Source organism: Epinephelus fuscoguttatus, linkage group LG10 (assembly GCF_011397635.1).
Source record: "Epinephelus fuscoguttatus linkage group LG10, E.fuscoguttatus.final_Chr_v1".
Lineage (NCBI taxonomy): Eukaryota > Metazoa > Chordata > Actinopteri > Perciformes > Serranidae > Epinephelus > Epinephelus fuscoguttatus.
This window is the reverse complement of record NC_064761.1, coordinates 36,355,353-36,604,152: the sequence shown is the minus strand read 5'-3', so window position 1 is coordinate 36,604,152 and position 248,800 is coordinate 36,355,353. Positions and strand designations below refer to the sequence as shown.

The following is a 248,800-nucleotide window of genomic DNA, read 5'->3' as shown; positions in this document are numbered from 1 at the left end:
GTTTTACAGTAGTTATGTGTTGCTATTTTTGGCGGGGAGCAGTCCTACTTGTCTTGCAACCTAACAGTGACGCAGACTAGCTGTTTCCCCATTTTCGGTCTTTAAGCTAAGCTAAGCTAAACTAACCGGCTGCTGGCTGTACCTGAATATTTAAACCTGGGGTAGGCAGATTTGGTGTTATTGGTCAGAAATCCCTGAATGAACTTTTAGCATTCTGTAATTCAAGTGTTCTGAGAGAAAAGTAGACTTCTGCACCTCCTCTTGGATCTGTTTTCAGGCTTTAGAAAATCTAGCCCGTGATGGGAGACTTTGCCCAATCACAGATCATTTCAGAGAGAGGGTGTTCCTATTGGCTGTTGGCAGATGTACATCGATTAGCCAAAACATTCAAACCACTGGCGGGTGAAGTGAATCACACTGATCATCTACAGTGCAATGTTCTGCTGGGAAACCTTGGATCCTGGCATTCATGTAAATGCTACCTGACGTGCTCCACCCACCCGAACACCGCTGCAGACCAAGTAAACCCCTTTTTGGCAATGGTACCTGTCGATGGCGCCCCCTCTAAATCCATAGACTGTATAAAAATATGAACGTAGTCACCGTGACATCATCCATTGGTTTCTGAGGAGTGGGTCTGAAGCTCAAAGTAGGCGGCTCTGGCCGTCGCCATCTTGGCAGTGCCTGACTCTGCCCAAATCCCAGCCAATAAAAAATTGGCAAAGAGGCAGGGCGAATGAAGCATGGTTGCTTAAACACGCCCACCTTGCTCGAAGCTGCTAAGTTAGCTAAGGCTACCAAACTAGGCTAACAAGCTACGCTACTTTGGCTAGCCCTGTGGTGTTGGCTGCTCCCGCTCATGCTCCCGCTTGGTGCCAGCTCCCTCACGAAACAAAATATCCAAAAGGCACAAACACAGCTGAGAGGTCAGGTTCAATGACTTGTGAATTAGCTGAGATGACGCCTAGCAGACAGCCAGTGGCTAGTTAGCCACACGGTATGGCGCCACCTGTCACTCAAAGTGACCACACCCTTAATTATGTGCAACTTTAAGCCTTAATGAAATTAAACGGATGAGTTATAAAAAAAATTCATTAGCTATAGAGACCAAAACCGTTTTTTGTACCAGGCTGTAAAAGTGTTTATTTCTGCTGTAAAGTTGAGCATTTTAACATGGGGGTCTATGGGGATTGACTCGCTTTTGGTGCCTGCCTCAAGTGGGCATTCAACGAACTGCAGTTTTTGGCACTTGCACATTGGCTTCACTCGTCATCCCTGGAGGTTGCCGCTTGTCTAAATCACTGTTATCAAGCCGCAGTTGCTTTTATTTTGAAAGTCAATGACACAAGTCAAACCTTTGACCTCGTTGTCACATTGGTCACCGACGTGGAGGATTCCAGCAATGTAAGTTTGCATCCCGAGGATGAGGTGGCAGCCTACATCGAGTTCAAGACACCCATGGAGGATCCTTTTGAGGTTTTATGGTGGTGGTAGAAGCATGCTAAAATGTTTCCTAACCTGGCAGTGACTGAATGTTTCCACCACCCCGACATTAAGTGTAGCCAGTGAAAGAGACGTCTCCTCCACTGGATTATGAATTCACTAATAGAACCTATCTTAATGTGAGTGGTAGTAGTGTGTTTTTGTTTAATTACAGGTGCGGGTCAGGTCACGGGACTTTTATTAACAGGTGCAGGCGGGTGAAGCTTTGACTTATACATAATGATGGGTAATGGGTCGGTTCTGGCACTGAGCTTTACAGGTATGGGCAGAATTTTTTTTGACTCTTCCAGATTTCTATCAGTCTTGTCACCTCAGTCTTAGTAAGAATGTGCAAATATTAAAAATATCAAACTATTCCTTTAATCTCCATTAAAACAGCATGTCAAAGTTGCACTAACTCTTAATGCAATCCAGATCAAAAGGACAAGAAAACTGAGAGAACACATTTTGTTGGTAGATACTCATTTTCTATGAGACCTATCCGAAAGCAGAGAGCAGTATCTGCATTTTTAGGTAATTTGCAGTTTCTATATGTAAAATAAATAGCCTGAAAAAGGCTTAAAATGAAGGCATCATAATGTTTGTTGCGGGTTTATATAGCCAATTTAACTGCTTCTGGAGATATCAAAAAGCAGCTAAATGTACCCTTATACATTCAACAGCTAGTCTTGAACTGGGAGAAAAAAGATAACACGCTTTCCTAGAAAGCAGCTGATACTTCTTAGGATCTTTAAGGCTACATAATCTGTCAGAGAGTTCATTTGCTGCAGTTAAATTAAAAAAAAAAGGGGGGGGGGGGGCTGTTATACAGTTAGGCCTAGAAATATTTGGACAGTGACACAACTTTCATGATCTGGGCTCTGCATGCCACCACATTGGATTTGACATAAAACAACTGAGATGCAATTGAAGTGCAGACTTTCAGGTTTACTTCAAGGGGTTTAACAAAAATATCCTATGAAACTTTTTTACCAAAAATAAAATGTTCATTTCTGATACTTTGTTGAGAATCCTTTCAAGGCAATGACTGCCTGAAGTCTGGAACCCATGGACATCACCAAACACTGGGTTTCCTCCTTTGTGATGCTTTGCCAGGCCTTTACTGCAGCTGTCTTCAGTTGTTTGTGAGTCTTTCTGCCTTAAGTTTTGATTTAAGCAAGTGAAATTTATGCTTGATCGGGTTGAGATCTGGTGATTGACTCGGCCATTGCAGAATATTCCACTTCTTTGACTTAAAAAAAAAAAAAATTCCTGGGTTGCTTTCACAGTTTGTTTTGGGCTATTGCCCATCTGTACTTTGAAGCGCCGTCCAACCAACTTTGCTGAATTTGGCTGAATCTGAGCAGAAGGTATATCCCTATAGACTTCAGAATTCATCCTGTCACATCATCAGTAAACACTAGTGACCTACTGCCATTGGAAGCCATGCATGTCCATGCCATCACACTGCCTCCACCATGTTTTGCAGAAGATGTGGTGTGCTTTGGATCATGAACCATTCCAAGCCTTGTCCATACTTTCCTCTTCCCATCATTCTGGTGCAGGTTGATCTTAGTTTCATTTGTCCAAAGAAAGCTGTAGATGCTCATACACCTACTTCCTGGGGAGTGTCCTTGACTTGGAAAGGATCCTGCGATCATCCACCACTGTTGTCTTCCGTGGACATCCAGGCCTTTTTGAGTTCTCAAGGTCACCAGTGCGCTCTTTTGTTCTCAGAATGCACCAAACTGTTGATTTGGCCCCTCCTAACATTTCCGATATTTCTCTGATGGACTTCTTCCTTTTTTTTCAGCCAAAGGGTGGTCTGATTCACTTCCATTGAGAGCTCCTTTGACTGCATGTTGTGGGTTCAAAGCAGCTTTCACATGCAAATGCCACACCTGGAATCAACTCCAGACCTTTTACCTGCTTAATTGATGATGGATTAACAGGGAATAGCCCATGCAGCCCATGAAAGAGCTAGTTAATTGTCCAATTACTTTGGTCCCTTGAAAAAGAGGTGGCTACATATTAAAGAGCTGTAATTCCTAAACCCTTCCTCCAATTTGGATGTGAATACCCTCGGCTAAAATAACAAAACTTGTGTCAGTGTCCAAATATAGATGGACCTGACTGTATATGATAGAAACCTGTGAATGCTCTCACTGTTAGAGCCACAGATGTGAATGTTGCCTTTAATCTCACACAGTGGACAAATACAAAGAGAAGTGATTCACTGAGATCACTTCAGGGACATCTTCACAATCTGCTCCTTCACCAGTGATTCCTCCATTTATCTATCTGAAAGTGTCGTTATCGAGTGCATCTGGAGTCACTCAATACTGAGCAGTTTCACTGAATCTTTTAGAGGTGACCTCTAGTATTTTTTTCTAGATTATAAATCTCCCGCTTAAAGCTATTTGTGCTGGAACTGCAGACACAAGAGCGCAGACAAGAAGTGATGAATGCTTGCACGGGGGATGGAAGATACTTGGTCCCTTGCGGTTAGTGAGAGTGATGGGGTTTTGGGAGTCTTACTCACTGATCACATGCCTGCAGAGCTGCTGTTTTAAGGCTGAGAGAGAGAGTTTGTAGCCTTAAGTCCCCTCCTGAAAGGGGAGAAAACACACTCAGATCCATGCTCTGGTTATTACTCATCATATTTTTTGGCAGGCTGTTTTCCCTTCAGAGGGGCTCCGGTCACTGCGACGTGTTTTCAATAAGTTTCCACTGTTTCTGTGGAACATGTTCAGACAACTCTCTGAAAGCAATGGCCCCTCCGACAGATTCATTTTACAACAGTTTTTAACAGGTTATTATGTTTCATGTCGTTCTCCAGGACAATACACAGAACAGCGGGGACCATGTGAGCCCTCACAGAGACACCTATGCTCCCCTGCTGTGTTAAGGCGAGGACACAGTCAATTATTGTTGCCTGCTCTCTTTGCACACAGCTGAGGTCCTGCCTGCATTTTATAAACTAATCTTTTTCAACTCAACTCAACTATTTTCCGCTGAGCACCGCTCTTTAAAGGGCAGCTCTCTTGTCTCATGTAAAAACAGAGGACGAAACAAGGCTTGGAGTCCCACCCAGACTGTTTGTAATGTAAAAAGTGTCCAATAAAGCTTCTCAGCTGCTGCCCTCTTAGTCATTGCTGTTAAACCAACCCTGTTAATCCCACAAGTGTGACGTTTATTACATCATGTGGCATCTACAGCATGCAGTCTATATGTCGTCTAATGTACTATAAGCTGGAAGATCCTGTTTATTTCCTGCGTCTTTGCATCGATGGAGAGATGTTTGTTTGGTGTGTTATCACTGCTCCAAACTACCTGGCTCATCTTCTGCACACCAGGGTTTGTTTTTTTTGGATATGTACAACATCTAGTCACAGATAATTATTACCCAGGACAGTAATGACATACACGCTAAATCACTGCCGTGTTACATAACTCACAGAAAGAAACAAACATCTCAATCAGATCAGGATCATGGTGACACGGAGCAAGCAGGGAGATCATGGAAGATAATTCAAGGTCTTAATAAATGTTGCCAGGACTAGGACAAAGAAAACATTTAAAAAGGAATGGTCATAAATTAAGTTGCAAGCGAGAGACCCAGTTGACCTTTCGCTAAGCCCCACCCCTTTGAGATGGTCTGACAAGTTGTAGGAGTAAGCACTGAGCACACACTGTAACTAACTGCACTCCCTGAAGAAATATTACCATATTTTTGGAAAATTACTGATATGCATACTTATGCAGAAACATACAATGCCAAGGTTTTCTTCTGGAGATTTGGTTGGACGGGGACACCCTGACTTTTAGTCCTTTGTATGGGTCGATCTCCAAAAACAGTATCCTTTGATCACCCCCTTCCCTTCACCGTCGAACAATTCCCAGTTGGCACTACAGGATTTCTGTTATATAGAGTGTGCCAGTAAACCCGGAACTCTGTTAGCGCTTTTAGCACTTCCGGTTCTCTCGTCTAAAAGTCAATCCGTTTTTTTGAATGAGATTTTGGTAAAATGCCTCAAATAAGGTCTGTGGTTAACAATAGCTTAGGTTTTGTTCTACGACATAAAACACGTCAGTAAATACCCTACTTGTGAATGTTGAAGCTTTTACGTGTCGTAAAAAAGGCGGTTGCTAACAAGTTGCTCAATACGACTACAAACCCTGTCGGGGACATTAAACGTCATCACCCCCGAACAGGCGAGAGTGCTGGCAGTCTGCCATTACAGCTTCTTATTTAGCTTAAACAGTCCGATTTCCCCATTATACAATGTTTTTAAAATAAAGTGGCCGAAATCAGTTGAAAGCTTAGTGGCGGTGATGTCAAGAGTCATGCGACCGTGAAGTAGTCATGTATTCTGTTAAAGCCTAACGTTAGCTTTTTACTTCTGGCGATCGCATTTAAGCTTCAAATGTGGTATGAAAGGTGTTCATATGTGAAGATTATCTCGCTGAACAAAACCTGTAAGTATCATAAACTTGTGTTAGCCACAGAGCTTATTTTCTGACATAATCCAAAACGCAATGCAAAAATCACATTCACTTTCTCTTCCGGGAACCAGCGCGATGCTAAACTTCCAGGTTTTGACGTCAGCCCTGGCACACTCTATTATGTCACCTTCGAGCCCAAGCCAAGATAACCCTGATGACATCACTGTAACATCATCAAGGTTATTTTCCCAGACGTGCCAAAGCTCCTGAGCTCCAGAAAACAGAGAACACTTCATACAAGTCTTTAAAGAAGCTGAGTAGTACGCTCCTTGACAAGCTAAGTGAAGCTCATATGTAAAATTGGTGGAGTGCCCCTTTAAGTTCTTATTCTGGGGGTAAAAAGTGGATGATGATGATAGAGAAGAAACATCTGTAACAATTTTTGAATTGAGCTTGCAGGCATTTCACAGTGAAATTATAGAATTTATGACACTATTCTACTTGTTAATCATGTTTTAAACAAAGTTTTGATGCAGGTAACACAACATGTTTAAGTTATGACATCTCATGCATACACAAAAGCAGTCATTACTGACCAATGAAATAACACCACTGCAGCCACAGAGTAAGAGTGCAAGAGCCAAGCCAAAGCTGCAGTGGAATCTGGGTCAGAGCTAGTTAACAGATTTGTCTTTCAGCCATGCTCCTGCGTTTACAAAGGGAAAAACTACAGCGTGGCAGTCTGGAACAAGGTCACTGCAGTGTTGGAAAAGTGTTTGGTCCTCTAAGAGGGGGAACATAAGCAGGCCCAGCCAACTTCACAGCGACATCCAATTACTGTCGCGGCTGAACAGAGGGCCATTATTATGAAAGGTTACACTAATGTAACCTCAAACAGGACCCTTGAATCGTCATTTATTCACCCCAATCGCCAAAATAAATGTGGGCATTTCTGCAAACCACAGATATGTTACATTTGTACGTCACTATGAAGCTGATGCTTTGAACTTGGTCACTTGGTGATGGTTCAGAAAGGATCATGTTTTGGTTTAAATTACCCATTTTTCATGGCACAATCCTGACTAGAAACACAGCAATGTCTGTGTAAAAAACATCCGCTTTTCATGGCAGTATTTCAGCAGCAAACAGTCATGGGTTGCTAAAAATCAACCACTTTTGGTAAATATCCCTGCAGGGAATGCAGCAATGTCTCAGTTAAAAAAAAATAATAAAAAATCACATTCTGCGGTAGCCTGGAAATCCAGACCCAAATCTAGAAAGATTTAGGGTCTGGCCATGAGTAATGAAAATGGCCAAACTCGAGGGGCGGCACTAAGCATGCATTTGTAAATATCACTGCACGCAACTGGATAACACTACGACCAATCAGAACAATACACAGGGTGACGTATACGCTTAGCTACCAGCGGAGCTAACTGGTAGATTAGACTCTTGCCGTATCTGGTCGGCAAAACAGCAAAAACGTCCTTCTTGCAAAGGAAAGACTCGAGCGCCGTCTTCTGTTCCTCTTTTAGAGAAAAAGCCAAGTCTAACTCGTTCATTGTAGCGGCCAAAGCCCTTTCAAACAACTGGTGTTCATCCGTAGCCATCTTGCAATGTTTACTGACTGATTCTGGATTTTGTCGTCGCAGCGCTGTCGTCATCTGTTTAGCTCGCCTCTGTTCCACCTATATCAGATACACCGATGTGATTGGTGCAGCTCGGCTCCAACGGCATGAGTAATGAGTATCATTACTGATTGCCAGAGTGACTCGCTGAGCAAACTCAAATTGTGCTCTCGCGAGAACTCTGGATTTTCAGGGTAATTCTGCAGCACAATCTTGGCAAGAAACACAGCGACAGGTGACAAAAACACAATTGCTTTTCATAGCACTATCCCAGCAGAAAAGGCAGCTATGTCTCAGTAGAAAACAACCACTTTTTGTGGCACTGTCTCAGCAGAAAATGCAACAATGTCTCAGTAAAAAAATGCTTTTTTGCGGCACTATCTTGGCCGATAACACAGCGACAGCTGGTGAGAAAAAACACTTTTCATGGCACTATCCCAGCAGCGAACACAGTGTCAGGTTGCAAAAGAATCGATTGCTAGTGGCACTATCCCAGCAGGAAATGCAGTGAAGTCTCGGTAGAAAACAACCGCTTTCTGTGGCAAAATCTGGGCAGGAAACAATGAGAGGTTGGTAAAAAAACAAACCTTTTTGTGGCACTATCCCGGCAGCAAATGCAGCAATGTCTGTAAAGAAAACATCCACTTTTCATGGCACTTTCTCAGCAGAAAACACAGTGTAAGTTTGCTTAAAATCAACCGCTTGTGGCACTATCCTGGGAGGAAATGCAGCTATATCTTAATAAAAAAACAACTGCTTTTTGTGGCACTGTCTCGACAGGAAACACAGTGACAGGTTTATGAAAAAACAAACCATTTTGTGGCACTAATGCAGTGACAAGTTGGTAAAACACAAACCTTTTTCGAGTCACTGTCCTGGCAGCAAACACATTAATGTCTCTCTAAAAAAACAACTGCTTTTCATGTGTCTCGTGTCACGCCATCCACCACGCCCTCCTCCTCCTGATGATGAAGTCAGCTCATATACTACATCACTTCAGAAAAACTGATGATACATATACACATAAAAATATAACATGTTCATGGTTTGCAGACAACACTGTGCAGTGCCAACATTCTCATCTGGCAGCTGAGCTGATTTGTGTTGATATCCTGTGGAGTCAGGATCATGTGATCACGTAAAGTTAACATCTACCCTTCACACGGAATAAACACTGATGCCCGTGTTGTACGTCGGGCCAATATTTCCATTCCAACATCCATAAACTCAGCATTGCAGTTTAATCATAAAAATCAAGAAGACTTCATGTTTAAAATAAGGGCCAGCGTGTTGTTAAGTTTTATGTGCCATTTTACAAATAAACTGCTCTGGCTTTTTTTGTTTACGTCTTAAAAGATTATTAGAAACATAAAGTCAGCGCTGTGTGCAAGAAACAATCACTGCTGAAGAAACACAGACTCAAGTTGGGAGCACCCAGTGGACGCTGCAGCAAAATTTATTCAGTAGAAATCTTTAAGGATTCATACAATGATAGTTCAGCAGAAAATTACAACCCCCCCTCTCCCTCTGTTAAAACGTTAGGCGGCCACAGTGAAAAACATCTCTGTGCTGCTGGCTAAGAACCTTAGAGCAAACTGTCTGAGACGAGGAGGCACTTAGACTGTCGTGTCCATGATTGTGGAAAATGACATCAATCTAAACTACTCAAAAGATTTTCAGACACAATACACTCAAAGAAAGATTTCTTTAGCAACAGACATTGGGAAATTATTGAAAATTGGACATTATTCATATATAGTAGTATGGTATATAAGTAGGGAGCACCTGCCTCCACTCTAGTGTACTGACAGCATCATCATGAGGAACCTTATTAGAGAATTAATTATCTGTCCATCTATCTTATTCTCCAGTTAGATTGGCGAGGCTGCTGACTAATCCCCTGCCCCGTCAGTGAGGTCACTAGTAGAAGTGGTTCAGTCCTGTGATGAGAACCTTTAACATTTATCTGACACCAGACCTGCTTTTAAATTCTTCATGGGTAACTATTCAGTGTTCAGAGGTGTAGTTACAGCGAGCTCCAACGTCTCATCTACAGCTTGGCTTTGCCCGGCTGCAGCTGCAGGCTCTGAAGCTTCATGGCCAGTCCCATGTTCCCTGTGATCTTCAGCTTGCCCTGGAAAAACGCCTGTGAAGCAGAGAGGGTGAAAAAATGTTACGCGTGCAGACAGATCTGAATCTGAAGTATGCCGCAGTCTGAATTGGAGAGAACTACATGCTGCTAGTTTTAAGAGTTACCGTGAGAGATTAACTCAACCCAGAGAAAGTGGGGCAACGGCAACAACAGCTTATGAAATGTCAGGAAACTGCATGGCACACAGGCACAGAGCGGGTTGAGTCAGAGAGATGGATGTTTGTCGACAGGAGTGCAGGAGGCAATACATTCTTAGAATATTAAAGTTCTCAGAAGGAAAACGAAAACTTTTTCATGTGGCAGAAATGGAAGGACTGAAATGATAAATTTTGCTTCTGAATTAAAAACATCATGCAAAAAGTCAACCTGTCCAAATTTCTGAGTGATGTACGATAAAGCAGTGGAAAAACCATGGAGCGTGCCCTACTGTCCTTCAATGACACAAACACAGTGCACTGATGGCTTTTCCAGGGACTCCTGATACATGTAATTACTGTAAATGGCCTTGGAATGACTGCACAGAGGTGTGTCATCGCATCACTCTCGCAGCACAAATGAACTTGGTGGGCCTCATGATTTACTGCTTTGGCACATAATAATTCAGAGCTGGGAAATATGGCATGAAAATCAAGACAGGGCTGATTCATCACGCACTGAAAAATAATGTGCGTGCAAAAAAGAGAAAGAGAAAAGCAGACTGTTCTGCATCACCAATGTCAAAACTAAATACGTTAATTTGTCCAACTGAAATTATTACACGGTGCCATGCTGTTACTTCAACAGCTCATAATTCTGAAGCCTCAATAGTCCGAAAAACCCATTTGTACAACAATCCGTTATCCTGGAAACAAACTACCACTGCTTCCAAAGGCCATTTCTCTGAAAACAGCTACATACTACACATGGCTAATTATTATATAGAATGAAGCCCGTCTTAACCTCTGACCGGCTTACCCTGACATTCTTACCGAACCCTAACTGATCTTAGGGCGCATTCACACCAGGATAGTCCGGGGGACTCGGTTCGATTGGGCAGGGAATGCAGGAAATATTTCACACCTTCATTTGGTTCGGTTCACTTTCACACTGCCCTTTTTAAAGCGGACCAAACTGCCTGGACAACATCATGCAGTTACAACAGCTGCTCGTTTGGGGGCGGTATTGCCCAAACGACCACTGACCAGGAGGAAAAAAAGCATGAGGAAGAACTACTCCACGTCTGCCCACAGGACATTTTCCAACTTTTTCTTTTTTTACCTCTGCTTTTCCCGGTTCACGCTGTTGGCCTTGTTTTTTTCTACCCAAAATGCAGTGTGCTCTACATCACTTCCTCGCTTTGGTTCACTTCAGTCCGTTTGCATTTCCCGCTATAAGCAAACCGCACCAGGGTTCACTTGCAAGTGAACCGAGACCCCCAGTTTTCAAGCTAACCAGGGTTCGCTCCTTTGGTGCGCACCAGAGTTCGAATGAGCGTTCACACCACTCCAAACGAACTCAACTATCCGTGGAAGCAGACCACGGTTCATTTAAAGCGGACCAAATGGCACCAGTGTGAATGTGTCCTTACTCCTCATGCCTAAACCTAACTGACCCAACCAATGAAGGTGATGAGTACTAGCCTATCAAACGCAAAGTAGGACAGGTCATGCCTTTGCCATAGTTGGAAGTAATTCTTTGAAAAATTACGCAATTATTTCCCCTGAATCCTCGGACTGAATATTATTTTTTTTCTGTGTGCTTGTATCCCTACTTTTGAAATGTTATCCCCAAAAGATGACTGTAACAATTAAATCCATTACACACAACAAAATACCCTGACTCTTCCAGAACTTTCAAGGATTTTACCAATCCCATGACTTTTCCAGGCCTAGAAAAGGAGATTGTGAAATTCCATGAGTTTTCCAGGTTTTCCATGACCATGGGAACCCTGCATGTGCCTCCGTTTGGGAGAGCGCACTCAGAGAAACAGCCCTTGAGAGCAATTGGTGTTTGGGATAATGGGCTGTTGTACAAATCGGCTTTCAAGCAGCGTATATTTTTCAGACTTCTGGGGCTCCAGAATTATGGGCTGTCAGAACAACTGTTAGTCACTTTATTTTATTAACCCTCATCATGTATATCTAGGAATGGGTCATGATTTCTGAATGCTCAATAAATTAAAAAATCAAACCATTTACATGGCTGTTAATAATAATATATTTTCCCTTGTTTTCATTGTGTGAAAATGGTTAAACGAGTGTGACACAAAAAATACATGGAAATGAGGTGCAGTGTTGGTGGGAATGAGAAACCAGAACTGGCAGATGATGTGGCTCATGTGATGGAGCAGGAAAACATCACATTCACACACACATTCACACATTGGCGGCCAAGGCTACCATAAATGGTGCCACCTGCTACTCAATAACCATTCGCACCCACTCACACACTGATGGAACAGCAGTCGGGAGTAATTTGGGGTCCAGTATCTTGCTCAAAGGTACTGCTGATCTTCTGATGCATGGACGACGCGCTTTACCTCCTGACCCACAGCCGCCTTGGTCGAATAGTTCCCAGTAGAGGTGTAACAATACATGTACAGTACTTGTACCGTTCAGGATGAGGTGACGGTTCGGTACACATTATGAACTGAACGATTTCTTGAACTAATCCTACAATATTGCCCCAAAAAATATCACGATACTATGCCGTATCAATTTTTTCACCCACCCCTCATTGAAAACTAAACTGTGACATTACTGTGTTGTAGAGAACTGAACCATGAATTTCATGAACCATTACACCCCTCGTTCCCAGTGACTAGCGACTAGTATTTTTGCTCTAAATGCCCATATTGAGACTCATCTTGAAGAAAATGGCTTGCATTATTTGTAATTTTTCTTACCGTCAACAAATCCCATGAAAAGACAAAAACAACAATCTATCAGCCCGTCTCTCGCCCGTCTGTGGCTTGCAGGCTCAAGCCCATTTGTTCCTGCTGCGGACAAACATCTTTCAAAACAAATATATAGTTTACGTTTTTAAAACAAAAAAAGGCTCAGTAATTTCCCATAAAAGCTGAGCTCTGTAATTTGTATCAAGCAAACAGGAGCAAACAGTGCATATGCTTCTGACTGATTCACATTTAATGCTTTTATGAGTATTTCCAGCAGTGTGATGGTGTGTGTGTGTGTGGGATTGAGTCAAAATAAACTACAGTGTGTTTTTAAGGCAGATGTGTTTTTAATCGTTGCTGAAACAATGGCGCTCTTGTTGCTTGTTAGTTGGATCAATTCATTGTTGTCTCTGGTCGTATCACGGGATTTGCTGAAAGCACACTATCATGTTAAAGAATATCTGCTTCTGACGGAGGCTGAAAAATCTGCCTTCTGCTCTTTTTCTGCACACAGATCTGGTTTTATTTTAAAGTCAGGCATGAAATATACATCATTTTATTGTCAGCTCTCTCCTGTTCAGGCTACAAGCAGGAAATCTGTATTATGTTCTTTCACCACACAGCAGCAGCTCTTTGACCTCTCGTCTGAGGACGGTAAATTGGCACAATCAGCCAATAAGGCAGCACAGTGTTTCCTCTTAATTTCACCCAGGCACTAACATCACATCCCGTCAGTACTACATCCAACTGGCAAACAAATCTGTTCCACTTTTTCTGAGAATCATTGGACAGGACACATCAAATGAACTGCAGGAAAAAAGCCAGGACATTGTGCAGGACACCAGGGATAAGACAGGTACAGTCCTAACACTCGCACACAGTTTTGACCTGAGAAGACAAACACTACACGCAAACAAGTTCACTCAAACCACACTGAGCTTGAATACTCACAGTCTGTGGGTTCATCTTCCCCGTCATCAAGGCCAACAAGTCTGTGTCTGACATGGAAATGGTGCAATCTGCTTTCTTAGCTGCAGGGCAGAGACACAGGAGGTACACTGAGTACAAAAATAGGAGCATGCATCTCAGAGATATTTACTCAGTGACTTACAGGTATTTTAAGTTTGAAGGTAGAAGTCTAATAAAGCACACACAGAGCAGAAAAACACTGACTTTGAAACTTCTTTCTCACTCACAGTTGAATATGATTACATGTCACTATAACCGCCCCTGAGTTTTCTCACCTGTGTCATTGTGAACACAGCCTTTACCGTTCTTCACGTCCACATACCAAGTCGCCTCCTGTCCATTTGGGCCGTCCTTTACTTTGAAGGCGAACACTCCCCCGATCTTTTTCACAAACTGCTCCCCTTCCTGTTCAATGGACACAGGGGATTTAGTGATAGGTAGGTGTTGGGGGAACTGTACTATCTATATTTACAAGCTTGTAGCACAGTCATTTAGCTAGGCAGGGCACGTATGACTCCTTTCAGGATAGGTTATGCTACTCAGAAAGACCATACTTTCATATATGACACTATACTGTACATATTTAAGGACACTTTTATGAAAAACATTTTGCAAAATTTGAATTGGATCAGTTTTCGTCTGTATAAGCACACGTTTTAAACACACACACAGTAAATATCTGTATATGAAAATAAGAGTGTCAGTAGTTCATGGAGTTAAAAGCCATGTTCATGGGTTATTCTCAGGCCGAAAATGTACTGGAAGTTTTAAAAAACATCTTCATGGATATTTTGTTTCACTTATACCCCCAACTGTGATTCATTGTTTTCATTTTCCGTAACCACTGATCCTGCTGGAGCCTATCCCAGCAGTCACCCTGGACAAGTCACCAGACTTTCACAGGGCCGACACATTCACACCTACAGCCAACCTTACGTGTGTGTCTTTGGATTGCGGGAGGAAGCCAGAGCACTTGCAGAAAACCCACTCTTACACAATAAGAACAGGCGAACTCTGCACAGAGGTGCTACCGCACCCCTGGGGTTCAAACTACAGATGTACTGATACCACTTTTTCCTTCCTGATACCGATTATGATCCCTGAACCTTAGGTATCTGCCGATACCGAGTAATGATCCGATACCAGTGCGTAAAATAAAAATGGATGGGATATGAATTGTTGTATGTCTCAACTCCTAAAACTCTATGTAAAATATTTAGAAATAAATACATAATAGTAGAATTAATGCCATAGAACTTTTTTTATTATTATTATCCAGTGTTGACACAGATCAAGACACAGGTTAAAGTGCAGCCACACAATTTGGTGAAAAAGACATTTTAAAAGCTACAGTAGAATGGTTTATAAACTCCGCTCCGGTTCCGCTTCATTTGCCTGTAGCGTGCATATGCGTAATGACGTGAGGCATTACATGGTATCGGATTGGTCATAGGCTGTACTCGCCGATACCCGATACTGCATTTTAGGCAGTATCGGAGGCATTTCTGATACTAGTATCGGTACAACTCTAGTTCAAACCCCCCGACTGTGATGAATTTGGTATATGTTAACCCTACTATTTCCATGCTGACTTGTTATGAGTGATGCATTTAAATCAATCAATCAATCAATCAATCACTCAGCAGGAGGTAAAGGGGGCAAAGAGATGTAGAGGCCATGGCAATGGAGCAGGAGCAAGGAGTATGTCAGGTAATCCTAAGAGGCGTCTAAGAAAAGTTTCTAGTGTGAAAGCTCCAGATAAAAAAAGAAACGAGGCGTTCAGAAGAAGAATTAGATTCTTCCCTCTGCAGGGATGACAGTGTCCTTAGCTGACATTACTGTCTTTCAGAGGCTGTAGCGGGCTGAGCTTTGAAGCTAGAGTGAAAATACTGGTATCACATGAAATCAGAAACCCTAAGGAATCCATTGGTATCACGTACCACATCATGCTAGCTGAATGAAACTGGGTTCTATGTGTACACACAAGTCTCCTCTTTACAGACACGCCCACTTAATGCTAGTCCCTTGTAATTTTGGGGCAAAAACCATGCAGTTTGCCTTATTTTATTTGAACATTTCTGCACACTGGGTTCCTTAAACAGTCTTGGAATTGCATGAGTTGGGTATAACTGGAGAGCAGAGACTCTTGTGGATTCAATAAGCCTTGTTTTATTAATGTGTGATGATGTTAGTCCCTATAGCAGCAATTTTATTGTGACATAAACATAAACATAGCACAAAGTAATAATGGCTCATGTGAATGCAAAGTTAATGTCTTATAGGTTCATGAAAAGTTGCACGTAAAAGTGCTCTACAAGCATAGACCACAAAGATATTGAATGCACTCTGTGGAGATTTTCACCTCTGGCAGTGCTGGTAAAAAGAGAACTGTTAGGAGGAAAACATGGGTATAAACTATGCAGGCTTGAAATTGTAAAATAACAAACAAAATGACTTTGCAAATGTTTTATGGGCAGGAAAATGCATTCAACACATTTGTTAGACCTCAGGGATACACACAATTTGGTGACAAACACTAAGTGTAAACAGAAACTTTGTTTACGAGAAAACTTGCCAGGGAAATTTGCAGTCTACACAGGCAACATATTTCAAGCTGACGCTCTTCCTCAGGCTGTATTATCTTACTCTCTCACTTCTCTGACAATGTTTAACTAATATGGAAATCGAAAAAGGACAACAAGTTCTCTCACTGAAAACAAGCTGTGCAGCTAAAATGTTGAATCTGTTTGTCTCATCAGTTGCCTGAGATATTACACTAAACCATGTCACTAAGTATCCAGGGTGCTCCACTGTTGCCATTTTCTCATTGATGACAAATCCCATTCATTACATAGACAGCACTGCCGGCAGGCTCAAGATGAATCTGGTATGATTGAGGTCACATAAAGGTAACTGCTTAAAAACACTGACTTTTGGAGGAAGCCATTTGTCTGATTGAATCAACATAAGCTTGATATTAGTTTTATACCATGAAACAACAGTTTGGGAAGTGATCCAAATGTGCCACCATGAGGCTAAAGGCCCATGTTGCCATATGGCACAGAGTGCATGTTTGTCCGTCCTTGGAAAGGAATTTGACCTTTGCTCTTCCCGAGGTTTCTTCCATTTTTATCTTTATTTTCAGAGTCAAGGGTCAAAGGACAGAGGGTGTCATATGTTGTACAGATTGTTAAGTCACTTGAAAATTTACTTGATTTATAAGCACTGTATATGATTAGACGGATTGATAAATGCTTACAAAAACCTATATGTGTGCTACAAATGAATTAAAACAAGACTACAGAGCTGCCTTTGTAAAAAGAAATACTGAAATAAAAGTCCTTGAAAAAGTGACAATAATATAGTCAGAGATCTGGGATTAACAATATTGTCTCCTACTGTAAGTAGGGGTGGAGGATATATCAATTATACTCGATGTATTGTGGCTTCTTCCATTTGAGATGTATAAAATTACAATATCATGAACATTGAGTATAAATTGTTAAGGCATTTTTTTAACCCACTAGTAGACTCGCTTTGGCATTTTCATCCTCTCACTCTCTGCTTTGACGCTCTTCCTCTCACGGACACCAAAAGAGGTTAAAAAGAAAAGACCTGCAAACATGATGCACCATACGTCATTTGTATCTGTAGGGCTCAAGACCGCAACTATTTAGTCGCATTTTGCAACCATGGAGCACCTGCTTGACTTGCAGATGTTCTTAATATATGAACTAGAGAGCTGTTGGTTTGTTTCCAGCTCACAGTGAATAAATACTCATGTTTAACGCTGCCGCTATAACAGTTCAACTTTTAACAAGTTATAGGATACTGTCTGCAGACAAGGAGTGTGTTGTGTTTGCAGGGCGCCAGACCGCAACTATTTAGTCACATTTTGTGACAATGGAGCACCAGTGCAACTTGCAGATGTTCTTAATATATGAACTGGAGAGCTGTTAGTTTGTTTCCAGCTCACAGTGAATAAATTCTAATGTTTCTCGGTGTCGCTTTAACAGTTAAACTTTTAACAAGGTTAACAATACTATGAGCAGGTAAGGCATGTGGTCTTATTTTGCAGAGCTCCAGACCGCAACTATTAGTCAAATTTTGTGGCAATGGAGCACCAGTGCGACTTGTAAATGTTTTTAATATATTAACTGGACAGCTGTTAGTTTGTTTCCAGCTCACGGTGAAAAAAATCATCATGTTTAACAGCGCCGCTGTAACAGTTTAACTTTTAATGAATTTAACAACACTGTGAGCAGGCAAAGCGTGTCTTTTTGTACCTGCAGTGTGCCAGACCACAACTTTTAAGCCACATTTTGCGACCATGAAGCACCAGTGCAACATTTAAATACTATTAATACATAAACTGGAGAGCTGTTAGTTTGTTTCCAGCTCACGGGGAATAAATCCTCACGTTTACACAGCTCTGGGGTATAAGTTTAACTTTCTGCTAACTGCTTACAAGTTAATGTTGATCAGAAGCTTCAAGTTCAAAGCAAAAATATCAACACTTTTGGCCAAAGACGAGCTGGATGCTTCAGAATAAAAGCACCAGTAATCCCGCTTTGATTTCATTATAAAACTTTCTTATTTAGCTTTGTTATAACCGTATTTTATTTAATTTTACAATAAGAGTATGTTATTGAACTTGATTATAACAGTAGGCTACTTTCTTCTAACTGTAGTTTATTTAGAGTTTAGTATTTTCGTAGTCCACAGTAGTTTAGAGAGAAGATTTCATGTATTGTGACAAAGTCTAAAAATATGGCAATATTACTAATAGAACATATCACTCAGCCAAATTTAAGTCATGTAATCACCTCCTGGAGCTTCTTGTCGATTTCCTGGAACACAGCATGTGCCTTGAACCCCTCCAGTCCGTCACTAGCACTGGTGTAAATGGCTTGAATCCTTGACATGGTGAAGGCAAAGGCATGAGAATGAGAAGGTACGGTTAGTGATAGCAGAAGTGATAAAAACACAGTACAGAAAAGTACATGGTTACCAAAGACAAACCAATCACTGATCAAACATTTACTTTGATACTTCATTCTTTTTCATATATTGTAGGAGTACATATTTCATATTACAATGTGTGAGTACCACCCACCTGTTGCCAGCTCCGAGGTGACACACAACACAAAGCCCACTCAATTATCACTTTCACAGATGGATTAAGGTGCATAAAGACTGTGGCCTCCACATTTTACACCTCCACTGCCTGGTTCACAGTCTGTGTATTTATCTAAACATCAAAACAGCCACTCTCAGCTAAATCAACTATGTCACCATCTTTATGCACTTGCCAGCCAGCTGAGAAGAAGGTGCTGCTGCACAACAAAGTTCCAGAACACTGACTGCGTTGGTGGTCTATAAACAGCTCTTCAAGAGGATAGCAGTACATTTTAAATGAAGTTTGAGATAAGATAAAGCAGCCTTCACCTTTTCCCTAGAGGTGAAATTCAGGTGTTTTTCATGACTGAAGCAACATATTTAAGGACTTCTAATAATTAGGCTAGATGGATGAAAATAACACACTTATTTATAAATTGTGGCCAAACTGTTTCATGGATAATCAGTTGTGTCTATATTGTCAATTCCTGTATATCAGTGTTGATCTACAATTTTCTGTGTTCCCAGAAATATTTGCTCCTCAAGATTTCTGAATTATCTTAAGATCTTAAGAATAATTTTATCAGTAATGATTTTATCAGTATAATGCAGCAGCACAAAGACAGTACATACAACTAGTGTAAGAGAAGTGAAAATATAAATTTTAAAAGAGTAACTACAGACAAACTCACAAGGTAAAGCAACACAGTTTGATTAATAGCAGCAAGTCTAGTATAATAGGTAAACAGTGCACACCAGAATACCGTGATTAATTAATGATGCTTGGTGCTGTCTGCATTAATATGGCAAAATAGAAATATAATATAGTATACGATGTGGTAAGACAGTGTTATGTAGTAGTAATAATAATAACACAATAATATCTTAAATACAGCAGTATAACAGAATATGAAATGTAATATGGTATCATATGGTACAGTATATTAAAGTACCCTATGGTAGAGGTATGGACTTAAGTCACATGACTTGGGAGCGCCAGTTGGAAAAATGATACTAAAGATAAGTTCCTTCATGTGCAAAAACTGTGTACCCATGCAAAATGTGCAGGCAGAAGATTATAGACTGAGATGCAACAACAAAAAGCATTCATGATTTCTGAAAATGGCATTATATTTTTTTTGCAAAGGGTGCATTTTGACTTGTTTGGGACTCTAAACTCAAAGTGTAGGGCTTGGTACTTGACTTGGGACTTGTAAGTCTTGACCTGTGACTTGAGTGCAAAAGACTTGAGAATTACTTGTGTCTTGCAAAACAATGACTTTATCCCACCTCTGCTATAATGTAGTATATAATATTAGCAATAATGTAGCATGAAATAAATATTAGGTGTAGCATGGGTGTCGAACGTACGACCTACAGGTCAGGACCAGGCGCCAAAGAATCCAATCCAGCCTGATACACACCTAATATTGATGCACGTGTGAAGACTAAGAGGTGTCAGGTTTTAGAAGCAAGTTATACAGTGAGTAGCCTGCTTTAAGTAAAATGCTGCTTTAGAGGCTTTTCCAGTCCTCCAGAATACAGTTCTCTGACAAATGATGAATACTTAGTGTGGACATATTTAACATTGTGCAAAATACTGTCAATCAGTAGCTTCAGTACAAAAGAAAAACAGTATCTGTGGGACACTATTGCTAAGGCACTGCCAAAACTTTAGATTTCTAACTGGGTTGTAAGACAGGATTTAACCTGCATTCTTAATAGGTTCCACTTTGGTTTGTTGAGGTGACACCAGCATTAATGCACAGGAGAATAAATGTATGGAAAAATGCACATGTAATGACAGTGAGTAGTTGACTGAATGTGGAAAAACTGGGACATTTGGTTGAAACGGCACTTATTTTTCTTAAGACACCTCAGGCTGTTCATTGTCTGTTATGTAAATGGATGAATGTTTTAAGAGTGCACTTCTTTAGGCTGAAGGAGATAGGAAATGTTAAGGTGTTATTATTTATACACTGATCGGCCAAAACATTCAAACCACTGACAGGTGAAGTGAGTAACATTGATCATTTTGTTACAGTGCAATGTTCTGCTGGGAAACTGTTGGTCATGGCATTCATGTGCATTCACTTGACGCCCTCCACCCACCTAAACACCACGTTACTCTCTGATGGCAGTGGTCCCCCAGCAGAAAAATGCACCATGCCACACCACAAAAACTGTTTAGGAACGTGACAAAAAGCTCAAGGTGTCGACCTGGCCTCCAACTCTCCCACAATCTAATGGAGCATCTAGGGAAGTGCTGGTACCCCACCTCACAACTGACAGGTCTCAAATGATCTGAAGCCAGCACCCCGGTGCCAGACACCACAGGACACCTTCCAGAGGTCATGTGTCCATGCCTTGACATGTCAGAGACAAGGGAGGCCTCATAGTGGATTAGGGGTACCTCTGAGGTAACAGCACGTCCCATGGATGCTCGATCAGATTTGGATCTGGGGAATTTGGAGGCCAGGTCGACACATTGAGCTTTTTGTCACGCTCCTCAGGCCATTCCTAAGCAGTTTTTGTGGTATGGCGTGGCTCATTTTCCTGCTGGGGGGCCACTGACATCGGGGAGTTCTGCAGCCATGAGGAGGGGTACTTGATTTGTAGAGGTGTTCAGGTGGGGCGAGCGCATCAAGTGGCATCCTCATGAATGTCTGAACCAAAAGATCCCCAGGAGAACATTGCATTTTTGGCTGATTGGTGTATGTTATTACGTAATTATATATATATTTTTTTATTATATATAACATATTGTTATATTATACATATCATATATAACTGGTCCGGCATACTTGAGATCAAATTAGATGTTTGACACCATTTAAGTATTGTATAACATGTAGAATATGACATATATTGCAAGGTATATAAATAAATCAGACCAACGGCAAGTCAATGGAGAGGGACAGTGTGCCAAACACTGTGGGAACTGTGTGTGTAACGTTGCTATCACAGTTTTATCCCAGCATAATTAGATTCTTTGCTAATTATGTTGTAATAAACGGAGGGTTACAGTGTCCCTTCAGCCTTGTAGTCATGTAACAAAGAGCTGGAGTTAATGAGTGACTTCGACAAACACGTTAACGTGTACCTAGCTGTGTGTTTGACATGCCCTAGCTAACTGCGAACTCGGTGTAACGTTAACCGGGAACACCGGGTGACCTCACTGAATTATACACAAACATGTAACGTGACGTGTCACAGTGATACAGTACAGTGTTCAGTGCTCTTACCTTGGCGTCTGTATTTCAGGCATCTTGCTGTAACGTCAGGTGAACAGGCTGTAGTGTCGCAGGATGGTGGGGTTAAAGCTAGCCTGCTGTGCTGGGTGCTAACTGCACTTCCGTGTTTCCTCCTTCTGTCACTGATCTTCAGACTCGATGTGTCGATGTCAGATAGAACAGAGTAATCGAGTGCAGGCAACAGCCCCACATTTCTGTGAACTAGTGATGGGCAAAGCAGTTCTTTAGATGTTACTGAATCACTAGAATCAGTTCATTAAAAAGATTCGTTCAAAAGATTTGTTCACCGAATTGTTCAGTGCTTGGCGGGAGGAGCACTGCGTAGTCTGACTCACTGAACTGATACACAGCTGAGCTGCTGCTCCGTCTGCCCTGCACCGGTGAGTCTCATTACTGGCCAGCCTAATGATTTAAGTTTGTTTATCTGGAAACTAAGTCTGTTAAAACAATGGGGAGGTGTGTGATTGTGTTCATGGGGCTTGACTCCTGGCTACATTAGCCGTTAGCTTGGAGAAAACGGCCCCTATGAAAGTGTATCGCTGAGAAGAAATTATTTGAATCACTCAGGGATCGGGGTTATGTCGTTCATTGAGTGATTCATTCACTGAGTGATTTGTTCACCAAGTGATTTGTCACGTGGTAGGCAGTCCCTCCCTGCGCCCTAGCTGACTCACAAGTGATTCATCATTCGCACGGACTGAAACGGCAGTTTCAGCCTGCAGGCTCGCTGCTGAGCTCAACTGAACTGAGAAATTAACAAATCAGTTCCGGAAGTGATTCAGTTCAGTACGTTCACTCAACAGATTCGTTTTTTTGAACAATTCGTGCGTGAACGACACAACACTACTGTGAACATAACTTCAGATACAGTCCTACAAACAGTCCACTCTCCAAATTCTCAGTTTAATTAGTTTGTTTAAAGATGTGATTCTCAAAGTGAGGTCCGTGAAAAGATGGCCCCCAAAGATGAGCTGGTAAGTGGGGAACTGCCCATTGGTCCGACAGCCCATTGTTCCGACCATATTAAACACATTGTTCTGAAGTCCGTTCCGAAATCATCATGATGCCCTGTGGTTAAGGTCTGGTTAGGTGTAGGCACAAAAACCACTTGGTTAGGGTTAGGAAAAGATCATGGTGTGGGTTAAAATAAAAAAGAAAGCGACAAACACATAAGCCGCGAGCCTTTCCCAGCCGACCCAGAGCTGGTCGCGGCGCAACATACGCCCGCCACAAGCCGTTCAGCACCGCGTACAGTCGGACTAATGGAATGTCGAACCAATGGGCTGTTGGACCAATGACGTGGACCCGGTAAGCAGACACCTCGGGCAGCAGGAAGAGGACGAACCATCATGGAAGGACGAGCCCCTGCACGGCAAGTACCACCGACAGATTGAAGAAGTGGCCAACATCAAGAAATCCTACCAGTGGCTGGAAAAGGCTGGACTGAAAGACACCCCAGAAGCACTAATTATGGCAGCACAAGAACAGGCACTTAGTACAAGATCAATAGAAGCAGGGGTCTACCACACCAGACAGGACCCAAGGTGCAGGATGTGCAAAGATGCTCCTGAGACAGTTCAGCACATAATAGTAGGGTGTAAGATGCAGGCAGGAAGAGCATACGTGGGACACCATAACCAAGTGGCTGGCATAGTGTACAGGAACATCCGCACTGAGTATGGGCTGGAGGTCCCAAGGTCAGAATGGAAGACACCTCCTAAGGTGGTTGAGAATGACCGAGCTAGGGACAGACAAACTGGTGATGGCTAACCAACTGGACATCGTGTAGAGCGACAAACAACAGAAGAAGGCAGTGGTGATAGTGGTGCAAGCAACATCAGGAAGAAGGAACATGAGAAACTAGAGAAACACCAAGGGCTGAAAGAGGAGCTAGAAAAGATGTAGGGAGTAAAGGCAACAGTGGTGCCAGTGGCGACTGGAGCACTCAGGGTTGTGACCCCCAAACTGCTAGAGTGGCTCCTGCAGATTCCAGGTACAACACCTGAGGTCTCTATCCAGAAGTGTGCAGTCCTAGGAACAGCTAAGATACTGCACAGAACCCTCAAACTCCCAGGCCACTGGTCGGGGACCTGAGCTTGAGGAAGACACACTATCCAAAATAGTTAATGGATCACATTCTATACTAACAATTTCTGTATTATTTACATGGACTGTAGACTACAAAAGTTAAAGATGGACAACATGACAGCTCCCCAAAAGTAAAGCCAAAACATCTAGCCCGCCCTTCATGGCTGGCTGCAGTTTAGGTCGTGAACCTAGCCCTGTCTATGTTAGTAGATGGGACATGAGCCAAACTAAAGTCTCAAAGTACACATCAAATAAATTTTTCTTGAGTTGGTTTCTGTCATTTTAGGTAGTTCTACACACTATCACACTGATGTATATTCAGGTGTGGCAAAAAGCTCAAGGTGTCGACCTGGCTTCTAAATTTCCCAGGTCCCAATCTGCTCAAGGATTCTTGTGATGTGCCGGTATCCCAGATGTACCCCTAATCCAAGGTGGGCCCTCCTTGGATGGGACTTGGCTCTGACCTGTGGAGGCATGGACACAGGATCTCTGGGAGTGTCCTGTGGTGTCTGGCACCAGTGAGTTGGCGGCAGATCCATTTAGTCCAGTGGGTTGTGAGGTGGGTTAATGGCACGTGCCACAGATGCTCATTCAAATTGGGATCTGGGGAATTTGGAGGCCAGGTTGACACTTTGAGGTCTTTGTCACATTCCTTGGGCCATTCCTGAGCCATGTTTGCAGTGTGGCATGGTGCCATAGGGGACGAAGAGGAGTAAGTAAGTAAGTTCAAAGAAGAACTCTCATTAATGTAAGAACAGTGCCGTCTGCTATATATGCCCTCAAAAAATGCAAACCCATCTCTGTCATGTATATTTTTTCTTTATTTGTAAACAGTCAATAGCATCTATAACAAAATTATCTTTTATTTTATTTATATATTTATTTAATCTTTATTTAACCAGGAAGTCCCATTGAGTGTGAAAATCTTTTTTACTAGAGAGACCTGGCCAAGGTAGCAGCCAATTAAAGTATATTTAAAATGCAACCAATACAACATATAATACAGAAATCCACAATAATACGACAACTATTCAAAAATAGTGGCCTCTCATGAAAAGCAAGCACATGTCTCTATCACCACATTCTTCATGATGCTCTTAAATTCATTCATGGATATAAATTCTTATAGTGCTTATGCTTATTCTATAACTTTAAATCAAATGTTCCATAAATCAACTATTAAAATTGTTAAATTAAATTAATAATTTCTTATTTTCTTTGGTATTTTCTGTTATATATAGACATGCAATCATAATTGCTGGATAATATCTATGCTGATGTTATCCAATGTCAAGTCTATGCCTGTGTGACGAGATAATATGTGCACAATAGCGTGCACTGGAGTCCATCCTATCATATGCCGTTGTGCGGCTCCAAATGAAATCCATCACAAGGTGGCAGCGGCTACTCTGTAAAATCAATCTGCCAAGGGACTACGGATGAAAATTAGCCTGGGGCTATAATCCGGCAGATTTACATGCAAATGTTCATTAATGTGCACTGTCCCTTCTAACTTAAATAAATAAATAAATAAATAAATAAACATCCAGGAAACTTGGCTTCATATTTGCACAGTGGGAGAGAGTGGAGATGATTTGTCCACTCTATGTACATTCCACAGTCTATGATTATTTAGAATCTGCATTTTAATAAGCCTTCGTTGCACTACGAGCGAAACACTTCACCACTTCACACTTCTCCTGATTTGAGTGCGTGTGTGTGTTTATTCACTGATTTGTGCTGATTCAATTTCTGTGCTCATTTCACAGCCAAAGATATGAATCAGAGGAAGCATTTCCGTGAATATGAAGCATAAAATACTTCCTATGCACTCTCATGTTTAAGCTACATTATCCAGGGTCACACTTTATAGTATGCAGCGATATGCCTTGTTTAGAAAGGTGTAAGTGGAAATGGGGGAGGGGGTCTGTTGCGTTATCTGTCGTTCATATGGTGCTGTAACACAATGTTTGCATGTCTGTCCTGGCTTCCATGGTTTAAATTTTGCAAAAGCAGTGTTGACCCAAACATGTCTAATCACACAAACCCTGCATTACAGTCAAATAATTGATTTTAAAAAAAAACACATAACTGTAAATTTATAACACACTGTTCCCGCTGTGATGGAGATAAGCATACATATCAGCATGTGCATATACATAATTGAAGATTATTGAAGATTCTTTGCATTGTTTGAAATTCCTGCTGCAATATAGATGTGCAGAACTGTGTTATCTGTCTGCTGCAGGCTTTGCAGAGTGCGTAGGTCAGTAAAGTAATGTACACAGAGTGGAGGCTAACATTAGAAAATCCCATCAGTCTAATGGCAGCTGTGCACCTACTCCATCACTCTCCCACCCGACATGGGAGGCCAGGCGATGCTGTCCTGTTATTATAAGATTCTGTCTGGTCTTCTTTCTACAGTGGTTGTGTGGGGGTTGAGCTCAGACCACACAGCTTAGTGAGTTTAAGGCCAGTGATCAGGAAAACACTGCACTCTGCTGGCCAGGAGACCTCATCATAACATATCAGAAATGGAAACTTTTTCTGCTCAGTGCATCAGAGATGTTGAAGGTTGAGTTTGTGAATGTGCTTTTTAAATGCTATACTGTATGTGTCAGATTTAACATGTGCTATGTTAGCATTTAATGTCCTATTGGATGCTGCCTGAGCTGAAGTAGTTATATAACTTCTACATGAAAAATAAACTCAACTGAGACACTATACCTGTGGAGGAATGACGTACTACTTCAGCTCAGCTCTGTGATACATGTGAGAGGACATTAGCTTTGCCCGTATGGATCGTTTCACTCACTGGAACTGGACAGTCTGGAGTCAGAGGCAGAGAGGAGGATGATGGACATCCTATATAACCCCTCTCATCCTCTTCGTGATGAGCTGTGGCAGATGGGCAGCTCATTCAGTTGCTGGATCATCCCGCCCAGGTGCAAAACTGAGCGCACACACACACACACACACACAGACTCCCACAGTGTCTGCCGCATTCAGGACTCTCACATCGCTCTCCCTCGTCTTTGACCCTCTGTTGGTCGGACTTATATCCTTTGTTATATATCTGATATATCTTTAAATATAATATATTATCATATTTCATACTTCACCATATAATTATTAATATTCCTTTACATTATATTGTACTATACCATATTGTATTGTTTTTAAATACATACTATACTATACTATACTATACCATGCTATCCTATATACCATTTGATATTCTGTTTAACTGATGTATTATGTTATACTACATCATATCATTACTATTACTACATTGCACCTTATACCACTGGTTCCTGACCTCAGTAGGGATCGCCAAAGCTTCATAAGGGGTCGCAAAGCCTTCTTGAATTTAAAGGGTGTGAGAAAACTTTAAGAAGAAAAATATATAAAAAATATATATGTATATATAGTGAACCTATATCTCAGACTCAGTGAAGACCTGAGCAAAAGCAATATTCACTGTCTGCTGAACAGCCTCGCAAAATTCACAACGTGCTTCAAAAAGTATAATCAAACAATAAAAATAAAGGCAATAGAACAATTACAACAAAGCAACAAAAAGAAAGTAAAACACAGAGCAAATACAGGCTACTGAGGCCCCAAAAAGAAAAACACCAGGGAACAAGCACCTGACAATTTAAGGTGGGACAAAGGTCATTTTCAGTGTTATTTTTTCAAGTTTCTAAGGAGGCCACAGACTGTATCTCTGAAGGAAGAGAGCTTCACAGTGTTGGAGCCACGGCTTCAAAGGCACGATCACCATGTGTTTTGAGTCTGGAGCGGGGGACAAACACTAGGTCCTGATCGGAGGACCTAAGAACAAGTATCTCGCAGTGAATCCTGAACCTGATGGGAGGCCAGTGTGGAGAAACTAAAATGGGAGTGATGTGGGTTGACCTGTTGGACTGAGTTAACAGCCTTACTGCAGCATTCTGGATTATTTGAAGACAGGTCAGGGATGACTTGCTCAGGCAAGTAAAAAGAGAGTTACAGTAGTCCAGTCAGGAGGACACAAAAACATGGATAATCATCTCTAGCTCAAGTCGAAATACATCAGACCTGAGCTTTGCAATATTTCTTAGTTGTATAAAACAAGTATGGGTTGATGATTTAAGATGATGATCAAAAACAACTGGTTGCTGTACCTCTTATTTTATTTATATTTTTCATTTTTACTTCTCTGTGTATCTGTACTCATCTCTCTTTGTGCTACTGCAACATCTGAATGTCCCCTCTGGGGCTAAATAAAGGCTTATCTTACATAATGATGGTAATGCTTACACTGATGTTAGACTCTTTACCTTTAATTTGAATGCTTAATAATGTGTTGTTTGTATAACCTAACTGTTGTGTATTTAAGGCTGAGTTAAATCAATATTTGAGCCTTGAGCTGAGCTGGGTGTTCACTCTGCAACACTCACCTGGGCAAGTGTTGCAGAGTGAGCTGGGTGCTCACTCTGCAACACTTGCCCAGGTGACTACAGAGGAAGAGGAAGATTAACACAGTTCTCATTATGGCAAAGTATTACACAAATATGTACCACATGATGCACTAAGCCAAATTCATGACAGCCCCACTCTTTGTTTAAATGCTTTTTGTAATGAATTTCGCCCATACTGTAAATCCATGAAACATATGAGAGCAAAATCAGCAAAATAGCTGCTGAGAAGTGTAAGATTGTACAAGTTAATAGTTTGAATGTGTTAACTTTTAGTTTAAATTGAGGACCATTTATATGTATTCTATTTTGTATTATTTACAATTAATCGATTTATTTTCTCACTTTATTGTTTTATTTTAGATGATTTATTTTTACTTCACAGATAAATAATTATTTAGTATATTGTTTATTTTTATAATTTACAATGTATACACTTAAATTTTCTTATTTGTTATTATTTTATTTTAGAAAAAATATTTAAATTTTTATTTTGCTACTCAGACACATAAAGATTTTAAACTGTGCTCAACATATCTTCTTGTTTGCGCATTTTATTTATAATATTGTTTATTTTTGTTATTTACAATGTATGCACTCTATTTTCTTATCTATTTTTTATTTTTGCTAAAATATTTTATTTTTATTTTACTACACAGACACATAAGGACTTTAAACTGTGCTCAACATACCATATAATTTGTACATTTTATTTGTTAGATTGTTTATTTTTTATTTACAATGTATGCACTTTAATTTATTATCTTTTTTATTCTTTTATTTTAGCTTTATTTTCCCACTCAGACACATACAGATTTTAAACTGTGCTCAGCATACCTTATTGTTTGCATATCTTATGTATGATATTGTTTATTTTTGTTATTTGCAATGTGTGCACCTTAATTTATTTTCTTATGTTATCTTTCATTTTAGCTAGAATATTTTATTTTATTTCTATTTTCATACACAGACACATAAGGATTTTAAACTGTGCTCAACATACCTATAATTTGTACATTTTATTTGTTAGATTGTTTATTTTTTTATTTGCAGTGTATGTACTTTAATTCATTTTCTTATTTTATTTTAGATATATTTTATTTTCTCATCAATTATTTTATTTTAGCAAAACTATATTAGTTTCCTACTCAGACACAAAAGGATTTTAAACTGTGCTCAACATACCATATAATTTGTACATTTTATTTGTTAGATTGTTTATTTTTTATTTGCAATGTATGCACCTTAATTTATTTTCTTATGTGTTGTTCTTTTATTTTAGATATTATATTTTTACTAGTCAGATACATAAGGATTATCATTTTCAATTCATTCAATTCAAATAAATTGAATGAACTGAAAATGTATTCAATTTATTTTAGATACATATTCTTTAAGAGGGGAGGGGTAAAATACGTCACGTGACAAGTTTTGCCGGTTAAACTTCCTGTTGTCATTCACTGTAATATTTTTCTTTTTGCTTTAACTTACCGTTTAACGTTAACTGTTTCCGGAACAATTCGGGTGCGGGTTTTATGTGCCGGGTACATATTTCCATTAGCTAAACACAGCCCGGGTATCAAACTGATTCAGAAACACACGGGTCATTCAAGGCAACTTGTCAGCTAATGCTAATTGCTAATGTTAGCTAGCTGTCGTTAGGGTGACGGCGGTGACACACGGGGGTCTACTAAGCTGAGTTTTAGCTTCACTCCATTAGCTCTAACCGGTTTGCTTCACGTCGACACATCAGGTACTCAGCTTCGTAGCTAACACCATGGCCAGTCTGCTGTCAGTGCAATGCGTCGCCTCTCTGAGGAAATCCGGGATTCATTTAAGAGCTGCTGCTCTGGGGATCGATAAGAGAAACTACAGCAGCAAATCTGGAAGCGAGTATCTGCATCAAAGTGTCGTCCCATCGATGCATTACCAGAAGAGTTTACCCAGGTGAGTACGGAGCTGAATGGGGAGTAGCTCAAGCACATTGTCTTATGTGTTAGATCATAGCTTTCATTCAGCATAGCTCTGGCTTCATGTGAATGTAATATGAAATATGAAACAACCTTGGAGATGCCAGGTGGATGTAGAAAGGTGTTCTGAATGAAAGAAGGTGACCCAGTAAGATTTTACATGAATGTAGGTGAAAGTGCACACTTGACTGTTGATCGATGACCACTAGGGGGCCGTGACATGACTGACATCTGCTAAGATGGATGGATGCATCTATACTATACATGCTATATACATGTGTGAAGCAGATGTAGAGCAAAGTAAATGCTAAGCATACTGTAAAGTTACAGTTATGGATCAAATCATTTGGAGGAGATGAAAAGTGTATGAGTTCAGGGTGCAAGTGTTCAGCAGGGTTGGAAATGAACTTTTTGTGTTTGGTGAGTAAAACAAATCTAGCAGCCACTTGCGTATTCTACCAGGGTTTGGCTGGTGGCTGGTGCTAATTTCCAACCCTTGTTTCAGGGGCGTAGCACCACATTCTGGGGCCTGTGCGTAAGCAGTCTCTATAGGCCCCCCACCCTTCCTCTTGTGATCTATGTCTCTTTTTTGTAATAATGTGAATTTGTTTTCTTTCTTTTATTTTGGAACCCTATTTGACCTTTCTTAGGGAAAGACATTAACGTTGAGGGCACATTCACACCAGGATAGTCCGGGGGACTCGGTTTGATTGGGTGGGGAATGCCAAAAAATTTCACACCTTCATTTGGTTTGGTTCACTCTCACACTGCACTTTTTAAAGCGCACTAAAATGCCTGGACAAAGTCACGCAGTTACAACAGCTGCTCATTTGGGGGCGGTATTGCCCGAAACGATGCGGCATGTGTACAGCACCTTGTTCAGCCAGTTTAAATGTAGTTAGGGCACTAATTACCTAAAAATTATAAAACTGTAAACTTTTATTCCAGGCTTTTCCAGGCTTCACCTCCCGCTGTTTAACCAGGAGGTCATAAAGAGGATGTGAGGTGTTTTGCATGATGCACAACAGATAGATAGAGAGATAAACTTTATTATTCACTTCAGTTGAAATTTGGCTTTGGTCTCTCTCAAACAAAGCAATGGCACACACAAATAGAATCAATGCTATTATGAAATAATAGCATTCATCCTGTGTTAAGAGCCTGTGTGGCATCGGACATAAAGGACTTCTTGTCTATGTTCCAGCTGGTTCTTAGGACCCTAAATCTACAGCAGACAGGAGCAGCTCAAACTCTGACTGTGATGGATGTAAGACTTCTGGAATTATATGTTTGGTAGAGTTGTTTCTATTACTTGCCAGTCACCGTCCCTGCAATGTTAACAATCTTGGAGAGCTTGTTTGTGCTCTTTGCACTCTCCCCATGATGAAATGATTTTGACCAGACCTCTGTATGCCCCAGACCTCAGCTTCCTGATTAAAAAACAAGCGCTGATTAAATCTCTTAAAAATGCTCTCTGAGTTGTCATTAAACATTGGGGCCTGATCAGTAATTGTGCCCAACGTACTTAAAATGTTCTGCTTCTCTACGGGCTGGTTATTGAGTATGACAGGCAGTATGTGACTGTGAAGTAGAGACAAGGTGATTTATGAACAACAAAAACACAAAATACTCAGAGGGTACATGAGCTGCTGCATCGGGCTGCCACTCGAGTGGCACCATTTTCTAATAAATATATATAATATCCAATAAATTTTAGAGTAACTGGCTGCTGGATGCCACTAAGTTAAGTCACTAAGCTGAGCTGGAATGAGAAGCTTTTGATTTACTGGTCCATCTACGTCCCAACCCTCACCTATGGTCATGAGCTCTGGGTAGTGAGCGAAAGAATGAGATTGCGGATACAAGCGGCTGAAATGAGTTTCCTCTGTAGGGTGGCTGAGCTCAGCCTTAGAGATAGGGTGAGGAGCTTGGACATCTAGAGGGAGCTCGGAGTAGAGCTGCTGCTCCTTCATGGCGAAAAGGGTCAGTTGATGTGGTTCGGGCATCTGATCAGGATCCTCCTGGGCACCTCCTGTTAGAGGTGTTTCAGGCACGTCCCACTGGTAGGAGGCCACGGGGCAGACCCAGAACACGCTGGAGGGGTTATATCTCATCTGGCCTGGGAACACCTTGGGGTCCCCCAGGAGGAGCTGGAAAGCGTTGCTGGGGAGAGGGACGTCTGGGCTTGATGAGTGGATACTGTATGCACTGTTCACAGTATCTTACTGTACGTATTACAGTAAAATACTGTTCAGGTTACAAAAATTGGTTACAGCCTACTCTTGTTTTATTGTTTAGGCTCCCTGTACCAAAGTTGGAGGATACTATCAGAAGATATTTAGCTGCCCAGAAGCCTTTGTTAAATGATGACCAGTTCAGGTAAGACTTCACAAGAAAATCAACCTTTTAATTTCATTATTTAAAACTTACTGTAAATACTAACTATCTGAATCTTATAAATCCAAAGGACAACAGAGAAGCTTGCACAAGAATTCCAGAGTGGTGCGGGAAAACAGCTGCATGAGGAACTGGTAGTGCAGGACAAAAACAATAAGCACACAAGTTACATCTCAGGTGAATGTGCCCCTCTGACGATCACCATCTGCATCTTAAAGGCATACAGTCTCTAATGAATTTGGCTAAATAACTTCTTTTCTTTCAGCACCCTGGTTCGACATGTATCTTTCTGCTCGTGACCCCGTGGTGTTGAACTTCAACCCCTTTATGTCCTTCAACCCTGACCCTAAGACGGAGTACAACGACCAGCTCGTGCGGGCAACCAACATGGTGTGCTCAGCAGTGCGCTTTATGAAAACACTGCGAGCCGGAATACTGGAGCCAGAGGTTTTCCACCTCAACCCAGCGAAGAGTGACACAGACGGCTTCAAGAAGTTTATCCGCTGGGTCCCGTCTTCTCTGTCCTGGTATGGAGCTTACATGGTGAATGCATACCCCCTAGACATGTCTCAGTACTTTCGCCTCTTCAACTCAAGTCGGATTCCCAAGAAAGGGAAAGATGAGCTCGTCACTGATGAGAAAGGGAGACATCTCCTAGTTATGAGGAAAGGCAACATGTATGTGTTTGACATTGTGGACAGGGATGGGAATTTGGTGACACCTGCAGAGATCCAGTCCCACCTGAAATACATTCTGTCTGACCCGACCCCGGCGCCTGCCTTTCCTCTGGGGGTTCTGACCAGTGAGAACAGGGACGTGTGGGCCGGGCTCAGGGATAAACTGGTAGCTGCTGGAAACGCAGAGGATTTACGGATTGTGGACAGCGCCATTTTCTGTCTCAGTCTGGATGATGAAAGCATGAGGGACCATATCCACATCTCTCACAACATGCTGCACGGTGACGGCTGCAACCGGTGGTACGACAAGTCCTTCTCCATCATTCTGGCCAAAGATGGACAGGCAGCCATCAACTTTGAGCACGCCTGGGGCGACGGCGTAGCTGTTCTTCGGTTCCAGAATGAGGTCTTCAAAGACACAACGCAGCAGCCACTGGTACACCCGGGCTCTGCTCCTGCTGCTGTGGATTCAGCCTCCGCTGTGCGCAGGCTGCAGTTCAAGCTGGACAGCGAGCTGGAGAATGGCATCAAAAAAGCCAAGGAGAACTTTGACTCGGCTGTATCGAAACTCACCATCGATGCCATGGAGTTCAAGAGAGGTGGCAAGGAGCAGCTAAAGAAGAGCAAGTTGAGTCCAGACGCCATCGCCCAGCTGTCTTTTCAGATGGGTTTCCTGAGGCAGTACGGACAGACAGTAGCCTCTTATGAGTCCTGTAGCACGGCGGCGTTCAAGCATGGCCGCACAGAGACCATCCGGCCAGCCACCGTACACACAGAGCGATGCTCACGTGCTTTTGTTTGCCAGCCAGGCAAACACAGTGTGCAGGAGCTACAGGCCATGCTCAGTGAATGCTCCAAATATCACGGGCAGCTCACCAAAGAGGCAGCTATGGGTGTGTATGAGATATTTCTACATCTATTTAAAGAATTACAGTTCCTGATACCATGAAATATTCAAAATACTGTCCCTACAAGTGTATTTTTGGGGTCTGCCCCGAATATTTTTATTTACACTGTAAGATAACCCTTCCCTGTTGGTAGCTTTTTAAGGTGCTTTGCCAATTTATTAACAGGAAAGAAAATCTTGAGTTAACTTAAAGGTCCAGTGTGTAAAATTTAGGGGGATTTATTGGCATCTAGCAGTGAGGTTTGCAGATTTTAACCAGCTGAAACCTCTCTCGGGTAGAATTCCTCCAGTGTTCATTGTCCAGGAAGTTTTTACCAGGAGCTGATTCATACGCAGAGGTCTCTTCCTCTCCAAAACAAATGAACCCAGTGATTAAAACCAGCAAAAACGCCAAACAAAGCAGTTTCACAATAGAAATCAATGTTTTTCTGATACTGTTTGATGTATTGGAGAAGGGCCACTGGCCTAGCACCTGCCAGTGTGTGCTAAACTTGTTCCTCTGATATCTTAAGATCCAGATGTTCAGGAAGTTTTTAACATGAGCTGAATTATCCACAGAGGTCTCACTCTCTCAAAAACAAACTGACCCTGTGATTAAAACTGGTGACAAAGGGAGTGGGTTTGGTCTGCTGTACTAACCACCTCTTGTATTTCTTCCTCCAGGCCAAGGTTTTGACCGTCACCTGTTTGCCATGCGATACCTGGCCAATTCAAAGGGCCAGGCTCTGCCCAGCCTGTACACAGACCCGGCTTACGCTGCCATCAACCACAACATCCTCTCCACCAGCACGCTCACCAGTCCAGCTGTGAACCTTGGTGGCTTTGCCCCGGTGGTGCCTGATGGGTTTGGTGTCGGCTACGGTGTCCACGACGACTGGATCGGCTGCAACGTGTCCAGCTACCCGGCTCGCAATGTGCACGAATTCCTGCAGTGCGTCCACAAGTCCCTAGATGACATTTTCACCGTCCTGGAAGGAAAGGCGCTCAGCTAAGAAACGAGTGCTTGTCATCTGCATAGAGGAATACATGTTTGATTGTATGGAACAGTGACCAGCTACCAAACTGCTGATTAACTTCTCTTGACAACCATGCTGAAAGTAATAATAAACAATAATACTAAGGTTCATTTGTATGGTGCTTTGAAAACCAGTGTTGCAAAGAATAACCCAGCAGGCATAAGGAAAAAAAGGATTACTAAAAACCATAAATTAAACACCAAAAATGTAAAAACAATGAGTGAATTTAAACTTAAAGTAGAGCTGTGCAAGATTCAAGTACAACGTCGATAATGAAGTCGTGTAACTCAGTAGTTAAAGATTAAAAATAAACCGAAAAATGATGACGAAGGCTTGTGATAAAGATAAATCTTCAAAAAAGTGAGATAAACGATATATTTATAAACCACACAAGAAGAAACGAGGTGCTTAAATCTATTTTTTAGTAATTAAGTACTGGAAATGTAAGTTGGGACTTGATGTTTTCTTTGAAGGAGTTTGGATATTACTGTAGATATAAAACCAGTTATGCCTAGAGATTAAAGTTTGTAGTGTCAGCCCTTGACTGGGAACTCAGATCATATCTGTTGTACAGTGAAAGCACGATTGAAAATAGAATATGGGAGAAAATGTTAGTTTCCTGCTGGCTGTCTAAGACATCTGCCTCATCAGTCTGTACCGTGGCCTGTTAAGCATTAGCTTTTTTTTTTTTTTTTGTCTTCGATTTGCAAACTGCAGGTGACAAAGGTTAGAGTGCTGATCTTATTTATGCTCATCAGATGCGGAACTCTGCGATACAGATTAGAGAGTCAAATTATGTGCCTTATCTGAATGTGAATTTAAGAGCACAACTGTCACTGTAAGAACTTGTATTTAATTTCTCATGATTGTTTTGTCATTTACAGCCTTATTGTTTTATTTGGCAATAAAACTTTAATTTAATCCCTTTTGTATGATTACAATATCATTGTGTCTTGTCTCTAAATTCAAAGGGTTTTGTGGGTCTGTGAACGCAGCACTTTGTGGAGTTTGATAAGCAGGGTTGATAATTGATCAACTGATCCAGTCAGAGCTGATCAGGGTGTTATGCTGCTCTGCGCCCTGAGTATGGTGCAGTGACTAACCGAACTATATATTCATTCCAACAGCACACCTAATGAATCGTTCAGCTCCAAAAATAGCTAATCAACTGGGGCGGGCCACAAATAAATGAGTGTGTGGGAAACCCTGGACAATAAAATTCTAATTTAAGTCAGAGAGTTGATACCAGAAGGGAACACTTAAAAGAAATATCAGGAGTAACTTGGACAAGCAGCCAAGTTTTCTCACCGTTTATTTAAAATAAAAAAGTTCCACCAAAAGCAAATGTACAAATGCGGTAGTACAACAACAGAAATACCAGTGAAAGCAATTAAAACTGAGCAAAATCCGTATTTAGATGGGCTTGATCTTGAAGTGTAGGCCAATGAGACTGAAGACGAGACATTTCAGATCTTGCACAAGGTAGTAGAACACGCGAAGACCTTCAGGGTCCCTGAAACAAAGTTTAAAAGTTAAGTCCTGTTGTCAGTGAAAAATATACTTATTTATCATTTGTTAGGATCCCCATTAACCGTGCCCTAAAGCAGTGCTTCCCAACTGGTGGGTTGCAGATCCGTTCTGAATGGAGTGTGTCTAAGTACAGTGAATCTCTGGCACAGAGCTTTTATTTTGAAGCACTGTAGATTGAGTGACTAACATACATCTGTTTGACAGAGACGGCTAATGAGCTCGATGACATGGCCAACCAGCAGTATGACGCTGAATATGTTAAACTGTTTGGACCTTGAACTAATAATCACTAAGGAGAAATCTAGACTGGTTGGGAGTCACTGCTCTAAACAGGAAGTCTTCCTGGGGTCCACATATAAAAAATATACATTAAACATTACAGTCAACACAAACAGCAAACACAAGACATACATTAATATTCATGAGAAAAATTTGCACTGGTGTGTCTATGTATGGATAAAAACTAAACATTGAAAACACTGATGACTCAACATATTTCCCAGTAAAAACAACAAATCCTCAAATGCATTGCTTCCTACAAACATGATGCTCCAAGATGTTTGCTTTTCAAACATTGATTTCTGTGTAAATTTAATCAACACAGGAAAAGAACCCCATGTTTTCATTGCTCTTTATGCTACTGTGCCTTTAAGTACATCAGTGTTTGCCTTGGAGAGTGGAAACTGGCAGTTAGAGCTCATGTGCCGATCGAGCATGCAGCCTGTTGCAGCTGGTGCTGCTCGTTACCCAGCTTCCACCTGGGGATCAGTTAAGTATTTTTGATTCAGTTGCCTCTTTGGTGGCATATTTATGACTCTTAATTGTCTTTTAATAGACTGCGTAACTTCACACGTTGGAAGTAGGAGTGCACTGATCAGACCAAAGACCTAAGAGTCCTGGATGAAGTACTCACTTTGACTGGTTGACGTCAATCAAGGAGCCAATTTTGGAAGTTGTGAATGAAATGTGCTCATCGCCAATGACGATTTCCAGTTCCTGTGAAAATTTGGACAAAAACAGGTAAGTTATTTTAAGTCTCTACAAACTTTTTGGTCAAAGTCATCAATGAATAGTTGATTTACTACAGTGCAAAATCTGTGAGCTCTCAGACACGATGCCCATGTGATCACCATTAAAAGAAATACCAATGGGTTGACCAAATTTTGAAAGGTGGACTGCTCTGTGTATGCCATCAAACTTCGTGACACTTTTGATTTAATATTAGGGCATGACATGGTCAAAGCTTTGAAATGTTTGGTCTATGGAGTCACTATTTTGAGCACAAAAAATAAATACATTTTGTGACCACAGCAAAATACCTTTTCTAATTAGGTCACAAAATCTGAGAGGTCACAGAAAGCAATGAAGAAACGTGCATGATGGTACACAAAACACTGACATACACTGATTGGTATTATGGCACCATTACATCAACAGTTTCAGAAGATAAATTTGCAGTTATGTTACTTCACATGGGAGGTTATCCACAGAATATTATATTTCCAAAACTGTCAATTATTTTTACTACTTCCATAGCTTTTACAGGCCTGGAAAATGTGATTGTGAAATCCCATGACACATTTCTAGGTTTTACCATGACTGTGGGAGCCCTGTGCTCACAGATGGTGATTTAAGTCACAAACCTGTCTGCCAACTCTGTCAGGAGGCGGCCACAGAGCGTCGTCTTCCTTGGTGATTTCACTGTCGTCGATGATCCTCTTCAGCTCCTCCATCACACTTTTGTGTACATATGCCTGGGTTGGTACACAAAACAAAGACGGACAAGGTTAAACTTTGTGAAAGTTTAAAGCTGGGCCACACATTTATAACATCGAACTGACGTGAGCACCATTACATCTCTGACATACTAATTATTTCACTATAAAATGCGAGTTCTACAGTATGTAGGGACGCACACTAATATCGGAACGGAATCGGCCAACGTGCTTTTTCTTATTTTGCAATACATACGTTGAAAGCACTGTATTTCATGTCTCCATCTGCTGGTGGGCCATCACCATGAGACTAAGCAGCATAGTATGATTTTAATTCCATTACAGCGGAGACTTTCATCTCACTAAAGTTAGGTGGGGGAAAAAAGTGGCTATATCTGTGTATATCGGTACCAGATATTGGCCAAAAAAATCCAGTCTTGTGCACCCCCAACAGTATTTGCTGTGTTTTCACTGAGAAACAATGAGTCTCTGCTTGGCTGATCATCATAATCAAGTCCCTTAATGAATCATCACAATCCCCCTTGTTGCATACAGTCCTTCATTCAAGCACTTCAACATCTTAAAGGTAAATTAAAGACATCATCTTTATGTAACAGTGCCATTAGTAAGTATGGTCTGAATGGACTGCAATGAAAGAAACCCAAACAGCACGGACTACAAATGATTCATGGCTAACTTTAGTTGCTCCAACAGTATTTTAATAGTTTCAAAAACACACTTTACCTCTTTCCTGATCATGACGTCATTCTTGTAGTTGCTGTTGTTTGCATACCTCAGTTTACCTGCAAGAAAATATTAAAGTTACAGTTTAAATCTGAAACAACGCATCACTTGTAACACAGCTCGTGTGTGAGTTACCATTCATACAGGTCATACAGCGGTTAAACGCTCAGAGACTCATGTTTAAACCATTAGCGCATTTGTAATAAATATTTCAGAGGTACTTGCTCGGTTCAAACATAAACTTTTATCATTTGTAACACAGAGGAAACCAAAGAGATCATTTCGCGCTCGCAATTCGTTTTGAGTTCGCTGCGGCCTGTTAGCCGCTACCGGGTGGCTAGCTACATTAGCTTAGACGCAGGAAAGCTAACACATTCGTATTAGCGCCAAATTAAACTCACCGTCAGGTCTGAATTCAAATTCCAGGAACTCGTGTCCAAACTTTCCCTTGTGTCCAACATAATACCTCAAATAGAAGTCGCTTGTTGACATCTTTACTCTCCAGAAAGCGCTTCTTTTCTGGTGAGGTCTGAGGAACGAAACTCGGCTAGCAAGAGCAACCCGGAGCCTCGCGACACTTGTGCGCATGCGTGCAGGGTCACAAATTTCCGGGACTTTTGCGCCCCGAGATTTGTCTGACAGGAACCTTTTACTACATGTGGCTTACTATCCATGGATTTATTTTACCATTAATTGAATATATTCATACACAGTTTTAGACCCGATATTTCCTCTGCATGCACCTTCTTTAAATGACATTTGAGTCAATATATTGTTTTCTGCATTTAGTCCTGTTACCTGTTTGACTCAAACTACCTCATTAATCTGTGTAAATGTACTTAAAATAGTATCATAATCAACTTTAAAGGGATAGTTCAGGTCATTTAAAGGAGGGTTGTGTGGGGTACTTATCCATAGTCGGCACATTACATACAGTAGATGTAAGTCTGCACGCCCCTGGTTTGAAGTCAACTTTATTTATATAGCATATTTCATATGGCAAACATAAACTCAATGTGCTTAAGATACATCACACATGACAAACATAAGATATCATATAAGATAATGAAATATTACATATGTATAAACAAGCAGGACATGATAAAAACAACAAAATAAGGTTTTATTTTCACTTCCACCAGACTCCGTTGAGAAAACACGTAATTTTACCTTGCTGAACACACGAGCTGCTGGTGTACCGCTGCTTCAGTCAGTTACTTAGTCTGTCTTATTGTGTGACTTCGGTGTATCTGAACTAAGCCGTTTAAATGCGAAAGTCACAAAATATCTCAAACAAATAAACTGAATGAAGCAGCAGTAGACCAGCAGCCCCTGTATTCAACAGTGTTAAATTACCAGTTTTCTCAATGGACTCTGGTACTGAAGAGAGCGGTGAAACGGCTTCATTTTTCCTTTCAAAATCACTACCTGACATTAAGGTAAAGCAATGAAAATACTCTCAATATATCATACACTTAAACTGATATTTATTTTTTTAGGTGGCTAAAATTTGTTTCGTTGCTGACTAAGCTCAGCCTGAAAGACGCTACCCAGGGCATAACTATTAGAAAAACTCTTGGTGTCGTCGCATTTTAGTGACGTCATCCATCTCCGCACTAAGAAACGGCTCTGGCCGCACTCCACGTGTGGTTGTTGTAAACTTTTAACCATGGCAGGCTCGTTTTCTCAGGAGCTCGAGGACTTGTTGAATCCTCAGCCGAAATTCGCAGATCCGGAGGATGATGATGACGAAGCGACCAAAGCTAGAGTGATAGAGAGGTTCACCGACGAGGACGACGAGGAAGATGGTGTCGGCCTCAGTGCCTTGCGGAAGCACAACACATCCCTGCTGTCAGACACGGACAGACGGTATGTGGGGAAGAAGGTGTCCCGTAAAGACCTGCTGATGGACATTGAGGGATCTGGTGAAGAGGAGGATGAGGAGGAGGAGGATGATGATGATGAGGAGGAGGAGGATGATGATGAGGAGGAGGAGGAGGAGGAAGAGGAGGGCAGCATGGAGGAGCTAGAAGAAGATGAAGGAGAGGAATCTTTTGGTGATGAAGAGGATGATGAAGAAGAAGAGTTGGTGGGCAGTGATGCGCAACTAGATGCTCAACTTTCATCTAAGAAAAGCGGTGCTGACGTCACTTTTCCTCGGAAAGTGGACTTCCTCAAAATGACAGAGGGCATGGATGATCTGGGAGTGAGCGAAGATGATGATGATGACGAGGAGATTGAAGGCAGCGATGAAGATGATGAGCATGAAGATGAGTTGGAAGACGACAACGACGATGACGATGATGATGATGATGAGGGAGCTGTTTGCACATTTTCTCAGGAGAAAGTAGACGAGGAGGTCGAGAAAGGGAAGGCTGTGAAGAACCAGCTGGCCTTGTGGGACAAACTGCTGGAGGGCCGAATCAAACTCCAGAAAGCTCTGGCGACCGCCAACCAGCTCCCGCAGCCGCAGACCCTCCCAGAGTTCAAGAGGAGAGGCGGAGCGGAGCTGGCGGGGCAGCTGAAGAACACCCACAAGGCTCTGAAAGCTCTCCAGAGATCCCTGCTGGAGCTGCACGATCAGCTGCTGCACCAGAACGCAGACACGAGGACCATCGCTCTGGGGGAGGCAGGAGCTCAGGGTGATGACGAGGAGATCGACAGTGATGAGGATGAAAAGATGTCAGTGCAGGAGCTTGGGGCGCCTAAACGAAAACTGGAGATGGCGGAGTACCCGGACTTCATGGCCAAACGTTTTGCAGCGTTCCAGCCTTACCGGAACGCCACGCTGCAGAAGTGGCATGACAAGACGAGATTAACGATGGGCAAAAGCAGCAAAGGTTTCGGGGCATTCGACAGAAACATTCTTACCCAGGTTGAGCAGGTGCTGCTGGACAATGAGAGGCTTGTGCGACGCACCCAGACCCGGCGCTCTGAATACAGAGTCCTGGGGAAACCAGAGGCCTCTGCTGTCACCTCTGAGACCGCCCCTGCAGACGGAGAGGAGGTGGAGCCGCAGCTGAAAGCAAACACACATCTAAAGGATCTGGACGAGGACATATTCGACGACGATGATTTCTACCACCAGCTGCTCAGAGAGCTGATCGAACGCAGGACGAGCGCGGCGGACCCCAATGACCAGGTGGCCATGGGCAGGCAGTGGCTGGCCATCCAGAAGCTGCGCAGCAAGATCAAGAAGAAGGTGGACACCAAAGCCAGCAAAGGGCGCAAGGTCAGATTCCACATCCACAGCAAGCTGGTGAACTTCATGGCTCCTATCGACCACAGCTCGGTGAGCGACGAGGCGCGCAGTGAACTGTACCGTGGCCTCTTTGGACAGAACTCCACAGTCAGGGAGTGACATGGAGGAGGTGCTCATGTAGAGGACACGCTGCAGTGTCGGGATGTGAATGAAGCCTCTCCGCACATCGTCTGGAAGGATGGCGAGCAGCAGTTTGTGTTTGGACAGAGACTGAGTCTGCTCCCTGTCAGCAGAGGCTCCTCAGTTACGCTGAATATGGACTCACAGGGCACACACAGCTCTTCATTTATACCTTTTATACCAGTATGTGTTGCATAATGAGCACTTTGTGATAAAATATGTAATACACATGAGTGTAAGGCTGCAACAGTTATTTTATTGATCAATCATTTTGTCAATAAAATATCAGAAAATAGTGAAATGTTTAACTTCCCAGAGCCCAAAGTGACGTCTGCTAATGGTGTGTTTGTCTATCAGTCCAAAAATCCAAAATTATTCAGAGAAAAGAATCTGTTCTTCTAAATGATCACAATTAAGAAACATGAAATCAGATCAGCATCGATCAGCTAATCAATTAACGGACTAATTGTTCTACATGCACAATGACTGGTGGACTTAAAATGGTGAACTGCCCTAACAGACATGTTGTGACCCAGTTCCACATACAAACTATATTAGGTACACTTAGTTTTTCCAGTTACAAGAAATCAGTGTACTGTGTTATACTGACAGGAAACAGGAAGTGATATCGCCCTGTAAAAGTGCAGGTTTAATCTGTCACTGCCAATAAACTTCACACAGAAACACATCAAGTATCTCCCGATTAGATTCGTTTCGATATCGGTTCGATAGGGGATATTTCAGTTGAATACCAACTTTTGCTTGAATGTGAAAGACTCTCAGAGAACTAATACTAATACCGTCTGTCCTGCATCTCTCTCTCTGTCTCTTGTGTCATACGGATTACTGTTAATTTATCATGTTGATCTGTTCTGTATGACATCTGTTGTACGTCTGTCCATCCTGGAGGAGGGATCCCTCCTCAGTTGCTCTTCCTGAGGACAGAGGGAGGTCGTATGCTGTAAAGCCCTGTAAGGCAAATTGTGATTTGTGATATTGGACTTTATAAATAAAATTGATTGGAATATTACAAGGAATTACTAAATAAATTCAGAACCGAATAAACGCTGAATATTTCATAACTAAAAAGTCACAATATAACCTGAATATCTCACTGGAAACAAATCTAAAATGTCAATAAAATACATTTTATTCCTGACGTCATCATACTGAGTAAAGGCTGCTGCAGCATCGTAATATAATGACTCCAAAACATAAAACGTCAGAGTTTCTCAATACTACAGTCTTTAATAAATTAGTGCTGGGGCCCATTTGCTACCAGCGAGACTAACAGGGTTAAAGTTTCACACATCATTGAGCAAAATCCTGTATTTAAAGATCAGTCTCGCATTTTATGAATCGATATCGGGTCATTCAAATGAAAATTGATTTGAATCGTATGAATCGATTATTTTTACCCAGCCCTAATAATGACCATCAACATATACACACACCGCTGCCTCACCCTGATTGTGTCCCAGTGTGAACACGCTGCAAAAAACCTGCTTAGAATCGGTGTGGATTTGGGACACAGGACTGAGGTCATGAGCGCAAGTTCCCCCAGCGATCCCCTTAACCCCCTCAGAAAATGTTGACCACACAGCAAAGCGGTATGGAATGCCATTTAAATCTATAGTAAATAAATAAATAAATAAATAAATATGCCTATGAAATAAATTAACATAGTTGAGTGAATTAACATATTTAATAAAGATAAAGGAGTGCTTTTATGGAATTATGACAAAAGTCCCCTGAAATAAGCAAAAGTGGTCTTTGAATTTTTATTTAATAAAAACACATTTATGTATTTATTGCCTCGTTTATTTATTTCAGGATTTATTTCCTTGCCATATTTATTTCATAGGCAGACATATTCATCAATATATGTATAACTGATTTAAATTCCATTAAAAGATCTCTCAAGGTCTTTTTCTTAATATTTAGATTTTCACATATAATTTACATTTGATTTTCTGTAATTGCTTTTTCTCAACATAAAGGTCTAAATGTTGCTTTGCTACACTGCCAGGAATAAAATTAAACATTTATGTATTTTTATTTTCACAAAAATTGCAAAAAATAAATAATCCATTTAAATAAATGGATTTACATAAGGAATATGAGATAAGCTTTTCCCATAGCGGACATTTTGACTCATCATAGGCTGCATTCACTTTATATTACTTCAACCGCAGTGAGAAAAAAACGCTGAAGCAGCCTTTAACTTGTAATTCAGAGTCAGAACAAAAAAAAATTAATTAAAAAAAAAAAATCCATTATCAACACAATACGATAACTTAAAGGAGCTATACACTGAGTTTGTAACTGCTTTCACTGCTAATGAAGGACACATGCAAATTTAGGCTGTTTATCAGGTGTGGCTACAGGTTAGCAGTGGAGCTAACCACCTTGGACTTGGAATAATGAATGAACCTTGAACCTTTTCTTCAATATGGCACCAAGCACATGGCATTATTCTCTCAATATGCAGATCTTTGAGTCAAACAGAAACAGAAAATGTCTTAAAAAACAAACGTATATATTTAAATCAAATACAAGGACCTGGATGTGACAGATGTGTCAAGCAAATAAAGAGTACCTGAGAACTTTATCATGAGAAAAATGTACACGGGAAGAACATTTACAGAACACATTTACATTGGGTTTCTTGTACTTAATGACATTTTACAGCTCAATGCATTCAGTAACACTGTTATCAGCGTGTCTTTGAAATGAAACCTGCAAACATCTGAGGATTCAAGTTCATGGGACTCAAAGGAAATCAATACTTTGTGGTAATCTAGAGCAACATAAACAGTTCTTTCTCTTAGCAACATCTGAATGAATTAGTTAAAGTAACGTCAGTGTCACACTGAAATAAAAATTCTAACACAATTAGTCCACAAAGACATTACAGAAAGTGATCTTTGGTGATGTCGTACATCTAATGGTTTGAGGTGGGAATCGGTTGTTTTAATTTGACTGATTCAGTTTAGGTTTAGACAAGACAAAGCAAGTGCAGCTCGGGGCGACATGACGCAAACATCCAAAGTCTTGATCCATTAGTACATCGTTTTGAAAATCTATTCATACAAGTCAAAAAATGCTTTACACTGAGCCTGGAAAGAAAAGAAGTTGCATTGATAAAGGGAATTAGTCACCTTTAACGGTAGTGAGTTTGGGTAAGGCCCTGCCATTGAACAGCGCGTTGCTACACTGCGTTTATTGTATGGTTAAAGGCTATCAAGTGTGTTTTAGACACCATAACTGCTTCTGTAGTTAGCTTCAGTGCGGTGGTAAAGGCAAGCATCAGTTTGAAATTAAATTACAAGTTAGCCCCTTTGTTTTTCTCCCTCTTCCATCTCATACAGTACACAAGCTACAGAGGAAAATATAACTGAACACAACCTTTAAACCAGATCCACAAACGGATGGTTCCCCTTCAGTCCAAACAGAATCATATCAAAAAGAGGCCTTTTGATTTCCTGTCTTTACTCTTGCTTTGTTAGCCACAGCGCAGAGCCCGTTCGGCACGTACAGGTGAACCGTCTTTCGTCTCCGGGGAGTACTGCGCTCAGTGGGGCCGACTGCTTGACTCCATGTTTGGCTGCTTCTTTGCAGTTGCGCAGCCGTTAAACCACCCGTTCAGCCGTTTGGTCAAACCGCCGTTTAAGATGTCCTGGATGTGCTGAACTATGAGATTGATGGCAACTGTATGGAAAGACAAAGAGAGAGCGTGGTCAGGTTTAGCCCCTGTTAGTGTCTCTGATGTATTTCTAAACAGTGATATTTAAATAAACTCACTACTGTTTCATCCACTGCAAAACATTTCTAACCTGTAAGTCCAATGAAATATTTTGTATTTTCGTTTTGCTGTACACAGTGGTGCAGTGGTTAGCATTGTCCCCTCACAGCAAGAGGATTCCTGGATCGAACCCAGGGTGGGGGAGCCCTTCTGTGTAGAGACTGAATGTTCTCTCCGTGTCAGCGTGGGTTTCCTCCAGGTACTCCAGCTTCCTCCCACAGTCCAAAGACATGCAGGTTAATTGGTGACTCTAAATTGTCCGTAGGTGTGAATGTGAGTGTGAATGGTTGTCTGTCTCTATGTGTCAGCTCTGTGATAGTCTGGTGACCTGTCCAGGGTGAACCCTGCCTCTCACCCAATGTCTCCCCTGTGACCCAGGATGAGCAGTTACGGAAAATGAATGAATGTACAAAACAAGCAACGGACAAACACTGTCCTTTGACCGCACTTGCACACGGTTCTCACACATGGAGGTGGCTAAAGCAGCAGCTAGGAGCTAACGATGCTAACATGGTGAATATCTGCCTATAAGGCTACAATGACGTCCTGTTTTTACTCCAACTTTACGTTTTTTTACACAGAACCAAACTGATTTTAGATAGCAGAAGCAAATAAAGGTGATGTGTAACACACAGCATCTGCCTCTGGTGTGACATATAACAAACAATAACAATGGCATACCACGACAGTCAGTACGTTTACATGGAGAGTTTAATTCGACTTTCATTTGGAATGAAAGGCCATTCCAATTAAAAGTGGTCATGTAAATGGTCATTCCAAGTGAAAATTAAATCTGATTAAAGGGGGTGGTTTATTCCATTTGTCATTCCGAATGAAAGAATTTTGTGTGCATGTATACACTCATTCCTCAAGTTCATTATTTATTTCATTCTGAATGAGAAGCCAATGACAATCATTTACTGTCAGTGTTACATGGTGGCTGACCTCGTCCTCTGCTCAGAGGGTAAGGAGTTCCCGGACCTCAATGTCTCCTCCATTAGCGGGCATTTTCAGCTGCTGTTCTTCTTCAAGTTAGCTGCTAACTACTATTAGCTGCTCTTTAAATCTCCCGGCAGTGCGACGCACACATAACACGCCATCAAAGCTTCACATCCGTCCTGTCTGCGGTCCCCTCCTACCAGCCACCCCTTTTAAACAGACGTTGATTTGGCCCTGTAACTACCTTTGCTGCCAGCTTAATGGCGAGACAACCCTGCCCGCCCATTCTCTACCTCTACCCTCCGAGCAGAGGATGAGGTCAGCCACCATAAAATACAACAGGGACAGTAAATGATTGAAACTGTACCTTTTTATTAAGAATGGCGAGTAGAATAACAGCATGACATTCCTGCCTTGGACAGGCAGTGTAAAAGCGGCTAGTGTTAACATGTGGAGAGAAACCAGAGGGTGAAGAACAATTAAGTCCGCATGCCAAGCAGCTCCCGTTTAGAAGGATTTAAAGGCAGAGTGACATTTCGAGCCCACAGCTCTTCCTCAAGAGTTTTAAAAAAAAAAAGACAGGTCGCCATCTTAAATACCCATAGTGCTGTCTGAGCCAGTCATGTGACATGCCACACCTGTTATGTGTACCCATATGTACCTAAAAACTTTGCATTAAAAGCCTTCTAAACAGGAGCTGCTTGGCGTTCAGACTTATTTGTTTCATACTTTGCCAGACGTTTCTTTGGTCCAGCACTCACTCCATTGGATGAGTGGGATGTGCGTGTCTTTTGTGCTGTTTTTGATGGAACCAGAAGGTGCCATCCTTGACATGAAATTTTGTACAGACAGTCATGGTCCCCAGAAGCTTAATTCTAATGTTGTTGATGATCCTTTTCCTTTTTCTCTAGCACGAACATCGAGTCAAAATTTCAATTTCTCCACTGAGTTGTTTTATGACTAAATTGCTGCAAAACTAGTCTGTGACTTCAATGTAAAGGTCATATGTGGGAAGCACAATGGAGGCCAGGTCAGGGCAGGTGTGCTGATTGAAGATATTTAGACCGACTATCGACTGTACAGTTTTCTTTTGTGCAGTGTGTTTTGGATGTTTTAAAGTTCTTCTCTCAAATCAACAGACAAAGCTGTTTTGTATTCAGCAGCAGAGGCTTTTGGCTTCCCTACTTTTGAGAGCACAATTCCCAGCTCAGAGGCCAACAATCAACACAGCTGTGTCCTTTATGATAACACTGTTGAGGCTAATGTCTCAAAATATTTGGTTCCAAGTTCTTCTCTATCGTCTCCGAGCTCCGAAAGCACTAATACTCACCGAGATTGTCAACTCCTCTCGGTATGATCACATCAGCATATTTCTTCGTCTAAACAGCGTCAACAGAGAGGACAAATGTTTGACTGTGAGTCGATGCTCAGGGACACAACCACGCAAGTAATTTGAATACATGTGGAATAACACTTACTGGCAGGCAGAACTCCTCAAACGCAGGCTTGACAAACATGATGTACTGTGCTAGAACGCTTTCCAGGTCCCGTCCACGGTCACTTATATCCCGCAGCACTGGGGGAAAATGAGACCAGGGAAAAGCTCAGCTATCTTTAATTAATGTCTTTCCTCTTGTGTGTAGAAACTGAAGGGATCTGTCTGGTCATGCTCGTACATCTCACCTCTTCGAGACAGACGTGTGTCTGCGTCAGTGTCCACAAACAGCTTCATCTGAAAAAGGTCCCTGATCTCCTGAGAGTAAAACATCAGGATGCCCTCGAACAGCACCACGTCAGCAGGGTACACCGTCACTGTCTCTTCCTTCCTGTCATACAGGAGACATTCAATATAAAAATACTTAGTGTGCCTCTGTAACATTTGCCTTCATCTTTCAGTTAATTATTCATTGTTCCAGTGCAACACAGGGAAAACAGTAAAACTAGAGATTAAAGGGACCATAGCCGTACTTTTGCATGTTTTAGTCTGTTTACTTTTCCATAGTTTACTGTGATGTTTCAGACCTTCAAATGCATTCTCTGCCTCTAAGGCACCTATTGGTTCCCATTCATTTTATCATTATGCTATGAAAATCGATTTAAGTAAAATTAATTATTAATTAATCCACCACAGTGGACATTATATCCTCTTTTACAGTTAATGTTACCGCCACATTATGATGCATTAGAGACCTCTCTTACAGCCCAGTTGTGAGAAGAAAATGTTGCCTTTGTATGTTTCTGCAAACCATGAAAATATTAGACTTACACTTTTTATACATATCTTATTAACGTTTAGAAAGTGACATAGTATATGCGCTGGCTTTGTCATCGGGAGGTGGAGGGGGTAGTGGATGGTGGGACACCGAGGCAAACTGTAGACCACTGTTGACGGTGAGTCATTGCTGTGTTTCCAGCAGCATTTAAGGCACCAAACGTGGGTGTTTTTTAGGGAACTATCACTGTTTTCCTGTGGCTTTTAGGCCCCACACAGGTGTTTTTTTAAGGACTCATCACTGTGTTTTAAAAGGCTTTTTAGGCACCAAGCGTGGGTGTGTTTTAGGAAACCATTGCCATTTTTACTGCAGTTTTTTAGGCCCTACACAGGTGTTTTTTAAGGACTCATCATTGTGTTTTAAAAGGCTTTTAAAGGCCCCAAACGTGGGTGTTTTTAAGGGAACCATTGCCATTTTTACTGCAGCTTTTTAGGTACCAAACATGGGTGTTTTTTAGGGAACTATTGCCGGTTTTCCTGCAGCTTTTAAAACACTAAACAGTGGGGTATTTTAGGGACCCATCACTGTGTTTCCAGCAGCATTTAAAGCACCAAACGTGGTTGTTGTTTGGGCCACCATTGCCATTTTTACTGTGGCTTTTACAGCACCAAATGTGGGTGTTTTTAGGGAACCATCTCTATTTTGCTGTGGCTGTTTAGGCACCAAACATTGATGTCTTTTATGGACCCATCACTGTGTTTCCAGCAGCATTTAAGGCACCAAACGTGGGTGTTTCTTTAGGGACTCATCGCTATTTTTTCCTGTGGCTTTTAGGCCCCAAACAGATGTTTTTTCGGGACACATCACTGTGTTTCCAGCAGCTTTTCAGCACCAAACATGGGTGTTTTTTAGGGAACCATCACCGTTTTTTCCTGTGGCTTTTAGACCCCACACAGGTGCTTTTTTAAGGTCTCATTGCTGTGTTTCAAAAGTCTTTTAAGGCAGTCTTTTAAAGTCTTTTCCTTACCATAACCAAGTGGTTGTTGTGCCTATAACCAGCCACAACATAATAATGTACAAACGTAATGTACACATGGTTTGCAGAGACGTACTATGCCAACATTTTTTTTTATAGTGCCTGGGCTCAAACATGCAAATGCTCCTCTTAAGTTGTCTCTGTGCAGCCTATCTGATGAGATTCATTCACCTGGAATGGGAAACAAAGTCATAAACAGGGATGTGGACGGTTTTTCCCTCCTTGATGTCCCACAGAGTCGCGATTATGAGATCGTTGTCGAAAGCATCTGTACAGAAGGAAAAAGCACAAAGCAGTTAAAATGATTTCTCTACAGCAGGATAAATTATCATCAGCAGGCAAACCTCACATTATGATCCTGAGTCACATACAGATTAACTGCTGGAATCGCCTCTGAATAAACAAGGCAAATGTTTCCCAGCAGGAGACACACAGCTGTTTCAGGCCAGAGGACGTCTGTCCTTGGTTACCCTGCTGCCAGATGATACATTAACACAGCGAGGCATGTGATGAAGTCAGTGATACTGACATACCTGGGTGGTCAAAGTTGAACTGGCCCTTGAGTGCCTTGGCCTTCTGCTCTGGGGTGAGGACCCTGTAGAAGCTGTCTTGGCTGAGGATGGCCACTTGCCGCTGGTGGTGGTCGATCTCGTTCTGGCCCAGCAGCTCCATGATCTTGCCGCACACCGACGACTTGCCGAACAAGACGAACAAAACAAGTAGTGTGAAAAAACACTGGCCTCCGTTATCTTACTCACCACATCCTGCTGTTTTTGGAACTTAAGTGGCTGTCTGTACGAATTACACCAACACCTAAACTTTCATTTATACTTTACATTAAGTTCATGCATGTCGCTGTGTCCTGAAAGCATAACTCAATGTTTTCTTAGATCTCTATTTAAAGGCTGCAAACGTGGATTCTTGACATCATATGTGAAGCTGGCAGACAGCCACACTCAACAGACACTCACAAACCCAAAACATAAGATTGCTGTTTACTCCACATTCAGAGAACATGTGTGGGAGAACAGGTGGTTCTGTGAGCAGTTAGTCTTATGGGAAAAAGGGGCCACAGCACAAAGAAGTCACACCCACAAACAACTGCCTGCTGAACCACAACCACAACGTTTTGTAGCTTTAATCGCCTTTAAATCAACCTACATACACCTACATAACTCAAGTAAAGGAACAGGCTACTTAATTATTAATACAGGTTTTAATCTACGTAATTCACTTCACTACCTCTCTGAAGTTTCAATAACCACGTTTTTCACATATTAAGAAGAAGAAAGAGAGACTTTGATTTCGCCTCGGGGCATCCTGCATCCTGATGATCTACTCTGCAAAACAACTGTGCAACAAAATATAAAACAAATTCACCTGTTACTGTGGAAACCCATTCCCACCAGTGTGATAAGTTATTAAAGTGAGAAGCTTCCTGAAAATAATGACTTGGTATCGTTTCTCATTATTTTGAGATATTTTATTTTAGTTTCTTGTTATACTGAGATTCAGACTTGTTGTATTGTGAAATCTTGTCATTATTTCAAGATATTAAGTCATTATTTTAAGATTAGGGGGCAGTATACTGAGAGCTTCTCATTAATGTGAGATATTAAGTCATGATTTTGAGAAATCTCATTATTTTGAAATAAGTGTCAATATTTTCACAAAGTTTTGCGTTATTTTGAGATACTGAAATAATTAAATCCACATTTTGAGAGTCATCATTTTGAGGATTCTCATATTTTTAGATATAAGTAAGTCACTATTTTGAGATAGATATGTCCATATTTTGAAAAGGTTTTGCATTATTTTGAGATACTAAGTCATTTTTTCAAAATAAGAGTCTATTTTGAAGTTTCACATTATTTTGAGATACTGACTCGTTCTCCTGAGAAATCTCATAATTTTGAAATAAGTAAGTCCATATTTTGAAAAGGTTTTGCATTATTTTGAGATACTACATCATCATTTTGAGAAATCTCGTATTTTTTAAATAAGTTACTATTTTGAGAAATCTTATTATTTTGAGATAGGTAAGTCCATATTTCTGAAAAGGTTTTCCATTATTTTGAGATACTAAGTCATTATTTTGAAATAAAGAAGTCAGTATTTTGAGAAAGCCTTGCATTATTTTGAGATACTAACTCATTCTTCTGAGAAATCTCATTATTTTGAAATAATTAAGTCCATATTTTGAGAATATTTCACATTATTTTGAGATAGTACGTCATCATTTTGAGAAAGCTCATCAGGGTTCAACGCTAAGGTTTTTTTTCACTTGCCTGGTTGGGCAAGCTGGTCAGAGATCTACTTGCCCAAAATGAGTTTTTACTTGCCCTATAAAAATTGTTTAATTTAAGCGGCTATCAAATAACAAAGACTGCTGTTATTTTTATGTTATGTAATCTTTATTCACACTGTATTTATTAATTAAAACAACATATGTCATGTATTGTAGCTTAATTCCTACACAAAAATGACAGTGTCAGGGCTTAAAGTGAAAAATTTGTCAATCATGCTCCGTCTATAATTTTGCACCCATGCCCACCTCTATTTATTTTTCACCCCTCTCTCCAGTTCTGCTGTATTAATACTGGGTTTAATATATTTTGCTTCTATCTCTCTGCCCTGCTCTACTCTACTTCAACGCTACTTACTCTCTCTACTCTACCAGTAGACTACCACATGCACCTGTTGCATAAAACACACACAGCAGTGTTTCCCCTAGGATGGAGTTGTAGCAGCGGAGGTGAAGCACACGCATGAAAAATAATTTTCACAGGTGTGAAACTTTTTTGTATGCTTGCAAAGCACAGCCTGCTGGGATGTTTCTGTGTATCTACTGGCACCAGAAGGGCTCTTTAGGACTAAGTACATACAGTACATATGTGCACAGTAATGAGCAGGTGAAATGTCTGTCTAGCTTACATATGAGGTGTCTCAAGATTTAGGAACATACAATTTTATTGAATATAATAAAGTAAAAAGTCACTTGACATGCTGCTGATTTGTGCTATGACCTATTTAAGTGTTGGAAGTTGTTATTTACGTGACAACGCCTGAACGCAACACAAGCTCAGCACCAAGAGTGCCGTGCTGAGCTGCTGTGCGAGCAGCTGTTTGTCTGTGCGTAACAGCAATCTGTTGGTTATTTACACACTGTCCATTTCAATAACTTTGTCAGCTGACAAACTGCACCGGGCTCGGGGTCAGGTTTGGTCAGGAAAATGTGGCCCGAGCCGCTCTAGCGTGATCACCTGTGTGTGTGGTGGAACTCCGCCGTGCACGATACAGGAGGAGGAGAATTGGGAGAGGAGAATTGTTAACGCGTGACCATGTAGAGACAGAAATGACATGATGACATAACACCATAAATAGTATATTGTTATGTTATTATATGAAGCGTTCGTCACGCAAAATAATATCAATGGGGGCTGTGGGCAGGACATTGTTACACAGCTGTGCCTGTGACTTCAGGCAGAGACACCGCTGCATCAAAGCCGTAGGAGCATGGTTTAAAATACATTTATTTTATCAATTAGTTATTAACTTTTACTATTTTTAGCAACTTGCCCGATCGGGCAAGTGAGTTGTTAGTTTACATGCCCGACCTTGAGTTTTACTTGCCCCGGGCAATCGGGCAATCCTTATTGTTGAGCCCTGCTCATGTTTTTGAAATAAGTAAGTCACTATTTTGAGACAGATAAGTCCATATTTTGAAAAGGTTTTGCATTATTTTGAGGTACTACGTCATTATTTTGAAATACGGAAGTCAATATTTCAAGAGTTTCTCATTTATTTGAGATACTACATCACAACTTTGAGAAATCTTTTTTTTTTTTTAGATAAATAAGCATATTTTGAGAAAGTTTCACATTATTTTGAAATACTACTGACTTGTTTTGAGAAATCTCGTTGTTTTGATATACTAAGAAATCATTTTTACGATACTATCTCACTGGATGTGGCTGTGGCGCAGCTGAGGGAAATATTTATATGGGCACTATTATTATGGACTGTGAGTGGACATTTACAGTCGTGTGGTTGGAATCTGACAAGTTCACTCACATGTCATGTTAATACTGTTATTTTGATTTACCTCAGTTTATTGTTTTTGTCATTGTTTATCATTTTCTTCTCATCTCTTTTTTCCCTTTGCATTTTGAGGTGGTTCGGTGTTGTTGAAAAATTCAAAATTCAATAAACTTCAAGTCACAAAAAGACACTTACTCATTAGCTCAAGAAAGTTTCTCATTGTCATGACTCACGAGATCTTTTTTTATCCCCAATCACACTGGCACAAATGGGCTTCCATACATTTCTGATCTTTCAAAGAGAGCAACACTTATTCACGATACTTGGAAACCTTTGAAACACTGCACAATATTGAATACAGAATCAAGAATGACAATGCAGATATTTACCTTACAGCACACTGCAATACCTGCATCATCAACCACCTGCATTTAGACTACCACCATTGGCATATCTATCACAGTAACAGCTCTGTGTAGCCGTCCTGGGACCAGACTGTCATTATACTGCTGTGTTGTCAGTCTTATAAATATTCTCTATCTGTCTGTCTGTCTGTAGCTTCTCACCATGACAGTGAAGACATAAGTGTAATGCCAATGAGCCAGCTGGTGAAATGAGGTGAAGTGAAAAAATCTAGAGGGAGCTAGACAGAAGCTGCATCAGAGTCACAAAGAAGAAAAATCCAGACATCAGCAACTGCACCAGGAAAAACAATACACATCATGATAACATAAAAATAAATAATCTTCAGGCCATATTTTACACCGGTATTTGATATTTATAAATATATGACCTGCAGACAGCAACATGCTTTAATAAAATAGGCAGATTCTACTTGGTTTGGTCAGACTGGTGAGTTTTTGGAGCTTTTGAGTATATTTTTTTTTAATTCAAAATAAAATTCAATTAATCATTTAAGGTCTAATAATGTATTTTTTAATATCTATCTAATGTTCATGAGCCTATAGCAGACCCTGCACAGATGATGCTAATTAACTGAAGGTTCATCTTCTTTACTATGATCCTTGTTACCCTTTATATCTTATGGTGACAGATGTACAAACACAACAGCAATATATGGGAGTCCTTCAGTCTGATTCCCATTTGTAACACTAACCTACTTTATTAACCATTTCAGGAAAGGCAGTGTTTTGACATGCTGTAGGGCGGCCTGCTCCACAGTGATCACTGATGAAGCAGCGCAATAACTGATCCCACAGAATCAATAACCTCAGCTATTATTATTATCCAGAGGGAAAGAAGCGCGTCATCTTTAAAACAGAAAAAACATATCTGTGTCGGTTCACACAGACAGTCTGATACAATAAATACCTGATAAATACATATAAAGACATAAAAACAATCTATTATTATATAAATACCGACCTTGCCGCTGGCTGTGCCTCCGGCCACACCGATGAGGAAAGGCTGCCGGTTAACGGTCTCATTTTCGGCTTGGTCACCTGGCTTTGTCTCGCTGTCGCCTGCCATGCTTCATCTGCAGCGCGCTGCGGCCCTCTGACACACAACCAGCGGTGCCTGCGCTCCTCGTGCGCTCCTCCCATCTGATGATGGCGAGGATGACGGGGCTGCCGTTCACGGGCACGGAAGCAGTGGTGATGATGATGAGCTGATGATGTTTAGAAGGATGATGATGATGAAATCAGAGTCGGGTGAATTACATGTAAAAATGTTGGTCAGTAATTGTTAAATTTCAAACTTCATGTTAATAAAATTCAATGAATCATATTTCAACATGCATTTTTTTATCTACTCTGTGTTATCTATGACCTTATCAGCCAGAACATTCAAACCACTGACAGGTGAAGTGAGTAGCTTTGATTATTTTGTTCCAATGCATTGTTCTGCTGGGAAACCTTTGGTTCTGGCATTCATGGCAACAGTACTCCCCAGTAGCAGTGGCCCCCCAGCAGGATAATGCAGCATGCCACACTGCAAACATGGCTCAGGAATGGCCCAAGGAATGTGACAAAGACCTCAAAGTGTCAACCTGGCCTCCAAATTCCCCAGATCCCACAAGAATCCTTGAGCAGATTGGGACCTGGGAAATTTAGAAGCCAGGTCGACACCTTGAGCTTTGTGTCACGCTCCACAGGACATTTCTAAACAGTCTGTGTAGTGTGGCATGGTGCTTTTTTCTGCCATTGGGGAGTACTGTTGCCATGAGGGGGGGTACTTGGTCTGCAACGGTGTCTGAGTGGGTGGAACATGTCAGGTGGTATCCACATGAATGCCAGAACCAAAGGTTTCCCAATAGAACAATACATTGGAACAAAATAATCAAAGTTATTCACTTCACCTGTCAGTGGTTTGAATGTTTTGGCTCATCGGTGTATTTTGAAAAGCAGAGGTCATCACATGTTTATACTGGGTTGAAAAGATGTCCCCCAATGAATGATTTGAGAAAAGTCAAATCAAACATTACTGCAAGGTAATAAAACATAATATCAACTCATCAGTGAACAAATAGGCCTAATATTTTTCCTTTATTTATTCATTCAATCTAGAGGCTACTTTATTCATATTTTGGTTATATTGTGTGCAGAACTAAAGTAGTGTAAAGAGCACATATGGTTGTCAGCTCTTCTTTGTCCAGTCATTCCCAATTTCTGCAATTCCAAGATTGTTCAGGTTCCCCAGTACACAGAAACTCACCCTTTAAAACTCCAAAGTCAATGGTTTAGCTAATCCTTAGTCTATGGTCTAAGGATGAGCTAAACTCTTCATTCCCCTTCCTTCATTATTTCTATTACCATTAGCTACTTGACATAAATGCATGTATTATTGTTTTTACGTGCACGTCGCTCTGTCATTTACGGTAATAAAGTCCAATAACCCCCACATCAAAATTCGGTCTCAAAATTACTCTGACTAAATTAACACCTCTCTGACACAGCGTCGGTTATGATAAAAATAGACAGTTTGTATAATAGAACAAATACATTGCTATGTAACATATATATTATTTTATTTCAAAATATTCAATATTTTTTTTCTGCTACGGTCGCTGAACCGGAAGTACTATTCCCATGTATGACCTCTTCGCTAATGCTGACACAGCCCTCTCAGATCCATGTAATGTGCCCATGCTGTAACCTCTAATAACAAATTAACTGTTTCTCTCTGCGGTCGGATAAACGGGGCAGTAAACGGGACGCCGCCACCATGAGCACCATGTTCGCAGACACGATCCTGATCGTGTTCATCTCTGTCTGTACGGCGCTGTTAGCCGAAGGTGAGCGAAATCCTCCTGACAGCTTAAGCAGGAAAGCACGTTAACTTCCGTCAAAGAGACACAATGATACGCTAATTTTTACACCATTCTGGATTACACATCAGGGAGATAGTGTTTACGTTATTAAATTTGTTTAATTGCTACTTTTGGTGGGTTTGAGGACCGGCTACTTATGCTAGCTAGCCAGCGAATTTAGCCAACGAAGCTAAAGCATTCGACAGCGCAAGGGATACAACTTCCGGTCATACTTTCACAATAACAGTCTTACGAGAAGTTTATTCGTTTATTTACTTTTTGGCTCTGGAAATATGTCCTCTGCGTTTGACTCTAAAATATCCGTGGTTTGACCCATCATAATAAAGGAGAATATACGTATGTTTTTCGTTACGATATGATAAGATAACCTTTACTGACCCCCAGAGGGGACTTCAGGAATTGCAGCAGTGCAAAGACAGAAATAAGTACATTAAATATAGAGAAGTAAAGGATACAAATAAGACTATATCACAAAATGGGTATACGCAACTAGTGTAAGAGTAGAAGTAAATTATGAACTGTATAAGAGCAATTAAATACTAATAAACTTTGTTTATATAGCAGCAAAACACAGTTACAAAGTGCTTTACAATAAAAACAGGACATAAAAAAACAAAATGAAATGAAGAGCTAAACACAAGGTACATAGTTAAAAACAGGGTTGGATTACATTAAAATTGGGGATGCATGATATTGGATTTTTTTTTTAATGATGCTTTTCATTGAAGGATAACTGCACACCCTCCCCATCTCCTCCTGCCCCTACCTTGAAAGTCCACAGAGATACAGGTTGAACACACAGTGACACTGATTCCATATTTTAAAAATTGCAGTAGAAAAAAGGGGGATAAGTAAATAAAATAAAAGAAAGGAAAGGAAAAAAGAGAAGGTCTTTTGAGCAACAGTGCTTGAGAGTGAATAGCAATAATGTACAATTACATAACATTTTGAAGGCTATTAAAATAAATTGCCATTTCTTATAGAAACCGTCTTCAGAGCCCCTAAGAGTGAATTTTATCTTCTCAAGTTTGAGAAAAAAAAACAACAGGTCTTTAAACCAGACAGAGGATAATGGGGGGTCAGCGGACTTCTATTCTAGCAAAATCTTTCGATAATCTAATAGAAATGCATACGCCACTATATCAACTTGTCCGGCGCCTTTAGTATTGAGGTCCTCTGGAACGTCAAACAGTGTTATGAGCACTGGCGGTCCAATTCCTTTTTTAAAATTTCAGCTAAGGTTCCAAAAATGTAGGCCCAGAAGCTCTATAGTTTGGGACAAAGATAAAACATAAGCATAGTATATAAATAAATTGGTCCAACAGTTGTAGTTTTATTTTAGTTAAGTTAATATGACTTTGACTGTAGGAATTAACTCTCCGTTCTCAGAGTTCTCAGAATAGGGTGTTCCTAACCTGGGAACCAGGCGAATCTGCAAACTCATGCTCATTAATTTGTCAGGCTAGGGTGGAGGTTTGCCACCTCCATAAAACTTGGTTTGTAGCTTGATAAAAAGTGTTTTTTTAATCCTCCCTCTTCTTGCTACCCAGATGCAGTGGAAAATTACAAGACCTCACTTCAAAAGTTCAGCTGCAGAAAATCAGACCATCAATATCCCTGTCATTTAGGATTCATGATTGTCTATTGCATTTGAATTTCCACAAGTTTAGATTGTAAATTAAGTGCAGTTTATCGTCTGACTTTTAAATCTGCTTTGACAGAAAACAAACTAGTTACAGTTTCTAATTTGCCTCAGGTTGATCACCACTCTTTATTGGCATCACTTACACACAACTCTGGGATGACAGTGTCGCACTAGGAGTGTGCAGTGTGTATAAACTTCTCAATGACAGTGTGTGTAATTAAACGTTATGTTTTCAGTATGTTTGATGATACAGTAACTTTTCTGTGAAATCTGAGAAACTGCGTATCGACACAACAGTCACAGAAATGTCTGCTGATGCAATAAATAAAATATTAGACACTGGAGATGTCTGACAAAACATCTTGTCCTGATTGTCTCCTCAGGGATTACCTGGGTTTTAGTGTATCGCACTGAAAAGTACAAGAGGCTAAAGGCTGAAGTGGAAAAACAGAGCAAAAAACGTAAGTGGCTCGTGTGAATTCTGCATTGATTGTGTCTCTTTGGACTGTTTGATGCATTCTCTGTTGCTTGTTTGATATTAGTTGAAAAGAAAAAGGAAACCATCACAGAATCTGCAGGACGTCAACAGAAGAAAAAAATTGGTAAGAAGACATAAGTTCTCTGCGTCTATGAAATGCCCTTTTCCTTTTTTTCTCACACTGACGGTGTTCTGTAACACGTGACCTCTGCTTCTGAATGTCTTACAGAAAGACAGGAAGAGAAACTGAAGAACAACAACAGAGACTTGTCTATGGTGAGAGACATTTGTAATGTTCAGGCTTCAAATCCATCAACTGTCATATAAATAAGATTGTGTTCGTGATCGTCATTTCTTAATGTAGTTTAGAATAGATATTGTGTATAACAGGCTTACCTTCACTTTATATGTTTAATATTAAACAATACTGTGATATTTGAATGTTGGTAAAGCCAAAATCAAGTCAAGTGTCACCAAATTTCAATTTCCATTTTTAATCTTGTGTGTTTTTTTTGTAGGTTCGCATGAAGTCCATGTTCGCCATTGGCTTCTGCTTCACAGCTTTGATGGGCATGTTCAACTCCATGTAAGTTACACGTAGTGACATCGGGTTGATGCGAGATCTTCCTCTTTTAATATAAAAAAAACGACGTAAATAGAATATAACAATTGTGCCTACGAGCTCTCATCTCTTCATCCATCTCTTCTTTTTTGTTTGTTGTTTTCAGCTTCGATGGAAGAGTTGTGGCCAAATTGCCGTTCGTGCCGCTGTCCTACATCCAGGGTCTTTCACATCGCAACCTGCTGGGCGAGGATTACACCGACTGCTCCTTTATCTTCCTCTACATCCTCTGCACCATGTCCATCAGACAGGTAACGTCTTCACATGTGAGGTTGAAGCCTTTGACTGTATGTCACTGGACAGTTCTGTGCTGTATTAGAGGAAATTCAAGGTGTTTTTTATTGAAGGAAACGCCAGTCTCTTATTCCCAATAGTAAAATGACACAGGCTATACATTTCTCTGCCATTGTCATTCGATACTTAGGCTCTTTTGTTCTTGGTTAAATTTCTGATTGGTTAAACGTCCGCCCCCTTGCTAGTCAGCACCAGAAATATTAGTCGGTTAAACCAATTAGTGTTTTATTCATGTACAAGGCGGCTTAACTGTCAAGCAGCCACCCACCACTAGTGGGTGCTACAGAGCCGTCAGACAGCAGTCCCCCTCATGCTTCCTAAATCAGAAGATAAACTGTTTTGTTTTCTCCGTTTTGAGAGTGTTTTGTGCTGCGTCTCTTCTCCAGAACATTCAGAAGATGCTCGGTCTTGCACCCTCCAGAGCGGCAACTAAACAGGCTGGAGGCTTCCTGGGACCTCCTCCCCAAGCAGCCAAGTTCTCCTAATCACCAGACGGGCTCATAAGCGCTGTTCCTGCACTGTGACCGTGTGCAGCCATGGCTCCCTCAACAGAGCACAGACAGAACTGATTCTGCAGTGCTGGAGCCAAAAGCATTATCTGTTGCAGCTACTGTATCACTACTTTCTGTTTGGATTTCTCCCTCGTGTTTAGTTTATTTAACTTTAATTGTCTCACTTAGAAATTAGAGAAAGAAAATCGGTTCTTAATTATGTTGATTACCAAAGGATACGAATGTCTACCTTGTATTCAGCACATGCCATACATTGTTTAAGGATTTTAATTGGCACGGTAACCTCTGATCCGTTTGTCAGTATTATTGGATGTCATTGTTTGTATCCTTATTTCTTACATATTAATAAAGTTTTATGGTTACTCTTTAGTCATGTTTTTCATTTTTATGTGTCCACACCAGAGATAGCCATGGCCGGAGAAATTATTTTCAGGTTATCCGTCTGTCCGTCCATCCTATTCTCATGTACATGATATTTCAAGAACGCCTTGAGGGAATTTCTTCAAATTTTGCACATGTCCGCTTGGACTCAACGATGAACTGATTAGATTTCAAGGGTCAGAAGGCAAGGTCACTGTGATCTTGCATCCATCGATATCTCAAAACGTCTTAAAGGAACTATCTCAAATTTGGCACAAATGTTCACTTGGATGCTGATTAGATTCTGGCTGTCAAAGGTCAAGGCCACTGTGACCTTGCGCCCATCTCATTCTTGTGAATGAAATGAAACACCTTTAGGGAATTGCTTCAGATGTGGCACAAACATTCACTTGAACTCAGCGATGAACTGATTTGAATTTGGTGGTCACAAGTCAAAGGGCAAGGTCACTGTGACCATGAGTCCATCTCATTTTTGTGAATGGAATATCTCAAAATGCCTCAAGGGAACTTCCTCAAATTTGGCACAAACATCCATTTAGATGCAGGGAAGAACTGATTAGAATTTTGTCATCAAAGGTCAAGGCCACGGTGACCTTGCGTCCGTCTCATTCTTGTGAATGCGATATCTAGATAGAACACCTTTAGGGAATTTCTTCAAATTTGGTACAAAATTCACTTCAACTCAGCGATGAACTGATTTTAATTTGGTGGTCAAAGGGCAAGGTCACTGTGATCTTGCGTCCATCTCATTCTTGCAAATATCTCAAAACACCATGAAGGAACTTCCTCAAATTTGGCACAAACATCCACTTGGATGCAGGGATGAACTGATTAGAATTTGGTTGTCAAAGGTCAAGGCCACTGTGACCTTACAAAACAATGTTTTTGGGCAAAACTCAGGAATTCATGTGTTAATTATCACAAAGTTTCACACAAATGTCTAACAGAATAAGATCATGAAGTAATGACATTTTGTATCCAAAAGGTCAAAGGTCAGTTTCACTGTGACATCATAATATTCTGCATAAAACATTTTTCTGGACATTACTCAGCGTCATATCTTAGGAACAGAAGGGGAGACATTTGGTTGGACTCTGACTTAGTGACACTAATCTTGAGTGTCCACCTTGAACCCATGCTGATTGTACAGATATTCTGCGTTGCCGTGTTGAAGATATAAGTGAAACATCCATGTTTAAGAATATGCGCTTCTTCGCAGCAGCATTTGAAGCATTGTCAGCTGTCACATGACTAGACCAGGGGTAAGATGGGATTTTTTAACTGGGGGGGCCCAAGCTGTCAGCAAATGATTCCAACTCAATTAGTTATTTGTGTAAATACATACATATATATATATATATGTATATATGTATTTACACAAATAACTAATATATATATATATGTATAATGTAGTTTTACAGTTTTCTGACTGAATGAACATTGGTAAACAAAGGCCTACCTGATCAACACTAGCCATACATGATCAAACTGTTATTTGTCTGGTATGTCAATCATGCACCAAAACTTCATGCCTTCTGCATATGTTTTATTTAAACATTTGCTGATCTCAGCAGGATGAAGAATCTCAGCACAAAAACTTTAACTGTATTCTGACAAACAAAAGCAAAGAAGCTATGTGCAAAAATTAATAATAAAATAAAACTGAAATGATTCACACTCGTGCCTTCATGTAAATGATTATAAACATAATGTTGGAGCCAATATGGGTGTTTTTTGTTTGCTGCCACACCACAAGGGGGCAGTCAAGGTTTTTAGAATTGGTGATGGGTCACGTCAATCAATTAAGTACAAAAGACACACAGGTGTGGGGAACGGTGTGTTTTGGACCACAGGAGGTGTTACGTTTCTTACCGCAACACACAATGTTAAAACATAAGAAATTAATCTAGTAAATAAATAGGTTTCTGTCAACTAACACCACCGAAGATCCGAAGAATACATTGCAAGTAATCACAAAGGTATGCGTGTGCAAGAAAACGCTTAGTGGTTCATTCACTACAGTGGAAACAGGCACTGGGCCAGTTTGTCCACTAGAATGCTGTTATTTTACATTTAGCCTACTTCAGGTGAGTCCAAATGCCTTCTTATTATTGTCACACTAGCTACTCAACATTACAAAACAAATATTTGCCACATCTGGGAAAGTCAACATGCAACAGGCATAGGATATTTACATATTTTGGTTCTTGAAAAAAATAAAAATAAAAACCCGTTGTGATTATTTTTCTTTCTTCTCTGGCTTCATGTGGCAGAAAAATCACCAGCTCAGTCATTAGACAGCTGGATGTGATCACTGTGGTTACCGCCACAGCACAGGCACAGCTACCAGCTCCTCTCAGGACCCCCGCGCCTTGTGGTGCGTTACAGTCACACTGGGAGTCGGAACTCGGAGTTCCGAACCACGTAACCTCCGAACGGAGCGCTTCCCAGTTTAAAAACTGGGACATTGAACATGGAATTCGGAAAAAAAGGACAGTTAATGAAATCAAACGAAAACCCCAACGTGTATGCTTGTAGATGCTAGATTTCAATGCTTTTCCGACTTTGCTCCAAAGTCCAACTGGAGGGAGGAGGTGAAATTATATTTTCTCTGCCTCTGTGTCAACACTATCCAGTCTGTGTGCTGACGCATTAACGGTAAGGTTGACGTTTTTTCCTCTGTAGTCCATGTTCAAATGTATCTACTGGTCTGGTGTGCTGCTTTTCCTCGTGCTTGTTTAGTTATGTGCATTGTACTTGTCTTTAATATTAGCTGTTACAAGTAACTTTGCTGTAACGCTTCGTGTCCCTGCAGGTCCACTGCCTCTTTTTAAAATGGCCCAGTCAATCCTCGACACCATGCCCGGAGCCAGCACAGGAACCGCGGTGGTCACAGAGCCTCTGAATTTCTGGGGTGGGAAACGAGTGAAGCCCCGGCAGGAGAAAAACGCAGAGCCCGTGTTTGAACCTGCGACTGGTAAATACAGCACACTGCAGACTGGTTCATTGTGTAATCAGAGAAGGGCGTAGGTTTCATTTCAGCTTTGGTGGAGACCAGTGCCATACACAGACAGTTTGTGGGACAGGTGGTCAAGCATGGGTGCAGATCCCGGGGGGGACAGGTGGGACATGTCCCCCCCCAAATTCTGAAAAACACAAATTGCCCCCCCCAATTCTAAATAGCTTAAATGATTGAAATTGAACAAATGTATACAGTAGTCCTATATACTGGGAGAAAGGGAAGATGATGAGGAGAAATGGGAATCCGTGAGAGGCAAGAGATGAGAACGTGAGTGGACATAACATGCCTGAGACCCTGAAACTAGAAGTAGCATTAACTAACAGCAAAGCAGTGAAAAGGAGGGTGATGGCTGGTTCCATGTACTACTGGCTGTTTAGGAGAAATAAACAGTAAAGGTAAGCATATGATTCTCTTTGGAGTGCTTTTTGAATGACTTGGTGATGGTGATGAGCCTCTATGAAATCGTGAAATATGCTGGCAATCTCAAGCGCTCTGTGGGCATGATTTGCACGCGTGCAATTAAATAAAAAAATCACAACTGATTGTGTCCCCCCCCAAACTTGTCATAAGATCTGCACCCATGTGCTCAAGTGAAAAAAGGTCATCCCCCTAGATACAGTAGGTATTACAGCTGCCCTTAAAAAGTATGTACTGTTGTATGCAGTATGCACACAATCAAGACATACTACTGTCTCATAACATTACACCCTGAACTTTGACCCTCTTGCTCTTATACCCATGGCCTTGGAGATAAGACAAACAGCACTTACCAAATTTGCCAGAGATGGAGATCAAGTTTATTTATATAGCACATTTAATTTCCCCTCCGGGGGATTAATTAAAGTAAATAAACTTAAACTTAATTTAAAAACAATGGTAGCTGCCCAAAGTGCTGTACAAAATAAAAGAATGGCACACAAATATATGGCAATATAAAATGTACACAAATATAAAACAGAATAAAACTGGTAAGAACAATTACAAACATTAAGAAGATAATAGAATAAAATATTAAAATAAAATAAAATAAAATATTAAAATCACTGCAGACAACTAAAGGCAATTAAAAACATGTACATTTTAAGATTTGTCTTACAATTGTCAATGTAGTGGGAGGATTTGATTGAGAGGTGAAGGCTATTCCAGAGCTTTGGAGCAGCAACTGCAAAAGCACCATCTCCCTTACCCGCCCTTACTCTGTCAATGTTATTTTTATAGTTGTTGTTTATAATATTTATGATTATTTTTTTCACTTAAACAATCAATATTCCTGTTATTACTATTCATCTGGTCATCAGTGACTTGAACGTGCTGTCATCCGTCACTGTGACTTCTGACAGCTGTCAATCAGCTGTCAATGAACGGTCAAGCTGTCATCTGTCTGTGGTTCAGTTGATGTGATCGGATTTTTTACTGCGCAGAGGATTGTGGGTTAGAATAGCCAGAAAAGCATGCTGGCTTTCATACTGCAAAATCGGACCAGACGTAGTAGAACATCCTGGTATTTTTGGCATACTGCATTTGACATACTATTTCTTGGGACATACTGTCTCTGGCATACTTTATAGTATGGTAATGTGGGTATGGGAACACACAGATGCCTCATTGCCGCTGGATCATAAGATCAGGGAATCAAGCACATGGCGTTAGCTAGCTAGCATGCTAGCAAGTTGATAAGTGGTCTACTTCATAATCAGTTACATTGTGTCATGACGTCTTCACAAGTATTTTAAAATAAGCTGAATTCAAGTAGTTTTTCCAGCAATAAAGTAATTCAGTTCATATAAGCCTAACACACAGTTCTCTACTGAGCATCCAGCAGTTATTGTGGCCTAAATGTCCAGATTATAATTAACTACAGACAAAAATTTCCAGAATCTACTACACGCAGATCATCAGGGTTGAAAAATATAAACGCTGTAGGGCTCTTTGTCCGGAAAAACACAGCTCCCTTGTTTGCTTGCATTTGTTTACTTGCCCTCTCCAATATGGCGGTGCAGTAGACGTATCGCTGCAATGGGGCCTGACACAATCACAGTGTAAGTATATCTGTTTAGGAACATTTTTAGTTTCGTAGACTCTTTCCACATTAACATTGTCAATTGTCATCTGTACTTCTGTGTCTATACTATGGTTTCCAAACAACATAAATTTAGTTTTGTTCAAATTTAAAGACAAATTATTTATGCTAAACCATTGTTTTAATTCACTCATTTCTGTTGTGACCTCCATCAAAAGCTGCTGCAGATTTTCCCCCGAACAAAGAGCACAGTGTCGTCTACGAACAAATTTAAATTTTCTGGACTCCATACATTTATCATTTATATACAAAATAAACAGTTTTGGACCTAATACTGACTCATTCTGATATTCTCCATAGCGAGTACTTTTAGTGCTTTAACATGTTTTGACACTGATATTTAATTACTTTTACTTAAGTAACGTTTTGAATGTGGTACTCTGACTTGTAACAGAGTATTTCCACGCTGTGGGATTTCTTTGCTGGGGTGGAGTGCCCTCTGGTTTTTCTTTTTTTAGTTGAATGAATGTTTTTAAAAGAGAAAATCTGAAAACAAGTTTTGCAGCTGCGCTTGTTACAATATAGTAGTACTTGCGATAGAGTCCTCATGTTTCTCTCACTTCTTTTGTTTGTCCTGGAGCTCAGTCTGTGTAACCTGTCTGTGCAGGTCGTGTCTTGTGTCAGATGGTACCCTGTGGGGCTGAGGAGGTGGATGAGGCCATGCAGAGCGCCCACGCTGCCTACCTAAAATGGAGCAAGATGGCGGGCATGGAGAGAGCTCGAGTGATGTTAGAGGCCGCCCGAATTATCAGGGTGAGGGTCAATCTGTGTCCATGTAGTCTGGAGTCTGTCCAGTTTGATATCACTGTTGCGCAACTCAAATTGGAGCTGACTGTTGAAAGCATGTCGTAAGACAGTAGTTATTCATTAAAGGCAAAAACTCCCCTCCCCTCCTTCCACTGCTGGCCTACATTTGCACAAAATAAACCTTTTGTGTGTCTGTGGCCTCTTTAATGTCATGCCGGTAAGGATTTCAACCTTCGTTTGTCACCGACAGAGAGTGGTGCAGGAATGAGTCCTCAAACCAGGAAATGAGTCAGCTTTTTAGCACTCCTGGTTCCCTTGTTTTCAAGTCAATGGGTTTTTGGTTAGATGCCTGAAATAAGGTCTGGGGTTAACACAAGCTTGAGAGACTTTCACATTTTGTTCTATGACATGAAATTCGTCAGTAAATACCCCACTTGTGAATTCTGAAGCTTTGACGTGTCTTTAAAAAGAACTTAATGCTAACAAGTGGCTAAAGGAAACTACAGATCATCATTATGCCAAACACAGCTTTACGACCTTGTTGTGCCAGCAATTATGAATTTATGCGGCTGGGGTGTCGTTGGTTTATAGTCTAACGTTAGCTTTTTACTTCTGGCAATTGCATTTAGGCCTCAAATCATAAAAAAATTGGTGTGTGTTTGTGAGGATTATCTTACTAAACAAGAGATATTTTCTGTAATAATCCAATATCCAATGGAAAAATCCCGCTGGCATTTTGACAAGGCAACCAGAGTGATGCTAACGTCTGTGTCGGCCCACAAAAAAACGTCACATCTGCAGCACTTGATTGTATAATGTTAAAATTACACATGTAATGAGACTAAACCACCACAGAGTATCTTTTTACATCTTTTTTTATTTAGTATTTCAAGACTTTTTGGTTCTTTTTATTCTAACAAAACAAGGAAAGAAGTGAGAAGATTGCAAAGCTGGAGGTGATCAACAATGGCAAGACCATCACTGAAGCGCTGGGCGATATTGATTGTTCCGCTCAGACCATTGAGTACTATGCTGGCATGGCTGGTACGCTTGCAGGTGGGTGCACCAACACTTTAGTTTTTGTCAGAAAAGTGTGATTTTCTTAAGCTGTAAAATTTAGCATTGTGATGTTTTGCTGTTGCGCCGTGTTTGGTTCTTTGAAGGCCAGCACGTCCAGCTTCCTGGTGGATCCTTTGCCTACACCAGGAGGGAGCCCCTTGGTGTGTGCGTGGGAATCGGTGCATGGAATTACCCCTTCGCGATCGCAGCATCGAAGTCTGCTCCTGCTCTGGCATGTGGTGAGTGTGTAACAGTGTGTATTACCAAATTATTATAAGACTTGAGATAATTATGGTGCAGCAGTAATGTGTCTCTCTTGTCCCTTAAAAATAATCACACCATAACCATGTTTAAATCTGGTTGTTTAGGCAACGCCATGGTATTTAAGCCCTCTCCAATGACTCCTGTGACTGCCGTCATTCTGGCTGAGATTTACAAAGAGGCAGGGGTACCAGACGGACTCTTCTGTGTGGTTCAAGGTGGAGCAGAAACTGGCACCTTGCTCTGCCATCACCCAAAGGTCGCCAAAGTCTCTTTCACTGGCAGTGTGCCAACAGGCAAGAAGGTACGGAGACCGAGACAGTGCAATCATTTTTACGTCTGCCCATGAGGTTATGTTTTGGTAAAGTTTGTTTGTCTGTCAGCAGGATAACACAAAAATTACTGTCCTGATTTTCATGAAACTCGGTGGTGGCATGGGCTCAGAAAGAACCCATTCGATTTTGGAGCAGATCCCATTCGCAGGGTGGATATACGAATTATTTTGCAAGATGCTTTGAGCACCCACGTATGTGTAGCCAACAATGCTATTTGCACCCAGTGTGGCTGAACGCCGATCAGTCAAAACATTAAAACCACTGCCAGGTTAAGTGAATAACATTGATCATCTTGTTACAATGCATTGTTCTGCTGGTGAACCTTTGGTCCCGGCATTCATGTGGATGCCACTTGACACGCTCCACCCAACCAAACACTGTTGCAGACCAAATCGCCCCCTCATGGCAACAGCACTCCCTGATAGCAATGCCCCCCAGCAGGACAATGCACCATGTCACACCACAGAAACTGTTCAGGAATGGCCTGAGGAACGTGACAAGGCGCTAATTTTCCCTCTTGTTAATACCCCGTGTGTTCTCCCCACCCTCAGGTCATGGAAATGTCTGCAAAGGGTGTGAAGCAGGTGACTCTGGAGCTCGGAGGGAAATCTCCTCTCCTGATCTTCAAAGACTGTGAACTGGGAAATGCAGTGAAAGGAGCACTCATGGCAAACTTCCTGACGCAGGGACAGGTGAGGCAGTTGTATCATATATGCCTTGTGTTGTATGATGTCAAGCCCGTCCTGAGCCGATACATTCGACATTCTGCATTGTACAGGTTTGCTGCAATGGGACCAGAGTGTTTGTGCAGAGAGAGATCATGCCCAAGTTCCTGGAAGAAGTAGTAAAGAGGACTAAGGCCATCCCTGTGGGTGACCCCCTGTTGGACGGCACCCGAATGGGAGCGCTGATCAGCAAGCCACAGCTGGAGAAAGTGCTGGGATACGTCAACCAGGCCAAGCAACAGGTGTGTTTATAATCCTCCGATCATTAGATCAGAGGAACATTTAATGATCCCTGTGGAAGAATTGAGCAGCTGTGGAGAGGCATTTATCTGAGAATAAATCAGCTGTGATAGCACCACTGACACTCTCACTGCACCTCAGCAGTTATGTGAAGTTTAATTACTCCTACCTTCATTCTCATAATTATTTGACTCATATGTCTGTTTTTTTCCAGGGAGCTAAAGTGCTTTGTGGAGGAGAGCCCTTTGTCCCCAGTGACCCCAAATTGAAAGGAGGCTACTTCATGTCACCCTGCGTACTTGGTAAGTCTCTCTATGGATTCTCCAGGATGTTTTGATTTCTTGTAACACACTCATTTCTACCCATTCCAGCTGTGTTTCATTACCAAGCACTTAAAAGGACTGATGAGAAGAATCTGACATGCTGTATCATTTTTCCACACTGGTGCTATCTTGGTTTGGTCTCGGCACGTCAGCGCAGCATGGCAGGGATTTGCGGTTCCATTACAACTGGGCTACCTGCTAGACAGTGTCTTTGACTGATGACGGCTTGTCTTACAATAAAAGTCCACCCTTATTTTGTTATTTAAAAGCTTTTATTGTGAAGCAGCATCATCAGCAGTAACTTAACATGACTCCTTCACGGCTGAAAGCGAACGTGAAACCGTAAAATAAAGCAGATATCTGAGAGTACAAACAGGACGCAGGAGAGAACTCCAAACCACAGAGATTCAGTTGGAGGCTACAAAAGTCCTGAGAGCTGAGTGACATCCATTGTTTTTTCCTGACACAGATAACTGCAGAGATGACATGACCTGTGTGAAGGAGGAGATCTTTGGCCCAGTCATGTCCGTGCTGCCTTTCGACACAGAGGAGGAAGTGATCAAGAGGGCCAATGACACCACCTTTGGATTGGCCTCTGGAGTTTTCACCAGGTCAGCAGAAGACAATACAATATCATATTGATTGTTTGGACGACAACACCAGCTTGCTGTGTAACATTAGTTAGGTTTTCTGATGATAGCTGCCAGCCTTTTTACGCAATCATGTTTCTCTATATCCAGTTCACACAGTACTTATTGCATTCCATTTGGCAGTTTTTTTGACGGCTGCTTTTGCAAAACCCTGAACCGCAGCCAATGAAAAAATCTGCCACGTGGAAACTATTGCGCAAAAGTAGTCTCTGTGGTCGGGGGCAGATGAGGCTGCATATTGCTGTGCTTAAAATCTGAAGTCTGTTCCTCTCCTCTGCCTGCAGGGACATCTCTCGAGCCCATCGTGTGGCTGAGAACCTGGAGGCAGGGACCTGCTTCATCAACAACTACAACACCGGCTCTGTGATGGTGCCATTTGGAGGATATAAGAACTCAGGTAGGGTTTAAAAAATGGTCAGAATCACCATTTTTGTCATCGTATATGCAAAGGAAGTACATTCATAGTATTACACTTTATTGCAGTGAGTGACCTAAATTATCTTAACTGAATCAGGTGAGAAGGGTGTTAACACAATCTCTACTGTGCTTTATCAGGCTTTGGCAGAGAGAACGGCCAGGTGACAATCGAGTACTACTCCCAGCTGAAGACTGTGGTCGTAGAAATGGGCGACGTCGAGAGCCTCTTCTAAACTCACCAAGTTGTGCCACAGCTGTGAATTAAAAGCTGCACCTCTACCTTCATTCATGATCTATGCACCAGATCTGAGTACACGTAGCTCTCTCTTCTTTCACGAACACTACACCCACACCAGTACGTTTTTATGTTAAAATTCATTAGCTATTGTTATGTTTACCCCTAAAACAGAGAATTTTTAAGATGTGGCTGAGCTTGTTTTAGTTTGAAAATGCTGGGATTGTGTTTTAGTCCGGACGTACGTAAACTGGGACTTTTGAAAATGATGACATAGACACCCACGTGCCTCCTGATTGGATCTTATCAGTTATGCTGTATTTGCTTTGCAACGACTCTCAATCTGTTTTCTGCCACCTTGACTTGTGTTACTTTAGGTAATAATTCCATTTTGTCCACCAAGCAAAAAAAATCGTGTCTTACTTGTCACCATTGCTGTTCTCTTGTCTGCAACCAACTAGATGATATACTTCCTGTTTACACCAGCACATGCATGCCCAGTGTGCGTGGATGGTCATGTGACATGCTATTTCATGCACGCTAGTATGGACGGAGATTATTTCTGAAATGGTGCTACAATGTCTGTATGTACAAAGAACATTTTCACTTTCAAACACTGTTTTAAAATAAAAACGTATCAGTGTGGATGTACTCTGTGTTTGTGTCATACATGTGTACTTGCAGAAGCCGGTCAGTAAGAACTGAGGAAGTATTCCTGTTCACAGTTCTCTACTTTCTTCACCCAACAAGTGAGCCTAGTTTAGCATTATCCAAGTAAATGACACTGTTGAGCAGCTAAATATGTTAGATTCAAAGTTTGCTTGTTGCTTCTGAATCTGAAGATTAATTGACTGTAAAGATAGTTCACTACCACTTTTTTAGTAATAACTGACAAACAAGCATTTATAATCACATTTCTACAAACATCCAGTGGCTGATGGGCTCCATTTAAATTTTTCCAGTACAATAATATATCAGTAATATGTCACCGCTCAACAACATTTGTTACCCCTCCTGATTTATTTTTATGCCGCCGTGTTGGCAATAGCCGTGGCAGGAGGAGGTCTGTCCATCCGTCCGTCCTTTTTTATTCTCTTGAATGCGATATCTCAAGAACACTCAGGGAAATTCTTCAAACTTGGCACAAACGTCCACTTGGACCTAACAATGAACTAATAAGATTTTGTTGGTCAAAGTCACTGTGACCTCATCGGTCAAATTCTCATGCACGTAATATCTCAAGAATGTCTTGAGGGAATATTTTTATTTGGCACAAACATCCACTCATGCTCGAGGAGCTGACTGGATTTTTTGCTTGGCAAAAGTCAAGGTCATCTGTACTTGCACCCCTCTCGTTGTTGTGCACGCAGTATCTCTAATGCCTTGGAGGACTTTCATAAGATTTGGCACAAATGTCCAGGTGGACTCAAGAATGAACTGATTAGAATTTGGTGGTTGAATGTCAAAGATCAAGGTCACAGTGACCTCACAAAACATGTTTTTGGCCAAACTCAGAATTCATACTTATACTGAAATTTGCATACAGTTAAACTTGCACAGCCGTACTTTGCACAACTGTTAATTGCACACATGGGCACCCTATTCATATTTACAGTGTACATATTTTTTATGTTACTATTATTATTGTTATTTGTACTCAGATTTTATTTTTAATTGTTAATACTATTTCCTTTTTATACTTTTACTTTATATTATTTTTATATATTTTATACTCTTTGTTATGCGCCAATACACCAAGCCAAATTCCTTGTATGTGAAAACCTACTTGGCAATAAAACCGATTCTAATTCTGATTTCACACAAATGTCTAATAGCATAAAATGGAAAGAATTTCTTTAAATTTGGCACAAACTTAACAATGAACTGATTAGATTTTGAAAGTCAAGGTCACTGTGACATTGAGCTGGTCTTATTGTTGTGAACACAATATCTCAAGAATGCGTTGAGGGAATTTCCTCAAATTTGGCACAAATGTCCGCTTGAACTCAAGAATTAACTGATTAGAATTTGGTGATCAAAGGTCACTGTGACCAAATTAATTCATATGCTAATTATGGCAAAACTTCAAAGAAATGTCGAACTGGATATAAAATGATGACGTGATGGCATTTTATATCCAAAAGGTCAAAGGTCAGCTTCACCATGACGTCAGAGAGCTCGTAAGTCACGCCCCTTCCGGTAGACCCCCATCGGACCTCTAGGCTTGGAAAATATGAATGGGAGTCAATGGAGAGGAAATTATTATTTTCTGGTCCCAGTCATTAAATGCCTGGGATTACACAAATGTTTTGTGTCGGTCTAAATAATATTTTTTCATGTTAAGAGTTTGACAGTTTATTGTATGATTCTTCAGTTTTTCCCTCCACTTTTCACCTCACAGTGCTGCTGCTGCGTCTTCTGCCACGATGTATGGAGCTATCAGATCACCAAAAATCTCCCCACTGAAACTTTCCACATGTCCAGACTTGTAGTGGTTTTCGCCATGCTTAAGGCTTTTGTCCTCTCCTTGGAAGAAGGCGGTGAAGTGTACAAGAGACACAGCCATGTTCCGAGTGCGAGTGGTGATGTATATCATACGCGTCGAGAGCAGCGAAGAGCTGTAGTCCACAAAGCGCTCTCACACAAAACCAAACAGTATCAAACTTCTTCCCGCTAAATTGTAGCCTTCTTTGCACGAAAAAATATATAAAAAATTCACAAACAACATATGTGAAATTTATGGCACAATTCAAACGGGACCAGAAAATAATTTTCATCTAGCCATTGAAATACATTATGAGAAATCGATTTTTAAAGTCCCATGTACCAGAAACACGCAACTTAGGAGCTCTATAATGTTGTGTCCATTAATCAACATAATAATAGCGAGTCAATTGAAATTATTAGATAATAGTTTTACCATACATTTGAAGTAAAGTAGGTGTTTAAAGTTTACTTTAATATCGAATCATTTTACCATAGCAATTCCAGGACACAGGGCCTCCAATACTCGCGACATTTGGTAATTTTCCGTGTGTGTTGCCCTTTAAGGCGTAATCCACTGTCTATAGGCGCAGTTAAAATCTTAGGTGGCAGCAGCAGGAGGCGTGTCCTGACTGGTTAACGGGGCGTGAAAGGTTCCTTTTATGCGACCTCTCCATCGACACTTTCCAGTCCGTCTGCTGAAACAACAACGGTAAAGCCTAATTTCCTTTTTGTGCATATCTGTTTAAATTTACCTGCGCATTCTGTCGTGTCTCATGCTAGTTTAGCTAATAGCACTACAGTGGTGCAGACAGTTAGGTAACGGTAAGAGCGAGCAGTTTGACTCACTTGTCCTAAATGTTAGTTAATTAAATAACTTTGCTGTAACGCTTCGTGTCCCTGCAGGTCCACTGTCTCTTTTTAAAATGGCCCAGTCAATCCTCGACACCATGCCCGGAGCCAGCACAGGAACCGTGGTGGTCACAGAGCCTCTGAATTTCTGGGGTGGGAAACGAGTGAAGCCCCGGCAGGAGAAAAACGCAGAGCCCGTGTTTGAACCTGCGACTGGTAAATACAGCACACTGCAGACTGGTTCATTGTTCACTGCTTCATGTCTTAACTGGTCATACTGGTTAAAATGTTAGGTCGGATGAGGTGGGTGGGTGCACACATCTGTGCAGCAGGGTGACGATGATGACATGATGTTATGTAACTCTATCCCTCCCTTTTCTTCTTCTGTGGTGGGTGGATTGACTATGGCATGTGATGACAAGCAGACATGGAAAGTATTTTAATTAAGTGTATTTAAAATACGTTCATAATATTTAATTACTTTTGAGTATTTTGCAGTGGTGAAGTATCCAGTTCCTTTACATAAGTAAATACTAGTACCACACTGTCAAAATACTCTGTTAGAGGTAAAAGTCATGCATTGAAAATGTATTTAAAGTAAAAATAGTACAAGGACCCAATGCAGAAAAAAGACTAGTTCTTGCATAATTTTGTGTCAGTTGGCTAATTGATTAATAATAATAATAATAATAAAACATTTTATTTATGGGCACCTTTACCACTCAAGGTCACCTTACAGGCGAAAATAGAGAAAATAACAGCCAAAAAAAGTCAATGAGTTAAGGAATAAAGTCAAATGGATGGGAGGCTTTTTGAAAGCGGTGAGTTTTGAGGCTTTGAGACTGATGGCACGACTGTCTGGTTGGAGGGAGTCCAGAGTCGGGGCAGAGCGGCTGAAGGCTCTAGACCGCGTGGTGGTCAGGCGGGACGGTGGGACAGGTGGATGGAAGAGGAAGACCTGAGACTAACCCAATCCCAGCCTGCTGTACTTGTATTAACTGTTGGGTGGATTGATTTACAACAAAGCATCATGTTTCATAAAATGTTTTTTACGCAAAAAATCTTTAAGTAGCTGAAGCGAGACAACTAAAGCTGTCAGATCAATGTAGCGAATCAAAATGTACCAAATTTCCCACTGAAATGTAGTGCAGTAAAAGTATAAAGTGGCATTAAAAAGAAAAGACTCAAGTGAAGTACAAGCACCTCAAATTGTGCTTAAGTGCTGTATTTACATTAATGTTTGTAGTTACATTACGCCAGTGAAGATTTTTGTGATTTGCATTTAGCTGGAGAGAAAAATGAAGATATAATTTAGTAACAAATCCTTTTAGAATTTGTATTTGTGTACTTGACAAACTTAAAATACACAATTTTCATGTCATTTTAATTTCAAATAAGACACATTTGTATCCCGAGGTTTAAATCATATCTTGTATAATAAAAATGGACAATGAGTTTCCAAAAATAGAAAATCAAAACATGGCAGCAGATGTTTTAATCATGGCAGGCCGCCACGTATAAATGAATGTGTGGGGAACCCTGCATTTACTCAGGTACTGTACTAAAATCCGATATTTACTTCTGTCCTCAAAGTAAACACTCAAGTTTTGAACGCAGAGTATTTCTACACCTCATTATTGCCACTTAAACTTAAGTTGAAGGTCTAACTACTTCTTCCACCTCTGGTAATAACTGAGATAGAGTCCGCTTGTTAAGTAATGAAGTAACCTGTAGATCTTGTTGTCTGTGCAGGTCGTGTCTTGTGCCAGATGGTACCCTGTGGGGCTGAGGAGGTGGATGAGGCCATACAGAGCGCCCATGCTGCCTACCTAAAGTGGAGCAAGATGGCGGGCATGGAGAGAGCTCGGGTGATGTTAGAGGCCGCCCGCATTATCAGGGTGAGGGTCAATCTGTGTCCATGTAGTCTGGAGTCTGTCCAGTTTGATATCACTGTTGCGCAGCTCAAATTGGAGCTGACTGTTGAAAGCATGCCGTAAGACAGTAGTTATTCATTAAAGGCAAAAACTCCCCTCCCCTCCTTCCACTGCTGGCCTACATTTGCACAAAATAAACCTTTTGTGTGTCTGTTGCCTCTTTAATGTCATGGTAGGATTATATAATCTTAAAGGGGAACACCACCTATATACCTATCCGGTCTATGAAAGGTCAGTCCATACTGGTGAACATGAGCCGCCCTCTCTCAAAGCCAGAAACCAGAAACCTGTGATATCATAGGGTGTAAAGCGTGGAGCTGCTCTACAGTCTATGAACGAGAGACTGATTGTGTTTCTTGTTACACCCAAGTGAACTTTACACTAATGTAGTCTTCTCAGTTCTGAAACAGAAAATGCACCCGTGTACTGTAACACTCCCCTGGGTGCTCTCAGTGTCATCTAGAACATCTTTCACCATTCACTGTCAGTAGACCATAGGAATAACATGTGTGTGTTATGAAAATGGATGTATTTTCCTTCTTAAATCTATATACATGTAATGACACTAAATTACCTACTAACTACTCACTACATTGATATCTTTTTTAATAGTTCTGACAAAGTTTTGTACTAACAGCTGTTCTTTTTTTATGCTATTGTGATAAAAATAGGAAAGAAGGGAGAAGATTGCAAAGCTGGAAGTGATCAACAATGGCAAGTCCATCACTGAAGCACTGGTTGATATCGATATTTCCTGGCAGACCATTGAGTACTATGCTGGCATGGCTGGTACACTTGCAGGTGGGTGCACTTTAGTTTTTGAAACACTCATTTCTAACATGAAACTGCTTTATTCAGTGTTTTTACTGGGTGTGTTTGTTTCGGAGAGGCCTGTCCTGTCTCCATGTTAAAACCTTCTGAACAATGAACAGTGAAGGAATTCTAACCGGGAGAAGTTTCATCTCATTGCAAACTTCACTGCTAGATGCCACTAAATCCCCTCAAGTCTTACACACTGTTATTTTAAGTTCCAAAACTTGGCGTTTAATGTTGCGTTATATTTGGTTCTTTGAAGGCCAGCACGTCCAGCTTCCTGGTGGATCCTTTGCCTACACCAGGAGGGAGCCCCTTGGTGTGTGCGTGGGAATCGGTGCATGGAATTACCCCTTCCAGATCGCAACATGGAAGTCTGCTCCTGCTCTGGCATGTGGTGAGTGTGTAACAGTGTGTATTACCAAGTTATTATAAGACTTGAGATAATTATGGTGCAGCAGTAATGTGTCTCTCCGGTCCCTTAAAAATAATCACACCATAACTCACCGTGTTTAAATCTGGTTGTTTAGGTAACGCCATGGTATTTAAGCCCTCTCCAATGACTCCTGTGACTGCCGTCATTCTGGCTGAGATTTACAAAGAGGCAGGGGTACCAGACGGACTCTTCTGTGTGGTTCAAGGTGGAGCAGAAACTGGCACCTTGCTCTGCCATCACCCGAAGGTCGCCAAAGTCTCTTTCACTGGCAGTGTGCCAACAGGCAAGAAGGTACGGAGACCGAGACAGCACCAAATTTTTCACCTTGGTCAAGAAGGACATGTTTTCAGTGCAGTTTGTTTGTCAGCAGAAGTATGGAAAAACCACAGGCCAAGCCTTTTCACAGTATTACCTGATATTGATCTAACTCTTGACAAGGCTACAAGGCTTCAGTTGACCTTGTTAATACCCCGTGTGTTCTCCCCGCCCTCAGGTCATGGAAATGTCTGCAAAGAGTGTGAAGCAGGTGACTCTGGAGCTCGGAGGGAAATCTCCTCTCCTGATCTTCAAAGACTGTGAACTGGAAAATGCAGTGAAAGGAGCACTCATGGCAAACTTCCTGACGCAGGGACAGGTGAGGCAGTTGTATCATATATGCCTTGTGTCGTATGATGTCAAGCCCGTCCTGAGCCGATACATTCGACATTCTGCATTGTACAGGTTTGCTGCAATGGGACCAGAGTGTTTGTGCAGAGAGAGATCATGCCCAAGTTCCTGGAAGAAGTAGTGAAGAGGACTAAGGCCATCCCTGTGGGTGACCCCCTGTTGGACGGCACCCGAATGGGAGCGCTGATCAGCAAGCCACAGCTGGAGAAAGTGCTGGGATATGTCAACCAGGCCAAGCAACAGGTGTGTTTATAATCCTCCGATCATTAGATCAGAGGAACATTTAATGATCCCTGTGGAAGAATTGAGCAGCTGTGGAGAGGCATTTATCTGAGAATAAATCAGCTGTGATAGCACCACTGACACTCTCACTGCACCTCAGCAGTTATATGAAGTTTAATTACTCCTACCTTCATTCTCATAATTATTTGATTCATATGTCTGTTTTTTCCAGGGAGCCAAAGTGCTTTGTGGAGGAGAGCCCTTTGTCCCCGGTGACCCCAAATTGAAAGGAGGCTACTTCATGTCACCCTGCGTACTTGGTAAGTCTCTTTGTAGTCTCTCCCCACCAAGCGACAAAGCGATTAACAGGACTGATGACAAAAATCTGACACACTCAACACCATAAAAGTCAACTCTGGGGTCGATGAAGACGTATGACATACTGGTTTTTGCCCAGAAGCTAACCATTGTGCTGTACCAACGAGGACTACGGTGCGATCGTATCCCTTTCAGAAGCTTTGTAATCCAGCCTTAAACTGCAGCGTCTTTCTGGAGAATCGTAAAGATGAAGTCAAACTAAATGTCTTTTGTGATTATTTATCAATTTCTATGCCTCTGTCCCGGAGATAGCTGCGGCCGGAGGCATTATGTTTCCGGGTTGTCCATCTGTCCATCTATACATGTGTCGCATTCTTGTAAATGCAATATCTGAAGAACGCCTAGAGATGTCTTCACATTTGGCACAAACATCCACTTGGACTCAACGGTGAAGGGATTCGATTTTGGTTGTTATAGGTCAAAGATCAGTGTGACCTTGCATGTGTCTCATTCTCGTGAAGGGAATTTTCTCAAATTTGGCACAAACGTCCAAGAATTAACCGATTTATAATTTGGTGGTCAAAGGTCACTATGACTTCATAAAACACTCTAGAATTCATATGCTAATTATGACAAAATTTCAAACAAATGTCTAATAGGACATAATGATGAAATTATGACATTTTATATCTAAACGGTCAAAGGTCAATTTCACTGTGACATCATAATGTTCTGTGACAAACACTTATTTGGCCATTACTTAGAGTTATATCTCAGGAACAGAAGGGGTGACATTTGGTCAGATACTGAACTGACATGTGAGAAGCATCCATGTTTTCACAGACATAAATGTAAACTGTAAGTGCAACTTGCCTGGTTTGCAGAGGCATCCAACCAGAGGCTGTGTTCCTGATTGTGTGTCTGCTCTGATCTCAAACGCACTGTGCAATGGATTAACGAGCAACAGAAATAACTGTCCAAATCCTTGTTGATTTTATTTTTCAATAAGCTTATATTTTCTATTTTAGACAAGTAAGTTTGACCATCGGGCAAGAAAAGAGTGTGTGGCTTCGATTAGCCATCAGCGGAGTGTGTATGGTTGTGTGTGCAAATAAACCTACAGACTGACATGCCCAACTGGTCACAAATATTCTCCGTCCCAGTTCGCACCGTGTGTTACATCCACTGCTTTTTCCTGTAACAGATAACTGCAGAGACGACATGACCTGTGTGAAGGAGGAGATCTTTGGCCCGGTCATGTCCGTGCTGCCTTTCGACACAGAGGAAGAAGTGATCCAGAGGGCCAACAACACCACCTTTGGATTGGCCTCTGGAGTTTTCACCAGGTCAGCAGAGCACAGTTGAGCTTGTCATCATTACTCAGCAGTCTGTCGCCACTCCTGATTCACACCGCTGACCGTTAGCTTTTGTAGATAGTGAGGTTATTGCATTCTATTGGCAGCAGTTCAGGTGTTCCAGTGGAAACTATTGCACAATAGTGTTCTCTGTGGTTGGAGGGCAGATGAAGCAGCATGTTAACTGTGTGATCAAGTTGCATACAGACTGTTGAATTTTTTTTGTGCTTAAAATCTGAAGTCTGTTCCTCTCCTCTGCCTGCAGGGACATCTCTCGAGCCCATCGTGTGGCTGAGAACCTGGAGGCAGGGACCTGCTACATCAACAACTACAACATCAGCCCTGTGGAGGTGCCATTTGGAGGATACAAGAACTCAGGTAGGGTGTTTTAAAATAGTCAGAATCACCACTTTTGTCATTGTTAATGCAAAGGAGATACATTCACAGTATTACACTTTATTGCAGTGAGTGACCTGACTTACCTTCGCTGAATCATTAAAACAGACGTGTTAACACAATCTCTACTGTGCTTTATCAGGCTTTGGCAGAGAGAACGGCCAGGTGACAATCGAGTACTACTCCCAGCTGAAGACTGTGGTCGTAGAAATGGGCGACGTCGAGAGCCTCTTCTAAACTCCTCTCACCAAGTTGTGCCACAAATGTGAATTAAAAGCTGCACTTCTCCCTTCATTCATGATCTATGCACCAGATATGAGTACATGTAGCACTCTCTTTGCACAAACGTTACATCCACACAAACACGTTTTCATTTAAAACGCATCTCTATTGCTGCATACGCCTAGTGCCTACACTACTCTGACATATTGAAACCCCCAAAACCGCCGTATTAAAATGAAAGCGTATAAGTGTGGGTGTAGCCTATGTTTGCATCTCACATGTACGTAGAGAGAGGCAGGTCTGTGAGAACCTAAGAACCTGTTCAAAATTCTCTACTTTCTTCATCCAACAAGTGAGCCTACTTTAGAATTAACCAAATACATGAATAGAAATCTGCGTATTACAAAAAGAAGAAATGCTGGTGTGTGTGTGAGAACGACCATGAGCCTTAATCAGAAATGCTGTGTGTAGTGAACTGAGCATCAGCATCTGTCAGTTGGTACGAGATTTTTATACTTCATGCTGAACTGACACAATTGAACAACTAACACCTTTTTATCAAAATAAAATGTTTTAGATAAAAAGTCTCTTTTGCTGTTTGCTTGCTTCTGAGTAAAATATAAATTACTACCACCTCTTTAGTAACAACTGACAAACACATTAGTTTCAAGCATGTATAATATTGACAATTTTACAAATATGCAGTTGACTTTTGCCAGTACAGTGAAATCAGTGACATCTCCAGTTCCAGTTCGATCTCTTACATTGTAACTCAGGGGTGTCCAAACATGTTTGATGGGGGCAGATAAGGTCATGTGAAAATACCTGAGGACCAGCAGCTTTTTACTTTTGTACTGTTAGTATCTGCCCTGATTACGATATGATACGATACGATTCAATGTACTTTATCATCCCTGTAGGGAAATTGATTAATTATTATTCATTACCATTCATGTGCTAACAATACCCTGTTTCCATGTGCCTGCAGCTACTAAATATGAGCATTCTTTGGCATAATATTTTAAACATCTGTGTTCTTGAAATGAAAGTATGCACTACTATTTCATGTAGTGCATACTTTCTACTACTACTAGCTTCATGTGCATCGTCTTTATTTTAAAGAACTGTTAGCTGAATTCAATTCTGTTGTTAGGGTGGCCAGAGCCTCTTATTTTAAAATTCTCCAACTAGAGAAATCCCAGGGTCATTTTTGACACTATAAGTAGCATTACTGGTGCGCAACCGCCTGCTCTACCTGTGTCCTCTGATGAGGACTATAGCAATTTTTTAATGTATTTTGTGAATAAGGTTGCCAGTGCCAAGGCCAGTATAACACCCTCCTCCTCCTCCCTTCCTGATCCTCCCAAACAACAGTCAATTATTGACAATTTCTCACCTGTCTCCTTACAAGACTTAGCAGATCTTGTGTGCACTATGAAGATCTCTTCTAGTCCGCTGGATATCCTGCCCACAACTTTGCTGAAAAATGTTTTCAGCACTATTGGTCCATCTCTGCTCTCCATAATCAATAGCTCACTGGTTTCTGGTTGTGTCCCATCCCATTTAAAGCAAGCGGTTGTTCAGCCGCTTCTCAAAAAGCCCAATCTGGACCCCGATGTTCTTAGTAACTACGGCCCATTTCCAAGTTGCCCTTTGTATCTAAGATTCTAGAAAAAGCAGTTGCAAACCAGTTAGTGACAGCGTACTTTTAGACAGGCTGAGGGACAGGGTAGGAATCTCAGGGACCGCCCTTCATTGGTTTAAATCCTATCTGTCTCATCGATCCTTTTCTGTGGCTGTTGGCCCTCATAAATCAGTTTGCCCCCCTTTCTTGCGGGGTGCCCCAAGGTTCAGTGCTTGGGTCTATCCTCTTTATGCTATACATGCTCCCTCTCAGGGATGTCATCAGCAATTTTGAAGGTATCTCATACCATATATATGCAGATGACCTCCAGTTATATTTTTCTTTTAACCCTGATAGGACCGATGGAATTGACTCACTGCACGATTGTATGAATGTAATTAAGGACTGGATGTCTTCTAACTCCCTTCAGTTGAACACAGCTAAAACTGAGATTTTAATTATTGCACCTGATGCCTCAGCATCTAAAGTGGCCAGCTGCTTAGGGTCCCTCAGTGCAAATGTGCGCCCCAAGTTGAGAAACCTTGGGGTCACATTTGATCAGGCCATGCTCTTCGATGACCACATCAAAACTGTCACTCGCTCCTGCTTTTTCCACCTCAAAAACATTTCCAAACTCAGATCCATGTTAACTTATTCCGAGCTAGAAATGATCATCCATGCTTTTATTTCCTCACGTCTAGATTACTGTAATTCTCTCTTCACCTGTCTCAATAAAACTTCATTAGACCGCCTCCAACTAGTCCAGAACGCTGCCGCCAGGCTTCTGTCCAGATCTCATAAGTTCACTCACATCCCTCCAGTCCTGGCATCCTTGCACTGGCTCCCTGTTCATTTCAGGATCCAGCACAAGATTCTAACCATCACTTACAGAGCCCTCCATGGTCAAGCACCTGCATACTTGACGGATCTGGTGTCCTTTCACTGTCCTGTCAGGTCACTGCGGTCTGCTGAAGGCCACCTACTTACTGTTCCTCACACAAGATTAAAGACGAAAGGTGATAGAGCCTGTAAGGCTGTTGCACCGAAATGGTGGAATGCACTACCTCATGAGCTGAGAGCAGCCTCTTCTGTGGACATTTTTAAAAAGCAGTTAAAAACACATCTGTTTGGGCATGCGTTCCATTAATTGTCCATTGTATCATCTCTGTATTTCGCTGCACTTTACTTTTTATTTGTTTTTGTGTATTTTTTTTGCATTGTTTCTGATATTGTATTTTTTGTATTTTATCTTGTGAAGCACTTTGTTAGTCCTCTCTGTGAGAAGTGCTATATAAATAAAATTTACTTACTTACTTACTTAATGATGCTCATCTTATATTGGGCATGACATTGGTTCTGTATCATTAAGCAGTTATTTTCCAATACTAATTAGCTGGCCAGGATATAGTGCAGCAGCCTTTGCACTACAATGTTATCTGCAATATTACATATTTTTACCAGAAATATTGTAGTGGAATGGCTGTGTGTAGTACTATTGTCATCTCTTGTGCAAACCTTGTATTTTTAGGTTGATGCACATACATAATATTTAATATACCCCAGTTATTGTTTTGGATCACGTTTTAGATTCAGTTGTGGATGGAGTACTGGGATTCTTTGCTTTAGTGAAATTAGGAATAGGACACTGAACATTTCACAATGCCTTTGCCAGCTAATCCAATTTTTAAACAGCTAAGTTATTTTTAGAAGTGGGAGGATTTTTTTTCCATCCATAAAGGAAAGTTTAGTCCTCCAGTTTGCCTAAAAAACTGTAATTCAAAATCACCGAATGTGAAGATATGTGGTACAATATTTGCCTGTCAAGTGTACATGAGTAAATATGCTTAGTTACATTTCACTACTTCATGCATTTAAAAAAAATTATAATTTAATTGAATTGGATTTAAGTCTATTTTATTTATTTATTTATTTATTTATTTATTTATTTATTGTTATTTTAGTATGCTTCCGTGTGGAGGAGAAAAATGCATAGTGGCTTCACAAATTTAAAACACATGCATTTATTTTGACAACGTGAACCGGAAGTTATTCAGCCTTGACCGGTCGGAGCGTTTCTTCGTGAGTTTGTAGTTCAACAATGCAGGTAATGTCATTTTAATGCTCATATATTGTAATTCACAGTGTGATACTTTGTTATATTATTTACTAGTATTTTCTGTAAAGTTTATTGTGCACACGCTTATACACGGTGCTTCTGTTTGACTTGTTTGTAGCGCTAGCAGTAGCTAGCATGCTAACATTAACAGCTAAATAAGTTTGCATTCAAGCTAGCTAGTTTAGCATTACAGTCGTTTCAGGTTTAATTTAAAATTGAACTAACATTTACATTGATAAACTTTGGGGTTACCACAGACTGTCGTTAGGTTTGTTTGGTGTGTGTCGTGTGTATTTTGGGTTTTGTTCATCAGACGGAGTTTGTTGTCTTGTATCACTCTTAGCAAAGAGAAGAGAAGCAGCTGGAGGCGGCGGTGGAGTCTCTCATTTCTCGGGTCGCACACGTCAAAAACGCTCTTCACAGTTTCATTTATAAGTTGGAAAATGAATACGAGCGATTAACATGGTAAGTAAAGCACAATTTTATCGAAATACTAATCTGTACCAGTTTCTACTATCATAGCAACAGTATTGCTAAGGTAAATACACTCACCGGCCACTTTATTAGGTACACCTTGCTAGTACCAGGTTGGACTCCTTTTGCCTTCAGAACTGCCTTAATTCTTGGTGTCACAGATTCAACAAGGTGCTGGAAACACTCCTCAGACATTTTGGTCCATATTGACATGATGACATCACACAGTTGCTGCAGATTTGTCGGATGCACATCCATGATGTGAGTCTCCTGTTCCAGCACATCCCAAAGGTGCTCTATTGGGCTGAGATCTGGTGACTGTGGAGGCCACTGGAGTACAGTGAACTCATTGTCATGTTCAAGAAGCCAGTTTGAGATGATCTGAGCTTTGTGACATGGTGCGTTATCCTGCTGGAAGTAGCCATCAGAAGATGGGTACACTGTGGTCATAAAGGGATGGACATGGTCAGCAACAACACTCAGGTAGGCTGTGGTGTTTAAACCATGCTCAGTTGGTACTAAAATCTCCCCCACACCATTACACCACCAGCAGCAGCCTGAACCGTTGATACAAGGCAGGATGGATCCATGCTTTCATGTTGTTTACACCAAATTCTGACCCTACCATCTGAATGTGGCAGCAGAAATCCAGACTCATCAGACCAGGCAACGTTTTTCCAATCTTCTATTGTCCAGTTTTGGTGAGCCTGTGTGAACTGTAGCCTCAGTTTCCTGTTGTTAGCTGACAGGAGTGGCACCTGGTGTGGTCTTCTGCTGCTGTAGCCCATCTGCTTCAAGGTTGGACGTGTTGTTGGTTCAGAGATGGTCTTCTGCAGACCTTGGTTGGAACCAGTGGTTATTTGAGTTACTGTTGCCTTCCTGTCATCTTGAACCAGTCTGGCCATTCTCCTCTGACCTCTGGCATCAACAAGGCATTTTCACCCAGAGAACTGCTGCTCACTGGATGTTTTCTCTTTGTCGGACCATCCTCTGTAAACCCTAGAGATGGTTGTGTGTGAAAATCCCAGTAAATACTCAGACCAGCCCGTCTGTCGCCAACAACCATGCCACGTTCAAAGTCACTTAAATCACCTTTCTTCCTCATTCTGATGCTCACTTTGAACTTCAGCAGGTTGTCTTCACCATGTCTTCATGACTAAATGCATTGAGTTGCTGCCACATAACTGGCTGATTAGCTATCTGCCATTTCAACAAGCAGTTGAGCAGGTGTACTTAATAAAGTGACTGGTGAGTGTTTGTTGTATCAAGACTTTTTTTCCCAACTGTATCAAAGCAATGCGGTGAAATAACTTCACGCTTATGACACAAGATGTTTGATGTTTTGTAATCAAAATGTACAGATTAGGATTTTAACGATGTTCCTCTGGAGTGTTTTTTTTCCTGATGCTGTAATATATTTGTGTCATTCAGGCCCTCTGTTTTGGACAACTTTGCTCTGCTATCCGGTCAGCTGAACACTATCAATAAACTGCTCAAGAATGAAAAGACGCCATCTTTTCGCAACCAGGTTATAATACCGCTGCTTCTGTCTCCAGACCGAGATGAGGATTTAGCAGTGAGTATCAGAGCCCGCGACTAACACGTCTGCTTCTTCCATGTGTTTTTCAAGCAGTCTCTCTGAGCTGTCTGTTTACAATCTCGCTCTCTGCTTGTTCTCCCTACAGAAACTCACAGAGCAGCGTGTCCCAGTGTTCAGCCATGAGATTGTACCAGACTACTTGCGAACTAAACCAGATCCAGAGGTGGAGGAGCAAGAGAAACAGCTGAGTGCAGAGGCAGGACGAATTGGCCCAGAGGTGGCACAGGTCAGCTGGGTATTGTATGGACTGAATGGACTGATGCTGTCTTACTGACATGCATAAACGTTAAAGGGATTGTTCAGATTATTTGAAGTGGGGTTGTATGAGGTACTTATCCAGTGTCAGTGTATGACGTGCAGCAGATGTTGGTCAGCACACAGGCAGGAGTGCTGCCACAGAAGCTAAGCAATGTACTGCTGTGTACATGTGTAGCTGCAAAACGTATTTTATCCACCTAAAAAGAATCAGTATCACTTTGAGTGTTCGCTATATTTAGAATAATTTTACTGCTTTACCTTGCCGCCAGACTGCTGTTTACGACATCCAGCCTTGCTTCGCTGCGTTTTCTTAGTCACACCTATTAGATGAGTTCGACCCCTGCATGCCTGTGCTCCAACGTTTCCTCAGAGTGGATGTTTCATATGCAGCTACGTTTGCACGGCACAAATGAGTAAATGAAATCATTCAAATTACTTGTGTTCAACCTGCTACATCTATGGTATTGCCTAATATTACTTAGCTAGATGTTTGGCTGAGAGCTGCCTAACACACTCAACATAATGAAAGATTCATAAAGTTGATCTATTATTTGATCACGTCATCGGTTATAGTTGCCACAGTAGGAACAATATTTATATATCCTTTGAAACAAGCCACAATTTAACCGTGTACTGCGTCATAATCACACTCTGAGACTTAAACAATCAGCACGACACCTCTGACTGTAGGTATTATATTAACTATGGCTAAGTACTCCATACAAACTTATTTTAAAACATCTGAACAATCCCATTAAGTAGTTAGGCTGTGCGAAAATGTAGAATAGTCTTACATTGTTTACGTCTGCAGAATATTTCTAATCGCTCAAACCCACCTGGTTATATTTCTGTCAACAGAAACAGATCCAGACGTTGAATAAACTGTGTTCCAATCTGTTGGAGAAGCTTAACAATCCTCGTGATGACAGAGATGCAGAAAGTGCAGGTATGGTTTTTTTTTTATGTTTCCAGGTTATTCTTTGTAAAATGTATTTATACATTTAAATATGTTGACACTTCATGTCTTTTTTTACAGCAATACGACAGAACAAACCGTCTTTCAACCCTGCCGACACAAACGCGTTGGTCGGAGCTGTCGCTTTTGGAAAGGGGCTCTCCAAGTGTAGGCCTCCAGGTCCAGTGGCCCCTGGTCATCCAGGCCAAGGGCCCATGATGAGTGGAGGGCCAACCTTACAGCAGGTCACCATTGGTGGCAGTTCAAGCCAGCAAGCAGGTATGGGAGGACCGGTGGCTCCACAGCAGCAAGGGCAGCCAGGTAGGAGACCTGGAGAGCTGGGTTAGTATTTCACCGGACAACTCTGACCGTTTGTTTTCCACTTGCTGCTCTTCATCTCCCCGTGTATGTGTGTAACTGTGACGATGTTTGGTCGATGAATTGATGCTTTGAATTTCTATATTTTAGGATGTGAATGAGTTTAAGGTGCACAGGGTTTTTACATTAAAGGGTGGGTCCATCTGCGCTCTCTTGTTGTATTCTGTTTTAATAAACGCCCATCCAGTGATGTATGTCAGAGTGGTGAGAGCTGGGGCGTCGGTGGCTTAGTGGATAAAGCAGGCGCCTTATACACAAAGGTCCGAGTTCAATTCCAGCCTGCGGCCCTTTGCTGCATGTCATTCCGTCTCTGTGACTCCCCCTTTCACACTTAACTGTCCAATCAATTAAAGGCAAAACAGGATACAATTATCAGGATAAATGAAGTAATTTGCAAAAACAAAAACAAGAATAAATGGCAGTAATACTTAATATTGTGCTGTTGAGCAACCCAAAGGCCCCGATCACACAGAAAGTGTTTTACAGGTTGCAAAACGCAAGCAGCACCGCATTGTCTTTGTTGTTTTCTTTTTTTTTTTTAAATTGAATGCCACTGGCAAAAAAACGCTTGCTGCGTCTTTTTAATATTCCTAGGCAGCCACCCCTGCACCTCCTTACCCAAACCTTCCTGTGTAATCAATGTACCATTTATTATTTTATTTATTTGACAGTAATTAGTATCTTGTTCTTAAAATGTTGAGGCAGAGGGTACTTGCTGTAGCTCTGGTTGGGGGTTAGAGGCTGTCAGTGAATAGTTTGTTGGGCACAGGGAAACAGAGATCTGTGTGGGTACATGAGACCCTAAAAAAGAGGGTGGATCAAGGAGAGTGCCACCAGTTGGTCCAGGAGCTTCTCCTCCATGATGGCCATCTCACATACTGCACTTATGTGCTTCCACGCCTGCTGTTTTTCATCGAGACTGTTAACTGTGCTTTGTAAAGTCGTACAGCTCTGGGTATCCAGCAACCACTACCACCAGTTTCTCCTCCATTGTTTACCAAACTTTAGTTGGCCAATGGGGGAAAAGCAGAGATGATGTGGGGCACTTTTGTGCTCTCGGTTTAGGTTTTTTCCAACTTGAGGAGTTCAGGGTGCTCTGGCAAAAAAGGGCAGGCGCCTAGAGTGCAGAAACACGAGGCACATTGCAACGCAAGAACAGCGAGCAAAGAACTCCATTCTTGTTAAAAACAGTTACAAAAAGCCGCCTCCAGCTGCTAAAATGCTTTCTGTGTGATCAGGGCTTGAATTACCACAGAGGAAATCCCATCACTGCTACAGCAACACGTTATATCGCTCTCTTCAAAGTCACCAGACTCCTTTGACAAAAACGGGGATTTTACCTCACAGAACACGGGAGTTGCGGTTTGTTACTTTGTGTTATTGTGTGACTTTCTGATCTGAACTAACGTGGTGTCCACAGCAGTGCGTCACTTAGCTTTCATGCCGGTAAGAGGAATATAGACGATTGATAACACACGGTTCTCAGTCATGAAGAGGCACATTGGCTGGTCGAGGGGGTTTTGTATGAAATGACGTCGTCATGCAGGAACCTACATCAGGTCACATGTTTTTAGAAGGGCTTAGAAAAATAATATTGCAACGCTAAAACGTACGTACTCTGACCAAAATGTAAATGTTCTAAGTTGGATACATGAAAACAAAAAAAATGGACCCACCCTTTAAAATTCTCTGTAAAATATTTTAATAAATACAGTATGAAGGTTGAATTATATGAATGATGACACCATGTTTTGGTACCCTTTCACAAATAATTTAAACTGCAATAGATTGACCTGATAAATAATATTTCATTCAGTCAGGGTCAAGGTAAGTGTTTATTTGACTTCCTGTATAAAGTGCTGATGCTGCGAGACAGAAATGAATCTCAAATGACCATAATAATTAAGGGAACTAATTTGTGTGCAAATAACCCCACATATGACCTGTAGATTTCTGCATGTAAAACATTATAACCAAGCATTAATGATCTCTTTTTTTTTCCTTCCTCAGGAAAAATGCCAAGCAGCATCAAGACAAACATCAAATCTGCATCTGGTTCGATGCATCCTTATAATCGATGAGCTCTGTCTTTATTTCTTCACCCAACATTTCTTACATGTCAGAGACTCACCTGCAGCAAATATTTCTAATACCTCACCTCTGTATATAATGCCATTTTTTTCATAAATTAGATCAACGAAGTTCTCTGTGAAGCTGTTTCATTCATTAGGGTGCACTTCTCATTTTTGATACATCATCTGAGCCTCAGTGTGTTAGCCACTAGATGGCAGTGTGTCACCAGTCATGGGATTGTTATAGTTTGTATATGGAACTGTGCTATTGACTCTTTTTCAATAAAACAAGTTACAAAAGAACGACCTGGTTGCACAGTGACTTCATTTACAGCATCACTTTATCTGTAACGCTGTTTGAAAACCTTGAAAAAGTAACGATTCTGCAAAATTTTGAAGTAATTTTGCCCTTTTTTAGAATCTGAAACAGGAAACAGTGTCACAGCCGTTAATTTTTGCAGTCAGCTGGTGTTTCAGCTTTGTATTGTCAAATCTGTAACCTTGTAATTGAACACCGCTCATGTTACGTGTCTTGACATGGGCAGATATCCACCCATCAAATGAGCATCCCAACATTTCAGACACGCACCATGATCTGATGTCTGCTCACTATTTCTTCTTCTCTTGCCTCTCTTTGCTCGTTTTGCTGCAGTACCAAAGGTGAGAATAATGAGGCTGGACGTTGCTCTGTGTGGCCTGATAATGTCAAAGTGTTTAAGGGGGCAAATGAGGAAGTATCGGTGCTGACGTGTGAGGGGGGCCTCTCTCCACGCCGGCTCTCTCTGTCCACTCCAATCCCTGTCCTGCTGCACAGCACAGTGACCGTGCTGCTGTCACAGCATGCGGGCCCATGGCTGACCTACATACACCCTCTGTCCCCAAACAGGCAGACGTCTCGCTGTGTCAGCCACCATGGTCAGACGCTCTGCTGAGACAGCTCAAAGCTGCACAAGGTCACACTTGCGTCCACAGATGAGGTCTAAATTATAAACAAAGACCGAACAGGCAGCATCCTGCAAACCTCACAAAACGGAAAGGTTGAACTGAGTTTGCAGCGACACTGTCACCCAAAAGTTACAGGGTTATGCAGCATTTGCTTGTCTTGAAGGTTCCCTATGAACCATGCTGTATAGTTTGAATTAAAGCTAATCATTTACAGCATACAGTGGAGTTAGATTCTTGGATTTCCTGCTTGGTTTTTCCTGCTGTACAGGCAGCTGGTGGGGGGAGGGAGTATTAAGATCCTGTACTTAATGCTAATACAACGCTGTAAAAGCCCTGCATTGTATGTGTGTACACTCAGGAAAATGTATTAAAGGTATTAAAAGTACTGAATGCAGAAAAAAAATCAATTTAATCATCAAAATAATTAAAACAATTCAAAGGAAAGCAGCAAATCCCTAAATTTAAGAAGCTGAAATCATGATATTTTCCTGCGTGAAGAAATAACTCAGCCGCACTCGTCCATTTTCATGTTTTGTGTGTAAAAATCTAAGTAAAATGATCAGATATTAGTATTGAAGTACTCGAGTACAAATACCTCAAGTTTGTACATAAAATGTACTTAGTTACATTCTGCTACTGCAGGCAGCCACTGACCTCCGTTCATTTCAACTCACCAGAAACAAACAGTGATAATATTTAAGACTTAAGTGAGTCAGGTAATCTATTATATATGATCAGCAGAAAATATCCCAAAACACGCAAAAACAATGATGTGATTCTCCCTAATGAAGCGATGATCCTCTGAGGCTGTTAAACTAATTTCATTGCACCTCTTTTGCGAGATGGGCCCACTGACATTTAATGTGCAATTAATTTACAATGATTTTTAAGAGGGATTGATGATATTTAATGAAAATGTATCATCATAAAAGCAATTAAGGAACAATTTTGTTTCTGCATTTTTGATTTCCAACAGCAGAATGAGAACTCCAGAGCAAGGCAGTGATTATGATATACACGTATTCAAACATGAGGGTTAGGGTTAACCCCGTCCCGCCAATATACTGATAAAACATATATAATAATCGCAACCAAATAGGCTGCCATTATCCCCAAACCTCTAAAATAGTTTAAGAAAATATTTATGACTCATGGTGTAGGTTTAAAGCCACAATGACGTTATTTTTTAAAATATGTATATTTTAGTTATGGGGCAGTTTTTATTGAGCCAAAGATGAAAATACATATCACATGTTGCAGCGTCAGTGCTCATTTCATTTTACAGAAAAGAGTTGTGAAATAATACGTTCACAAATGCAGGAAAACATGTAGCTGTTAAGAAGACAAAACATTAGTGTATTAACTGTGCATAAAGTAAATAAAGTGGAAAAAGAATGAAAATAAAATAAAATGGAAAAAAGGGAAACTAAGTCTAGATACGGCCTTCCTTAACCCCTTCTATTCCCTTATCCATCACCCTCGTCTTGCTTATTAACTCATACTCAGAATGGGATACTGTAGAAGAGAACATTACAACTCAGGTCCTTTGTGTGAGGTGTGATATATTGTGGGAGTCTGCCCTTTAAGACATGTCTTATCCTTCCAAATGTGGCATGCTGGTTAGATCATGTAGCCACATATTCGTTGGATAGTTGTATTCGTCATTCCTTTCCATGAAATTAGTCATAGCTTTTTTGCCGTAATGATACAGTAGGAGAGGAATGTTGTCTTAATGCTTTGAATACACCCAGAATGTTTAACATAGCTTCTGGTTCTGGTGAAATATCACCTGAGGGCACAAGACAACGCTGTGAGAGAGGGTTGCTCCCGAGGAATGTTTTGTAGTATCTGTGTAGTGTTTAAAATGGGATAAGGCAGTGTCTGGCATTGTGTTCGAGACTTTCTTCCCATTTGTCATCTGATATTTGAATACTTTGGCTTTGCAACTTTCCGAAGACTGAGAGACTTATGATAGCAGGGTGTCGTATAGGTAGGACATGAAGTTATTTCGGTTGGGTGATGTTTAAGACAAGTCCTATTAGATGTTTTCTATAATCTCTCATCTGTAAGTGCCTGAGAAAATGATTATCTGGAAGACGGAATTTCGTTTGTAGTTATGCAAAGGTGGCACATGTACCTTCTATATGTAGATCGTTGACACTCTGTATTCCTAACTCCATGTACAGAAGGTTTCATCTGGAGTAGACGGGATAAAAGAGCAATGGGAAGAGTCTTCATGAAGGTAACGCCTGTGCTTTATGACATGTCAAAATGTCTGCTGTGGAACATATGGCCATCATATCAGTGGAATTATATTATTATTCAGTTTGACAAGTGCATGTATATAATGTTATCGATTGCCATGCATTCTAGGGCAGTGGTTTTCAGCTGGTCCAGCCACGGGTAGAGATGCACCGATCCAGCTTTTTCCGTTTAGATACCGATCCCTATGCTGTGGCTTTGAGTATCAGCCGATACCCGATACCGATCCGATACCATGGTTGACCTAAAAAGCTATATACCTTTACATGTAGAAGAGAAAAGACTAGAGGCATCAGGCATTGATGACTACACAGTTCTTTCCTAAGATAACATGAAACAAGATGAAACAGATTAATGCAGTGATGAACTATTTATTTTCAACAAAAATAAACAATTGTGCAGCAGCAGTTGAAATAGTGTGAAATACCTCCACACAGCAGACTCCATGCTCCATGACGTATGACGTAGCTCACGTCACAAAAGATTTAAAGGAAAGGATCGCCTCAGGTATAGGTTGCATTTTCCGATATCGGATCCATCTATTTTGATAATATCGGGACTGATATTCGATCCAGATATTGGATCGGTGCATCCCTAGCCACAGGGTCCAGATTTCTGCTTAGTCATTACTTCTTCAAGGTCCACACATCAAAACGTTCAGTATCGTACTTGCATTTGGCCACGCCGTCATGCTAATTCGCTGTCTTTGTCAAGTAGCTGTCCGTTAGTCGTTCTCTCTGCAGCAGGAAAGTGGCACCTCAAAGTAAAACCTCTGTATCAGAAATTCATCATACTTAACTTTTTTAAATTTTTGTACAGAGCTGACACATTTGTGAGTCAGTTGTGGTCCATTCAGAATGGACCTGCAACCCACTTTTGGGCCGTGACCCACCAGGTGGGAACCACTGTTCTAGGGCATGGTGGGGCGGTGGTCACTCAGTCCACAGGTACTCGGGTTGGGAACCAGAGGGTCGCCGGCTCAAGACCCCGCCTGGACCAAATATGGAGCGTGGACTGGTAGCTGGAGAGGTGCCAGCTCGTTTCCTGGACACTGCTGAGGTACTTTCTCTCCAGCTAATGCATGTTTAGGTCCTGTTTGTGCATGTGTGTGTATTTCGGGCCTGTGTGTGTATGGCAACAGAGAGACAAATTTTTGGACAGTAGTCGTATCTGAAATCCAGTGTGATAGTGGTTATTTTGACAAAAAAAATTTAACTCAGGAATCCTCTCACTAGCTTTTTCTGCACCTGCCAATGGTTGCTTATAAAGAATTTACTATTCCCAAGGACTATAATGAACTTTTCCACTAAACCAATATTGAATAATATGTTATTAGATCTGACACTGATATAAATCACCATCATACACTTCCTAAGAGTTCCTACTATACTGACAGTTTGAGAACGAAGTAGTAGAGGTGAAACACATGAATCTTTGTTGGACGCCCCTCGCATGTTCTTTTCATGTTCTGTTGAGTTACAGTAAATTAATGAGCTATAAAGAGCACATTGATTATCTGATCGTCCTTTAAGAGCTGTAAGATGCAGGCAGTGATTTAAATTGCACTCCCTGAAGAGTCTCAGATACTAACGTTACACCCGTCACTGCCGCCACGTCTAAGCCTTGTGACAGCTGCGTCTCCTCTCTGTTATGCAATTAAAATATTAATTTGCTCCTTGTCATAGAACTAGCATGTTGCATGTGAACACCATGCGACTTTCTCGCATCTTAACTTGTTGTCAGAATTACATTTGGGATTATCGGCAAGTAGGTGTTCCCATACAAGGATCTTTTGGAGTGTTTTGGTGCAAAAAACGAAACAAAAAAAAAACATGAATATAGAAGAAAAAATATATACCACACCTACCTTTGAGGCAGGCTTTGTGATTGGGCTACTAATCTGTAAGGCACTTGAGGTATGAAATGTGCTATATAAATACATTTGGCTTGCCTTTTCCTTGTTTAGGACTTGAAACTCAAAGTGTAGGACTTGGGACTTGTCCTGTGGGGTAAGGTAGCTACCATGGGCCCTGGTGCACGCCATTGTGACAGGCCTTAGTGCACAATAGTTACTAGTTATAACACCAAAACAACTGGACTGAGACCTTCTTGAAGAGGTGGTCTCAGTCTGGTTACAAACGAACTCTGGTGCAGTTCGTTTGTGGTGAGAACGTGTTCCGACCTGGATGTGAACCAACTGCAGTCACATGACACATTGTTTGGGTTAAACATGAGCATGTTACAGTCCTGGAGGATTATTAATGTGCACCTCCTCCTGTACTGCCTTAATATGCACATTCAGCACATCCAATGCATCAAAACATTGTTTTCTAGTTGGAGCCGCGCCTCGTTTTCAAACTGTATGGTTTGACTAAAATGAACAATGACAGCAATATAGTCCACGATGAGCAGCGCTAAAATCAACCTGCGTAGTTGTCCCTCCATTGTGACATTAGAAAGTGTCACATTTATCTTGCAAGTGTACTCTTCTTCAACGTTTGCTTTACTTCCTGGATTTTTCCCACATGGAAATTCTGACCAATCAAGAGCAGCTTTCTCACACAAGGCATTTGATCTGGTCCTCTTGTAAATGCTGCCGTGACAACACGAACCAACTCTAGGCAATTATACAACTTTGTGACTAAATTAGTCCCTGATGCTGATGTTCAAACCCTTCACTGCTCCTGTTGTCAGAGCTCTCTGCCTCTGAACGACACCCATCACACCATGAGGGGTCAGCAGTGTTTCACTGTTGAGAGCAACGAGACTTTCCACAGGCTCGTCCTGTAAAAACAGATTTCTTAAACCTCCTTCTGTTTGACTATGAATTTAAATATTAATTTGAATCGATAAATCAAGACTGTGTTTGTGTGAGCTATAGAGAGACGGCACAGTCACGCCCAGTGCATTCAGTCTGCGTCTGAGCCACGCTGTACATACAGGATAATGGGAAAACTCAATATGACAGCTGCCTCCTAAATTACAATATACAGTGTATAGCAGGGTACACAGAGCAGGGGGAACGGGGCAGTTTCTTTTACCAGACATAAATCCATCTTGACAACATAATCAGCATTGCTATCTTATGAAAAGACAGGATTTCCCTCCAAAGCCACACACTGCAGTGACCAAATGTGTCAAACGACTTCATGTCCAGAAACGCAGGGAAAACATTTAAGAGGATGAAAACACAGAGACAAACTCAAAACAAATTAGCTCACAGCTGCATGAGAGTCGACGTGAACGGTCCTACTTTTGTTGTCGGACGTGAGTGCGATAATTATTGCAACAGCAGTGTATCTGAATGTCCTTGATCATCAGCGCAAAAAAATCTTTTTTTTGTTTAATTTTTGATTCATGTTTTGGAGAGATAACTTTCTCGTTTCTTTAATGAGAGCATCTCCTGGCACAGTTTTAAAGGGTTTTTTTCTCCCCCTTATAATTGAAGAACACGATAAGGTCCATATCTCGCTCATTATGGGAGCTTTAGGCAAATATAAAGAACCAGTTTACAGCCTTAAACTCCCACACCCCAAAATGCTGAAATTTACTGCAAATTCTAATTCAAATGCTCCACGGTTGAAATAACTTGAAAGGCTTCAATGACGCACGCTGATCTGTGAAATCTTTTCCAAATGTCTTCTTTATGAAAGTTGGGATCAGAGGAATTCATTAAAGATCTGTGGGTGGCATAGGCAATACGAGACTGAGGCTTTCCAGTGGCAAGTCTTTGCCAAACTGAACTGTTTCCAAATCTGAAATCTGCAACACTGACTGAAACACACCCACAGTCACTAATTACTTGACCCTATTCCTGCAGAGCCTTTTCTCTTTGGAGTGATTCTGAGGAGACCTATCAGTGGAGAGGAAGACTTGTTTCATCTTATTAATGCAGACGGTTTCCTTGAGACAAAGCCTCTCCATTATGTCGTGCCCTCAGACCGCAGACCTTGCATCGTCTGCTTCGGTAGCCCTTCCCTCAGGCACATGTGTGCCGCCTCGGTGTGTGTGTGTATCATGCTGGCAGGCGTTGACATAACTGATGCACATTATGCGTTGTGTATAAGGCCGGCCTTTTTATGAGTCTTGTTATTGTCATTGATATAATGCGAGCCCTGAGCACCTCTGTATGTGCCACATGCATTGTGGTCTGGTTGAGGATGATTGATATGAAGCTCCAGTGATGAGAAGGCTCAGATGTAGGAAACCCAACGAGGGTGAGGTCAAAGAGGACAGAAGAGCTTTTTGTTACCGTCCTCCCTCACGTCGGAGTCAGAGGTTGATGAGTGCTTTTGCATTTTTGCAGGAGAATTGTCGTCTTATAGCAATAAAGCGTTTTGCAAATCTGAAATCCAGACAAAACCTTAAATTCTTTGTGCATCGCCTATTTGAGCCTTTTTTTTAGTTTTACACAAGGACACACACACAAGGAGAATGAACACAAACTAAAATGTCATAAGAGGTGACTAAGGTAAAAGATAAAATGTGAAAACTAAAGCCAAGATCTGAAAGAGGTACATTCTAGGAGACACTGAAATGAACACAGTGACTCAGACCGCCTCACATCCTCGGGCAGGTCGTTGCAGAGCCTCAGGGCCCTGATTTCAAAAGATCTGTCCTCTTTAGTCTTCAGTCTGGACTCTGGAACAGACAAAAGACCTCTGCCTGAGGATCTCACACTGCGCAAAGGTTCATAAAGGATTACAAGGTCTTTAATGTAATCTGGAGACAAGCCATGAAGAGCCTTAAAAGTAATCAATAATATCTTAAAATCAATCCTTAAAAAAGACAGGGAGCCAATGTAAAGAGGTGAAAACAGACGGGGTGTGATCGTACTTCGTGGTTCTCGTTAAAAGCCTTGGAGCAGGAAATGCAGCATTATTGCTTTGAAAACAAACCTAAAATGCCTCAGGAAAAAGAATGACAATCACTAAAAATCACCCATGTTTGGTGCCTGAAATGCCTCACGAAAACCAGTGATGGGTCACCGAAAAACACCCACATTTGGTGACTGAAAAGCTGCAGGAAAAACAGCAACCCACCGACCACTCTGGAAAAAACACCCAAGTCTGGTGCCTGAGGTGCCTCAGGAAAACCTGTGATATATCACCAAAAACACCCACGTTTGTTGGCTTAAAAAAATGCAGGGAAAACAGTGACTGCTCCCCTAAAAACACCCATGTTTGGTGCCTAAAATGCCTCAAGAAAACCAGTGATGGGTCACCAAAAAACACCCACATTTGGGGGCTAAAAAGCACCATAAAAAGAGTGACCAGTCCCCCAAAAACCCATGTTTGGTGCCTAAAATACAGCTGTAACAACAAATATGGTTTCCAAAAAAAACACCCCATGTTTAATGCGTAACATACAACAGGAAAACCAGCAACGGGTCACTAAAACACTCATGTTTGGGGGTAAAAAGCAGCAGGAAAATCAATGACTTGTCCATGAAACACTCACGTTTGGTGCCTAAAACACCTCAGAAAAAAACAGCCATGGGTCATTAAGACAGGTCCCCAAAAAACAACCATGACTCATTAAATTGCAACCGTTTTTGTTGTTTGTTGGTCTTGAACAGAGGTCTGCAGCTTGGCAGGCATCTCACGTAGGTAGCGTGCCATTCACTACTCCTTTGCCCCCTCCCGTACAAAAAAGATGCTGTTAAAACACAATTTCGTGTCACCTTGATATCTCAAAAACCTCCACGTTCCAACCAAATGTGCCTGATTTAAACAAGAACATCAAGGCATCTTTTGACAAATCATCAGATCAGTGATTTCTGGGAACGTCCTGCACTTCTTGTAGTAGATCAAAAATAATAACAGCTGCCATGTGATTCTTATTCCTTTTAAAATGGATATTAGCTAGTTAACTTTTAGAGCGAGTGGCCTTTAACAAAATGTCAGGGAAAGATAATACAGTGGGTTTTTTAAGGGTACGTTTCATTTTACTCTTCACCTGTTTCAGCCAAGGTATTTGTTAATGGATAAAAGAATCCAGACTTCTGATTCTGCTCCCGACTGGATTTGCATCTTCTCACCATGTAAAATGGATAATGATCAGTGTCGTCTCCTTAAAAACCTGCGTAGCATTTGTCACGGTGTAGCATGTTATCCAACCTATTTGTTAAAGGAATCAGACATTCAAAAGAACGTACAGTGATTTTACTCCGAATGGGATTTACACCTTTTCACCATGTAATGACTGAATCAGCCTCACAATGCCTTTTGGTTCGTGGGAGCACATGAATAAATTAAACACGTCCAGCACTTCTTGCCTTTCATGCCTCAAACAGTGGCCCTTTGATAGAAACAAGGAGGCTCCTCCATGTAATTACACTTGATCATGTTTGCATATGTCACTCCCACAGTCTCTGTCACGCTCTCTGATTTTGGATGCTCCTGGGAACCTCTTCCTAATCCACAAGTTAATGTTTCAACCCCTTTTTTTTTCTTTCCCAGGGACGGATGAATTGGAGGAGCAGAATCAGACATCCTGTCTGGTTTATCTGGAGGAGAGAGATAAGTGTGGATTCCGCCTCTTTCAGGGAACGCACATTAACCATGCCTCGGAGGGACCTGGGTGTGGGGAGGAGAGGGGGGGGCTTCTGTCTGCCGGGAGCGCACAGCTTTCACTCACTTCGAAAACTGTGAAAATGTCCCCTTCACACCCTCGGCAGCTCGGCCGAGCTCCGGCGCTATGTTAGTGGTGATAAAATGCCTGCGTGCAGTAGCATAGTTGGAAGTGAGACGTGCAATGTTATCCAGAGGTGTCGGACTGACAAGTCTACAACGTGTAAACTTGTATCCTACAGTGACTCCTGACCCTGACCCTGTTACAAAAGTCTGGAGGAGAAACCAGGCACAAGTTTGGAATGAAATTCAGTCGTGCATCTGCGGTGAAACTTGACATGAAAAAAGACAAAACTGAGATTTATGCAACAAAAGAAACTATTTATTTGGGATACGCATTGCCAGTACAAATTAAGAGACCATAAAACCTACACCTTTCAGCTATTTTTCTCCACAGAAAACAGGTTTTGAATTGGAATTAAAAAGACAATAGTTTTCCATTTGATACCTTTTTACATACGCAGAGATCTTAAAAGTTAAAACCTGTCAAGAAAAAGGCTCCACGATTTCACTCTGAAATCCTTATAAAAAAGAAGTTAACATTCAAAACACTGCAGTACGTTATTTTATTGAAGAACAAAAAGACATGCAACAAATAAAACATTTTATGTTTTACAAATTGTTCATTTTCTTTTCATGTCTCTTCTCCTTTTATATTCAAAAACTAAAAAGCATCATTACATGAAGCTTCGATAATATTTGACAGGCAATGTGAAAAGTAGAGTTAAGCCTTTTTTTTTTTTTTCCTTATCATCCGAGGGGTGCAAAAACAATCCTTGTGTTTGCCTTGCATGGCCGGTGCTGTCAATTCACTCCAATGACTTCAGAAGACACGACTGAGGCAGGTTCTGTGCATCACTTCAACGGTGCTCGGCCCCTCGACTGTAATACTGAGCAGATGGGTCGAGGAGGAGGAGCCGCTCCCAATGATCCAAATGAGTTTGTTTGGTGGAATCATGCCGTGGTTGACCTCCAGACAGTAGCTCTGAAACATCCATGATTTCATACATGTGTAATAAATACAAACACACTGACGACTGTTAAAAAATACCTGTGGTTGTCAGGCTGTATGACTGGTCGGGATCTCAGGGTTGAATTTCTTTATCGTGAGTTAAGCTCAAAACAAATCCGGAGGGCAAACACTAACTTTTCACGTCACCTTCATTCGGACGGTAGCCATCTTGGAGGCAGGCTTGTTTCGGTGGTCTGAGTACAAAATAATCAGGATTTGGAACTCCTTCAGGCTGCGTTAAAATGGCTACCATCCAAATTCAAAGATGCAAAAACAAAAGAGTAAAGGTGCATATCTACATACTGTATATAGAGTATTCTTGGGCTAATTCACATATAATGGTAGCATTAAAAAAACAGTCCTGTAGCAAAGCAAAAGAATATCAAATGAAAAAGTTATTCACAAAATGGAGACATAAAAATATATCCAAACATTATCTGGATTTGTGTGCCATCAGGGTATTTGTTTCCGTTGTAATGTCTATAAACACGTCTGTATTCCAACTGCATGTTTTTGGCTTTGAATACAGAGTACTGGAGCATTACGAGACGCTCACTAGTACCTTAGATCATAAAATCCTACGAAAAAGAGGAAAAACAAAACGTGGATAAAGCTGATCCCAATGTAAACGATAAAAATTCTGCCTTTTTTTTTGGTATCAAAGTATGTAAATGCTGATATCTCATGAGGACCACTGTAATCATGTATACATGTTAGACCACATACTATACTGTACATACAACAAAGGTCACAAATTTTAATTTCACATTTTGGATCGGTTTCTGTTGATGGATGTGGTGTCAAAACAAAAAGTGATGGGACTCTTGAAAACACAAACACTGTGGTTCGTTATGTTATCAAAGAACAGGAGTGATGGGATGAGAAACCTCAAGTGTTTTTCAGCACTGAATATGTATGGAGTCATATTTGTGCCATAATCCTGAGTGTGCAATGGGATTTTTTTTTAAAAAAGTGATATTTTCAAGCACAAGGTATGATTAAAAAAATTTGATAATGCAACACAAAAATCTAATTTGAGCGCAAAATGTCCCATCACGGTCTCAGTCTTATGACACAAACATAATTCCAAAATATGGAGTTGTATTTGTGCCACAACCCTGAATGTGCAATGGCATTTTTTGAAAGTGATTTTTTGCGCAAACACAAAATATACGTAAAGAAATTTTCATAATGTAACACAAAAATCTAATCTGAGTGCAAAATGTCCCAACGTGGTCCCGGGATTTTGACACAAACGTAATTCTAAAATCTGGAGCTGTGTTTGTGCCACAATCCTGAGCGTGCGATGTCATATCCTGAAAGTGATTTTTTTGCACCAACATGAAGTATATGAAAAGAAAATCTTATCATGCAAAGAATAATTTAATTTGAGCACATCCTCAGTCTTATGGCACAAATTTAATTCCAAAATATGGAGTCATATTTGTGTCACAATCCTGAGCACGCACGGGGATATTTTGAAACTTATTTTTTGCTTGCACACAAAGTATATGTAAAGAAATTCTTATCGTGCAGAGAATGATTTATTTTAAGCAAACACAAAAATCTAATTTGAGTGCAAAATGTCCCATTGTGATCTCAGGATTATGACACAAATATAATTCCAAAATACGGAGTTAGTGCTTAGAGTTTGTGCCATAATCCTGAGCGTGCAATAGCATTTTTTTAACGTGATTTTTTTTGCACTAACACAAAGTGTATGTTGATAATATAACACAAAAATCTAATTTCAGCACAAACATAGGTGTCCCGTCATGGTCTCAGGATTATGCCGCAAATATGGAGTTGTATTTGTGCCACAATCTTGAGCTTGCGATGGAGAATTCTGAGAATGATTTTTCTTGCTCTCACACAAAGTATATGTTATATTGTTATCGTGCAAAGAATTATTTAATTTGGCAAACAGAAAAATCTATTTTTTTTATGCAAAATGTCCCATTGTGATCTCAGGATTATGACACAAATATAATTTCGAAGCATGGAGTTATATTTGTGCCACAATCCCGAGCGTGCAAGGGGATATATATGTCAAGAAACTCTTATTGTGAAAAGAATAATCTGAGCAAACACAAAAACTTAATCTGAGCTCAGAATGTCCCAACACAGTCTCAGGATGATGACACAAATATAATCCCACAAATGAAAAGTAAAATCCCAGCAACATGGTGCCTTAAAATCTGAATTACAATTTTTGTTTTGGATTTGGTTACCAGCAGTATTTGGCTATATTGATACACACTGACGATGTCTGACAATGCACTGACTGTATGTACACTCTTTTTCTTCCATATACGACTCCTATAGTTAAATCATAAAATTTCCTCTGTATTGTTTTCTCTTCAACATTTACAAATGTTACCCTTCGAGATCAATCATTAGCCTTTATTGTGCTTTAATTCTTATTGACGTGCCATAATTGCCGTTAACGTTGTCATTGATTTAGTTTTTCAGGTCAATTATTCTTTGAATATTGTAAATGCAGCCGACAAGCGTGACAGAACTTCAGCTCTCCTCTCGAGTCGCACTCAGTTTAATTGCTTGCGTAAAAATTGTGAATTCTTTGCATTATCATTGTACTGCATATGAGCAGAAAACCTGCTTCTCTGGCAATAAAATATAAAATGCCTTATATGTCATTGTCTGTTGTAGAAGTTCTGAATACAAACTATATAAATCGAGGCTGAATACGTGGATATTACCTGACTAATATGACTGGACTAACATAATGATACTTAACAACATATGGCATGGACAATGGAAGGACATGACGCAATAAAAACGTATCAAAATTCACCTCCAGGGTTGAACTTTGGCACTGTAGATAAACAAAATGTGTGAACACAGTAATAAAGACAGAGGTGTTATGACAGGGCGTGATGCGTCGTACAGTAAAATTCCAATAATTATAAAAATTTGTAAAACCGAAGCGCTTGAAATGTTTTCTCTGTTGTTATTTCGAATAGAGGTAGTGTGGAAGCATTTCAATTTACAAGACGTGGGGAGCGTTACGCTGCTAACTGTGTGCCTACTGTGTGAATATATAATGTAAGAGAAATACAAAGAGGCAACATGGACATCAAGTGGAAACTGTACAAACTGTGAAGTGTGGATATGAGTCCCCTACGCAGGCTGCTAACGGTGCTGCGGTACTGTAGTCCAGATAGGAAAAGTGAAATATCTGTCCATAATGATGGAAATGTCGTCCCAGACCCCAACTGTGTCCCGCCGCGTGACTGCATACAGTACGTCACGTCCAGTCCCAATGGGGGTTTGAGCTTCAGTTTTAGGAGGTGTGTCTGGGGGTGCAGTGGTGGAGGAAGTTAGGAAGCAGAGGACGGAGGAGTGAAGGAGGGGGGTGGAGGATCAGTTGGAGGTGTCAGAGTGAACGCTTCCGGGTCCTTCTGTGGGTGAAGTCACTGATGAGGGGGTTGGAGCATCCTGCCAGCCACCGTTTGCCTGAGAGAAAAACACGAGAACAACAGTAGGGGGGGTGAGTCCATTACTCTCATATTCATTACTCAATGCAGCTGGGTCAAACACAGTAAGCGACAACGGATGGAAGTCCTGAGGGCAAGGTAGTATGTTAACGGATACTTTGAGCTATTCGCCACACAGTTGCACACAGCCTTGAGCCAAATTGCCTCCTGGATTGGAGGAAAAGCTAACCTAGCTCAAATTATATTTCAGAGAAAGACTGACATAAAGAAAAAAAATCATGTTTTCAACCGAGCAGAAATGGAGAGCAGAAATTACACCCCATCATACGCTGCACACTCAAATTCGTTATAATGAAGAAAATACACAGAAGAAAAGTCGCGCTGTACAAGATTTTATCTCGAAATAAACGCATGTCACTTTCACTTTAAATAATATGAATAATATATGTAAATTGTACCAAAAGACCTCTGAAACAAAACAAGTACAATCAGCGTCATATGCACTCATTATGACGCTGACAGCAGGAATTAACATACAATGAGGGCCTTTCCACTGCCAGAGACGGGCCTGTTAAAGAGCATTTAGGATATTAATAGTTAAGTTTAAAGCCATCAGAAAAACTGGGAATGGTCCTCGACAGCCTTTCATTTCAAAGCCTGTTATTTAAGACGGCAGACAGTAATCAAAAGTGGAGGGGTCAGATTGTAGAATGTCTGACTTTGGTGGCGCTCTGCGTGTTTCAAAATTGTAATTACAGCTGTAATCGTCAACAGCATGCATTATGTATCCGCTCAGTCATTATCCAGTCTTTTTTTATTTCAGATATCTCCTTAAACTCTCTCATCATTTGTTGCAGTCTTCATTCATAGTCTGTCTTTGGATGTCTGTAAAACTGTTTCTTGGGTACTGGAGTGTGCATGTATCTAATTATCAACATGATGCACAGAATTTCTCTGCTTTGGTCTCGAGACCCAACATGGGGGCTGGAGTTGACATTAATATTACTAGTGGTTCTTATATTATGCTGTACTGCAGGTCTGTATGTTGTTTCTACAGGTGGTGTTGCCATTCCCCAACAGACGTGGTTGCTTGACTTCTGAGGGCAGCTAACGTCAATGTCAAACACTGTGCTGTCTTTCTGTTTCATTTATTGATTATCCATAACCACGTATCCTGGTACAGGGTCGCAGGGGGGCTGGAGCCTCACATTCACACCTACAGACAATTTAGAGTCACCAATTAACTTGCATGTCTTTGGACCATGGGAGGAAGCTGGAGCACCAGGAGGAAACCTATGCTGACACCGGGGGTTCATGCAAAGTCCACAAAGGAGGGCCGGATGGCAGATTTGAACCCGGAACCCTCTTGCTATGAGTTAACAGTGCTAACCACTGCACCAGTCTCTGGTTCTTATTCATTAAAACAATGAAAAAATAGAGTGCATTATGAGTGTTGTGTCATTTTTTTTCAGTCGATTTAAAAAAAATTTTTTTAAAAAATACATAAATGTCATGGTATAGTATGTCGAAAAAAGTGATAAAAATGTCATAGTATATGTCGAAAAAAGTCATAGTATAGTATGTCGGAAAAAGTGATAAAAATGCCACAGTATAGTATGTCGAAAAAAGCGGGAAAAAAAATGTCATAGTATAGTATGTCGGAAAAAGTGATAAAAATGCCACAGTATAGTATGTCGAAAAATGTGATAAAAATGCCACAGTATAGTATGTTGAAAAAAGCGTAAAAAAAAAAAAAAGTCATAGTATAGTATGTCGGAAAAAGTCATTGTATAGTATGTTGAAAAACGTGATAAAAACGTCATAGTGTAGTATGTCAAAAAAAGTCATAGTATAGTATGTCGAAAAAAGCGAAAAAAATGTCATAGTACAGTATGTGGAAAAAGTCATAGTATAATATGTCGAAAAAAGTCACAGTATAGTATGTTGAAAAAAGTGATAAAAGCGTCATAGTATAGTTTGTAGAAAAAAAGTGATAAAAACATCATAGTATAGTATGTCGAAAACAGTCATAGTATAGTATGTCGAAAAAAGTGATAAAAATGTCATAGTATAGTCTGTCGAAAAAAGTCATAGTATAGTATGTGGAAAAAGTGATAAAAATGTCATAGTATAGTCTGTCAAAAAAAGTCATAGTATAGTATGTGGAAAAAGTGATAAAAATGTCATAGTGTAGTATGTCGAAAAAAGTCAAAAAACGTCATAGTATAGTTTGTAGAAAAAAGTGATAAAAACGTCATAGTATAGTATGTTGAAAAAAGTCATAGTATAGTATGTTGAAAAAAGTGATAAAAATGTCATAGTGTAGCATGTCGAAAAAATTCATAGTATAGTATGTCGAAAAAGTGATAAAAATGTCATAGTATAGTATGTCGAAAAAAGTCAAAAAACGTCATAGTATAGTTTGTAGAAAAAAAGTGATAAAAACGTCATAGTATAGTATGTTGAAAAAAGTCATAGTATAGTATGTTGAAAAAAGTGATAAAAATGTCGTAGTGTAGTATGTCGAAAAAATTCATTGTATAGTATGTCGAAAAAGTGATAAAAATGTCATAGTATAGTATGTCGAAAAAAGTCAAAAAATGTCATAGTATAATTTGTAGAAAAAAAGTGATAAAAACGTCATAGTATAGTATGTTGAAAAAAGTCATAGTATAGTATGTTGAAAAAAGTGATAAAAATGTCATAGTGTAGTATGTCGAAAAAATTCATTGTATAGTATGTCGAAAAAGTGATAAAAATGTCATAGTATAGTATGTCGAAAAAAGTCAAAAAACGTCATAGTATAGTTTGTAGAAAAAAAGTGATAAAAACGTCATAGTATAGTATGTTGAAAAAAGTCATAGTATAGTATGTCGAAAAAAGTGATAAAAATGTCGTAGTATAGTATGTTGAAAAATGTGATAAAAATGTCATAGTATAGTATGTTGAAAAATGTGATAAAAATGTCATAGTATAGTATGTTGAAAAATGTGATAAAATGTCATAATATAGTATGTTGAAAAATGTGATAAAATGTCATAGTATAGTATGTTGAAAAAAGTGATAAAAAAGTCATAGTATAGTATGTCGATAAAAGTGATAAAAATGTCATAGTGTAGTATGTAAAAAAAGTCATACTATAGTTTGTCAAAAAAAGTGATAAACACGTCATAGTACAGTATGTCCAAAAAAGTGATAAAAACGACATAGTATAGTATGTCAAAAAAGTGATAAAAATGTCATAGTACAGTATGTCGAAAAAAGTCATAGCATAGTATGTTGATAAAAGTGATAAACACGTCATAGTACAGTATGTCCAAAAAAGTGATAAAAACAACATAGTATAGTATGTCAAAAAAGTGATAAAAATGTCATAGTACAGTATGTCGAAAAAAGTGATAGAAACGACACAGTATAGTATGTCAAAAAAGTGCTAAAAATGTCATAGTATAGTATGTCAAAAAAAGTCATATTATAATGTCAAAAAAAGTGCTAAAAATGTCATAGTATCGTATGTCGAAAAAAGTCACAGTATAGCATGCCGAAAAAACTGATAAGAACATCATAGTATAATATGTCGGAAAAAAAAACGGATAAAAAAGTCATAGTATAGTATATCGAAAAAAGTGATAAAAATGTCATAGTATAGTAGGTTGAAAAAAAGTGGAAAAATGTCATAGTATAGTATGTCAGAAAAATTGATAAAAATGTCATAGTATATTATGTTGAAAAAACTGATGAGAACATCAAAGTATAGTATGTCGAAAAAAGTCATCGTATAGAATGGTGAAAAAAGTGATAAAAACATAATAGTATAGTATGTTGAAAAAAGTCATAGTATAGTATGTCGAAAAAACTGATAAAAACATCGTGAAAAAACTGATAAAAACGTCACAGTAAAGTATGTTGATAAAAATGACATTGTTTAGTTTGTCGACAAAAGTCATAAAAATGTAATAGTACAGTGTGTCAAAAAAAGTCATAGTATAGTATGCCAGAAAAATGGATAAAAACGATATAGTATAGTATGTCAAAAAAAAAAACTGATGAGAACATCAAAGTATAGTATGTCGAGAAAAGTGATAAAAACGTCATAGTATAGTATGTTGTTAAAAAAGGTCATAAAAATGCCATAGTATCGTATGTCGAAAAAGTGCTAAAAACATAATTGTACGGTATGTTGAAAAAAGTGATAAAAACGTCATAGTATAGCATGTCGAAAAAAGTCATAGTATAGAATGGTGAAAAAAGTGAAAAACGTCATAGTACAGCATGTCGAAAAAAGTCATAGTATAGAATGGTGAAAAAAGTGAAAAACGTCATAGTATGTCGGAAAAAGTCATAGTATAGTATGTCGAAAAAAGTGATAAAAATGTCATAGTATGTCGGAAAAAGTCATAGTATAGTATGTCGAAAAAAGTGATAAAAATGTGATAGTATAGTATGTCGAAAAAAATGATGAGAACATCATAGTGTAGTATGTTGAAAAAACTGATAAAAACATCGTGAAAAAATTAAAACAATGTCATAGTAAAAAAAAGTGATAAAAACGACGTTGTTGAGTTTGTCAAAAAAAAGTCCTTAAAATGTAATAGTACAGTGTGTCGAAAAAAGTCATAGTATAGTATGTCAGAAAAATTGATAAAAATGACATAGAATAGTATATATAAAAAAAACTGATGAGAACATCATAGTATAGTATAGTATGTCGAGAAAAGTGATAAAAACGTCATAGTATAGTATGTTGAAAAAAGTCATAGTATAGTATGGCGAAAAAAAAATCAAAAATGTCATAGTAGGGGCGTCGGTGGCTTAGTGGTAGAGCAGGCGCCCCATGTACAAGGCTGTTGCCGCAGCGACCCGGGTTCGACTCCAGCCTGTGGCCCTTTGCTGCATGTCACTCCCTCTCTCTCTCTCCCCCTTTCACACGTGTCTGTTCTATCAAATAAAGGCTTAAAAATGCCCCCCAAAAATATCTTTAAAAAAAAATAAAAATGTCATAGTATAGCATGTCGACAAATGTGATAAAAATGTCATAGTTTAGCATGTCGAAAAAAGTCATAGTATAGTATGTCGAAAAAAGTGATATAAACGTCATAGTATAGTATGTTGTTAAAAAAGGTCATAAAAACGTCATAGTATAGTATGTCATTACCTGGAGGGTTGGATTATAGGAGGTGTCAGTTAAAACTGGTCCTTTCCCAGATCATGATGGCCCTGCTTCTCATGCTGATGTATTGTATTGTATTATTGTAAGTCATTTTCAAGATATATCAATCATTTTTTATACAATGTTTTTTTTTTTTTTTTACTATTCTTTTAAACCAGAATTAAAAACTTTAAAATGTATATTGCTATAGTGTAATCCATGTGGACCTCCACTGTGCTCTAAATCTTTGGGACTACAACAGGCCAGGAAAGGTTGATAAACTCTGATGACATGTAGCCACCACATGAGATGAACAACTCTGACAGAAAATACCCCTTCTTCGAAAAATATCATGTAAAACAAAACTACAGAGAACACATTAAAGCAAAGAGAAAAAAGGCGAGTGAAGAGTCAAATTGGTAAGTTACTAGCCTTAGCTCCATAAATCACAGGCAAACAGGCTGGCAGACAGATATCCCACTCTTACATTATGCATTGCAGGGCTTCTTTACAGGGTATAAAAGTGAATAACACAGCATATTGTGGCAGTGTAAGATGTGGTAGAGCAAGCAGGCGTCCAAGGAGAACCGTATCTGTGAGGTCAAAGGACTGAGAAAGAACAGGGCCTGAATACGTTAGTGGCCTCTCCGGGCTACCACAGCTGGCTGTGGGATGCGCTCGGAGCAGCCAGGAAGCCTATTTGAATACACATACATGTTTTTATACGGGAGACATTTCATCTGATTATCATATGGCCACTGAGGCACGACGAAGACAGCGGAGGAACCCAGCCGCGGCTGTGACCGTCCTCGTCCTCTCAGCGCGGCTCGCTGTCAGGGCCATTAGTGTGGCAGGAACATGATCTGAGCAATGCGCTTGGATTGCTGTCCCAAGTCCACACTCTGCTCTCCTTGTGTCTGTCTTATCGATTTTCCCCTTTACGACACGGCTTGTCGCTGTGAATTTCCCTACTGTTTGCAGCCGCCAGCGAGCAAACCCCCAACCCCCCCTCCTCCACAACCCCCACTTCTACCCCCGAACTCTTCTGCAAAATAAGACAAACATGAGGGGAACACACCCCTATGGCACATGAGGATTTGTTTCCAGTGGCGTGAGATTTTATTTTTAGCAGGACAGCGGCGTTGTGTTGGGAGGCTTTAATGGGAGCTTCTGGCCCCGGGGCTGCTAATCACGGGTCAGGTGGTCAGTGGGATTTGAAGTCCAGTGCAGGAGGTGTCACCTGTTTGTGCAGTTCGCTCACGGCTGACTGTACGTGGCTGCAGGTGCTATGCCAGACCTGATCCAACATGACAGGCTCAGACGGCAGCTCTGCATGTGTGTGGCCGGCCACACGCCTGCGTACGCCGGGCAGCGGGCTGCCCATGGCGCGAGCGATACAGCAGCAATCAACTAGGTGACCATGGAGCAGAGACAAGTCCCACTAAGTGGCATTCTGAGCCCTATGGCTTTGAAATAATTGGTAGGGAGAGAAAGAAGAAAAAAAAGAATCCTTACATTGATGCCCTGCGGACTGTACATCTGGTTGGCTGTGAGTCCTTCACTGTATCCGCCTGTCTGACTGATAACATGGCGAAGGGTATCCACCTGAAACATTCAGAAACAACAAACAAAGCAAGGTCAGAGTCAACACAAGAGAAACGACAGAGGGATGACGAGACGACGAGACAGACAAAAGCACACTGTTGCAAGTTGGAGACAAAAGGGTCCAATCAAACAAAAAGGAAATTTAAGATAAAAAGAATTTTGCTTTTCGCTTGTTAAAATAAAAACTATTTACATGGCTGTGAGAAAACAGTCTGCCCTTGAGACTGTGAAGAAGCTCCACAGTGGAGCCAGTACAAGCCTGTGCAGTATTGTCACAGCAGACATTCTAACTTGTCATCACAGGAAAACCAGCAGCTATAATTAATAACATTAATGATGGCTCTGGTAAGTACAAGTAAGTTAGTGGTTTTTATATTGCTGGGTCGGCTCCTTGGGGACGTACACATACTGCAGTGGGGGTGTGCATGACCGGGGTAAAACATATGTAGTGGAACTGAAGTTGAATCAATGTGTTTCATGTGGGAGCAATAAACCCCAGAGTGCTTTCATGCTAGCAAGGATTTCAATATTTAAGTTGGCAAAATATATTCAAACAGCAAAAGTTAATGTTAGCTAAACTCTTAGTTTAGCAGTTAAAGCTAAAAATCAAGAAAACATGACTAATTCTGCATTCGCTCAAAGTTGAAATGGAAAAAAACAAAAACTAATGTGTTACATTTGTAGCTGTTTGCTAAGATAAGATGCACCTTCAGTCGGGGAATTCGGCTGCTATAGCAGTACAAGGGCAGAAATAAGAAATGTAAGAAGAAATAGTGAGTGGTGCTGATAAAGTGACAGTGGTGTGAGTAATAGCAGCAGAGTCAACAACTATATGTGTAATCTAGGCTTATATATGCTATGATTAAGTTATGTTACTCAGTGTTTGTCTGTATTAAAGGAGCTCTATACCACATTCAGAGTGAGGCTGCACATTTAATTGAAATATTCTCGAAATCGCAACATGGCCAAGCGCAATATCCAAATTGGAGGAACTGCAATTTTTTGAAGAGGCTAAACTGTGTCACAAATACCATCATTAATAAAGCACTGAGATGCTACCCAGCCAGCGTTTGTATGTGGAACCCATGTGGGTAGTAAATGAGCTGCAAAAATAGGCCCTTTACTGGACTGTCAAAGGGTTTCATAATGGCCCCATGCCAATTGCCCATATGTGAGGTTCAGAGATGCCCCAGCCAACAAATCATATTCAAGATGTATGGGAGCATGCTTATTGTATAGACCCCAGAACAAACACACATCATCATCACTTTTTTATATATATATTTTCAGTGAAAATAAAATGAAAAAATGTCCATTCCCACAAAAATCATGACTCATATCGCCATTGCAATATCCGTCAAAATTATCACAATATGGTTTTTATGCGTATCGTGCAGCCCTTATTCAGAACATATCTACGATTCAGAATCTGAGTCAGGATTGTCTGCACATGGCTCTCAACATGGAGGTGGCTGAGCTAGCGGCTAACGGGGCTAACAGCAAGAACAGTGCTAATAACATGACCACAACAAAGAACAGAGGAGCTCAGATTACAAGACACACAGACTCCACTATATCTTTACATAGCAGATAGTGGTTTGCTGCTATGTTAATATTCTGAATGGAATATAGAGCTCATTTAATCTAACAGAATATAATGCAAGAATAAATTAAATTAACTACAGTCCATTTCTCCTGCTAACAAGTAAAAACCAAATGCTAGCAAACAGTTTATAGCGCCTTTAGCTTATTGGACTGAATTAGAATTAAGCTATGATATTACTTATATACGCCATTAGTCCAATTTACCCTTTGAAACCAGAGCTAATAAGCTTGATTTCTTCCAAAAACATGTGAAGGAAATGAGCAATTTGACAGGAAATGGCCCCAAAATTGCAAGAAGTAAGTACAAAGTTAAGAAATTACCTGAAAATATGCAAAAAAAAAGGTAAAAAAAACCAAACAAACCAAAAACCTGAAAAAAGTGCAAAAAAGATATTTGTGTAATATCATACTATTATTCCTCCTTTATAGCAAATTTTCAGTCATTTTCCTGTTGCTCATATTTTCCATGTTTTTCAAAAGATATCAAACCAATTTGCTGAACTTTTAAAGGTTTAAATGCGAGTGAAAGGCGTCCCAGTGCAGCAGCAGAGGAAAACTGATGTCAATCCAGGTTTCAAAGGTTTAATGACAACAGTCACACCTGTGCATGAAAAGTCAAAATGTCTACTGGGAAGTGAGGTGGGTCTGCCCCTGTATTATCAGCTGTGCAGCTCGCGGCCCTACCTGTGACTGCACGTTGGCTCCCACCTGAGCCCCCTGGTACGAGTCCCCATTGAGAGACTGCACGCTCATGAACAAGTCCCCGGAGTTTGACATGTTAAAAGAGCCAGCAGAACCTGGAAGGAGAGAGGGAGCAGTCGCATCACAGAGAGACAGAGAGCAAGCAGGGAAAGCAAGTTGTCCAGTCCAGCAGGCAGCAGCCTGAAGGAGCATCATGCAGAGGTTAGCTGGCAGCAAAAACAGGCTCTGTTAGATGAAAGGATTGGAGTCATAGAGGACAGAAGAAATACGGCTATAGTCTGACACAAGAGGTGTTTGTGTCAAGTAATTATGTCCAAATGTGGAAATAAGCAAGTCATTAGTGCTTTTAAGAGGTTATGGCTACAACCAGGAAAAAAGAATTGAAAAAGCAGACCAAATGCTCTTTCCTTGTCTAACCCAAGAAGTTGGCTCAAGGTTTCTTTAGCCTAGCTTAGCACAAACACTAGCGGGAACTGCTAGCCTAGCTCGGTCAAAAGTGACTTGTGAGACTTTGAATTTATTTGATGACCAGTACAACGGGATACAACATGTAAATAATTCAGATTTATTTTTCCACTTTTTATGGATCTAAGCTGGTTGTTTGCCAACGGTTGCATGTAGCGACTACATTTAGCCTACTTAAGTACTGTACTCGAAGCCCAGCTCAGAACAATGATTCACAATGAGACAAAACCGTATCAGAACACTGAAGGGAAAAGTTGCAGTGGCGTGATATGTTGTTTGCTGTTTAATCACTACTACAAATGCAAGTGTATTCAGTATCTTACTATCACGATCCTCACTCATATTTTAAGAAACTACAAAAAATATTCAGCCACAAAATAAGTCTGAAAAGCTGCAAATCAAAATGGAAGCACAGAGAGTTGTTGAGATGATTCACCATCTCATCTAGTTGCACTGGTGTGAACCAGCAGATTTTTAGAACGTTGCAGAACAGTGCATTGCGAGTAGTTGCCTGTTTCAGCTCATCTCATCTCATTGTGAATCTCTGGTCTGAGCTGGGCTTAAGTACAAATTTAAGGGACTGGTACTTTACTTGAGTATTTCCCTTTCATGCAACTTTATACTTCTACTCCACTACTCTAAGGTAAATATCTTTTTACCCCACTACATTTGTCTGGCTATAGGTACTTTACAGATGACAGTTTTTCATCCATTTCTTGTCCCTTAAAAACAAATACATGGATGTTTGTGATTAAGTAATGCATCATCACACAGCTGAAAACAGGCTGTTTTTCTGACACCATGAAAACATGACTTTTTAGAGATGTGTGGTTGTGACAGGACAGCCATGCTACAAATATGTGATGCTCTTATAGAATATGATGCATTGCTGTGGATTAAACTACCCAACAGTATATAAAGAAATTCAAATGAGCCCAACCTTAAACATCTACAGCAGTAAAATGCAACATACACATTGATGCAGCGGTAATATTAATCCAAAAAATAAGTAAAACACTGACAGGGAACATTTAAATGCACAGTCAATACTTTTACTTTTGATACTTAAAGTGAGTTTTGCTGTAATACCTACATACTTCTCCTTAAGTAAGGTTTTTCATGCAGGACTTCTACGTGTTGTGGAGTATTTTCATAGTGTGGTTTTAGTACATTTCCGTCACTAAGGGATGTGAATAATTCTTTCACTACTGCTGCTTCCCATACGTGTTCTATGCCAGGCTAAACATGTTTCCTATTCTGACTCCAGGGACCACATGTATAAAACTGTGTAACGTTAGAAGCTAGGGATGTAACGATTACCGATATCACGATAAATTTCGGTTAATTATTTCACGGTAAGAATTACCGTTTATGTTTAAATTTATTGCATTATCGCGGTGGATTATCAGGATATGTAATAACAGTCTCATTCAAGTCTCGTGATGCAGGCGCTGCGTGAATGCGTAGCATGTGTAAACACAAAGAATGAAAAGATGGCGAAAGCGGCACTCAGGACATTTTCCCCCCAACTAAACGCACAGAGTCTGAGGTCTGGTTGTACTCTGGGTTTCTGAAGAATGCCGAGGGACAGCTGGTGGAGGACAACTATCCTGTGTGCAGAACATGCAGAAAGAAAGTTGCTGCAAAGGGCAGCAACACTACAAATCTGCTGGCTCATCTCCGTGACCGTCATCCACAGCTTTACAGCCAGCAAGTTACGCCATGCAAACGTCAGTTATTGTGTGAGGGACTTCGGTTTTACTGAGATTGTCATAATGTGTAACTCTCAATGTATACAGGACATTTGAGCCGTATCTGTCCTCCTAAACGACGACTAGGTTTTCCATTTTCGTTTACTTAGGAGCTAATACTAGCTGAGTAGCTAATAGCCGTATTAGCAGCTATGTTGCTAAGTGTTTCAAAATGAAACGGAGCTGAAAACACTGAGCAGAGCCGACAGAATATAAACCGACGTAACGTAACGCTAATTGAGATCAACTATGATTGAATCACTGTGATTATGGTTATTGTGTGGCGAGCTAGAATCGATATAGACGGCCAGTTATGCTTTCTCGACATAAGCTCAAGGAAACAACATAAAACGCTGCCGTGTTAACCTTTGACCGAGAGCATGCACTCCTTTTCTCATACAGGTAATCCTCTGACTCACATGCACATTTATAATGTGTGAATTTTTCTGTGTAGTGATGACCATTGCCCTTAGGGTTTTTATGGTTTCTCCTGCACATTTGTGATATCTATTCTATATATTGTATGTCTTTTGTTCTACTCTTGCATTGTTTTGTTTTATATATATTTTTCCTCTCGTGCTAATAAATAAATAATTAATATATAAATTGTTTACATGTTTTGCTGACTGTTAAAATGCACCAGACAAATAAGCTTTGCTCCTGTAATGTGTTTACATATTTTGTTAATTTAAAATAAATTTTTCTGTTGCTGTGCCAATCCCTTGCCCCTTTAATGTGAAAGTTTCATTTTAATATAAGATTTTGGCTGTTAACATTTTAGTATGATAAGGAAGTTACGAGATTTAGTGAAGTTATTTCAATGTATCTATTTTTTGGACATTTTACAGCGCTTAAAAAAATATCGCAATATTATCGTTTACCGTGATAATTTGGTCACTATAATCGAGATATCAAATTTTCCATATTGTTACATCGCTAGTAGATGCATGTATGTCTTAATCTGTTTTCTAAATCTCCACTCGTGCACAAGCCTAATCTCCACACCCACAGTTCACCACAAATGGATGACGCCTTTAAACATATGTTTTCATATTGATACTTGCGCCCTTTCATCGTTTCTTAGACCTGTCAATGAGAAGAACAACACAATCAGTGAAAGTGCAGTTTCACTGATCACGTTGCATCGGTGAGGTTCTCCAACGGTGCCAAAGCAGCTGTCATTACGCACGACCATGGATATTTGTAGCGTCTGTACCACTAATTTATCACACATTTCTGCAAACCATCATTATGCAAAAATCTCAATCATCATTATTATTAAACGTCAGAAGGATGATCGATGATATATTCATAATGCTCATGTCGCAACTGACTTTACAGCGTGTGCCACAATTCAGGATCAAATTTAACAAACATTAAAATGAAGACTGTTACTCAAATGTAAATAAAAACATGAATCAGACATAATTTTAAATAAAGTTTGTAAATGTGTCTTTCTTTGACATTTTACTGAACGCTGTGCAGCATGCACAAACATTAACACAATCAGTGAAACTGGCACACAACCTGAAAGCAATGTGTTATGTATTTTTTCTCACCTTAAATTTAAGGTTTACCTTCATTTCACTTGCAACTATCTCAGCTAATACTGTGTGCACGCTATGTGTGGTATGCGTGAGGTGCGCACATTCTCACCGCTTCCTTTATGAACACCTGTTAATGTGTGGAAAAATGTGTACACAAGTTTTTTGTGCGTACGCATTGTTTATACATGTGGCCCCTGACATGACAACTACACACATTTTTCAAAATAATGGCCTGTAGCTTTAAAAGATAACATTATTATTTTGTAAACTGTCAACAAGTCTCATAAAAAGACCACAATAAAGTCATAAATTATATGGAGCACTTCCAGATTTCTACTTAAAATAAAAATCTGGGGTCACAAATATGTAGTTTCAGTTTTAAAAAGGTAAAGTAACATCCTGAACCAGTGGCACTGTAGTTAGTTTATTAGTTATCCAAACAGGAGAAAATAAAACAAGGTCACCCAAAGAAATGTTTCACAGGTGTGGCCAAATGGTGCCACTGAAAATCTTGGGGTGGCACACCAAATGTTAACTCCATTACTATTCAAATTACACTGTTGTATTTTATAGGCTAGCTATAGGGATATAAGGGTCGGCAACCTTCATGATCAAAAGAGTCATTTTTGTTCGACAACAGTCCTGTGATAAAGTGTCTGGTTGTCCTCTTCCTTACTAGGACAAATTTACGGCTTCAATTTGACACTGATCATAAGGAACAAAGAAAGCTCAGCAAAGACTTGTGGGCACCCATACAACCCATTTTCATTCGGATATCTTGAGGTGAGAGTCCAAGGGACCCCTTTAAAAAACTGCCATGCCAGTTGTTTCCATCACCAAAATGTAGCCTCCATTTGGAGTGTTATTTAGCCCCCTTCCTGGCATGGATGGTACCAATAGATTCCTTATAATTAAGTTAAGCTCCTAGTTTCAGTGTACTGCAGCCTTTTCAAGACCATATTGTTGGCCATGGCCCACCCTTTTGGGATGCTACTTAATATCAAAACAGATTTGATGATAATGAGTACATGTGATATATGTAAGGTAAGAGTCAAACTACAGTGGCCATGTTCATGGTAACAACGGATGATGTCACCTGTTGAAACAGTGTGGCTCACTGATGTGAGCTGTGTGGCACACAAGAATAAGATAAATCAGGAAGTACTCGTTAGTAAAGTCAATTCATTGTTGGTTTTGCCTTTTTGTGAGATTTGTTGACAGTAAGAAAGAAGTACAGAATATCACCGCATGTATACTTTGAATGTGAGCAGAGCAGAACATGATGAAAACAGAGTTAAAGAGTCATACATGAAGAATATGATTAACTGAGATGAAGAAAAAAGGACAGTAAGAATAGGGAGACTTGGCATGGGGCTCAGGTTGGCTCATTTCTGACACAGCGTTACTCTAAAGGGGCAGCTGTTCTTGTTAAGGTGTGAACCTGTTTAATACAATAATGGTGCATTACCAGGTGATAGGCATGTCCCTTGTACAAGAACTGCCATTCTGTTAGTCCTAATTTTTACAAATCACCAGCACCAGCATTGAAATAGCCTAAGACTGATAGACTGCGTTAGTTGAGTTGTAGTAATGTACAGAGAGGAGTTACATGTCCAATATAGCTGAGCAGAGCCAGGGACTTCCTGTCTCACCTGCAGAGTTTGGAGTTGAGGGTGAATTTGCTTGGCTTCCATGTGAGGATGCATTAGCCGCATTCACGGCAGTTCTCGCAGCGTACATGTTGGCTTCTTCTTGGAACTTACCAATGTTTTTCTTGTATCTGATTCTTTTATTCCCAAACCAGTTGGAAACCTGAGCAGACAAAGAAGAGAATGTAGTTTAATGTTCATGAAATCTTAACATACACATAGCCTCTCCACATTTGAGGGCAAGCATTCAGAGATATCAGGGTAGTCTTTAGCTTGCATGGCCTTAATGGCATGTGTTACACTGCAGAGAGCCTTCGTCAGAGGTATGGGGCTACATAGACTGGTGCTGTGAATCCGCATTAGTGCCAGAATGGAATGATTGCCAATAACAGTCTCATTATGTCACCATGACTGCAGCTATCATCAGAACTCACGCAAGCACCAATCAGTCAACATCCGCTAACACCCATTACTGCTAATGGACTCCCAGATGAAGCCAGGGGGGTAATCCCAGCGCTAATGATAAACAACATTAAAATGAAAACCAAATCAATCCTGCAAAGTTTCCAATACACAGAGTAGGTAAACATTCTCCTTTATTATGGCCAAGAAACGGAAACTCTACAAATCATTCAGCCGCTGAGCGGCTTCCACAATCAGGCCCAGATGCATCCTCAAATCATTTGGTACAAATTAATGAAACCAATTGAGAAAACAATCCATTCCCAAATGATGGATTCAAAACACAAACTGCTGTTTACCTTGGCGATGCTTTCCTTATTATCAATTCTCACAGGATTGAAACAACTTGAGCGCTAGAATGCAAAGATGAAAAAAAAAAACAAGGTGCCTAAATATTTGAGTCTTTTTGCTCGTCAGCAGCAAACATCTCAACTGTCTGTAGATAAGTTACTGATTTATAGAAAATCATCACTGCTCTGCACATGACTCAAATGACTGCTGATTCTCAGAGACTAATGATCTTGTAAATTACGTCCATGTACTGTTGAGCTGAAACTATTTTTTTTCACAACTGATTAAGGTATTGATTCTTTTTTTTTATTAATCAATTAGTAGTTCTGACTTGGTTTGATGAGCAGCCAAAAAACATGATTTTTATAATCATATGAAACAAAGAAAAGTTTCTAACACTTTATAATCACCATCATTAATGAATGTCAACAATGAAATGATAATCATGTTTACTTATTATTAGTTATTAATAGTATATGTTTTATTTTAACAGTTTTTTGTCTCACTGTCTCATCTATAAACATTATTTGGGTAGCCATTATGAAGTTGCAATGATTACAGGTGCTCTACACAGCATTTATGAACCCTTTGAACTCTGTAAGAGAAACAGCCTGCCAGTGTCTACATTGGTATTTTTGCTTACTGTGATGTCATTTCTTGGCGTATCTTAAAATAGTTCATATCCCTAAAATCTGCACAACCTCAGCTAAAAGGAAAAAACAAAAACAAAAAACAAAAAAACATGAAACTCTATTAGGAGCTGTGTCTTGTTAAAATAAATCCAAACCTATATGATTGGACCATGTGGGAATTTAATTTGAAAGGAAAGACACAGGAAGTGTCCACGCTCAGCAGTCAGACAGGAGTCAGGTTAATTTCCAGGGCTGGTACCTGCGGTAGCACAGTGTTAACAATGTTACTAATACTATTCTTTCTCACACCTTCAGCTCAAACCACGAAAATATATCATTTAATAATTACGTTAATTTCGTAAACATCCAGGCGCCTAGTTGACTAATGGCCCTAAATGACAACTATTGGTCGACTAAGAAAATTCAAAGTTGTGGGCAGCCCTAATAAGGTCATGACATTATAATGGGGAAGACAGAACCCTCAGCTTTCTGCTGCAAAAGAATGAATTCTCTATTATGCTTCTTATTTTAGATCTATGTTAAAAGGGTCATACAAGCAAAGATTTCCATCCAAAATTAGAAATAGAAAAATGCCCGTGCACAGCTGAAGTCAAGGTGCTGGTACTGCGGCAGAAGTACAAACGTGTAAAGAAAAAAACACTTAAATTGTGACTACGTACCGCACACAAGACAGGACTAAGAAAGAGGATCGAGAATTTAATAGAGCAACACGTTTCACTTACAGCTTCATCAGGCTCAAGATTTCCATCCGTTCGTAATGGCTTAACCATTTAACAAGGTATTATAATCATCAGTTGCTACTCTATAATGGCCATCCAAATAATCTTTCTAGGTAGTTTTACAAACCAATTATCAACCATTTACAAATACTAAATATAAAACATAAAATGTTCTACACATATCATTAAACACTATTTATTATCATTTCACTGTTTGTTAACAGTAAAAAAAACCTATTAACTAAAGTTCAATTGAATATCAATTTACCATTTATTCTTGATGGTTATTATAAAGTGTTACAGATTCTTTTAATTCATTTAAATGAAGTGATTAAAACTATATCCAATGTGTCACAGCTCACATAAGTACTTTGACCGTCTCTGGATTTTGTATATTTTGAGTATTATAAAAAACTTGTTTCTCTATATGATTAGATGAGAACTATGACAGGAGTGTTGTCGTTAGCTTGCGTTACTTCAATAGAAACAAAGAGTCATTGGTCAAAAATAGCTTTGTCTGGTTTGAATCACAAGACAACAAACTTATGACATGGCATATTTATACTTTGAGTCCTTTGTTGTCTCAATGAAAGGTACTGTTAAAGATTAGAGGAGCTGTCTGTACTCATGACAGTCAGAAAACTTATTATTAGGTTACTTGCCAAGACGCTCACGGCTGCTTCACATTTGAAATCGTGTTTTGTCTCACTCTTCTGTGTGCAGTGGTTTTCCTACAGGTGCTGTGGTGTGCTGTGGGATGATCTGTGGTGTACCTGGGCAACTGTGATGGCACACTTCTTTGCCAGTTCTTCTTTAGCCTCCTCGCTGGGGTACGGGTTACTGAGGTGTGAGTAGAAATACTCGTTCAGGATCTCTGTTGCCTGCTTGTTGAAGTTTCGTCTTTTCCGTCTGCAAAAAGAGCATTGGAGGTTAAAACAGGGGTTAAGGTTTGGCGACTGGATGAATATATCGGCTATCAGTGACTGACCGAGTACTTCGTTGTTAAGCGATTTGGTGGTCTAAAGACTAAGTAACTCATTAATAAACATTGCATACACACAAAACGAGGCCTGAAAGAGACATACGCCACTTCCCATGCAAAAGTTGTGATCTATTAAAACAGACTTGATGGAAGAAACTTTGACCCACGCTTACAAACATTTTGGAGATGGGAAATCGGCGACACAAATGGTGAGGTAGAAGTCTGATTGTGGAAACTGTCTAATATTTTTTGGCCTTTGTCCACTGGTACATTTTTAGCATGGATCTGCACTGTTTTATAAATGAGACCCCAAGTGAGAGCTGCTGCTCAGCGCTAAATCGAAATGCTAAGCTAAACGTGTAGCACAAAAAGGCAGCATATTTTCACATCTAACTCGGTAAATTAAGAGTTTATTTCCATGAAACCAGAACTGGTGATTGTTGGAACAGATAAAAGACTTACAAAGATGCTTTTGGTGACTTTTATTTTGTTTCTGTTGATTCTGAATCAAGTGCGTTTTACAAAGCAATTAAGCTAACGTCAGTCTTCACTTGGCTAATGAGATAACCTTGGAGCTGCAGCAGCTCAGCTCTTAGGGAGTGGTTGGGAACCAGAGGGTAACCGGCTCAAGTCCCCATACAGACTGTGGATGGAGTGTGGACTGGTAGTTGGAGAGGTGCCAGTTTGCCTCCCGAGCACCACCAAGGCACTCTCAAGCAAGGCACCGTACCACCAACTGCTCGAGGCACCTGTCCAAGGCAGCACCCTCACTCTAATACCTCACCATTTAATGCATGTACAGGTGTTTGAGCATGTGCATGTATTTCAGAGTGGAAAAAGTGAATTTCCCCTCAAGGATTAGTGCAAGAAAATGTCTATTCTTGACATTTATTTTGCTTATTAGTTGAAATAAAAAGGCTACGAGAGCTTGTAGAAGGTAGAGAACTCACCGCTCAATCACATCTCCACCTGCAACAACAGTTTGAGTCAATCACAAAAGCACAGAGTGGAGAGCGGCATGGGCGTAGGAAGGGGATTGCTGAGCACCACCTGGGCGCCACCCAGAAAATATGTCAGAAAATATATTTTAAAAGGATGTATATTAGTTATTTTAAATCATGTTTTGAGGTCATGTCATGATGTCAGGTCAGAGTATCAAGGATCAAGCTCATGGCTCATGGCTCAGAGAGTTGCAGTAGCAGGAGCTAATCAATAGCACGGACAGGCTGAGAAAGATTGAAAAATTGACACAGTTTTGCTTTTTAAAACCGGGAAATATCTCGAATGCAAGGGACTTCCACTGAGTCCAATCAAAATTAAATTTTAGAAATTTTGGCACATGCAGTCCAGAGAGAAATTGTGTCTATGGTGAGGGAGCGTACATTCTTTGGACGATTGAACAGAAGTTTAAGATGTTGGCTTGATACTGGTCTTCAGATAACGTGGTCTCTTTAGATCTCCCGGTCTTGCTTTGGGCGAACATTACCTGCTTTGTGAAAACCTTTGCCATGCAACAAACTTTCAATTTAGCTGCAGCTTTGCTTGGAGACACTTTGTCAGGAATCGGGAGAACAATATGACCCAGATCTGCTTCACTACAGTTCCTTTTATGAGCGACTGAAAAAAGAATCGGCAGGAGCAATAATAATACATAGAGAGCCAATATAATCTACTCAAGATCTACGATGAAAAACCAAAAACAGTCCATTGAATAAAAACTTTAATAGCATTGAGTGCCAATTAGATAATCAGATATATAGAAACTAAGTGTGGAAAAAATATACAATTCAAAGAACGAACTGAATGAATATTTGATAATGTTGGCGAGGCTGGGCATCTAATTCTAATACTGAACAAAATGTATTTTTACTTATTCTTGAATTTAAAAATCATTAATATTTTTGATAATTTTGGACTTAATAGATAGGTGTTAGGCTTTTTAAGTTTTTCTACCTTGTGGTTTGTGGTTAGACATCAACATCTGGCTTCTTTTGTTGAACAAAAAACTCTGAAAATCCTTTATATGCTTCCAACCTGCAACCATTTTTGTCCTCTTGCAGCAACACAACAAGCTGTAAACACAACATTGACTTATGAAGCTGTTGTGGCAAACATGTTTGCACACAGTCGTTTATTTACAGATCCTGCAGACAAATAACAGCATCTGAAATTGTGTTTCTGGCCACTTGATGAAAGTACAACATTCACTCCATCAACTCCTGAGAGAAATATCTGTCTCTTTAGCTGCTAAATGCTCCACTGTGTTCACCAGCTAGTGCCTAACTGTGTCTGCCTGCTGAGCAGGTTGTGTGCAGTGGCTTCATCAGAGCTGAAAACAGCTGTGTCTGAACCAAAACAGTAAAACTGCGGCCTGCAAAACCAAAACAATGAGCTGAAAGATGCTGAAAGTAGCGTACAGCTGAGGGAACTACAGAGTCAGGTGACAGTTCTCTCTGGGCTTTAAAGCAAGATACAGTCGGAGTTTGTGTGAACGCCAACAAAATGTCTCATCCTTTAACCCCCAGGGGAAAAACAAAGCATTCACTACCTTGCTGAAAGGTACATCAAACAAAGTTGAAGGGTATTTTTCCACCAGGACCCTGTTTTCACACGTTTTTGTGTCTAAGTGACCAATGTCCGACAACATTATTGAAAGGATCTTTATAGAAACTGACCTTTTTTTTTTTTTTTTTTAAAGATAATAGTTTTTGTTTTATCAGAAACAGCCCCAAAATTGCAATCATCACACCCACCAGACTCCATTTAAATAAACTGCAATTCTATCATTGTAAAATATACTTGATTCAAAGTCCAAAGAAACAAAATGAAACACATAGAAACCATCTTGGTTTGTATTTCTACTGTTTCAACAAGCGCCAGCTCCGGTTTGGTTGACATAAACCCTTAATTCACACAGTTAGATGTGAAAATCTGCTGGCTCTATACACGCTAAAATTTATGTATATTTAAATGGAGTCTGGTGGGTTTGCTGGTGGCGATTTCGGGGCCATTTCTGGTTAAACAAAACGAACACTGGTTAAAATTGTGAGCCTCGAAGGACTTGTAGTTCTTGAGGTTGTAAATCATTGCATGGTGACGTTATAGCACATCACCAAAACGTAGACTAATGCCACTAAGTAATGTTAGCTCTGCTTTGCTGTCTTGAGGAGTTCACTAAAACATGCACGTCTATTACATCAATGCGTTATTGGCTGCAGGGTACGGATATTTTGGGAAGGTTAATTAATCATATCTATAGCAAATCTAATATTGTCTGAGTTTAAAAAAACGCACTTTACCAGCATTTATAGGCTGACCACGCCCCCTAACTATGACTAGAAACTGACTCTATCTATCAAAACTGTTTTAAAGCGTAACTGTCTAATAGCAAACACACTGATAATCCTTGTATCCCAACATGCTAAAAATAAACGGCAGCACAGAATCAAGGCTCAAACATGAAATACTAACATACATTTTTCCAAAGCTTCTATGTGAAAACGAACCCCACACAGCACCTTAAAGCAGACAGATATCACATGCTGATGCCCATGAGTTGACTGACCCTTTATCTCCTGCACCTATCAGGTCATGTCTGCATGTGCCACATCTAAAGAGGGCTTTGCATAAGCTGCAGGGGGACCCTGTAAAATCTCTATGCATGTATCCACCGGTGAGGAGATTTGTGCTAAAATCTCTGTCCCGCACTCCAAAGCCTGCTTGAGAATATGTAAATGTGCACAGCGTGAGCTCCAGCAGCCAGTAGATTAATCAGCGGCGCCGAGCATGGCGGTGCCTCTCAGCCAGTGAAAGCTCTCCTCTTCCTCTCCCTTCTCCTTCCCCTCTGCACCACCACAATCATTTGCAAGAGAATAGATAGGGAGCTTTGTAAGGGAGCGCATGCCTCATTTAAATGTTATGCCTCCAACTCAGACTTTGAGTGACATTTATCCTTGGAGAAATGTATGCAAATCCAAAGCACGCATCAAAAGGAACAAGCGATTACATTAAAAAAGGGAAACAGTTAGCGTTATGGAGCACGCAGGGAACTCTTATTGGCCAGTGTTGCCGGGTATGTGCTGGTCCAAATGGCATCCGTAGATGCAAACCAGCCCGGTGTGTGTGGTAAGCAGCGAAACAGCATGTGCTGCAGCATGTTTATAGCATGATAGGCCTCCTACATCAGCCATTCATATGGATATCAGGCTGAGAGGGAAGCACATGATGATTTGCAATGTTGTTAAATTGGGAGGTTATTTGCAACATGAAGCGTGGTGCGGTGAATGGAAATGTGCATACACATGTATCGTGTACAAAGACACACACCTGGCATCGAGGAAGCGGGAGCGCAGGATCATGACGGCCTCGCAGGTGCTCTGCTTGAGCTGCATCTGGATGGAGCTGAACTTGCGGTGGATGATGTTCACCATGCGCTCGATCTCTTTGGGCGAAATTGGACGTGTGCGCGACTGCTCCCGCAACAGGTTCATCACATGGGTGGTGAACTCGTTGCATGCCTGTAAGGAGGACACACACACACACACATACAGGAATAAATATAGAAAAACGAACAAAAACACTTCCCCTGAGGTCAATGAAACTGGGAAAAAGACTTTATTTGTCACTGTGGTCATGTCAAACTGCACAACACACATCTGCACACACACAATGCCATACAGTATTTAAAAGTCACAGATGAAATAAATTCTAAAAAAAAAATCCCGCTCTTAACGTAGTTCTGGGGCGAGCGTTCTCACAGAGCCAAGGGGGAATATAAGTGCTGATATATTTCATATTTAACAGAAGTGGTGATGGCAGTGTGTTGAGAGGAACCAATGACAGCTGTTCCCTTCTCAGACACACACTTTCACAGCATAGCCACCCTGAGAGACGAACATGCCACGACGTTTCATTCATCCCCCCCTCCCCGTGTGACACCAGGCGTGAATCTGCCACGATATTACACTCCGACTCTGCGTCTCTTACTGTCTCCTCTTCTTTATTTCTTCTCCTCCTGTCGATCTCTCTCTGGATTTAGCCGTGTCAGGCTTTGTCTGTGTCTGTCTATCTGCGTGTTCATCTGTCTTACTCACATTCATCTGAAAGGGATGCTATTGTCGTGAATGCATCGGTTATCAAGGCAATGAGAGGAAATCATCCCCCCCTGCAACAGACACACAGATACACACAACATACTGCATGTGCTGGACTATTCTGGGCTGGAAACACAATCTAAAGTGAATTCGTACTGAGCGTGATGTATAAGGAGGAAACAGTCGAATGTATAAGAGTGATTTAAGGCTGATCCTGCGTCAGTGAAGAATAAGTCTGTATTTAAAAGAGCAAATAAAAAGTGGGGAGCAAATAAAAAGTGGGGAGATGGACCAGCAGCTCAGTCATGACATAAACACAGCTGATGTTTGTACTTTGTGTGTTCTGACAAGAGAACACACAAAGTGTTGCTCATCAGTACTCCAGTGCTCGTTTGGGACCAAGGGTGTAGGGTGGATTTTAAAATTGTGGGGGGGACACATGAAATAGAGGATTTAAGGTTCCTCCACTAGAAAATTCGGTCCAGGCATGATTTAAACCTATGACGCTGTGATAAGGACTGAGCTTTCATGTAATGCACTCTACCAGGTGAGCAACCATGGTGCCACGGGACTCAGTTCTTATGGTAGATTTTTATATTTTGCAAGTTCTCAAGCACTTGATAACAATTTATGGGAGTACTCAAACATGATAATTTCTTAAATGCCCATCCCTACATATGACTGCATCTATTGCTTGTGCACTGGACAGTGTGTTGAGGGGCCACAGTGTCACAGTGTCAGTATAAATAGTGAAAAATGACCAAAACCAGTTCCACAGTGACATCATCAAATGTCTTGTTTTCTTCGATCAGGATTACAAAGGATTACAAATCCTAAAAATATTCACTTTACTATAATAAGACAAAGAAAAGCTGAATTTTTACTTGAAAAGTTACTTACATTTTTTTTCATTTGATCAAGTAATTAAATAACTAACTGTTTGAGCTGTAAATACATGGCTTTCATCACAAAGAGTGCATCCACACTTGTGTCCTGATCAGTGGTGAAGTAATAGTTGATGAGGAGGGTGTACTACAAAGTAGATGGGTAAGTTACTGAGGAGGAAGTGGGTTTACTCTCCTGTATATTCCATGGCTTTCTGGCTGAGTGTGTGTGTGTTACCCTCCACTACACCACTCGTCTTAATGGTTAACCATAAAGCACAAGTGATGCAGTACAGAGGAAGTCCACAATGATGAGTCTACTGCCAACTTCATTTCATTTTTTCCTCCTCACACTCATATGCTAATTAGTAAGGACTACACCATGGTTTGTTGTTTTACATTCATTCTGTGAGACAAATGTCCACTACACTTGACAATAAAGTTGCAGTGTTTGAATTGTAATGAGGAAGAGTACCACTCAGCCTGTAAACACTGCTGTAGTTTATCTTTGGAGGAGCTTCATCGGGTTGGTTTTGATATGTAATAGCTTACAGATGACTAGTTACCCTCTTAAAAATGTAATTAGTAATGTAACTATTCTAATTACTTCATCAACGTAATGTAGCTCATTTCTTTTGCTTATTTTGTATTACTTTGGTAACAAAATGTTTACAACTTGACAATAAAGCTGAAAAATTTCCGTAAATAGGCTCCGCTAAAAGACGATGTTCCTGCACTGCAGAAAGCTGCAAAGCAACAGAATCAAAGTTGTATTCTCTACATTAACTTTTTACCGGAAATATTATATTTGGATGTTGCGGATCCCTTTGCAACCACCAACAATTTGATCAGTAACTATAACTTGATTCTAAATATTTCCTCAGTAATTGTAACTGATTACAATTACTCAATTAGTCGATGGATGGAAAATTATTCAGCAACAATTAACCCTTTGAAACCTGGCGTGACATCACTTTTCTTGTGCTGCTTTCAGACACCTTTCTCAACTGTTTAACCTTTGAACCCTGAACAGATTAGAGTCATTTCTTTCAAAATCATGGGGCAAAAAGGCAATGAGCAACTTGGTGAGAAACATTCCAAAAAATTAACAGATTTAGAAAATTATTTTAAAAAATAAATTAATAGGGAAAAAAGGCTAGGGGAACATTATATTTATAGTTATTATTATTTGAATCATATATTTAAAATTATGCTACAGAATAACTATAATTTTTCAGCAGGTCATTTGTTTGTTTGTTTTTAACTTTCTTTTTTATTTTTAACTAATTTTTCTTGTTTTTAATTTTCTCTTTTTACTAATTTCTTGCAATTTTTTGGGCTCATTTCTTCTTTCGCTGCTCCCAGACATTTTATAAAGTTTTTCAAGATTTGCTGCTTTTTGTGATTTATATAAATGCACACTGAAGATCTTCATGTTTGGGACTGTTGGTGGGACAGAACAAGCAGTTTAACAAAGTTACACTGGGTTCTGGGAAACTGTGATGAGTGGTTTCCAATATGATGTCACAAGAGTTAACTCGGCTTGAGCTGGGAAAAGATGAGCTGAATTTGAAAGACATGGATGAGGAGGGTCTAACAGAAAGATGCAATCAAGTTGCATTTTGGGAGATGTAGGCTACAGTGTTGTTGGATGATGACCTGTATAAAGTCAGGATGTCTCGGCCTCCGCTGTATCAGTTCTGACCATTTCTTTATTTAATGTAAATTCATTACGTCCAAACTGCTGGAGCACCTTTGTTGTTGTTACTATATATTGTGAGAAAGGTACATTTCTTGCATTAACTGCTAAAAAAGTCTCAAATGGCGAGCTGAAATATGGTGAGATGCACATCAGCAAACTGCTTCCTCTTATGCTATCTGCTTTCCTCACCTGTTCATACTTCTCCAGCTCTGTGTGGTAGATCTGTCTGATCTGGGTCAGCTTGGCCCTGTAGTCAGAGTGCTCTGCCGAGTTGTCCGCCCCCGCTCCTCCCGAGGCCGCCGCTGCAGCCGCCGCCGCCGCCGAGCCTCCGCCTTTCTCCGGACCGGATACGCCCTCTGCCAGCAGCATGTTGTCCAGGCGCATGAGCTGGGGATCTGGGGGCTCCTCCTCCTGGGCGCCACGGATACTCAGCACTGCAGTGACAGGAGAAGGTCAGAGGTCAGTCATAAAGGTCACACCTGCAGTGGCGTGATGCACCGTAACAAGCTGTCAGCCGGAGAGAGCCCTACTGCACGGGCTGACACCGCTGAGCTGCGCCCACACATCCACCCGCTCACTGTGAGTGATGCAGTGTGTTGTGGCAAAGAAAGACAAGCAGAGACTGTAAGTGTGAAGTGTGCAGACGATACAGGAAGTGGTGTACTGTTAAATGACAATATTCTCACAATAAAAAGGGATTAAGGGAAAAATCAGTTCCTCTAGAAATGCAACATTTTAGCAATGAATGTCAACAACAAAGCGTGTGTGTGTGTGCGTGTGTGGTGTATGATTGTATTGCTGGACTCTCCCTCTGCAGCTCTCACTGGACTGAAGAGGGAGTGGGAAGAAGTTTTCGTCTTTCAGTTTTTGCCTGACTTTGTTTTCTCTCTGGAAATATATCTTTCACACCTGGTCCACTCGTCACTCTCTTCCACCTTCCACCAAAAAACCCAATGCTCTGGCCATATTAACCAGATGTCTAATTCATTTTGAGCTGCAACAATTAATAGATTGATTATTTGATCCACAGAAAAATAATCTGCAACTATTTTGGCAATCAATTTAATTGTTTCAGGCATTTTTAAAAACAAAAACTTCCCATTTGAAGCTTACACGATGTGACGGTTTGCAGTTTTTTCTCTGCAGCCCTAAATTTAACGTTTGTTTGTGCAGGAACCTTTTTCACTAACCTCTCCTTTCTCACCGCTGCTGGAATAAATCCCATAATCCATTTTCTTTGTCTCTCCTTTTTATCTTACGTAAATCTCCTTTGTTGTCACTATTATTACTTAAATTATTACAGTTATTCAGTTTATTATCTGTTCTTCATGGAGCTCCTTTTGCTGCTGGAGTTATCATTGTTAATTTGGATGTAGTTTATGTGACTCTTGTGCATCAATATGAGACGTAGAATTAAAATCAAAGTTCTCTAAAGTGGACAGTGCACTGTATATATTAAATACACATGTAGATTTAATGGCTGGCACATGTTGGCAAGAGACAAAATTGACATCTTGTGTATAGGGCTGCACAATTAATCAAATATTAATTGTGATCAAGATTTTGTCTTCCCACAATTACATGAACATGATCAACTGCGATATTATCATTTAAAATGTCTGTTTCGCTCTTACATACTGTTTTCATTTGGTTGCATCCTGTGATGGCAGATGTATTTTTAGTTAGCCTGTATTTTGGGCAGAATTTTAGAAAGAAAGAAAACCTTATTGAAAGTCTTATTTTGATGCAAAGATTTGTTAATAAGCAGGACTATAGCACAATGTGAAAATAAAGGCAGAGATCTTGTTGTTAAAGTGCAATAAAAATATTTTGTCTCTAAAATCAATGAGTACTCATGACAAATAATCATGATTATAATTTCCAGAATCAGAATCAAACTTGTTGATCACGGAGGGGAAATTGTGAATTTTGGCCATAATTGTGCAGCCCTGCTAGTAAGCAGTGTGACTGATATAAAGTAATCTGATGAAACAAAACGTTCCTTATCCTTGCAACACAGTACAATAAATAGGAACAGGAATAGGAATCCTGATGGATTCCTCTGCCCTCCACTAGAGGTCTCCCTTGCCATTCTTAAAAAGACTCAAGTCCCACCTTCCATTTTCTGAGGTGAAAACACTCCCAGGCTCTGACTCTTCCTCCTCCATCTGAGAACCATCCATTTCAATATAAAACACCTCCTCCAGTGTGTAGCTAGGATCCAAATTGATCCCAGAGTGGACATCCAAAGTGCATCGACGGCAGCCGGCGTTACCGGGCCTCGGCCGCGGCGCCAAGACGAGCTGTGACTCTGTGACTTTACGCCCCGCGTGTGTCGATAGCCATTTAAAACGTTACCATTTGTCATTTGTCTCGTTGTCATTGAATGAGAAGGGACAGGCAGGGAGCACTTCATTAATTCAGAGACAATGGGAGTGCTTGGTGCATTAACCCCAGACTGCTGTCCGGGTTGGTAGGCCTGGGCAGGGGGTCACTGGGATGAGAATAAGGCCTGCTGTACTAGCAGAGAAAGAGGAGGGGGCTCCCTCAGTCACCCCCGAGTGGACTGGAAATGCAAATATGGCAACTGTTGGCGAGTGGGAGAGGTCAGGGGTTCAGGCCAGAGGCTCAGCGGGAGGTAGATTGAGAGTGGGAGGAGTGTTGGAGGAGGGTGGATGGTGGGTAAGGGGGGGTCTCGTGGGATGGCAGGACTGTACAAACATCCTGTCTCATTACCCAGACTCCTTCATCACTCCTGTAATGTATGGACCGGCTCGGAGGGGAAAATCTCGGATGGCTTCACACCCGTCTCACCTCCGCACCGCCACGACTGCAGCCGCATTATGACCCGATCAAACCTGCTCCATCAGAAACTCTAAACCCGCCTGTCCGCTTTAGTTAACGTACATCAGCGGAGGCCCCCGCCGCTCCCTGGCTCCTGAACACTCACCACTATGGAGAGGCAGTTTTTCTCTATAGTTACCACCTCATAAATACCAGACTGAAGTGGGTGTTAAAATGAGAGCACACCACAATATCCCATGGAGGAAAATGAGCTGCACTTTCTGGAAGTCATTTTCACTGGAAAACAACTCACAGCAGCACATAGTTAAAGAGGAAGAAAGAAAAACTGATGAAAGAGCCAAATAAGAAGCTGCATTTAGTATTACAGAGAGGATTGAAAAGGTTCACAAGATTCACAGAATGTTTGCTTTAAATTTGACTTCCAATTTGGCATACAGACCCCATCACTATGACATCGCACTAACAACAACAATCACCTCTGTGTAAACAGCTGGTCATTGATTTCAAATGCAGATTTAAGTAACATCAGCAAACAAGTTTATTTCTGTTGTCAATTTAAGCCATAATTGTAACGTTTAAAGATATACCGTAAAATGTAGATTAATAGCCCGGGCTATTATTTGCTTAAATCACTAAAATCAACAGGCCTGTATTTGAGACAGGCCTTTAATTCCTTTTACACAAAACTGTTGCTCAGCAAAGATGGGAAATATGACCACATTCAGTCATTCATTCAATCTGGCCCCAAAAGACGGCGCACCGGAGAGAAGGTGAGTTACGGCGCCAAACAAACAATACTCTCAACTTGGATTCATTTTTATAAAAAACCCTTTTGATTGTTTTGATCTGAGGACCCTTACTGACTAAAGGAGTATGAACAACTTACAGGGTAATCAAGGAATGTTCACATAATTTGAGGTAGCCAACAACCTGGTTTTACACATCCGAAGAACTTCTATAAAAAAAAAAATGAACTGCTTGGCAACCAGACCAGGCCTCTAATTGAGACAGCCGTTTATTTGTCAAAATGTGTAGCCACACCGGGCTAGCAAAAGGGACTGGGGGTTTTATTGGGACTAGACTTTTCTTTGAAGTTTTACGGTAGTTAAACACAATAATCCGACGTTTCTGCTACACTCATATTATGTACTGTGTTGCTTTGCTAGCATCTTTGATAAAAAAAAAATCTATCTCAGTTTTAGTGTACGCTACATTAAGAATATTTTCACAGCTTTACCTTACTTGTTAACCAATCATGGCAGCTGTAGACGAGCCACTCAGGTATTCTGTGAAGTAAAATTACTATTTTTGTCTATGGAGTCTGATGGCTTTGATATGACAATGTAAAGTCCTCGTAGGAATTTGCTAACAGCAAGATAGAACTACACTTAATGTAATTTTCTTTTTTTTTGTAGGTGGCTCAAAACAAACCATTGAGTCACTATTTGTTCAGCCTCGTTTCATTTTTTGCATGTGCCTAGCTGGTCCTCTACGCAGAAGTTATTCTAACTGAACATTGTGATTACATCTTTTCCTTTGGACAACTCACCTAACCCTCTAACTTGAATACATTACATGGGCAGATGAAAAAAATGCGACAAAATACAAAATAAAAGTTGGTTGTAGCCATTTCATTCTAATAAAATGACATAACGTCTAAAATGTGACTAAATGTCATGTGAATAAAAGTTTAATACATGTTCTAGTCTCAAACGTGATTTCTGCCTAAGTCATGTCAGATAGATTAACAATGACGACAAGTCCCATGATCCCACACTACTTCTTCAAAGTCTGTCGTTTGTTATTGTTTTGATTTAAAGACCAGTACCAGCAGAAATCACCCACTCTCTCCAACATCTAAATGACAGAATAGGCAGATTTCCATTGACTTCAAAAACAACTTATATGACCAGCCCCAAAATTACATATATTATCATTCAGGGTCACAGTTTTAAAAACGTCCTTAATGTCATAAAATGGTTGTAGTTTCACTCTCAAACTACTTGGTTAGGTTTAGGCAACAACACTACGTGGTTAGGTTTAGGAAAAACATCATGGTTTGGCATTAAATAAGTACTACTGTCACGGATGTAATATAAAATTTGTCACCAATGCAGCATGCTACACATACTAGCATACAAGGTTACGTTGTTATTAAAAGAAGTCAACATCGACTTCAGAACATGGACACTGGTCTCCTGGGTGAAAGTCCTAGGTTTGTTTGGCGCCAACGCTCACGCCCACCATCTAAGGGCTTCTTTGATATTTGTACAACATTACATGGATTTTGTCACTACGTCACATCATTCCTGTAATAATTACTATGGCCACTAGAGGGCAGCGCCTTACAACCAACATAAGTATGGGTCGTAATAAGCTGCTTACAGAGTCAACCTATGTGGTCATTTTTTGAGAGGGCTAGAAATTACATATTGTGCATTTAAGGAAAGCAAATAAAGTATTCACATATTAAATGTTTACAAAAAGTGAGACATCTAATCCGGAAGCATAAATGAGTTCCATCGGAGAAAGTTCTGCGGAAGGACACGCTTTGTCTACCATGATGTTTAAATGTAAATGCACAAATGCACGTTAAATCATTTATTTCTTGAGACAAACCTGTCTTTGTCAAACAAAATGATCCACATCATTACTAAGAAAACAAAGTAAAAGCACAAATCAAAGAGCACCAGCACACAAATGTAAGGGAGGAAGCTCTTGTCAGATGTTTCTACAGGAAAAAAAAAACAAAAAACCAAGGCCAGGTTTCTTCCCAAACTCATAAAACGTCTAGACTGTCAAATGAAAATGGAACACAAAAATTCCCCATGTCCAAAAAAATGTTTCGATTCACGTCTGCCAAGTTCCAACTTAACATTCATGAAGTGTTTATTTTACTTGGCTGGAAGCACCTCCAGCATCAGTCTTATAGGAGCGGCTGTTGCAGAAGAAGGTCATTTCTTAGGAGATCTCTTGGAAGGCAAAGAGAAAAAACACCAGTAGGCTGACTCCTTTTTTTTTTTTTTTTTTTAAGGAAAGATGGAGTAAGAAAGGTCGAGGAAAGCAAACACTCAACAGGGCTGGGTATCTGAAGCCGAGCATTCTGCTCAAAATAAATAGGTAAACGTGTCTTAAACTGACAATTAACACAAACTCCGACATGATCCCCAGGCCTTGCTTGTTGACACATGTATACCCTCGCTAATCAGCCGCATATCGCATCCTCTCCTCACACGACGCAGCCCAGATCCCAGCTCCATTCTTGCTGCTGATCCAGCTGTCTTGGAGAGCATCTGTCAGGAGGGACCCAGGAAGGAACAATGCATTACGCCATGTTGGCTGTGTACTGTCATCCCTCATTGACAGCACATTGTCACACTTACACAGTGTCCTCTGAGCTGGGAACAAGCTAAGTAGCTGCTGCCTATAATATCAGCTCTTCCTGCCGCCTCTTATCACACAATCTGATGGGAACCTGCTCCGAGTGGGGTTAATGTGGACTCCATGAAAAGGATGCGACGGTGTTCGTTTTTAATTTAAGCCAGTAATGAGTTTGATCCTTACAATGATGACAGGCATAATGGCAACAATCTCTTGTCTACATGGAGAAAAACCACAGACCTGCAGTGATGGAAGCAAATGATGATTTATTTATTCCACCCTGAACCTAAAGCACATAATTAAAACCATGGAGGGATTATCTCAAACAAATAAAATTAATAAAGAAAAGAAAGGGATAATGTGCTTCCATAAAATTGGCTCTGCTGTGGGTCATAATTACACGACTCAGTGAGGGCCACTTTATTGGCTAATGGCAGCCTAATTGATTCATCCTAATGTTTTTCGAGCCTTGGGTCTGCTGGGCACTCCCTGTCCAATAGTGCTGGTGAACTTACTTAGCCACCCGCAGACAAACACTGAAGGTTCTCCCAGGGATAAACAATTATCTGTGTGTATGTGAGTCTGTGTGTGATTTGGACGCCCCCCCTCCCCCTCGGTGAACACACATTTTCTGTATGTCTCTAATGGATGCCATTTCCCTCTTGGAGGCGTTTCAAAGATGGCTTGTTGTCAGACAATGCCTTATTCCTCCCTCCTGTTGTTGACAAGCAATTCTCACAAGAAGGCATGCACCAGGCTTTATTGCTTCACTTTATTCTTTGCATTAATACAAATAAAAACATCTTACATTGGCTCTGGCTGCAGAGGAATTTACTAAAAGCGGATGCAGGATGGTGTAATGCTGAAACTAGGGATGCACCTATTGTAAAAATTCTGAGCTGATACCAATGTTTAAAATAACTGTTTGGCTGATAGCGATGTTCCTGTATTGTTGTTTATTTTCTTTTTGTTGTTATTTATTCCCCCTTTTGTGCCAGGGAAACAAAGAAATCTATGCTACAGTAAAAAATAACAACCATAAATAGGGATGCAACAATTATGAAATTCTGGGCCGATACCAATGTTCAAAATAACAAATTTGGCTGTTAGCCGATACTGATGTTTTTATATGGTTGACAACGAACCTTAATCCGTGTTTAAATCAGCACGAGGAGAGCTGTTAACGTTAGCTGTCAGCTGTTAGCAGCCACTGGCTGCAACTTACAGCTCACAGAGGTTGCATAAGGTTACATTATAATGCATTCAAGTTATATTCAGTAAAAATGAGTACTGAGCAAAGGTAAATTATAACATTCTCATGATGTGTTCAATGTAATCTTGTACAGTAAAATGTAGTTTTTGGTGAGAAAAATAAATACAGCTGTTTGAAGAAAAATGTTGTTTTCGCATCATTATAAAATAGATATGAGAGAGACAATTATAACATATTGTTTTTGGTAAAAATGCTTTTGATGCAGTTATTCTTTTATTTAAAATGTTTTTCACGTGAGAGTTTGTATGATTGAATTTGTGCTCATTCAAAGGCAGCGTAATGAAGGGCTTAATTATTTTAAAACATTTCAGTTATTGTTTTATAGTAAAGATTTATTTGTTTCCCTGGCACAGCAGGGAGAACAAATAGCAACAAAAATAAAATTAACAACAACATAAAAACATTGGTAACGGCTATCGGCCAAATTTTTATTTTAACCATTGGTATTGGCCAAGAATTTCAAAATCGGTGCATCCCTAGTTTCAAAGTAATTAAGCCCTTCATTACACTACTTAAACTATTAAATAAGCATAAATTCAATCAGACAAATTTATGAAACAAACATTTAAAATAGCCTTTCAGCCTTAAAAAAAACTGCTTCAAAGGCCTTTTCACTAACAAAAATCATAATTGTCTAACATCTATTTTATATTACTGTGAAAACATAAACAAATTTCTCTTTCAAACAAAAGTATTTATTCATGTTTCTCCCCAAAAACTACATTTTACAAGATCACATTTGAACACATAATGAGAATGTTACAATTCCCTTTCGATCAATAGTCATTTTTACTGAATACAGCTTTGACGCATCACAATGTACTTCAATGCAACCTCCTAGCTGTTAGTTGTAGCTGCTGACTGCTAACAGCTAACAGCTAACAGCTAATGTTAACAAGCTCTCCTCCAGCTGATTTTAACAGATTAATTTTTCACAATGTGACATTATCAGGGAAACAACTGGGTGCGTCCTGTGATCGTACGATACTAAGTTTACTGCATCCTATTGCCTCGAAGGCGTACCAGAGAAAATTTCTGTTGCTCCCAAATGTTTGCTATCATCCCCGGGAGGAAGGGACACCGGACGCTACTAACCTCCATGTCACACAACAGTGAGATCACAGAGCCCATTTACCAAACTGTTATTGTATTCTTTTTGTACCTGCTCATGGCCATTATTCTCGAGCCCTGCTTTTAAGCCTGCGCAAAATTGATGTGACATGATCAAAAAACATCGGCCACTGTCACTGTGTTTGCCTGAAGGCCGATGAGAAGTCAACAAGGCGAACGTCCGATGTGCGGCTGATAAATCGGTGCGTCCCTAGTTGAAACTTCTACATGTGTCAGCGGTGCAAAAGCATCCCTGCAAGGATGGACTGGGTCAGGTGCACTGGTCAGTGGTTTTGCTGCTCTGTGTGTACACACAGCGAGACAAAATGTCACCGACTGAGAAGACAAGAAAAGTAAACTGGAATGGCAGAACATGACATTTATTTAAACCCCTCAAATATCTGGCCTTTTACAAATCAAATCGATATTTAATAAAAGCCCGGGGCAATTGGCTTTTGGAGAGGTGGATGTTTAACTGTCGGGTTGTTTATCTGGGAATATTTATTTCATTTCCACACTGAGGGAAAAAGCTCTTTGAGGATAAGCTCGGAATATCATGCTCTGAGATGATTTACGTCCCTATTTGGGGGAAAGCAGCTCCCCTTCTTCTCCCCCCTCACTGCTTGTTTTCAGTAGGCACATGTGTAACGTACTCTGTTCCCCATATATTAGTCATCCGAGAAGATTGGCCTCATATGAAGATGGGTGTGGGTATTAAAATATTAATTGAACTACTAGCTCCACAGATACATCATTTCAGAGCAGCTCTGAGTTTGGGGTGAGTCTTAATTGAACAAAGACGAAAGAATAAACTCTGTCTTCTCTCTGAAGGGGAATGAACTGTGGCAAAATAAAAGTGGGCTGGCAGCCTGGGGCTAGCATCATATTACTAGCCTCTTTGGAGAAATGTTATCACCGGGGAAGGACACAGGTCCGTTACAGACTGTCACATCATCTCAACATACATGACAGAAGTTCACAAATGTGAGAAATATTAAAATTGACAGCAAATACAAGCAAGATCCAGGTCTAAAAATACGCTTTTGAGTCAGTGACAATATTTGGGATGGTATCAAAAGCTTGTCAGGGGATTAAGATTTCTTCCAGGACACTGCTTGCATCTTCAAAATGATTCAGTTTTTTTCATGGCATAACAATATCAGACTCAAAGAGTTACAGCACACCATGCTCTGCAGTCCAGATATCTTATCCTATCAGATTAACGGAGGCAAATGGCAGCCTGTCAAAAACCATTACCATACGTAATCCCCTTCTAGATTTCGAAGGCATGTCGACAGGGACTGTTGGCATGGCAGCCTGTTGTGGCGATCGGGTGATTGGGGGGAAAGCCTGATGTTTAATTAATGATGTTGGGCTGTTCTGTCACAGTTAGCGAGACGGACGGTCAAACATAAAGGTCTCTGACAGAGACTGGGTGCCTCAGTTCAGACTGGCAGACACCTTTGGAGGCCCTCCGTTCTGCACCCAGACGCTGAAATGTGATCCGCAGTGTTACATCACAGGTAGCAGCACAGGGAGTGTCGGCCAAAAGTGACACACGATGCCGGTCAGGTGACAGCGTGTCCAGGCAGATCAGCAACGCCTGGCTTGACATTTCTATGAGCACTTTGAGTAGAAAGGCGAAAGGCACGAGACCTTAAAGTGACAACCTGTGATGTTTTCTTATCTGTTACTCTATTCTGTTGCTGAGCGATCAGCCAACAGTAACTCATATACAACCTATGAAAACTTTTGCTGTGTCAGGATGGTCTTTCCTAAGAATAACGGCAAACAGGAAGTGATGTTTCCCGAGTTTGTAGCAGCAGCAAAAGCAGTTTGATTAAGAGGAAAAGGAGATGAAGTAAGTTGTTAGCATTAGCAGCAGCAGCCACCGTGGCTAAAAATAAAAAAATCACTCGTACACAACAGGGCTGTCACTGTTTATTTGAAATCCAAACTAGTGTTCAAACATGGAGAAAAATGCAATATTCAATCTTGAATGCTTTGTTTGACTTCAAACTTCACAGTAAACATGTGAAGCTATTTCTGATTTTGCTAACGTACAATTAGGGTTGGGTATCCTTTAAGCTAATTCAGGTTCTACTGATTGATTTTGGTTCTCATTGACTCCCTGTTTTAGGTCAAATGTTTGGATCACAAAAATATCTTCACTGTTTTAAGCGTTAACTGAATATTCACAAAGTTTGTTGTATTATCATTGTATCACATGAGCAGACCTACATAAAAATAAAGATAAAACAAGTTACAAGCATACAGATATAGAGGTATATTCAGTCAGGAGATTCGGGGAACAGAATTTTATGTTTTCCATAATACATGGATATATTGATATCGGTATACTGGCAAAATGAGTCGTTATATGTCAGCATATCGGATATCAGCAAAGAAATTCGATATCGTTCATCCCTAATTTAAAAAGTCGAAAAGAGACGCATAATTTTATCGCTATTCAAGTTAGCAGAGTGCTAAACTAAAGGTTAGTCGGTGGTTATTAGCCTCTCTGCCGCTGTTAAGCTTTTCTGGCTTTATGTACCACAGAGCAACTTTCATAAGAACGAACAGGGTCCTGCCTCTAACACTGTATCCAATTCTCTTTATACATCCATGGATATAGTCATGTAGATCCTGGAAGACAGCTACGAACGTTGTTGCAGATACGTAGCCTTTGTTTGCAAGAACAAAGTGTTATCACATCTTAAAGGAACCCATAAGTAGAACTGAAATTCGAATCATCTTGTAGCTAGCTGCTACATGGTTGGCATTTGGAAACCAAGTTTTGGTTGTCAAACCTACGTACAAACACCAATGAGCTACGTACAAACACCAATGAGCTATTGTGTACGGATAATCACAACCCCACAAAATCTGAGAAGTAATGTGAGGAACAACAGGTGCAACTGCTAACAGTAACGTTAGCTTGTCACTGAGTGAGGCAAATGAATGGAACCATGCAAATGCTACAGGACTGTTGAGGATGTGGGTTCATTACGCGTTAGTTGGAATTTGTTCCAACTTAATTTCTTTTTAAATTAAATGCCCTTTTACCCAAAAGACTAAAAAATAAAAAATAAAAGGTTGTCACATAAATAAACCTGGAAAGCGCAGTGCTAAAAGACATAAGAATTAATGGGGCAGCAGCCATGTTCCCTAATAATACTTTATATTCATCATATCAAAGATATTTAAATTAGATTGAAAAAAGTATCTGACATATGATCATCTTTAAATTGTTATGAAATATCTCATCATTATTGAAGCCATCCTGTAGTCAACTTTTTTAACCCTTTATATGAGACTCATAGTTTCATCCTGTCATTGTAATTTCACTGTCACCATCAGCTGTGATCGATCTTGAGTGAAACTGCCTTTATTTTTGTTAACTGTGCAGGTAATTTTTGGGACATGAAAAATAAAATGGTAAAATATTCAGTGTTAACACTTAAAATTCAAGCGCATATAATTGTGAAAAATCTGATATCACTGACTCTGAATAGTTATTGCTTTTATGGCTTCCTGTATATTTTTAAAAAAGGAATAAAATATTTCATTTTAAATAATAAAATAAAAGTGTCTAATCTCTAATGTTTACATTGATATTTAGTGTGTAGTCACACCTTTCACCAAACAGAATGATGATGTAACCATGTCTTGAATAATCAGTCCATCTCTAAAAACAGTCCAGTGTGTCTGATGAAAGCCAAATGCTTTTGCATAATTAACCCTTTCTGGTCAGGCTGCGGTCGCCCTGTCTGCTTGAATTTACAGTGACAGCCCTGGCCCTATTTGTTTGCATTGGTGCTTCAGTGGGCACACTTCATTGTGGCTTCAGCAGTTAATAAATCACAGTAGAAGCCCCCTCTCCCGACGCCAGCCTGTGCTACGGTGGTCCTGTCACAAGGCAGGCACCAGCACCGAAGCGACAGCTACATGCTAATTCAACATCGGCATAATTCATTATACAGTCGCAAGTGTACTGGAATGGAAAGAGAACCAACATACACCAGGAGGAAGACGACAGGCATCAAACTGTTAAATCCTGCTCCCCTTAAGTCCCCTCTGTTTGCCTTTGTAAAGACTCAAGTCTTTAAACTCCTGCCAGCATTATAAAATTATACATTACTTATTAGATATGCACAAAAATGGCTTTGGGATGTGTAAAGAATACAATTATTTTACTGCATTTCCTTTCTAAGACACAAAGTCATGTAATTCATTTTAAGGGAAAAAGGTTAACAGACAATATCAAAGAGGTTAATGGACAATGAAGACAATTAAGAAGCAACGGAGCTCCTTAAAACTAAAAAAAAAAAAAAATCTGCTTTTTTTTTATGAAATATGGTAATCTATACAGCCACTTCCTGTAAGTCATGCAAACACCAATGTAAAATGACATATCAAAAGGTAGAACGGGAGCTACTGCACTAAAGGGGAAATTAACAAAAAGATAAAGAGTCAATTAAAGCGATAAGGCCTTGTGCTCTTCAGAGGGTGGAAACCAAGGGGAGTGGAGCTGACAGCCTTCACATTAAAGCGCTGTGCTGCCTTCTCATCCTCTATGTGGCCCCTCCGCTTTGTAACCAGCAGTTCAGAGGAGAAAGAAGCAGCAAGAGTCTTTGTTAAGAAATACTAATCACACACACTCACTGTCATCAGAAGATACCACTAATGAAGGTAATTAGAATTAGGTCCACCAAAGCCTCAGGGCCACGAGTAACGACATCGTCACTGGCACAGTGGACAATGTTTTTTCATTCATTATCATTCATTTCTGTCTGACACACCCTGAAACTTTTTCTATAAAGCAGTTCAGTTCGGGACAGTTCAGTTCAGTTCGGTACGCTTTTTTTCCGTTTCCACTGTGAAAAGTTGTGGATGGTATCAATGGAACTGTTGTGCACCGTCCCCATTTTTGGTCCCCCCTCTGTTGGGGTACCTAGCACACAGATCTGGTACTAAAAGGTGGAGCTGTGAACACTGCAGTCTGATTGGTCAGTAGAGGACGGTCACTCTGCTCAGGGCTGAGTTGTGGCTGGTTTTGAGGCTCATGTGACCTCTGTTCATACTGTGGAGAGTTTTATTAGTAAACTGTAACTATAAAATTAAAGGATGTTTAATAACTTGATTCACTGGGCCGACTGCCAAGGACTTTTAAGGTGGAACGTTTACCTGTAATGTTACTCAATGCATGAGTTGATGACGTGAATCAATCAACACACCTTAAATTTCACTGTGACAACTTTGACCATTAATTTAGATTTTATATGACATACATTTTTAGTAATGAGTGGGTCTTTAAGTGTTTATATATATTAATATTAATAACTTTTCTAAATTTTTTCTACTGTTAAAAGTGTCGTGGAGCATTGTTCCTGTGGGCTCTGGCAATACTAAACCCCTGAGCTTGCCTTAGAAGGACTAAATACACAAACCCGCTATTTTTAAATATCCCAAAGGTACCATACCGAAAGTGTTTGGTGGAAACTGGCCTTAAGCTATGGTGGATGGTCCTCGATATGAATTAATACACAATCAGCCTGAGGATTTAATTTGTGCCTTGTTCTATTAATACAAAGCCATAAAGAGTGCAAAACCAATGTTTCAATACCTTTGACTGCATCAGACTTTAAGGTCCAGTGTGTAGGATTTAGGGGAATATACTAGCAGAAATAGAATATACTACAATATATTTTCTTTAGTTTATAATTACCTAAAATTAAGAATCGTTGTGTTTTTGCAACCTTAGAACAAGCTCTTTATGTCTACATATGGCACTTCCTCTTCCATGGAGTCCACCATATTGTTTCTACAGTCGCCCAGAATGGACGAACCAAACTCTGGCTCTAGATATGGCCATTAACATTTTTGGTTCGGCCACCGTAGTTCTTCTACACTCTTGACACATGGAAGAAGTTTCAGTTGGCTGCAATCTGCAAACTCACCACTAGATACCACTGAAACCTACACCTTTAACCAAGCGTTTTGGCAAGATAGCCTTTAAAATCAATATGTTCTCTTGTGAAACCTCACCAAACCTCAGTTTATTATTACTCAGTATCTCATATGAAAATAAACAAAAAAAGTTTTTTGAGCATGAATGTTCATACTTGATCTTAGTAACAGTACTTTGATAAACTAATCTTAAACTAGCTTTTACTAAAGCTTTCACCTACATCTCTGGGTCTTCCCCAGATTCCATTCACGATAGAAGAAGGAAAGATGTGGGAAAATCTATTGTGTTAATCATCTTTTTACCCCTTAGATTTATTCTGGGGGTCTTGAAGTTGGGAATAGAGGTGCAACACTTAATCTGTTAGCAGTCAAGTATTAAATTAACCACCACCTATTTTGACAAATGGTTAAATGGTAAATGACTCGCAGTCATATATCAGTTTTCTAGTCTTCTGACCACTCAAAGCACTTCTACACTACGAGTCACATTCTCCCATTCACACACATTCATACACTGGTGGTTGAGGGTGCCATACAAGGCGCAACCTGCTACTTGGCTGACTATTCACATGCACTCATACACCGATGGCACAGTTTGGGGTTTAGTCTCTTGCCCAAGGATATTTCCAAATGCAGACTGGAGGAGTCATGGATCAAACCACTGATCTTCCAATTAGTGGACGACCCACTTTACTTCTAGTGATTGGGTTTTCAAATTTTTCTAAGGAAAGAAAATCAAATTCCTCTGATATCAGCTTCTTAAATGTTAATACAGTCTGGTTTCTTTACCCCTCTGTGACAGTAAACTGATTATCTTTGGGTTGTGGACAGAACAAGACGTCATCTTGGACTTTGGAAAACACTGATCAACATTTTTTGCCGTTTTCTGACATTTTATAAATCATTTAACAAATCAATTAATCAAGAAAATAACTGACAGAACCACCATCAACAACATGAAAGAAGCAGTGCCCCCTCCAAGCTGATTAAGGATATAAACAGTGTAACCCTTATAAAAATAAAAATTGAATAAATGTCATGCAGTGAGACGAAGATTTGGAAAACAGCTAAATTATGGATGAATCTGCCATGTTGTGGACACGTCTCTTCCTGGACCAAGTGGCATCTGTCAATGTCAAATTGTCTTTCCGAATTTATTGGCTATCATGATGTGATGCAATACCAGCAGCAAAAGTTTGACTGGTCTTCACTTTTTTATTTATTTATTTTTTTCTTCTGGTACACTGCTCTGCTATGTGACAGGCCCTCTATGGACAAGACTTACAACTGGAATACACAAGGAGTAGGTCTGTTGTTTTCTGCATAGTGTCCAGTTGTTGCCCTATACAATCTACCAGGAATATCTCACAAGTATATTATAGTGTACCGCCAGGGGTTACGGGAAAGCTCTTCAACACAACCAACCCTCTATTCATGAATCGTAAAGAATTTGCTGCAGTTTTTTTCCATTTAAGGCGGAAATTGGCTCTCCTTTGCTTTCTGATTGTCTTTTTGAAACATTCAATTACCTATGGACAGTCCACACTCTTTAACCCCTTTGTCACTGGACAAAAAGCAACCAACACCCGCTAACATCTGACTTTTGTATTCAATGGAAAAAAATTATAATCAGCATTCACTCCCCGGACAAGTGACTCCGCAGTAGTTGTGGGTATTTATTGGATCTAGCTCCAAACGGCTTCTATTGGCAGTGATGGAAATACAACACCTGTGTGGACACACTAATTTTAGCCCCTTTGCTGATGCGATGCAATGATGGGCTGCTGCAAAATACCGTCTAAATCCCTCCAAGCAGCACTTGAATGTCGTTCAAAATTTAGCCAGCACCAAGTTTTAAAGAGAGACTTATTAGGTACGAGATATAACAAAGAAATAACCACTGCTTTCTACCATTTACTAACCTGTTTTCTGGCCTGTCCCTGACATTGAACCAGAAAAAATACCCAACATCACAGAAAAATATACTCATGTACTGCACAGCTGTGTACATGGGTCTGGTCTACTGGCAATGGAAAAGGCCTCTATCACCGTGTAAAAAACCCACATACATGCGCTAATTTTGGTGGAAAAAGGATATCTGATTCTGAATTCATGCACACAATGTTGTCACTTTGTAGGTGTTTTGACCAAATTTGCAATTTCGACAATACCCAATATCAAAACTCAAACTCTATTCTAAATCAGGTGGGATACTTGCATTATTCAGCATGTGATAAAATGCAGCATAATGAAGTAAAACCAGCTCATCTCTCAGAGTTGGGTTCATTCCACTGTGCAACTTCCCAGCCCACATAAAGGATGGGTAGCAGTTAAAGAGCATCCAGACAAGTGTCCTGTGTGTCCCACACGAGATAGCAAGCGTCCAGCAGCATGCACCAGACTGGGGCCATCCATGGCCTCGGGCACTGTGTTGACTGGGCCTGCCATGTCATTAACAGTCGCCTTGATCTGCTCTACCTTATTAAAGCCATTCCTTCAGGAGAGCAGACGAGCATGTCACAGTGTGAAACCAGGCCAAGGAGGGAAGGTGACCACACTGCCACCCTCAGCGTGCAGGGGGGCAGAGGTGGGGGGATACGAGCACAGTGCAGCGGCTTTGTTGTCAGCCTCATCCTGGACCCCCTGATGTCCCTGTGATTCCCTTGTCAGTCTGTGTTAATGGAACTCACAGTGGTTATGCTCCTTCACATTCTTATCTCCTGTAGCAGGACAGTCGCACAGCCCAGCAGTGCCTGTTTAGCCTTGGCTGACCAGGAGACAACCGCTGTGTTGAATATTGACAATGTCTCTCCTGTCACCAAGAAATATGCTCAGTATAACTTCTATTTAGGAACGCTGAAACTCAACCAATCTGCACATCCCCTCAGTGCAAACCGGCCTTTTACTATTTGACCAGTATTAACTGATGCAGAGAATCATTAGAGGTTAACTTCATTTGACTGGTGTGCTCATGAGTAAAAAAGCCACAGCATAAACCCGAAGAAACACCCGATTGGGAAGCCCGGCGGCTTCCAGCTCTGTCCCATTCCATCTATCTGACTACACACACTTGTGTGGCATTTTTCACCGAGCACAGCTCTCCTACTGCCAACCAGTTTATGTAAAAGTGATTAACAGTAATTAATCCTTAATCACCATGATTAGCCAAGTCGCAGTAAATTAAGCCACATCTGGAGCAGCTGAGGGCTCGAGAGTGGCAGCAGGCATGCTGAGTGTGAACGCCGCTGTTGACTGAGGTCTACCTGAAACATCTGAAGGCAAACAGCACAAGGCTTGTCTCCACTGCTTTGTTTGGACGCTGTGCTGTAAAGTGGCGAGTAAATTCAGACAGTCTGAAGAGCAGAAACCCTTTTATGGTTGTTTAACAAATGTCCGAAAACAGAAAATAACATTCAGTCATCCTAAGTGTTTGTGCAGTTGTTCTTGACGATTATTTGTGCAAGTACTCGTACTGTGCAAAGTTAAGCTGTGCAATTAGACCTGCAGGCCAACACAAAGCAACAAACACGACTCTCAACACAATGATGTAACAACTGAAGAAGAAAGACCCGTGCTTGATTTTCTAGGCTGATAGTGATGTTTGAAAGTTTGAAAAATGTGATTATATGTTAATTTTTTTCCTTACATTGACACAAAAAAACATTTTTAACAAGAATCCTACAACATATGTCCTGGGTAAGGTTAGCGATACACTGGTTTCAATGTATACCGTGATATAAAAGTTGACAGTTATCATACCGGTTGTGTCTAAGTACAGCAGGTTTCACAACAGGTTGGCAGAGGCTAGAAATAGGCATCATGGCAGGGTGTACAATTTCTCCGTTAGCATTTACTATGGCAATGGAAGTAATCATCAGGGCTTCTAAGTGGGTGGTAGGTGGGGAGAGATGGCAGAATGGGTTGCATCTTCCACCAGTTAGGGCTTACATGGATGACATGACACTGGTGACCACAACAATGCCATGTACAAAGAGGCTACTAGAGAAGGTAAATAAGAACCTCAAGTGGGCCAGCATGAAAATCAAGCCTAGTAAATCTAGAAGCATCTCGATATGTAGAGGGAAATTAAGTGATAGGAAGTTTGTCATAGATGACGAGGACATCCCAACAATTAGGGAAAAGTCAGTAAAGAGCTTAGGTAGGTTGTACAATGTAGAGTTGAATGATAAGGAACAGGTGGTGAAATTTAGAAAAGATGTGGCTGAAGGATTGGATAGAATAGATAAATCAGAACTTCCAGGAAAGTTGAAGTTGTGGTGTTTGCAATTTGGGCTATATCCTAGGTTAATATGGCCACTGTCAATTTATGAAATTCCAATAACTGTTGTGGAGAGAATTGAAAGGTTGGTTAGCTCCTACATTAGGAAGTGGTTGGGCGCCCTAGATGCCTAAATAGTGTTGCATTGTATGGAAAAGGGATACTTCAGCTGCCAGTAACTAGTTTAACAGAGGAATTTAAATGTACCAAGGTCAGGACAGAGCTCTTGTTAGCTGGGAGTAAGGATGTGGTAGTTAGGAGTGTGGTTCCAAATCCAACCAAGGGGAGGAAGTGGAACCCAAGATCGGCAGTTCAGGAGGCAGAGGCAGCTCTTAGACATGCAGAGATTGTAGGTAATGTTCAGTTTGGCCGGGGAGGCCTGGGGCTCAGGTAAACCGGTATGGAATACAGCAGGCCTCAAAGATAAAAGAAAGCTGGTTGTAGAACAGATACGCAGACAGGAAGAGATAGTAAGGGGTGCAAAGGTAGTGGCCCAGGCTAAACAGGGACAGTGGTTGAATTGGGAAAGTGTAGAGAAGAGGAAGCTTAGTTGGAGGGACCTGTGGAGTATGGAGGAGAATCGATTAGATTCCTGATAGGGGCTACATACGATGTCTTACCAACCCCAGAACCTAAAACTGTGGGTAAATGAGGACCCGTCATGCCCATTGTGTTCACGCATCGCAACTTTAAAGCATATTTTGTCAGGTTGCAAAGTTAGCTTGTCACAAGGCCGATATACATGGCGACATAATCAGGTGTTGAAATGTTTAGCTGCAGGCATTGAAGGGAAACGAAGACAGGTGAATTCAGAAGGTGTTAAGGATAGGAGTTTAGTAATTCAGTTTGTCCGTGAGGGAGAGAAATACAGAAGGGATAAGTTAGTGAGGAGGCAAAGGTGTGGCCGCCTAGAAGGTGCTTGTGATTGGGAAATGCAAGTAGATTTAGGGGGAAAGCTTGTTGTTCCTCAGGAAATAGTCTGTACCAGGCAGAGGCCTGACTTAGTGTTGTGGTCAGTGAGTCAACAGATAGTTTATTTCATCGAGCTGACAGTTCCTTGGGAAGACTCAGTGGAAGAAGCATATGAAAGAAAAAAGCTTAGATATGCAGACTTAGGAGCAGAAGCTGAGCAGCGAGGATGGAAGACTAGGATTTGTCCAGTGGAAGTGGGGTGTAGGGATTCATAGCAAGATCAACTGTCTCACTCCTGGGAACTCGGAGTGGGGACAGAGTTTGAGGAAGACAGTGAGGGAAATGTCAGATGAAGCAATTAAATGCAGCCAGTTTATCTATTACAGAAGAAATAATGTCAGCTGGGGCCAGCAGGGGAACTACTAAGCAGGGCACATAACTCCTTGAGATCAGGTGGAGAGATCCACTTCCTGTCAGGAGAAATCCAGGAAGAGGAAGTATTTAAGTGTGGAGTGGCCTATTGGAATCCATTTTGTTTGAGGCCATGCGGCAAGGTGAGTGTGCTTGCTGATCCTGTAAGTCCAGTTAGCTCCTTTAACTTTAGCTTATATTGTAGTTATGCTATGTAGTGTGTGAAATAGAGTATGGTGAATGTGACAGGAAAGCTAGTATCAGCATTGCTTCTGCCTGAGCTCGCATGTATGGAGCCTGGGTTTGGTTGAAGATGGCAGTGCTGTTTGGGCTGAGAAAGCCATGTGTATGTAAGGAGGAAATCCAGGAAGAGGAAGGTTATTTAAGTGTGGGAGTGGCCTATCTGAATCCATTTTGTTTGAGACCATGCTGCAAAGTGAGTGTGTTTGCTGATCCTGTGAGTTCATTTATCTCCTTTAACTTTAGCTTACATTGTAGTTATGCTATGTAGCGTGTGAAATAGAGTATGGTGAATGTGCTAGTAAAGGTAGTATCAGCATTGCTTCTGCCTGGAGCTCGCATAAACGGAGCCTGGGTTTGGTTGAAGGTGGCAGTGCTGTTCTGTTTGGGCTGAGATCACTGTCTAGCCTCCTGGAGGTGTCATTGTTGTGAGGGCTCGTCTTGGGAGGTAGACTGTACAGCCTAACCCGGCGGGGGAGTGTGATAGCCTAACAAGGCTTCCCTCCCTGGGTCTACCTCCTCTGTGGTAATATAGGTAAGGTCAAGGAGGTGGTTCGGTTAGTGTGGGGAGCAGTGAGACCTGGCATTAGGGGAGTGTCTCTGGGACGCCAGAGATCACTGTCTAGCCTCCTGGAGGTGTCGTGGGACCAACTAGACGAAACACCGGTGAAAGGAGGTTCCCACCCGATGACCCCAAAGACATGTTAGTTATCACTGCTCATTGGTCTGTATAGTTAAGCCTTGCCATAATAGTTTGTCGTAGGGCTTAGGAGGTTATTCACTGAGTGCTGATCCATTTTTATTTATTTATTTATTTACTTATTTATTTATTTATTTTTTTTAGAGCACAAACTTCTTGTGTTTATTTGAATTCAGAACTAGCCCAGCTAGTGACTGCTGTGAACAGGGCAGCTGACAACAAGGGAAAGACCATGTGACCGCTTGGAAAGACAGCTGACAGGAGGGAAAAGACCCCAATGGTGCTGGCATGGGTTAGCAACCCATGGTAGCAGTGGTGAGGCCTAGCAGCCTTACTACAACCAAAAATTAGCTACAGCCAACTTAGGAGCTGGGTTGGAAAATGACTCACAGGTGGATTACACGGTAACAGACATTGGAACGGACACGATTATGCATTGGATCTGTGACTCAGTGAAGGATAGGGGCACGGACCTATCCACCAGTGCTAGAATTAGCAGCAGTCAGGGCAAGGTGAGCGATCTGTAGAGGATAAAAGTAGCACAGTTGAGAACAAGATGCTTCAGGTTTGTCCTTGCGGCTGGCAGAAAGTAACATCAGTGAGAGGCCTCAGAACTCATCAGGAAAGAAGAAGTGTGTGGCAAAGAAAGGGCAGAGTAGCCGCATTGATCAGTACTTCCTAAGAAGTCAGTCGAGTCGGATGAAGTCCAGCGGCAGGTAGAAAACCACAGTTCGCAGGATATCAGTAACGCTGCCACTGAGGAGGAGGGGGTAGTAAGAGAAGATGCAGGTGACACTGAGGCCAGTATGCTAGCCAGAGAGAGAACCATGGAGCAAAAGGTTAGAGTTAGATGGCCTAGAGCAAATGACAGTAAAGAATGGGAGATAGTTAATAGAGATTTGTCAGTAATCTTGAGTAGGCTTAGAGGAAATGCAATGGAAAGGTTAGAAAAGATGGGAGATATAATGTATTCATATGGTGTAGAGAGGTTTGGGGTGCATGAGAGAAAGAGGAGTGAGAGGGTACAGTCAGGTAAGTCTAGGCGGCAGAGAGAAATAGAGAAGTTAGTCAAGGAAAGGAGACAGTTAAGAAAGCAGAGGAAAAAGGCTACAGAAGAAGAAAGGGCGGGCATTAAGGTGGTGCAAGAGGAGGTGAGAAGCAGGCTAGCAGTTCTTAGAAGGGCAGAGCATCTCAGGAAAAAGAGGAGGAAGAAGGAAGATGCTAGGACAGGTTTTTTCAGGACCCTTTAAGTTTGTTAAAGGATTGTTCAGCCAGGAAAAGGGAGGGCAGCTTAAAGCAGAAAGGCTAGAGGTTGAAGAATATTTGAGAAACACATATTCAGATTTGGAGAAGAATAGGATAGTAGGTTTCCCACCTGATATCCCTCCATTAGGAGGGATAGAGCATGAGATGGATGTCAGGCCACCTAGGTGGAAGGAAGTTCAGGAGGTGGTCAGGCGTGCAAAGGCTTCTTCGGCCCCAGGGCCTAATGGAGTCCCCTACCGGGTTTATAAAAGTGCGCCTGATACCCTTAAATTTTTGTGGAAACAGCTAAGAATAGTTTGGGAAAAACAAATTATACCAAGAGCATGGCGTAGGGCAGGGGTGTCCTCATTCCTAAGGAGAAGGAGTCTGTGGACCTTAGCCAGTTCCGGATGATTTCTCTTGAATGTGGAGGAAGATTTTCTTTAGTGTAGTAGCGCAGAGACTAGCTAGTTACTTAGAAAGGAATAGCTTAATAGATACCATGGTGCAGAAGGCAGGAATACCAGGTTTTTCAGGGTGTTTAGAGCATACTAGCATGATCTGGCACCAGATTCAGGCAGCGAAGATTAACAAAAGGGACCTACACGTAGTATTTTTAGATCTTGCAAATGCATTTGGTTCAGTTCCGCACAGCCTCATTTGGAGTGCGTTTGACTACTTCAGAGTGCCACAGGTAGTTGTTAACTTAGTGAAAGCATACTTTCAGGATATTAGGTTGTGTCTAAGTACAGCAGGTTTCACAACAGGTTGGCAGAGGCTAGAAATAGGCATCATGGCAGGGTGTACAATTTCTCCGTTAGCATTTACTATGGCAATGGAAGTAATCATCAGGGCTTCTAAGTGGGTGGTAGGTGGGGAGAGATGGCAGAATGGGTTGCATCTTCCACCAGTTAGGGCTTACATGGATGACATGACACTGGTGACCACAACAATGCCATGTACAAAGAGGCTACTAGAGAAGGTAAATAAGAACCTCAAGTGGGCCAGCATGAAAATCAAGCCTAGTAAATCTAGAAGCATCTCGATATGTAGAGGGAAATTAAGTGATAGGAAGTTTGTCATAGATGACGAGGACATCCCAACAATTAGGGAAAGTCAGTAAAGAGCTTAGGTAGGTTGTACAATGTAGAGTTGAATGATAAGGAACAGGTGGTGAAATTTAGAAAAGATGTGGCTGAAGGATTGGATAGAATAGATAAATCAGAACTTCCAGGAAAGTTGAAGTTGTGGTGTTTGCAATTTGGGCTATATCCTAGGTTAATATGGCCACTGTCAATTTATGAAATTCCAATAACTGTTGTGGAGAGAATTGAAAGGTTGGTTAGCTCCTACATTAGGAAGTGGTTGGGCGCTCCTAGATGCCTAAATAGTGTTGCATTGTATGGAAAAGGGATACTTCAGCTGCCAGTAACTAGTTTAACAGAGGAATTTAAATGTACCAAGGTCAGGACAGAGCTCTTGTTAGCTGGGAGTAAGGATGTGGTAGTTAGGAGTGTGGTTCCAAATCCAACCAAGGGGAGGAAGTGGAACCCAAGATCGGCAGTTCAGGAGGCAGAGGCAGCTCTTAGACATGCAGAGATTGTAGGTAATGTTCAGTTTGGCCGGGGAGGCCTGGGGCTTGGCTCAGGTAAACCGGTATGGAATACAGCAGGCCTCAAAGATAAAAGAAAGCTGGTTGTAGAACAGATACGCAGACAGGAAGAGATAGTAAGGGGTGCAAAGGTAGTGGCCCAGGCTAAACAGGGACAGTGGTTGAATTGGGAAAGTGTAGAGAAGAGGAAGCTTAGTTGGAGGGACCTGTGGAGTATGGAGGAGAATCGTATTAGATTCCTGATAGGGGCTACATACGATGTCTTACCAACCCCCCAGAACCTAAAACTGTGGGTAAATGAGGACCCGTCATGCCCATTGTGTTCACGCATCGCAACTTTAAAGCATATTTTGTCAGGTTGCAAAGTTAGCTTGTCACAAGGCCGATATACATGGCGACATAATCAGGTGTTGAAATGTTTAGCTGCAGGCATTGAAGGGAAACGAAGACAGGTGAATTCAGAAGGTGTTAAGGATAGGAGTTTAGTAATTCAGTTTGTCCGTGAGGGAGAGAAATACAGAAGGGATAAGTTAGTGAGGAGGCAAAGGTGTGGCCGCCTAGAAGGTGCTTGTGATTGGGAAATGCAAGTAGATTTAGGGGGAAAGCTTGTTGTTCCTCAGGAAATAGTCTGTACCAGGCAGAGGCCTGACTTAGTGTTGTGGTCAGTGAGTCAACAGATAGTTTATTTCATCGAGCTGACAGTTCCTTGGGAAGACTCAGTGGAAGAAGCATATGAAAGAAAAAAGCTTAGATATGCAGACTTAGGAGCAGAAGCTGAGCAGCGAGGATGGAAGACTAGGATTTGTCCAGTGGAAGTGGGGTGTAGGGGATTCATAGCAAGATCAACTGTCTCACTCCTGGGGGAACTCGGAGTGCAGGGACAGAGTTTGAGGAAGACAGTGAGGGAAATGTCAGATGAAGCAATTAAATGCAGCCAGTTTATCTATTACAGAAGAAATAATGTCAGCTGGGGGCCAGCAGGGGGAACTACTAAGCAGGGCACATAACTCCTTGAGATCAGGTGGAGAGATCCACTTCCTGTCAGGAGAAATCCAGGAAGAGGAAGTATTTAAGTGTGGGAGTGGCCTATTGGAATCCATTTTGTTTGAGGCCATGCGGCAAGGTGAGTGTGCTTGCTGATCCTGTAAGTCCAGTTAGCTCCTTTAACTTTAGCTTATATTGTAGTTATGCTATGTAGTGTGAAATAGAGTATGGTGAATGTGACAGGAAAGCTAGTATCAGCATTGCTTCTGCCTGGAGCTCGCATGTATGGAGCCTGGGTTTGGTTGAAGATGGCAGTGCTGTTTGGGCTGAGAAAGCCATGTGTATGTAAGGAGGAAATCCAGGAAGAGGAAGGTTATTTAAGTGTGGGAGTGGCCTATCTGAATCCATTTTGTTTGAGACCATGCTGCAAAGTGAGTGTGTTTGCTGATCCTGTGAGTTCATTTATCTCCTTTAACTTTAGCTTACATTGTAGTTATGCTATGTAGCGTGTGAAATAGAGTATGGTGAATGTGCTAGTAAAGGTAGTATCAGCATTGCTTCTGCCTGGAGCTCGCATAAACGGAGCCTGGGTTTGGTTGAAGGTGGCAGTGCTGTTCTGTTTGGGCTGAGATCACTGTCTAGCCTCCTGGAGGTGTCATTGTTGTGAGGGCTCGTCTTGGGGAGGTAGACTGTACAGCCTAACCCGGCGGGGGAGTGTGATAGCCTAACAAGGCTTCCTCCTGGGTCTACTCCTCTGTGGTAATATAGGTAAGGTAAAGGAGGTTGTTCGGTTAGTGTGGGGAGCAGTGAGACCTGGCATTAGGGGAGTGTCTCTGGGACGCCAGAGATCACTGTCTAGCCTCCTGGAGGTGTCGTGGGACCAACTAGACGAAACACCGGTGAAAGGAGGTTCCCACCCGATGACCCCAAAGACATGTTAGTTATCACTGCTCATTGGTCTGTATAGTTAAGCCTTGCCATAATAGTTTGTCGTAGGGCTTAGGAGGTTATTCACTGAGTGCTGATCCCTTCTTATTTATTTATTTATTTACTTATTTATTTATTTATTTTTTTTTTAGAGCACAAACTTCTTGTGTTTATTTGAATTCCGTATACATTTGCTTATCTATGATATTATAAAAAAACCTCAACTGCAAATCTCCCATTTATTGTAGTTATTTTCAAAGGGAAGACTTTTTACACAAACGTCCATTAACAACATGGTTTGAGGTTTCAATTATAGTAATAAAATGTTTGTTCAACCAAAAATAACCCTTCGTTTTCATTCCTTAAAGGGTCATTCTGATTGACAATAACATAAAATCTGTAATATCGCGATACTGTGAAACTGTAATATTTTCTGAGATGGTTGTCATACCGTAAAAATCTCGTACCGTTGCAACCCTTGTCTTGGGTGGGATATTTTACAGTAAAAAAAAAGTGTCTGTTCGGTGGACAAAATACTGCATACTGCATACTGCAAGGACTTCGTCTCACTTCCTGGTTTCCAAAAGGGCAGGAATGCTGCTCAAGTATCGGTAAGCCTTCTATTTTATGATAAATTCATTAAAAATATTGCTATTGTTGCAACCATAACATGTAAACTCCGTAGCCCTTCTACAGCTCTTCGAAACTTAATAAGAATTATGGTTTACAAAACAGTATTTTAATTAGCATTTAGAGAACAACTTTAAAAAATAAAATGGCCACTCGCTACAACAGCTGTTCAGATCTTACCTCTGACATCCAGTTTGTTTGCTATCTAAAAATGGAATCACTTAAATCTTTTAAAATATATTTGCAGCCTCATTGAAATGTAAGAATAAAAATAATTAGGATGAGATTCATTTCTTAAGAATGAGTGATGTAAATATGTTTTTAACAAATGACCATAACTGATGGAGTTCATTTCTGCTCATTCTTATTATCAAACACGCTCGGCAAACACTGGGTGCTGATTTACACGTCTCTGGTCCTTTAAGTATAATAATAAACTATCGATCTATAACAATTTCACACCAGAAAATTACTCTAAAAAAATGTAGTACCTTGAATATAGTGCACAAAATAATACAATTACATCAAGACGAGGTCTCTGACTGATTTCTGAACACTTTTTTGTAAATGGATTTCATGTATACTTTTTAAGGAAAACTGTGTCGACTAAAACAGCCTTCCAAGAAACCCAGAAACTGACCTTCAGTATCTACAGTAAACAGACACCAGAACAGACACATTCACAAGGACGCACACACACACACACACACACACACACACACAGCCCCAGTGCCCTGTGTGTACCCGCGCTGCATTGTTGATTGGCTGAGTTGCCTGAAGATGTCTCGTGTGTAGCAGCGGCAGCGGCGGCGCCTCTCTGTAGCTATTCCCTGCCAGATAAATGATGCAGGAGGACTAGTTGTGTGCTGGGGAACTGGTTCCATCACAGCGGGTGTGCTGTTTCTCTTAGCCCAATGTTTCTCTTGTGCCCCCCTGGAGAGTTTTCTCCCTGCGCCCCAGTCTCTCCCTGTTACACAGCTCCACATTAATTACACACTTTAATGAGCTGAATTATTAATGGGGCTCTTACTTGGCAGTTTAAGGAAATGCAGAGGAGAAGACAGCGTTGAGCATCGGGAATCAGGGCTCTCATTAAAACATCACACAACGCCTCTGGGACCGGTGTTATTTAGCCGGAGAAATAATAGGATTTGGTATTTTATGTATCAGGAAGAGTGAGGCAGCTTGAGTATGAATCCACAGCGAGAGATAGAGAGAAGAGCCCTGCAGAGGCTCATGCACAACATTATGTCATTATGATTGCAGGCCCAAGGAAAATGAAAGGCCATCTAATGCAGCCGCTGGAAAAGCTTTCCTTTCTGATTGTTCAGCACAGATGGGAGCAATATTATCTGAAATGAGGTGGACTAAAGCAGGAGTGAAATGAATGAAAAGAAAGGCCATTTCTAGGTGAATATGTCTCATTCCCTTCTCCCTCAAAAGGGACGCTTTTTTTTTTTAATCTCGCACAACTGTAACACTTACGGCGGCGAGGGTGTTCATCAAAATCAGGAATATGGAAAATTGTCATTATGAAAGCTGCAGGAAAATTAGATTATTCACATAATATCACATTTGCTGATAACAGAAAATCCCACAGTGAAGAGACAGGAAATGAAACCAGGAAACAAGTTCCAGAGTTGTTCCTGCGAGTCTAAATTTATATTTCTGCTGGAGCAAAATTCAATCTTCTCACCACGTCTATGTATGATGTGTGATGTATTCAATAGGAATGCTACAAAATTAGGAACACCTCCAACACTGAGGCATTGTTAAACTCACATATATGATCTGACAGTGTTGTAAAAGAACAAAGAAAGGCGGTTTGCTCTCTAAATGCACTTTAATGTGTCGGAGAACAGGACTACCCCTTCTCTATTTTTTGACAGAGCATCTTCATCAAGCAGCCGCACATATTTCCAGTGTGATGATTGTGTTTATCAGACAGGCTTCACTGTGATGGCTGCGGCACTAACACGAGCTACATGTCTTGAGAGCACCAAACGGCTTTCACGCTCGCTTGTGGATTCCACAGTGGGATCCCAGGGGATCTCTCTCTCTCTCTATTTGTGTACAAGCTGCTGCCAGTGCTGACTGTTCCCGGTGTTTGGGAGGAAACAATAACAGCCTCATTGCACAGTCAGATTACATTACAGCCCAACGCTCTGCACGGCTCGAACTCTGAATGGATTTTGGCTTTATTGCCATATTTGGGCAGACACTCTGGTAGAACTGATGACATGGCGCCTGACAAACAAGATTGAAATCTGACTGATGATTTCGCCCTCTGCGTCTCCGTGATACAGCACATTAACACAAGTGGCTGATTAGTAATCACCGTGAAGAGTAATCAGATGACCTAGAATGGCCTGCAGAGGCCGTGCAGGCAGGCGTCTGGATGGGACGGTGTCTTTGTGCAGCCCTGCAGCTCCAGACACAAAGCCCTGGGGACACTGCCACCACAACACAGCTAAACACCCCCCTGTAGCCAGGATGAAATCCACACAAGTTCCTGCTACAAAAAAAAAAAAAAAATGGACGAGTGGCTCATTACATGAGTCCTATTTGGGTCAGGGAGCAGATGCAAATGTAGGTCAGAAGGAACCCCTGTTGTCAATCAAGAAAGAGGAGAGAACAGGGTGGAGTAATGGAGGAGGATGGAGAGAGTGTCTCCCCCGGTGAAAGATCGCGCCTGCTGCTCTCCACAGCCCATCCCCGAGGACAGAGGGGATCAAATCATATGCAGAGGAGGGGAGTGGTGCTAAGCTTCAATGAGGAAACTTAATTAGACTCATGCTTGTGTGAGGTTAATTTGAGCTAACTGACGCGAGTGAAAAAGCATTACATTTTTTTTCTGAGGCAGGACGGCTCCAACATCAAGGGCTGTTTTTCTTTTTTTTTAGTCTGGTGTCACCGGACCATATATCACCGGTGCACCAATAAAGCCGCTTCCCATCGAGCCTATCCTGCATGTTTTGCAGTTGGATGATGAGGTCGGTCTGACCTACATGCTGCAGACCTCCAGAGAGTCCAGGATCCAACTCCTCCACCAGCCTGAAAGGGAGTACACGTGAAGTCACCTTGAAGCAAGATGCGCTGTCACATTTCCATGCTTGAATTCCTTTCAGATGACTTGTGTTTTTTTAAACCGAAATGTTGAAGTACATCATCTTTTCCTACTCTTGCACTTTTGGCCAATTCCAGCTCCTTTCTGAAAATCTCAGCAGCAAGAGCAGCAGCAGCGGCGGCGGTGGCGGCAGCTCCTCCAACTCTGTAGCACTTCATTTCACCTCACACTGAGCTTAGATGCAGCGCTAACTGCCTAGAGGTTGACACTTGTCTGAATAATGTTATGCTAATGCTCTAGTCTACCTGTATTTACCCCTAAGTGCAGCAAGCAATCTGTTGATTGCGAGAAAGCAATTTTCCTGAGAGAGGGGGAGAGCGGGCCGCGAGAAAGACTGAATGAGAGGGTAACAAGAGATCTTCTTTAAGCTGCGGCAAAAGCAATTTACAGAGGACGACAATTTTCTCTGGCTGTGAAAGGAGCGCTCTCTCTAATTGTGCCTACGCAGAGCCATCAAGATGGGGATACAGAAAATAGCAGAGCAGGCTCGCATGTATCCCAGAGCAACTTAGAGGTATAAGCAGGAACACAGCTATAAAAGCTTCCTTTTATTTAGTCAGGGATATTTTTTCTTTTGGAAAATTGAGACACCCATTCATTCTGTAGATTATATATAAAAAAGAAAAGCTCACACAAACACAGTAACAGCTTGGGAACATTGTGTTTTCCAGCTCAGGCTAATTACCTTTACATTATATGTTACAAACTACAACCAAACATAATGGCATGTATAAGACAGAATGGCCTCCATCTCCCTGCTCGTGTTTCTTTTCTCATGCACAGGCATAATGCAACTCCAAATGCTATAATGATGAATGAGGACATTGTCCTTTTAATTTGTTTGTTGGTCCTTGTGTTGCCCGAGAAGGCAGATGTAGAAATTAATTGCTCTTTCTGACAAGGAGCGGGGCTGGTGTTTGTGTAAATGTGTGTGTGTATGTGTGTGTTTGATGGGGTGACAAGGCTTCTAAAAATAAAGCAGCAGAACCGTGTGTGTGGTGCCAGATTGGGCTCAGTGCTGTGCTCGTCTCGCTCTGGCTCGACTTCTATCTGCCCGTGTGATAAAGCTGCTAACAGGCCTTTATCGGGGAGCAAGGGGAAATATGCTCCTGCCAGATTAGGCCCCAGACTCTGCCAAGGTTATAAACAGCCTGTTATCTGTGTCCCAAACAGAGTAATCCACGCTCTATCAGCACCCAAACATATGGGCCACACAGAGCAGAGATAGCCTCTGATGGACACTTGGTTTTAATTGCAATGAGAGCCAGCGGAGCATCTCTGGGAGAGAAAAAGGACATAAAAAAGGTCTGTTATTGTGGACATGTCCCAGCCCCGGTGTAGCTGGCCAACATTCACAAAGACCAACCTCGACCTTTTTGCAGCGCTGCACCTGCTCCTTCCTGTGCGCTCAGGCGATAGCGTGAACGAGCAGGACAGCGTCGATGCCACGTTTCCAGGAATCTATTAAAGCCCTGCTGGATATTTGTTTCCCACTCAAATTAATATTTTCCCTTTTCATCCGATGTCATTTGGTGTCTTTGTGCATTTCGCCAGCATGCTTAATTAGATCTTGGCAGCAGTAAGTATGCATTAATTTGATTAGGCGCTGATGGGCTATTTTCGGTCCTCAACACAACGCGGCTATTCTTCAGCCGATGCCTCACAAAACATCAGTTCTCAGACGCACTCTGTCTCCCTGATCAATAACAAACTTAAACTTCCCCGGACGTTCTTCTTAGTAAACAAGAGCCACTCAGACGCTCACACACTCAGTGAAAGTCTGAAGTGAAGTGAGGACAGCAGACAGAGATGATGAAAGGTGAACTGAGGCTTTCAGCCCTGCAGGAACTGTGTAGTGCCTGTGTTGAAAAGAGCCATAAACATGAACAATTATATTTATATTTCAGCGTTACAGATTAGACCAAACAATACCTCATCTTTTGGTTTGAATGGACACTGACTTCAACATCTGTAAGCATGTGTTGATGGATGTTTTTGGCCACTTGGGGGCGGTGGAACAAGTTGTGAACATAATATTGACAGATTATCGCCTCATAGAGTTAATATGGAGCATGCTTTAACAAACATCTCACATCTATCAGACAAAGAACAACAGTAGCATTCACTTAGAGTCATGTTTGTGTCCACCTGATGAATGCAAGTCCAACACTTGCTCTTCTTTTAGCTCTATTTTTGGTCTCTACCAGCTCCTGAGAAAAACATCTGACTCTTAAGCTTCTGAATGCTTCACTATAATTATTTGGAAACAGGGTTGATAACAGCAGTGACACTGACCAAAACAGTGAAGTTGCGAGCTATAAAACCAAAACAACGAGCTGAAAGATGCTAAAATGTTCTGTAGAGCTGAGAGAAACTGCACAGTCTCTGTAGGTACATCACTGCTTACACAACAGCCTACATGTAGTCTTTAGAATATTTGAAGTCTAGTTGTATGGGGTACTCATTCATAGTCAACACATTTACATGAACAGTTAAGTCGAGCTACAGTTGCAGGTCGGTTAGGCCATTTAATTGGACTCCTGTCCTTGTCCCACTGTACAAGCACTGGAGGGAAATCCATTTATTGACTGAAGTATGTCTGACTCTGCTACGATAGGTGGAGATATGCCCCCTTAGTATTGGAACATTTTCCAGTTGACCTATTACGTCATAGACCAAACAATCGACAAACAAATTAGCAAGCGGCAAATTGGTACCAACAACTTTGCAGCTCTGTACATGGATTTAATGCTATTTGACTGTTCTTTTCTCAGTCTTGACAGTATACGTATATCTTTTTAGTTTGGCAGTGTATGTTGGACAAAACAAACAATCTGAACATCTCACCTTCAGTTTTAGTAAAACTTTGATGGGTATTTTTCACAACTGTTCAACATGTAACAGACAATGGATGTCCCAAGAGCCGAAACTTCGGTAACAAGTCCATGCCAAAATGCCAGAACGTGACAGTACTTGTTTTTCGACGCAATTCTTTCGGACCTGACAAGGCAGCATGTACAGCTAGAAGTGTACTTGTCTGACATTAAATGCCAAAGGAAGAAGAAGAACGCCTACCAACACAGAAGAACAACACCACAAGATGGTGACATGTGCAGCTCAACTCAAGTGTTTTTTCTTGAGACCAGCATTTTTGTTGATTCCTTGCAATGGGAGCGCCATGTATTTACACTCCGCTACGAACGCAAGCAGCATGACGAGGTGCTGAGCATCTATTCTGCTCTGAGCACGGCACATTTAGGATTTTTTTTAGTCACCATGAGTTAAAAAAAGTGGATAAAACGCTCTGCTCGTCACTGTCACTTCTATACAATCTTCCAATCACAGCGGAGGAGAGGTGGGACTCTAACTCTAGCAAAACTGGCCTGCGACAAGGTGCCAGGTGGCCTCCCAACCATTTGCAGATTCACAATAAAAATAAGTTTATTCACAAGTGGATTTTTTTTCCACTTTGGATGGAAATAAGGTGCCAGGGTGCATAAAAGGCCCCCAGCAGTGGTCTACACAAAGCCCTGAATATCCTCAAACCCAAGTAATGCCCCTGTGTACACCTAACCTGTGTGGGGCTTTTGCGACCAGCCCCTTACCACCTGACATTTTGCAATGGTGGCCCCTGGATAAAGCAAGTTAAGTATCCCTGCTGTAGGCTACATATCCTCGCAAACAAAATCTCGTGTACCCACCTAGACTATTACTTTGTGTTTGAAGTGGATCATCAGGGATTAATACTAACATTTTAATTTTGATTTTATTGTTTTTAATGAAGGATTTTATGTTTAAGTACATCGGATTTATTGGTTTTTCTTTGTTTTTAACCATGGTGTCAAAGTAGGTATCAAGAGTCAGGAATTTCACTGGTCTTGGTATTGACTGCTACATTTCTGGTATCAAGACGTGCCCATTACACACAATTAACTGATTAATCCAGAAAGTAACCGTAACTCAATGTTACTATAACCAGTAAATATGAGATGAAATTATGACCAAGGTTGTAATAAACCAGAAAAATCTTTTAAACTGGTTTTGTTCATGACAAAAACAATTAAATAACCAAAATACAACAGAAACAAGCTTATTATCACGCCACTATTTCTTGTATTCCATCACAGTATAAGACTGTACATCCACAACATTCATCTCTTCCTCTGTGAGGCACGAGCCGTAACGAGCAGCAGCTCCTGCATTAATGAGGATTGAGGTAAATCAGGGAGAGATTTAGACCCTCTACTACTCTCTGTCTCCTCATATAAGCAGCAGGCTGCTCTTTCTGTCGACAGAGCTGTGATCTGAATACCTCTGCCTTCATAAAAGATTCAGGCCTTATTGACTTCCTACTTTGGTTTCCCCGCAGAGCCTACCTCCCCGGCTCCTTTTAAATTCTGCTCTCGTGGCTGAGGATGCGCACCTGCCTCGGGGAAAAAAAAAAAAAAAAAAAAAAAAGTCTCCGGCTTAACGCGGGGCTTTTATAGCCTTCCCTGAACCGCATCTAGAACATATCACTCCCTGTGCAGGAAATGTACACCTCATCTCAGCGCGTTATCAGAAGACGACCCTGGATATAAAAATCAAATCCCGTGTATCTGATGAAGTGAAATAATAAAGTTTTGAACCACTGTATTGTGAAATTCACTAATCACTCAGCTGTTCCTGACTTACAGGGTCAGTCAGGGATTATTGGCATTATAAAATGCCACATCACATCTGTTATGCTAAATATTGATATATCATGTTCCTTTTACGTCAGCATCTGTTACCTGCTCTTTACTGCACGTCATTACCGCCTGACTGCAGCATTAAAACCACACAGGCTGGGCTCATCTGTCTCTCTATACAATATTTCAAACACAACCTACACAAAAGGCCACAAAGTCTAATAAATTCCTCATTTTATATACTGCCCCCAGATTTCTAAGTCCTGTCCAATAAAGTTTTAAATGTCATGAAGGACCTATAATATAGATAGTATAAACCAGAGCCAAGAAAACCATACACTGTGCTGTCCCTTATCTTTTTATATCTTTGAATCAACTATAAAATGGTTTGGAAACTGTCAACAAGGGGATAATTGACCAACTTTATTGTTACGGTGATACGTCCCAACAGGCTCATTTCTCTTTTGTGACAGTAAATGAGAAAACTGTACACTATACAATGTAGTCTTTCAGCAAGCCTGTGCAGTCTGAATGAATCATATTAATATAGATTTAGAGAAAATATGTGATATATAATAAGGTTATACTCTCAGGTTGTAGCTTGTGTAAAAAAAAAAAAAAAAAAGAGTCAAAAATACCCAAAAGAAATCAAACACTCAGCGTGTTCTTGACCTCTAAAAGCAGCACTGACCTTCTGCCCAGGATTTCCGAGTTGCGACAAACTGGTCGAACAAACAAAAGCAGACCAGCATCTCCAAGGCGCAGCATTTCACACTTGGGTAGAGGCAGAGGACGGGCCTTTAATGACACACAGTCCCCCCAGTCACCTAGAATGAACACGCAGCGCTGGAAATAGACCGGAAACTCAGCCTCCACGCAGGCCAGAAACCTGGTGACGCCTGCCTGCCTGCCAAATAAATCCTGCCACAGCAGAGGGAGACGAACCCCCGACCACGTCTCAATCATACAAACCAAACATGACCGAAGCATGTTATTCACTGAGTTATAATGCTGACGCCATCGCTGGGTGAAGTGTGCGGATACTGCAGCACTCTTCACTCAGCTGATGTGCTGTCCAGTGATGTGTGATAACACTGTAGATGGCACAAAGCCCATCCTTGGATTTTCTGTCCGTGTTGTGTGCAGCTACCAACAGAACACCACACTTGCTGTACAACACCATCGCCATCAAAGCTGAGAGAATGTTTCTGTTGTGGGTGAATTTGCTCCTTTATAAACTCTTAAACAGGATGTGAGGATTACAGCCAAACCCCAATGGCACCTGTACTGTGATACTAGTGACAGTGGTGACTGTGCCAATACCAAAGCAATGCCACAATACTTTCTATCAAACCTTTAAAAAATGAACTTCAACCAGGGACACATATGTAAAGGAACTGATCATTAACAGCAAATGGCTGAACGGTGGAGAAGGCTCTGTTCTTGAAGGTACGTTTGGTATTTTTCAACCTGAAACTGACAGCCTCTGAAACTGGTCCAGTATTGAGAGAGCGCTGCAGCCTGCAGTGTGAAACAGGCTGCAATGTAACCACTCCAAAAGTGTTTGTTTTTACCACTGACAGGCTCAGATTATTATATGTATCTGATAACATGATGGAAAGGATCCCTACAGAGACAGACCTTTTTGTTAAAGAGTAATTTTGGGCAGCCCCTGACAAAAGATGACCAACGTGAAAGAAATGTGGCGATATCTTCGGTCGTGGCTCTATAACGGGCGGTCCTGCATTGCATGTTGAGAGAGGTTCAAGGATGGTCATTGTCACGGTCTCACCCTATGACTGCTGTTATGACCTACATCTACTCACCAACCAATAGAAATGCAACATGAAATGACGCACTGGCTTTAAACCCAAACAAACAGGTAGATAGCAGCTCGCCATGGAGGCAAAACGCGCAAAAGAAATGTGTGGGTTTCCAGCAAAGAGGAAAACCAGCAGAAGCCTTGCCTGTGCGATGTCCTCCAGCTCCTACCATGATCGCGTAAAGAACGACGAAGCATGGAAGGAAATAGCAGCGGAGTTGCAGCTGCAAGGCGAGCAACCTAGCAGCTAGTAAACATACACAGACACACTGCAGTATATGGTGCCCACAAAACTTTAGGTTATTTAATAATCTGACCCTCCTATGAGAAGCTATTGCATCATACTGTAGGTGCTGTCATCATACAGTCATACATCAAACTTGATGTCGTACCCATGTTTATTAGATCCATGTTGCACAGTGTAGCTGCACTAAGCTCATAAGAGAGCTACAGTCGATGATTTTATCATTGTAAAACACACTTCATTTAAAGTCAGAAGAAACAAATTAAAACTTAGAAAACCCATTTTGGTTCATCTTTCCACTGTTCCAGCAATCACCAACTCTGGTTTGGTTGAAATGAACTCTTAATTCACACAGTTAGATCTGACAATATACTGCCTCTATACTCACTAAAATGACTGTTTATTTGAATGGAGTCTGGTGGGCTTGGTGATGGTGATTTCAGGTCTGTTTCTGGAAAATAAACAAACTCCAGACAGCTGTTCACGTGCCAAGTGAAACCAAAAATCAGTCCAGAAAGTGTGTTAGTATGTTGAACATACTTTGTCGACTGAATCTAAACCTAGCCATGTGCCTTTGTTGCTCAAACCTAAGAACTAAGTTTTTTACCTATGTTCTAAGTGTATTTTTAAAAAGACTTTATGCAGTTAACAAGAATAAACTGTACATTTCCTGTGAGAACAGAAGTCTATTTTGAAAAGAGACGATGCATGTAATGAGTTTAAATTGGTAAGCTGTCCCTAAATGTCTAAATTGACCTAGCATGTCATATTTTTGCGTGATCAGTCACTGACCAAACGTTGGTATTTGACAAGTTGGGAGTGAGAACGTGTTGACTGGAGACGCATGATGGACACAGGTATGACTGGAGATGTGTCTCGGCTGTCCACTTGTGTTCGGATCATTGAAAACGCATATTAATACCAGGTGTAAACATTTGTACGTGGGGCCCACGTGCGTAGTAAATGATCTTAAAAATGGGCCCAATATGGGATTGTGCAAGGGTTCTATAATGGCCCGATGCTAACTGCCCACATGGGTGGTTTTGCCCAAGTGGGCCAAGATAAGATGCCTATTTTGGGCTAGGGATGCACTGACCCAATATCTGGATCGAATATCGGCCCCGATATCATCAAAATAGATGGACCGGGTATCGAAAAACGCAACCTGAGGCGATCCTTTGCCTTTAAATCTTTCCCTTTAAATCTGTTGTGACGTGAGCTACGTCATACGTCATGGAGCTAAGGAGAGAATCTGCTGTGTGGAGGTATTTCACACTATTTCAACTGCTGTTGCACAATTGTTTATTTTGGTTAAATATAAATAGTTCATCACTGCATTAATCTGTTTCATCTTGTTTCATTTTATCTTAGGAAAGAACTGTGTAGTCATCAATGCCTGATGCCTCTAGTCTTTTCTCTTCTACATGTAAAGGTATATAGCTTTTTAGGTCAACCATGGTATCGGATCGGTATCAGGTATCGGCTGATACTCAAAGCCACAGCATAGGGATCGGTATTGAAACTGAAAAAGCTGGATTGGTGCATCTCTATTTTGGGCCCATACCCACTTGGTACCCAGGTAGCCGTAGCATAAGCCATGTGGGGCCAACTTGGGTAAACCCACCCATGTGGGCTATTAGCATTATGGAACCCATGGACAATCCCATATAGGGCCCATTTTTTAGCTCATTTGCCAACCACATGGGGCCCACATACAAATGTTGAGAAAAATAGTATAAAATCAGAAAAAAAATGTTTTAAATTCGAAACTGTTTCATTAAAGAAAGAGTGCAGACATTCAGGGCCAACTGTTGCTGCTCAGCACTATGGACACATTTTAGTTGGTACTGTAAGAAGTATTAAGGTTCAATACCTGGCCCTCACAAGCACTTGTTTTTAGGATTTACTTTTGAATTACTGCTGCCTTTGACTCTTCTACACATTTAACATGACATATAGGTCACTTACATGATATTAATACTGAGTGCTTTCCTATTGATTGTGCTTCCCTGCCAGTGGAAGCGACATGGCTGGTTTGCTGCTTGGAGACAGGCCATTTCATACATAAAGTAACTCACCTGTGCCTCTGTGCAAAGACTCCCAGTATTGAATTCCACCTCCCAAAATGGATTCCCCCCCTCCAGCACTAAATTCCCTGGCTTCCACCATTCTGCTATGACAAAGGGAGTAAAGGCAAGCAGCGCTGGGGTTAAGGCTCCAGTCTCCTAATGAGCTTCTCTGTTCCAGTATGTTGCATAAACCCATTACCTCCCAGCACATTACCTCATTCATTTCTTATATGTGGATAGCTTCTCTCTCCCAAGAGCATGACATTTCAGACACGGCTCGTGGTATACTGTATATGCACTTATACAGTCTCACAGAAAGAGTCTGTAATGTTTCTATTTCACGTAGCCATTGAGTTGACCCTGAGATATCAGGCAAACACTGAGGCAAAAAAAAGAGAAACTCTGCTGGCAGGAGATCTATTATTTACAGAAAGACAAAGAGAGAAAAACAGAAAGAGAGAAGGAAAGAAAATGTCTCCCCTCGCAGTAGTATTATCTCAGTATGTGGCAACTATTGCAGCGTGGGATGAAAGACGCAGGTGGTAGTGAGCTCTGCTGCGCCTCAAGCTAATCTACGGATGCAATCCAGGATGATCGTGTCCCCAGATTCTCTCTCAATTTGCCTGATGGTTGGGTACAGTAAATTCTCAGAGAAATGTGGGGATTAAAACGACCAAGCTCCAAATTATAACATGAACAATGAAGTCCAGTTGCCAATACAGGCAGGATAAAAACGTGGGGGTTTGGGGGATGAATTACCCCCTGTAATGGCTCATATGGTACATTCTGGAAATTGTCCCCTTTTCACAGTATTCTTCATTCATTTGTTATTTCTACTTTGCTTCTACTCTCTGTTTTTATTTATTTATTTTTTGATTGCTGTTAAACTACTGCCAGTAAAGCTCCACACTTTGTGCAGATGTTGCACATTAAACGCTACCAGGAAAGGGAAGGATCGTGCTCGTTGAGCTGCTGAAAGAAAGGCTGGGTAATGTGCCAAAATTTACAAAAAGTACCAGTGCCCTTAAAGAGATCGAGATAGAGATAAAGAGATTTTTTTTCTACTTCATTCAGTACTCATCTTATGAATGGAAGCGTTTTGTTAAATATATTCATTTCTATCATTACTTTTGAATGTTTTGGTGCCATCTTGACTCACTGGGATGCCAAATACACCACACTCAACAGTCAAAGTAGTCGAACCACTGGAAGGATTTTGATATGGAGCACTGGAGCAGGAACAGTTGGCTTTATGGACAGCAGCAGCTTAACAGCAATGACCAAAACCCAACAAATAGGGAGTGACTGGAACTTCTCTTTCAGCAGAACTTTGCCATCTTTTTATTATCAGTGAAACTCATGTCCTTAACTACCCACTTTAAGTACGTATCAGAAAGGATGGGAGGCTGCTCTTTCAGCCACTGAGAGGACTTTACTGTGACACATCTGAGCAAGCCGCCATGAGTTTCAATGACGATATCTTAAAGTGGAATTTAAGAGTAATTCCATTCAGTGTTATTTTTGGCGGCGCTGTTACAAAGACAACATAATCACTTTCTGTTTTCCTAGCAACTACAAGAGTTTCCATAGTTACTTCGTTGCCATTTCTGCTCCTGAGGATAGTAACTGCAACTTATATTGACACTCTTTGGTAACTGGGGATAGCTACTAAAAGCTAACTGGGAAAACAAAAGTGATATCCTCTTCCTGTTTTGATTGGTTGATGCACTTACTTTGTGCTGTAAACAGAGCCTTCATTGTCACCTGAGATCGTAGCTGTTGGCAGACCAACTTGCAGAGTGAAAGCGAAGCAAGCCAACACAGACTTTCGGCCAGGACACCGCTGTTGGTGTCAGTGCTGTTTTAAAGTGACATTATATACCCTGCGACCACCTGTGACATATTTACATTATGTATTTATGACACATTAGCGTATATTCCAACCCAAAACATGACTATTTTCCTAAACCTAACTATGTAGTTTTCTTGACTAAACTAACCACAACCATTTGACAACTTTGATTATGTGTTACAAGTTTCACCTAGGGGACATCTGGGGTCTCATTTATAGACACTGCGTACACACAAAACGAGGTCTGAAAAAGGTGGGCGCCGCTTCCCACGGAAAAGTTGTGATCTATAAAATCTTCGATCCATGCTTACGAACGCTGGAGACAGGAAACTGGCGTTGCAGATGGTGAGGTGGAAGTCTGATAATAGAAATTGCAGAATATTTGTTGGCGTACACAGCTTTTGCCGTTTATCCATACTGTATGTACATTTTCAGTATGGATCCTATAAATGAGAACCCTGGGTTTATGTCACATACATACGTTAAAGGGTACGTCTCATTGAGATGCCAAAGGCTGCCTTTTGTGTCGGTTTCACAAGCAAGGGGTATGTGAAAGCGTCGAGAACGTGTTGCATTACTCTACAGCCGTTACACTGAGTATTCAACATTTCATTAATAGTGATAAATTAAAGCAAAAAACATTCAATAATAACATATCTGTTTCTAATATAGCCTAGAAAGACGTGCTTTCTTTCTCCGCTTGCTAATAATTGGAAATAATTCAGTTTGAGAATTCATGTATTTGTATTCAGCACCATCAGAACATGTATTTACCTTTGAGCTGACCATTAGCTAAGGGATCACAAGTGAATGTACACATCCTTTAATATCTCTGTTCACGAGCATGTGAAGCACACTTTGGCCCACACTTGTGCAAATCAAATAATCAAAGATACAACTGGCTTTCATGTACCAAACCACTTCACAGGGTGTTGTGTTGATTGATTGTAGATGCAGAATAAATCTTGCCAATTATCAATTAGGCTGTACTAATCCTCTGCCTTTTCCCAACCAGAGAATATTTATGCCTGTGGAAGACAATATTAAATTACTGCGACAGGCAGCCATTGCCATTCACAGCAGCTTCATGTGTGTTGCAAAGTGAGCACATGCGTGTTAGCTCGCGCTCGCAGAAGGATTTATTCAAATTCACTGACACCTTAGTTGGAAATCGGTTGGGCCTTAATTTTCAGCTCGGTGTCAGAACACTTTATTTTGTCGCCATAAATCAACAGTGAGCCCAGAAACAATGGGGCCTATTTCTCAAGCGAGCAGCAGCTCATTCCACACTGCGGAGGGAGACTGTGACTCTGAATAAAGTGCTCAATATGGCACGAGTGTTTACATGGGTATCAATATTTAATCAGAGTTAAAGGCAGCTGCAATTCATGGAGACAATGGATAGAGTTTATATGGAGCACTGTTGCCATCAGCCAAACAATTTGTGGAGTTTGCATGACTTCCTTGGCACTTAAATGAAAAAATAAACAATGACATCAAATCAAGGCCAAGTGGGATTCTGTTCCCTGAGCCTGTACGCAATAACGAAGACTTCTTGCATTACAAGCGATGATGAGAAGAACGTGAGATCCTGTCTCGTGTTTAGTTGATTCATCACTCATTTCTCCCACTTCTATGGCAACCAGCGCCGAGGACCCTGATGTCTGCTGTTGATGTTATTGTTTGTCAGGCTGAGTCAATAAGTGACGTTTCAATCCGAGCCATTTGGACTTCGTTAGAGCTCCGACCACAGCCCTCACACATCAATCAAAGGAAACATTGTGAGCAAATGTGTCCCCTGTTATAATTGGATGCAGCCCCCTTTTTTTTCTCCATCACACAGTGACAGTGTACGCAGCGCTGGAAAACTGTAATGCAACCCGCAGTGAATCATTCTGTTTGAAGAGGGAATGTCTGCAATATGAAATCCATATGAATGTTTCAAAACCTCCTCCAAGTTTCCATTAAAAAGAAAAGAATCTTTTAATAAATTTCCATAGAAAATTGTCACCATCTTTCTCTTCCTTCAGGGGAGGGATGTGAGGCTTGGCTAGGCTACCGTCCTCTGCATGCAGCTCCCTCCTCTTCCCTTCTCTTCCAAGGCTAAGTTAAAACAGAGCATCAAAATCCCAGCTTTAATAATTGAGAGAGAGACTGCAGGGTACTCTGCTCAGGCCTTCTTGATGTGAAGAGTCCTTAAAAGATGCATGGATGCCTCCCCAGAGGGAGATGGAAGGGTTTCATGGAGCCGAGGCTCTGTACACTTAAAGATTATGTGTGCATCCGCTAAAGCAAGATGACCAGAAAAATGCTCAGAGGACCATTATTCTCCACAGAGCGGTTTGAGGGATGGGCACCGAGCTGATAAGATACTATCAATATTCATGCCTCTAAATCAATTATATCCCCATGTACTTCAAATGCAAATCATTTGGCAAGCGAGACATTCTCAGAGTGACTCTGCAGACTGCAATAATTGAATGCAGGATATACAAAGCTAGGTAAACAAGCACTTAGACACAGACTTAGCTTTAGAGGAAGAGCGATAAGGATTCCAGTAAACATAAATGTGTCAGCTGTTTACAGCAGACACATTCAGGGGTTTCTAGTTAACTCCGGCAGCCCGGCTGGAGCTTGGGCTGTGCCTTTAAAATGTAATCTCTGACTCAGATGTATCGCTTTCTCCTCACTCCACCATTAAGGCTAGAGCCTAAATTATTGATCCCCTGCCTTCATCAGCATAGCAGTCACGTCCGAGCGCAGGGGATCTAACTCCGGCTGTGTCCCCACGCTCCAGCCACTGAAATAATTAGGAGGAGTTCTCATTAAGGGAGAATGAAAGGTTGAGAAAGAGAGGAGGGGAGAGCAGCCTGAGGGGCATTCTGGGTGTTTAATGTCTTCCCGTGGGCCTCCAGATCATTCTGATCAAATCCTGAGGCTGTGTCTAAAGACGACAGGCCGTGCTGCAGGAAAAATACGCACAGTGTGTGGACACACAAATAATACATCAAGACATCAAGGCAGAGGAGCGCTGCATAAATAAAGATGCTGCACCGTGCAACCAAATTAATAATAAATTGTTAGGATTTGGGGATCAATAGCATCAGTGCATAACCTCAGCTGTATAAATAAGGCAAAAAAAGGGGCTGCCATGGATGCAGTGTGTTTAGCAGTGTGAATGAAGTGGAGCAATCCCTGCTCAGCTTGTTTTTATTTTAGCTGCTGAGGGAATCCACAGGGCTTTGGTGCCCCAAGGTAGTTTCCTTCTTAACGCTTAGTGAATCATACAGCCAAAAACTCCACACTGTGTCAGTGTGTGTGTATGTGTGTGTGTGTGTGTGTGTGTGTGTGTGTGTGCTGTACATGGAATGCAAAACTCTGAACAGAAAGGTTGAAAGTTAAAAAATGAATAAATCGACCATGGCAGCATAATGAATATTTGATTTGTAACTATTTATGGAAGCTGAAGACAATTTCCAACGTATCTGCCAGAAATAACAATGTGCTATATGTGCCAACGCTTCACAGGAGCAACAAAACACCTTTGATTTCACTCAGTCCAAGATACACGACTAAATTAGACCACAGAGCCAGCAAATATGGAGATTTCCTCATTCATTTTTCAAGATAAGAGCGCACTACAAAGAAATTGCATTGTCATGTCTCTCTGTGGAAGGAAACGCCGAGCAGAGCCTGTAAACCGAGTTTGCAAAAGAACCAACTGAGGAATTTGCATGCTACAGTTACATTCGTGCCAAAATGGCTTTCGCAACGACTAGTGAAGTCCATGAATCTTTTTGTCACATTGTGCTTTCACTGTCGGCTCGCCTCACGCTGCGACTCCTGAGCTTTCTAAGTAGCTCAGTGTCGAGGCCACACCCCTCGTTAGTGGGGAGGGTTCATTATGCAAATGATCCTGCTGGAGCGGTATCAACGAGGCGCACGCTCCGTTATCATTTTCTGCCGCCGGGGCTCTTCTTCTCCCCGATCGCTCATACGGAATCATGGCCTAATAGCATCCCATTAACATAATTGCCAGCACAACTAGTGTTCCGTGTCTCAGAGCCACTCTGCTGCTCTGCCAGCCGAAAAAGAGAGAAGAGGATGGGTGAGGGTGAAGATGAGGAGGAGGAGGAGGGGGGGTGGAAAAAAATTTAATTAAGCCAACGCATTGGCCACTCCCTCTCACAGTAAATGTCTGTTTTCTTTTTTTTTTCAAAGAGGAGAGGGCAGAGCTTTTGTTTTCAAGAGACCTTGAGAGTCTCCCTGTGCTCCTGAGAAGCAGGCGAGGTGCTCAATATTCCACTGATGAGCTCACAGCAGACGCCAGAATCATGTCCAAATCCAGTCTGCCAGGCAAAATAAAATCCCCATTATTTTTTAATTAATCCTTAATTAAAATATATTACAGAGACGATTCCGCAAATCTTTCCTAATGTGAAGATGCGGCCCATTCAAGCATATTTACACATCTGTAATTAACGCAGCACATTCTTTTAGTCTAACAAGCCTTGGACTTTGAGTGGTCCAAAACACGGCAGAGACTGTGGAGCATTTGGAGATGCTGCTGGGACGGAGGCCCTTCAGACACTCCCACAAAACAACAGCCATTGTGGTCACTGAGGGCGCTCTGCAGGAATCTTTTGTAGCCGTGGACCGACGGGTGTACAGTGAGTCAGTCAGTCCATTAAGGCACTGCAGCATCAGCTACAGCCGTGAGGGGAAATAGTTGCAGCAGGGAGCCATAATCATGTGCTGCGCTCCTCCTGCACGCTGCCGTTACCACGCCCCCAGCTCTCCTCTGTGCACAGCCACCCGTGTTGCTCTGATGAATTGATTGACACCATTTTCCATCTTCCGGCGCTGTCAGAGAAAGAGAGAGAGCCACACACGGAGGCCTGCTCCGCTGACACTCAGGCAGCAGCAGCAGCACTGTGGTCACTTCTGAAGGGTCTCCACTGGCAAATGGACACATAGCAGCGGCCTGGCTTCACCTCAGTATGCACCATGTAGAATCATAAAGTACAGTATTCACAAAAGCATGCTGGATGTTTTAACCCTTGAAAAACCAACGTCCTGTGGATGGCGGCAATGGTGACGAATGCTCTAACAATAATAGAGCGTTCGTTGTTTCTGCAGCGGGAAGCCAAGACTTCTGTCTTCCGCATCACCATGTCGTTATCTTACATTACCTTACATTACCTAAGCGGGGTGCAAACACAGTATTTAACCATAATTACGCAGGTATGTCCACGTAATGGCCGTGGGAGATCATTATGTGTATGTGCAGATATCGATCTGAAATAAAAACCGTAACAACTAGAACATTCATTGTTTTTACAGCAGAAAGCTAAAGCTCATGTCTTCTGCATCATCACACCATTTCCTTACTTTTCTTTACCTTATGAGTGATGGTAGCGTGGGATTTCACCATAATCAAGCCAGTATTTTGCCATAATTATGCCAGTATTTCACCTTAATGGCCGCGGGAGATTCTTATTTGCATAATCGTGTATATATATCAATCTAAAATAAAAACCAGAACAGCAAGAACAGTCATTCTTTTTGTAGCAGAACGCTAAGACTTCTGTCTTCCCCGCCATTACGTCATTACCTTACAAGCGATGCAAAATTGGTATTTCACCATAGTTACAGAGGTATTTCCCCTTAATGGCCGTGGGAGATCATTATGTGCATAATCCCATATTTATCATTTTAAAATAAAAATCATAACACCTAGAACCATCATTCTTTTTGCAGCAGGAAGCTAAGACTTCCGTCTTCCCCGTCATTCCGTCATTACCTAATATTTCCTTACCTTAGGAGTGATGCAAACGTGGTATTTTGCCATAATTAAATCAATATTTCCCCATAGTGACTGCAGGAGATTGTTATTTCCATAATACATATCTATATATCTACACTAAAAACCATAACAGCTAGAATTTTCATTCTTTTGCTATGCTAAGGCTTCTGTATTCCTTGTCATCATGTTGTACACTTGTGATGACATCATTGCACTACGTTACGTGTGGTGCAAAGCCACAAAAATGCAAGGTGGTTTTAGAGGAATGCATGACGAACCTATCAAAACGTCTTTGCACTCAGTTCATAAAAATGAGCATATCTCAAAAATTAAATGATGTATACAGCCGAAATAACATATGGAGTGTTGAGAAGTATTTTGTTGATGTTTCTACATTTAGAAATCTTTTGCATCTTTTGTTTTGTGTTTGCATTTTGTTAAATCTTAAATGTTAAAAAACTTGTATCCTTTTTATTGATGGCAAAATTTTACCTTTATTAATGAATATTGTTTATTGACTGATATAATCTTTTAGCTTAGGTCGTACAGATTTCAAGGATGAGAAGTATTTGGAGATTCTCCGAGAAATGACATCACAATAAGCAAAAATACCAATGTAGGCACTGGCAGACCTCTTCTACTGCAGAGTTCGAAGGGTTAAATGTTATTCCAGAATCATAACTGCTCATCACAAAGGCTCCATCAATGTGGAGTAAATATAAGAAATCTGCTTCCCCACTGCAGCCTCACAGCTCAATAACACGTCTGGCCTCGTTACGCTTATCACAATGACAACTAAATAAGCGCAATTACTGTAGCAGTCACCCAGGCATCCTCCTCACTGCTGCTGATTTCATTCCCCAAATTATCGCGGAGATCCCAAATGTTAAAAGCAACAATTCCTCATCAAGCAACGCATGGTAATCACACCAATCATAAAGCAAAAGGAAGGTTAAAGCAGCATGTTGACATCAGAGGCAGCTCTGGATCAAACTCATTTCTGCAGCAGAGAGGCTGCTTTTGTCTGTTGTTGTTTTTCTTAATTGAAAGATGAAATTTTTTGCTCATTTGTTCTCGATGGTCCGGGGCAAAGGATGCACTCGCTCTCAATCCTAGCCACTTAAAACAAATCGCTGCTCTAAACAAACTAAATAATGCAACAGAGGGACATGCATGCAATGAAACACACATACAAACAAGAGCGGGTTCCTCTCTCTTTTCCCAGGCTGTTTTAATTTGACACCTTGAGCTGGGGTAACTAGGTGGGGAGTGAGGAGCCGCAGAGGAATTCATTAGGCGCGCCACTGCAGGGTCCTGGCTCCGAGCGTTAATGACATTGGAGGATAGGGAAACGAGACAGCCCAGACGCAAAATGAAATAAACATGAGGACTGTCAGTTCTGACAGCACCAGCAAAGGGGACAGAGTCATTTGGGCCGGAGACCTTCAGCCCGGAAGATCAGACCAGACGGCTTATGGACCAAAACAATATTAGTGTGGGAGAACAATCATCCTCACTAGGCCCTTAGATTCACACTGACAGACACCCTGTGTGTGTGTGTGTGTGTGTGTGGCTGTGGAAGTGTGTGTGTGCCCGCATTGATCTTTCTGGGCTTCACTCTTCATATCATTAAAAATATCCATCACTTGGCGCTCCTGCTGCATTCAGATACACGACTGCAATTAAATTATTAATGTCACAGCACACACACACGCCCCCACCCCCACCCATTCAAACTGCACTCTTAATGTGGCTGCTGAAAGACATTAAATATACAGCAATCTTTGTCTGGCTTCACCGTGGATCAATTTAGATGACTACAAAAATAACACGCAGAGAGAAAATAGGGATGCTAGCCACAGAGTATAAAGACACAGGGACGAGAGGGAGAGAAGAGGGTACATTAGTCATTTGGCTTTCACTATTTCCTGTTATTTCTTAGAATAAAAATGTCGTGCACTGGCAGGTGGAACAGCAGGAAAATATGGACAAATTTGCTCCTAAAATGATGGAACTTTAGCATCCGTCTCTGTGCTCTCCTCTGCCTTTGTCTCTCTGTGCAGAAGCCAGCTGTGAGGAATCTGAAAAATCCAAATGCCAAGTGGTACAAGTGTGGTACAAGTGGATTTAAATGCCCCGTATTACAACAGCAAACTTTTGTTCCTCGCTGCAACAGGATGTATGGCTGGCACATTGTATCACAGCAAATATATGGTGTTACACTGGCTCAATACATGAGTGATGATGCTTGCTAACAGAGACAAAGCATGTATCACATCAAGGTTTTTAAATTAGTTCTGTTCTCTATAAGCTGAGTTTGTCAGCAGGAGGTGGAAGGGAAGGTGGATGCTGTTACACCGAGGCAAGACGTCTGCCAAGCTGTGGACCATTCAATACCAACAAACAATGAAACCAGTTGTTTTCTTTAGCGGCAACATTTCTCCATGTGATTGTGCCACCAAAACTTGGTATTTTCCTGACCATAACCAAGTGGTTTTGTCCCTGAACCTAACCACACATTCACCACAGAGATGCTGAAATGTACAGACACATAAACCTTCAACATGTTTGCGACATAACGACATAAAACGTTCCAAATCCATGGTTCACAGAAACATTTACTTAGCCGACTGGGTTGAGATCAAACAGATATTGGCCTTAGTGTTGCTTCCCTGCAGTCATACCTGAGCTATATGTGCTGTGTTACATTACTGCTAATGCTAACTGAAATGTTTCACAACTGCTACGTCACATTTAAAGACTTTTAAAAAAGAAGAAATGACGCATTCTTCTCTAACAACTACCAGTTGAATCAACAAGTAATAACACAGACATGTTCTTTACTTAATATACTCAGAGTTGTTGCTGCTGCAGTGTTACTGAGGGTCCGTCCCAATACTCACACTTCCCCTCAAAATTGGCCCTTGTTTTTGCGCCTTCCCGCGAAGGGCTAGGGTGTCCCAAACTTTAGGGAAGTGCTTTTCAGCCCTTAAAATCCCCACTTAATTTGAAGAGCCGTGCGATGCACACTTACGAACCCATCTCAACTGAGGGGAAGATTGAATGTCCCAGGATGCTTTGCGAAACTATCTAGCCAGGCGAGTTTTCCAGGAAGATGGCAGCCTCCATGAGAAAGCCATCGCACAACTGTAAGTACTATTTTCGCAAACAAGCATGCAAAAATTCCAAAGTATGTCAGAATGTGTTATGTTTCTGTATTTGCATTATCTGAAAGCGTTGAGTTAGAATATGAACGCTTGAACGATGTAGCCGAAATGAATATCTACAGAGTTCTCCATGCAAGACGCCTACGTCGACGGTATGCATGACGTAGGTGAACACGTCTGTTACGCTAATTTGCATGAAGTGGTGTCCCAGTTTGTAGGTAAAATTCCCTACCCCTCAACACTACCCCTTTGTCGTTGAGGGGAATCTATCTGGCGAGTGCACTTGAAACCAAGGGGTAAGGTTAAGGGAAGAGAATTGGGATTGGCCCTTAGTCTTGTATGACCAGTAGCTCATGGTTGCTGATGTTGGCTTACATTGAATATTGCTTCTTAACTGGTATAGCTGCTCTGGTCACTAACTTACAGTAAGGGCTGTTCTGTACATACCCAATCACCAGAAACAACATTGGCAGTGTACGTTTCTGCAAACCATGGATTTGTTCCATTTTTACATTACTACGTAGCGAATATGGTGAAATTTTACGTTTTACAACAATGTGTTCAACGTATGGTTAGGTTTAAGCACAAAAACCACTTGGTTATGGTGAGGAAAAGATCACGTTTTGGCTTAAGATATCCAGTTCTGGGGCATCGGTGGCTTAGTGGTAGAGCAAGCACCACATGTACAAAGCTGTTGCTGCAGCAGCCCAGGTTCGACTCCAGCCTGTGGTCCTTTGCTGCATGTCACTCCCTCTCTCTCTCCCCCTTTCACACTTGACTGTCCTATCAATTAAAGGCCTTAAATGCCCTAAAAAATATCCAGTTCTGAGGACACAATCCATGCAGGAAAGGGAGCGATGGATGTCTCTCGTGGCTAAAAAGCTGGTCTCAAAATGTGACATGCAGCCTGCCAGGTACCATCCCCTTCACCTTTCACCGACAAAGTCAGGTCATATACTATGTCATATTAGAAACGTTGATATGATACGCATACTCACCAACATCTTGCTTTATTCTTTAGTGGGAAAGGTTACAATGGCATTTACAGCCACAGATATCTATCAGCTCCAGCTCTACAGTGGTCGGGTTACTTTTGCCTCTTACCTACGTGATGCTATAACACCAGGTGAGGTTCCGAACGTAAACGGTAATTAGACTGAATAACATGGCAGTGATTTTGTTCTTTGTCTGTCTCTATCCGAGTAGTGTTCAAACATCGTTCCTAATTATTTGGCACAGTGTTTGCAAGAGAGACATAAAAAGTAACAGATGTGAAAAAACTAAGTAACCACTTGAACATTTTTCACTGGCCTCCATGCTGCTTCCTACTGTTTACTAACCGTCCTTTCCGGCACATTTGCAATGCCGAACGTGAAACACCAGAAAAAACAGGCAATGATTAAGCAGTCTATCACCTATATTTTGCAGGTTTTTCCACGTTTTCAAAACCTGTATATACGCACTAATCATGCTGGGATCAGGGTGTTTGTTGCCACAGGCAGCACTGCAGTTGCTCAATAAAACTGGGCTGCATAACAACATATGGACATATTTGGTGCTAAGCTTGCTAGAACCGTAGCTTGGCTCAGCACTAGTGTCCCCACCCATATGGAAAAAATAAACTGCAGTATCATTACCCTGCTTTTATCTTGAAAAAGACAAGCTAATAAGAATTCCTCATGAAATTCCTGATTCCCGAGTCCTTGGGCCCGAAGCTTTGTAGTCACAATATAACATGTCAGATTCCTCCATGGCGGCTTTTGTACAATTAGAAAAAGAGTGTTGTCAGCTAAAAGACGTGGACTCTATACAAAGAAACAACAATGCATACAAAGGAACAAGTAATTCTTCCCGAGCACGGCTGAGTATGGTCTGTGTTTGTAAGGCCTCTTCACGAGAGCCTTTCATCCCCGTTCCTCAAAGGACACAATAAAGCTGTCAGTCAGCGTGTCAGTCAGTCAGGACGCAGCCCCAGTCTGTAATGCTCTTGGACTGGGACAGTCTCCTCTGGTGGATGCGCCGTATCTGACATGAGCGCTCTCACACGCTGATGGAGCTCGGGTCTCTTGCGATATAGCGACTGTGAATGGGTGGCAGAGATGACCCTTCTTTCTAAGTTGCTCAGCTTCAAATATGTGGCTCCGTCGCAGCAGGCATCTGCCTGGATGAGTGTGAGGAGGGGGGTGGCGGGTTGCTGACACCTGTCTCTCCTAGGATGAGCCCGCCTTTGTGACGCGGGAGTCCGGGTTGGCTGTCGGGACAGGCCCGAGACAGATATGACAGGGCCGCTGACAAGGGCCAGGCTGCACGCTGGGAGCAACACTGCAGTCCAACACAAACAAGACTTCTGCTCTCTTCACTGGGCCTGCAGTGAGACCCACAGCTGGCAGCTGAGAAGCCTCAGGCAGAGAGCACTGAAAGCAACGCTGTTAGCCACTGGCTTCTCAACAATGCTTATCACTGTTGTATTGCTGGACCTCCAAAAACACAAACACAGAAAATCAAATGCAGCTTTAACTGTATGTTAGTGGCAAAAGGCTCCGTGCTTCTCTAAGACTTCAAACTCGGCAGACACTCGAGCGCTCTCCTCTGCGCTGGATCCGTTCATTATGTCAACCTCACTTGGCACGCTCATATATTCTGAGCCCCGTTCCAAAGCAGACGCCACCTAATTGTTATCAGGTCTGTGTTGAGACAGTCTGAGCAGAGAGACGCTGATAAAAAAAAAACTCCCCTGGAGCTGATGAGTCTTCTCACAAATAGCTGCAGAAGCCAACACGTTATGGATGTCTGGGTACAGTGGAGGGTGTGGAGGCATCAGCAGTGCTCACTGACCACAGTTAGAACAATATGACTAATTGGCCTAGTTTCCCTTTTAATTAATCATGCCTCGCTGACAGCTACCTGTGCCACACATCATCATTAGTCAAGAGGAGTCCCAGCTACATATGATAAGAGAGGAGGATACACCTCATCAACTCATTTCCCCCCGTTTATTTTTTACAGCAACAAAACAATCACTGAAGAAATATTCTACATCTTCATCTTAGAGTTGGGTGTAGGGCTGCAACGATTAGTTGATCAATCGATCAGTCAATCGACAGAGAATTAATTGGCAACTATTTTGATAATTTGATCATAATTTGATTTGATTTCTTTTAAGGCAAAAAAAGGCAAACATTTGCTTATTAAATGTGAGAATTTGATGTTTTCCTTTGTCTAAAAAATAATTTCACTATTTATTGACATTTTATAAACAAAACCATTAATCGAAAATAATGGGCAAATTAATTGATAATGACAATATAATATATTTGCGTCTGCTGTCAACAGATTTTGCTATATACCCTTTATACTATTGCGGATTAACCTTACTACCTCTTACCGCTATTAGAGTTGGGCAATCGGACAAATATATCGGCTATCGGCAATTGGCTGGTACATTGCTAGTTGTTTCTTTTGGGGTGATGTTTTTTGGCAATTTTTGTCACGTTTTTTTGCTAATTTAATTTAAACAGTGAGTAGATGTGGTATACTTTTTCCTCCAACTCGTTCAGTATTCCAACCAAAGCAGAGTTGGAGATTGTGGGAACAGTGGAAAGACAAACCGAGATGATGGTTCTGGTGACTTTTGTTTTGTTTCTGTCGAGCTTAACATATCTCACAACTCCACTAGCCATGCATACTCATGACCCCTCGTCAAGGGCTAATGTTCCCTTCTCAGAACCTCTATGATTGTCTGGTTGTGTTTCTTACCCCCGCTGGACTTTGTGCTCCCCCCAGTAGGTCCGACACCTTTTGGACGGTTGGTCAATTGGTTGTCACAGTTTCCCACAAATTCATTTATTTGCAGCAGTGCGCCACCATAATAGCATCTGCCGCCATGTACAGATTTTTCATTTTTGAAGCTGGACCGTTGATCAGGAGCGCTGTTACCATTTGGTTATTCTTTGCACCACACTCCCAGAGTGCAGAGCGTAATCTGGGCACAGACAGAGCAGCAGAACACAAGGAGCAGTAAAAATGAAACTTAACTGTTCATCGGGTTGGTTCTAAAAGTATGCATTTACTTGCCTTGACTGAGCAATTATCCACCCCGTGACTCAAACTGCACAAACTGCTGCTGACGAAAAATGAACTCATCAAGAGTCCTGCTTGGGCTGTGTTCACAGACCTGCAAAAACCTCAGAATTTAGATAAGTAACCACCCCCAACATTGGACAGACAATCACTGGTGTTACTTTTATAGGGTGTACGTCCTGAAAAAGGCACTCTCCTGAAAAAACCCAGCTGGGAGTGTCAAAGCGCTTTGGAGGTTTTGTGTTTTTTCAGATAAGATGCTTTGGTCTGTGGTTGCTAAAATATGGAATATCCGCAGAAATAAAAATGTAGGCATAAGGTGGAGTACCTGCTCTGGATGAAGGGAAGGCTGACGCAGTGTGCAGTGTTTTACCAAAAGTTTTACATATTTAACTCTCGGCGACCAGAAAAAAAACACCAAACATGCAGTGCTCGAAGCCGAACAGACGCTCAGCGCCTCGTCAGCCTGCTGGTGTTTGTACTATGTTGTAAATATGCGACACTCCCATTGCAAAGAACTTGCCTGCCTTTTTGTTTTTTCCCATCGACCAATCAAATGGTGTAAGAGTGGATAGAAGATTTTTTTTGGTTGACTACAACCCTAGTTCCCAGCTCTCAGCAGATATTTTAAGTTCAATATCACCATAAGGGACAGAAATGAAGAGCAAAGCCATGAAAATAAGAACAAAGTTCCAATAAAGTGAACTTATCTTTTAACAAAACAGGATCTAACTGACCTCTATATTCAATCATTTCAGTTATTTGAACAACCATCTGCGCGCCTCCCTTCAGCGTCATTCAGAACCAAAGGATGAATTTAATTAAAGGCTAACACACTGTCCACAGAATGCTCAACACAAATGCACATGTGTCACAACAAAAGTCATTGTTCCAGTCCCTCACTGAGAACTGACGCTGCCTCTCAGGACTCAGGAAGCCTGCAGATGATTGACAGCTCCATCTTTATAGGGGCCATCCAACAAAAAGGCAGAAAGAGAGAGGCCATCTCCGCCCACTGAGCTGAATGCATTTGGACACCAGCGGTTAAAAGAGATTTAAAAAAAGAAGAAAATAAACCATCAGACAAACGAGAACAAAAAATAAATAAATACAAAGATGCCTCTCAGACACACAGATTTATGTCGAGGAATACTGATCCACGACAACTTCTAATTGGACTCAGTGTTTATCACAGTCAGTTCAGGTTTTACCTTCCATGCAGGCGTTTTAACAACTACCCATATGTTGTTTAATGCAATGTATTTGGTCTTATCTTACTCATAAAGGGATAATTACCACTTTCATAAGGCAATAAACACCTTGTTACACTCAGGATATTGTATCCAGAGGTCATGTACCCAGGATGTGGTAGGTAGAAATAAACACACTAGGATATTTGAGGTGAGGTAGACTTCATGCATGTGGCAAGAGGGGTGATGGATATCATCTAAAACATGAAAAAAAAGCTGGTAGGGTAATAGCCCACCTAAACTCACACAAATAAATGTTCCACAGGCTGTGCTGACATAGTTAAAAAGAAATGTAAAATGTAAAATTCTCTACAAGCTGTTAATATTTCATGAGTAGCCATTCTGACACTGTCAGTATATATACCTAATTTGTATAGCATGCAAGAAGAGGGGAAGGGAGGAAAAAAAGGGGGGAAGAGAAGTGGAATAAATGGAGGACGATATAGGATAAAGGTGGAAAAGCGTCTCCAGAAAGACTTCAGCATGCGCCGAGCTGGCTGACAGTGAATTTTTTGGAAGTCAGCATAGTACAAAGAACATTTGAAATGGCCCATTTAACAGCACTGTACTCCACTCCCAGCCGATGCCACCATTTGCATACTTCATATCAGATGAAGATGGATGGTGAAAATCAATGTCACTGAGATGAGCGTTTTATCAAGGTTACACTATCCTCCAAACTCCTAAAACCTCTTTATCTCGTCTCTGTTGTCGGAATATTAACTTATCAACACAATCTCTTTACAGCAGAGGCAGGAGCAATGTGAATTTATCAGCGGGGAGAGCAATGACAGGGCGGCCAGCTGGCTGTTAGAACGCCAACTAATGATTACGCTGACTATCAATTAATCTCCCAATTATTATTTTTTTGATTGATTCATAATCGTTTGGTGTATAAAATGTCAGAAAATAGTAAAAAGTGCCCGTCACAGTGGCGATGCTTTTGAAATGCTTATCTTGTCCACCCAAAAACACAAACAAGTTCAGTTTACAATCATATAAAACACAGAAAAGTCCTGACGTTTCAGAAACTGGAAGCAATGAGTCATTTAACCTGTATTAATTTTTTTAGGCTGTTCTCATGCACTGTTGATGAAAAGTACAAATCACAGAGTCATTAATCAGTAATTTGTGTGTAACCCATGTAATGGGGAATGCTGTATCACATGACCAATGCACTGACAGCAGGAGTTAGTATAAAGCTCAAAAATCTATGTAATGTCGCAAGTTGGGGTTGCAGATTGGTCAAACAACACAGGACTCTCGCCCAGGAGACCGGTGTTTACAACAACATGAAACCAAGTTATTTTAAAGCAGGTTGACACCATGTTTGTTTTCTTACACCTAACCAACGTAACTTGGAAACGTAAATCATGGAGCGCCACTTTGGTAGATACCATACAAACTGTGTTCCAGCACTACTGGTATTGCAGAGTTTGATCCTGCGCACTCCGTCGCAACAACAACCCAGGCAAATTTACAAAGAATGGACTGTGGCTGCTGACAGTGCGATGAATTCTGCATTACTTGCGTGTTATTTTCATTGAGTGAGAGATACTGTTGGTATCAGAAATTTGCGATCTTTCATTTACAAAGTGCTAAAACGACGCCAACGGGGCATGACACAAACTACAAAGTTTAAATGTTGGCTGTTACCTGGTAGGCGTGCACTGCACTTATTTGTTAAGCCACGCTAAAATTACACTTTACTCTTTTCTTTTGTTTTGGGTCATAAATTCTTGCAATGACTTGGCTGAGAGACATGTGGACTGAACATCGTCACAACACCAGTAATGTCACTGGGGAGGAGGTTCTATGGACTGGCTGTCTACTGTGATCGTTTCTCTGTTTCACAGTTTCATCTGCACCTTCAACAACACCATTCCTCTTTGGCTTCAGCACGTTTACAGTTGAGGAGTGCTCTTAGCTCCTATTGGTCAAAGTTACAGCCAAGAGGGAATACACTGGGGAAGGGAAAAAAAATTCAAATATGCTAGTTTTTCTGTTGTGCAGTGTCAAGCAGTGTCAGTTGTCGTCCATTAAGGATGTTACGTGAACCGATTCTTCGGTAGCAAGTCAACGCCAAAACTGTGACAGTACCCGTTGTTTTCTGGTATCATATTTGCAGAGGATGTAATTCTCCTGGGCCTGACAGGGCAGCATATACGCCTACAAGTGTTTTAGCCCGCTGTTAAATGCCAAAGGAAGAAGAGGAACACCCACCAGCATGGAAGAACAACAACATTATGAAGATAATGAAGAAGACTGCAAGCGACCATCGAATTTCCTTAGTTCTTGACAATGGGAGCACCATGTTCTTACGCCATGCTACAAACGCCGGCATGTTCAGCTTTGAGTAAAACACTGCTGTGCCCTCACTGTCAATTTTTACTGAGCCGTCCAATCTCACAAAGATCAACCGTCACATCTTTCATGTACAAGTGTTTAACAATAACACCAATGAAGGAGAGATATGTTAATAAACCGTAGACTACATATTAATGTTTCCTCACCCACAAAATCTCCAACATGAACCCACACAGACTAGCACTTTGAGTTTGAGGTAGACGATTGGGGATTAATCATCAAATTTAACTTAGAATGACTTTAAATGTTTTTAATAAAGGGGTCTATGTTTAAGTCCCTGTGACTTTTGGTTTTTGTTTTTCATCATGGTATCGAATTGGGTATTGAGAGTTGTGGAATTCCACTGGTATAGGTATCAACTGCTAAATTTCTGGATTTGTGACACATCTATTGTCTACTATGACACACTGCACAGGATAAAACAATCAACTGATGCAGCCGACATCCACTGGGCTCTAATCCGGATGATACTGTGTTGTCTGAATCTGTCATTGGAGAAACATCACTCTATAGCATTAACATGTAAGCGAGGATTGTCTCTTTGCGTCTTCTCAGTTGTTCAGTGGACTCAAAAATGAAACTAGTTGTATATCTAACATAATGCCAGCTCTTACATCATTTTAGCATTAACAGTATTTTGTATTTTCTTGTTTAGATGAAGCAGTGACCCCCAACCAAGGTAGTAATGGGCCCATCTCACCCCCTCCTCGACCATCCTGACTCAAACACTGTTCACATCCCAACCTCTCCAGCTCTGAGCTCCATGTTTAGTGAAACATCATTATAGCTCTCCCTCTGTCAGGCTACAGAATCCTTCCCTTTGTCTGCATGATTAGCTGCTGGTTCCTCATTATGGAGGTGAGAACTGAACTTCCATTTCAAGCCTTTGTGACTCCCACCTTTACTTCAGTCCACTAGTCATAAAAATGTCACGGCAGCTACAGAGCGCACAGGCCACACCGAGATCTAACAGGAATCACACGCTCAGGGCCAAATCCAACAGGGCAGATACGGCCAGTGGTTACAGTCTGGAGGTCGCTTAGGCGTCTCTGCATGTGACTTTCCACATGCTCACCCTTTCCAGCCTCCTGACATCAGCCTGAAAGTGACTTCAACCAAGTGCACATCCTCCGTTAGCTCTCCTGGTGTAATGTTGCACAGCGGAGAGAAAATGACAGACCATTTATAAAACAGGAAGAGGAGCTAACTACAGTAAGCATAAGCTATTTCTGGCAGAGGATGTCTGCAAATAACAAAGAGCTGTCAAACTCTAACAGGTCCACAGTGAAATAAAATCACTTAAAAAATAAATAAAAAGCGTCGTCAATGCAGAGAAACTCCAAGTTTTGAGATCCCACCTGCTGTGACCCCTGCTGATGCTGCAGACGATCACACTGCACGCTTTAAGTTCCCCACCATGTCGCTGGTGTCGGCGCTGGGAAGGCGTCCAAAACCACAATACATTTGTGCTATGGAACATTTGTTTCCTTTCAGGGGGGGCGCCGGGCCCCAACATGCTCCTACATTTTTCTGTCCTGCCACATTGCATGACAGTTTATTTTGGGAAGCGCAGGTTGGCACCTGAGACACAAAGCTGACAAAGCACTCGGTGTCACTTCAATGAGGCCAGTTGGTGCCATGACAATGCCTCTGGCCATGCAATGCTACAAGATGGACAACACTGCGCTGAATATCTTGGCAAAGTAGGAAAAGAGGCATCAGCTGTTTGCACAATTTCATCTTCCGAGATAAATAAAGCAACATGCAATCTCTAAATGTGAGCCCGCTGCAGGAGGGGATCCACCTCAGATTACTGGACGTTAATAAAATCTGAGTTGCTGTGATGGACTGTTCGCCAGTTCAGGGTGTTTCCCTGGCACCCGCCCAATGCATGCTGGGAATAGATCCAGCACATCAAGCTCCCGTAATAAGAACAAGTGGGTAAGACAATAGCTGCATGAATGGAAATCAGAAAGTAAAACTAAATTGTGATCAGCACATTTCTTGCTGTCAGAAAATCCAATCATGCTTTTACAAAAAAAATTCAAAATATAAATTCAAACTTTATTCACTGATGTAGAATTGACTTAATTTGTGGTGCGTTCGCTGTGTCACTTCAGCGTCAGGCTAACGTTACTGTAAGGATGTTACATTTTATAAAGTCGGCAAACAGCCACTTTTAACCACAATTTTTCCTCCATGGTGTTAAATGCGAAATCCTCACGGCACTTTGGTTTCGTCTTATAATGATCCGTTTAGCATGGCGTGCTAGTTTTCTCCATTTTTGCGTTTTACAAACACCCCCGCTGGAGTACAGAGCACCACCTGTCGCATTCATACACTGAATTTTGAATATTGGACAAATTGTTATTATTACTTTTTTAGAATTATTTTTGGGGGGCATTTTCCCTTTATTGATAGTACAGCTTAGAGGGGAGGCATGATGTGCGGAATTGAACCCAGGATGCTGCAAAGGCCTCCATCTGTATGGGGCACACACTCAGGTGAGCTAGAGGTCGCCCCATAGGTCAAACTATTATCAGAAGTTTAAACTTAATACTTTTTAGGACCTTTTTAAGATCATTTTTAAGCAAATTTAAGACAGATTTTTCGTATATTAACAATGCAGCTAAACACAAAGGTATATATGTACTCCAGTGTAGGGGGAGGTTTAAGAGTGAGCTAGGATAATCTACATTTTGCCAACAGGTAAGAGCAGGTATCCATATAGGTATCCGCATCCATAAATCTGATATATCGGTATGATAAAATATGTCACACATACAGTGTCTGGAAGTAGCTTACAAGTGCGCCATCTTGTTTCCTTCTCATCTCTGTGGAGTTACGCGTGCGCCGGTCCGATTGAGTAGAATGTACGGATTTTGTAATGTGCCTGGGTCAGATAAGTGACCAAAAATATATATTGTCTCTTTAATTTCAAAAAACCAAAAGTTTTAAAAAGGTTTTAAACTGGCTGCTGAAAAAGTTTGATCCATCTACATTTCCTGGTTTTAAAATCCTGAGCCCGAGTTTAAAGATTTGTAACATCCGAAATGTGGAGTTTCACACAGAAGAGCTTCACTCATATTGACAGAAACATATTAAACGATAGATACATGAAATTAGATCAGATGCTCATGGCAATTAAGACTTAACAAACTCCAATTTAAGACTTTTTAATGACTTTTAAGACCTATTATAGTTACATTTATGGCATTTTATGACTTTTAAGGACCTGCAGTCGCCCTGTTACAGACGGAATATTTGATTTTTTTTTCACATTTGGAGAGTGGTTAAAATCTGGAATAGAATTCACAGCCCTATCAGATCAGTATCATGTCACACTAATTAATCAGTGCTATTTATACACAGCATGACACCATATTTCTGCATTTAATGAATTGTTTGTATGTCAGCAGCACAAAATTGTAAATTAGGACACAAACTTCTGTGTTATATCAAAGTTATTGTAACAGTAAGAAGAATAAATACACTGATAGTGAACATAATCATTAATCGTTGATGTGACTCGTTGTTCTTCAGCTATAAGAATAGAGTAAACTGAATATTTACATTGAGGATGTAGACACTGTTAAATGTTTGAGATGTTTCTTAATAATCGTCCCTCTGAGTGTGTTTTTATCGCAGCCGGTGGAATGACAAAGAGATGAGTAGCAGCAGTGGAATTGCGGGCTGCATTAGCTCGACCAATTATGAGCCTTCGCGGGATGCTTAATGTGGCTCTGTGAGGACGGATGCTGCTGCTGAGAGAGGAGTCAGCAGATCTGTGGATGCCACTCACAGAAATCAAAAGGATATTTATGATGCACAGCATTGACTGCGACACTGCACTTTTAGGGTGAAACATAGAGTTCTTTAGAAAACACTCATGTGATAAGTTTGCCTTACAGCGTGACCTTGGAGTTCAGTTTCCCGGTCGTGGGTATTTTAAAATGCTACTTTCCAGAAAATGAAGTGTTGTATAAACACACCACCTGACACACACTCAGTTAATGCATATCCTGTTTCTCATAATGCAGTGGCAACTGAGTGCAGATAAGATTACTGGCTGAAATGACTGTTTCAAAAACACACACGAACAAAAGCCAGCGCGTACACACTCGTATAGACATACCCACACACACACACACACACACACACACACACACACATACTTGTACTGTAAAGTGACAGAGCAACTGCTTTGCTGTGTTAAATATCAGATGCAAATGAAAAGAGAAAATCTATCATGACTCTAATGTGGCCTGATAGGAGGGGGCGCACTCTCCTCTGAGGAGCCGAGCGGTGTGAGGAGGGTGATGTATGGAGGAGCTGGATGAGAGGTGAAAAGCGTAGCGAGACGGACGAAGGGAGGGGTGGATTGCTGGGAGGGAAGGGAGGGGGGTAACGCAGTCCTGCCAGACTCCTGAGAGCCCAGGGCAAAAGTGGAATAAATGTTGATTAGTGTTGATTTTGTCCAACGAGCACCCGGCAACTGACAGTGGGACTAAGCTGCAGCGAAAGGGAACCATTAATCTTGGTCTGGTTTAAGTAGTGTATATTAATTTGTGTCATTTCCACTACGTGGAGAGAGGCCTCTCTCTCCCTCTCTCTTCTCTTTCTCCCTCCCTCCAGTGTTTGAAAGCTGTGGCAGCCGAGCCTCTTTCATAGTGAACATACAGTGGAAGCCTGGAGGTGGCGTCTGCAAGTAGCAGCGGGGGAAAGTGGAGGAAATGAGATTCCAAACACTACATTATGGAAAATGAACTCCTGGGGGGTTGGTATGGCAACCACATCCAAATGTGCCATTGCATGTTCAATTTAACGTGCATAACAAATTTGCAGACTTGATTAAATTCGTAACATATTAAGAAGGCCTGTGTATAAAAAAAGGCAGACCGAACCTGCAGGGACCGAGATTGCAAAGAGAGCCTCGAACAAGGTAAATGGCAGAACAGTGATATTTAAGCAATGCGTTGAGCACAGGAGTCGACATTCAGGTAAAAGATTGAGGCCCGCGCTCTTTTACGAGTCTACTTGGATCTTGCCTTCATTCTGTAATCTCCACACTGGCAGGGCTGCTCCGAGCTAAATGTAATTTTTCTAAACTGCATTCCAGTGGCCTTCAGCCAAGAGGGAAAAAATCATTCATCAGGTCAGGAAATTCTGAAAATATACCAGTTAAAAATATAAAAACAATACAGTGCTGGAGGACGAGGGGAGGCTATCACAGCACGGGGAGAAAAAAAAATAGATCAGTTTCCTCATACATGTGATGTCAGTGTTAATTAACAAATGGCAGCACAGTAAGATTCCTATAATTAAGCTCCTTAATATGATTAACATGTATCAATTAGGCGACTGACAATTTGCATAATGTACAATGTAACCACATTGTTCTATACTGTAATGGTATTAACACACCATTTACAATGCTGTCACTCACTGATGATTCTGTGATTAGGATTCTGCATCAAATACAGTATAAAGTCACTACATGCCTTACGCTGCTTAATCAAAACACATTTCTCCTCAGTTGTCTACGTCCTCGGAGCAGAATTAGACTCCAGGTCTTCCTCTCTATCTCTCTCTCTCTCAGTGGATGATTAAGCAGAGAGATCGGGGAAACAGCTGTGGCGGCGAGCTTGGCGTTCCTCTCACCCCCCCCACCCCCCAACCCCCCCGAATGCTGCTGTATCAGCATTGAGGAGGAAGGATGAGAGGGGAGACAAAAGCTGCACGTATCAGAGTCGTCGGGCGGGCGAGGGGAGGCACAGCCCCGTGACACGACGCTCGCTATCAGAGCAGACATCTACATCGCCTCGTAATACAGACAAGCTAACATGCACTTTTACTACCTGCTGGTTTACACTTACAGTCAGTCAGCCAAGAAAAGCTAAAAGCACACACTCCTTTATAGAGGGATTTTTGATAGTCACATAGGGCTGAACAATATATTAGTATTATTATTATTATTATTACTGAGACTGAATATCAGCTTAGATTTTGGATAGTGTTTTCTTTTCCTGCTGCATTTACAGTAAAGTGATGTAATTTTCTGAGCTTAGCCTTTAGCCACTTGCTCATTATTTCCACATTACTGATGATTTTTTATCAAAAATCTCATTGTGTAAATATTTTGTAAAAGCACCAAAATTGAACCCTAAAATATCATCACAATATCAATACCAAGCAATTTGTTAAAAATATCGCCATATTTGATTATCGCCATATCACCCAGTCTCGCCAAACCTCAAGGGTGCATCTCGAAAAAAATTCAAAATAAATTCCTTCTCCACAAGAAGATGTGAGTATCACTCGCAAATTTTCCAGAACTCAAAGTGATGCCGTCAAATGTCTTCTTTTGAATAAAGCTGCAACAATAAACCAATTATTGACTAGCTAATGGACAGAAAAATTATATTACTATTATTTTGACAGGTATCAGGAGTGCAATGAGGCGCAGTTTAAGCGGGAAAGGAAATTTTTGCATTTCATTTTCACTTAACAAAAATAATAATGATGATTTTTTTTGCTGGGGTCTGCATCAAACAAGCATGCTTACTTACATCTGGTGTATAATTTGTAGGCTGGGGCATCTCTGTGGCACCACAGTGTTTCAGTTATAATGGTATGATGTGACATGTTTTACCTTTATCTAAGAATTCCAGCTCCTGCAGTCTGGATATTGCGCATATTGGGATTTCAAGTTGCAGCCCTGGTTTTGTCTGGCAAACAGCCCAAAAGCCACAAATATTCAGTTTATAATGATATAAAACAAAGAAAATGAGAAAAGCCTTAAATTAAAGAGAGTTAAACAAGACAAAGTTTGCGTCGTTAATGACTTCAAAGAATAATTAAGTATTAAAACTGTTAATTACGGAGCCCATATAGTCAGAATAAAGTTATTATTTTATCATCTTATGGGACTTTATGGGCTCTGTTATAAACTAATGAATTAATGCAATAATTGTTTGAGCAGAACACCACATCACACTACTTCTAGAATCGTACCTGATCCCCATGAAGGCTGCTGGGAGTGTTTACACAGTGACATGCAGGGCTGAGCTGCGTTCAGCCTCCGTAATACAAATAGGCAGATGCCAAGCATCTGAATGGACTGACAAGTCAATGTAGTGTAGGCTTCCATGCACCTTCCATAATCAGACCTCTGGCTCATTTCATCCTGTCAAACACTACCCGGCTGCCCTCTGTAAAACACCCTATTTTCACCCTTCAAAAAATAACATTACATCACTCGGCTAGTCATTTTTATAAATGGAGGATCCCCTAGGCTTGAAACCTTACACTACACAAACACAGGCCACAAGAAAGCCAGCCTTTTGTTGAGGTTGAGAGGAAAAAAATTAAACAGCGAGTCGGAGCAGCACATTTACTGAGCAGCTCAGTCAAGGAGTGGTTTTGTTTGACACTGCCAGAGATTTATGATGTTGGTGAAGTGTTTACAGAGGTCAAGGCGGCTCATTTTCCAAATCAGTTTGTCAAGCATTTGCTTATCTAAAGAGGCTTTTCATCAATCATAAGAACTGATGGTGAAGAGAAAAAAGTCCACCTTTCCAAATATCAGTATTCTTACACAAATAGATTACATAGAGGGAAAACTTGGATTAAGTCATGTCAAATAATTTCATATCTCAGCCTCTTAACTTATATTCAGATAGTGGATAAGATTTCACAGGCTAAAAGCAGTGGAGTCAAACCGTTGGATATATTTTGGGAAGGTTTCTGTGAGAACCTCTCCAGACGAAACCTGCTGTTCTCACCTTTGGACACATCAACTGCAATAATTAATATGCTTTATATATTTTATGCTTCGTCTCCTCTTAGGAATGTACTACACACACACACACACACACACGCACAATCATGCAGTGTCTGAAAAACATTACTCCTTTGAACTAAAAAAGACAACCCAAATATGCCTGGAATGAAACCGGCTGAAGACGAAGCCGATGTCTGTCAAAAAAAAAAAAAAAAAAAAAAAAAAAAAAAGAGGCACTGGTTTAAATAAAGTGTTCCTTCCTTGTCCTTTCCTCTCGGGTGTTGCTGCACCATTGTGCTTGTTTATACTGCACAATATTTCTGTTGGCCATCCCTCAAATCAGCCCAGTAAAAATACACAGAGTAGGTCAGAAGTTCAGGCCCTAGATCAACACTGGCATTGTGTCCTGCAGGTGCTGTCAGCCGCTCTGGGGACAGCCAGCGATGGAAAATATACACAAGCAAACAGCAGCTCTGTGGATACACACTGTCTCTGCGCTCACATGGTGCACGGGACAAAGAAGTTACAGCGGCTCCACTGCAGCTTTGGGGAGAAGCTAAAGCTGTTGGACTCGGCCGGTCGACTTGTAAGCTGAAATATTTAAAGGTGGGAGAGTTCGGCTGCTGGCGCACATGGAGGAGACAGAAAGGTGTTTCAGGTTTGTTGTCTAGGATCATTTTCATTACTGTAACACTGACATAAACACAAATGTTTCACTGTCTGTCAAAACCTCAACGTAGAGAGAGAACATGAAAGCCAAATGATTTCTTTCACTGATGCATTGCCAACTTCAAAACTACACACGTACAAAACATACATACGAAAAGTAAAATATCCACCGACCGTCACATCTATAATATTATTTCTATAAATTAAGAAAACTTCAACAGCCAACAATAACAATTCAAATAGGTCACAAACATTTTTTAACCATGAATTAATGTTTAAATTTCAAAGGACACTGGAAGCTGTTTCAGGTTTGTTTCCTGAAATAAACAAAAACAAAGCGGCATCATTGATTCTTTCGCTTTCAGCCTTCTGTCAAAGCCTCAAAACCTAAAAGCCACTTTTCTTCCTAATATGGTGGCCACTAAAAAACTACAAATACCACCATACTGCCAACTTCCCAACGTTAGAAAAGTAAAATATCTACTGACCGCCACAACTTTAATTTAATTTCTACAAATCAGGAAAACTTAAACAACTTAAATGGAAGTGAGAATTACAGGATGACGAGAAATTAAGTGGTCGTGAACATTTTTTAATCCTCAATAAATGTTTAAATTAAATGTCAAAAGGAGACCTAAGTGGTTTCAGGGTGTTTCCATAATGACATCAGCTTTCTTTGACCAAAATACTAACTTCCGTCAAAGTCTCGTTAGAGTGTGAAAAACAGAGAAAGAAAACCAGAATGCCAAGTGACTACAAAACTTTAGAACTATGGATAGCAGAGAGAAGAAAGAACTTCCCGACGTTAGAAAAGTAAAATATCCACCGACTGTCTCAACTTTAATTTCTATAAATCAACTGAATTTCAAACTTACATACAATAACAAATTAAAAAGGTCACAAACATTTTTTTAACCCTTAATAAATATTTAAATTCAATTTCAAAGGAGACTAGAAGTTGTTTAAGGTTTGTTTCCTCGGTAACGTCAGTTTCATTACCAAAAGTAGCATCATTGACTCTTTCAATTTAAGCCGTCCATTAAAGCCTCAACTTGAAACTTGAAGATCGTATTCCAACTTCAAAACTACAGGCATCATGATCCTACCAGCTTCCCAATGTTAGGAACATTAGTTTTGTTTGAATGTCAGAACTTCAGCCAAATGACTTACAGAGAAAAGTATTTGCTAAAGTGTTATTCAAGCCACCCATGTATGTTTGAATTAATTTTATTACAATCAGATAAGCCAAAAGTTATTTATAAACTAGGTGCTTCCTTTATTTAAGTAACATTTATTGTATTTTAGTCACGCCGTGTGCCATCGTCACATCTGCAATTGAATTTCTGTAAATCAAGAAAACTTAAACTAAGGTGAAAATAAATATCACACGTATTTTTTAATAAATGTTTAAATTCAATATCAAATGGAGACCACACCACTAGAGGGAGCAACGAGCTGCGACTTCGAACTGGCACATTTAAAATAATATTATCAGAATTTCGACAGTTTCGCCAGCGGAAGTGAAGGTAAAATATTGTTATAGTATTCATTATAAATTTTCCAGTGTTTTATATATTTGATGAGTGGATCTAATGAAGCTAGAGTTTAATATAACATTTATATCGTAACTTTTTTTCCCCGATGTGTGCGTAAAATAATGCTTTTTTCTCAGACTTTTTAGATACGTTTTAACACTCTGTGAGTTAGCTACACTAAAACTGACAGCAGTGCTGACATGTTGAGACTGACAGAGGTGAAGCAGAGTTTGAAGCACTCTTACTGTAAGTCATGATTTTTAAAGCGTGGCAACACCACAACAGCAAAAACCAAGCATTAACTTGTTCAAAATGGAAGTTCTGTGTATTGTAAATTTATTGTAAGGAAAATAAATAAATAAAAACAATCTTAAAATTATACCAGAATTAGAGAAAGAGTTTGAACTGTAGTAAAATGTTTCCTGGTAAACTGAGAACAAAGCTAACGTCTCCACAAACAAGACAAGCAGCAGATCTCCTGTGTGAGCTGCACCTTGTATTTATAGGTTGCCAGCTGAAAGGGAAAAGAATGGGTGTGCAGGCAGGAAGAGGTCCAAGTTACTTTGTACTCTCAGCAGAGCCGAACTTTGGATGAACTCCGAGAAGCGCCAGGGAGTAAAACACTATGCATAACTGTGTCACTCCCCCTCCAAAAAACCTACCAAGACAACAAAAAAGAGGAGCGAGCCAGCAGGCTTCAAAAGGCCCCCTGCTCTCTCCTGAGGCAGTGGCCGATTCAAGATAAACTGCCGGGCTTTGGGGGGAAGGCAGCGAGGTGAACTTCAATGAAAAACCTCAATGAAAACATCCATGAAAGCACCAGGCGACGATGGCATCACACACGAGAGACAATCTAAACAGCGCCAGTCGACGCCGCCACAGAGGTCAAGTATGAGCAAGTGCAACTTTGGAGACAATGAAAACAATATCTTCTTCATCCTCCATCCATTCCATTTGATTTCATGCACTAATGAGTGTGACACACACAGGAAGCGCTGCCTCTCGTAGTAAACCGGCATGCTGTGGCAACTCAATATCTCACCAGTGTAAGTTTTGAGGAGTCCTATAGCACATCAGTGTAAAGACAGGAAAATAAAAGATGCACTATCAGTCTGAAGTGCACCGAATTCTATCTGTGCCAATTTCAAAAATGTCACGAGGAGAATGATTTGGAAACATGACTTACGCCTCCTACGTTACGTTATTTCTCTCCTAGCAATTATTCTGCTGACATGCTCTCTCACAACTGCTTTAATAGAGAGACACAATACAGAATAGAAAGAGACGTATTCACCAGACTTGACAGTTAACTCACAAGGGGAGACATCAACGTGCTTGTGACAATTTTGCTCAATACTCTCTATTATTCCACAATAGCATCAAAAAAACCCTCATTCATATTTTGACACGATAATTGATAAGGACTGCTCGAGGTAATTGTCCACAGTTCCTATTGTGAAATAGTTAGAACGCGCAGACTTTACAGCTACAGGAGGAAACACATGTCTTACATGTCAGTGAAATTTATATGGTGAATTGTGTTGTGACTGAATTTCCACCATCAGGCTCTCCTGTGTGAATCGGTGCCTGAATAGCAAATTACCCTTTGATGATAAAATAGCCCACACAGAGCTGGTGCCTGCTCCATTAGGGAGAAATACTGTGTGTGTGCAGTATGTATTCATTTAACCTGGTTAAGGAGGCTTACAGTGTTTCTCGTAGACAACAACAGTGCCGTGTCTCTTATTAGAATTAATGTGAACGTACCTGTTTTTTCTTTGATTTCACACAAGACATTGAAAAGCGCTGGCTTCATTCTGTGACAGTTCAGAGCGTGTTTCCTGCAACAGAAAAGTGGCTTCATAATCAAACCACATAAACATATATTCAACCTCCAGATTCCCAAAATAACAAGGCTGTTTACTGTCATTTCTATTTTTATCTTGTACATAAATGCTACAGCACAATTAATGATTTCCAAATAAATAATAACACATGTGCTCCAGCTGTGTCCATAACTGCTGGAACATTTTGTTTAGCTTCATCTGTTGTCTTGTTGTATAAAATTATTAAATGCGTGCATGAATTGAATTTTCTGAGCAACTTTTTGAATAAAACAAAACATGTGAGATGCTTCACTTTAGTCAGCTTTGGTGATTTTAAAGTGGATTATGTATCAGGAATAATAAAGTTGCATTTTGCTGTTCACACTTTTCCCTCAGAAATGACATATTTGGGAAATCAAATGTCAGCTTTATATATTTATTAATTTATTTTCCAGTCTCGTGAATGCATCTTGACTGTACTGAGGTGTAAAGTGCTTTAAAAATACTCTCCGTGGGCGACACGTTGGCATGTCACAGTCATAAACACCACATTCATACACTTTTATTTTCTCTCTCTGGAGCGAGTTATTTCAATGTGGAGCAAACTAGTGATCTGCAGGCATGCCATGGGTGTATCTGTTTGTGCACAAGGCTGTGCAAAACATTTACGCCTCACTGTGTTGCCAATGTATATTTTTTAATGTCTATATTTTTATTTTTATTTCCCCCCTTTCTTTTTAAAAACCTAGTTTGCCGCCGCCTCCTCCTCCTCCTGACAGCGGAAGGAGAAGAAGATCGGAGCATATCTTTACCTGGCTTGGGCTTCGTCCAGACTTTGATCCGTGATGGTCATAATTTGCTGTAAAATGTCTCCAATGTCCTGTTTTCTTCCGTCGCCGTCCGTTCCTCCGGTGCCTTCCTGCATATGCTGCGGCAGGCCGGGGTGCCCTGCCATGCCTACCCCCGTGTGAGAGTGCATCAACCTCGTCTGCTCGTCCATCTCTTCTTCTTCTCTCTATCTAATTCTCTGTGGCGCTCTCGCTGCTGAAATCCTGCAAAAATACATAAAAGAAAAAAAAGGAGGAGGGGAAAAAAATCCCGGTGGTGTTTTTTAATATTTGCGCCGCGCACCCGGTTGTTCCTCGCAGGGGCTGTGTGGGGTTTTTTTCTGGCGGGGGTATCGGAGGGGAAAGCGGAGATACGAGCCCTCCTGCTCTCCTGGCTGTGTCTCTCTCAGCTGGTCGGAGCTGAATGTGAAATCTGATCTGAACTGCTGTTGCCTTCACTGGAGCAGGGTGTGCGTAAAACGAGATAGGCTGCTGATTTCTACTACTAACATGAACTAGGACACGTTTTCTTGTTATGTGGCGCAGTGATCCAAACACCCCCCTCTCTCTCTCTCCCTGCCAAATTACTACCCCCCTAAAAAAGTGTCTGTGAGAAATAAGAAGTGTGGATTTATTTCACTCACTCCATCCCCCTTTGCTTTTGTCATATACAGTGCAGGCTGGGCAGGCAGCAGCATAGCAAAGAGCACGAGAGTCAGACTCCGCCTACGCGACATGATTGGGAATATAAGACCATTTAGCCCCACCTTGAGGTGCCTCTCATGAAACGTCGATCATTGGGCTGTAAAGGTGGGATGCAGAGGAGAAGCTGGGAGATGTGGCTGCTGCCTTCCAAAGCAGGGGAGACAGTGCAGAGTGGCAACAGGGTGATGAATAGAGCCTGAACTCCAAATAAATAACAGAGGCTGACACAGAAGGTCTGCTTTAGTCTCCCCTTCTGACCTCAGCAAGAGCACCCACTGGCTCCACAGGAGAACATTTCATTTCCACACTGTGCCAAGATATAAGATACACTAATCAAAACTGCCGGCCAGCCCTTTCATCTGTTATAATTATTAGAAAGATAATGTGATTGAAGATTTATGGCTGGAAAAATCCATCCACTGATGAGACACCTTATGTAAAGCACCTCTGCGATATTAATATTTCATTTCACAATGTTGCAAACAGAATCCAACATGCTTGTTTTCTTGCAGGAGGCAGTGGAACATCGACTTTGTTCATTCATTTTCAGGTATGTTGCAGGGCTCCGCTTGGCTGACTTTGGCAGGGTCCTCCTAATGTAAGGCGGTGACCCATGTTGCGCAGCCAAGCAGCAAGGCCCGAGTGTGTCTGGCCAGGCTGAAAAGTGCCCTTCAGGCCCAGTGCTGCCTCACTGCCGCTGCTCCCCTCCGCCACTGAGAGCCATTCAGAGGGAAGAGAGGAGGAGGAGGAGGAGGTGGAGGAGGGGCAAAATAAAAAGAAGCTCCAATGTGGAACCAAAGTATGAACAGTGCTGTGCAAATCACCGCCTGGATGTATACATGTGTGACACACATACAGTATTAAGGATTGTATGTGGATGCTTGAGAGAGCCAGTGTTTTACTGGGAGCATTTTAAATATATTGATGACTGCTACCTGCATTTTGCCGGCAGTTTCCACAAGTGCACCTAAATAGTGGATGTCAGTGAACACACAGCTGTTACCATGACGTAATGTTAGATAAATTACAGTTATCATACATCTGAAATATAAGATGGCTACAAAATAAAAACGTAACCATCGTCAAACGTCGTGCTTCAGTCTTTGCTACAGTGGCTCAGGTCTATTAACTTGTGTTTCTTCACTTTCAGGCTCCAACTCAGGCTCAGAATGATAAGGGAGAACTGACGCTTAAGTTATGGCAGTGTTTTTAGCAGCTCATGTAGCCTCAGGAGGTGAAAACCAGTTAAGGTAAGGGGCGCGATGACTCCGACACAAAGCCACTAGACCCCAATATTACAAATATCACCCCAAAAGTGAGCATAATAGGGCCTCTTTTAAAATTTCTCCTTGTAAACAATGGCCATCTGAGCTGATGCATTGGTCAGAAATTAAAACTGGGGTAGGAATACATCTGGACAAGAAACAAAAACAGCTAAATTTATAAATAGACCCTCCTCCTGCAGCTCTCCCCTTTCTTTTCTAAGCTCCTCCCACCAGACAACCACGTGCTTCATACAGTAACCCCGTGTTTCCCATACATTCATTTATTTAATCGTATTCCATTGCAGAGCTCTCTCTCTCTCTAGCTAAGAATTAGCTAGCTACCACATTCTGCTGTCCCTCCGCTTCACTCCCCGCCACAAGGGTTTGCGTTACCAGGAGGAGAGCAGGCAGCAGCTCAGGAGACAGACTTTTGGTCAGCAGATGTGGCGGTGCGAATTCAGCCAGCTCAAGTGTGTCACAGCAGACTGGTGGCCAGCAGCAGCACCAAGTCTAACCTGTGTAACGGCAGCAACAGAAAGTTTGCAGATCTGGCAGGGAGTCAGGGCTGTGTGCTGGGGTTTGTGCTGGCTGGATTTAGGTTACTACGACCGCTGATCTTGGTTCTGTCTGCGAGGTGGTCTGTAGTGGCGGGGAGTGAGGTGGAGGACATGTTGTGATCGAGGCTCTAGCTAACATTAGCAACATGAATGTGAACTTGAAGCTGCAGCTGTGAGGCTTTGGTTAGCAAAAGGCTAATCTACATTGCTGAACAATTTCTCTCCATATCTGAAACACTTCACTGATACTGACATGTTTTGTTTATTGCCAGACTCTCTTTTTGACAAGTTTATCTTTGCAGTGTATACAGCTGTTGCTTCTGCTGGAATAGCAACTTTCTCTTCAGGATTCTTCACCATTAAATCAAGCTTTCTCCAAAGGAACGTGCACGCGCATCTGTATTTGTACAACAGCCAATAAGAATGCCCTCTCTCTGAAATGATCCTTGATTGGCCGAAGTCTTTCGTCCCTGACTAGATTTTCTAAAGCCTGAAAACAGAACCAACTGGAGGTGCAGAAGTCTAGTGTTCTCTTACAAAATGTTAGAAGTTTATTATGGGGTTTTTTGCTCAATGATGCCAAAATGAAATCGCCTACCCCAGCTTTAAGGAAATAACAAACACATTTAATGTTAAACGATTTAAAGCCACTAAAACATTCACATTTTTTCATCATATTAAAAGCCTACATCATTTATTAGTAGTCTTCTTCCTCGCTGCATTTGTTGTTGCACTGTTCCACATCTTGGCAATTTACAGCCACCTGTAGATCAGCTAAAGAACATAAAACCTTTGGCAGCCTTTTTAGGGGACACAAAGCAGAGGATCCTATAGAAGTCAGTGCTATTTGACGTGTTTGGATTATAATTTTGACACATTTGTATGCATTTATTTTTTATAGACTAACATTGGTTTTATCGACATGTCTAACAATTGTCTTGCGACCTTGCCTGAACCTCAGAGCTCACGTTCCTTTAATAATTTAAGTTTGATAGCCGTCATGTCCCTTCGGTTTCCCCCTGTCCAAGTGGAATCGATGACCCGACAAAGCGGCCGGATATTGATACAAACATCTATGTCTATATATAATTGATTAAATCCATCAGTAGTCTATAAAAAACAACCTGTTAATGGCCAACTATTTGATCTCAGCTGAGATGCACATGGAGACGACAGTCTGATGCCTCTACACTGTATGACTGGACTGCAACTGCCTCACACTCAGGCTAACGTTAGCTATCCATTAGCAGTAACTGCATCGTTTAGTGATTTACCACATAGACAGTGATTATTCACATAGTCATGTATGTTCACATATGTCTGACAGCGCATTTCTTTCCCCCAAAAAAGTAAAAAAGTAGCTTTAAACGGAGGCAGCACTGTAGATGAAAGTAGTGTGCGGCCATTATAATCATCCCAATCTATTTTCACTATACATTATTATATATTACCAAGCGTTGTGTTCCGCCATTATTTATCTTATTCTCCTATGGTTGTATCTCGCTTGAACTACGCTACACTGCCCCTACAATATTCGATGACACTGCTCTGTTTCATCCATATCTGTAATCTTTCAGAAAATGTGCACAGATACGGATGAAATGAATGTAGAGGGCTTTGCCCATCTCCATATGTAACGTTAAGCATAAATGAGCCCTTTACGCCCCATGAATGACATTACACACTTAACGTAAGGTTATGAATGCAAAGTAAGGTGGTTGGGTTTGGGAAAAGAAACATGGTTAGGTCTCTTAAGATTTAGGCGATTTAGGCATAAGGTTACATAGGTTGGATTTTGGGTATCCTTATGCAGACAACTTCCTTCTTTATTCCCATAAGCACCTTGGTCACGTGATTGTAGCCTTCCCAAATATGTTAGTTATCCATGAATTACTGGCTCATGATTACGCGGGATATGTATGAAAATTGGTGCGTTACATTTCGTACATTTACTTACAAACAGTGCATGACAACAGCCTGAACTTTGTATGTTGCTAAGTCCATACATGACATCATCTAGTTTCACTATGAGAGAAGGAGGAGTACAGATGCAGAAAGGTCTCAATCAAAATAACCAAAACTGTGCCGGATTCTACGGCTCATCGTAAAAAGATGGTTGGGAGAATAAGTTTTAAGGGTCTTTAAATGGCTTTCCTAATTTTAGGCTGAAATGCTCACACATGCCAGAACATCTAAATGTATCAATCCTGAAAGTTAAGCTCCTGATAAGTGACAGGCTGTATATGCAAACACTCCAGAATACAATAAAAGAATTTTTTTATCATCTTATTAAGGCTCCTTCAAAGTAAAACATTTCCTGATTGATATTAAACTATTTAAAAATCATCAAGCTGCAGATTTTTTATTCCTCAAGATTCAAAATTTACAACTGGGATGCACCCATTGGAATTCCTCTGTACAACTATTAGCATATTTGAGTTTGAGGTGTAGTGGCAGTGACATCTCAGACTGTCTTCCTAAGCCTCAGGTGGAGCTGCAGAGCAATCCTGGAACTAGGTACTCTCCCTGTAGGAGCTCCCGTGAAGCACCGGCTATGTAAATTGGGAGCAGAATATGTATGATGGATAATGGTAAGTGTGGTAAGTTTCCCTGCCATCTGCTCAGTAGTAGAATAATGAGAATACCTGAGGGGGTCTCTGTTACACCAACATCCATATGACTCCCCAACATCTGCTAAGTTACGTTAGCAGGGCATTTAGAAATCTAAATATATGCTGATACTTTCAGGGTACATGGCAAGGCAAACAAATCACAGCGCTGGCAGTGATCTTCATCCATTCATTGCCAGGCTGATGTATGATCAGCCACTCACTAGTGATAAAACAGGAAATGCTTATAGAGGTCCTGTAAAATGCTTAATTTGCTGCAGCAGAGACGTAAGCGATATATTACGGAGCGTGGTGCTGAATACATGAATTTCCCATGTCGGAGGAGCTTCCACATTAGTGAGCTTCTGTGATACAGTCAGAGTTATTAAAAGTAACAAAGGCAGATTTGAACAGCAGTGGCAAATATAACGCCCAGGTGTAGGACAGAACAGCAGCTTCAGCCCTCACACCTCTGCACTGTAGATCCTCCAGGACACCCTTATTGTATAGCAGACAAAATCTGACTGGAAAATAACTGACTGAAGCAAATCTTCAAAGAAAAAGATAAAGAAATGAATTGTTTAATTAACTGACTCAATCTGATATTATTTATTGCCTCAGTTTTTGGGAGGGGCTTAAAGGTACACTATGCATGAGTCTCATTTATAAAACTATGATTATGATCCATATTAAAAATGTACACATGGACAAAAGCCAGAAATGGTGTGCGCCACAAAATATTGCGTGGTACGGTGGTGCAGTAATTAGCATTGTCAGCTCACAACAAGAGGGTTTCTGGTTTGAATCCAGGGTGGGGGAGCCCTTCTGTGTGGAGTATGCATGTTCTCCCCGTGCCAGCGTGGGTTTTCTCTGGGTACTCCGGCTTCCTCCCACAGTCCAAAGACATGCAGACTGGGGACTAGGTTAAATGATGACTCTAAATTGTCCATAGGTGTGAATGTGAGTGTGAATGGTTGTCTGTCTCTATGTGTCAGCCCTGCGATAGTCTGGTGACCTGTCCAGGGTGAACCCTGCCTCTCACCCAATGTCAGCTGGGATAGGCTCCAGCCCCCCCACCACCCCCAAGAGAATAAGTGGTTACGGAAAATAAATGAATGAATGAATGAATGAATGAATGAATGAATGGCGCACGCCTCTTTCAGGCCTCATTTTGCGTGTAAGCAATGTTTATAAATGAGACCCCAGGTCAGTTCAGCTCTTCACACGCTGGAATGGTTTATTTTTGCAATCCCATTGTCATAAGTTGTGGATGGTACCAAAAGAAACGTGCCATTCTGTCCCGTTTTTTTGTCAGCCCTCTGTTGAGGTACCTATCACACTGATTCAATACCAAAGGTGAAGCTAGAATCACTGCAGTCAGTATTAAATTGAGACTGTTTATAACCACTTAGAACTCTGTGTAGCTGCTTTAAATGTGCAGCTAAACCTTTCTATTGGTTGTCCTGGCTTTGTTATTGGCTGATCTGTGTCACAGCATAAAAAGGTAGAAAACTAATCATCTCTGAAGGAAAGGAAAGTCTGGATTGTGGTGAAGAGGGGTTTGTTCATTTCTACATTTACAATTTATTGTTGTTGTTTTTTTGTTGTTTTTTATTAATACATTCAATCCGTTGCATCTGTCAGGTCTATTTTCTAAACAATTTACTCTTCGCAGGGTTGCCAAAGGCCTGGAGCCTATCCCAGCATGCACTGGGCAACTGGTCAGATACACTGTGGAAGAGTTGCCAGTCTATCACAGGGCACTTAGGCCCTATTTACACTTGTCATTTTAAGTGTCTTATTTCTGGCTAAACTCCAGATCTGATTTAATAAACTTTTGTTTACACTCAGACACATAAATGTGCCTCAGTTAGCCAAATCATAAATCTGAGTGCCTTTGCCTTGGTTTTCCCGACTGCATGCACCTTTCCCTGTTTGTCTTCAACTGTCCTATCGATAGAGGCAAAATGCACCCCCTCCCTAAAAAAAAGACCAAAAAAACCATCCACTCCAGTCCAGAGGCGGATGGTAATGCACCGAAAGCTCTCTGTTTTGCAGTTTAGTTACCATTGATAAACTGAGACTGCCCACTTTAGATTCATTTGGGTGGGTTTTGCCACTATTGCCCCTTTAGGAAGTTAGCAGTGGCCCTGAGTTGGGAAACGCGCATTAAAAGAAATATGAATCCTGTGTGTTTCCATTAAAGGGCCAGTGTGTAATATTTGGCATGGTTTATTGTCAATCTGAATCTGAATCTGAATATTCTACCCATTAATATGTTTATATAAGTGTATAATCGCTATAAAATAAAATTCATTTGGTTTTCGTAGCCTTATAATTATGCTTTTATTTTTATATATATATATATATATATATATATATATATATAGCAAGGGCCTTGCTTTAGAGAGGTCACCATCTTGCGCCGCCATGTATGTACGGCAGACCTGGTGGACAATCCAGCCAGCCAGAGAACGCGTTTCGCGTGTATAAATGAACCAACGAAGACAGCGGGAGGAAGGAAGAAGGAGGAGGAAACAGCAGAGAGTGTTAGTAGTTCGTCGATAGAGAGTAGTGGAAAGTTTTTTTAGTTATAAAGTTTGCGAATGGACCACACTTACCACGCAACAGGAGAGAATGAACCCGAACCGTCATCTGCGAGGAAAAGAAGATGCAACTTCACTCCTTGTGATGCACTCTCTGTGGCGCTTTTCCTCCTGATGATATATCTCCCCAACGATGGCAGCAGTAGCACCGAATCCCATTCTGTGCATTCAGCCTCTCTTCTTGCCCGCTCAGCATCAAACACATGGACTTCCTCATCTGTATGCTCCGGCTCAAACAGGTATGGCTCTGGGTCTGTGTCCGCTACAAGAAACTCTTAAAAATCGTGTTCAAAGTTGTCCATTGCAGCTACTATAGTCCGGAGATATCGCTAGGCTAAATAAACAGCTGAGCTCTGTTTACAGGCTACGCTGTCAGTCAGTGTGCGGGCTGGAGATTGAGCAGAGAGGGGAGGGGGCTCCCCACTCGGTATGGTAAACGAGTATGTGTGTATGGAGTGTGTGTGTTACGCTGGAAGAGTCAGAGTTTGGGACGGAGTCTTTTACCCCCTGGAGTGTTACCGGAGTTTCTGGAGTGCTCAAATAAACGGGCCTTTTTCCCGAATGCTCCTCTGGTCTCCTGCTCGTGAGTGATTCATTACAATATTGTAACATGGTTTAGATTTCTAAATAAATATTGACCTTGTCGCTTTGGTGAAAACTACAAACTTGCGCGAGTTTTCCGCAGAACCGGAAACAACACAAGTCTCGCATTCTTCTTCTACGTTTTCTGGCGGTTGGCAACCAGCTTGTAAATGCATTACCGCCTTCCCGACCCGGAGTGTAGATATCACCATGGAGGGAGGTGCGCTACGTCAGACTTAATTCGAACATAACTGTTTCCATCCCCCGTGAATCAGCATTTTTTCTAATCAACCAAAACCCGGCTAAAGTAAGCGTATTTTAGTTTGTGTGAATCAGGGGATTTTAATTCGAATTTTGGCGTTTCCATCATAATTTTCCGATGTGATACTTCTAGATGTGCATCTAAACAGAGTGATAGAAACATGGCTAGTGTTAGTTTGGTTCTTCAGTATTATACATTGAATCATTCAACATAAAGTTTGCCAACCTTTGTTACCTCTGTTAATGATGCTAAGCTCCAGAAGTTAACGTTAGCTTAACTAGAGCCCTTTGGACAACAGCTAACAATGATGTACGATCACAAAAGTACAAAACTAGAAGAAAATAGGCTAATGAACTCCCAGCAAACAAGGTGGCATGATGAACAACGCAGCTAGGAGCTAATGTTAGGCTAACTTTAGCTAACGTTAGCTAGAGATGTTAAAGATAACTTTTTATTTCTTTCCAGCAAAGTGACAATATGTTGCCTCAAACACAATGTTGACTTACCTTAAAACAGATGTAGATATCCTTGTTAATCTTATTCACGTTGAGTTGATGTTGTGGTCTAACGTTAACACACAACTTTATCCAAAGGAGACACTTTTCTCGGTTGAGATGTGGCTTAAAGTGTAAAAAATACACCTCGTCGCCCAGCCTCTCAGGATACCTTGTATCTGAGTTGCATGTACCCCATACGCACCGTTTCACCATTTTTAAATTTCAAATCTCCGAAAAATCTCATAAAACCGAACAAAACTGACTCTGTAATGCATTTCAATGAACGTCCAGGCAGAGAATGTCTGAGTGTATGGGAATGGCTATATGAACTGTGATTGGCTCATCGCGTTTGACGGTGGGACTTAGCCATTGGTCAATAGAGACAGGCTGTTATTTGTCAAAATGTGTAGCTGCACTGGGCTACACATTTTGACATTTTGACAAATAACTTTGAGACACATAGAGTTTTTTAAGATACATCATACTTGAAAATTTAATTCTGTAGCCCATCAGTAGAAGCATGACTTCTCACAGTTATGGAATAATCTCTTTGAAAACTAACTCAGACAGTCAACAGGCCTGAGAATCCTCTGCAGAGCTTTGACTAGATATCTGTACAGGAAAAGCACAGAGGACGACTGGAGGACGACGGGACGAGCAGCCACTGGTGGGCTGGTTTCCATGGCACCTGAGAGAAAGACCTTTCTACTCCAGGCCCCGGGTCACACCATGTGATGAGGTTGTGCAGATAAATCCTCCCTTTCATCCTGCATGGCTTCTGGCCTGTGTGGAGGCAGCGCTAATGGAATGGATTCATACACATAACTCTCTCTTTGATTCTAATACGTTTGGACTGAGAAACAAATGCATGGGAGCTCCGTGTCCGCTCTGTTTTCAAACATACAACACAGCATTCATGTACATCAGTGACGGCATTAGACTACTACTGTGAAAAAGCAGGAGGTGAGTCTTAAGCTACAAAATACAAATTATTATTTGGCCTCTGTTTACCACTACCAAAGAGTCACTATGACTGCAAGTGAGATTACACTCTGATGTGTGAATTCACAAAGGGTAGTGCGGTTTGTGGTGGCAGAACTTGCACAAATAAGACAACAATTCTGAAAGCACTCACAAGGTGTGAAATGCACCCCTTCAGCATGTTTTTTCAGCTTGCTGATCTATTTTTTACTGTTGACAGAAACTGTATGCTGTTAACATATGTCTTGTAGCTTGTCTAGGGCAACACTGAATGTGAGCTAAAACAAACCATGAACTATACGCTAACATTACCTAATAGTTAACTATTGGTACAGTTTTAAATAATGAAATCAACTTACCCAAAATACCAAGTAACCCACTGCCTCCAGGCCTGCTGTTTTCTGTTCATTTGTTTCATTCATTCATTTCCCGTAACTGGAGCCTATCCCAGCTGACATTGGGCGATAAGCGGGGTACACCCTGGAGAGGTCGCCAGAATATCACAGAGCTGACACATAGAGACAGACAACCATTCATGTTCACATTCACACCTACTGGCAATTTAGAGTCACCAGTTAACCTGCATGTCTTTGGATTGTGGGAGGAAGCCGGGGAACACTGAGAAAACCCACGCTGACATAGGGAGAACATGCAAACTCCTCACAGAAGGGCGTTGGCAGCTGGTGGATTCAAACCTCGATCCCTATTGGTGCTGTTTGTTTTCTGTTCATCCATCCATCCATTTCAACTGCTTATCTGAAGCCAGGTCACGGGGGCAGGAAGCTGAGCAAAGCACCCCAGACGTCCCTCTACCCAGCAATGCTTTCCAGTTCCTCCTGGGGCACAAGACGTTCCCAGGCCAGACGAGATATGTAATCCCTCCAGCGTGTTCTAGGTCTGCCCTGGGGCGTACTACCAGTTGCACGTACCCAGAACACCTCTAACAGAAGGGGCCCAGGAGGCATCCTGATCAGATAACCAAACCACCTCAACTGACCCCTTTCGACGTGAAGGAGCAGCGGCTCTACTCCCAACTCCCTCCGGATGTCCAAGCTCCTCACCCTATCTCTAAGGCTGAACCCAGACACCATTCTGAGGAAACCCATTTCGGCCGTCTCTATCTGTAACCTCATTCTTTCGGTCACTACCCAGAGCTTATGACCATAGGTGAGGGATGGGATGTAGATGGACCAGTAAATCGAAAGCTTTGCCTTTCAACCAACTGGTCTGTTAGGATCATGGTAATTACAATTGGTGACATCAGACAGCTCTGGGTATCCATCAACAGCCACCACTAGTTTGTTTTTTTTTTCACCTGGACCTTTATGTTATGTTTTTTGATTTTTGTCAACCTGCAAGCGTCAGGTAGGTTTACACTAACAAAGGTTTATGACAAAATCACTAAATGACACTGATGTACGCACAGCGAGAGAGTAGAGGGAGAGACACTGTGCTGCTGCCAGAGGAGCCGCTGAATGAGTCCCCTCTGAGCGGTAAGTCGCTAAAAGAATCTGAGAAGTCCGGGGCTGTTCATTAACCATTCAGGACGCCACAATTTATTCCACACTACTGAAGCTGCTCCTCTTTTTGGAACCACAGCAGCACCTGTAATAATTTTGCTTTCAGCCATGCTTGTTGTTACCGTGGGTAACAGTATACGTCAATATGTATCACAACATGAATTTTTTCATATCATATTAAAAATTATAGCAGTATTGCTGTGAACGAGATGACATGGCACACCCCTAACTGACAGACTGGGATATTAAATACCATGGTTTGCATACTGTCTTGCTAGTGTAAAGACAACATTTATACTTTCCCACATGGATAATTGCAATCAGACACAAACAGGGTAAATTGCACTCAGCTGCAAAACTTTATGGGCGTGTTTGCACTGTAATATCATCAGCATAAAATCTTTTGTGAATTGGACCTTGAGGCAGAACATAGTGATCCGAGTGATGCGCAATTTATGTGCTACCAGTGGCCACAATCCATGCTTGGTGAGCTTGCCCATTGGTGTGAGTGACAGGAGCTGCTTCAAGACTTAGAGATGCAAAAATCAGCTCTTACCCAATACTCCTTTAAGATTGTTCATATTAGAGTATGATACATTCCTGTGGAGACAGAAGAGACAAACAGTTGATCTGCCCGTATAGTCATCCATTATTCCGTACACACCATTAAGTCTTTAAAAGATGTAGATGATAAAGAGTTTGAAGGCTTGATAACTTAAAAAATAAAATGTACACCGAGTCACTGAGTCATTACAGCTGAGGAGAAAATAGAATCTTTGAAGGCTGCGTTTTTTTGTGACGGCTCTGTTTCTTACTGCCGTGTGCGAGCGAGCATTACACGATGGCACAAGCTGGTTTGAGCAGAGCGAGCACCAGTGGAGTACATTCGGGAGGAGGTCTGAATGGATCAATACATCACAGAACAAAGAGGAACTGTGCTTCAGCAGGGGCCCCAGAACAAGACAGGCCCATTGCTCAACCACTGTCACAGCAGTGTATCCCAGGCATCTCACATGCATCTCACACAACGAGGATAAAGACAGATGTGAGGACGGCTGGATAAACTGAGGAAACTTGGGACACAACCAGCAGATAGACAGATAAAGTACTCTTGTGACAAACAGAGCCACTTTGGCTAACACAGTTACGTCGTTATATAACAGTGTTTATTATATCAAAATTAGAATTTTGTTGAATTGGAAATAAAGTGTTTTAGCCAAGATTCAACAATAATACTTTATTTATAATGTGTTACAGTGCTATGATTACTTTTCATCACTGTGTCAGGCAGTCAGTGGGGACATTAAAAAATCATTGCACACAGCCAAGAAATAGTCTAGCCCATGAAACCACAATGCACCGTTTTTACACATTATATTGGCAATAAACAAATTAGGTAAGGACGTTTCAGAGGTGTTGGTAATCTGATTTTGTAACCCTTGGACCGACCCAGACTACCTGTTTCCCCGTTTCCAGTCATTATGCTAAGCTAAGCTAACTAGCTGCTGGCGGTAGCTTAAAGACATGAAAGTGGCATCAATCTTTTCATCTAACTTTCAGTTAAGTGAACAAGCACATTTCCCCAAATGTCAAACTATTACTTTAAATTCCATTAACTTGTTTTCTGTTTTCAGCTCTGTTACATAAAGTAATGTGACTAATAATGTAATCATCAGTGACAGACTGGGGTCAAAAATCAGCCCCGGTATTTCATACAAAACACCAACCCCACCCAAATGTTAACTTTAAAAGCTTGAAAACCATACAGACTGACCAGGATGCAGAAATTTGCAACACAGAACACACACTAAATGACACACGTTATAATCACTACAGCCGCTGACATATGAAGCCACACTTACACCAGTAGCGTGACTTGTCCAGTGTCCAAATTCTTCAGTTTCGGATTCAGATTCTTCAGTTTCCTCCACTTGTGTGTTTCCCTCATTGTCTTGTTAGTTCCTTTTGTCTGGCTCTGTGATGACCATGTCGTTGACCACACTAGCATTAGCGCTGCTAGCTGAAGCAGTAGTCACTAGCTACAGTACACCTGCCACTTCAGCTGTGGCATGTTTCTCTGCCCCATTACTTTTCTTTTAGCCTGGCTACATTGGTGTAACGTTACATTTCATTAGGGGTGTAAATCACCAGCTTCTTCACGATACGATATTATATCGATTTGTTTGGATGACGATACGATGTTTGCCGATATCACAAAGTCTGTCACGAGACGATTTTGATTCGATTCGATTCAGGAGCCTTTGATCGATATGACGCGATATCATATGCCCATCTAACACAATCATTTACATCAACTCACAAAAACAACTAGAACATGACCATTTTATTTCTGAGCTCTGTTTGTTGTTTGAGCGGAGGCACGCTTGCCCAGAAATGGTGACACAGATGTGCTATGTGAATTTCAAAATAAATGTGTATCTTTAAGATGACGATATGGATCGATGTTTTCATTTTGCATCGATATAATCGGATCATTAATCAATGAATCGATGTATCGATGTGTATCAATGTATCATTACACCCCTACATTTCATACCCCCTCAGTTTCCAGTTTCTGTCCTCACTTGACCTTTCTGCTTGCTGCGTTACATCGAGGGGATCATGGGAAGAAATGTGGTTATTAAAAGGTACAGTCGGGCTGATATCAAAAGTTTTCGAGAAACATTGGCTCGAAATTTTACCTGTGGTTGTTGTAATGAATTGCCCTTAAGGTTGTGTGCTGACCTTTTATTTATGTTTGGGCTGGATGCATGAAGTAACTTTTTTAATCAAAATAATCAAAACAAAATTGTACTTTTCTTAGCAATGCAATGATGATCCATTATGAGCAGCTCTTAGGCAGGCGGCCACTCTGGCATTTCCCTGATTACCAGTCGGCCAATTCATCACTGATAATCAAAATGAGTAACTGATTAAATTTGTAAAGCTATTTGGCCACAACTGGCTTTAGCTTTGATCAAACCATAATTTGCAAATAAGCAAAATTAGATCAACTATTTTGTGAGACTAGTTTGTTTGAATTAGCTTTACGTCACAGTAGAGCTATTTTAGTTCTGAACCAGTTCTGTTCATCAACATGAGAGGAAGACTGAAGGCCTCAGTATGCTCCAAACAAACTTGTTCATGACAAGAAAAAACATCCACCATCCCCCCATGCTACCTTATAGAAGGGTCCTAGTGATCATGTGTGTTATCATGTCCAGTGTATTTCCATTCATATACCTACAACTTATCCTGTTCTGCTTTTGTGTCCTAAGGCTGTCTGTCTAAAGCAGCTAAGATAGGAGCTGGCCTCATCCTGGTGATTGGCACATCTGGGTGATGTTAGAATATGCATAGCACATAGCATCTGTGCTTTGATTAGCTGCTGACCCTCATTCATTTAAAATCAACATTAGTTCCTCTTAGGTAATATTGGTAGCCTGGAAATCCAGACTCTAATCTAGAAAGATTTTGAGTCTGGCCCTCACTGATACACTCTTCCTATCCAAGGGGCGGCACTAACTGAGTCATTTCAAATGCAGCCGCACACAATTGGATAACACGATGGCCAATCAAAGCAAAAAACAAGGTGACGTATTCATTGCACTAAGCCCCATTTGTTTGCTGACCAGTGGGGCTAACTGATATATTATGCTTTTGCCGTATCCCGTCAGCAAAACGTCAAAAACGTCCTTCCTGGAAACGAAGGCTTCTAGGGCAGTCTTCTTTCTCAAGGAAAAAGATAAGTGTAGTTGGCTTAGCGTTTCTTCCAAAGCTAAATTGAATGGACGCGGTTATTCAGCAGCTGCCATCTTGGCTGTTTACTTTTCGACTCCTACGCTGTCCTCATCATGTTATGCCCACCCAGAACCTGCCTCTGTCAGATAGACTGTTCTGATTGGTCTGACTGGCGATTCAGAGGGCTCTGCTCATCGGGGCCAGATTCCCGTGCAGAGCAAATTCGAATTTGCTAGGGGCGGGGCATCTGGATTTCCAGGTTATAATATTGGTGAAAGTAACACAAACGTAGAGTAAAAAGTAACTTATTACTGTTAAGTGAAGGTAACTAGTAATATGTCATATATTACATTCTGAGAGTAGCTTGCCCAACACTGATTATAACCTAATGAGCACAATGAATAGTTGTCAATATTAAATTCCATTTCTGCCCGTAGATGCCCCTGAAACCTACACACTGGACCTTTAAGAAAATGTGGTTTAACATGCTGATATACAATCTGGCAAGCACTTCCTCTGAAGCCACAAAGGCCTTAAACTGTCTCAAACTGTATAATTAGAAACACAGTGCAGTGACTCACACATTTAAAATGAACTACCTCACCTGAATAACTGAAAAAAAAGAATTCCTCTATTTAGAGCAAGACATTAAGCTGTGTCCGATCACTGCTTTTCCACCTGACCAATCCTTAATGTGATAGATACAATGTCAACCCATCACATAAAGGTTACTGACAGTCTAGTTACCCTTCACACACCAGTAGCTGCCTGCCCTTTCCCTCATTCATTCACTTCTTTTTTTAGCCACCTGTCATATTTCTTACAATATTGTTTACCTCTCGTGTCAGCGCAGCGCCGGTATGTTTTCACAATACCTTAAACTCTAACCAGTGAGGGGCTAAATAAAGGGAAAAGATCTCTTCGCTGAACTTTGAGAAGACCCCTCCCCCTGTGTTTTCAACCCAACCTGTTTAATGTTTGTGCTGGTGGGCTGCTAAATGAAGCTATAATCAAACCCCAAGATAAATTAAGAGGCAAGCGTTGACTCAGCATTTTGTTGCCCTAGCGATCCATTGACCCTGAGGGCCGGCAGCGAGAAAATTGAGAAATGCTCGTTTTAATGCCTATCCAATATATACGGCATCTACCTCGAGATGGGGCTGTGCAATCAACCACTAATCCATTAGACAGAGATGTTTTTCAAAGATTGACGCGTTATTGTGCTGCTGTCTGCACTGGCTCACGTTCAAGGTTAACCTTTTAGAGACGCCTGATTGTTGCTAGAAGGTTAAACAACACATTAACATGCATTAAAATATTAAATTATGGCTCCATTTACTATATGAGAGAAAAACAACAACATAAAAAAGGCTTTTAAAATTATGAAGGCAATTGATAAAGTGGGTGGCGAGCACGGGCGTTTACTCTGGGGGGGAAAACGGGGATGTGGAAGTGAGATGGTTTTCAAATGGGCAGACCGGGTGCAGTTCTGGCAGAATGAGGGCTTCTTTTATTGCCGGGTTAATGAACTGATGGGGAGGTCAACTATTGAAGCCAATTGCAATTAAGGTGACTTTTCCCATAAGAGCTGGCCAATGCACGGGATAAAAACAAATTGAAACAGCCACCTCTTACACTGACATTTTATTCCAATTTTTGCAGCACCGTGCGCCACGATGGAGCCTGTCGGAAACAGCTACAGTCTGTGGCGGTTACATATGGGCTCCATCTATCTTCCAGAGAGAGTAAACCCACACTGCAGGAGGCCGGAGAGAAGCCCTTCTCTGTTTCAGTATATTGACAGTGGGAGGACTCTGAATAAGTGATGCCTCCTGTCTGTTTGAGTGAAATACATCCTCTACCTTGTTCTAGAGGAAAAGCAATTAACTAATCTGAGCGTTACAGTAGAGCTACAGTGGCAGCACGCGCTCCTCCCCTATCTCGTCCATTTGAGTAATTTAAGGATTGGAAAGGCCGCCTCGTTTTAAACATTATACGGGAGCAATCCCATCATGCATGTCTTCGCCCATCTCCGCCCTCGCCGTCCCATCTTGTGCTGTCTCCCATCAAATGTCTCTGACTGACAGCATTTCCTTTTTAAGGGTCCCACAGCACACCAGCTTCAATTTACTTTGTGCAGTGCCAATAGTGGCCAGGGTTAGGATGCACATATTCAAAGCTGCAGCGAGGTCTGGAGGAGAAAGAAAGACGAGCTTAGAGAAGGGAGGGGGTGGAGCGAAGGGAAGGAGAGATGGGGGAAGAAAGGACGGACAGAAATACAGAGGAGGAAGAGAGAGAAGAGACCCTGTCACTTGGAATCACCATCACGGAGCAGGTGAAGAGAGATAAATGTCAAAGGACTCTCGGCGAAATAAAACAACAACTCGCCTGCACTCATCCAGGCAAGCGCAAGTCAGCCACAGTTCGTGAGTCTCCTGGCCTCTGGTCTAAATAGACACACAGAGAGAAAAAACCCCACAAAAATCCCAATGTAAAGAAGAATCAAAAATAGAGGGCACTGGGTTTGACTTCTACGGCGATCTAGCCTCTTTTGGGGGGTTGTTGTTTGGCCTAAAATGCCAGATTTCACAACATCTTTTCAAAAAAAAAATTGCGATGCATGTTGCAGTGTTATTAGGCTTTTTTCCAATTAAATTGTGGGAGCAAATGAAAATCGGAAAAATAGATACTTTTTTTTTTGTATAATTCATTAAAAATCAGAGGCAACTCATTTGAGTGAGAATAAAACCACACTTTTCTGAGTTTGTGATTTATTTTACATATTTCATCTCACTCAACTCGACTCTTTCAGCACCTGCAATAGATCTGGGTGCAACGTGTCACGTGTCTGCATCTTCACAAACAGAAACAAGGAAGTGAGTTTGGCGACCTTATGGAGGGGACTGCTGTGATTGGTGAAACTCATTGGAAACTATCATGATTGGTCTAATTTGCAGAAAGGTTGCAGTGATTTACGAAATTGTGAGGCTGCACAGAATTCACAGGGATTGGTTGAATTTGCTTTAATTGTTGCGATCGCGACATTGCAACATCCTAGCGAAGATGGCAGCCAATCGAAACACATTTAAAATTCAATAGGTTAACTCTAAAGGCCGTTTTACACAGAGATCGTGCTATAGAGCCACTAGAAAATCCCTGCTATGTCACCTTTACATTTCTACACAGAACTAAACGATGGCGGCATCAGCGTCAGCCTATAGTATGACATATAACATGTGTCACCAGCACTTTATAAATAATGGCAATGGCATAACATGATAATTACAATCATTTACCGTCTCTGTTACACAGCGGCTGATCTGGTCCTCTGCTTGGAGAGTCAGGATCTCTTGGACCTCATTGTTTTTCCAGTTTGTGGACATTTTCGGCCGCTGTCCTTCCTCCTTGAGTTAGCTGCTAACTGGTATCAGCTAGTTTTAAAATCTCCTGTGGTGGGTTGCACGCATAGCATGTCATCAAAGCCCATGCCGCCCATGATCGCGTACTGCCACCTGTCCCTTTTATACAGATGTTCATTTTGGCACTGTTAATTACCTCTGATGCTGGTTTAAAGGTGAGAATACTTTACTCCCCCATTTTTCGATTGTCTTTTATACAGAACGGCAAGGCGGCATAATGCCATAGAATTCCAGCATTGAAGAGGCAGTGTAAATTGAAAAACCTGAATTAGTATGAAAGTATCAACAATATTCATTTATTGATAAATATTGATTCTGAATATCTGAAAGGGTTTCAATACTAATGTTCTGTGGCATCAATACACAGATACCAGCTGGGCTTTCTCACTGTCTCTTACTGTTAATATTTATTGCAACCATTTTGCTGTTCTCTGTTAATAACCAAGAACGTCATGTTGCAGCCTTGTTTTATTCATCTTATAATAAAATCTAAATGTAATGCTCAATGTCATTTTTTTCCTATTGAATATGATGATTTAAATCAATATTTTCAAGGTATTGTATCAAAGTTAAACATTTCAGTATTGTAACAACACCACTCTAACTAATTCTTGTCGTAAGTGAATATAAAACTCTACAACAGGATTGTAATCTTTTGTCTCTGGTATTTTAAAAAGCAGAGTTTGAATGTAAGAACTGTTGTGGCGTGAGATATTATACCTGGAGAGGACACCTAAAAGTGCAGGAAAGGCTCCAAAATTTGGTCGAGGTCCCATGTGTGTGGAGAGTGTCACAGCTGCGGTGTGACAGGTCCTCCTGAAGGCCCTATTCTCACACAAACACTCCGAGGCTGCTTTTATTAACACTACCCCCCCAAAAATAACAGAGAATGGAGCCAGGGCTCTGGAGCCAAGTAGCTGTTGCTGGAATTTTTCTGGCCTAATTTGCATTAATAAAGAGGCTGTTCCTTGTCGGAATGTGTTTTATCCAGCTCAAAAAATCCCTGGGCGATCCCTCTCCGTAGAGCACTGGGAGAATCCGACTGTCAGAGCCGACAAGACAAATGAATCCTGGTGTCAGCGCCGAGTGGCTCCGCGCTGACAGATTGAGAAGAACTGTCCCTCTGTCGACAGGCATGCTTCATTTTCAAATTAATAAATCTGAATAAAATATTTTACCCTTCATTATGAGTGCTGCCGCTGTGACAGCTTTGCTGAACAGGGCTGGGATGGGGATGTGGGGGGGAGACGGGGAGGGGGAGGTTGCTGCCAGTGAAAACAGCTTGCACCAAATCCACCTGGGCTTATGCTGTGTATTTATAATGTTTGCATGTGTGTGTGTGTGTGTGCTTGTGATGTGTAGGTGTGTGTGTTTTTGTTTGCGGTTTGTCTTCTTTTATGCACATGCACATTTTATGCGTTTTTCCATTGATCCTCCTCTCGCACATTTTCCGCTCGGCGCGCTCCCTGAGCCCCTCGTGTTCCACCAAAGAGGATGGGACAAACAAAAATAACTAGCGCCGCTGCGGTACAGTAGTGATAGATTCCTCACATATTCTCCCCTCACACCTGTACAGCCATATGGAGGCACGTCAACATGGCAAAAAATAACTCTTCAATGAGACTGTTGAGCACAATGTAAATGCTGAATGTAGCTGTTGGCTAATAGCAACAAAAGGAAATGTGTTTCTATCACTTTTTCAGCAGTGTCACTTCAAATGTGTCCTGTGATTTGATATTAACGACTAACAGTTCTCTCTTCGTTCTCCAAACCACAGCTGATCATGTGCAGGGAAGCAAATGAGGATCGATGAAAAAGTCGAGTGTTTAGCAGCGAATGAACAGACGAGTCTCGCGGCAAAACAGTGCGGTGGGCCTAAGTAGATGTTGAGTGACAGATTGATGTGGTTGAAAGGCATAATTGCTCGAGATAAAAAGGAGCAGAAAGAGGGGGATGTATAAATATAACACACAGGACTCATAATCCTGCGATATTACCCCTCCAGGGTGAGAGAGGAAGGCATAAAGGAGCATGGTGGGATGTATCCAGTCAGTCATTCTGGATGCTAAATTAATATGCAACAGCAAACACTAATATGCCCTTTGAGGAGGCCCGGCATATTGTACGAGACTTTAAGCTTGCGAAGTTGCCTGAGGGCAACTTCCTATGAATAACAAAAAATACAATATCATGCTCTGTAAATTGTGGAATGTTTATGTTGCTGTGCATCCTGTCAGTTACAGTTTGCTTCTTCTGCTGCCTATGTTTGCAACATTTACAACAAATTCCATAAAATGACGGCGTAATGTAATATTAAGCAGTATGGAAAATTAAATGGTAAAAAACAGTAAAAAGAAAGACATCCACATCCCAGTATTCATTGGAGCGGGTGCTGGATGGAAGAAATATCTGGCCAAGTAAAAACAAATAGATCTGATCTCCCATTAGAAGGATTTTACTGCTGTGTAAACTCACGCTGGCTCGAAACGTTTCTGCTTTGACATGAAATATTAAGCCCAGTTCAGACCAAAGTTTCGCAATGAGACGAAACCATTGTAGAACATCGCAGCTGTGTGAACTGGCCGGTCTGAGCTCGACTCAAGCCAGCTGATGGTGTCACCTGCAACTCAGCTGGTCAAATTGCCAGCAGCTGGTTTTAGAATGTAAAGCACATCATCTGTTTCGACAGCCAATCGGCTTGTAGTGAAGTCCACTGGTCAAGCCAAAATGACAGCATACTGTATGGCGGTGTTGGACAATGGGTTGCTGCTACTGCTGGCTGGATGTGCTTATGCCCCCCGAACACACAGTGTCATAGAGCTCGTAAGTCACGCACCTTCTGGTAGACCCCCATCGAACCTCTAGGCTTGGAAAATATGAATGGGAGTCAATGGAGAAAAAATTATTGTTTTCTGGTCCCAGTCATTAAATGCCTTGGATTACACAAATGTTTTGTGTGGGTCTAAATAATATTTTTTCATGTTAAGAGTTTGACAGTTTATTGTATGATTCTTCAGTTAAAGGCTGTGGAAACAATGTAATGAGAAAGACTACATGTCGCCTATGTGACGTCACGTTATCACACTTTCCCTCCACTTCTCAACTCACAGTGCTGCTGCTGGCGTAGCTGAAACTTTCCACATGTCCAGACTTGTAGTGGTTTTCGCCACACTTAAGGCTTTTGTCCTCTCCTTGGAAGAAGGCGGTGAAGTGTACCAGAGACACAGCCATGTTCCGAGTACGAGTGGTGATGTATATCATATGCGTTGAGAGCAGGGAAGAGCTGTAGTCCACAAAATGCTCTCACACAAAACCTAACAGTATCAAACTTCTTCCTGCTAAATTGTAGCCTTCTTTGCACGAAAAAATAAATAAAAAATTCACAAACAACATATGTAAAATTCATGGCACAATTCAAACGGGACCAGAAAATAATTTTCATCTCGCCATTGAAATACATTATGAGAAATCGATTTTTAAGGTCCCTTGTACCGGAAACAGAAACACGCAACTTGCGAGCTCTATTGACTGATTAATCGGCGCTGCTTATTTATATTTTTCTTATATTATTGTGGCGTATTCATTATGAACACAGTCCATCTGATGCTCGTTTTGTTTCTGTTTTTTGCTGTTTCATCACTACTACAAATGCAACTGCAACCATTATCTCACTATTACAACTGGAGAATGTAAGAATTTCATTAGGCCTATGATATATGATAACCAAAAAAGCAAAAAAAACAAACAAAAAACAAACGGCATTGGAGAGGGGCTTAAGAGCTGCATATGGCTCCAGAACAACATGTTGCTTACACCTGTCCTAGCTAAACTAACTATGGATTGCAAATCCAAAAAAAATAGAGAATTTTAGAGTGCATGGACAGACTTGATTGCTTTCACTGTCAGCGCTGCAAAATTAGAGTACCAAAAATCCAACATAGCCTACTGCAGAGTAACCACCTTGTGGTAAAACATATTAATAAATACTCATTTAGATCTTTTAATAATTTTGAAAAGGCTAATTTAGATTAATAGGATGTGTTACCTTCATCGCAAGCTCAAATATGTCCTGCAGTTCCAGTTTTTATTTTTATTTTTGGCAATAAATGGCTCCTCTGACAAGGCTGCTGACCCTTGGTCTATAGATACAGATAATCAGTAATATTAACAGTAAAATAAGAAACTAAAGTAAGTGATTCCTTAACTCTTATACTGACATAGTTTTAAACCAGCTATAACTAGCCAATATACTTCAACAGCATAATCAAATCCCTGAAATTCAGTGGCCTCATCTGCCTTCCACTGTTAAAACATTTCTGGGGATGCCAAAATAATGTAAACTACATAAAACCAGTGCAACACAAAGCAGTGCACAAAGTGATCTGTTTACTATCCGTGTGTTTCTGTACGTAAAAGCTGGAGCTGTATCTAAAAGGTAACCCATTTCCTTTAATCAGCACACAGAAAAAGAGAGTGCTATCGAGCCAATTAATTTACACCAGCCGACATGTGTATAATAATGACAGGCAGCACAAAGGACTCCATGTTCCTCCTTATGTAGGCCTTCAATATTTAAAGAAGAGTACGTTTTTGGCAAGGCTACGGCGATGCGCGTCAGTTCTTAGACACGTCAGCCTTCCCTGTGAACATCACATCATCAAAGATGACATTTCATCAACTAACTCAATAAATAATAGAACACAGTGCCTGCCATTTGAACCCTGGGTGACAGCTTCTGAGGAAATTGTCACCCTGTAATTTGTTTTCTTATGTCTTCTGTCGTCTTTTATTAGAGTTATCACCTGTAGTTGTAATGTCCCGCGCACAGTCTGAGTTACTATAAAAGTGTACATACATTAAACCCTGTTACATTTCAGTTAAATCTGTAAAGGCAGGAAAAGGAAGCAGCTTTCCTTTAAAATGTCCAATAAAGTGAATCCTATGATAATATTTAAAAGACGTCCACAGAGGCTGACTTGATTTGACATCCCTGCTTTGACCACAGATAGATAGAAATCAAGTAAACAGAGCGGACAGAGAGTGACAGCACTGTATTTGTGATCTCTTTCCAGTGGTTGGGGATTGTTAGGGAGGGGAGCCGGAGAAATGTGCCAGCCCTAATGCCTTATGGCAACTCATGCCCAGCTGATAAGACAATATTTCATGTAGGGTCAGGGCCAATAAGGAGCCTTTTCAACACCACAGAGATGAATAGGGCCCGACTGCCATGATCAAAACTGCAGTAACACACACACACACACACACACACACACACACACACACACACACACACAGTCCTGAGAATGTAAAACACACACACAGTGAGTGAGGGGGTGTAATCAGGTCAGTGTGTGTATAGTGACGCTGTAAGTTGACTGACAAGACTCTCTGTTGGCGCTCTGCCTCGGATAAATTTAATGACGCTGTTTTATGGGATTGTTTGAGCAACGTAACCTTTTAAGACCACTGTTGATTTAGATTAAAAATATAGGTCATGCCTGAGGTATAAAATCTGATTTTATTACCCTCTATATATATATTCCATATCATTTGAAATGGCATGAGGTGTTAAAAAAGATTTCCATGCACGATCATGACAGGAAGATTTAGATTTTGGCCACTAGCTCATTCAGAGATTAAATTGTCCCAAACTCACTTCTGTTAAGTTTAAGAGTAACTAACACCAACTAAAAATTGTTCCAATGTAACCTTATCGCCAGGAAAACTGTTGGCATTGTACGTTTGTGCCAAAACATTCTCAATCTAACCCTCTTCATATAGCGATGTTTGTTCATGGACTTCCCATGTTGAGATATGATGTGCTGACATTCCTGGACATCATGTCAACTTCAGCCTGTAAAATACATTGTCAGTTTTCACACTGCCACTTCCGTTTTCATGGGAAATGTACAGTTTACATACAGTCTCTTTCAAAATAAATGCACTACGTCGGTACAACACTGCAAATTGACGTTTTTTTCCTTCAACAACCAATGCACATGGTCACGTTTAGCCAACACACACGGTTGGGTTGAGGAAAAAAGAACAGAGTTTGGCTTTACAATCTTATAGGAAGCAAACACCGGTTTCCCAGGTGAAAGTCTGTGGTTGTTGGACCCATCCACCACCCCTCCCACCAGCCCTACTTGAACTTCTGCCGCCTTAACTTTTGAATAAGACCTGCTTTCCGGCCACCAGATGGCACTATTTTCACCATCTTTTGCAACCGCCTTTTTTAAGACACATACAAGCTTCAAAATTCATAAGTGGGGTATTTACTGATGTATTTTATGTCACTGAAAAAAACGTTAAAGTCTCTTAAACTTGTGTTAACCACTGACTTTATTTCAGACATCTAACCTAAAACCCATTGCCACTAACTAAGAGGTTTCCTAGTCAACCAATAGTCGTCATTTAGGGCCATTAGTCGACTAGTCGCCCGCATGTTTACGATGGTAATTTAATTATTAAATGATATATTTTGGTGGTTTGAGTTGAAGGTGTGAGAAAGAATAGTATCAGTCACATTGTTAACACTGTGCTACGTTACAGAGAAACACAAAACCATACTAATGAACCTTCATTAATATAGGCCTATATTTTATCTCCAAGTGCACGTCACACACTGAGCGAGCCGCCTGTTAATGACGCTGTGGGCTAATGGGCATGTAGCTACTTCCATGTTTCAGATGATACGTCATGTTTGTAGTCGACCAATGAAGATGAGTTTACATATCACCTTGGGTTCATCCTTCACCTTCTCAAAATGATCCCACACTTTGGATTTCCTGCCTGAAATGTTATTAACAGTGTGTCATGTTTTTTTTGTTGTTGTTTTTTTCTGCGACCAATAAAATCTTGCCGACTATAACCTTTCTGGCTGACTTTCGTTTGGTCGACTGTTAGGGGACAGCCCTCGTAAGAAGCCACACAATCCATTAAGAGTTTGTCAAAACTGGAGCTGATTCTTAAGTTGACAAGTTACAGAATTATAGTTTGGCCTATTTCAACACAAAGTATATTTTGTGTTTTTTTTAAAAACACATTCTTTTAGTCTATGCTCCCACAAATGGATCTGAAATCCACATTATAACCATTATAACTGTGTTATGAGAATTTTAGGAACTAAAAAATGTTTTCATGAAAAGGTCCAGTAACCCTTCAAATATTAGATTATAGTTAGATTATTGCAGCGTGACTGAGAGCCTGCTTTCATACTACAGTAAATTCATTAGTGATTACAAAATGAAGATAATAATAATTGTGGTCAAATTTCTTGGCCCTACACTGCTTCTGTGTGCTGATAATTGGATTACAGGCCGAGGAAGGGTTAAACCTATAAAGAGATATACGTACCTCAGCTGTGACCCCTTGCTCTCCAAGGTATCTCCCCTGTGCAGGATTCTTATTCAACTTCAAACTGACAGTGTTTTTAATCTTTTCTTTGCTTCTCTCCTGGAGATTGGGGAAACAAAAATCAATACACTGTGGCAGGCGATCTAGAAGCCTGTGAATTACAAGGCCTGGATCCGGCCGTGCCGCCTGCTCGGCAGCCTTGAGCAGGGGACCATGGGAGTATCATCAGAGACCAAGGGCAGGTCACAGGTTCAGGTCAGGAGCACAGGCGGAAAAGCAAGGTATTTACTGTCTGCGCACGAAAATGAAAAATAAGTTCCACGCTGCATCAGGGGAGCCTCGAATCTTCTCACTTCGTTTTTTTTTTTTCCCAGGGAACAGTTGTGGCCTCTGTACACCGCTCTCCCACCTCACTTCTCTCCTGACTCCCTTTGGATGATATACTGGGTCTGAGCCTGTGATAATGCCCATGCTACAAATCTGAGCGCAGAACATATCGACACCTGGGTCTGTCATTATCCGTTAATCACACTGCTGACGTACGTTTCAATCCAGGCTTCTTGGCAGCCCACCAAGCTACATAGATGACATCAGATAAATCCACGGGGCCACAGAGCACCTACTTTCATCTTAACTCCAGACACTAACCAAACTCACACACTAAAACTCATCATTCTGCTAATCAGGACAGACACACAGAGCCTGCAGATTATGACACTGACTGTAAACTAAAACATGACAGTAAATTTAGTTTAACAGCCCCTGAAAGAGAAATTAAGCTTTATTTTCAGTGCTTTACTTTTGGTGTGGTGTTGCATGACTGTCATTTTTGCTTCTTTTTTTTGTATTTCCCTGTTAAAGGGTTTTTTGGGGGGAGTTTTTCCTTGTCCGCTGAGAGGGTCCAAAGGACAGAGGGATGTCGTATGGTGTAAAGCCCTAATGTGTGCTTATTTTAGGCACAAAAAACACTTGCTTATGGTTATAAATAAGGCTTAAAATACCAGTTTTATCGCCACAACCACCACAGGAAATGCACTGGTGTCTCAGTTAAAACACAAGGTTTTGGTGCCACAATCGTGGCTGGAAATGCTGCTGCTGTCACCCTACAAAACGCCTTGGTTTTGTTCGACAATAACAGCTGAAAATGCTCCAAAATTTTACTGTAAACACCCACTTTTGGTTCCACGATTGCAGCTGGAAACATCTGCGATGTCTCTGAAAAAACCCCCACTAGGTTTTGGCGCCACAGTCATGGCTGGAAATGCCTCGATATCTGGCTAAAAAAAAAAAACCAAGTGGGTTGGGGGAAAGATCACGTTTTCATCAAAAATGTCCAGTGTTGTTGCCACAACCACCACTGGAAGTGCCCTGACGTCTCACTAAGAATCACCTGGTTTGGTGCCACAATCACAGCAGGAAATGTCCTGATATCCGGCTAAGAAGCACCCACTGGGTTGGGGAAAAGATCATGTTTTGGCTTAAAATACCCGTTTTTGTTGCCAAAGCCACCACTGGAAATGCCCCGCTTTCTTGCTAAGGAACACCTGGTTCTGGTGCCACAATCATGACTGGAAATGCCCTGATGTCTGGCTAAAAATCACCCTGAGTGTTGGAAAAAATGATGATGCAATGCCTCCCTAAAAAACACAGAGTTTTCGTGCCACAGTTGCAGCTGGAAATGCAGCAGTGTCTCGCTAAATGACATCAGGTGGGTTAAGAAAAATATCAGGCTTTGGCTTAAAATACCCAGCTTTGTTGCCACAACCACTCCTCAAAATGCTTCAATTTCTTGCTAAAGAACACCTCATTTTGGCATCTGGCTTTGGTGGCACAGTTGCAGCTGGAAATGCCCCGGTGTCTGGCTAAAAAAACACCTGGTAGGTTGGTAAAAAGATCATGTTTTGGCCTAAAATGCCCAGTTTTGTTGCCACAACCACCACTGTAGGTGCCCCAATGTCTTGCTAAAAATCACCTGCTTTTGGTGCCACAATCGCAGCTGGAAATGCCTGGATGTCTGGCTAAAAAACACCTGGTAAATTGGGAAAAAGATCATATTTTGGCTTAAAATACCCAGTTTCATTGTCATGACCACCACTGGCAGTGCCCCAATGTCTTGCTAAAAATCACTGGGTTTTGGTGCCACAGTCATGGCTGGAAATGCTGACATCTCGCTAAAATACACCTGCTTATGTTGTTTCTTGGTCACAAATGGAGACCATCTCATCCAAGATTCACACCATCTAGTATCCGCTCCACCTCCCAATGACACAGTCAGCTCATATACATGTACTCAGAATTATTTTAGCAAAATAAGATATATAGATATAGATATAAATATAGATATATGTGCATTCTTCATTAATTCTACACAGGATGATATATAACATGTTTATAAGGCCTATATTGTTTGGTACGGTTACATTGCGTCCTGCCAGAACAAAAGCCTCACCCTTCATTTTTGGTCTGAAGAGATTTAATGAGGTTTGGAGAGTTGTCACGATTTGACCCCTCTGCTAACCAGGTGGTGTTAAAATCATGATGTAATGTGATCTGTTTTCAATTACACTTTGTGTGTACAACAAACAGTGTCTGTGGTTAACTGCTGCACCGGCTCCATGGTGATATCAGTGTTGTACTAAGAGGTGTTTTTATGACAGTGATTGTATATTTTGGACCCAGTTATTAGGTATCCAGAAATCCTCTGACTTACTGACTGGACTGCGATTAGAGCGACTCCTTTACCCTGCGTGTCTCCGCGTCATTGCACAGTGATTCATATTCCCTGATGTCATCTTATGTGTCGGGGCATTAGTCCAGTAAGAAAATATTGCTTTGTAAACACCACATCATCCACATCGCATCAAACACAGAACAGTCTGAGATTTAATATTTTTTCCTCAGCAAAAAAAAAAAGAAAAAAGAAAAAAATAATGCCTGATTAATTTCTGCTTGAGAGTCCAGCCTTAAGCACTTTGATCAATATGTGTGCAACTACCTGCCAATGCTGGACTGACTGAGTAATTAGCCAATGTGCTTGGCGGGCCTGACGGGGGTAATGAAGTCACACGGGCTAAGAGCTGCCAGGAAGAAAATCAGCCCGTTATTCCAATCCAAATAAAGACGGTTTCCCTTCAAAGCCTGGATGGATAAATTGAGAGAACGCCATAAGATGCTCAGATACGCTTTAACATCACACAACAACACAAATCATCTGCGTCCCCACATACGCTGACAGAAGTAGAGATCCCGTTCATTTGCACGAATATTAATTCCATCCAAGATTGAGGAAGAGCGCTATAAATATCTGTGACCGCCTGATTGCTCTGGGAAGATCAAACGGAGACAAACAATGTACTTTCTAAACAGTTTGTTCTGAGAGAATTATGACAGAAATAACTGACAGCTCTTGATGAACAGGAACATCCAAAGATCAGACAAGTTTTTATTGCATCAGAAATTAATTCTAAAAATGATACATCACTCAAAAGCATATTAAAAGCATTCAGCTCCCGCTTGAAGAATTTTTGATTTCCCTGACAACGGAGTCTAATTAGACCAAACACGTCTCTGTTTGTCTGACTGAAATAACTCAATTATAGAAACTCCAAACATCTGGCTGCACACTCGCAGAATTGATTAGAACAATTTTTTCCTGAAATGATTAAATAAGACAGTAATCACTTTAAAGCCAGCTCCATCTCCATTAGAAGTATGTAGAAGTCAAAAGACGTGGAACCTCAACTAATCCAATCACTGCTGAACCCACACTCCTCATTATGTGCCGTTACATGTGAGGGTGACAAATAATCAAATGTGCACAAATAGGTTTAGAATCGCAGCCACAGCATATGTCAACTGGTTATTTTTTACTTTGCTTGTTCTTTCATAAGCAATGCCATGAGATCCTATTGCTTTTATTTTTACCTAGTTTTGTTTCTGACAGGTAACACAGTAGGGTTGGGCCTGGGTCAAAATTTTTAAGCCGGTCTGAAGCCAAACACCGCACCTGATCGGTTTACCAAATCTTTCCAGGTGTCCCATTTGAACTTGGAAGTGGAACATAATGACACTGTGTCAAAGTAGCGTCTATGAATCAGCCATGCTTCGTCCATTGAAGTGCTTTCAAAGCAAGTGTCTGACCCACGTTTAGCACAAAATGGTGCTTGAAGCCAGTTAGTGCCCCCTTTGTTGGCTTCAAATCCGAAATGTCGTCATATCAGCGCAGTTTCAGTTTTATTGAGAGACTAAAGCCCCTTTAACACTACCTCTACAAGGCCGGAATTTCAAGCCGTTATGCCACCTCACTGTTCTTTATAAACCGTCCAATTTGCAAAACGGGACGACAGAGTTGTCTCACCTTTAAGGCGGCATCAGAGGTAGAAACAGCGCAGAAACAAGGTCTGTATGAACAGGACAGATGATGGGATCATGGACAGCACAGGTGTAATGTTTTAACAACATGTTATGCATGCGACTCACCGCAGGAGATTTAAAAAGTATGTGATAGCAGTTAGCGGCTAACTCACAGAAGAAGAACATCAGCAAAAATGTCCACATACTGTGAAAACAATGAGGTCCAAGAGCTCAGAGCAGAAGAGTGGATCAGCCACCATATAACAAAGGCAGTAAATGATTGTTATTGTCATGTTATGCTGTTGTTATTGTTTGGAAATCACTGTTGACAAGTATGTTATATGTCACACCAGAGGCCGACGCTTGTGTGTTACAAGTTACGCTCATCATGTCTCTTGTTTGGTTCTGTGTGTAAAAATTCAAAGACGGTATAAAGAAGGGACTTTGTAGCGGTCCTATAGCACGTTTCTTCTGTATAAAGGGCTTCACTCTGCCACATGTCCTTTAATTTCCCCCCAAAAAAGTTAATTGCATCCAGCCTGTCAAACAATAGTGACTCTGTTAGTACGTTTACAAACCTTAAATAATGTCAATCATGTTGTCGTGGTGCTTTTCATTATTGAGTTGGATTTAGTGCTGAGAAATTTTCAGCACAGGTTGCTGATGTAGGCTACTTTTTAATTTGCCAAAACGTGTTACAATAGCAAATGCCGGTTCAACCAGTTTGCATACAATCAAAACCGGTTTAAGCTTGTACACTACAGCAGACCGGTAAAAATGGAAATCGACCCAATTCTATTCTACAGATCTGGTCTCAAATTATGATTACGTGCAAATTACTGTTGGCTATATGCTTCGCTGCTACGCTTTGCTGTGAACATTTTTCAACACCAAAGCTTTTCAGGCATGTTTTTAAAAGGCTCTGGCCCATGAGCTTATTACCTCCTCTTCTTCCTGTGTAGCCTCTGCCTATCAGCCTATTACCAATGACAGGATGGAGCAGAGGAGGACAGTGCGGGATCTGCTGTAGCCTTTAATTTCAGGAGAAGAAAGGGGAAAAAAACCCAATTGAAACTTTCTCTCAATGATTTGCTACTTGATTTGACGCTGGACTTTCCCATTGTCACAAAATCGATAGAGGCAAGACAGGCAGGGCCTAACTGGAGAGGGCTTTTGGCTTTTCATGCCGAGCAAAGGCGAGCGAGAGCGTCAGGGTTAAGTGATGTGTTTCTGACGCTGAGTGGGTCTGGGACACCCCATTCGCTCAGCCGCCCTCTGGAACTCGCGGGCCTAATGGCAGGGCAAATCACTGGGGGGAAGGGGACTGACTCGCTGTGATGTGTGTGTAAGTGTGCATGAATGTGTGTGTGCATATCTATTGTCCATGTGTGGCTGTTTGTTTGTGTGTGTGTGTGTGTGTGTGTGTGTGTGTGTGAGTGTGTGTAGAGGGGAGAGTCTCTAGGGCATTGGATTGTTCATAAAACCAAGCGAGGGCTGCAACATAATGACTTCACTCACCTCCCGAAATCAAAATTAAAAACATCACAGTGGACATAGCTATTATCATTGTAATGGGGTAGCCACAATCTGCCAGCTGCTGTGTGTGTGGGTGCATGTTCTGTGTGTGTATATGTGTGTGTGTCGGGTCATCTTTGACTCTGCCCTTGTGTCACCTTTTATCTGATGAATAAATACAAATACAAGACAAATATCACTGCTGTCAGACGAAAATCTCCAAAATGTCAACTTGACAGGAGTAATAATCCTGAAGATTTCATTACATCAGATCCAATTTTGAGACTGTTTATAGCTATTTTTTTTTTTTTTTTTTTTTAGCAATAGCCATTCAATGTATTTGCATTCTGTGGTTCAAACAACAGCACGGCAACAGGCTGTCTGATCTAGTGTTGGACTCTGACATGAGAGGCGCTGTTCCTTAACCTTTGTTAGTCTATAGGTCTTTACATACATGCACTGCAAACCTGAAATTATCTAGACATTAGCTGGAGGAGCTATATGTGAGAACACAAATGTCCGAATCAGCTGGATCGGACATTAAACGGACCTTATCATTCCAGCTTCCTAGTACAAAGTCTTTGTAATGTCCGACTGAGCCCATGTGTAAATAGAGCAGGTCATCATCCGGAGAATTCACAGCAAGCGCGTGGGTATACAAATCTCCACTAGGCTAATTTCTAGAATGTAAAATGCCATAGGCTTGTGCTAATAACGTTAGCATGTTATATTTGTTTGGAAAACGTGTTTACCATAAGACAGTTGTTTTGTCGGTGAACCTTGTGAGGTGTAATGTAGCCGAATTTTAGAACGTCACTTCTGTTAAATGTTGCTGTTGTCCCTGGCTTCATATAAGTACAGGAAATATCCGCTAGTCACTAGGCTAATTTATACAATGCAAATGCCATGGTCTCATGCTCATAACGTTAGCATGTTGTATTTGTGGGGAAAATGTGTCCAGATAAAGACAAATGCTTTGTCTGTGAATGCTGCGAGTTATAGTGAAGCTGATTTGTGTACTTGTGTTTGAAATTGTCTCTATTAAGCCATGTTTAATGTGTGTTTTGAAACAACTACAATTAACAGCACTTCACAGAAACCCCACCGCCAACTAGTGTTTGGGAGGTGTAACTGCAGAGTGACACAGACACACCACGTACAAGTATAAATGCTCATAACGGCGTAGGCCATGTGTGTAGGCTATGGCATAGGCTCTGCATAGAGCTGACGTACAAGTATAAACCAGCCCTAAGTCCTCATTAACAGGTGAACAGAGTAACTACTATTTGGTTCCGCATATTTAATTGTTTCCTGTAAACACAGGAAGCTAGGGAGAGACTTGTTGCGGTCACCAATGGAAATGTACTAGCACAAGTAAATATGGAGATGGCTGAGCTGAGCTGAAAATCTAGTACAGCCGTGCTAATGGTGCTAACAGTGCAACAATGGCAACAGTGCTGACACAGCTAACTGTGTTAACAGGGGTTAGCAGTACTTCTTACTCACTGGGTTGGCCTGTGGGTGCACCACCATGGATCAGGACAGCACCATCGCATACGTATAACACCCACAATCCCTCCAGTGGTAAACGCGGGAGTTAGCACAACCAAAAACACAGTAACTGCGAGCTGGCTCATAGGCCCTTTGCACCGGTCGGTAACTGGCAGAATTTATAGCCATGGGGAAGTGACATGAAAATTTAAGAAAGAGTTTCATTGGACACAAAATGAGTATATGCCCCTGAGTGCAGGATAATGCATCTGGATCTTTTGTCATTTTCTAGGTAATGACATGCTCAAAAATACCATCAAAACAAATATTTAGTTATTGTTGGGACAGATTCTGGCATAAAGGTGACGATCAGCGCAACACATATGTGATTAAAAAGAAAAAAAACCAAACTATTTTGATTTGACGGGGATGATAATTTGGACATATTTCCTAAACAGCAGTGTAGAAACCTCTTAACCCACAGAGGACCTTGTAATCATTCAAGGTAAAACATGAAAATTTCAAGGTGTTCCCTCAACAGTCGCATTATGCAAAACAACACATTTCAGTTGACATTACAATGAATGATAGTAATGAAGCTACTGACACTGAGTTCGGCATAAAGGACTAGTCAAAGAGGTTTGAACCAGGAGCATGAATTCCTCAGAAGCCTGAGTAAATGCTCTTAGGCAGATAGAGAAGGCCATAGCCATTTGGGTAAGTAGGGAGCAATTACACATGAGGATGATTTAGGGGGATGCTGTCACTGTGGTGAGGAGCCAGGACCTCTGCAGATGAAATGAAAATGGCCCGTATAATGGCAGAAGCGACAACGCAGCCACTTTGGATGGACTGACTATTACGGCACGTCAACACAGGCAAGAAAAAGAGCAAAACTATGAGGACGGCAATTAGAGAGCATGAAAGAAAATGGATCGCAGTGGCCCCGCCGCTGAGGAGAATGTTACAGCAGAGGACTTCTGAGCAGGAGTTAATGCAGTGATTTATAGAATTTGTCATCACAGACATGTATGTTATAAATTTCCCGACTGCAGTAATAGCGATAATGAGGTCACCAACTGTACAGTGTCATCTCAGCACTTTGGGGTTCAGACGTAGCATTGAGAGAGGTTACTCGCCCCGGCATTCTGAATCATTAGAAGACGGCATCAGTCACCAAACATTACCTTAATGCAAATGTCAGTCCGACTTTGGGCATGTCTCTGTCTTGTGATCGCTCAGCACTCTCAGATTATAAGAGGAGCAGCTAGTGATCAGTTCGGGAAGGTCATCATTCAAAATCTACAGTAAATACAGCCCAGATACGAACGCTCATCTGCATCATCATCATCATCATTATCCACACGACCATCATCATCATAATCATTATGTAAATATGCTCTCAACATTTTGCAGTTTGGATCCTGGACGGCACAGCAGGCCCTGTCTTGCATTTGCATGTGCATATTTCAGTGTTTTCTGAGAACGCGCCGCAGCAATTAACACAGGATTAATTGGCATCTTTATCTCATTAGGGCCAATCTGATCAGAGTATGATGAGGTTTCGGCACGCTCCCATTTGTTTAAGCGGATTGTGGTAATTGCTGTCATTATTATGGGCTCTTTAGCGTCATCCGTGGGCCTCCTCTGCCTGCCTGGACCCCATAAAGCCCAGCCATGTGTCACGGCTCAGTTTAGTTAACCCCTGGAATGAGCCCAGTGGTGCCGGCGTGTGGTTAACGGCCGAGCGGTGATTAGCTCTCCGCACATCAACCCATTAACACATCGGCCCCCCTTCTCAAACTGCCTTTGTGTTCACTCCTAATTACAGCCCTACCTTCCCAAATAAAAACTTTACAAGCCCCACATGGGGGGGAAACATGTACTCACAGTGTGGAATCGGGCAAACGCAGGTTGAGCACGTGGTGGTGTGTTTTACAAAGCCCCAGGGCCTCATTTATCAATCCTGCAATGATGTACTTCAAGACTGTGGCACGTACATGCCATAAAATACGATAGATATCACTTTATAGACAATGAGAGGGAATTATGGTTATTTCACACACTGATATTAAGGCTTAGAGGAGGGCTGATATTAGAAACAACGAAGAGGTCTTCCCTTCTCCCACAATATATGTTTTACAGCATCCTCACCATAATAAATATACTGTGGATCTAAAGCGTGAGGCATCAAAAGACAGTATTTCTAAGAGAGGGAGCTATTACTTCAACATGAACCCAGATCTACAACCCACCAGAGAGAAGTAACAGACGGATATTGAGATATAGTGTACAATAGAAAAAGGGAGCCATTGATCCCACGGAGCGCAAACTTTACACTTGCTGCTAAGTTCTCTAAAGGGGGCAATCAAATTTTATATGCTCGTAACTATTTCACCCCCTCTAAATGTTAACAACTGTGCACTCATGCTATATGGCCCGTCCCCTTTGTTGATCCACCACAGTGATGAGCCCCATCGTCATGGATTTGCAATATAATAACAGTCGGAGCCTGTACGATGTAATGAGGTGTGTTTCACCTTGACAACCCGTGTCTCAGACTAAATTCATAGGGCCAATACACTGCCCTCACAAGTCAATCAAGCCCTTTGGGTGCTCTAAAAACATATGGAGAGGCTCTATCTGTCAAAGTATTTGAACAAGCGCAGTATTGAGACGCCCAAGAGGCACTCTGATGTATCGTCTGTGCTTCTGCTCTTCAGCAACTTTGCATCTCGGGAAGGCTGCCAATTTGCTGAAAGAAGAAATAGTAGGAAGCGTGACTATTGCTGCACAACCTGACTTTTGATGCAACCGTAAAATATCCAAAAGAACATTGTTAAGTCAATGCTCCAGCCATGAAATCATGCGCCAATAAGTGATAATTCCATAAAATCAAACTATGTCGTTCTTTAGAAATCTCCCTTCCCAAAAAACACCAAGTGTGCCAAATTCAGATACTTCAAACACCCATACATATGAATTTAACATTTTGGGAAGCTAATTGGTTGTGACACCCTTTCACTTACGTTGTGACTTTCCTGGTTTGCAAACCCCTTTGACTCTCGAGTAAGTAGACATAAAGAATTACACCAAGCTTTGAGACAAGGAGACACAAATACTTATTGCGTGCGTCACGAAGGAGAACCAGTCAAAATTAGACAACCATGAGCTCCATCACAGCCCTGACAGCCTATCCTTATATGACAGCAGCAGGCACCAGTTGTACCCACTCACCTATGCCTCTAAGCACAAACAAAGCTTTGATTTCCTCAAATTCCCCAAAAAGTATGCTCCACACCCAACCCCCACCCCCCTTTCTATGAGTACCACAACAACGACAACACACTCCACCCCGTCGTCCCTCATCTCCCCTAACACAATCTAAGAAGGCGCATAGCCATCTGTACCTCCGGGGAAGCTTCTTCTTCTTCAAAGAGCAACATGATCAGCATTATGGCATCTGAAAGACTCCCTCCATGACTGGGGAAAGTAAATCAGTCACGTAGTTGAAGACTGACACACTTGGAAAAAGGCACATCAACACCCACAGCGAGGCTGTAAGCCCCGAAAAACTTTAAAGGCATTCTGTCCTGTTGTTTCGGCTGGGCTGTCACCTGCTCCAGCCTTCTGCTTGTATCCTTGTACTGTATGAACATAAAAACACTCTACTCTCTACATAAAGGACTTCCAGTGAACATTTAGAATTTAATACAGCAGAAATTTCTTCGAAAAAAAAAAATATCTAAGTAAAATTACTGTATGTCCAATGTTTGAGCCAGGATTGTCTAGGAGGGGTCAAATGGGCCCATTGGTGCTTTCTAGCCGCTCACTGCTCCATCCAAGGGGGACAGTAATTACTAATTTTGTTTCCAATGACAATACAGAAAAGATTTGTCCACTCTGGGCTACTATAGAACAATATGGTCGACTGCATGGAGAGTACCCGCTCAATCTGTAGACATAAATTGTTCATTCGGAGGTAACAGGCTACAATTTCTCTTATCCTATCTTCTTTAATTCATCCAGCTTCCCTCTTATCTCAACTGCAGCACATGTTAACCCGAATTTGTTACACAAACACCTGTCCCCCGCAAAACAGTGTCAGGTAGGAACTATAGTCGCTCTTGATGCTAAGGGGACATAAAACAGCAACTTAAAGGTGTCTTTGAAGAGAAAAAAAACAGCACATCTTGCTAACTTTCTAAATCTATTTATGATTTTAAAAAATTGCATGTCACTGCCTAAAAACATCTTGCAGAGCGTACAGTCTACAGCTAACTACTACTACTTGTTTGATCTTTAAACCCATTGGCTACTGGTCTAATGACAATTTAGCCTGTGGAGGTGATGGCCAGTATTTCGGGGGTTTCAGCCTCCTCCGTGCGCTGGCCATTGTCTACATCCAAATTAGCAACTTGAGATGCAAGAACTGAGTTGAGAGACGATTAATCTCAGTAAACATACATCTTAAATAAGCTAACAAAAGTTAGTCATCACCAGATGGCAGCCGATGCGTTCCAATATTGCATTTCGGCCAATGCGTTCTGTCTCTCTTGCTCCCCACATGGACTGTTTACCACAAAAGTGAGCGGTCAATACTTTTCAGCTATAAACAGAAAGAAAAACGCTTCAGATACGAAAAATCCTGTCCCATTGCCTACGCTGCCCCATTTATAGAGATTATAGTTTGGATAACTCACAAAATAAATGTGCATAAATTCAGCTGTTAAAATCTGAAAATGAGAAGCCTAACAGCGGGATATTTAGGCCCGGCTTTACTAAGAAAATTGTGCAGGTGGAGATGGAGATGGACATTGGAGGCTGAAGTAAGTTTTAAATTCAGGTTTGATGAAGACAAACCAACATCTGTCTTCTATTTGTTCCCATTACAGTAATCTGATATTGGCCAATGAATATCAGAAAAACTGCTTAGTTTTTGTTTCTAATGATCAGTTTTTAGTTATACAAGCTGAAATTTAATGCACATTTATTTCCTCCGCTACAACCCTCCTTCTTGTAAATCCCATCTGCGCTGTGTTTACGCCTCCTTTTCAGAGCATTTTTCCTGCAAAACCGACAGCCTCAAAAACATAATACTTCCAATGAATGAAAAAAGCATTTTTAGCACAGAGGCTCCACTTTCACTAGCTACACCAGACATCAGCATTGCAGTCTGTAATGCAGCCAATATTGCAGTCAATAAACTTTGTGGGATCATGCGCTCAATTACGGTTGAAGCTCTGTGAGGCAACGACAGCAAATGTCTCTGATGCAGCAGAAATATTCATGTCAGTGGTGCCCTACAGAATCCAATAGGCCTGGCTGCCTTTGAGGAGAGACAGATGAATAACCAGAGAGCGAAGGAGGGGGGATCCAACGCGAGAGGAGCTTTGGTGAAAAAAAAAAAAAAAAAAGAAGTGAAAAAGCGAAGCAGCCTTTGCTCTGCTGGGTCTTTGAAGTCCTTCCTCCAGCAGACACTGGTATACAGACACACACAAAGGCACACAGGCTCTCTCTCTCGCTCTTCCTCTGTTTTCTCACTGCCTCCCTCTCTCTTCTCCCTCTTTCATCTCCTCCATATCCCTTCATCTTTACCCTCAGTTTGCTCCAGGGATCCCCCCTGTCCCCCAGTACTTACCACTCCTTTGCTGTCCAGGCTTTGATATCTGTTCGCAGAGAGATCAACAGCATACTTTGGATCCATTTCTCCAGCTACCACTGCTTTAATAGCGGCAACAAAGCCAAGGCTTTTCAACTGCACTGACTCACATCTATTTGTTATTCATAGCCACTATCATTTCCCCAAAGCACTGAAACATATGCATGCAGAGCTGACTTCATGATTTCTCTAAAACATGAAAAGAGAGCATACACTGTGTGGGTTTCTCAAAAGTAGTGAGTACCACTCTGAACACAAGTTCTGTAAAGAAAAAGAAAAAAGTTCAACTGTAAGTGCAACTACAACAGCGACACCGCGCCGGAATGCAGCTATAAATTAAAGTAAATAATTTACACAATGGGTCAAAACAGATCCTGTAAAACTGGGTTTAAAACATTGATAAGCATCAAAATCCAGAATTTCAACCACAGCAGCGGTCACATGTGCAGGCACACAGAGAGCTGTGGTTTGATGAAGCTCTCTGGCCATGCAGGCAAATGCAGCCTGGTTCTGTCTCAGTAAAGGTTCTGTGAGCCTCCAGGCCAGCCATCACACCAGGCATGAATCATGGAAATGTCAAGTACAAAGTCTGCCACAGAACACAGCAAAGAGCCTGCGTACTGGGAGGCACCCACCACAACACACTACAGCACAATACCAGAACAGTCCCAGCATTAGTGCAGCTACAGCAATTATTATCTCTACTTTTTCTTTCTGACAAACATTATCAGTTTGAATTATTTGGGGGGTGAAGCCGGATTACAATGCTGTCAATTGGAATCCCAAACAATCAATCAAATGAATGGAAGTGAATCTTTACCCAGTGTATAAATATACACACTGAGGGCTTGTGTCCACATAGTTTGTTTTCAGTGCCGGCATCTTTTTTCTAATTGTTCCCAATAGGGACAGAGCGAGTGTGGCCAAATGTGGCCTTGAGAAAAAGCACTGCACCCAGCATCTTATGTCAGAGCGCTCCGCCTGTTTTGAACGGCTGCTTCAGGCGCTGCTAGTTGAAAATCTCTGAACTTTTCAGAAAGCCACTGGTGCTGTCATGCCGCTCCTTTAAGATGGACTTATACTTGTGCATCAGCTCTATGTAGAGCCTACGCCATGGCCTGCGCTGTTGTGAGCATTTATACTTGTGCGGTGGTGTGTCTGTGTCACTCTGCAGTTACACCTCCAAAACACTAGGTGGTGATGGGGTTTCTGTGAAGTGCTGTAAAGTTGAACTGATTCAATTTCAAACACAAGTACACAAATCAGCTTTACTATAACTCGCAGCATTCACAGACAAACACTTGTTTTTTGCTGGACACATTTTTTCCCACAAATACAACATGCTAACGTTATTAGCAAGCCTATAGCATTTTACATTGTATAAATTAGCCTATTGGCTAGCAGAGTTTTCCTCTACTCATCTGAAGCCAGGGACAACAGCAACATTTAACAAAGGTAACGTTACAAAATTCAGCTCCATTACAGCTCACAAAGGTTCACTGACAAAACAACTGTCTTATACTAAAACCTTTTTTCCAAACAAATGTAACATGCTTATATCATCAGCACAAACCTGGGACATTTTACATTGTATAAATTAGCCTAGCGACTAGCAGAGATTTCCTCTAAGCCAGGATAAATTACACACAAGACTTAAAATGCCATTTTGTGGAGGCTTTACTGTTTTCACAATTTATTGTTTCTTATCTGTGAAATAAAAGTAAATAAGAGCTTCCTTTCCACTGAGGGAAATGGTTTCAGATTACAAAAATAGACAGGTCTGCATCACTGCAACATAGTTACATTTCTAGGGAGGTGCACATCAGGCTATGGCGTAGGGTGCAGCGTAGGGTACAGCAGAGCCTACGCCACAGGAACGGCGTCGACTCCATGCATAAGTATTTACGCTTTAGCTACTGTCACAACAAAGACAGAAAAGCCCATGTGTGGGAGCAGATCAGCTGGTGGACACTGAATGTTACTGATGAGTGCTGTGCTTTTATCACTGCACCTTTGTAAGCTGATCGTTAACTGTGTATTCAACCCTCTGTTAATGTAGTGTCTTGTTAGCTACATAGCTAGCATTAATTTCTAGATATTATTATAGAGACAAAACCAATGCACAGTGCGTCAATTTAAAAAAAGCACTGGGAGTGTTTTTTATGAAGCAGAGGAAGGAAGTGCTTAACAGCACCCATAAAGACACTATATGGACACATGCCCTAAAGAGCACAAAAAGGAAAAAAAACACTGCAATTCAAAAGAGCTAGACAACATAGACTGTATAAATAATGGATGTAGCCTCTGTGACTTTGTGACATCACCAGTTGGTTTATGGGGTGCCGTTTTGAAGCCTCAAGTTCGGCATTTCTGCTGTCACCATCTTTGTTTTTTGGAGCCAAATGTGACCATATCTAGACGAGCAGCTGGCGCTCTGATTCATAGACTGTCACCACGCCTCACAGACAGCCTGTCACTCAAGCCCCCCTGCCTTTGAATATACACAACTTTAAGCCTTAATAAAATGTAAACAGCTGTCAACAATGTTACATGTTAACATGAGGGTCCATGGAGGTTTACTATGTTTTGGAGCCAGCCTCAAGTGGCCGTTGAATGAACTGCAGTTTTTGGCACTTCCACAATGGCTTCATTTTTAAGCCTTGGAAAATGTCCCTTGATAATGGCTGATTAAGAGTGTTTAGACATGCAACACTCATCGCTGGCTGTGGCAGTTGCAGCGGCTACACTTGGCTACACAGTTATTGTTTTATTCATTGTGTTTTGGGACATTCCTATCTCCTAGAAATTACTTCACGTTACAAATTTCTTTAGCCAGTTATATGATGGGAAAATGATACTGAACTATGTTTACTAGCAATGTTTTACTTAAGCCCTATTTGCACGGGATTAGTATTACCTAGGGACGTCTGGTAATTTGTAAATTACCAGACATGGCGCATTCGCACAGGATTAAGATCACAGACCGCAATCATCCGCAATTATTACAAATTACCAGAGGTCCCCAGGTAATACTAATTCCAAGTCGTAGAGAGGCGCTGGTGTTTGACGCCAAGATCACTGACAAATCGGCAATATTCAACAAGTTGGGGACGAGAAGGGGCTGAAACATAGCATGATATCAAATATTTTGCAAGTCCTTATAAAGTCTTAAAATGTCTTAAATTCAATTTTATAAATATTTGGCCCTAAATGTCATTAAATAGTCTTAAATTTTAATTTGTGAGGTTTTGATTGCTACAAACATTTTATCAAATTTCATTTATCCATCTTTTAATTTCTTCATGTCAGAATGAGTCAAGCTCTTCTGTGTGAAAGTCACATTTCTGCTGTTACAAATTCTTAAACCTACTACTGAACTTAATACTTTGTGTTACTGTATATTACTGTCTGCAATGCTTGGTCAAGAAAAATATGATTTGTCCAAAAATCAATCTCAAATTTGGGCAAAACTTTGCATGAAAACATCTTATAAAACATTAAATTTAGGTGTCTGATACCTGTAGACACCCTGACATACCACATTTCAGCCTTATCAGCTCACACTGACAGGAAGACAGTCTGATGTACTGTACTATACTGTGAACAATATACTATAATATCTATACACTAGATACCAGTCAGAGGATGACATGAGACGTACCCCACAGCTCCTGTACTACAAAGGCCGTTCACTTAATAAAAACCTGTTGATTAAAGCTGCAATGATTAAACCCGAGGTGATACAATGTCCCCTGCTCTTAGTGAGGATATACAGCACTAACCTTTATACCATATCACCTTGAGGAAATGGGCCAGATGATTAGGAAGGTGTTAGTGGGCTGCTATTTTTACACCTCTGTCTCTCTCTCCCTCTCTCTGTCTGTCTTATTATCTCGTTCTCCTTGTTTCAGAAAATTTTTAATAAGTGCCGGCCAAGGTGGCATAATGGTCTTTCAGCTCGCTTACTTTAAAATATTCAGAGTTAAAGAGGATTTTACCTCCAGTGCCACCACAGAACACTGAAAACGGGAGCAAAGCTCGCTGCGAGTCAAACACAATGAGAGCCAAACTTCTTTATGGTGACAACAAATGTATGAACCATCAAATTTTGATCCGCGACAGATTGCCAGCAAATGCAGCAGGTACACTTTGCCATATATGAATGCTCCTCCAACAGATGGATCAAAGATGTGCAGTGCACAGCAAATCTGGAACTCTTAATAATTCAGCAACTTCTTGTGTGACATTGACTGCAGTTTAGCTCACTCTCAAACTGGGCACAGATGGAAAGGCAGACGCGTCTCTTACAGCAAACACTACACTAACAGGAGAAGTCCCCAAAGAGAGCAGAGAAGAAGTGAAATAGGTAAGGACAGACAGACTGCTGCACGAGCCCCCTGAGACCCGGGGAGACTGCTCCTCAGCTGCGCCTGTTCAGCTGCTAACAGCTTGAGCTGCTGTGCCACATGCTGCTGGAGACACATCCTCCTGTTCACTGGTTTAATTTGTGCTGAAATTAGAGCACAGCCAAAATCTACCTGGTTCAAAATGAGTGACTGGACCCAAAACAACACAAGTTAACCCAACCAGGTTCAAAAACCTGCACTTGACATCATTTGTGTGTGTCTCATATGATACACTAGAATCTGACAGATAAAAACGCAAATCAATAAATTTGAATTAAATGCAAAAAAAGCAAATACTTTGATTTCTGGTACATTTCATTAAAATTATCTCTTTATAACAGTTATCTTAATCAGGAGTAAAAACAACAGACATTGACTGGATAGCTTCATCAGTGCCAATGTTGACTTGTGCCTGTAAATAAACATAAATCTGATTGGTGCATCAAACTTTGTTGCCAAGGCAACGTAGTGGTTATTCCAGTTGAGCGCTGGGACCCACTGGTGTCTCCACAGAAAGAAGGTGATATAGACTCAGTTTACAGACAGCATAACATTGGTCACATATATTCTATAATTTCAACACTTCATGCCTGTTAAAGTATCCGTGGTATTTTTGTAGCCTGGTACCGTTCTGATGATGTGAGCTCAACATTCTGTTGCACTCGGACTCCACGCTGCCCCAAACACTTTCAGTGGGCGGGAGAACTCGCCGAGAACATCTTCCTCATCTCCAACAGAGCCAGTTGATAAATCAAGCTTTGGCCCAATCCAGGTGCAAGAACAGCAAAAGTGTATTTTTCTGTGACAAACTCCACAAGAGCATACTCTTTCTCTTGTTTAACTGTTGTTATTGACTCTGTTTCTGCAAATAACTTCACTTTGGTAGCCACCATTACTGCTCTGCAAGCTTCATCAACGACAACGCAGTCCCTGATTGGCTGCTTACGTTGTCAACTATGGTGTGGATCCCTGATTGGCCCCAACTGGGTTTTTAATTTGTGGATATGTGACGGGGTGGCAATGCAATTTATATTTACAGTTTACTCATATATAAACTCTCCACAGTATGAACAGTGGTAACATGAGCCTTAAAGCCAGCCACAACTCAGCCCTCAGCAAGAGTTACCATCCGCTATAGAGTGTGCCAGTAAACCCGGAACTTCGTTCGCGCGTTTAGCACTTCCGGTTCTCTCGTCTAAAAGTCAATCCGTTTTTTTTGAATGAGATTTTGGTAAAATGCCTCAAATAAGGTCTGTGGTTAACAAAAGCTTAAGCGAGTTTCAGGTTTTGTTCTACGACATAAAACACGTCAGTAAATACCCTACCTGTGAATGTTGAAGCTTTTACGTGTCGTAAAAAAGGGGGTTGCTAACAAGTTGCTCAATACGACTACAAACCCTGTCGGGGACATTAAACGTCATCACCCCCGAACAGGCGAGAGTGCTGGCAGTCCGCCATTACAGCTTCTAATTTAGCTTAAACAGTCCGATTTCCCCATTATACAATGTTTTTAAAATAAAGTGGCCGAAATCAGTTGAAAGCTTAGTGGCGGTGACGTCAAGAGTCATGCGACTGTGGAGTAGTCATGTAGTCCGTTAAAGCCTAACGTTAGCTTTTTACCTCTGGCGATCGCATTTAAGCTTCAAATGTGGTATGAAAGGTGTTCATATGTGAAGATTATCTCGCTGAACAAAACCTGTAAGTATCATAAACTTGTGTTAGCCACAGAGCTTATTTTCTGACATAATTCAAAACGCAATGCAAAAATCACACTCACTTTCTCTTCCGGGAACCAGCGCGATGCTAAACTTCCGGGTTTTGACGTCAGCCCTGGCACACTCTATTGACCAATCAATGGACTGCAGTGTTTCTAGCTCCACCTCTTGGTACCAGATCTATGTGCTAGGTACCCCAAATGGGGAAGGCACAGAATGGTTCCATTGGTACCATCCACAACTTTTCACAGTGGAAACAGAAAAAGAACGTACCAAACAGAATTAAACCGTATCATACTGCTCGGTGAAAACAGGGCTTAAAGTGTACTTTGGATTGATCACTGCAATGTAATGGTGTCTTCTAAACCCACAAGAGTTTGGCACATGATTGTGTGCATGACACAAAAAAAGAAATCTTCATCTGTTAAGTTGTGGGCATTGGTTAATAACGTTAAAAGCTTCATTCATTAATTCATTTTCCGTAACCGCTTATCCTCTTGGGGGTCGCAGAGGGGGGCTGGAGCCAATCCCAGCTAACACTGGGTGAAAGGCAGGGCTCACCCTGGACACGTCACCAGACTATCACAGGGCTGACACATAGAGACAGACAACCATTCACACTCACATTCACACCTACGGACAATTTAGAGTCACCAAATAACCTGCATGTCTTTGGACTGTGGGAAGAAGCTGGAGCACCCACGCTGACACGGGGAGAACAACATGGCTCCCCTACCCTGGGTCTGAACCAGGAGAGGCGACAGTGCTAACCACTACACCGCCACGGCGCCTGTTAAAAACTTATGTGAATTATTCAACAACTGTAGCAGCTCCACCTTCGACATCTCTCTCTGAGCATCTTTTGTATGTTCGCCCTTAACACTTAAATGTTACAAACAGGTGGTGTTTTGGTCGAGGCTCCTGCTTTGTTTGGTCTTTCTTTCATATCTCAAACCAAATGACATCCACAAAGGCAACTGCATGCATCAAAATAACTTTAAAATAATCAATTCTGGTATACTGTAATATTGCATTGAAGAAGTCTAGACTATAACTTTTTATTGCCTGACTGAAAGCTAACTTATAGGTAGCATCAAGCTGAAATGCAGGTCAGAGGTGGATCTACATAATCTGATCATATTATCATGGATATAACATTAAATATACTTACTGTGTGATTTCATGATAGTCACAACATAACATGATGTCTGATCCGTGCTGTAATGAATATGCTGTAATGCCACATCCTGTACAGCTCTGTATAAATGCCACTGCATTCGACTGTAATGTACGTCTAATGACTTGTCAGACAAGCAGAGCCGTACCCCAGGAAAACACACGACGAACCACATGTGGGAAGATTTTTCAAAAGATGGCTTTCAGTGCCATCTCTGCCTCTCAGACTCCTGCCCACTAATTATGACATAAACAAAAGCACCAGTTGCACCAAGAGTTAGTCACCAAGAGACATCGGCTTTTGCTCTCTGAAAAGAATAACAATAAGTGAGAGGAAACAGAAAGAAACCAAAACAAATCCAACTTTGTGACCTTCACAGACAGAAGTTAAATACAGTTCAGACCTGACAGGCACGTTTCTTTTCATAAGAACGATTTGATTTCTTAGGTAAAAAGTAACTCTGTTGAGCATGAGACACAGATTCTAGAAAAGGCATGTTGCATTTAAATTGTCAGTTCTTTGAACACAAAAACAAAATCCGTTCTTCTTAATTGTTTTGGGGTTTCGGCAGGAATTTTTCAGAGACATATGTCTCAAAACTTGGACAAAAACACCCTATATAACTATCTGTATGGTGCAGTGAGAAAATGTGTTTTTTTGTAACTTTGCTGAACCAACCTTTTAATTATGTAAATGCCAGCGCTGCGTTCACTTCGTGTGGGATGGCAGTTAGCAACAGAGAAGATTCCCACAGTAATGACTCAAGTTATAGGGCAACTTAAGGCAAAAATGTATATTCCTTGGTGTAATTCCTCCTCAAATGTTAACAATAATATTCATTGGAAATTTGTAATCATGATAACATCCATAAAAATAAGCACAGTACAGACAGATTCTGATGCTCCAGGGGCTAGCTGCACAGAGCACCTTAAGTTTGACACTTAAAGTTTAGTATTTCCCTTAGCTGAGGAAATTACTTAAGGTTGTTGCACAGAATCTCTTGAAAGGTTTCCTTAATCAAGGAAAGACATTACGGCCTTTACTGTGCTGAAAGAGATTTTACAGCAGTAAAATTCTGCCATTTCCACAGAGACCATTTGTTTGCTTGAGTGTGTGCTTGTGATAACCTCCCTGTTATCGCAGCTATCCTCAAACAATGTTGGCCTGATAATAAAAATAATGGCAGAAGATACGAAGACACAAAAACCAAACTGATCCAAGGAAGAAAACATTTCTAGAAGAGTTCAATAAGAAAGAACAAACTGAAAAGTAAATTTGATCGGAAAATAACACCAAACTTGAAACAACAAACGTGGGAAGAGACTGCAACGTTTGGACCAGGGGCGAACTTCCCCTAAAATTTCACAGAAGAAATGGTCAAATATGCACTACTGAATTCACATTAAAATAAGAATTCACATTGCATTAAACGTACACTAGGATGCGTTTCACATCATGACTATGATGTTCAAACGTCAGCTGTTTATCACCAGTTTTCAAACGCGAACTCCCTGTCATACATTCTCGTGTCAGCATGGTGGACGCGGAGCCTCCAAGCATTCCTATGAGACAGCGCTGAACAGGTTTATTTCATGCAGCAAAGCGAGATGCTCATTGGATAAATGCAAGAAAATCGTCACTTCCAGGGAGGCTCAGCTTCTCTGGGAGCGGTAGGCGGTAGAGGACGCTCGGTGTCTGCATGATGATTGGAGGAAGTGTCTAAAAGGCTGAACCCCTTTGTGATTGAGAGTGCTTTGGAAATACACACCAGCATTGTCGCATTTCAAGCTCAGTCCCATGTGGATATTTGCGAGTGGAGTGCTGTCCGGAGTTCCTTATTTCCATAAGCGATATAGCTCATTTTCACCGTTTGTACAATACAGTTCAGGTGTTTAAACGCATC

The 248,800-nt window shown here is 41.2% G+C and overlaps 10 protein-coding genes across 13 annotated transcripts; 6 read left to right on the top strand and 4 right to left on the bottom strand.

Moving 5' to 3' along the window:
- Positions 1 to 8,975: 8,975 nt before the first annotated feature.
- On the bottom strand, positions 8,976 to 22,073 carry scp2b (sterol carrier protein 2b). Its single transcript, XM_049588519.1, has 5 exons — positions 21,916 to 22,073; positions 18,379 to 18,469; positions 13,828 to 13,957; positions 13,535 to 13,614; positions 8,976 to 9,702 (listed from the first exon to the last, which is right to left on the bottom strand). Exons 1-5 carry the CDS (start codon positions 21,936 to 21,938, stop codon positions 9,607 to 9,609), a joined length of 420 nt encoding a protein of 139 aa, XP_049444476.1. The 5' UTR covers positions 21,939 to 22,073; the 3' UTR covers positions 8,976 to 9,606.
- Positions 22,074 to 29,900: 7,827 nt separating this feature from the next.
- cpt2 (carnitine palmitoyltransferase 2) lies at positions 29,901 to 36,334 on the top strand. The gene is made up of 5 exons (XM_049588333.1): positions 29,901 to 30,419; positions 32,741 to 32,821; positions 32,910 to 33,016; positions 33,105 to 34,409; positions 35,087 to 36,334. Exons 1-5 carry the CDS (start codon positions 30,250 to 30,252, stop codon positions 35,413 to 35,415), a joined length of 1,992 nt encoding a protein of 663 aa, XP_049444290.1. The 5' UTR covers positions 29,901 to 30,249; the 3' UTR covers positions 35,416 to 36,334.
- A 400-nt stretch (positions 36,335 to 36,734) lies between these two features.
- On the bottom strand, positions 36,735 to 40,003 carry magoh (mago homolog, exon junction complex subunit). Its single transcript, XM_049588334.1, has 5 exons — positions 39,830 to 40,003; positions 39,429 to 39,487; positions 38,613 to 38,723; positions 37,883 to 37,965; positions 36,735 to 36,952 (listed from the first exon to the last, which is right to left on the bottom strand). The coding sequence occupies exons 1-5, from the start codon at positions 39,918 to 39,920 to the stop codon at positions 36,853 to 36,855; spliced, it is 444 nt and encodes a 147-aa protein (XP_049444291.1). The 5' UTR covers positions 39,921 to 40,003; the 3' UTR covers positions 36,735 to 36,852.
- Positions 40,004 to 41,032: 1,029 nt separating this feature from the next.
- Positions 41,033 to 43,974, top strand: aatf (apoptosis antagonizing transcription factor). The gene is made up of 2 exons (XM_049588429.1): positions 41,033 to 43,313; positions 43,555 to 43,974. The coding sequence occupies exon 1, from the start codon at positions 41,098 to 41,100 to the stop codon at positions 42,787 to 42,789; it is 1,692 nt and encodes a 563-aa protein (XP_049444386.1). The 5' UTR covers positions 41,033 to 41,097; the 3' UTR covers positions 42,790 to 43,313; positions 43,555 to 43,974.
- A 633-nt stretch (positions 43,975 to 44,607) lies between these two features.
- Positions 44,608 to 56,397, bottom strand: uck2a (uridine-cytidine kinase 2a). Its single transcript, XM_049588430.1, has 7 exons — positions 56,231 to 56,397; positions 51,337 to 51,496; positions 50,975 to 51,071; positions 49,238 to 49,380; positions 49,033 to 49,130; positions 48,885 to 48,933; positions 44,608 to 46,521 (listed from the first exon to the last, which is right to left on the bottom strand). The coding sequence occupies exons 1-7, from the start codon at positions 56,333 to 56,335 to the stop codon at positions 46,385 to 46,387; spliced, it is 789 nt and encodes a 262-aa protein (XP_049444387.1). The 5' UTR covers positions 56,336 to 56,397; the 3' UTR covers positions 44,608 to 46,384.
- A 1,487-nt stretch (positions 56,398 to 57,884) lies between these two features.
- On the top strand, positions 57,885 to 62,056 carry tmco1 (transmembrane and coiled-coil domains 1). The gene is made up of 7 exons (XM_049588872.1): positions 57,885 to 58,100; positions 60,165 to 60,242; positions 60,324 to 60,383; positions 60,489 to 60,535; positions 60,778 to 60,845; positions 60,988 to 61,132; positions 61,562 to 62,056. The coding sequence occupies exons 1-7, from the start codon at positions 58,031 to 58,033 to the stop codon at positions 61,658 to 61,660; spliced, it is 567 nt and encodes a 188-aa protein (XP_049444829.1). The 5' UTR covers positions 57,885 to 58,030; the 3' UTR covers positions 61,661 to 62,056.
- Positions 62,057 to 64,587: 2,531 nt separating this feature from the next.
- LOC125895316 (4-trimethylaminobutyraldehyde dehydrogenase-like) lies at positions 64,588 to 72,813 on the top strand. The gene is made up of 12 exons (XM_049587058.1): positions 64,588 to 64,726; positions 64,884 to 65,045; positions 67,778 to 67,923; positions 68,844 to 68,973; positions 69,081 to 69,215; positions 69,345 to 69,541; positions 70,124 to 70,264; positions 70,351 to 70,539; positions 70,752 to 70,839; positions 71,330 to 71,471; positions 71,795 to 71,907; positions 72,066 to 72,813. Exons 2-12 carry the CDS (start codon positions 64,904 to 64,906, stop codon positions 72,158 to 72,160), a joined length of 1,518 nt encoding a protein of 505 aa, XP_049443015.1. The 5' UTR covers positions 64,588 to 64,726; positions 64,884 to 64,903; the 3' UTR covers positions 72,161 to 72,813.
- Positions 64,616 to 82,444, top strand: LOC125895315 (4-trimethylaminobutyraldehyde dehydrogenase). Of its 2 annotated transcripts, none has more exons than XM_049587057.1 (12): positions 64,616 to 64,726; positions 75,553 to 75,714; positions 77,251 to 77,396; positions 78,104 to 78,233; positions 78,508 to 78,642; positions 78,776 to 78,972; positions 79,175 to 79,315; positions 79,402 to 79,590; positions 79,802 to 79,889; positions 81,092 to 81,233; positions 81,508 to 81,620; positions 81,781 to 82,444. In XM_049587057.1, exons 2-12 carry the CDS (start codon positions 75,573 to 75,575, stop codon positions 81,873 to 81,875), a joined length of 1,518 nt encoding a protein of 505 aa, XP_049443014.1. In that variant the 5' UTR covers positions 64,616 to 64,726; positions 75,553 to 75,572; the 3' UTR covers positions 81,876 to 82,444. The 2 variants fall into 2 exon arrangements, with proteins under 2 accessions (XP_049443014.1, XP_049443011.1); XM_049587054.1 differs by lacking the exon at positions 64,616 to 64,726 and adding an exon at positions 75,223 to 75,358.
- A 3,079-nt stretch (positions 82,445 to 85,523) lies between these two features.
- Positions 85,524 to 91,625, top strand: med8 (mediator complex subunit 8). Of its 2 annotated transcripts, none has more exons than XM_049588748.1 (7): positions 85,524 to 85,588; positions 85,944 to 86,065; positions 87,506 to 87,650; positions 87,760 to 87,900; positions 88,791 to 88,878; positions 88,969 to 89,208; positions 91,276 to 91,625. In XM_049588748.1, exons 1-7 carry the CDS (start codon positions 85,583 to 85,585, stop codon positions 91,344 to 91,346), a joined length of 813 nt encoding a protein of 270 aa, XP_049444705.1. In that variant the 5' UTR covers positions 85,524 to 85,582; the 3' UTR covers positions 91,347 to 91,625. The 2 variants fall into 2 exon arrangements, with proteins under 2 accessions (XP_049444705.1, XP_049444703.1); XM_049588746.1 differs by having other exon boundaries at positions 88,969 to 89,229.
- A 9,851-nt stretch (positions 91,626 to 101,476) lies between these two features.
- LOC125895551 (pre-B-cell leukemia transcription factor 1-like) lies at positions 101,477 to 201,148 on the bottom strand. Of its 2 annotated transcripts, XM_049587480.1 has the most exons (9): positions 200,464 to 201,148; positions 199,593 to 199,666; positions 131,095 to 131,339; positions 127,553 to 127,743; positions 123,018 to 123,153; positions 120,123 to 120,282; positions 114,690 to 114,802; positions 112,311 to 112,400; positions 101,477 to 105,665 (listed from the first exon to the last, which is right to left on the bottom strand). In XM_049587480.1, exons 1-9 carry the CDS (start codon positions 200,649 to 200,651, stop codon positions 105,573 to 105,575), a joined length of 1,290 nt encoding a protein of 429 aa, XP_049443437.1. In that variant the 5' UTR covers positions 200,652 to 201,148; the 3' UTR covers positions 101,477 to 105,572. The 2 variants fall into 2 exon arrangements, with proteins under 2 accessions (XP_049443437.1, XP_049443438.1); XM_049587481.1 differs by lacking the exon at positions 114,690 to 114,802 and having other exon boundaries at positions 200,464 to 201,146.
- Positions 201,149 to 248,800: the final 47,652 nt, after the last annotated feature.

What these genes read in the sequence shown, in the direction of transcription:
- magoh (XM_049588334.1), bottom strand. Translation starts at nt 39,920, where the DNA reads ATGTCAACAAGCGACTTCTATTTGAGGTATTATGTTGGACACAAGGGA. An exon ending in ATTTGAATTCAGACCTGACG is followed by an intron (nt 39,488 to 39,829) that starts GTGAGTTTAATT and finishes ATTTTCTTGCAG; the next exon opens with GTAAACTGAGGTATGCAAAC. An exon ending in CTGACAGAGTTGGCAGACAG is followed by an intron (nt 37,966 to 38,612) that starts GTTTGTGACTTA and finishes AAATTTTCACAG; the next exon opens with GAACTGGAAATCGTCATTGG.
- LOC125895316 (XM_049587058.1), top strand. Translation starts at nt 64,904, where the DNA reads ATGGCCCAGTCAATCCTCGACACCATGCCCGGAGCCAGCACAGGAACC. An exon ending in AGGCCGCCCGAATTATCAGG is followed by an intron (nt 67,924 to 68,843) that starts GTGAGGGTCAAT and finishes TAACAAAACAAG; the next exon opens with GAAAGAAGTGAGAAGATTGC. An exon ending in CATGTCACCCTGCGTACTTG is followed by an intron (nt 70,840 to 71,329) that starts GTAAGTCTCTCT and finishes TTCCTGACACAG; the next exon opens with ATAACTGCAGAGATGACATG.
- med8 (XM_049588746.1), top strand. An exon ending in TTGGCCCAGAGGTGGCACAG is followed by an intron (nt 87,901 to 88,790) that starts GTCAGCTGGGTA and finishes TTCTGTCAACAG; the next exon opens with AAACAGATCCAGACGTTGAA. An exon ending in TAGGAGACCTGGAGAGCTGG is followed by an intron (nt 89,230 to 91,275) that starts GTTAGTATTTCA and finishes TTCCTTCCTCAG; the next exon opens with GAAAAATGCCAAGCAGCATC.
- cpt2 (XM_049588333.1), top strand. Translation starts at nt 30,250, where the DNA reads ATGGCCAGTCTGCTGTCAGTGCAATGCGTCGCCTCTCTGAGGAAATCC. An exon ending in GCACACAAGTTACATCTCAG is followed by an intron (nt 33,017 to 33,104) that starts GTGAATGTGCCC and finishes CTTTTCTTTCAG; the next exon opens with CACCCTGGTTCGACATGTAT. An exon ending in CACCAAAGAGGCAGCTATGG is followed by an intron (nt 34,410 to 35,086) that starts GTGTGTATGAGA and finishes TTCTTCCTCCAG; the next exon opens with GCCAAGGTTTTGACCGTCAC.
- LOC125895315 (XM_049587057.1), top strand. Translation starts at nt 75,573, where the DNA reads ATGGCCCAGTCAATCCTCGACACCATGCCCGGAGCCAGCACAGGAACC. An exon ending in TCAACCAGGCCAAGCAACAG is followed by an intron (nt 79,591 to 79,801) that starts GTGTGTTTATAA and finishes TGTTTTTTCCAG; the next exon opens with GGAGCCAAAGTGCTTTGTGG. An exon ending in CATGTCACCCTGCGTACTTG is followed by an intron (nt 79,890 to 81,091) that starts GTAAGTCTCTTT and finishes TTCCTGTAACAG; the next exon opens with ATAACTGCAGAGACGACATG.
- uck2a (XM_049588430.1), bottom strand. Translation starts at nt 56,335, where the DNA reads ATGGCAGGCGACAGCGAGACAAAGCCAGGTGACCAAGCCGAAAATGAG. An exon ending in GAGGCACAGCCAGCGGCAAG is followed by an intron (nt 51,497 to 56,230) that starts GTCGGTATTTAT and finishes TTGTTCGGCAAG; the next exon opens with TCGTCGGTGTGCGGCAAGAT. An exon ending in GAGAGGAGTTGACAATCTCG is followed by an intron (nt 46,522 to 48,884) that starts GTGAGTATTAGT and finishes CTTTCCATACAG; the next exon opens with TTGCCATCAATCTCATAGTT.
- LOC125895551 (XM_049587480.1), bottom strand. Translation starts at nt 200,651, where the DNA reads ATGGACGAGCAGACGAGGTTGATGCACTCTCACACGGGGGTAGGCATG. An exon ending in TCCCGCTTCCTCGATGCCAG is followed by an intron (nt 123,154 to 127,552) that starts GTGTGTGTCTTT and finishes CTCTTTTTGCAG; the next exon opens with ACGGAAAAGACGAAACTTCA. An exon ending in ACAGTCCGCAGGGCATCAAT is followed by an intron (nt 105,666 to 112,310) that starts GTAAGGATTCTT and finishes TTTTTCTCTCAG; the next exon opens with GCAAACGGTGGCTGGCAGGA.
- aatf (XM_049588429.1), top strand. Translation starts at nt 41,098, where the DNA reads ATGGCAGGCTCGTTTTCTCAGGAGCTCGAGGACTTGTTGAATCCTCAG.
- scp2b (XM_049588519.1), bottom strand. Translation starts at nt 21,938, where the DNA reads ATGCCTGAAATACAGACGCCAAG. An exon ending in TCGACAAGAAGCTCCAGGAG is followed by an intron (nt 13,958 to 18,378) that starts GTGATTACATGA and finishes TCCATTGAACAG; the next exon opens with GAAGGGGAGCAGTTTGTGAA. An exon ending in GGAAGATGAACCCACAGACT is followed by an intron (nt 9,703 to 13,534) that starts GTGAGTATTCAA and finishes TCTGCTTCACAG; the next exon opens with GCGTTTTTCCAGGGCAAGCT.
- tmco1 (XM_049588872.1), top strand. Translation starts at nt 58,031, where the DNA reads ATGAGCACCATGTTCGCAGACACGATCCTGATCGTGTTCATCTCTGTC. An exon ending in GGAAAAACAGAGCAAAAAAC is followed by an intron (nt 60,243 to 60,323) that starts GTAAGTGGCTCG and finishes GTTTGATATTAG; the next exon opens with TTGAAAAGAAAAAGGAAACC. An exon ending in TCAACAGAAGAAAAAAATTG is followed by an intron (nt 60,384 to 60,488) that starts GTAAGAAGACAT and finishes AATGTCTTACAG; the next exon opens with AAAGACAGGAAGAGAAACTG.